The sequence below is a fragment of the Chiloscyllium punctatum genome, chromosome 35 (assembly GCF_047496795.1).
Source record: "Chiloscyllium punctatum isolate Juve2018m chromosome 35, sChiPun1.3, whole genome shotgun sequence".
Classification (NCBI taxonomy): Eukaryota; Metazoa; Chordata; class Chondrichthyes; order Orectolobiformes; family Hemiscylliidae; genus Chiloscyllium; species Chiloscyllium punctatum.
Window position 1 is genome coordinate 13,432,976 of NC_092773.1, and position 288,358 is coordinate 13,721,333.

At 44.2% G+C, this 288,358-nt stretch overlaps 1 protein-coding gene across 2 annotated transcripts; it reads left to right on the forward strand.

The window, feature by feature from the left end:
- Positions 1-7,266: 7,266 nt before the first annotated feature.
- LOC140459655 (leucine-rich repeat transmembrane neuronal protein 4-like) lies at positions 7,267-189,095 on the forward strand. 2 transcript variants are annotated; one of them, XM_072553991.1, is made up of 3 exons: positions 7,267-7,343; positions 8,071-9,599; positions 188,597-189,095. In XM_072553991.1, the coding sequence occupies exons 1-3, from the start codon at positions 7,340-7,342 to the stop codon at positions 188,819-188,821; spliced, it is 1,758 nt and encodes a 585-aa protein (XP_072410092.1). In that variant the 5' UTR covers positions 7,267-7,339; the 3' UTR covers positions 188,822-189,095. The 2 variants fall into 2 exon arrangements, with proteins under 2 accessions (XP_072410092.1, XP_072410093.1); XM_072553992.1 differs by lacking the exon at positions 188,597-189,095 and adding an exon at positions 17,714-19,879.
- The last annotated feature ends 99,263 nt before the right edge of the window (positions 189,096-288,358 follow it).

A 288,358-nucleotide genomic window follows, 5' to 3' on the forward strand; every position in this document is an offset into this window, starting at 1 on the left:
GCATTGGCCACTCCAGGTAAGAACTGCAGATTTCCTTTCTGACATACGCTGATGAATCAGATGGGATTTTTAATGAAAATTTGGTAGTTACATGATTTTCATGACTAACTCCAGTTTTCTTTTATATTCTAGATTTAGTCCAAGTTGAGATCCTCCTTAAAGCTGAAATTCTTTTGGTATTTCACACCTAGTTTTTTTTTTGCGGTGTAGCCTGAATGTTACAGCAGTAAAAAGCCTTCTGCAAATATAAATAGATTTCTAGTACACTGCAAACAAAGGAAAGGTTGTAGGAATAACCAAGGTCAGAATTCATGTCAAAGATATAATAGATGACACATTACCCTGTTATCAATGCAATGTTTTGGAAAATAAGAGCTCTGTGCTATTAGAAGGATCAAAGACTAATCTTCACAGGGGTTGGGCAAGAGGGATAATGGTCATCCGAGCATTATAAATAGCTGCGTGTGGCCACTGGTTGAGAGGGTTTAGACAACTAGCCTCCAACATCAGGTAAATCAAAAGCGACAGGTGGAATGAGAGCGAGAAAGAGAAAGAGGATTCCATGGAAACAAGCCACCACCTTCTTGGGAGAAGACCAGGAGTCCGCCAACATCAGTCCCGGGGAAACATAAAGTCTATTATCACCAAAGACTGCATGGTATCAGGGGCGTACTATGCACTACTCCAAAACCGTAGGGGTCCACTGCACCTGCTCCTTCATTCTACAGATCAGCTTCAGAATCACGAAAGTGTTTGCATCTGTCACTGATCATAGATTCTTTTTATTTGCCAAATAAACCAATGTATCACATCGGAACATATGTTTCTTTTTATATTTTCTAATCAAGTGATCAAAGGTGTTGGTGCACACCTCTAGAACAGATGGGACTTGAAGCCAGATCTCCTGGCCCAGAAGTGGGATCACTACTATTGCACAAGAGCTCCTAAACTGGTGCTTCTTAGCAAACTCAATAGAATCGTAGAGACATAGAGATATAAAGCATGGAAACAGAGCCTTCGGTCCAACTTTTCCATGCCAACCTCATATCCTATGTAAATCCCATCTCATTTTCCAGCATTTGGCCCATATCCTTCTACACCCTTCCTATTCATATACCTATCCGGATGCCTCTTAAGCGTTGCAATTGTTATGAGCCTCCACCACTTCCTCTGGCAGCTCATTCCACTCCCCCACCTCCACCGCCCCCCTCCTTCCCACCAACACACACCACCCTCTGCCTGACAAAGTTGCCCCTCAGGTCCCTTTCAAATCTTTCCCCTCTCACCTTAAATCTATGCCCTCTAATTTTGGTCTCCCACATCGTGGAAAAAAGATCTTGTCTATTCACCCTCATGATTTTAAAAATTTATGTGAAGTCACCCCTCAGCAAATTGTCACTTGCCTGTATTAGGTAACTGTGATCACGAACCACCACTTCTTGTCTCCACTACAACATCCAAAATTAAAATAAAGACAGTCACTGGGCATGAAACGTTAACTTCGCTTTCTTTCCACAGATGCTGCCAGACTTGCTGAGTTTCTCCAGCAAGTTCTGCTTTAAGGTTGATTTGAATAAACTTATATTCATTGGTCATCATCATGGGATTTGATTGTGTTTCTGAATGATCTGGAGAAAGTGAGGACTGCAGATGCTGGACACGAGAGTCGAAAAGTGTGGTGCTGGAAAAGCACAGCAGGGCAGGCAGCATCCGAAGAGCAGGAGTGTTGACGTTCCAGGCTTATGCCCAAAACATCTACTCTCTGAATAATCAGTCCAGTGCATGAAATTACTTGCAAAGTTCCATAGCCACAATGCTCTTAAACTTTATTAACATGGTGCTTAGAATGAGTTTCTAGGTTAGACCAATCTTCATAGATTTGTTTCTTTCCAGTCTCTCTCAAAAGAATAAATTCGACATTCTTTTCTGATACAGGATGATGACATTCAATTCCAAGAGGCTCCTAACGTTTGATACCTCCACTATTATCAGAGTGACAACTTTAAGAATCAGGGCTCAAAAAATTGAGGAATAGTGTTTCAATCAGTGGAAATTGCTTGTTTTAAGACATTTTCTATTCCAAATGGCACCCATTATGTTGTTTTCATCCACTCATGAGATGTGGACATTGCTGACCGGGTGAGCACTTATTGCCTCTCTACCAGTTGTCCTTGAGATGGTAGAGGAGAATATCCCTCTTGAACCGATGCAGTCCATTTGATGCAGAGAAGGATTTCTGGAATTTTAACCCAGCAATACTGAAGGAACAGTGATTTATTTCCAAGTCAGGATGATGAGTGCTTGAAGGGGGAACATGCTGATGTGGTATTTCCATGTACCTGCTGCCCTTTTCCTTCTAGATCGTGGAAGTCTGATGTTTGGAAAGTGCTGGGTAAGAATTACCACAGTGTATCTGTAAGCAACACACACTGCTGCTATTGAGCATCAGTACTCGAAGGTGTCCATGTGTCAGTGCAGTTTTATTTCCTTATATAACTCACAAATTAAAATATTCCCCCATTAAATGTATCCGTAACATTCATAATGTATGTTTCCACTTGCTTGTAAACCATGAATCTTCTTTCTGATCTCCAGCGACCAAGGACTGGAGGCAAGTGCAGTCCTGTGGAGGACATACTTTTCTCCCCGATATTTTCTGATTAGGGAGCTGGAGAACCCCTGCCAGGAAGAGATTCTCTGTCTCCTGAAAGTTTGCAGGACACAGAGAGCCTCTCCATTTGCCATTGTTATCACTGTGTCATGTCGATCCACCACTCCTCACCTTCTTTCGGCATTTCCAGCTAAAAAATGGGCAGCAAGTTGCTTCCCAGATGTGAAAAGGTGGAACCATATGTCCAATGTGTCCAGCTTGCTCCTTCTTTCTCGTTCCATTTGTGAATTGGATTTCTCAGACTATTGCCCGTAATTGCTGTTGTAATTGGTTTAGCTCAGCTGGCTGAACAATTCAGGGGATGCGCGCTGGACCGTCAATCTGGAGACCCAAGTAATGTTCTGGGGTCCCAGGTTCAAATCACGTGACGGCAGATGGTGGAATATGAATGCAATAAAAACCTGGAATTAAGAGTCTAATGATGGCCATGAATCCATGTTGATTGTCAGAAACACCCATCTGGTTCACTAATGTCCTTTAGGGAAGGAAACTGCCATCCTTACCTTGTCTGGCCTGCAGGTGACTGCAGACCCACAGCAATGCAGTTGACTCACCACTGCACTTAGGGATGGGCAATAAATGCTGGCTCAGCCAATCATGCCCATATCCATGAATTAATTTTAAAAAATTAGTTTGCAAGGCAGTGTGATCACGATAGCGTGGGTTCAATGGTTACCATGAATGACTGTCTTTCTTAACTTCTCCCCTCGCCTAAGGTATAGTGGCCCTCAGGTTAAATCACCATTAGTTATCTCTCTCTAATGAGACAGCAGTCCGATGGTCTGGTAAGACTATGGCAACAGAACAGTTGCTGTTACTGAGGAAAAGGGGCATTACTGTATATCCCCTTTTTTTCACAGGCCAACTGGAGAATTCATGTCCAGTGTGTTGAAAGCTTTGGGGGTATGAGGCTCTGGGTTGTTATATTCTTAAAAGCTTGCATCCAGTGACATTTTGTTTCTTTCTCCAAGAGCAGGTTGAATTTTAATAGAATCCTGATGGCCCCTCGATTCTATTCTGCCAAAAAATGCACTCCTACCTCCACTCATCCCACCTTCCAGCCTTGAATGTTATAACATTTCAAGTGCTCATCCAAGTACCTTTTAAAGGTTATGAGGTTACCCACCTCAAATACCATTCCAGCCACTGCATTCCAGATACCCACTACTCTTGGGGTGAAGACATTTTCACGTTGAAGCCTCCTGCCTTGCACTGCAGAAGTATGCCCTTGACCTCTTCCTTTTTGACCCTACAACTCAGGTGGAACAGCTGCTTTCTGTCCATTGTGTCCACGCCCCCAATAACCTTACACACCTCTATCTGTTCCTCCCCACCAGCCCTCTTTCCACCCTATGTTGCTCCAAAGAAAAAAAAGCAGATCTTATCCAGCCTCTGTTCACAGCTGAACTGCTCCATCCCAGAGAACAGGCTGATGAATTTCTTCTGCACCCCTTCAGGTGCAATCACATGGTTCCGACAGTGCAGTGATAAGAATTGTATGCAGTACTCCAACTGTGGCCTTACCAAAGTTCTGCACAGCTCCAACATGATCACCTTGCTCTTAGAATCTGTGCCCAGACTGATAAAGGCAATCCTTTATGTCTTAACTCCCCTATTAACCTGTCCTGCCACCTTCAGTGATCTCTGAATAAGAACCCCAAGATCCCTCCCTCTGTTCTTCTGAGCTTCTGTAGTGCACTTTCCATTCACTGAGTACTCCCTTGTTCTGTTCCTTTTTCCAAACTGCAACACCTCACACTTACCAGGATTAAATTACCATTGATTCGTTTCTTCATAATCTCCCTGACAACACCCCCACCAAAAAAAAACAGATGTCAACCAAATTGCTCCAGTCCTGTTCCCAACATTGCAGAATCCAACTGAGACTTTTTTTTATAAGAATATGAGACTTTTTTTTTACAAACTACATATCTTTTTTTTCTGCACGTTCCAAAACACTGAGCCTGTATCGATAAAGTGCTACTACTGTTCTAGGTGAGGGCAGAAAAGACAAGACAACCACTATAGATTATCTACCGGGCAATCTGTGACCTTTGATAAACGCTGAGGAAAATTCCAAATGCAATTCCGGAATAGAGGCATGGGGATCTGCTAAGGAACAGACCAGGGCTGATATTGTGGCACTGTTCTGGTGCCTTCCTGTTAACCATAATCCTGACCTTCCACTTGCCCCAACAATCATGGACCAGAACTCTCCTGCTCTCCACCGTCGTGATTCTCTCTCCGTCAAACTTGCCCACACCTTCAACAGAAGTGAACACTGGGTCTGAAGCCATACCGCCCGGACAGAAGCGCCGAACTGGCCAACCAATACATCACTCGGTGGGGGGCGGGGGGGAAACTGGTCAATTCTTTCAATATTGCCCATCCCGGAAACTCCTGAACTGCTCGATCATCGAGTAATGTACCCAGACCCAGAACCGAGAGGACTGGGTATAAGTGTGTGTTTGTGTGTTTGTGTGCGTGGGAACAGGAGGTTAATGTACCTTCAAGATCAATTGGCGATAAGGAGGGGGAGGGGGGGGGGGGGGGGGGGGGTTGGTTAAAAAATAATTAAAACCACTAAGTAATCATCCCTTTATGATTTTGCATTGAGGATCAATGAATGGATGGAAACAGGTTAAAACTCTCGAAGACACAACATACGAAAGTATAGGAAAGTCACAAGTGCACACATCATACATCGGCGTGCATACTGCGAAATGAATGAAGACAAGAGCTGAATTGAATGACAGAATGCTACAGTGAAAAAATGATTTATGTGGAATAATCCTCAAGGCAGGGATAAATCAAAGATTTTTTTTGTTTTGTTTTGTTTTTCAAAAAGTTTTAAGATCCGATGAGTGTCGGCGCTGGAAAGGAAGTGGGTTGAGTTGTTCTTTAAAATAAATGGGGTGAAGGCGGGACGGGACGGGGGTGGGGTGGTGGTATTTTATTTTGGTGAAGGCATACTGGGGGGATTTAGTTCACAGGGTACGCCTATCTAGAGCAATCGCCCCAGATCGTGTGGTATCCCCAGCCTAAGTCATCAGGGAAACTGGAACCGGCAAAATAAACATGATGTTTGGTCCTTTCTCTCTCTGTCGCCCTCCATGTCTCTCTCTGTCTTTCTGCTCTCTCTGTCTCACTTTCTGTCTTTTGCACACCTCGGCCTCCAGAAAACACCAGACCCGTCAGACACCAGACTTTTGTTCAGCGCCCGGTCACTTCCTCTGATTATCAACCTTCCCTTCCCTCCTCAGACCCGAGGCACAATCCCGACCCCCAACCCTCAAGCCCACCCCCCGAGTCTGTCTGGGTCCAAACTCCAGAGAACACCCTTTCAAACTCCCACCGCCCCCCCCCCCCCCCCCACCCACTCAGGACAACAACAAATAAAACGTGCCCCTCCCCTCCCGTCCCGAAATCAAAAAGGAGACCTTTCCCCCGCCACCCCCCTCCAATCTCAGCAGGAAACTGAATAAGCCGGGATGGCGGGGTGGGATGCATTTTCCCTTTCTTCCTGAAAATTAAACAAGAGAAAAACCCACAGCCTGGCATGCAGTAACGCAGCAAACACAGATAGTCCTTTGAAATGTGAGATATGACTCCGAGAACTGTCACTTTTCCTGACACGACCAACATCTTTCACCCCTCCCCACAACACACACGCACACAATCACCAGCACTGCTTCTTGTTCTTGTCTACAAAGTGCGCTGTTAAGACACACACATTTGGGGTGGTGCACAGATCACATTTCTGCCTGCGAAATCCGGAGAGAGAGACAGAGAGAGAGAGAGAGAGAGGGTGGAGGGGCTGGTGGATGGTGTCTCAGAACAGCGCGTCAGGACGGACTCCAGGAACACGTTGGCGCACTGTGTTTGGGAAGGGCTATTGGTTGGTGAGTGTGTGTGTGCGTGTGTGTATGTGTGTGTGTGTGTGTGTGTGTGAGAGAGAGAGTGTGTGTGTCTGCCTGCATGTGTGCGCGCCTGACTGCTGAAGTTACAAACTGCTGTGTCTGAGAGAGAGGACGGGGGTAGAGGGAGGGGAATTGGAAGCAGAAGACACGCACACACACAGACGGGGAGGGGAGGTTGTGGGTTGAGGTGGGGGGGGGTGGGGTTGGTGGGGGAGAGAGAAGGCGGAGGAGAGAAGGGGCTTGGGGGTGGTGGGGGGAGTGCGGTTGAACGTGAGGAGCTGTAATTTCACATGGACCCAGGAAGCAGCCCGGCTCAACCTACCCCGAGCCGGGAATGGGCGGCCGGCGGCTCCGGGCCAGGGCTTTGAAGGGAGAGGGAGCTCACTTCGCCTCGCCCCGCCTCGCCTCCGCTCTTCGGTCGGGCCATGGACTCACGTCTGCCCGGATTCCCCCTGGTGTGAGGCGGGCAGGAGGCTAAAATGCAGCGTACCGTCTGAGGAACCGCGTGTGTGTGTGTGTGTGTGTGTGTGTGTGTCTGGGTGGGTGGGTGGGGGGTTGGGGAGGGGGTGGGGGGGAGGGAGGGAGGGGAGGGGGGGGGGTGAAGAACCGGGTTTTAGTTTGAGTGGTTGGCTGGGTTGGGGGTGGGGGTGGGCGGGGGGGGGGGGGGGAGTGTGGGGGTAACATTTGAAAATCACCGGCGAGAGTCAAGCGGAAACGCAGAAGGAAGCAAAATAGGACCAGGAAAAGGATGGGTGAGTAAGCTAAGTTCATTTCACCCTCCCCACCACCCTCCCCAACACACTCTAAACCCCCCTACTTCACTCCCCCACCCTCCCACAGCCACCAGTGGCAGGATCTGAATGTCAGGTCTGAGCACTGATGAGCACTGACATCTGTCAGGCAATGTGTCAGGCGAACGTTCGGGAGACTACCTGAATGAAGCGCAAGACGTTTTCCGTTCTGCTGCTGGTGAATTTAGTGCACCGCAAAAGAGAGGGGCCGACTGCGGCGCACGGGGGGGGTTTTGTTTTGGGGGGGGGGGGGGTGGGGGGGTGAGCCGTGTCGGTGGGAGAGGGGGTGGAGGGTTAAATCGGGAGACTGGCACTGAACTGATTGTTGTTTTGTTTGGAAAAGGAGAAAGAGAGAGTGAGAGAGAGAGAACTGCGGGCGCCTGTAAATCAGAAACAAGAGAGCAGAGGAAGGGTCGCTCATTGCCCCCCCCCCCACACCACCCCCAACCCCCGTGGGCACTCTGCTTTTCCTCCACACAGGCTGCCAGACCTGCTGAGCTTCTCCAGCAATTTCTGCTGCTTGGTGCGCTGGTTAATTTCCCTCTCTAATCGCTGGCTTTTTTTTTTGCCTTTTTCCATTCCCCTTCTCCCCTCACCTCCCCCTCCTCTCCTCTCCCCACCTTCCCGCACCCCCCCCCTCTCTCCACACTTCCCCCCCCCCCACCCACACACACACACACACCCTCAGGTTTCCACCTGGAGAGACGCCAGAGAGCCACCTTGGTGTGTGTCGCCGCGATGTGGCTCGGAGCGCTGTCCAGTGCTGAACGCGTGTGCCCCCGGACGTGCAGGTGCGACGGCAAGATCGTGTACTGCGAGTCTCAGGCTCTGCAGCAGATCCCGCGGAACATCTCCGCCGGCTCCCTCGGCCTGTCCCTCCGCTACAACAGCGTCCGCTCGCTGCGCGCCCACCAATTCTCCGGCCTCAACCAGCTCACCTGGCTCTACCTGGACCACAACTACGTGCACAGCGTGGACGCGGACGCCTTCCGCGGGATCCGGCGCCTCAAGGAGCTAATCCTGAGCTCCAACAAGATCACCCGGCTGCCCAACGCCACCTTCCACCCGGTGCCCAACCTCCGCAACCTGGACCTGTCCTACAACAAGATGCACGCCCTGCAGCCCCCCCAGTTCAAGGGGCTCCGCAAGCTGCAGAGCCTCCACCTCAGGTCCAACTCACTCAAGGCCATCCCGGTCAGGGTCTTCCAGGACTGCCGCAACTTGGAGTTCCTGGACCTGGGCTACAACAGGCTGAGGAGCCTGGCACGCAATGTCTTTGCCGGCCTCATGAAGCTCACCGAGCTCCACCTGGAGCACAACCAATTCTCCAAGGTCAACCTGGCGCACTTCCCCCGTCTGGCCAGCCTGAGGACCCTCTACCTGCAGTGGAACCGGATCCGGGTTTTCAGCCAGGGCATCTCCTGGACGTGGAGCTCCTTGCAGAAGCTGGACCTGTCCGGCAACGAGATCCAGGCAGTGGCGCCAGGCGTCTTCCAGTGCGTGCCCAACCTGCACAGCCTGCACCTGGATTCCAACAAGCTGACCACCGTCAGCCAGGAGACCCTCAGCTCGTGGGCCTCACTCACCACCATCAGCCTCTCGTCCAACATCTGGGAGTGCAACAGGAACATCTGCCCGCTGGTCAACTGGCTCAAGGACTTCCAAGGCTACCGAGTGGACAGCGCCATGATCTGCGCGGGGCCCAAGCCGCTGCTGGGTGAGAATGTCATGGAGGCGGTCGACCGCCACTCCATCTGCTCCGGGGCCCCGCCTCCCGCCACCCGCAGTCCGTCCGGCGCCCGGACCACGCTCAAGACGGCAGCCCCGCCACCAACCAGCGCCGTCAGTGTACCGCCACCCACGGCCACCACCACTGGCCTCCCCACCAATGAATCACTCCCGGAATCAGAGCACGACCTGGAGCCCATCTCCCTGCACAAGATAATCGCGGGCAGCGTGGCCCTCTTCCTCTCGGTCACCATGATCCTGCTGGTCATCTACGTCTCCTGGAAGAGGTACCCGGACAGCATGAAACAACTGCAGCAGCGTTCGCTCATGAAGAGGCGTCGGAAGAAGAGGGAATGTGAGAGGCAGATTAACTCACCCCTTCAGGAGTATTACGTGGACTACAAGCCAACTAACTCAGAAACCGTGGACGTACTGGTGAATGGAACAGCAGCGTGCACATACAGCAGACCCGTCTCAAGGGAATGTGAGGTACGAAGTATTTGTGCTCCTTTTATCTCTGGGGGTGGGGAGAAGGCAATGTTGTTTCTCTATTTTGTACAGAGACTGTTCTTTTGTTGCCAACTTGTTGTTGTTGAAAGTACAATGGACCAGGTCGCCAGTCTGCATCAGGCCCTTTCAAATGTACGTAGCACATGGCAAGGTGCAAGTATCATCTGGATTCGGTTGGCAGTGTAGTGTCAGGGCAGGTAATTCAAGAAACAGTCGGCGCTTGTGGTTTTTCAAGAATAGTCTCAATAGAACTGCACTAACCATTTTCTGCAGGTGGGCAATTGAGCAGAAATGATGCATTAACCAATGAAAAGACTGTTTGGGATATTACTATAAATTCGTCTCAGCCATCTTCTCAAAAAGTGGCCACAGCTCTTTACATCCAACCTATAGGCCACTGCAACCATTCCTAATGAGGATATCACACCAACATGGAAAACTGAAATGGCCCAGGGTTAGTGTCTTTCCCAAGCCTTCCATTAAAAAGCTTCAGTTTTGACCGAGTTTGCACACAGGCAGAATCTGCACAGAATCCTACCACTCATTCCCTGCATGACTCCATCCCCTCTCCAATCAACCTACACTTGAGAATATGTTCATGGTTTTCTTCAGGCACATGTCCGTCAATTAGTAGCCTGCCTGCCTCATTAGTCACCTATTATATACTACAGCAGTGGGCCATTCCAATGGTATTTCCACAACAATTATCAAAAGGAAAGAGCCTTATCTTTTTCATGCAGATCATTTACTTGCCAATTCTGTATCAGAAGGATTTCATTTTAAAATAAGCCAGTAAGTTGAGCAAATGCATTTGTTCAGTTTCAGTGAGGTGAACTAAATTCACCAAGCCCGTCCTGTTGTTTTGTATGTTTCTTTTCTCATGACAACTAGATCAGTCTCCCACAGATGCAGTGCTCTGACAACTGCTCCAGGCTTGGCACTCAGGTAATTCACTGACAAGTTGCACCAATTTATGAGGGAAGTCATTGATTGGACATTGCATCTGCGTAGTTGTGTTGTTCCCTTATCAACTCATATATTAGGTGATGCATGGCAAAATGAGCAGAAAATGGCTGCCCCAGAGGCTTTGTTGTGTTACCCAGTTTTAAAATAGACCAACAGGGTCCTCAGTTTAAGTCCCTGATCGATGAGAGCATGGTTGAAACAACAGCTATAGTTAGTCTGCCTGAGCTAGGAAGGGGAAGAAGTCAGACAGTCATACAGCACAGAAACAGACCCTTTAGTTCAAGTGATCAACATTATCCCCACCAACCCCCTCCCCACACCCCCCCTCCCAGTTCTGATGACTGTCCAATGACCCTACACACAGAATCTCAGTTGTGAATGTTGAGTCCAGTGTAATCAAATAGTGTCCTCCATGGTTTAACAGCAATCAACTTGACTTGTGTTCAGCATTCTCCCAAAGGAAGGTTTTAAGTGATCAATTCACCTTTTGGTATTATCAGTGACCCGGCAGTAATGTAGCAACATCACGAGCACCAGGGCTGCAGCACCCCAGCAGCAGCTCCTTACAGTCACTCAACGGAAGCAAGACGTATGTCATTTACATCACAAATAAAAGGGGCTACAAATCATCAGTTGTGTCAGGAATATTGACCAACGCAACAGTCTCCTGATCCTCATACACTCAGTATCTTTTAAACATGTCTGAATAAACACACAAGACAAGGTCCGAATGAAGCATAAATGCCGACAGCGATTGGTTGAGCCATGTGGGTTGCTTCTGTGTTGCATAAAATGGGCTGAATATCCTCTTTTTGAACTGTAACACTTCTGCGATTCTCCCCACCCTTTTTGAAGGAAATCAGGGGTGGTCAACAAATGGTGGCCTTGCAGAAATCCCCACAGCTTCCACCCGTTGACTCCATCTACACTTCTCGCTGACTGAGAAAGGCAGCTAACATCGTCAAAGACTCCACAAACCCTGGTTATAAGCTCTTCCAACCTCTTCCGTCGGACAGAATTCACAAAGGTTTACCAATAGGTTCAAAAGTATTTTCTTCCCCGCTGTTATTCGACTTCTGAATGGACCCGTCAAATTTCAAACCTAATGTTGAACTTGCACCTTCTTTGCAGCTGTACCTTTGTATTCCTTGCCCTGTTGTAGCACCCAATGATCTATGTCATGATCTGCCTGGAACCTCACGCAAAACAAAACTTGTCACTGTACCAAGTCAAAACAGGTGCGTGGTGTTCCCGCACACCTGATGCCCTTGCGGTCCATCCAATTTCATTCTTTCTGTAAACACTTTGAAAGCAGGACCATACAGTGAGCGGCTGATGGTACCATTTCACAGGTCATAAAAACAACCAACAGCAATGTTGTGGTTCTGGAGACAGACATATGCCAGACTGAGTAAGTGTGGCAGATTTGCTTCCTTGAAGGACACAAGACTCTAGATCAAAAGAAATAGGAACAGGAGTGGGCTACCCAACCCCTCAAGCCTGCTCCAACATTTAATATGATTGTGGCTGATTTGACATTTTTCTCATCTACTTTACTGCCCTTTCTCTGTGACCCTTGATTCCCCGACTGATCAATAATCTATCTATTTTATTCAGCCTGAAATAAAATTTTCCTAAAATTTTTTGTTTCACATGTGGAGGCATTGCTAGCTCAGGCAGCACTCTATGTCCATCCCGAATTGACCTTGAGAAGGTCAGCTTGAATTGCCGCAGTCCATGTGGTTCAGTACACTCACTGTGCCGCTAGTGAGCTAGTTGCTGAATTTTGACCAAGTGACAGTGGAGGAACAGTGAGGTAGTTCTAAGTCAGGACGGTGCACAACTTGGAGGGGAATTTGCAGATGGTGGTGTTGCAATGGATCTGCTGCCCTTGTCCTTCAAGATGGTGGATGTCATGGGATTGAAAAGAGTCATCAAAAGGATGGAGATGAGTTGTTGCAGTGCACCTTTTAGATGCTATACATTGCTGCCACTGTGCATTGGAGGCAGAGGAAGTATATGTTCAAAGTGGTGGTTGGGTGCCAATCAAGCAGGCTGTTCTGTCAAGCTCTTTGAGTATCATTAGAGCTGCATTCACCCAAGAAAACACAGAGAGTATTACCATTGTTCTCCTTCCTTGTGCCTGGCAGATGTTTGGCAGGCTTTAGGGAGGCAGGAAATGTGTCACATACTGCATAATGATGAACCCCAGAACTTTCCTTGTAGCCACAGTATTGATGTGGGATGGTCTGCTTTAGCTTCTGGTCAACAGTAACCCCCAGGGACTCAGAAGTTTTTGAGTGAAGAGCAACTCAGTTATTAAGAGTAACTCCCTAACCCAGGAAAGCTGTCAAAGCAGGTGGAATCAGAGGGGTCAAAGGTAGACATCTTGCTCGAGTTGTGATTGCTTGCAGAGCATGAGTGGGTGGTTTGACCATTTCAGATGCCATGCAGTCAACAGATACAAATAAGTTGCCTATTAACCACATGCAGTCTATTCTCTGCTCAAAGGATATTTCCATGTATTTTATAAGGGATGGGATTGAGGGCTGAGGTAAGGAGGTAGTTTGAGTTGACCAATCATAAAATAATGGATTTGTGGATCTCATTTGCGGGTATTTGAGAGGTCTTCCTCAAGTTTGAGATAACCAATTACAATCTCAAATTTGTCCAGTCTTTTGGCTGGTAAATATTCTGTGCTTTGTGCTTATGACAGTGAATCAATTGGACAAATATTTATTCTGTTAATACATACATTCCTTCATAAAGAAAATGTGGTTAATCATTTGAACAATGCCTGGCTATTTTGGCTTCATCAGTCTGAGCTCAGTGAAAACCTTGAATTCAAGTACATTGAATATATTTATAGCTGAAAATGTGTGAATAACTTTACAGAAAGATGGTTATTTCCCACTCTCAACAGCAAGATGCCGATAATTTACAAGCATCTGTCAATCAACTATTATTCCCACTTTTGACTCTAAGTGTTGCAGGTTAATCACTTTCCCTCCTTTGTCAGCCCTGTGCAATGGTACCTGTATGCCTGTGTCTCAATGTTTTGGTCTGTGCATTCTTGCATACTGTGATCCGCCTGTACTGCTCGTAAACAAAGCTTTTCACTGTCTTCAGTGCACTTGATAATAAATAAATCAATCAGTCCTGAGTACCTAAGAAATAGCTTTAGAGCTATCACAATGTCATTGCTGTATCTCAAATTCACAACCATATACCAGCAAATCCCTCAGCAATGCCATAGGACAGCACACTGTTGACGAAAATTTACAGAGAACTTCTGACATTTGCCTTCAGGAAACTCAGTCAGCCCATCTTCCATTCAGCTGCCCAAAGCTTCCAGAAGGAGGCGCAATTTCAATCCAGTAATTCCATGGTAAGTCTAGTACAGGAAAATTGGGTTACTCTGCACAGGGCTCGGTGTACACAGCTACCACTCAGTATGCATGGTGTGGGAAATTCCCACAAACTAGCCCGAGTTACTTGCTATTTGCCAGAACAGGAATGCAGGCGTTAAAATTGGCCTTGCATTCGCCAGGGTCAAATGAGCCCAGGTGCAACGTTGTGTGGCTGCTGCCTTTTATTGAGAGGCTGATGACTCTGGATCCTGGCTGAAACTTAGACATAGCTACAACCCCTCCCATGGCAGAAGAACTGACCAACGCCACTTGTTTCAGCTCACTCATGAAGAATGAACACCTGGGCGAAATGGTCAGGAGCCAGTGATTGATATGTCAGCCAGACTCAAAAAGAATGGGCTGAGATAAGGAAAGGAAAGGCCAGAGATAATTCTGCCAAGAGAAAATCAAAGTTGAAATGTCAACAATGAGGCATTCCAACAAGTCATGTTTATTCAGTGCTTTGAATTATTCTGATTCTTGGTGATGCTTAACCCAATTGCAACTGCATCCCCTTTAATATGCAGTTTAAATATTGAACTCCTTGGTTAATTCATATTATTCCCTTGGTATATTATGCTGCATCATGATAAGCTGCACCAGAACCACCAAAGCTGGGAGTAATTTTACATTTTAAACCTTTATTTGTACATATTATTCCTTGTGTTTATACAAAAGGCTCTTGTGACTGAACACAGTCCATGCTCCCACATAAAATGGTCTTTAACAAGCGAGCTTTTTTTTCCCAAACTGAATATCTTTGCTGCTGCAAATGGGCTTTCTGTTGTTAGTATGCTGAGGTTCCTCTCCACTGAGCCGCGCACGAGATTGCTTCCTGGTTATTCAATCAGGAGAAAGCAACATGCAAATAGAAAGAAAAGCACCTTTGAAAAGGCGTACAGGGGGTCGGGGGTGTGGGTTTCACTATTGAGCAAAGCAGTACTTATGCAGGAGGTATAAATGAATTGTTCGGTGCTCAATTAGCTGAGGGATGGTGGGCCACACATCACAATTGTATTGTCACCTTCAGACAACTCAGCAAGGATTTCATGACAATGTGGTGAGAGATTTCCCTGCTGGTTTGAAGAGCACACAAATTTACCATGCTCCTGGGTCGTCTTGTGCTGGGTGCCGACAAACCAAGAAATGATGCTTTGATACATTCAACAAAACAATGCTAACACCAGATCCACCCCCCCCCCCCCTCCCACCCACCCCACCTGCTCCCACAAACCCACAGCATACTTCCAGCCCCAACCCCGTCAAAACCCGTGCCCTTTGCAGAATAACTCAATTCCTGTGTTGCAGAATGAGGTCCTTCAGCCCGTCACGACTGGTTGCCCAAATAAGCACTTTGACTCACTGCCAATATCATTACAGGTTTATCGAAGCATTTTAGGATGCAATTCCTAATTTGCAACTGATCAATTTTTTGCGGGAGGGGTTCTGCGGCTGGACATAACTTCAATGGAATCTCTCCAGAATGGAAAAAGGGAAGGCTGGAGGGAAATTTAACTTTGAAGATTCATCTGAGATTCCCTGAAATGAAGCAAGTATGAATGAAGACCACTCTGAAATTGATTGTGGCAAGTTTAAATATTAGGTTCCTCATGTTTCTTCCGCAGTGTCCCAGTTGCAAGTTTTTATGAATAGGTTTGAAAAAATTAATTGGCATTTTGGGATTTCATTGACAAGTTTCATTATTCTGCCGAAAGGTTTTATTTTTATTACAGACTGGGAAAAGCAGCAACAAAAGCAGAAATTGCTGAAAAATCTCAGCAGGTCTGGCAGCATCTCTGTTTCTTCCAGCAATTTTTAAGTTTGTTTCTGATTTCCAGAATCCGCGGTTCTTTTTTATTTTGGGAGGGGAGAAAGCACCATCTATTTCCCACTTTGTGGCTCAGAGTAAGGTGTTCACTTGTTTCAGATCAGGTGTGGACGTCAGATTTCTTGCCCTAAACTAGCACAGATGAGACCGAGTGACTGTCGATGGTAGTTTCATGGTCGCTATAAAATTTCATAGGATCCCTATAGTGTGTAAGCAGGCCATTCTGCCCATTGAGTCTACACCGACCCTCCAAAGGGCATCCCACGGAGAGCCACCACTCTACCTGCATTTCCCATGGCTCAGCCACCAAGCTTGCACATCCCTGGTCACTATGGGCAATTGGCCACGGTCAATTCACCGAACATCCAATTGTGGAATGAATCCAGAGCATCCAGATGAAACCCACACAGACACGGGGAGAATGCGCAAACTCCACACAGATCGTCGCCCAAGGTAGGAATCGAACCCCAGTCCTTGACAATGTGAGGCTGTAGTACTAACCAGTGAGCCGCCATGCCACCCAAATCTGAAACTAGCTTTTAATTTCAGGTTTTAAGAATTGAATAGGAAATTCCAAAAGCTTCCATGGTGAGATCTGAATGCAGACCCCCAAAGCATCAGCCTGGACAACTGCAGGGCTAGTCCAGTGACACAACCAAAACATCACTGAAATCAAAGTTGCCAAGACTGTAAAGATTGAGGAGCTCCAACCAATTTATATCACAGAGAAGTGACACCAAATCTGGATTTTGCAAGATTGTGGATTGAAGGAGGCAAGGATGAGATTAATTCTAGGTAGCTCTAGGGCGGCACGGTGGCTTTAGGGCGGCACGGTGGCTCAGTGGTTAGCACTGCTGCCTCACAGCACCAGAGACCCGGGTTCAATTCCCGTCTCAGGCGACTGAATGTGTGGAGTTTGCACGTTCTCCCCGTGTCTGCGTGGGTTTCCTCCGGGTGCTCTGGTTTCCTCCCACAGTCCAAGATGTGCAGGTCAGGTGAATTGGCCATGCGAAATTGCCCGTAGTGTGAGGTAAGGGGTAGATGTAGATGTAGGGGTATGGGTGGGTTACGCTTCGGCGGGGCGGTATGGACTTGTTGGGCTGAAGGGCCTGTTTCCACACTGTAAGTAATCTAATCTAATCTAATCTAATAATGGAGACTGGCACTGTTCTGAAACTGGGCTGAGCAAATTCGTCTCAGTGAGGGCTTTTTGCAGGGCTCACCTCTTAACTCGCCTCTGGATTTGATCGCCGAGCCCAGAGGTCAAAAGACAGGGCGATGCACAATCCATTTGCATAATTGCTTCAGAGGATGCTCTTGATAGATTGCACTGACAGAATTTCACTGGCCTCCGGGAAGTGGAGGCGGGCAGATTAAGTTTGTGAGGAGCCAGGATAGACTGGCTTCTTGACCGTTTCCTGCAGTTAGGGAATCTTGTTGGTTGGTGATAGCTCCACAGGAAGTAGGTCATTGTCACGGAAAAGGCAGCAATCTTGGCTTCCGGAAGCCAAATTGTTACGATTAGTGAAAGACTAAAAGAATCAAGAAGATTGCCAGGAAGAAAAACTTGGGTTTTTTTTGAGTTTGAATAACAGGAGACACAAAGACAAAGCTCTTTTGCGTGCACTCATCAGGACTGAATCACAAGAAAACCAACCAAGACAGGCAGCACGTTTTATTGCAAAGGAAACAAAAAATGCTAGAATTCAGAGCTGGAGAGAGAGCAAGCTCATGTTCTGATTACTCTTAATCAGATCTGGGAGTTATCTTGTGCTTCAATCTTGCTGAATACAAGAGGAAAGGCCACGCCGTCATGTCTGCTTTGAGCAATGTTTAAACTTTGTACTGTCACACAATGATTTATACTTGAAGATTAATGTGTGATGCAGGTGTTGGCAGGTGATGGGACTTGGACTACGAGCTTGAACCTGAGGACAACCACTACTGAAATGTGCCTTGAACAAGGTTGGAGATTGGAAGATCCTTCTCTTCTCCTCCCCACACACCTCAATGATGGTGCATTTATCCATTGAGGAAGACTGAACTGCTAATTTGGTGCCTCCGTGTTCACCTGTTACAGCCAGAGTCAAAACTAGGATTGGCGAAATCCTTGATTCCCGGAGGGGGTCAGCTTGGAGGTCAGGGGGCCACTGAATAATGAGGGGTGATGGTGTACACCTCCACTAGAATTATGTCCTGGGAGAGAAAGCTCAAGGTTAACCTCCCCCCTGTCAGCTGATGTTCAAATGGCCAATGAACGACCACCTCGGGGCCTGATCACAGTGCTACTGGCACTATCCCAGCTGTCACCAGTGTCTAGATGGGGTCAACCTGTATGGTCAGCTGGCCACCCTCAGGAGTGGGGTTTCCTCAATCAAAGTGCATCAGTCTGAGGATGTCTGTTGGGTGCCACCCCCAACCCCAGAAACCCCTGACCATGAATCAGTTTTCTCCACTAGTCCTGGGGGTCTTCTGGACACCTGATGTTCTGATGTTGCTCTTGAAGCAGCAGATAAGGACCCACTCAATGACATTATTGAGTGTAACAGCTCATGACCTCTACTGGGTTCGCAGTTCAAGCTGGGTAGGATATCCGCCTCCTCTGGTATTGGTTCCAGAGAAAGACCAATCAGTCATCTCACCAGTGCCTGACTGATGTAGAGTTCAGTGAGAGTTCTCTGGAAAATGTGAAGTAAAGGGTTAATTGTACCTTGCCTCTCAGATTACCTATTGGGTATGTACATCGGGGCTGTGTCAGAGCAAAGACATGGAATCTGTAGGATTCTATACAATGTCCTTTCTTAGTCTGCCTTGTATATAGATATGTTTGATAAACTTTTCTGAATGATTACTTTAACTTTACCTTACCTGAAGGACATGCAGGTGCAGATCTCTCACCTGATCTCCCGACAAGACCCCAGGTGCCTGAACAAGATTCCGCTCAGTGGTCTTCCTGATCACCTTGGAGAGATGCACTTCTTAAAAACTAGTGGAACTATCCCTGGGTATTCACCCAAATCAGGTGCTGCTGATGAGGGAAACAGCAGTGTAGTGGGAACATCACTAGACAAGTAAACCAAGGCTGGGTAAACATTTGGGGAGAAGGGGGTGGGAGAGATGGGGGTTGACATGTTACCAAATCAGACCATGGCAGATGGTGAAATCTCAGTTTTCATAAAGGAGTTTGATATAGTTCTTGGGGCCCAAGGGATCAAAGGGGTTGGGTTGAAAGTAGAAACAAAGGCACTGAGTTGGAAGATCAGCCATGATTATACTGAATGGCGGAGCAGGCTCAAACAGCCAAATTGCCTTTCACAGATCATATTTCCAACGTCTTTATGATCGGTTAGCCTCCTAACCCTCATGAGCTGAATCACTCAGTCCAGTTAAAGCGAGAGGTGTCCATGAAATTGGACTGCCGTCCTCAACTGGCGGTGATTGGGAAACCAAATGTAGCCTTGGATCGCAATAACTGTTCAACAAACACTGTGGTCGTGTGTGCATGTTGACACAGATAAAGGAATGCATGTATTGATACAAAGCAATTCACATTCTCAGGATGAACAAACAAAGCACTTTAGAAGTAATGAAACTAGTTTGAAGGGTAGCGATCAATCCGTTGAGACCCACACACGGTAAGATGAAGCACAAAATGCAACAGCTTTGTATCCGCAGTGAGCCAATCACTGCCTGACAAGAGGGAATAAAGGCAGAGAAAATCTGAGGTAGTTGAATAATGCACAAAGTAGAACTGAAATCAGAGCTTTGGCTCAGCAAATAATTTTCATCTGCAAAAGTAAATGATTGACCAGGCCTCATTTGGTATGCTTGTGAGATAGACTGTTTTCACTTCCCATTACTATTTCCCCATAAATGTAATCAACTAAATCTATTTTAGTCAGACAATCCATCTCCTCTCAGTTAATGGAAGCAAAGTGACATGGTACATTCAGAAGGGCCCATGGACAATCTTGTATAAATGTATTCTGACAAATAACTTAAATTTTTCATGTCACTTATCCAATGGGATTTTATTTCCATTTCTATATATTAAATGGGTGTTTAAACATATAGAGCTGATTGTTCAATGTCTTTACTCATTAACAACAGAGAATGCTCTTCTCATTTCTGATGCATAAATTCTGCTTCCCACTATCATATACCCAAGGACTGCTATTCTGCCCAATATACACAGGAGCTGTTATTCTTCACAATAGACACAAGGGCTCTGATTCTATACAATGTACACTAGGGCTGTTATTCTATATAATACACACAGGGGTTATTGTTCTTCATAGTATAGATAGAGACTTGTTCTTTATAGCATGCAAGGGGGCTGTTTTTATTTCTCGGATTTCAGGGACAGTTATTCCATTTAACATACAAAGTGGAATTATTCTCCCATATATACAGAGACTGCTGTTTGTTCATAATCTGCACAGGAACGTGTTGTGAAATGAAACTGTTTATCTCTGATACTGAATCATCCTGTGCAGCAGCTATTCTGTGTGATCAGATCAGGAGCTGGCCCTGTATTTCCCTCCGCAGTAAACACCGAGCACACTATCAACACAAAATGACAGAACGAGAGTAAAAAAACAAGCAGATTATGATCTCCTATCATTTTCGAGCTTCGGAATATCAGTCAGCAACCACTTTTGAAACAGGAAAGGAACTTGTTGTTGATGGCACTGACAACAGATCGACCAGCCCCGTGAGTCTTATTCACTCATGGCATGATGAACCAAATGCAGTTTCCTCACTCGGATTTTAAATCAGGGCAGCAGGTGCAAATTGAACTCTGCAGCAGTAGATATTTCCCATCCAGCCTGCCACTTCCACCTGGAGGGAGCAGGTTGGGCTGTCAAACAGCCAGGATACTGATGAAGGTGACAGTTCTGTGACTTGCCACATCTACTCTTTTTCCCCATTGCCATTGTGGATTAACGGCAATTTACCAATTAAGCCTGACTCTCAGGGTAATTTTCACACATGGCATCTACATATTCTTTTTTTTAAACATTCTTGCATGAGATGTGGGCATTGTTGGCTAATAATTTATTACCCATCTCTAGCTGTTGTATGACAGCATGGAAAGAGACCCTTCGGTCCAACCAGTCCATGCTGACTACAATCCCAAACTAAACTAGTCCCACCTGCCTGTGCTTGGCCCATACACCTCCAAACACTTCTTATTCATGTACTCATCCAAATGTCTTTTAAATGTTGTGACTGTCCCCACATCCACTACTTCCTCTGGCAGTTCATTCCACACACAAACCACTCTCTGTGAAAAAAACAATTACCCTTCATGTCTTTTTAAATCTTTCTCCTCTCACCTTAAAAGTATGCCCCCTCACCCAGCCTATCCAGCCTCTTCTCATAACTCAAACCCTCTATTCCCAGTAACATCCTGGCAAATTCTTTTTAAGACCATAAGACCATAAGACAGAGGAGTGGAAGTAAGGCCATTCTGCCCGTCGAGTCCACTCCACCATTCAATCATGGCTGATGGGCATTTCAACTCCACTTACCTGCATTCTCCCCGTAGCCCTTAATTCCTTGTGACATCAAGAACTTACCAATCTTTTTGAACTCTCTTCACTTGATAATTTGCTTCCTCTAACAGGATGACAAAAAAGTGGACATTGTAGTCCAGAAAAGGCCTCACCAAGGTCCAGTACAACCTCAACATAACATCCCAACTCATATATTCAATGGTGTGTGCAATGAAGGCAAACATGCTGAATGCCTTTTTTAACCACCTGTCTTTAGGCGATGCAAACATCAATGAACTGAAGAAGGTGGTGGCAAGTTGCTGATGTGTTGTCCTGTGACAGCATTTGGAGATTCAGCCTCTTGAACCTCTTTGATCCAATTCGATTTTGACTGATTTATACCTCAAGTGCAATCAATTGGTACATGAACTTATTCCGAAGAGTCATGTTGCACTCAACATGAGCACTGTTTCTTCCTGCACAGATGGTGCCAAACCTGTTGAGTTTCCCCAGCATGTATTTTTTTCTATCCCAGATTCTAAGGGTGGCAGAGAGCAAAATGAAATGTTTTGAGGTAAGAGGGCAAAGATTTAAAAGGGACCTGAGGGGCAACTTTTTCATGCAGGGGGTGTGCATGTATGGAATGAGCTACCAGAGAATGTGCTGGAGGTGGTACAACATTTAAAAGATATCTGGATGAGTTTGTGAACAGGAAGGGTTGAGAGGGGCATGGGCTAAATGCTGGCAAATGAGACTAGGTTAATTTAGGATATCTAGTCGGCCTGGACGAGTTGAACCGAAAGGTCTGTTTTCGTGCTGTCTAACTCTACGAGTCTTTGATCTCCAGCATACACAGTAATTTGCTTTTCATGAGCCAACCATGATTCTTTACATTGCACACTTCCCAGGGGTTCCTCCACTGTTGACATCCTCCCACAGCATTTCCTTGGACCAAGTGTTTCCTGAGTAATATCCCAAGTGACCTGAGCTCTAATTGTATATTTTCTGGGAAATAGCCTCCGCATTTAGCTTTCAAAAGCATCAAATATTATAAACGCCTTGATCAATCACCCCTCAATCATGTGTACTCAACATACATTATAACACTGCATAACTTTACCTCTGATGTGGAGGTGCCAGTGTTGGACTGGGGTGGACAAAGTTAAAAATCACACAACACCAAGTTACAGTCCAACAGGTTTATTTGGAAGTTCAAGCTTTTGCAGTGCTGCTCCTTCGTCAGGTAGCTAGTGGGGCAGGATCATAGGACACAGAATTTATAGCAAAAGATCAAAGTGTCAGACAACTGATGCGATGTGTTGAACAAACCTAGATTGCTGTTAAGTCTTTAATTACTTAGAATAGGTTGCAGGTTTCGATTCATTAATATCTAAGTCCCAGAACTTCTTTCAAGTCACGTTCCTGAAATAACTTAATGTTCCATTTTAAAAAAAGATGATATCTCAGCTCAGACAATGCACTAAAGGTGTGAGGTTAGAGTCTGTCTGTATTCCAACCTTGAGTCAGACCAGTTCTATTCCCAAAGTAGAAATTTATAAAATGTCACATGGACTGACTGCAAACAGATTGTGTGCTTTTCGAACAAAGTAGAATGTGTCTGCAAATGCAAATTCACCCTGTAGACTTACATGTGTGTGCATGCGTGTGGGGGAGAGAGTGTGTGTGTGTGTACGCAAGTGTGATGGAGTATATGCATGTGAGAGGGTGTGCACGTGATTGTGAGTGTGAGTGTGTGTGTGTCTGAGAGATTGTGCATATGACAGAGGGTCTGCGTGAGTGTGTGAGTGTGATCATGTGTAAGAGTGTGTGTGCATGTGTGTGTACAGTGTAGTGGGGTCACCTGTCGTGTGACACGAACCCAAGATCCCAGTTGAGGCCATCCTCATAGGTACTGAACTTGGCTTTCAGTCTCTGCTCGGTGACTCTGCATTGTTGCGTATCCTGAAGTCCACCTTGGAGGATGGTCAACTGAAGATCCGAGGCTGAAAGTCCTTGACCACTGAAGTGTTCTCCAACTGGGAGGGAACCTCCCTGCTTGGCAATTGTTGCGCAGTGTCCATTCATCTGTTGTTGTAGTGTCTGCTTGGTCTCACCCATGTACCGTGCCTCGGGGCATCCTTGCCAGCAGTGTATGGGATAGGCAACTTTGGCCGAGTTACAGGAATATCGGTCTGACTCAAGGTCGGAAAACAGGCAGACCCCCTCATACCTTTAATGCACTATCTGAGCTGAGATGACACTTCTTTTTATAAATCCTTAAGTTATCTTGGGAATGTGACTTGAAAGAGGTTCTGGGATTTACATATTAATGAATTGAAACCTGCAACCCATTCTAAGTGATTAAAGACTTAACAGCAATCTAGGTTTGTTCAATACATCGCATCAGTTTTCTGACACTTTGATCTTTTACCATTAACTCTGTGTCCAATGATCCTGTCCCACTAGCTACCTGACAAAGCTTTACTTCCATAAATTCCTATTGGACGATAACCTCATGTTGTGTGAATTTTAACTTTATCGTTACCTAAGTTGGGCTCTTAGTGGATCAACATAAAGAAGCCACTGAAGAGAAAATTAGGTAAACATATGATGTAGAGAGCACTTGTGGTGCAATGGTAGTGCCCCTACCACTGAGCCAGGAGGCCTGGGTTCAAGTCCCACATCCTCCAGAGGTGTGTATTAGCATCTCTGAACAGGTTGATTGGCAAGTGTAGCATTCCCATGTGATGGACAAAGGAATAGGGGTAAAGACTTAAACTGTTCAGCTTGTTTTTGAACGACACATTGTACACCTTTGGAAATTGATGAGCTTTGGGTTCAGAAAGGAACAGACTGACTGAACAGATTCGCCCTGGTGTCTGTCCACTGCCGGAGTCCGCAATAAACAGTGGCTGGGTCAACTTGTCACTGTCTTACAAGACGAGAGATGCTCTGTCATTGACCTGAGGGTTACCACACCTTAGGTGAGGAGAAAATGTTGAGAAGGAGAACCCTGCACTGTAACCGCAGCAGGTACAGGGATTGAACCCACGCTGTTGGCATCACTCTGCATTGCAAACCAGCCGTCTGCCTGACTGAGCGAAACTGACCCCCTCTGGACACTGACCGTCAGTCGCCCAGAATATCCTGCCTGACTCTCCTGGCTTGCTTCCTCACACCTGAAGGAGATGTGTGCGGGAGAAATAAAGGGAAACCACAAGAAAGGAACGTCAGGCTCATTCTGCCACTCGCATAAACCATCCACAAGCCCCGGGCAGCAGCATCTCCAAGAGAAAACAGGATGATACACCAGCCAAATCACACCAAAATAAAAACCCTGGGCCATGTTTCTCCAATTCCCTCGGGAAGTCAAGCAAGCTTTGGAGACTGTGGCTCCCCATGACTCAGCAAAATCTCAACTAAATAGAGAACCACTACCCACGCCCACCCCCCCCCCCCCCCTCTCATAAACACCCCCTCGACTACCCATCCACCTTAAAACTTCACTTCTAAAGACCACAGGAAAGCGATACTTATCTTGTCTTGGGAGAAATTCACTCCAGAGGCTGATGCATTTCTGAAAACAAATCATTGCTGACATTGAGTCAATTTGGGGTCAGAAGAATTGCTTTTCTTCTCAGATGAGAGGTCGTCTTATTTGCCCAGTCTGTTTTGGATGACACATCTCACAAAACCAAATCCATTTGGGAAACTCCAAACAAGCTCTCACCATGCCCAACTAATCAACCAGGATTCTAGCAGCCTTTCTTGGTGTTGAAGAGCTCAAAAATGTTCCATTATTCTGACTAAGTTCCCTTGCAAGTCTGTCAGGACCCTTGATACCTTTCCTGATGTCCAACATTGGACACACACCAGTGTCGCAAAAGCCCTGTGTCACTGAAGAATAGCTTCATAGAGTCATCGAGTCATAGAGCATAGAAACAGACCCTTCGTTCCAACCACTCCATGCTGACCATAATCCCAAAGTGAACTAGTCCCACCTGCCTACACTTGCCCGTATCCCTCCAAATCTTTCTTATTCATGGACCTATCCAAATGTCTTTTAAACATTGTAACTGTACCTGCATCCACCACTTCCTCTGGAATTTCATTCCATACATGAGCCACTTGTGTAAAACAAAATAACCCCTCAGATCTTTTTAAATATTTCCCCTCTCACATTAACAATATGCTCCATAATTTTGAAATCACACACTCCAGGGAAAAGACACCTGCCATTCACCTTACTTATGCCCCTCATGATTTTATAAACCTCCATAAGGTCACTCTTCAACCAAAAGGTTGCAAAAGGTCCCAGCACATCTAGCTTTTCCTTATAAATCAAACCCTCCATTCCCAGCAACATTCTGGTCAATATTTTGTGAACCTCTCCAGCTTAATAATTTCCTTCCTATAGCAGGTGACCAGCACTGCACACAGTACTCCAGAAGAGGCCTCACCAACAGTGTGTACAACCTCAACATAATTTCCCAACTCCTGTACCCAAAGGTCTGAGCAATGAAGACAAGCGTGCTAAACACTTTTTAAACCACCCAATCTACATGCGATGCAAACTTCAAAGAGTTATACACCTGAAGCCCTAGGTATCTCTGTTTAACAACACTCCCCAAGGCCCTTCTCTTAATTGTATAAAGCCTGCCCTTGTTTGTTTTACCAAACTACAATACCTTGCATTTATCCAAGTTAAACTCCACCTGCCACTCTTTAGCCCATTGACCCAATTAGAATCATCGAGTCACAGAGATGTATAGCACGGAAACAGACCCTTCAGTCCAACTCGTCCATGCTGACCAGATATCCCAACCGAATCTAGTCCCACCTGCCAGTAATTGGTTCATATCCCTCTAAACTCTTCGTATTCATGTACCCATCCAGATGCCTTTTAAATGTTGTAATTGTACCAGCCTCCACCACTTCCTCTGGCAGCTCATTCCATACATGCACCACCCTCTGTGTGAAAAAGTTGTACCTTAGGTCCCTTCTATATCTTGCCCCTCTCACCTTAAACCTATGCCCTCTAGTTCTGGTCTCCCTCATCCCAGGGAAAGGTCCTTGTCTGTTTACCCTGTCCATGCCCCTCATGATTTTATAAACCTCTATAAGGTCACCACTCAGCCTCTGATGCTCCAGGGAAAACAGTCGCGGTCTATTCAGCCTCTCCCTATATCTCAAACCCTTCAATGCTGGAAATATCCTTGTCAATCTTTTCTCAACCCTTTCAAGTTTCACAACATCCTTCCAATAGGAGGGAGATCAGAATTGCACACAACATTCCAAAAGTGTCCTAACCAATGTCCTGTACAGTTGCAACATGGCCTTCCAACTCTGACATTCAATGCTTGATTAAGATCTATTTGTAATCTTAAAAAACCTTCTTCATTGTCCACTATGTCACCAATTTTAGCATCATCCACAAACCTACTAACCATGCCTTCTATATTCTCATCTAAATCATTTATATAAATGACAAACAACAGTGGACCCAGCTCCGATCCCTGTGGAACACCACTGGTCACAGGCCTCCAGTTCAAAAGACAAGCTTCCACCATCACTCTGTCTCCTGCCATTAAGCCAATTTTGTATACAATTGACAAGCTCATCCTGAATCCCATGTGATCTAACGTTGCTAATAGTCTACCATGTGGACCTTGTCTAAGGCTTCACTAAAGTCCAAGTAAACAACATATGCTGCTCTGACCTCATCAAACCCCTTGGTTCCTTCCTCAAAAAAACTCAATCAAGCTTGTGAGACTCACTTTCCCTCTCACAAAACTGCTGACTGTCCTAATCAATTCTTGTCTCTCCAAATGCATATGAGGCTTGTCTTTCAGAATCACCTCCAACAAAGTACCCACCACCAAAGTTAGACTCACAGGTCTACAGTCCAGGCTTCGCCTTACATCTCCTCATAAACAAAGAAACAACATTTGCCCTCCTCTAGTCACCCAGCACCTCATCTGTGGTTATGGATGGCACAAATATGTCTGCAAAGGTTCCGCAATTTCCTCCATAACTTCCCACAAAGTCCTGGGATACACTAGATCAGGTACCGGAGATTATCCACCTTAATATTTTGGAAGACCTGTCGCACTTACTCTTCTGAACTGTTTCCTAAACATCAATATTACTTCCCTGAGTTCTCTAGCCTTTACTTCTTTCTCTGCAGTAAAATCTGATGTGAAATATTCATTGAACACCACTTTCATCTCCTGCAGTTCAACACAAAGATGGCTTCTTGATCTTTAAGACGTCCTACTCTCTAGATGCTCTCTTGCTGTTCGTGTACTTGTAAAATCTGTTTGGATTATCCTTAACCCTACTTGCCAAGGCTATCTCATATCCTCTCTTTGCCTTCCTGATCTCCCTCTTAAGAATTAGATTAGATTATTTACAGTGTGGAAACAGGCCCTTCGGCCCAACAAGTCCACACCGCCCCGCCGAAGCACAACCCACCCATACCCCTACATCTACCCATTACCTAACACTACGGGCAATTTAGCATGGCCAACTCACCTGACCTGCACATCTTTGGACTGTGGGAGGAAACCGGAGCACCCGGAGGAAACCCACGCAGACACGGGGAGAACGTGCAAACTCCTACATTTTTATACTCTTCAAGAGGTTCATTTAAACCCAGTTGTCCACATCTAATATATGATTCTTTTTTATTCTCAACTAGAACCTCAATATGTTTAATCATTAAAAGTCCTCTAAACCTACTGACTTTACGTTTCACTCTAATAGGAACATAACGAGTCTGAACTCATTATTACATGTCTGAAAGCTTCCCACCTATGACCATAAGACCATAAGAGATAGGAATGGAAGTAAGGCCATTCAGCCCATCGAGTGCACTCCGCCATTCAACCATGGCTGATGGGCATTTCAACTCCACTTACCCGCATTCTCCCCGTAGCCCTTAATTCCTTGTGACATCAAGAATTTATCAATCTCTGCCTTGAAGACATTTAGCATCCCGGCCTCCACTGCACTCTGCGGCAATGAATTCCACAGGCCCACCACTCTGTGGCTGAAGAAGTGTCTCCGCATTTCTGTTTTGAAATGACCCCCTCTAATTCTAAGGCTGTGTCCATGGGTCCTAGTCTCCTAACCTAACGGAAACAATTTCCTAGCATCCACCCTTTCCAAGCCATGTATTATCTTGCAAGTTTCTATTAGATCTCCCCTTAATCTTCTAAACTCCAATGAATACAATCCCTGGATCCGCAGCCGTTCGTCGTATGTTAGACCTACCATTCCAGGCATCATCCGTGTGAATCTCCACTGGACACGTTCCAGTGCCAGTATGTCCTTCCTGAGGTGTGGGGACCAAAACTGGACACAGTCCTCCAAATGGGGCCGAACTAGAGCTTTATAAAGTCTCAGTAGCACAATGTTGCTTTTATATTCCAACCCTCTTGAGATAAATGACAACATTGCATTCGCTTTCTTAATCATGGACTCAACCTGCGTGTTTATCTTTAGAGAATCCTCAACGAGCACTCCCAGATCTCTTTGTACTTTGGCTTTACGAATTTTCTCACTGTTTAGAAAGTAGTCCATGCTTGTATTCTTTTTTCCAAAGTGCAAGACCTCGCATTTGCTCACATTGAATTCCATCAGCCATTTCCTGGACCACTCTTCCAAACTGTCTAGATCCTTCTGCAGCCTCCCCACTTCCTCAGTACTACCTGCCTGTCCACCTAACTTCGTATCATCGGCCAACTTCACTAGAATGCCCCCAGTCCCTTCATCCAGATCGTTAATCTGTAACGTGAACAGCTGCGACCCCAAAACTGAACCCTGCGGGACACCACTTGTCACCGGCTGCCATTCCGAAAAATAACCTTTTATCCCAACTCTCTGCCTTCTGTCAGACAGCCAATCCTCAATCCATACCAGTAGCTCACCTCGAACACCATGGGCCCTCAACTTGCTCAGCATTTTGGAAGTCTAGATAGACCAGATCCACTGGGTTTCCCTGGTCTAACCTACTTGTCACCTCTTCAAAGAATTCCAACAGGTTTGTCAGGCACGACCTCCTCTTACTAAATCTACGTTGACTTGTTCTAATCCGACCCTGCTCTTCCAAGAATTTAGAAATGAGGCATCCCTTTACCTCTGAACAGTCGACTTCAATCAACTTTTGGAAGTTCTTGTCTCAGACCATGAAAAATTTGCTTTACTCTAATTAAAATATTCATTTTTTTTTGGAAGGCATATCCTTTTCCATAACTATTTTTATCACCAAATAGAATCATGATCACAAGACACAAGGTGCCCTCCTATCACTTAAGTCAAGTGCCCTGTGAGAAGGTAAGATTTTACTCTTTCTCCCATCGGAATATTTCCATATTGAAAAGAAAATTTTCTTGAACACGTTTAACAAACTTTTAAAAGTTAAATTTAACAATCTAACATTTGAATTGTCCCCAACGATGTTGGCATCACATGCTCCAAAAAAACACTAAATGCTTGTGTGTATTTAACAACTGAGCAACAGCTGTTCCCCAAAGCCTCCTTTTGTGCATAATACCTCTTTGTTTAAAACAGAAAATGTAACCTTGATGTACTATCAAGACTGTCAATATTGTGCGAAGCATTTAAAGGAATAATTTCAAACAGTAACAAGTGAAATGCACACCCAGTGTCTCGGGGTGAGTGTATCTTGTTGTACACCAACATGTAACCTCAGAAGGGAGCAAGTGAATCATCCGATGAGTCACAACAACACCCACCAGCACCCAATCTGCAATTCACATTATATCTTTTTTCTCAACGAAAAGAACATCTTAACCTTTACAGAGTTTAAAAGAAAACACAGAAAGGAACTCTGACATTCAATCCCAACAGAAACATTGAAGTGCAACACACGCACCAGTGCAGACAAAGCGTGATTCACCTGAGATTGAAGGCTGGTGTTATGTTGCAGATCTGCAATCAGTGATTGGTGGTTGACAAGTGGCTTTTTCGGGTGTTGCCCTTGTTCACTCTTTCTTTGGAGGCTCTGGACATTTCAGAAGATGATGGGTGACCTCTGTTTCAGGAAGGGCAGGGATCTCAGTGGTTTTCACTTTTAGGAGACCCCCAATTGCAGAAATCCACTAGCACCAATTCCTTTGTGAGGATGAACTCAGAAGCTCCACAATTCCTCACTGAGGACCCCTGTGTGGTATAGAGAGACAGTGAATTTTTCTATCCTAAATATCATCCACTGCATTTCCAATACATACATTTCTACACACATAATGCAACTAATTGATCTCAATCAGCCTGAAATCCACTAATTTGTTGTGGATGACAAACATTCAGAGATATTCTGACTGTACTACCTGAAATTTCAAAATGGAAAGACGAGAAGGAGCGGTTGGACAAACTTGGATCGTTTTTGTTAAAGCCTCAGAGACTGAGGGGCAATCTGATAGAAATATGTCAAGCTATGATAGGCATGGATAGGGTGGCTAGTTGGAGTCTCTTTCATAGGGTGGAAATGTCAAGTGCTAGAGGGCATAGGTTGAAGGTGAAAGGGGGAAAGTTTAAAGAAGATGTGCGAGGAAAGTGTTTTACACAAAGTGGCAGGTTTCTGGAAGGCACAGACAGAGGAGGTGGGAGAAGCAAATACAATAACAATTTTTGAGAGGCACTTAGACAGATACACGAACAGAGAGATGTGGACCATGTGGAGGCAGATGTGATCAGTGTAGAGTGGCACCATGGTCAGCACTAATCTGATAGGCTGAAAGGCCTGTTCCTGTGCTGCATTCCATTCTGATGGAGACTTTTCCAAGCTCATTGCTGTGAACACATAACAGCGACAGAGCCTGCATAAAACATTCAGCTGCAATCCCTATTCAAAGGAGTTGCAGAAATTCCTGTAGAAGAAATTACAAGAATTCCTATGGATCAGGAATGAGAGAATTCCATCATTTGCTAGTTTATTAATGGTGAACTGAGTGCATTTGGAAATGACAGCCAGAATACTTAGTGATGTTTTGCTGTGGAAGGCCATCCACTATCAACATTCAAAAATCTGTTTCTTCCTCTTTTTGTCACTTGGCTTCACATTCTCACCCCTTTCATATCTTTCTCACCGCGATACTTTGTGTGCATTCCATTGCCCCATATACTCAGCACAGCTAATATCTGTCTTTTTTTTTAAAGAAGATCGAGGTGATATGAACATCCATCATTTGTTCTCCCAGAGGCTAGCAAAAGCTGTAAGTGCTCAAGCTTCAAGCAAAGCAGAGAAAGTAGCCAATTATAGTTGTACCACAGACAAGTTGGTCTCCAGGCATGCATAAACTGTCTAAAACTTCAGAATTAAGCACAATCAATGTGCTGTTTAACCTCATGAGCAGGCTGTTGGTGATCTGTGTGAAAACTGCATCTTTGCAAGCTTTTAAGCTCAGGGCTAAATATGAAATGGATTCCTCACTTGCCCACAGTTTGCAAACACAGATGCTTTGTGGAACTCTGCTCCTAACCAGACTCCAATCATGTTCAATTCCATTAGTAACACTTCAGCTGGCTTGATTTTAATGTGTTCTCTCTCTAATCCAACTACGAAATCCCATCCAATATCATTTTTCTTAAGCTCCACCTCTGTGTTACTCAATCAATTTTTTTTTGGAAGTCAAAACATCAACAGGATTATCTTGATGATCTTTCTTAAGGAAGTGAAAACACTTCCTTAAAGAAGGTCATCAAGTTGAATTGACAGAATCAATGCTTCCAGAATTCAAGTGGGACGTCTCTGAAGGTATGCCCAAATTCTCATCACATTTGCAGCAGCTCTCTTCTTAACAGAATCATAAGCTCATAATATGAGTATTGTGGGCAGCACGGAGGCTCAGTGGTGAGCACAGCTGGCTCACAGCGGCAGGGACCAGGGATTGATCCAAACCTCAGGTGACTGTCTGGGTGGAGTTCGCACATTCTCCCCGCGTCTGCGTGGGTTTCCTCCGGGTGCTCCAGTTTCCTCCCACAAGCCAAAGTTTAGGTGGATTGGCCATGCTAAATTGCCCTGTGGTGCCCGGGGATGTGCAGGCTAGGTGGAGTCATCATGGGAAATGCAAGGTTAAAGGGATAGGCTCGGGGTGTGGGTCTGGTTGGGATGCTCTTCAGAGGAGAAAGTGAGGACTGCAGATGCTGGAGATCAGAGCTGAAAATGTGTTGCTGGAAAAGCGCAGCAGGTCAGGCAGCATCCAAGGAACAGGAGAATCGACGTTTCGGGCATCAGCCCTTCTGAAGAAGGGCTGATGCCCGAAACGTCGATTCTCCTGTTCCTTGGATGCTGCCTGACCTTCATGCTCTTCAGAGGGTCAGTGTGAACTTGATGGGCCAAATTGCATGCTTCCACACTGTAGGGATTCTATGATTTCCAGGACCTAAGTATTTACCTTCCTTAATTATAGGATCTTGCGAACCACATCTGATCTGTGGAGACAATCAAAGTGCTGAATGCCTGGTTTGATGGCTTAAGTCCAAGTTTCACTTCTCTATGAGGTGTCTGGCAATGGCATCAAATTCTGCAGCATAACCTATCTTCAATTCACCCGTGTTAGCTAAAATCCACTTGCACTTGCTTTCAGGAAGCAATTTTCGCAGACTTTAACATTGGATCCAAGACAATGTTGGCCAACGTGTATATGCCAAGATATTTCCATCATGGAAATACATATTACCACTGAAATCAGTCACTATCTCTGCATTGTCAGCGGGACTCAATTGCCCCATCAACTAAAATCGAATAAAACTATGAGGGTCTAACATGCACAAATTGGAACTGATGTGGAAATCAGATGTCAACTGTCACCTCACAAACCTTTCCCAGCGAGGACAGGAATACAAACACTCACAGTACTGATGAAGAACTGAACCTTGTGTCCTCCCTTGATACTTGGCTGACCGGACTGGAGCAATTTGAAGAAGGAGAGCTGGCATCCTAAGTGTCAATAATACTGTGCTGTTCTGTAGCTTTCCATGAATCTCAAGATTCTAGATCCCAACTGAAGTGGATCTTGGAACAAGGCTTAGAAAAATTCCATTCTCTGAGTGGATGTCTCAGCAACTTTTTGTGATCCAAAAACAATTCCTGTCATCACGATGTCATCTTTTATAAATTCAGTTGCACTCATTCCAGTGTGCTCCAATCTGCTTCAAACGAATACTACATTGACGCAATCAGTTCCAATCCACCTGCAATTATGCTGTGAGGTATGGTAATTACACTTCCTCTCAATTTCCCTTCCCCTAATTTTGCATGTGTAAAACTAGGGCAATGGGTTCCACCATTTTCCCATGGGATTCATCCACCCCATATCAGTATTTACATTCCAAGAAGAGAAATTCTGCCACTATCAAATTTATCCCCTGGTCCAATTCAAATGGGGATCTAGTTTCAGCAGGAACTGCCATTGCCTTGTCTGCACTATGAGAATTACATGCCAACGTCACTCTCTATATTCTGAAAATATGGAAGATATAGTTCAGAAAATATGGAAGACTTGCATTTATACAGCACGTTTCTTTAGCGCCAGGGATTCCAGTCAGTCTTTTACCACCCGCAAAGAGTTTTCACTGTTGTAGTTAGGAGATGTGGCAGCCAGTTTATGCACAGCAAGCTCTTGCAAATAGCAATTAAATAAAAACCGAAAGAACTGCGAATGCTGTAAGTGCTGACTGCTTGATATGTTTTCCAGTGGCATTGAATGAAGCTTAATTCCTGACCAGAACACCATGCAGGATCCTTTCCACTTTTGCTCAAAATATTGGCATCAAACTGTTTACGTGCCCCAGAGCAGGCAGGTCTTGAGTTTCATGTCTCATTCAAAGGTTGGCAACATTGACAGGACAGCAGCCACTCAGTACTGGCATCAAACGTTAGCAGAGGTTTCTGTGCTCTGGTCCCTGAGCCTGCAATCTTCTTCCCGACCTCTCCGCCCCCACCCCCTCTCCGGTCTATCACCCTCACCTTAACCTCCTTCCACCAATCGTATTCCCAGCGCCCCTCCCCCAAGTCCCTCCTCCCTACCTTTTATCTTAGCCTGCTTGGCACACCCTCCTCATTCCTGAAGAAGGGCTTATGCCCGAAACGTCGATTCTCCTGCTCCTTGGATGCTGCCTGACCTGCTGCGCTTTTCCAGCAACACATTTTTAAGCTCTGGTCCCTGGGCAACCTCCTCTTCACCAAAACCGTAGGTGGTACTTGAATGCATTAAGCCGGCCCTTCACAAAAAATTAATTTGCCCCAGAAAATTCTCTTCAATTATTTCCAACCCCAACACAATGAAAAGGTCAACAGCGATCCCCAAAGCTTCATGAACAGAGAGGCTCAGCTTTGCCATCTCTTTTCCAAATCTGCCCCAGATTGGTTTTTTTTTCTGCAAATACCCGCAAGGCCAGGTTGTGTCACAGCAGAGTTCTCTTCCAGATCTTTATCTGCAAATTGCTCCAGTAACATTATTGTTCCATTGCAGCTGATAGTATCTTAAGCTTCAACAACTTTCATCCAGAGCTTGATCTCAGCACTGACATTTTGTGACATCCGTCACTGTCTCTAAAAGTCCCAGAGATCCGACACCTTTTCCATCTTTTCCTCCTCATGTCTCTTTGTTCCATAGGCAAAAGTGAGGACTGCAGATGCTGGAAACCAGATTTTCGATCAGGGTGGGCTTCCTGTTATTGACATGGGCATGCAAAGCTGTTCTGCCTTATCCAACACCAGAAGACCAAAATAATTAGGAACAGGAGTAGACCGCTCGTCCCCTCTAGCCTTCTCCTCCATTTGGTAGGATCATGGCTGATCCAGCATTCCTCATGTCTATTTTCCTGCCCTTAGCCTGGAACCCTTGATTGCCCATCTGATCAATACCTTTCCTCATCATTGCTTCCACGGTGCAGTTCCACAGGTGTCACTTAGACATCCTCCTGAATGTCCACATTTCATCCATAAGCCAAAAACAGTGAGCATGAAAAGGTCAGTCAGCAAGTGGATTGGGTTTTCATCTGGGTTTTGCCTCCATTCGTATATTTTAGCTCTTGTGGTGATGCAGGTCAGGCAGCCTTCATCAGGAGGGCTTTTGCCCAAAACATCGATTTTCCTGCTCCTCTGATGCTGCCTGACCTGCTGTGCTTTTCCAGCACCACTCTCTTTGTTCCATGTCTATCTGCTGGTCAGTTTCCACACTGGAGACACAGGGGCATCAGTTGCCCCTGAAATCATATCCCTGTTTCAACCTGAGCTTGCAAATCAATCCCGTCCCTGGACTGCAAGTCAAGGTGAACTAAATGAGAGGCTGTCGCCATCACAGTAAGATGGTACTGCAGGCTGTACCTGGTTCGATGCATTGCTCCTTGCAGCGTAAAGCCATGTCTTCTGAAATTCCTTGTCCTATCCCTGCTCTGAACCTCACTCTGTCTCAGCATTCCTGAAATGAGGAATGAGATAGATATGCAGCCAGATTCCTGCTCCTTGTCATGAGGTGCTGATCACCGCACCCAACCTATCCTTTGTGGAAGAAACATGGCCTTGGATGTAATGTCTCAGTATCAATATATCTTAAATGCACATTCTTATGATAACATTGCTGTGTTACAGCATATTACTTGAAGATATAAAGGTCCCAGATACTGTCTTACCTGTAGCATCACAGAGTATAAGAAGCAAGCTCTTGTGCTGTTCACCAATCAGCCTAATACTAGTCCAGACACTGATGTGTCTCTAAATGTCATAATTGTAGAAGACAGCCAGCAGTGATACAAATGTGGTGGACCCTTCAATACCCCAACATTATCCACACTTTCTTACATTACAAGGGACAACTTAAGCATCGCCACAAGAGCTAAAATATACGAATGGAGGCAAAACCCAGATGAAAACCCAATCCACTTGCTGACTGACCTTTTCATGCTCACTGTTTTTAGCTTATGGATGTAATGTAGACATTCAGGAGGATGTCTAAGTGACACCTGTGGAACTGCACCGTGGAAGCAATGATGAGGAAAGGTATTGATCAGATGGGCAATCAAGGGTTCCAGGCTAAGGGCAGGAAAATAGACATGAGGAATGCTGGATCAGCCATGATCCTACCAAATGGAGGAGAAGGCTAGAAGGGACGAGCGGTCTACTCCTGTTCCTAATTATTTTGGTCTTCTGGTGTTGGATAAGGCAGAACAGCTTTGCATGCCCATGTCAATAAAAGGAAGCCAATTTGCGATGCAATTTAATTGGAAGTGGATGTTAACAGCGGTTTGCAGAATTCTTTAGCCAATGATTTCCTTGCTTGAAGCTCCTAGTCTACTGAGGCAAATCATTTTCTTTGACGAAAGGTTGAAAAATCAAGGACTGATGGTAGCAGTGAAAAAGTTAAAGTTGAAAAGAGGCTGAATCTTTTCACCTAAAGGTTGATCAAACAGAGAATTGAAGCAGTAAAGACAAAAAACAGGTTCATGAAACAAATGTGTACATTTCTGAAAAGTTAAAATAGGAATTTAACAACAAGTTTTAAAAATGGGACTTGGCTTTCAACTGGAGTTAAACTCGATTACTCTCATAGTCTTCGAATTTTGAACAATTCCTTTTTTATTAAGCAACAAGACTTGTGTGCGAGAGACCCGGAACATTCCTATCCACTAAAGAATTTGTGCATGTACCATTTTTTCAGAGAAATACTGCCTATGCCTGGCATTTCAGTCAAATCGCAGCACAGCAGTCACGACTGTGTAAATTTCTAAAGTGGACAAGGATGTGCACATGCAAAAAAAAAGTGGTTTTAATGCAAGATTCTTCATCTCCTCCAGGGTTCAATTAAAAGAAAGGCAACATTTACAAAGCCTGTACTGCTGTCTCCGAGAAACGTCCCCAAATGCTTTGCTAGGGATTGTTTTTGTCGTGCGTTGCTCATGTAACGGGCAGCTGTACAGCGCACAGTAAAACACAGTGTGAAGAATCACGAGCTGATGTGGATATTTTGGTGGGACACTGGTCATGGAGCCAAGACCCTGAGAACCCAACCTGCTTTCCTTCAAGTCCAAAAGCTTGGGACATTTACTGTCCCGTCAAAAATGTCGCAACAGGCAAGTACATAACCTTGGATATAAGTGCCACACTGAAAAAAACTGTACCTCCAACAAGGCAGAAGACTGACACTGCATGCTCAATTCAATTAATACGCTAATTCTACTCAGCGGGAATACTGACTGCATTCTGTACGCACAGGCAGGGAATAATTCTTCCCTTGGTTCTATTATTGTGTGTAAACCGAGGAGATCCAATTGAGTGAGAAAGCCCTAACATATTAAAAGGATGGCATGATGGGGACCTGGGCGAATGGAGAACTGATACGCTGCAGTTACATGTGGTAACTGTCAGCCCCTGACCACCCGACAAATTGCACTTTTCTGTCTTGTAGAACACATATGGTTGACATCCTGTGCTCCTCCACTATCGGGATGAGATAAGATTGTCCCCATTACTCTATAATGAGAACTGCAATTCCACAGAAGTAATTCTTTAAAAGCTTTCATCATACAGTCAGGCAAAAGGCATCAGTAACACAAAATAAGATGTGCTTTCCATTCTCCCTGCCTGTCTCATTTGGGACTCCAGCCAGTCTTTAAGTAATTGCAAAAAGAAAAGCGATTTTAATTAATTTGAATGCTCCATGTTTGGAGAACCAGCACAGACTTTCACGATTAAAACCTTACAGGAGATCGCTCACCTTGCAATGCTTCAAAAACAAGGAAAAGCAATTATTGTACTAAAAAGTAATTTGCTGAAGGTCATGCCACTATCTATAAAAGTAATCTGTTCAGTTGGTACATTGCTTTGTGAAACACCACTGGGATACCACCTTTCCTAATCGCCTGCAGAACGAAGGCACTGCCCAGGACAGCAGTGACTTAGATGGAGCATTCTGTTGACAGAAGCCTGTCAGCCGCTGAGTTTTTTTGGTTGGGGGAGAAATCGGAGGCTGGGCTGACAGTCTAACTGCTCAGCAAACAGGGTTTGTCTGTCCTAGCCAACTTCACCTCTCAGAACTCTAAAGCGACGGTTCCCCGATACAAACATGGTGATTTCTCCTGCAAAAATCCAGTGGATAATCAGCGTCAGAGAGCACTGTTGAGAGGCAATTCAGATCCTTGAGCCCATAACATGAGGGCTGATCAATTTCTGTACTCACCTGATGTGGGTTCATCCCCTTATTGCTGGCAAATTAACCTCACTTACACATGATTCACCCCAGTCCCCGATATCTGATTGACGGGGGAATGACACTCTGCAAATAATTTCGCCTGGAATTGTGATGTGACAATTCGTGGGTAAGTGCAAACCTGTGAGCCAGTGTTTGTATCTTCAAATTCATGCACAACAATGACACAAGTTTAGCAACGTTGTGCTGGGGAAGTGTCCCAGTAACAGTTCAATGCCCTCAGTAGACAGAGGAAAAAAAAACACAGGTCACCTTTTCTCATCATCGCTCTCACCAACCCACCATCTGAATAGATCCTCCACACAGCTCACCCTATTTGCATTGATGCTCCTACTGCAGTTGAACATGGGCTGAACATTATTTCCTCATTTCCATTTCATTATTATAGAATCCCTAAAGTGTGGAAACAGAATCGTCAGCCCAACAAGTCCACACCGAACCTCCAAAGAGTATAATTCACCCAGACCCATTCCCCCACCCTACATTTACCCCCGACCAATGCACCTGACCAACACATTCCTGAACACTATGGTCAATTTAGCATGGTCAATTCACCTAACCTGCACATCTTTGGACTGTGGGAGGGAAGCAGACCACCTGGAGGAAACCTACGCAGACACGGGGAGACTGTTCAAACTTCACATAGACAGTCATCCGAGGCTGGAATCGAATCCGGGTCCCTGGTGCTGTGAGGAAGGTGGGATGGCACAGTGGCTCAGTGGTTAGCACTGCTGCCTCACAGCGCCAGGGACCCAGGCTCGATTCCAGCCTTGAACGACTGTCTGTGTGGAGTTTGCACATTCTCCCTGCGGCTGAGTGGGTTTTCTGCGGGTGCTCTGGTTTCCTACCACAGCCGGAAGATGTGCAATCTCCGTGCTAAATTGACCCCGGTGTTCAGGGATGTGGAAATTTGGTGTATTAGATTAGATTACTTACAGTGTGGAAACAGGCCCTTCGGCCCAACAAGTCCACACCGACCCACCGAAGCGCAACCCACCCAGACCCATTCCCCTACATTTGACTCCTCACCTAACACTACGGGCAATTTAGCGTGGCCAATTCACCTCACCTGCACATTTTTGGACTGTGGGAGGAAACCCACACAGACACAGGGAGAATGTGCAAACTCCACACAGTCAGTCGCCTGAGGCGCGAATTGAACCCGGGTCTCTGGTGCTGTGAGGCAGCAGTGCGAACCACTGTGCCACCGTGCCGCCCACTTAGTAGGGGATAGTCAGGGATAAACATAGGTAAGGGAATGGGTTTAGGTGGGTTGCTCTTCGCAGGATCAGTGTGGACTTAGAATCACAGAGATGTACAGCCTGGAAACAGACCCTTCGGTCCAACCCGACCAGATATCCCAACTCAATCTAGTCCCACCTGTCAGCATCCGGCCCATATCCTCCAAACCCTTCCTATTCATATACACATCCAAATGTTGCAATCGTACCAGCCTCCACCACATCCTCTGGCAGCTCATTCCATACATGTACCAGCTACTGCGTGAAAAAGTCACCCCTTAGGTCTCTTTTATATCTTTCCCCTCTCAACCTAAACCTACGCCCTCTAGTTCTGGACTCCCACACCCCAGGGAAAAGACTTTGTCTATTTATCCTATCCATGCCCCTCATAATTTTGTAAACCTCTAGAAGATCATTCCTCAGCCTCTGACACTCCAAGGAAAACTGCCCCAGCCTGTTTAGCCTCTCCCTGTAGTTCAGATCCTCCAACCCTGGCAACATCCTTGTAAGACTTTGCTCAACCCTTTCAAGTTTCACAACATCTTTCCAATAGGAAGGAGACCAGAATTGCACGCAATATTCCAACAGTAGCCTAACCAATGTCCTGTACAGCTGCAACATGGCCTCCCAACTTCTGTACTCAATACTCTGACCAATAAAGGAAAGCATACCAAACGCCTTCTTCACTATCCGATCTACCTGCGACTCCACTTTCAAGGAGCTATGAACCTGCATTCCAAGGCCTCTTTGTTCAGCAACATTCCCTAGGACCTTACCATTAAGTGTATAAGTTCTGCTAAGATTTGCTTTCCCAAAATGCAACACCTCGCATTTATCTGAATTAAACTCCATCTGCCACTTCTCAGCCCATTGGCCCATCTGGTCCAGATCCTGTTGTAATCTGAGGTAACCCTCTTCGCTGTCCACTACACCTCCAATTTTGGTGTCATCTGCAAACTTACTAACTGTACCTCTTAAGCTCGCAAAATCATTTATGTAAATGACAAAAAGTAGAGGGCCCAGCACCAATCCTTGTGGCACTCTACTGGTCACAGGCCTCCAGTCTGAAAAACAACCCTCCACTACCACCCTCTGTCTTCTACCTTTGAGCCAGTTCTGTATCCAAATGGCAAGTTCTCCCTGTATTCCATAAGCTTGCATGGGGAACCTTGTCGAATGCCTTACTGAAGTCCATATGGATCACATCTACAGCTCTGCCCTCATCAATCTTCTTTGTTACTTCTTCAAAAAACTCAATCAAGATGGTGAGACATGGTTTCCCACGCACAAAGCCATGTTGACTATCCTGAATCAGACCTTGCCTTTCCAAATACATGTCCATCCTGTCCCTCAGGATTCCCTCCAACAACTTGCCCATCACTGAGGTCAGGCTCACCGGTCTATAGTTCCCTGGCTTGTCTTTACTGCCCTTCTTAAACAGTAGAACCACGTTTGCCAACCTCCAGTCTTCCGGCACGTCACCTGTGACTATCAATGATACAAATATCTCAGCAAGAGGCCCAGCAATCACTTCTCTAGCTTCCCACAGAGTTCTCAGGTACACCTGATCAGGTCCTGGGGATTTATCCACTTTTAATCATTTCAAGACATCCAGCACTTTCTCCTCTGTAATCTGGACATTTTGCAAGATGTCACCATCTATTTCCCTACATTCGATATCTTCCATATCCTTTTCCACAGTAAATACTGATGCAAAATATTCATTTAGTATCTCCCCCATTTTCTGTGGCTCCACACAAAGACCACCTTGCTGATCTTTGAGGGGCCCTATTCTCTCCCTAGTTACCCTTTTGTCCTTAATATATTTGTAAAAACCCTTTGGATTCTCCTTAATTCTATTTGCCAAAGCTATCTCATGTCCCCGTTTTGCCCTCCTGATTTTCCTCTTCAGTATACTCCTACTTTCTTTCCTCTTCTAAGGACTCACTCGATCCATCCTGTCTATACCTGACATATGCTTCCTTCTTTTTCTTAACTAAACTCTCAATTTCTTTAGTCATCCAGCATTCCCTATTCCAACCACCCTTCCCTTTCACCCTGACAGGAATATACTTTCTCTGGATTCTTGTTATCTAATTTCTGATGGCTTCCCATTTTCCATCCGTCCCTTTACCTGCGAACATTTGATTCCAATCAGCTTTTGAAAGTTCTTGCCTAATACCGTCAAAATTGGCTTTTCTCCAATTTAGAACTTCAAATTTTAGATCTGGTCTATCCTTTTCCATCACTATTTTAAAACGAATAGAATTATGATCGCTGGCCCCAAAGTGCTCCCCCACTGACTTCTCAGTCACCTGCCCTGCCTTATTTTCCAAGAGAGGTCTAGTTTTGCACCTTCTCTAGTAGGTACATCCACATACTGAATCAGAAAATTGTCTTGTACACACTTAAGAAATTCCTCTCCATCTAAACCTTTAACACTATGGCAGTCCCAGTCTATGTTTGTAAAGTTAATATCCCCTACCATAACTACCCTATTATTCTTACAGACAGCTGAGATCTCCTTGCAAGTTTGTTTCTCAGTTTCCCTCTGACTATTGGGAGGTCTATAATACAATCCCAATAAGGTGATCATCCCTTTCTTATTTCTCAGTTCCACCCAAATAATTTCCCTGGATGTATTTCCGGGAATATCTTCCCTCAGCATAGCTGTAATGCTATCCCTTATTAAAAATGCCACTCCCCCTCCTCTCTTGCCTCCCTTTCTATCCTTCCTGTCACATTTGTATCATAGAACATTAAGCTGCCAGTCCTGCCCATCCCTGAGCCGTGTTTCCATAATTGCTATGATATCCCAGTCCCATGTTCCCAACCATGCCCTGAGTTCATCTGCCTTCCCTGTTAAGCCCCTTGCATTGAAATAAACGCAGTTTAATTTATTAGTCCTACCTTGTCCCTGCCTGCCCTGACTGTTTGACTCACTTCTGTTCTCAGCTATACCCATCTCAGATCGATCTCTTTCCTCACTATCTCCCTGGGTCCCACCTCCCCCACCTTACGAGTTTAAATCCTTGTTGGGCTGAAGGGCCTGTTTCCGCACTGTAGGGATTCTAATTCATTATTAAGACTGTCATTTCAGTGGACAATGTCTGGTTAAACAGCGCAAATCATAAAAATGCTGGCACATTGGTCTGTGATGTTGACAGAACCCGAGCAGCGCTGGAAAAGCACAACAGGTCAGGCATATTCCGATGAGCAGAAAAATAAACGTTTCGGGCTAAAGCCCATCATCAGGAAGGGCTGGTGAAGAGCTTTCGCCCGAAACATCGATTTTCCTGCTCCTCGGATGCTGCCTGACCTGCTGTGCTTTTCCAGCACCACTCTAATCAAGACCCTGATCTCCAGCATTTGCAGTCCTCACTTTCGCCTGGAACTCATGCAGCGCACAGGGAGGATTTTATGATGCACCGAAGTCAAGTTACTTGAACAATGGAACTAAACACTCAACTGAAACAACTCACTCCAAAGTGCTTGGAGACAACCCTGCAATTCACCCAAGCACGCCTCACACCATAACCACAACAGTTTGAGAATGAGGCACAGGTCAATCTTTTAGGAGAAAGTGAGGACTGCAGATGCTGGAGATCTGAGCTGAAAATGTGTTGCTGGAAAAGCGCAGCAGGTCAGGCAGCATCCAAGGAGCAGGAGAATTGACATTTCGGGCATGAGCCCTTCTTCAGGATTCCTGAAGAAGGGCTCATGCCCGAAACATCGATTCTCCTGCTCCTTGGATGCTGCCTGACCTGCTGCACTTTTCCAGCAACACATTTTCAGCGCAGGTCAATCTTTTACAACTTAGACTAATCAAGCTTAGAGCTGGAGAGTGAAACCATGGTAGCTACATTTGTGTGGACAACACAAACACAGGGAAGCATCTGGTGAAGAAGACACAAGGAGCTTGCGGAATGACACAGATACCTTGCAAAAGTGGGCAGAAATTGGGCAGATGTGGGGTCATTAGAAGTTGCTAACAATGACAGAAAGAGTCAAACAGCAAAATATTATCTAAACAGAGACAGACTGCAGAAATGGCATGAGTTGAGGAATTTAGCTGTTATCGCGCACGAGTCCACAATAGGTGGGAATTCAAATGTGATCCTCTACGTAACCGATACATACACCACGTCATTACATCCAAGATAGATAACCCAAACAATGAAATCACTGATAGATAATCCACATAACTATATCACTGACCTTGACCTGCCCAACATTGGATGCGCATTGCAAACACCTGGAAATATGCATTTTTCATGTGTGACTGTTAGCTTGGCAAATCATTGATTCGGTCCCCTCTGAGATTCACAAGTCTTGCTGGGGGCAGAGGTGCTGGGGGACTGGATGGGGGAAATGCTGGAGGTAGGAACAAAAAGAGAAGCAAAATGACAGTTAAACGGTGGAGGTGACATTGGCCTTCCAGGGAAGATTAGGACGGGCAAATTGAAAACCGTTAAATCATGGGACTGAAGACAGCAAAGATTGTAATGAACTGAATCTGAGCCCATCACACTGACTCAAGATTATAGTTCAGTGATTTCATCCAACTTGTGTGAGGAGGAGGTGATAATGCAAAGAAAGAAATGTTGGTGCTCACTGTGAGAGAGTGAAGAGATCAGAAATTTGCAACGAGTTTTTATGTAGATTAGTCAATCATCTGGTTACATAAGGCTGCAGTGACTCATCCTGGGCTGCACTGCTGCAGTTCCAATGATTTAATTTTCAAGCTGACATTTTTTTTAAAAAAAAGGTCTCGTCAATTTCTCTCACCAAAGGCAGTACTTCAACTTTTGCTGGTGCGGTGCACACCACAGCAGGCCTCATCAAATCACCAAATCCCTAAAGTGTGGAAAGCAGCATTGACCCTCTGAAGAGTATCCAACCCAGACCCAGCACCACCCCCCCCCCCCCCCCCACATTTCACATGGCTAACCTACCAAGCCTGCACATCCCTGAACACTACGGGCAATTTAACATGGCCAATCAACCTAACCTGCACATGTTTAGACAGTGGGAGGAGATCCACGCAGACATGGGCAGAATGTGCAAACTCCACACAGACAGTCACCCAACGATAGAATCGAACTCGGGTCCCTGGCGCTGTGAGGCAGCAGTGCTAACCACTGAGCCACCGTGCCACCTGACCCATAATGTCTCCAAGCTCCCCCAGTGCTCACGTTCCTTTTTGAGTCATTTCTTGATGGGATGTGGGTGCCATTGCAAAGACCTGTTCCTGATGCCCATCGCAAGTTTCGTTTGAGATGGTGAGGGGGTGCTTAGAGTGCAGTGGTCATGCCTCTACCTCTAAGCCAGGAGGCACGGGTTCAAGTCCCACCTGCGACAGTGGTGTCTGATGCACCATCTTGTTTGGTAAATACTTCCCTTGAGTTGGTGAGGCATCCTCCTTGCACCTCTATAACCTTCTTGGGTGATGGGAGTGCTCCAAAAGGAGTGTTAGGCCACAGATTCCCACCCAGTGACAGTGAAAAGAAAGACAGCACTATTTCCAAGTCAGGATACTTTGGGACTCCATGTCATTAATCAGAAGGAGTGGTGTACCCTTTTAGGCTGCTGGTTTTTGGATGCTGCGGCTGGCATGAAGGGGGAAAATGTCATATCTCCTTCGTCTCCACCCCAGCTTCCGCCCACCACCTTCCCTCCCACCCTTCCAGGAATGGTGAACTTCAGTGATGAGGAGAGGCAGAAGAGGTTGGGACTATTCTCCCTGGAGAGAAGAAGGCGAAGAGGAAATTTGACTGGGACTTTCAAATTCCTGAGCGGGCTCGATAGACAGGGAAAAAGCTATTCCTGTTCATTGAAGAAAATAAAACAAGGCATAGATTTAAAGTGATGTACAAATGAAGCAAGGTTGATGCAAAAAAGGACCACAAGACATAGGAGCAGAACTCAGGCCATTCAGCCCATCAAGTCTGCTCCGCCATTCAATCATGGCTGACAAGTTTCTCAACCCCATTCTCCCACTTTTTCCCTGTAACCCTTGATCCCCCTTGTTACTCAAGAACCTATATATCCCAGTCTTAAATATACTCAATGGCCTTGGCCTCCATAGCCTTCTGTGGCAATGAATTCCATAGATTCACCACTCTCTGGCTGAAGAAGTTCCTCCTTATCTCCGTTCTAATAGGTCTTCCCTGCTTTTATATTCAAGTCCTCTCAAAATAAATGCCATCATTGTATTTGCCTTCCGAACTACTGACTCAACATACAAGTTTACCTTGAGGGAATCCTGTAATAATACTCCAAAGTCTCTTTGCACTTCAAACTTCTGAACTTTATCCCCATTCAGAAATAATCCATGCCTGTATTCTTCCTACCCAAGTGCATGACCTCACACTTTCCCACGCTGTACTCCATCTGCCACTTCTTTGCCCACTCTCCTAACCTGTCCAAGTCCTTCTGCAGCCTACCCGCCTCCTTAATGCTACCAGTCCCTCTACCTATCTTTGTATCATCTGCAAGCATAGCTAGAATGCCCCCACTTCCTTCATCTTGATAGTTAATGTATAACGTGAAAAGTTGGGGGTCCCAACACTGACCCTTGCAGAACACCACCTGTCACCAGCTGCTACGCTGAGAAAGACCCTTTTATCCCCACTGTCTGCTTTCTGCCAGACAGCCAGGCATCTATCCATGCCAGTACCTTGCTTCTAACACCATGGGCCCTTACCTTACTCAGTCGTCTCCTGTGTGGCACCTTGTCAAAGACGTTCTTGAAGTCTATTGGTTCTCCTTGGTCTAACCTGCTCATTATTTCCTTAAAGAATTCTAGTAGATTTGTCAGGCAGGACCTCCCCCTGATGAATGCATGCTGACTTTGCCCTATTTCACCATACACTTCCAAGTGTTCAAAAATCTTATCCTTCACAATGGATTCCAGGATCTTACCCACAACCGAGATTAGGCTAATTGGTCTGTAATTTTCCGTCTTCTGCCTTACTCCCTTTTTAAACATGGGTATCACATTGGTGATTTTCCAATCCTCTGGGACTGTCCCTGATTCTAGCGAATCCTGAAAGATTATCACTAACACATCCACTATTTATTCAGCTATCTACCCTTAGAAATCTGGGATGTAGTCCATCCGGTCCAGGTCAGTTATCCACCTTCAGGCCATTTAGTTTTTCTCGCACTTTCTCCCTGGTGATGGCCACCATACTCAGATCTGCCCCTCACTATCTTGAATTTTTGGGATGTTACTTGTGTCTCACACTATACTGACAAATTAATTACTCAATTCCTCAGCCATTTCCTTCCTTCTGACTACTATCTCTTCAGCATCATTTTCTAGCAGCCCCGCTAGTTTACCCTCATACTCAAACTTCTCCCTCCTTACTTCATTTTTGTTGCTATCTGTTGGTCTTTGTAAGCGTCCCAATCTTCTGGTGTCCCACTGTTCTTCATCAAATTATATGCTTTCTCTTTTGCTTTTGTGCTGTCCCTGACTTCCATGGTTTCCTGAGTCAGCCATGGTTGCCTCATCCTCCCTGTACCATGCTTCTTTCTCCGAGGGATGAATCTCTGCTGTGTCTCCTGAAATTCGGCCATTGCTGTTCCACTGTCTTTCCTGTGAGGCTCCTCTCCCAGTCAATCCTACCCAGCTCCTCCCTCATGCCTCTGTAATTGCCTTTATTCAGCTGTAGTACCATTACTTCTGGTTCTATCTTCTCCTCTCAAATTGCAGAGTAATTTCAAAGGCCTCCAAAGGATTCCTTCACCTTAAGCTCCCTTAGCAAGTCTGCCTCATTGCATAACATTAAATCTAGCATTGTCTGTTCCCTCGTGGGTGAAGCTGCTCCAAGAAAGCTATTCCGTAGACATTCCACAAATTCCTTTTCTTGCATCCACTATCAAACTGATTTTCCCAGTCCATCTGCATATTGTAATCCCCCATGATCACTGTAACTTTGCCTTTCCCACACATTTTTTCTATTTTCTGGTGTATCTTGCACCCCAGCTCCTGACTACTAGTTGGAGGCAAGTACAGAACTCCAACTATAGTTTTGTCACCTCTTGTGTTTCCTCAATTCTAGCCACACAGATTCAACACCATCTGACCCTACATCATTTCTTACTATCGATTTAATTTCATTCCTTACTAATAGGACAACCCCACCCCCCTCTGCCCACCGGCCTGCCTTTTTGATAGGATGTACATCCTTGAATATTCTGCTCCCAGTCCTGACCCCTTTGCAGCCACATCTCCGTGATGCCCATCATGTCATACCTGCCAATTTCAGTCTGCGGCACAAGCTCATTTACCTTATTCCTATACTGCATGCATTCAGATATAGCACCTTCTGTCCTATATTAACCATCCCCCTTCTCGCTGTCATCCAATTCTCAGTGTGCTTAGTTTGACTGCTGAACCCTCTCCATACTCGGTCCTATTTGTGTCTGTGCTAAAGATTTTAATAACCTCTCCTGAGTTCTGCACTCTTACTTCCTTTTTTAATTTGCTAATTTCCCCTTTAACTGAACCCCCATTTAGTTTGAAGCTGTCTACAGTCCTAGTTATGTTTTTCACTATGACTCTGGTCCCAGAAAGGTTCATGTGAAGACCCTCTCATCAGAACAAGTCCCTTCTTGCCCAGTGCTTGTGCCAATGTCCCATGAATTCAAATCCATTTCTCCCACACCAATCTTTGAGCCAGTGTTTACCTGTTTAATCTAATTGACCCTGTGCAAATTAGCTCAGGGTTTAGGTGGTAATCCAGAGATTATTACCTTTTTAGTTCTACTTTCTAATTTAGCTCCTAGTTGTTCATGCTCCCTTCGCAGATTCTCTGCCCTCATTTTATCTATATTGTTTGTACCTACATGGACCACGACCATTCGATATTTACTGTCCCACTCCACATTCCTCTGCAGCCTAGATGAGATATCCCAAATCTGAGCACCAGGCAGGCAATGCAACCTTCAGGACTCTTGATCCTGGTCACAGAGAACAGCGTCCATGCCTCTAACTACACTGTCCCCAATTACAACAATATTTCTCTTCTCTCCCTCCACTTGAATGGCTCCCTTCACCATGGTGCTGCGGTCAGTTAGCTCATCCTCCCTGCAGTCCCTGTTCGCGTCCACACAGGGAACAAAGCTCTTGAACCTGTTGGGTAAAGACAGGAGCTGAGGCTGCTGCAACTCCAGCTCCTGGATCCCTCTGTCTGCCTCACCCACAGCCACACCCTGCTGTTCCTGACCAATGGCCGAATTTGTGTTAGTCAATCTAACAAATTGACTTGAATGTACTGTCACGTACACCGAGGCACAGTGAAAAGCTTTGTCTTGTGAGCAAACAGGCAGATCACATCGCTAAATAGCGTAGATAAAGAAATAATAGGCAAACAGTGGCATAAAACAACACATAGGTACAGGTGAATGCTAAGATTTTATGAGTCCATTCAGTATTCTAACAACAGTTGGGTTGAACTGTTTTGAAACTGGCTGATGCGTGTGTTCAGGCTTCTGTCCCTTATCCCCGATGGTAGAGGTTGTAGAAAAACATTACCAGGGTGGGATGGATCTTTGAGAATGCTGGCAGCCTTTCCTTGACAGCGGGCCTGGTAGATGGATCCTATAGATGGGAGGTTGGCCTTTATGATCGTCTCCGATCTTGAATGGTACCAGGGAACTCTCCCCTTCTCTGATGTGTCGCAATGTTTGAAGCTCAGACTCCAGCACATCGAATCTGAGTTGGAATTTTCCCAGCAACCAACATTCATGACAGACATGGTCACTGGGAACCACAATGGTTTTCACACAGCGAGTAGTTAGGGTATGAAAAGCATACCTGGAAATGGGGTGGCGGCATTTAAGACAGCACGAGATGGTCATTTGGACAGGAGAAAGGGAGGAGATTGGCTCGAGGCAGTAGAACTGCTGCTAGGATCGATGGGCTGAAGGGCCAAATTCTGGGAACATCGATTCAATTCCATCCTGGGGCGACTGTCTGTGTGGAATCTCCCTGTGTCTGCGTGGGTTTCCTTGGATTCCTCCCAAAGGTGTGCAGTTCAGGTGGGTTGGCCCTGGGAAATGCAGGGAGAGAGTGTGGGGGACGGGGACGGCGGGGTGGGGGGGGGGGGGGGGGGTGGGAAGGTGGGTCTGCTTTGGATGCTGTTTGGATAGTCAGTGTGGACAAGATGGGCTGAATGGCCTGCTTCCACACTGTAGGGATTCCATAAATGCTGTGAGCCTGAGCATGAGCATACATTAACCCAAAACGTGACCGCTCACCAATTACAGACTCTCTCTGTCTGCCCAGAAAAGCCTTGTGTAATGCCATGCACAGAATCCCTGGCAACAGATTCATCTGCACAGCCAAAGGCAGCACTGACCTTTGGGGTGAGATGAGTGATCGCATTTCTCGCATTTGACGGCTGACTCATCTGGTTCTGAACTGTGGTCTCTCAAAAAGTCACAAAGATCCATTTGTAACATCAGAAGGAGAGAGAGAATAAAATCCTGTGACTTGAAACGTTGCAAGGATTCAGCAAATTAACCAAACATTTATCAAAGCGACTTGAGATGGCCTTCACAAATAAGTGACTCTTCCCTTCCCTGTAAATCAGGCAGCAAAACTGACATACTTCACAGGGGCTGGACAAGGATCTTCAGTCCCAATAGAAGCCTTGCCTGAGGTATAAAGAATGAGAGAATAAAACATGGAACGTTACTTTCAAGGTGTCCATCGGCTGGAGATCAGGACAGGGCTGATCAGCAGGGCTGGGTATGGGGAAGATGGGGAGGGATAGGTTCAAACCAGCGAAAGATGGACTACAATGTGGGGAAGGAAGTGAATGGTTATGGTTGAAGAATAGAGGTGTATATGACTTTCTAAACGGGGAAAGGCATCAAAAGAGTTAAGGATAAAGGGATTTGGAAGTCCTAGTTCAGACTGACATGAAGGTTCAGTTCGGAAGGTAAACGTTCGCATTCACTTCAAGAGGCTGTGTAAGGCTCTGGTCAGTCCACATCTGGCACATTGTGAGCAGTTTTGGGTCACATCCAGTTTCTACTGATAGTCCCAGTGTTTTTCTCAGTCTCAGTCTCAGTTGTTACTCTCATGCAGCTCCTGACCAACTCATCCCTTTCTCTCTGATTCCTGGTCTTCAGCGTGACTCTCTTCCAGACACTCTCGACCCCCATGTCCCAGATGATCTCTGACCACCATCTTTTCAGACACTCCCTGACCCCCATCTCCCACACTGTCTCTGACCCCATCTCTCAGAGACACTCCCTGACCCCCATCTCCCAGACACTCCCTGACCCCCATCACCCAAACACTGTCTGATTCTGCTCTGAATTCAGATTTCTGCTTTGTGTCAATTCTGATTCATGCTCCTGTAACATTCAAACACATTGATTAGAAGAAGACATCAGCCATTTTACTCCTGGACACTCCCTCTGTCATTTAATAATCATGTCTCAGCTGTTTGCTATTTTCAAATCCCACATTTTCATCTTCCTCTCATCTCCTCCCATTTTCTTGGAGACCAGAATTGCACGCAATATTCCAAAAGTGGCCGAACCAATGTCCTGTACAGCTGTAACATGACCTTCCAACTCCGATACTCAATGCGTTGACCAATAAAGGCAAGCACACCAAATGCTTTCTTCACTATCCTAAACACCTGTGAATCCACTTTCAAGGAAGTATGAATCCGCACTCCAAGGTCTCTTTGTTCAGCGATACTCCCCAGAAGCATACCATTAAGCGAATAAGTCCTGCCCTGATTTGCCTTTCCAAAATGCAGCACCTCACATTTATCTAGATTAAACTCCATCTGCCACTCCTCGCACCATTGGTCCATTTGCTCAAGATACCATTATAATTTGAGGTAACCTCCTTCACTGACCACTACACCTCCAATTTTGGTGTCATCTGCAAACTTACTAACATCTGAATCATTGATATAAATGATGAAAAGCAGTGTACCCAGCACCAATCCTTGTGGCATACCACTGATCACAGGCCTCCAGTCTGAAAAGCAACCCTCCACTACCACCCTCTATCTTCCACCTTTGAGCCAGTTTTGTATCCACATGGCTTGTTCTCTGTGTATTCCATGTGATCTAACCTTGTCTACCACGAGGAACCTTGTCGAATTCCTGACTGAAATCCATTTAGATTACGTACATCTCTCTGCCTCCATCAACACCCTTTGTTACTTCTTCAAAAAACTGAATCAAGTTAGTGAGACATGATTTCCTATGCACAAAGTCATGCTAACTATCCCAAACTGGTCCTTGCCTCTCCAAATACATGTAAATGTTATCCCTCAGTATACCCTCCAACAACTTGCCCACCATCAATGTCAGGCTCACTGGCCTATAGTTCCCTGGCTTCTCCTTACCATCTTACTTAAATAGTGGCACCACGTTAACCAAGTTCCAGACTTCTGGCACCTCACGTATGACTATCAATGGCACTAATATCTCAGCAAGGGACCCAGCAATCACTTCCCTAGCTTCTCAGAGAGTTCTAGGGTACACCTGATCAGGTCCTGGGGATTTATCCACCTTTATGTGTTTTAAGTCTTCTGGCATCTTGTCCCCTGTAATATGGACATTTTCAAGATGTCACATTTTTTTCTTCAAGTTCTCCAGCTTCCCTGTGCTTCTCAACTAATGCAAATATTAAATTTGTATCTACCCATCTCTGCTATTCCATACATTGGCAGCCTTGCTGGTCTTTAAGGGGCCCTATTCTCTCCATAGTTACTCTTTTGCAATTAATGTATTTATAGAATCCCTTTGGATTTTCCTTAACCCTATTTGCCAAAGCTATCTCATATCCTCTTTTTCCCTCTTAAGTATACTCCTACTGCCTTTATACTCATCGAGGGATTCACTCGATACCTGCTGTCTATGCCTGACAAATGCTCCCTTCTATCTCTTGACCAACACCTCAATTTCTCTTGTCATCCAGCATTCTCTCTGCCTACCAGCCTTGCCTTTCACCCTAACAGGAACATACTGTCTCTGGACCCTCATTATCTCATTTTTGAACACTTTCCCACTTTCTCGCTGTCCACAATCAGCTTTTGAAAGTTCTTGTCTATTACTGTCAAAATTGGCCTTCTTCCAATTCAGAACTTCAACTTTTAGATCTAGTCTATCCATTTCCATCACTATTTTAAAACTAATCGAATTATGGTCGCTGGCCCCAAAATACTCTCCCACTGACACCTCAGTCACTTGCTCTGCCTTATTTCCCAAGAGTAGGTCAAGTTTTGCACCTTCTCTTGTAGGTATATCCATACACTGACTCAGTAGTATTTGGCTTTTGCTTTTAAACTGAAGCCAGTGATTCCCTGAACATGGGGGTCACCTTGAAATACAGTTGACCACAGAGATCTCCATGCCGTTTACATTTGTTTCCTACCATGGGCCTGAAAAAGAGATTCCTTTGGATAGATAATCCAGGAGTTTACAGCCCATGCTGCATTTTGACACTTAAATTGAATGCAACTTAGTTAATGAGCTGAGTTTCACTCCCAAACGTGAACCACCTCCATCTCTGCTCCAAGTTCAACTCATCTATTGTTGAAACCCTCAGCCAAGACTTTGTCACCTCCTTGCTTGGCAATTCCAATGCTCAGGGAGAAAGTGAGGAATGCAGATGCTGGAGATCAGAGTTGAGAGCGTCAGGCAGCATCCGAGGAGCAGGACATCCCCAGCCAATGCTTTGCTGAACATCTCCAACCCAGCCAAACATCGCCACAAATCTGATCTATGGCGGCTCCACCCTCTACCAAGGTTAAAATTCCTGTCCTCAAGTTAAGTTCCTTTGTTGTCAAATGTCTCCAACTCCTCCTCCAGTTGCAGCAATCCTGAGATGAAACCATAGGACACAGAGGCAGGCCAGTCAGCCCATCGAGGTGGAAGTGGGTACTGCAGATGCTGGAGAATAGAGTCAAGATTAGAGTGGTGCTTGAAAAGCACAGCAGGTCGGGCAGCATCCGAGGAGCAGGAAAATCAACGTTTCAGGCAAAAGCCCTTAACGTCTATTTTCCTGCTTCTCGGATGCTGCCTGACCTGCTGTGCTTTTCCAGCACAACTCTAATCCATTCAGCCCATTGAGTTTGTTCTGCCATTCAATGAGATCATGCCTGATCTGATAATCCAGAACTCCACTTTCCTGCCGTTTCCCCATCAGCCGTGATTGCCTTACTGATTAAAAAGCTCTTCACCCACGCCAACCTCTTTCCAGCACATTTTTCTAACTTTGGCCCCTCCCTCACCTCAACCGCACCAGACAACGTGCAGTCAAGGCTTCAACCACTTGGATGGCAACGCCCCCCCTCAAGCCCCTCCACTTTTCTTTCCAAGTTTTGACGCCCTTTTTGACAAATTGCCAATCCCTTGTCACAAGTGTGCCTGAGGCATGGCCCCAGCAGAGACTCTCCGTTAATGTATGATTTCCCTCCTCCACCATCTCAAACTCATGCTTCTGTTTAACGATGTCCCATGTTTGTGAGGCAGGCTGGGAGTGGAAGGTCTGAGGATTACTGAATTTTGGGCTTGTCCGCACATAAGTGATTGCACTCATCTTGATAAACATAAGAGTGCATTTGTAAATATTCATCAAATTCCATCATTTTCCTTCAGAGCACTTCAGGCAGGGAGTGGGTGGATGCATTCAAGAGAGCTCTCTGTTCTACTCTCGAGGTGATTATCGTTGGCCTTTTGCAGCCTTTATACGAATAACCTAATAATTAGCTCAGTGTTGAGGAGGTAGGACCAAGCAAAGATGGAGAAAAATGAAACACTTGCATTTATACTTTGCGTTATTATCCTGTCCATCAGAAATGTCTTAAAAGCACTTTGCTTTCAATGAACTGCGTTGATAAGCAATTACGCGCGTTTATGCAAGCAATGCATGACTGCCTGGTGATGCACAGCAAGATCCCATGAACTGCCAAGCGATGAGTGGCCACTTGGTGTATTTTTCAGGGTGCTGTAGTTTGAGGGTGAAATGCAGAGCAGGACACCAGCAGAATCCCCTGCTCTTTGTCGGATGCTCCCTTGGGAACGTCCATGTCAAAAGGTAGGGGAGTGGGGTTCAACGTTTTATCAAAATCTTGAAAAGTGCAGCACTCCCTTCGCAAAGTTCTCCTCCTCAATAAAAACCCAACTCTCTTACCCCACTTTATGTGTCTCAGTGACAGACTTTCACAGCTACTGCGCCTTTGTTATGTTTCTGATGTAATACAACAATTACTTGCTTTTGCTAACAGAGCCAATTAAAAGTTTTGAAAATTGAGACTGCACATCTTTAGTGAGGAACAAATGCAAATATTTGCAACGAAGACATATATAGTGATTGCAACAAGCTCAGCCAGCCAGTCTTCAAAGAGTATGAGTTCCCTGATTGGGGCTGTGAATCTGGTCCTATCAGAGAGCCCTGGCTGACATTAAAGGATAAACGTTATGGATTTTGGGCCCCTGAAGATCTGATTAAGTTGTAGGCCGCACTGCAGTCAACGACTGTATAAGACCATAAGACTATGAGACATAGGAGCAGAAATCAGGCCATTCAATCCATCAAGTCTGCTCCGCCATTCAATCATGGCAGATTAGTTTCTCAGTCCCATTTTCCCACTTTGACCCCGTAACCCTCGATCCCCTTGATACTCAAGAACCTATCTATCTTAGTCTTAAGTATACTCAATGACCTGGCCTCCACAGCTTTCTGTGGCAATGAATTCCATAGATTCATCACTCCCTGGCTGAAGAAATATCTCCTTATCTCCGTTCTAAAAGGTCTTCCCTTCACTCTAAGGCTGTGCCCTCAGGTCCTAGTCTCTCCTACCAATGGAAACAGCTTCCCAACATCTACTCTGTCCAGGCTATTCAGTATTCTGTATGTTTCAATCAGATCCCCTTTCATCCTTTTAAACTCCATTGAGTGTAGACCCAGCGTCCTCAAAAGTTCCTCATATGCTAAGGTTTTCTTTCTTGGGACAATTCTCATGAATGTCCTCTGAACACACTCCAGGGCCAGTATATCCTTCCTGAAATATGGGGCCCAAAACTGTGCACAATACTCCACATGTGGTCCAACCAGAGCCTTATAGAGCCTCAGAAGTACATTCCTGCTTTTATATTCAACTCCTCTCAAAATAAATGCTGCCCTTGCATTTGCCTTCCGAACTGCTGACTGTAAGTTTACCTTGAGGGTGACTTAGTGATGGGATACAGACTTAGTGCTGCAGAGTTATTTCAGCACAGTTCAGTCGGGTTGCAATGGAATGGCAGAACTATCCAATGGGATGAATTGTGTTCCTGCATCCCAACCTCAGTTTTAGCTTCCTGTTAACTTGTGGAGTGGGGCTTGAACTCAAAATAGCAGCAAACGTACAGTAGCTATGAAGAGACCTTCGTCCCCTCTGCATGTGCCTTTCGAATCTACGTGAACAAGTCAGGAGGGATGGTGGCTAAAGATAGAGAGCTCAAGATACAGTGATTGCTTATTTTTCATTATTGCCGGTTTTTCATTCATTTCATCATCATAATTGCGCATTTAAGTTTGAACTGATCCCTTTTACTTCCTGACAAAAAAGGTCACAGGAAAATATCTGAATGTCAGGGATATTGGGCACCTGAATCCTGATTCAGTGAGAGGCAGTATGATAGTCAAAGGCTGTTCATTTGTAAATAAAGAATGACTTGGTGGCAGGATACCTTGTGGAATTTGTTTTTCAAGTTGCAAGAATGAGTGCACTCAATTATTGTTAACTTCACAAATTGAAGCAGAAATTGTATTCTGAAAACTCATTGAAAATCTGATCATCTACCTTTTAACAGAGCACGTCATGATTTGGCAAATGTATAGTTAAGACAAATGAGCTTGAAGTAGATTGCTTGTCTTGTAACTGAGAGATGTCTGCTTGAAAATTACTTCTATCTCGATAACCTTAGAAACTCTGAGTCAAAGCTAGGAATCTGCATCAGGCCTGTCTGATACAACAGTGATTCTCTCCATCATCATTTGGCAAGTGCAAAATCCGATATTGCCCTGTTCAGCAACAGATAAACCGCGCTCAGCTGCAACAAGAGTGGAAACATTCAGTTTGTTTTGGCTCCCATCATCGTTTACAAGGCTATAATGGCTTCCCAGAGAGCACACACAATTCAGTTTCCATGCAGGATATGAAAAAGGCAGTAAAAGACGAAAGAAACAAAGGGACAAGAGAGACAGAGAAGGAAATGAAAGCATGATGGGGGACAGACTGAGGAGCGAGAGAGACAAGGGGTACAAAGAGGCAAGGAAACACGGTGAGTAATGCAAAGGAGTGAGAGAAAGAAAATTGAGAGACAAATGCCAGAGTCAGAGAGAAAGAGGGGGAAGGGAATGCTGAAGGATGGCAAGGGAGCAAGACAGAGGACACGCAAGAACTTCAACACTGAAACTAAAATATCATTGATGCTAGAAATCTGAAATGAAGACACACATTGGATCAGTGGATTGTGCTGCTGCCTCACAGCACCAGATTTGATTCCAGCTTCATCTGGGTGGAATTTACATTTTCTCCCCTTGTCTGCGTGGGTTTCCTCCAGGTGCTCCGGTTTCCTCCGGCAGTTCAAGGATGTGCAGGTTTGGTGAATTAACCATGATAAATTACCCACAGTGTTCAGGGATGTGTAGGTTAGGTGCATGGCAAACATAGAGTTGCAGAGTCTGGGTGGGATGCTCTTCCAAGGATTGGTGTGGACTTGTTGGAATGAATGGCCTGCTTTGGGAATCCAAAACAAAACGTTGCTGGAGAAACTCAGCAGGTCTGGCTGCATCTGTGGAGAGAGAACTACAGGCAACATTGAAGAACATCAAAACTGGTAGCAAATGTCGGCAATTCAGTCTCTGGAGCCTACTCTGTCATTTAAAATTATCATGGCTGATTTCCTTTTGGCCTCAAATCCATTTTAATACTCATTCCCAAAACACCTTAACCCATCACTAATTAAAAACCAATCTGCACCTTAAGTGTATTGAGTGTCCCACATTTTGGGGTCTTGGATTCCATGGACTCACAATGCTTTGGGAAGACTAATTCCTGCCTTGGAGAAAGTGAGGACCACAGATGCTGGAGATCAGAGTAGAAAGTGTGGTGCTGGAAATGCGCAGCCAGTCGGGCAGAATCCAGGGAGCAGGAGAGTCAACGTTTCAAGCATAAGCTCTTCATCAGCTCTTCATTGGGCTTATGCCTGAAACATCAACTCTCCTGCTCCTCAGATGCTGCCTGACTGGCTGTGCTTTTCCAGCACCACACCCCTTTGTCTTGCAGAGCCCTGCATGACTCTTCCATGTGAAGATATTCCTGCACGGATTCTGGACCACATTCAGACCATCACAATTTGGACCTGAACAGGACAACTTCTACCTACAGCAAATCCAAAGCTTCCAGAAATGGTTCTCCCTCTGCTCCACACTCACAGCCATGCGCTGCCACCTACTGTCCCTGCAGTCAACCCTGCATCAGCTCAGGGCCACACTTTGCCAGACTGGATCAATGTGAATTTCACCAGTTTCCCCATTTCCCCTCCCACCAGCTTATCCCAGTCCCAACCTCCCAACTTGACACCACCTTCTTGAACGGTCTGACCTGTCCATCTTCCCTCCCATAAATCCACTCCACCCTCCTCTCTGACTTATCACTTTTACCCCCACCTTCATCTACCTATCACTTTCCCAGCTACCTTACCCCCCATGCCCACCCCCTCCCATTTATCTCTCATCTCCCCAGGCCCACAAGACTCATTCCTGATGAGGGGCTTAGGCCAGAAACGTCAATTCTCCTGCTCCTCGGATGCTGCCTGACTAGCTGTGCTTTTCCAGCACCACACTCTCAACTTGTGCACTGGTGTCAGTCTAACCTTATGCTGAGATCATGGTTTGAGGTGGACCTTCTGACTTAGAGGAAACTCCCAATAATACCTTCACTTATCTCCCACTCAGTCTTTGTGACTCTGAGCTATTCATTCTTTTGTTTCCTGTCCGGCCTTTCTCATACTGTTCACGAAAACTGGATTGTGCACGCTCTCTCGAAAGCTAGTTCAGTCTTGTCAAAGGTTACTGGAGCTGAAGCAAACTAAATATTTAAATCTTCATTGCACCTTTTGTTCTTCCCCGCTGTGTGTGGTGTAATCATTGCTCAACAGGACAATAGTGATTTGTGCGCTTTTCAAATGGGGATTGGAGGGGATCGCTGTTGAACATATTGTGTCATGTTCAGTAAAACTGATTGAAGAAAGTTTTAAAGAAGGAACAAAGAATACAGAAGTGGTTTGAAGGGAGAAGACACAGGCTGGTGGTGGAGGGTTGCCTTCCAGACTGGACACCTGTGACCACTGGTGCGCCACAAGGATCAGTGTTGGGTCCACTACTTTTCATCATGTATATAAATGATTTGGATGTGAACAAAGGAGATATAATTAGTAAATTTGCAAATGACACCAAAATTGGATGTGCAATGGACAACTCAGGTTCCCTCAGATTACAATGGGATCTTGATCAGATGGGCCAATGGGCTGAGGAGTGGCAGATGAAGTTTCATTGAGAAAAGCAAAATCAGGGCAGGACTTATACACTTAATGATAAGGTCTTTGGGCATTTGCTGAACAAGAGACCTTGGAGTGCAGGTTCATAGCTCCTTGAAAGTGGAGTCTCAGATAGATAGGATAGTGAAGATGATGTTTGGTATGCTTTCTTTTATTGGACAGAGTATTGAAAATAGGAGTTGGGGGGTAATGTTGCAGCTGTAAGGACATTGGTTAGGCCACTTTTGGAATATTGCTTGCATGCCGTTCTGGTCTCCTTCCGATAAGAAGGATGTTGTGAAACTTGTCAGTGTTCAGAAAGGATTTACAAGAATGTTGCCAGGGTTGGAGGATTTGGGCTACAGGCAGAGGCTGAATAGGCTGGGGCTGTTTTTCCTGAAGCATTGGAGGCTGAGGGGTGACCTTACAGAAGTTTATAAAATTATGAGAGCCATGGATAGGATATATAGACACTGCCTTTTTCCTAAGATGGGGGAGTCCAGAACTCCAGGGCATAGGTTTAGGGTGAGAGGGGAGAAATTTGAAAGGGAGCTAAGGGGCAACTTTTTCATGCAGAAGATGATACACGTATGGAATGAGCCGTCAGAGGAAGTGGTGGAGGTTGGTACAATTGCAACATTTAAAAGGCACTTGGATGGTATATGAATAGGAAGAGTTGAGAGGTATATGGGCCAAGTGCTGGCAAATGGGACTAGATTAAGTGAGGATATCTGGTCAGCATGGACAAGTTGGATCGAAGGGTCTGTTTCCCTACTGTACATCTCTGTGACTCAGGAATTCTATGAGTAAAGGGGAAAACAAAACAAAGCAAGACAGGTTAGTGGACAAGAAGAGCAGAGGAACTCAAAGGGAGGAATCTCAAATAGGAAGGGAAAAGGGGATGATTTAAGAGAATGAAACAAGAAAACTGAGGTAAGGGGAAAAACAAGGCTTGAGTAACTGAGAGAAAGGAGAAATAAAATTAGGTAGGACTCAATCGCATGCAGACAGTGAGAGATTGAAAAACAGACTGGAGAAACAGTGACAAATAACAACAGACAGATAGAGAAGTAAACTAAAAGCAGAGAAAGACTGAGGGAGAGGGGGACAGACAGACCCAGACAGGGTGAAGAACAGACAAAAGATAAACAGGAAGAGAGAGGGAAGGAGATAGATGAGAGAAACCTACTAAAAGACTGTGGTGGAGAGGGGAAGACTGCAGAGAAACATAATGTCAAAAGATGAAAATCAGGCGAAAATTCAGAGCGAGGATTTTAGATGTCCAAGGTACTATGTGTAAAGTCTCTAAGGCAAGGTGACATCTTCTCATCAGGAATCAATCTGACTCCAACTTAATTGGACCTTACATCAGTCACTAAGATACTGTTACATTCATTGAAGGGAATCAACAAGGCAAGCTGACAGTTCCATTGAATGACGTGTTTTGATATGAATTGCGTCAGTGTTATGTCATTTATGCCAGTTCTCAACAATAGGACATCTCTGTCACGACCAAAAAAAAGACTTCATTCTTTCAACAAGAAAGCTAAATAGCTCCACTCCTGTCAGTCTGATGCCAAATGAACAGGAGGAATTAAAAAGTTTCATCCTTTCAAAAAAAAAATCATCTCCAAGGCAAGAGGCCCTGCATTATTAAGTTGCAAACTGTGAATGATAGTTTATGAATATCTTCATGTCGCTCCTTGAACAGTAATTGAAAGATTTTTCATTAAAATTATTCTAATCCTTTTTAAGATAATGACATAGTTACAACAGTGGGTGGGAAATGGAGTTTCAGTCAGAACCATACAGTGTTTGGATGCTGATATCACTGTTACATAATTCTACCAATGTTGATAGGCATACGTCTACAAATTTTCAGACAGTAATTTCACAAACTTCCAGCTGCTTAATTATGTTAATACTTGGACAATGCATTAGTGCTCATATCCACACTGTTTCATGCACACTTGAACTGCACCATCCATTTCCTCTCTGTCATCCAGCCTCAAATTGGCCTCTTTCACTCTAACCTCAGCACATCCGATGCCAAGAGCATCACTGACTCTCCCAATTCCCTTTTTGTGTCTCACCCACCACAAACTTCAGCTTCTTGAAATCTCTGGCATTTGTGTGCCAATCAAGCACCAATTTCTATGTCTTGAGTCTCTTGACTTCTGTGTTCAGACTCAAATGGGCCTCAAACCCAAACCTTCCAGTCCAGAGGAGGGGCACTACCGCTGTTCACCCTCCTCCTTACCACACCTGTCCAACGTGATGAAGGCAAGTCTTTCTTAAATTCTGCCCTTTCCTTACCTCCTTATTGACTTAAAATTACCCCAAGCCCTTATTCTTCTCTCCTAATATCTCTTGTCTTGTCTCCACGTTGATTTGTATTTGATGGGTGTGAAACTTCAGGTTGCTTTTTTTTTCTCGATTAAGGTGCTAAATAAATGCAGGTCACTGTTGTAGCATAAATACACTTACACACAGCTGGGCTTGTATGTTGGAGTCTGTCATTTCAAGGGCAAAATGCTTTCTGCTTTTTAAATGACAAGTAGTTACGGTCACTTGTGATTTGTTTGAAGCGAGGCCTCTCTTCAATTACCGACAGAGGAAGCTCCTAATTTCTTCTTCATTGAAGTTAGACACAACAAAACTAACAGAACACTCAAGCCATCTGGCAAAATATAAATCATGCCAGCTTTTATAGTCTCCCTTGCAGAAAGCTAATTGATATTCTAAAATGCACGGGTATATACAAACATGAAACTCAGAAACCCACCGAGCAGGAAGGTCAATGCCAAAGTCACGGTTTCTGCACTGACTCAGGATGAAGGGAAGCATTTTTTTCTCCTCAGCAATGATGACACTTGCAATACTGATTTATGAAGCTGAAACTACCAGTCTGTAACAGTGCTGCGGTATTGCCTTCTGTCCATTATGCACTTGCTCTCTGCCCCTGGTGGCCTTGTAATGTTTTTAGATGCTTCAGCGTCCATCGATATCAAATTTATGAAGAGTAATTTAATTGTGTTATTGATGTGCGGGTTTAAACATTTCTTTAATTCTGATTTATAATCATTGCTTTACGCATATCAATCACAATCCTCATGGATTCAGGGAATCATCTTTTCTGCGCAGTATGCACAATGGACAGGAATTATTTCAAATGTTTTGCTCTGCATGTTTCATCTTTGATCACCTCCGTATAACTGGTGCATTTTTCCATCAATCACCAAGCCACTACATTCTCACTCTGTCGCAAACCCTTTGTACTCTTGTACAGTACCTGATTGTCCCTGGGGCCCACTTGGACTTCAGTTGACCTTGGCAACTTATCAACTTGACCTCACTTCGTCCAAACTTCACGTCTTCAGAATCAGACAGAGAGACGGAAGGACAGCCACTCCTGGCTAGATTTGAAATCAGGTTCCAGAGCTTAGAAGGGAATATATCAACTTCATCCACAGTTTTGCATACACTTCCAATTTAATTTTCCAGCAACATGGGTGAAAATGACAAGAGCCGTGGAAAAAAAACATCAATTTATTTTAGTCCTCCCGAGAGTATAAAATTGCCCAGACAATGAAACATACAGATTGTCCTGCTTAATTATAGCACACACCATCTTGTCAATAACATGAGGACTCAAGGACATCTTCAGAGCTCACTTTTGCATATCAGTCAACTCTCCAATCGTGTCTTTTAGGTTATGGAGGATTTTGTATGTGAGTTGTTTCAAACCTGCCACATGAGTATAAAGTAATCCCAGATCAGGTGTGGCAAATGTGGAAATAATGATCAGAGCTCTTTCTGATACGCATGCTGTTATGTCTTGAGGTTGATATTTTGGACTGTAAGAAATACAGTCTTTAAGAAGTCAGATTATGACAACACCATGATGGCATTGTTTTGGACATAAACAGCTCGGTAAAACCTTGCTGCCCTGTAGAGTGAACACCTCATATGCTAAAGCCTCTTGCTGTTGTTGTACCCTTCAGCCTCCAAACCTGCTGAAAATGTAACGGATGTGCAGGCAAACATGACCAGGTCAGGTAACTGTGGAGGTTCGGCATGAAGCAAAGTTCCATCTTACAAGTCCCATTGGACACACAAAAATAACTCTATGCTGACACTCGGCTGAAGAACTGGGGGAGTGCCATACTCCCAAAGAGGGTGCAGTCTTGCAGATGAGGCACAAAGTCAGGGACATGTCCACCTCAGGAAAAATAGACAAAGTCAACAGCTCTGGCAACACCCACGGAGTCCAGCGACTCTTCATCAGAGCCTGTGTACAGGCTCAGATTGATGTGAAAGGTCCCAACTACACTATTTCAAAGAATAGCTGCTATCACCAGGTTTCCTGGCCAATGTCTACTCTTCCCCAGTCAACACCACAATCAAAGGGGTGGCACAGTGCTAAGCACTGCTGCCTCACAATGCCAGGCACCTGGGTTCGATTCCACCTTTGGGTGACTGTCTGTGTGGAGCTTGCACCTCCTCCCTCTGCCTGTGTGGGTCTCCTCCCGCAGTCCTAAGATACCCAGGTTAAGGGGAGACTGGCCACGGGAAATGCAGGGTTATGTGTGTCTGCTCTTCGGAGGGTCGGCATGGAATCGATGGGCTCAAGACCCTCGGGATTGTATTTTGATTACCTGGTTACGATGCGGTCACAGTGCTGTATTTGGGAGCTTGGTGCCTACAAATTGGCTGCAGCATTTGCAACAGTGACAGCACTCCAAAGGGAGTTCATTGGCTGTAAAACTCTTTGAGATATGCAGTGGCAGTGAAAAATGTTACATAGCTGCAGGCTTTTTGCTTACCACCTGTTCTGCTTCAGAGTTAGCCAACATCACTGCAGTCTGGTCCATAAACATCTTTTTACTCGTGGCACTGGACCAAGTCTGATGACAAAAGGAAACACTGGACCTACATATTTTTTTCTTAATATTCTTTGAGATAATAGCTCATTAACTTGTTTGAGGAGTGTCTGAGGAGCACTGGCACAGGCTGGTTTGGAGCGCTTGTGGCTAAAAGATCCTGGTAATGAGGTGACATCCTCAGCAAGGGTTCAAAGGCTTTGATGGAGGCCGTCTGTGAGCTCCTTCAATTGGGGCAAAATACTGCAGATGCTGGAAATCTCAAAAAAACAAACAGAATTCTGGAGAAACTCACAGGGTCTGGCGGCATCATTGGACAGAGAAACTGAGTTCATAATTCGAGTATGGGATGACCTCTTCCTATTACTCTCTACCAGTCTTCATCTATCCCGACCTCACCAGTCCGCCCCTTTCCACACCCAAAACCCTCCCCCACACCCATTGTCTGCAGCTCTTTTTACACCCACCGCTAGCCCTGAAGAAGGGTTACACCAGAATCGTTGACTTCTTCACTTCCTGATGCTGCCTGGCTTGCTGTGTTCTTCCAGCCTCCTGCTCACCTCACTCGGATTCCAGCATCTGCAGTTTTTTTGCCCATCGAGTCTGTACCGACCCTCTGAGGAGCATCCCACCCAGAGGCAACCCTATTCATGTAACCCTGCATTTCCACTAGCTAACCCACCCAGCCTGCACATCCCTGAACACTATGGGCAATTTCTCATGGCCATTACACCTATCCTGCACATCTTTGGACTCTGGGAGGAAACTGGAGCACCCGGAGGAAACCCATGCAGACACGGGGACAATGTGCAAACTCCATGCAGACAATCACTGAGGGTAGAATCGAACCCAGGTCCCTGGTGCTGCGAGGCAAACGAGCTGCTCCTGCAGAAGAGGAATCAAACTAAACATAAAATGTTCACTCTGTCTTTCTCTCCTGGTCCTTTGACTCAAGGAGTTTGGTAATTTTTTTGGAGAACCTTCCATGATCTTTTTGTTGTATGAGGAGGCATAAATACAACCCATTGTACCTGAGCCCCAGTTTGAGATCTCTGTCCTCAACGCTGAACTTTATTCCTCTTGTCATACTGCCTCCAGCTGGGTTTAAGTGCCAAGTTCATACGGAGCTGTAGGAAATATTCTGCTTTTGATTCCTTCCCAGTAGCAGCTGGAGAGGGACTGCTGATTACTCTTTGGATTTTAACAGCTGGTATACAAAATCCTAGATATACCTCCTAACATCAACCCATCTGTTGCTATCCCCATCTCGAACAGGTACTCCGTTTTGGGACACTGTAGCAGAATAGTCTCTCAGGAGAGTGACAGCCAGGTTTCTGGTACTGCGACTGGATCCGCTCTAGTGAGGGCTAAGTCAGGTTCCAAGTGATCGATTGTAATCGGGAACACTCTAGCCTGGGGCACAGACAAACCTTTCTGCGCTGTCAGCAAGATACCATGATGGTGCGTTGCCTCCATGGAGAGGATGTCTCGGAGAGAGTGCAGAGTATTTTCTAAGGAGTGAATGACCAGCACAAGGTCACTGTGCATGCTGGTACCAACGAAATAGGGAGGGAAAGGGACAAGATTCTGCAGAGAACATATTGGATGCTAGGCAGGAGGTTAAAACGTAGGTCCTGGAGGGTAGTAATGTCTGGACTACTCCCAGCATTATGTGCTCGTGGGTGTACAAATAGGAGGAAAGAGTAGATGAATGTGTGGATGGGGGGGAAGGATTCACACCCTTGGACCATTGGGATCATTTCAGGGGTGGATGTGACCTGCGTAAGAGGGACAGGTTGCACGTGAATTGCAAGGGGACCAATATCCCTGCTAGGAGATTTATTAGTGCTACTCCGTAGATTTTAAACTGGTAAGTGGGGGAGGTGGGAACCAAAGCGATAGTGAGAAAAGAGAAAAGGTCAAGGCTGGTACAGTAGATAAGAGGAGCAAGTCAAACAGTTAAGGCAGACAAGAGCTTGGCAGAGAACGAGATAAGACTGATAAATTAAACTGCGTTTACTTCATTGCAAAAGGCCTGACAGCTCAGGCAGATGAATTCAGGGGATGGTTAGAAACATGGGACTGGGATATCATAGCTATTACAGAAACATGGCTCAGGGTGGACAGGACTGGCAGCTTACTGTTCCAGGGTATAGATGCTATAGGAAGGATGGTCAGGGAGGCAAGAGAGGAGGGGGAGTGACGTTTTTGATAAGGGATAACATTAAGGCTGTACTTAGGGAGGATATTCCTGGGAGATCACCCAGTGAAGTTTAATGGGTAGAACTGAGAAATACGAAAGGAATGATCAGCTTGTTGGGAGTGTATTAGCGCCCCACCCCACCCCCCAATAGTCAGCAGGAAATTAAGAAGGAAATATATAAAGTGATCTTAGATATCTGTATGAATAATAGGGTTGTAATGGTCGGGGATTTTAACTTTCCAAACGTAGACTGGGACTCTCATAGTGTTAAGGGCTTGGATGGAGAGAAATTTGTTGAGTGAGTACAAGAAAACATTCTTATTCAATATGTGGATGTACCTACTAGAGAAGAAGTAATATTTGACCTTCTGCTGGGAAATGGGTCAGGGAAAGTTACTGAGGTGTCTGTGGGGCAGCACCTTGGGGCCAATCATCAGAAGACATTTAGTTTTATAAAGTAGTTCAGGAAAAAGATGAAACTGATCAAAAGGTTGAAGTTCTAAATGGGAGGAGGAAAATTATGATGGTACGAGACAGGAACTTTCAAAAGTTGATTGGGGGAGTCTATTCACAGGTCATAGAGTCATGGAGATGTACAGCATGGAAACAGACCCTTCAGTCCAACCCGTCCATGCTGACCAGATATCCCAACCCAATCTAGTCCCACCTGCCAGCACCCAGCCCATATCCCTCCAAACCCTTCCTATTCATATACCCATCCAAATGCCTCTTAAAATGTTGCAATTGTACCAGCCTCCACCACATCCTCTGGCAGCTCATTCCATGCACGTAGCACCCTCTGTGTGAAAAAGTTATAGATGTCGTCTGCATTGGATTCCACAAAGTGTTCGACAACATTCTGCCTGGTAGACTGATTAGTCAAGTTAGATCCTATGGAATACAGAGAAAACGAGCCAACGGGATACAAAATTGGCTTGAAGGTTGGAGAGAGAGGGTGGTGATAGAGACGTGTTTTTTTCAGATTAGAGACTTACGACCAGTGGTGTGATGTTTTTCATTATTTACATAAATGGGTTGGATGTGAATACAGGAGCTATGGTAAATAAGTTTGCAGACGACACCAAATAGGTGGTGTAGTGGACAGTGAAGAAGATTATTTCAGAGTACAACGGGGCCTTGATCTGATGGCCTGACTGGTTGAGGAGTGGCAGGTGGAGTTTAATTTAAATAAATGTGAGGTGCTGCATTTTGGAAAGGCAAATCAGGGCTGGACTTATACACTTAATGGTCAGGTCCTGGGAAGTGTTGCCGAACAAACAGACCTGTACAGTTCCTTGAAAGTGGAATGGCAGGTAGAGAGGGTGGTGAAGAAGGCTTTTGGCATGCTTGCCTTTATTTGTCAGTGCGTTGAGTATAGGAATTGGGACATCATGTTGCGGCGATACAGGACATTGGTGAGGCCACAATTGAAGTCCAAGCAGGGAGAGGTCCATCAAGGTTCAATATCAATGTAATGCAGGTTGCTGGTGGGGTCCTGCCAATCCCATCAAAGTGCCAACATGCACACTTGTGTGAACACAATGTGAAGTTGCTCGCATTGAAAAGCCACTGGGAAGTTGCGGAGGCTGCTGAAACTGAATGCAGGCAAGACTTACATTGAACAGAACGATCCTAGATTGTGTAGAGCTCAGAGATGATGACGACACCCCACATCCGTGAATTTTAAACCAGCACTGCACAGTTGCAACAGTTGTACACATGTACGACCCAATCCTGAGGATGAAGGACTTGTTATATGAGGAGCAGTTGAGGAGTCTGGGTGTGAAATTGATGGATTTTTGAAGGATGAGGGAGGGATCTAACTGAAACGTACAGAATATTGAGAGGCCTGGATGGAGTGGGCATGAATAAGATATTTCCACTCGTAGGAGAGACTAGGACCAGAGGGCACAGCCTCAGAGTGAGGGGATGACCCTTTAGAACTGAGATGAGGAGGAACTCCTTCAGCCAGAGGGTGATGATTCTGTGGAGGCCATGTCATTGAGTATATTTAGGACAGAGATAGGCAGGTTCTTGATTAGAAAGAGGGGGTGTCAAAGGTTTCAGGGAGAAGGCACAAGAATGGGGTTGAGAAACCTAACAGCCATGAACGAATGACAGAGCAGATTCAATGTGCCAAATGGCCATATTCTGCTTCTACATCTTAGGGTTTTATGGGCAGCGACCTGCCAACACTCTTCGACAGCATGTTACACACCTCTATGAAATGCAGGGACAGGGGCAGCTGGTGCTTGGGAACGGCAACCACCTGCAAGCCACACACATAGAACATAGAACAATACAGCGCAGAACAGGCCCTTCAGCCCTCGATGTTGCGCCGACCTGTGAACTAATCTAAGCCCATCCCCCTTCACTATCCCACCATCATCCGTGTGCTTATTCAAGGATTGTTTAAATCTCCCTAATGTGGCTGAGTTGACTACATCGGCAGGTAGGGCATTCCATGCCCTTACCACTCTCTGAGTAAAGAACCTGCCTCTGACATCTGTCTTAAACCTACCATCCCTCAATTTGCAGCTATGTCCCCTCGTACAAGCTGACGCCATCATCCTAGACTTTCAATGTCTACCCTATCTAATCCTCTGATCATCTTGTATGTCTCTATCAAATCTTCCCTTAGCCTTCTTCTCTCCAATGAGAACAGACCCAATTCTCTCAGCCTTTCCTCATAAGACCTTCCCTCCAGACCAGGCAATATCCTGGTAAATATCCTCTGCATCTTCTTCAATGCTTCCACACTTCTTGACTTGGAAATATATAATTGTTCCTTCACTGTTGAGAGGCTAAAGTCCTGGAAATCCCTCACCTACTGCCTTGTGTCTCTCCCCACACCAGGGTAACCACAGTGATACAAGGAAACAGCTCGCCATCACCTTCTCAAGGGAAACTTGAGTTGGGATAAATGCTGGCTGAGCCAACACCACATACACAAAGGAAGAAGAAAGGTGATTGGATTGGAATACACAATTCTTCAAAGCCTTGTGAAGTTGGATGCGGAGACGCTGTATCTCCTGAAATGGGGAGTCGAGAACCAAGGGTTGTGGTCTGAGGTTAGGGAATTAGATATATAGAGCTGAGATGAAGCCAAATGTTTCGACTCAAAGGCTTGTGAAGCTCCGTAACCTTCTAGGACACAGAACTTCAGTGATGGACAGTACTCAGGATAGACACCATGAGATTCTCAGTCAAGTGTGTGGTGCTGGAAAAGCACAGCAGGCCAGGCAGCATCCAAGGAGCAGGAAAATTGATGTTTCGGGCAAAAGCCCTTCATCAGGAATGAGGCTGGGAGCCTCGGGAGTGGAGAAATAAATGGGAGGGGGGTGGGGCTGGGGAGGGGGGGAGGTAGCTGACAGCGCAAGATGGAGATGGGGGTAAAGGTGATAGTTGGGGGGGGGTGGGGTGGACCAGATAGGTGGGAAGGAAGATGGACAGATGGGAAGGGTCATGAAGATGGTGCTGAGCTGGAAGGTTGGAACTGGGGTAAGGTGGGGGGAGGGGAAATGAGGAAACTGGGGTTGGAAGGTCCTGAGGCAGAAGATGAGGCATTCTTCCTCCAGGCGTCGGGCGGTTAGGGAATGGCAATGGAGGAGGTCCAGGATCTGCATGTCCATGGCAGAGTGGGAGGGGGAGTTAAAGTGTTCGACCACGGGCAGTGGGGTTGATTGGTGCGGGTGTCCCGGAGATGTTCTCTGAAGCACCCTCTGAGGAGGCATCCTGTCTCCCCAATGTAGAGGAGGCCGCATCGGGAGCAACAGATACAGTTCTCCTCCTTTCTTATTAAAGTCAAAGATCAGTTCTCTAGTTTTGCCGAAATTGAGAGAGAATGGTTTGGGCCAAAGGGCCTCTTCTTTGGTGTATGACTCTATGGGATCAGGGATCAGGACAGCGATGTGAATTTGAGAATGAAGATCAACCATGATCTTCTTAAATGGAAGCCAGTTGAGACTCAATGGGATGACATTCTCTCCACTTTATGCCCTTCTGCTGGTGGTAGTGATAACAGGGGTGTGGGTGCTTTTTAGAAATTGGCCTCACGTGGAAACACATGGACGCAAGGGTGTTCATCATCACATCCTGTTTCCGTCACACTCTTCACCCACTCCTCCCTTGGATTGTAATACTTCATTTATCAATTTAAACTGCGCACAGGACAGAACAGCAGCTGTCTAACCTCTCTCCACTCTCAGGACACCCATTCACCACAGGACAGAAAGACAAATATTCAGACTACCACAAGTCAAAGTGACGAGCAGTCTGTGCAGAGTTCAGGTAATACAGAGTTTGACCGAGTCTGGGTGGCGGACATGGTTTAAAAGAAGTTCCTTGGGCAGCAAAGGGAGAGCAAGGCTGCTGGCTGCTTGTGTTGAGATAATTAAGAATTCAACAGTTTTGTTTTTCTAAAATTAGATCTGCCTTCGTGAAGAGCCCACAAAAGCTTCCAGGCAATCGTGCCTCAAATTCCCAACTGTGGCTCACACATAATCCACACTATTGTTCAAGTTCTTGCTCAACAAGCTGCTGATAATCCTCCCATTATTGAACTCTGGAAGGGCACATATCAAATCTTCAGCCTTGTAAAACAGGATGTACATAAAACTGTGCATCAATTACTGAATGACTCATTTTCCTATACACAGACATAAAAACAGAGTTTCCTAATTCCCTACAGCTCTTGGTTACTGTCGGCAGTGTGGTCCTTGCTTGCTTGACCACAGAGATCTGAGTGGTCTCTTTCTGAGCCATAATCTTTCTCTGGTTCTGTAACAGCAGTCCCTTTCATTTCACTTTACAATGGGGTAATAAGCACGTTTACTTTCATGTTTTATTGAGTCAGACAACAGCTATTCGCTGTTCAGGTGAAGATGAGGGAGGCAGCAGACTCAGAATCAGAAGAAACTTGCTGACCACAGTATTCTTAAGAGTGCAGGTGCAGATACCCAACACCATCAGTCAGCTAACAGCAGTGCAGGCTGAGATTCAGGAAGGCAGCACAATCCTTGCTGTTAGCAGCACCAGCACAAACCATTCAGTGCTTAAACCAGCAAGAACATGGGGGCATTTATAAGTTCAGCCCCACACTCAGTAAGATATTCGACAGGTGAGGTGTCAGAGGGTGGTGCGTGCATGGAAACATCTGCCAGAGGAAGTGGCGGAGGCTGGTACAATTAGAACATTTAGAAGACACCTATATGGGTGCATGAATAGGAAAGGTTCAGAGGGATATGGACTAAGTGCTGGCAAATGGGACTTGATTAGTTTTGGATGTTTGGTTGGCATGGACGAGTTGTTCCGAAGGGAGTGTTTCTGTGCTGTACAGGTCTATGTACGTTCTTCCAAAATACTTTCTGTTTTAATGTGACAACACTACTCTCCCTGGAACAAGGCCGAAGTGAATCAGGTCAGGGCAATGGTACAGGGAGAAAAGAAAATTTTACGTTAATGTTTCAGGTCAAAGACGTTGCATCAAAACCAGTCTGTGTAAGAAGTCTACGACTTTAACATCAGACCGTTTGGTTATTGCAGACAATGCTGAATTTACAATTTTAATTCCACGTTTGTCAGCCTCTGCAGTATTTCACTTGCTGATTTCCCCAAACGTTGCAAGTCAGATTCTATGATAAGCATCCCCTAGACTCAACAAGATGAAGTTCAATTCCTTGACAACACATTTTTGCGAAAATTCAGGCAGTGTCCGCTGTCTTGCTGCTCAGTCAGAAAGCAGTGGGTGGGTTCCAAATCTCACTTCAAAGACTTGAGCTGACAATTTCCATGCAGCACCGAGAGTATGCCACACTGACAGAGGTGCTGTGTTTCTGGTGAAATGTTGACCCCCCCCAGCTGCACATGGTACCTCGTTGCAAGGTGTGGAGTTGTCGTCAGTTCCCCCAGCTGTTACTTATCCGTCAACCTGGTGCTGGGTGGGTGCCAAGTGACTTTGATCACAGTAGTAGACTCGTCAACTTTAAGGGCATTTAAATGGTCATTGGATAAACATACGGATTAAAATGGAATAGTGTAGGTGAGATGGGCTTCAGATTGGTTTCACAGGTCGGCGTAACATCAAGGGCCAAAGGGCCTGTACTGTGCTGTAATGTTCTATGTTCCATATACCCTGTGTCTCAGACAATATGTGTTGCTATGCCCTCTCAAAACTGGCTTTTGTGCACGTGTCCTGAAGATGCCAGACAAAGTGGTTCAGCGTCAAGGATCTTTTTACAGCTTCCAGCTTATGCATGCATTTATTTCAGTGCTGTTTGTGGGAGTGGCTGGATGTTTGCCAATACGTACCCTCCACTACAACAGTGACTACCTTTTGAGAAGAGCTTAATTGGCTGTAAAGTGCTTTGGGTTATCCTGAGGCCATGAAAGAAGCCGTATAAATGCAAGGTTTTTGCTTCTTTTTATCTCTTTTAAGACAACTGAGAGACAACGGCGCGTAATAGTGCTCTTGGGCCTGCTAATAAATGCTCAGGCTGAATCAATACAACTTTAAATTCTGCTGTAGTGGTCCTGTCTGTATTTTATTCTGCTGTAACTGAAACATATGGGCTATGATTAGCAATATAAACAAGTGTACATCCAAACCCAAATCAAAAGCAGGGGAAGTTCAGGTCCAAATCATAGGGAGTGGGTCATGTGCCAGGTTGGTTTAGAGGAGGGTTGAGAATCATTGAAACCCTACAGTGTGGAAACAAGCCATTAGGCCCAACAAGTCCACACTAACCCTCCAAACAGTATCCCACCCAGACCCATTCCCCTACCCTATTACTCTACATTTACCCCTGACCTATACATCCCTGAACACCATGGCATGGCCAATCCACCCAACCTGCAAATTTTTGGATTGTGGGAGGAAACCAGAGCATCCAGAGGAATCCCACACAGATGTGGGGGGAACGTGCAAACTCCACAGAGACAGTCACTCAAGGCTGGAATTGAACCTGGGTCCTTGGCACTGTGAGGCAGCTGTGCTAACCACTGAGCCACCAGTGTAACGTTGGATGGGAGACCCCCAGAGAAGCAACTCTGCAGCTACCACCTTTGTAGGGGGAGGGGTGCAGGGACAATATACAGCAGCAGGAGTGCTTTCTGCCAAATTCCTGGGCCACACAGGAGACTGGACTTGCGCAGAAAGTATGGGGAAAATCAACCGAAGTATCTGAAGTAATAAGTGTTTTGCAAACTAGAAAGGTGCAGACATTCATTGTGTATGCTCTCGTAGTTGGTGCAGCACTGTGTAAAGAGTGAGTCGTTTCCTCCCACTCCCCCCACCAACGTGATTTGGTTCTCCGAGCGCCTTGCCACCACCCAACTCATGCATGGTCAGTAACACTTCCCCACAACCCTTTTCTTCAACCCCCCCCCCCCCCCACCCCCCACCCCCCAACTCCCACCTCTTCTCCCACCCCATCTGCCTCTGCACGCCACCTGACCACCACTTGCTCTCCCCGATGGTCGCTTTCACCCTCACCAACCCATCTCCAGTGCCTACCCACTCAACCTAGTCCAAAAGTGTCCCTTGTTTTATTTGCTAAGAGCTGGTCGCTAGAAGAGGAACTCAAAGGCGGCACGGTGGCTTAGCAGTTAGCACTGCTGTCTCTTGGACCAGGGACCTGGGTTCAATTCCAACCTCGAGTGCCTGTCTGTGTGGAGTTTGCACATTCTCCCTGTGTCTGTGCAGGTTTCTTCCGGGTGCTCTGGTTTCCTCCCACACAATCCAAAGATGTGCAAGTCAGGCGAATTGGCCATGCTGTATTGCCCACAGTGTTAGGTGCATCAGTCAGGGGTAAATATGGGTCTGGGTGGGTTACTCTTCGTAGGGTTGGTGTGGACTTGTTGGGCCGAAGGGCCTGTTTCCACACGGTAGGGAATCTAATCAAGGCGATGCGTGGGAGATAGTCAGGCTGAAGAAGTCAATTCCAGAGCTTGGGAAAGTGTTGGCAACTTAGACCTGGCATTAGATCAGAAGGTAAATGGAAAGAGAGAGAGATACTCAGTCACAGGATCTGGGCTTGCTGGCTAAACCAACATTTATTGCCCATCCCTAATGAGAGGGAACCACATTGCTGGAGTTGCATGTAGTCCAGACTAGGTTAGGATGGCAGTTTCCTTCCCTGTAAGGCATCAGGGAACCAGATAGGCTCTTCCTGACCACCGGCAACAGATTCATCATCGTCATTAGACTCTTAATTTCAGATCTTGATTGATTTCAACGTCTGCAGTGATAGGATTCAACCCTGAGTCTCCGGAACATTACTGCGGTCTCCAGCTGAATAATCTCATGATAATACCTCGGAAGCCATCAAAGTCAAAGAGCAAGGTGAAGAAGTTGAAAGTTCCGATGAGGTAAAGTGAGACTCAGTAGGATGAAAAGAGCAAAGAAAGAGGTTTGGAATGTGAAAGAGTCAAAAATAAAAATTGAGAGACACCAGAGTGAGTATGACTATTACTCCAGGGAGCAGTACAAGTCCAATCCCTTTGATTGCCAAAATAGGTTCTGACCAACATTTTTGATAGAGGCAGAGGAGGCGCAAGAGGGTAGATGGTGTACAGGCATGGTGCAAAAGACATTTGTTCCAACACTGTACTGTTCTGAGGAGGAGTCAAATAGGATCTTTCCTCTTTCCACAGATATTGCCAGACCTGCTGAGTTTCTCCAGCATTCTCTGTGTCCCCCATGTCGACAAGTGATTTGAGACAACTAGGTAAAGCACCTTTTGAAAGGCAACAGCAGACACACGGTGAACAGTCCGCACTCAACAAACAGTAATGTGATGACCAGACAATTGGTTTTTGTCACGTTATCTGAGCCAGGGCGCCGGGGATAACTCGACTTTGAAGTAGTGAATAAATTAAATCATAATTCTTAGGCTGTAACCTCTGAAAGGGAACAAGTGAGAGAAACAGAAAGAGATTTGGGACAATGTTGGTCAAAGCATTACAAAACCACAAAGGAGAGCTGATTTTCCATGAAGTTGTTTTTTTTGTTGACTTGTGTGACATGGGCGTCACTGGCTGGCCAGCATTCATTGAACTGTGAACTGAATGGCTTGCTAGATCATTTCAAGATGGCAGTTAAGAGTCAACTGCATTACTGTGGGTCTAGAGTCACACGTAGGCCCGACAAGGTGAGGCCGGCAGATTTCCTTCCCTTGAAGGACATGAGTGAACCAGATGGGATTTTCCGACAATGGTTTCATGATCATCAATAGACTCTCAATTCCAGATTGTTACTGAACCTGGGTCTCCAAGAGCATGAGCTGAGTTTCTGGATTAATAGTCGAGCGATAATACCACTGGGCCATTGCCTCGCCATATTTGCAAGGGAACATAAATTTAAGGTGAAGTGTGGAAGGTATAGGGGAGATGTCAGGGGTGGGTTCTTTACCCAGAGAGTGGTGGGGGCAAGGAATGCGTTGCCCGTGGGAGTGGTAGAGTCAGAATCATTGGCGACCTTTAAGTGGCATTTGGATGGGTACATGGATGGGTGCTTAATCTAGGTTAGAAGTTCGGCACAACGTCGTGGGCCGAAGGGCCTGTTCTGTGCTGTATTGTTCTATGTTCTATGTTCTATGTTCTATTTCCATCATTTGTTATGAAAGGTGTCTGTGGATTCCTTTCAGAAATTGTTCATTTAATCCATTACTGCAGGGGTAGGCCAATCAGCCCATCAAGTCTATTCCGCCATTCAGTGAGATCATGACACACCTGTACTCCAGATTCCTGCCTTTTCTTCATGACCCTTGATTCCCTCAATGACTAAAAATCTGTCTATCTCATCCTTTAATACCAAGACTCGACAGCTCTCTAGGAGGAAAGAATTCCACAAATTCACTAACCTCCGTGAGAGAAATACCTCTTTCTGTTTTACATGTGCGACCCCTTATTCTGAGATTATGATCTCCAATCTAAACTCTCTCAACTAGGGAAACAATTTCCACCCTGTTAAATCTCCAAACAATCTTGTATCTTTCAATAAGGTCACCTCTGATTCTTCTAAACTCCAATGGGTACAGGCCCAGTGCACTCAAACTTTGGTCCCCATACCTTGGACCAGCTGAGTGAATCTTCCCAGTCCTGCTTCCAATGCCAACACATTTTTCCTTGGATAAGGAGACCAAAACTGTTTGCTGTCCCCTTAAAGCCAAATGGAATGCAACCAAAGCAGTTTTCCATGTGTGGATCATGTCAACAATTCGTTAAACTGCAAGTTTGGACTGAATGTGTGGCAACACATATTGAGATGGTCAATCATTTAACCTTGCAAACCATGGTGGGGGTTAAATTCTGGTCCCCACATTATAGCCACCATTGTAGAGGTCTTCTGGTGCAGTGACCTCTAAACCAGCTAAGCCCAGGTTCAAGTCCCACCTGTCTCAGAGGAGTGTCTTAACATCTCTGAACAGGCTGATGATAAAATAATCTCGCTCCCATGGCGCACCCAATCCTCTCCACGACGCTGTTGGTCCTTTTGCGACCTTGCAGATTCCTGTCTAAAAATAGATCACAGTCTGAATATTTTAAATAAAAATCACTGGGCCATTTGTGCCTTATTTGCCAGTCGCAGATGGTTTGTTGAAACATCGCAATTATTTTAAAAACCTTCCTGTTGGCATCTCACTAAACGTCAAATTTTGGGAAATTAAAGTCATGTGCATCGGAACTTTGCGATTGCTTGAACCTTCGTCAGCACTTAGATTCCAGGAGCTCATTTCAGGCACCCAATTTGTCTACTTCTCCTCCAAGACATCTCCATCCATTGTGACAATAGCAGGAATCCAAACCATTTGAATACGTTTTCGAACAGATTATGTTAAACGCTCAGACAGCAGTGTGACTGATACCAGCCATGGTCTCCACAGCAGTTGTTGTGCCTAAAATGCAGCGCTGTTCCCTTCCTAAGGTAACTGAGACCTGCACTCAAATCCACTGCCTTGGTGTGAACAGCTCCAATTGACAAGGTACCCCATTTCTCAGACAGTCACCCTCAACCAACGGTATTTTCCTAAGCAGTTAGAGTGAGGAATCTGGATTTTCAGAGCTCCCCAATAATTGTGCTTGTGTCAGCTGTTCATCCAGCATTTGGCAATGGCGGTGGAGAGTTACATCAAAGTTTAAGCAATGTCACAGCGATGGTAAACACTACTGGGGGTTTTCAGAAGCCACACAACACCAGGCTTGTGAAATCCTGCACTGGTCAGAAAAAAGAGCTCCATTCCTCCCCCTTCCCCATCAACCCTAAACCCAACCCTTCACCCCATCGCTCCCTGGGAAAAATACTACCTGAACTCAACACCTTGTGAAATCTTCTTGTGCACACACAATTCCCCATGCACTCAACCATCCACCCACCCAGCTGCAGTGGCTGCGCTATTTAAATTCAAGTCTTTTTTGTCATGCCACTCTCAGTATCATGACGGTTATATTTCTCTGGCGCCTTTTGTCCCGGTCCCAAAGTGTGCCACAGAGGAGGGTTGCCGAGCAATGTTGCACACCAAAACCACATGGGGAGAGATCAGGACGGCGTTGACCAAAAGTTCAATTGAAGCGAGAGGTTTTTGGGAGCTGAGTTGCCCCTTGAGAATGTGGTGGTGAGTTGTCTGCTTGAACTGCTGCAGTCCACTTGCTGTGGGTTAATCCACAATGTAACTGCGGAAGGAATTCCAGGATTTTTGTTGCAGGTGACAGTGAAGGAACACTGACCTATTTCCAAGACAGGAAGGTGAATAGTTTGGAGGGGACTTGCGGGTGGTGGTGTCCCCATGTATCTGTGGCCTTGCCTTTCTAGGGGGAAGTAGCAATGGGTTGGAAGTTGCTGAGGATCTTTGGTGAATTTCCACAGTGTATCTTGTAGATAGTACACGCTGCTGCTACTGACCATCGGTGGTGCAGGGAGTGGATGTTTGTGGATGATAGGTTTCCTTCCCCAAAGGATGCGAGTGAACCATTTGGGATTTTATGACAATTGGCAGCAATTACATAGCTGCCTTTTCTTATTCCACACTTTTTGAGTTAACTCAAATTTCACCACTTGCCACTGTGGGACAAGAACCCATGTATCTCAGAGTATTAGACTAAGGTTCTGGATGACCAGTCCAGTGACCTGACCACGACACCACCACCTCCCCCAAAATAGCAGCCATTCAGCAAGATCCAAAACCTGGAAATTTAGCATCTGTCACATACAACTTTGAAGGAAAGAATATTCAAGCTTGGGGAGAGTTTCACTGCAAATAGTATGCGTGTGTGGTGTGTTTGTACATGTGTTATCTATGAGTTGAGGGATACAGAATGGAGATTGACCCGAAAAACTGGGATTGTTACCAGAGCTTCAAAAAACATCGAGAACTTTGACAGAGTTAATAAGGAGACACAATTTCCGATGACAGAGGGTCAGTAAGCAAAGGACACAGACTCAAGACAAGTGACAATGAAAGAAAGCAGAGTTAAGGGCAGGAAGAACATGTCTTTCTTTGCAGCTATAAGTCCAAATCTAGAATACAACACCTCTAAGGTGTGATGATACCATATTTTTGAGCGGTTATTTCATCCTTTAGTTTTTAAAGAAAGGTTTTAAAACAAAGGTAATGAGATGTCTACTGAAAACTCATTAAGCAAATAGCTTGTGTTTTTTGTAAAACTTGGAACAATAGAAGCAGCCTGAATGGGTGTGGTCAAGCTCCCAGAAAACCAGAATTTCTAGTTTCTTAATTTTCAGTGGCAATTGTTGCTGTGGTCTTAAAGAATTTGAAGCTATTTTTTCATTCTCTCGATTACAGTTAAAAGCTGAGAATTCCCTTCCTGCTGCTGGAGTTGCACGTGAGACAATCTGTCTTCTGAATTTGCCTTTGCCAAGAGTGTGATTATAGGATGTTATTATATTGGAACAGTTAATTAGTCGTCATTATCAAAGGTATTATTCTGTTAGATTTTCTAATCGAGTTGGATATAGGCCAATTCTTATCTTTATTCTTTCTTTAGTTGCATTTTAAGTAGAGTGTATGGATAAAGTGTGTTTTGCTTGAAATCTGGGAGCTGACCAATCAAAGTGCACGTAACACTCTGGAAAGCAGCACGTAACACTCACTTTTACATTAAGAAAAAGTTAGGGGCTAAACTATCTTCTTGATATTTTGAGGGGATTTGCTCTAGTCCACAACAAAGGACACAAGAAGCATGTTCAGATGTACATCTCAAAAGGAAACTGGATAAATAGTGACAGATAAGAATTTGTCAGACAATGGGGGAAAAAGCAAGGCATGTGCGTGAAACAATGAGCCCCGGACCTTTGACCCAATGGCATTCATCTGTGGTTTGTCTTCCAATGATTCTCAGACCCACCACTCACTGTTGGCACCCAGCAGTGACCCCCAGCTGATTGACAAACAGTACCCCCCCTTGACAGACCAGGGACATCCTTATCCAGTAGATTCAGGACCCGGTGAGAGGAAGCACAAGGCCAGCAGACGCTGAGTCCTGCGGAGACAGCAGATTTTCACTCTGGCTGACAAATCCTCCCACACAATGACGTCCAAATTAGAGACTACCTCCAAACCTTGTTGATTTCTGTGCATGTGCAGCCTTTCAAAGGTTTCTTGCTGCGGGGCGTTTCGCCACCTGGGGTGAGTGGTTCGGCTGATTAAGCTTGGTTGAGGAGCTGGAAAACAAATTCGAGCGTTACCTTGGCAACGTGTTTGCACAAGTATCTTCTGCGTGAAGTTTAATACGGCTAATAAAACAAAACAAAAGTGCAAAGGAAAGAACCTAATCTGGGAGAGGATTAGGGCTGTTGATGTATGGGCAGGAACTGTTTATCAAGCAGACTTCAAGATATATCCCTGTGCTTTCTATATCCCTCATGCTAATCAGAAAGGAAGGCAAAACGGAAATGAACTCAATCTAACTATGTTCTGACTACTCAAAAAAAAAGTGTTGATGCATTGTGGGGGACAAAGCAGACTTTCATTTTCAGAGCACCTTAATATATCTTTCAGAATGTATCAAAGCCTGCACTGATAACTCCACATGGGCTGGTATCCTGTCACCAAGTCACTCTTTATTTACATGTGCACAGCACATGGACTCTGAACAGCTCAATCAGAGCCAGTACCAAGTATGAAGAGAATCCCTGATGCTCCTGTTTCTATCCGTCAGCCAGGGCTCCCTGATTGGAACAGGTCAACAGCTCCAGTCAGGGAACTCATGTTCTATGAGATCCACCTGGCCAACCTCATTCCAATCACTACATCCACCAAAAAATAATTTACATTCACACAAATCTTGAGTGCAATGAAACATCCCAGGATGTGTCGAATGAGCTTTTCAAAACCAAGTGTAGGACTGAGCCACAGAACAAAATAGGTGAACAGCAACTTGATGGACCAAAGGGGCTCGTCTGAGCTCCAGGACTATGTGATCTGAAAGCTTTTGATAAGTGTGCTGAAGGAGGAAAGCAAGATAGAAAGGGGGAGAAAAGGAATGACAGAGCTTTGGGTCCCATGCAACTGATGCATGGCCACCAGTGGTGGATCCATTATGACTGGGAGAACACAAGAAGCCAAAGTTAGAGAAGGACAAGATTGCAGAGAAGGGTGGGGGGGGGGGGGGGGGGGCAAGGCCATGGGGCAATTCATTAAAGGAGGATGAGAATTTTAACATTTGGATAGTTCCTGACCAAGAGCCAATGTTGGCCAGCGAGCACAGGGGTGAACAACATTTCAGTTAAGACATGGGGTTTGAGTTTTGGATGACCTCAAGTTTATGGAAGGTGCAATGTATGCATTGGTCATGTGCATAGGCAACCATGACACAAGTGAGTGCTTCAACAGTGCATGAGCTGAGCCAGAGTAAGGGACATTGCCATGGAGTGCTGGTTTTATTCTGCCTGTCTTTCTCTCTTCTATCAGACTTTGCAATCACTTAACAAACACTTGCACATCCATGAAAATAATAAATTGTTAAACATCCTTCACATCTGGTTGGTGGAAGCAAGATGAAGGCTTTCAGCTGCATCTCAGGAGCTGTGCTGATGCTAGCAAAACCTCTGGAGCCTGTTCTGAGGTTAATAAATTCCCAGGATGCAGCTGTGCAACTCAGTTGCTGTTATCACCCTTCTCCTGAAGGTGCTGTACATTGATAACCAGGACCGATCTGGTGTTGTGCTGTGTGAGTGCAGCATTGCCGAGGACCATACCTCAGATGAGACATGGGACAAAAACATCTGGTGATTCAGACCAGAAACAAGACTAACAGGTGTTATGGGGAATGCCCTCTGTGGCTCGAACAAGACAGATCCCTCAAATAGAGTCATAGAGTCATACAGCACAGAAACAGACCCTTCAGTCCAACTCATTCATGCCGGCCAGATATCCAAAATTAATCCAGTGCCATTTGCCAGTACTTGGCCCATATACCTCTAAACCATTCCCATTCATATACCCATTCTGATGCCTTTTAAATGTTGTAAGTGTACCAGCCTCCACACTTCCTCCGGCAGCTGTTTCCATGCACGCACCATCCTCTGTATGAAAAAATTGCCCCTTCGGTCCCTTTTAAATCTTTCCCTTCTTGCCTTAAACCTTTGCCCTCTAGTTTTGGACTTCCCTATCCTGGGGAAAAGACCTTAGCTATTCACCCTATCCATGCCCCTCATGATTTTATAAACCTCTGTAAAGTCACCCCTCAGCGTCTGATGGTCCAGGGAAAATAACACCAGTAGAAGCAGAATAACAGCTGATTCTTAACACAGCTACTGTGCACGGAGTTGTGTGCACGACTGCTGCTCTGCAATTTTCCAAATACAATTCCTGAACTTCAAGCTGACTGATAGTACTTCAGGGCTTTTGAGTTGTTTCTCAATGATTCACAAAGGTGCAACAGAAATACCATTCTTACCTTCTTTTCTAACACGAGGCGCTGTACACAAATCATACCTTAGCAAATAGGCCTTTCTGGCAAACAGCCAAATTGTAAGTGCAAACGTCTCAGCTGGTTCACAAAACCACACAATTTTTGTGTGAAGTTTTTTGCTTTGTTGGTCAGAGCTGCCCGTGTCAGTCACAGGGTGCATCAGAGGTAGGACAAAACTTCTTCTGCACAGTACACCAATCAAGCACTTAACACATGCATGAAGAGCTCTTGAAATAAAAAATATTCAATTTTCCAGCACTAGTACACCTGAACTTAATGAGCATAAACTTGAGCAAAAATTAGTCACTGATTAATTTCGTAACACTGAAGCTGAAACATGTATTTCACCAGCCCAGTGTGTAGTGAGCAAGAAATCTTCCCATGTGCTGTATCCTGCCCGAATGACCACAGGATAACAGATATGTCAACCATACTTAATCAAACATTAACTAGAATCCTGCAGTAACTTGCCCAGATATCCTGTGCTCCACTTGGATGCACTTTATTCCAGTGAAGACGATACCCAAAGATATTGGGTGTCCACCACATTGACGCACAAATTCAAGCCATGATTTACCAGAGCTGAGGGCATCAAAATGTAATAGATGGTAATGTAATTGGATTCAACCAGTATGGGAAAATAAGACATGGGTACAACCACTGTAAAGTACATGTGCACATGTTAGCTGGGGGTCATGTTCCACACAGTTCAGTAGAGTGGTGACATTGGCACATGAAGAATGAAACTGTGGTCAAGGAACTCAGCACCAATTGAATTATACCTGGATGTGAATTAAGTGCTCTGGGAGAAGCAGCAAAGAGAGAAAACACAACTTGAAAGATGAATGATAGGTTTAGATAAGGGACAAAATTGGTCTTAACTGTCATTGATAAATTCAATGAGAAAGTGGCAATAGCAGTTGTCATATCTGATCCTCTGGTTTAATTCTGATGTGACTCAAACTCAAGACCACACGGAATTTGAGGGCAAGGATTTTTGGGTGTAATGAAGAGACATCTTTTCACTGAGAAGCCTGTGGGTGCTCAGTTGTTGACCACATTCAAGTCTGCCATCAGTAAAGTGATTGGACAGAAAGGGCATCAAGTCGGACATGGGAGGTCAGGTTAAATTTGAGGTAGCATATTCCATCTGGCCTCCCTGAATGGGAGGGCAAGTTCGATGGACTAAATGGCCTATTCCTGCTCCTATTTCTTCTGCTGTTATTGTTAGCTCCACAATAGAATGAAAGGGGATGGGAAGGTTCTTAATCCTTGTTCTTGGATTCCAGCCATTCTGTACACAAACTATATGAACCTCTCTGCTCACTTCCAGCTCGCAGCTCACTCCTGGGCATCCATTATGCTGGAAACAAACAATCTAAATCCCTTAATTAGACTGCCATCTGCAACTCACTCCTGGTGCCAGTTATTCCATAAAGCAAACATCCAAACTTTTCAATTAGATTCCACCTCACAAGACAGTCTCAGGTAGCTGCCACCGTTGGATATAAACTGCATGAACTCCTCGATTAAATTATAGCTCTGAACCTCTCGAGCACAGAACACTATTGATCTGATCAGCACATTTCCACCAAAAAGTAACGAGCACCTCCAGAATGCTTTGAAGCGAGCCAATTACTTTTGTCACTGCTGAGAGGTAGGAAATGCGGCAGCCAATTTGTGCACAGCGAGATCCCAATGGCATCAAAGTGATGGATGTTGTCTGGATCATGTGTTTTAATGGTTGATGCTTAAGCAGCAAACTGGCAAAAATGCTGCTCCTCCTCCTCTTGCAATAATGCTGTTGGAATTTTTTTCATTAATCTGAGAGGGCACACAGGACATCAACATGACATCATTCGGAAGACACTGTCATCATCAGTGCGACAATCCTGTTGTTACCAACACTAAAAGATCAGCCAAGTCTTTGTGCTCAAGTCTCTTGGATGCAACCAACTGAGACACAGCTGACATGGTTGATATTGCCAGATAGAGTCATAGAGCATGGAAACAGACCCTCCGGTCCAACTAGTCTGTGCTGACTAGATATCCTAAATTAATCTAGTCCCATTATCCAGCACTTGGCCAAATCCCTCAAAACCCTCACTATTCATGTACCCATCCAGATGACTTAAATGTTGTAATTGTACCAGCTTCCGCCACTTCCACCAACAGCTCATTCCATACACGCACCCACCCCGGGGAAAAGACCTCGTCTATTTACTCTATCTATGCCCCTCATGATGTTATAAACATTTACAAGGTCGCCCCTGAGCCTACGATGGTCCAGGGTTACTGGCTCCAGTCTGTTCAGCCCCTCCCTATGGCTCAAACCCTCCAAACCCAGCAACATCCTTGTAAACCTTTTCTGCACCTCGCAAGTTTAACAATATGTTTCCTATAGCAGGGAAGCCAGAAGTGAATGCAATACTCCAAAAGTGGCTGAACCAATGTCCTATACAGCTGCAACATGACAACTTCTACACTCAATTCCCTGCCCAATAAAGATGTTCAAAAGAAAATTTAATTGGACATTGTTGCATCTTTATTTGTGGCAAACGATGATGCACTCCGATTCAAGTTTTGGTTTTGACGAAATTAGCACTGCCTCTGAATCTACTTTAGAGATTCTAAGAACCATTTTATAAAAGCACTATTCATTTTCCACAGTTCAATCCCCAACAAACAACTGTCCAGCAAAGTCTTCATGTGTCAAGTGGCTTGTCCAGGTCAGTGGCTATTTCTACAAGTCCTGCGTTTAACATTTGGATAATTTCATTTGAAACAGAAAACAGGGTCACATTTCTAACCTGCTTTCTCACTGCTGGCCACCAGCATTATAAGGTTTCAAGACCCAGAGTTCTGGGTGGACTGAACACTCCATTCAGTCTGAAGAGAAAATGCTGGAAAACCTCAGCTGACCCTTTGTCAAAGCTTTGTCAGTTTGACTTGAAACGTCAGCTCTTTTCTCTCCTTACAGATGCTGCCAGACCTGCTGAGATTTTCCAGCATTTTCTCTTTTGGTTTCAGATTCCAGCATCTGCAGTAATTTACTTTTACTCCATTCAGTCTATTGTCAGGAATGTTGCTCTGAATATTTACAGGAGTGGGGGGGGGGGTGAATTTTCAGAACACCTCAACTCAGAAATCAGTCTTTAGCCTTCCCCAGGCACTGTTGCTGTGCTGTTTTCATACAAAGGTTTCCACGCAGCAGTTTAAGGAATCACTTGCAGAATCAATTCTACACCCATGAATTGTGTCCAACATTGACTGTACCATCTGCTCGTCAAAGGATTAAGAACCAGTGGGGACAGACTGATTTGCAAAAGGTGCAAATATGATGAGGGTTGGGGAGAAATGTGGCGAGTAATTCAGGTACGGGAAGCACTGCCTGAAAGTGTGGTGAAGGCAGGTTCAGTTGAGGGTAGTGGATGATTATCTGCAAAAATGTGCAGGAGTATGGGCAAGAAGCAGGAGATGGGCTGAAGTTAATGATTCTCACATGAAGAGCTGATACAGGAGTGATGGGCTGAATGGTCTCATTCTGGCCCCACTACACCTCCGTGATTCCACTGAGAAAGGAGAATAAAGGTTTGCAAGACAGATTCTAAAGCCAATAAATCCCATCAAAAGGTTGACGTGTACCAGACTGGAAAGGGTTGCAGAAGCAGCCAAGACATTCCCAAATGTCTGCTGCATGGAATTTCCTATCAGCGTATATTCGTGATCTATTCTTCCCAGAGTAATGGTGCAGTGAGTAGAACAAAGTTGGCCAGGTGGACCTGATTGACTATGGGATCCCCGATTGGAACCGTAAATCTAGTCCAATCTGGGAGCCCTGACTGACAGCCAGAAACAAGAGTGTCAGGATTTCTGCTCACTCTCAGAGCTGGTTCTGTGCCATCTGGGTCAGTGTCATGTACAATGCATATGAAACAAAGGGTGACTTGGTGATGGGATACTGACCTCTGTGGCATTATTTAAAATTGTGTGCTTTCTGGCATCTCCTGTTTCTTGTCCCCATCACTGGAGCAGGTTTTGAGGCTAGTTTTCAATCTTGATTTGACACAAGATATCACTCATTGAGTCATTTTGGACTCTGAAACACTCACAGCACTCTGGGTGCTCCCACCATTGGTGATAATCCCTATGGTTACATCCGGGTGATTTCAAGTTGAATTTAATCATGACACTTGCCATCATGGTTTTTCCGTGGGTCATCTTTGTTCCTTCAGCAGTGTCTGCCTTGCACGAAGTTTTAGAAAAATTCAGGCTTGTGAAAGCTTGAAAACAGTTAGGAAAAGAACTGACAAGAACCAAATTGTGGGAGTTTTGTTTTACATGGTGGTTTGTTTTGTGATCTGGAGCACGTGGTCTGAAAGGAATTTCAACAGCAGCTTCCGAAAGGACATAATAGAAATACGAAGGAGGGGAGGGAATACTGCAGGGGAGTGGGAGTAAGCGGGCTGCTCTTTCTAAGAATTCACGCCGACACAATGGCTGGAGTCACTGGCTTTCTCTCGATTTCATTTTTTTTCCAGTACTAAAAATACTCAACCTCTGCTGTTGCTTGTCATTTGCAAGAGTAGTGCTTCAAAAAACAAGATGGGATAAGAATGATCCCAGCTAATGGTCAAAGCTTTCAAATCAGACCTGAGAGAGAAACCCGGCTAACTCAGTCGCAAGTTTCAGTTTTGCAGTTTGTTTACCATGGTGCTGTCAGCGAACAGATTCACATGAGGCTGCCAGTGTTCTTTCAACAAAAGAAAGCAAGTTTGTCACACACATAAAACAAAGTACATGCAGGAGGCAGTTTAGAAAACGTAAGCAGCAAAACTGATTTTTAAAATATCGGTCCTTTTTTTCCCCTCAGTGACGCACTTAAATAAAACAAACAAGTGCGGATGCTGAAGATCTGAAACAAAACAGAAACTATTGGAGAAACTTAGCAGGTCTGGCAGCACCTACAGACAGAAAGCAATGTGAACAAGTCAAGTCCGGTGACCTTCTTCAGAAGAGTTTCTCCAGCAATTTTAGTTTTTGCTTTAATAGCACTTCACTGGCTGGAAAGATTTTTGCGACATCCTGTTTTCATGAAAACTACTGTCAAATGCAAGTCTTTCATCAAATCACAGTTTCAATCTTATAAAAGGCATAATTTTTAACCTGGAGTTCAGTCTTCCCCACTCCATAACCTGACTCACTAATGCCATTTCAAAACATGTGTGAATCAAATGCTAGAACGTAAATTTGTTTTGAGATGTTGATTCGATTCATGTCCAATGTTGTTCATGTTGTATCATGGAAATGAATACAGCCACAGACACAAATATAAACAAAGAGGCCACTGGAACTCTCAAGAGTCAGACAGTCATCACTCCTTTAAGAGCTGGAGACAGAGATGCAGCAGTCTCAAAGCAGGGACATGGTAACTGAGCAGTGTAGCCTCGAGTGTGCTGTACAGACATCAGTGTCCAGGTGATATCCAGCTCTGATGAGGAGTCATCTAGACTCAAAATGTTAGCTTGCTTACTCTCTATGGATGCTGCCTGACCTGCTGTGATCTTCAGCACTTTTTGTTTCCAGTTTAGATTCAAGCATCTGCAGTAATTTCGTTCTCCAATATCCGTGTGTCATGGTAGGCAGAATCCATGAAGACAGAATAACACTCAGTTAAATCTATGGAAGCAGTGCAAACCACTTCATGTCTGGTCAGTCATGTTGCTCAGGTAAAGAGAAATAGGTGGAGGGCATTCATTGACTTGTTGGCATATAAACAGGGAACAGCTAGGACACTTGCTCTTGTACAGGATCTGGAAGACTGAGGAAGTCGGTAAACTCTCCCTATGAAGAAAAGCCACACGCCTTGGTTTCTACCCAACCAACTGGCTTGCAACATTGCCATTCATTCAATGACTGGTATGGCACAAGGAAACTGCAAGGGTTTCACGATGGACGTCTGATCATGGACCTTTCGCGCCCTTATTTCCAATATGACATGCTGAGATTGTCAAAATAATGGAGAAAGACTGTTTGCTAACGCATAAAAAAAAACACAGTTTACAATGAATTCCATCAGAACCTGTAACAAGTTGGAAGCAAATATAAAAGTTTTTCCAGAATGCATAAACTGGAATTCTGCGTTTCAAAACAATACAAGTACCTATTAAATTCATAGCTGGGGAGAAAGGCTGTATCATTATGCAGTCAATGGGTTGACACCTTTTTATGTGCATGACAGTTGTAGGATGTTACATGTACCTTCTTGTCATATGATGGGAACAATTGAATGCACAGCTTTGCAAGATACATTGTTTTATGTAAAACAGACACAAATTATGAGGATGTACAATGTATTGCCATCTCTCTTTTGGTGGAAAGAAAGGGCAATTACCTTGAACTCCAGTTAAAAAAAATATATTTACATTTCCTGTCAACATCTGCACAAAGAGTGGAAATTGAACAAATTAATTCAATTGGAATGAGGTGCCTGTGGCAAGATGATTACTGTGTCAACAGACGGATGTTTGATGGATTACTGACTCCAAAAGCCTGTTCAAGATGCAGCTCCAAGCTCAGTGACTGACTACCCCAATGCAAAGAGCTGAAATTTCTCCCAGCTCAATGTTGGAGAAATGAAGGTCATTTTCTTGACCTCTTACCACTGTTTTCAAACCTCCGGCCGGTGTCATGATGCTGTCACTTTAAGAAGTTATTTTGTCCTGGTTTTTGTTTTTGAAGGGAGGTTATAAGGTAGAGGCGCCAACTCGTCTACCAGAACCACGAGAGAAAGCGGTTTGGGAGGCCTTGGTTTTTTTTTCAAAACAGCCTTAGTGGGTGTGGACAAGCAGAAGGCTGGGAGAACACAGCAAGCCAGGCAGCATCAGGAGGTGGTGAAGTCAACATTTCAGGTGTAACCCTTCTTCAGGACTCGGGGTGGGTTTAAGGTGAGCTGCAGATAAAGGGGGTGGGGGAGGAGAGACAGGGAATTGAGGTAGGGATAGGTGAACTCAGGCAGAGCATAACCTGGATGTGGCACAGATCAGGATTTCTGAGTTTTTAGGTTGAGCTCTCAGTAGAAGCCTTTGGGGTCTCAACAGAGTTGGAAGCTTCAGTGAATGTCTCCTAGCTGCCACTCTCTCTGAATTTTCTCTTGATATTTTTTGTCTCCTGGATTGGAGAACTGCATGCGCGAATCTTAATTTTCTTTTTTGCCAAGGGGTGTTTTTATGAGATGTTACGATATTGGAATAGCTAATTGGTTACTATATCTATTATTCTGTCAGGTTTTCCAGTTGACTTCAGTTATTCCAAATGTATCTTTCTTTGGTTGTATTTTAACTATAGTGTTTAAATAAATTGTGCTTTACTTCACATTGAGTAGTCTGACCAGTTCTATTGCATCTGGAACATGGACTTCACATTTGTCTCAAAAGAGTTAGGCTCTAGGCTATCTTCTTAAAATATTTTGAGGGAGTCTGGTCTGATCCATAACACGAGGCCTCAATCAACCACCACACCTGCAACCACACTGAATCTTCTCTGAACCCTAAGACCTTCACAATGTCTTCTCAATCAGTAAAGTTGTTTTCCTTCACTTCTGAAGGTTCTCATAATTCAATCCCCCACTGCTGCCAAAAAGCTAATCGATGTGTTTTCACCACTTCAGGGCTTGACTTCTTGAGATGGTCCTTTTTCTCTGCATCCGACAATCCTGTCCCCAATGGACGCAGCACCTTCAGAACATCTAAGCCCCACATTCAAATCTCTCTGCTTGCTCACTGGTCACTGGACAGCAACAAACTGATGAGCGCCACCTTTTCCTTCTCTCTCTCTGGAGTCCTCCACCCAAGCTCTTCTGAGAAACTCTGCTCCCCCAGGGTGTGGTGGAGGTGTCATCACCGAATATTTTTAAGGCGAGCTGTGAACAGATTCTTCACGAACAAGGTTTTCCAGGGGGATTGGGGGAATGTGGGGTTGAAGCCACATTCTTATTGAATGGGGGAGCAGGCACGAGGGGCAGAATGGCCTACTCCTGCTCCTAATGTGCGTGCTTGCACAATGTTGCCTCAACTTTGTGTCCAGAGATGTATGCAGTCCAGACACAAACCAGTAATACTGCCCAAAAGAGAAAAACTCACATTTATGTTGTGCCTCTCCAACCTCAACATATTCTAGACTACTTTAAGAATCCAACACAATGCACTGGAAGTCCAATCACCATTTATTTTGAATATAATACCCCCAGATTTAGCCGATGTTTTACATCACTCAAATCATTTGTCAAATGAGCCTCCACCCACACCCCCATCCCCACCCACCCCCCAACACCCCCATATGCCTTATGCCAATCATTGCCAGCTGTTTGGTGTTGAGTGAAAGGGGTTTGATGTTGTTTCCTCACACGACAGCCCAACCTTTTTTTTAGAATATACAAAGACCTTTGCCCAGCGCTTGTACCTGGAACTCTGCTGGCTTACTCAGATGCCCTTTTTCGACTTCATCTGCTCAGAAAACCAGTGGAAGTGGGAGTGCCTGGTGTATCTCGAGTCTCCACAATCTTTTGAGCTAGCTTTGGAAACACAGGATCTGCCCGTGACTCCACAACAAATCCTTTACCATGTCTGAACATACAGGGAAAGAAGAGATTTTCTCACACAACAACAAAATAACCCAGAGCAGGAGTATGCAAATTCAGCCATTTGGAAAATTTCTCCCATTGTTCCCCATTTGCATCTCTTAGAGGAGATTATGGAGCTCATACTTTTTGAATTCAGTGACGTTGCTGACACGTTTTGGAAATCTTTTTGGACATGACAATTTCTCCTAGAATTTATGGAGGAACTCAATACTGTGTCCCATTCTAATTTGAAAACTGCATTGCGTTTTGCAAAAAAGAAGGCATTTATCATCATTCCAATTTGTCTACTGACAGGTGTGTTATGGACCAGACCAGATCCCTCATAGTATATGATGCACATGGCCTTGACCCTAACTATCATACTTGCTTTTAAAAGGCAAGCATAAGATGCAGATGTGAGCCAATTGGTCCAGCAGGAAACGTTAATCAAAACATGCTTCATTCCTACAAGACACTTAAAATACAACAATAAGAAGACGTTGCATACCTTTACTCGACTGAAACACTTAACAAGATAATGTGTTATCAACTGTTCCAATATAGGCAGCATCACATATACATACCCTTGACAAAGGCAATTCAGCAACAGAGTTATTAGTCTCATGTGCTGTCTCTCTCCGGACCAGAAAACTGAAAGGAACTATCTGCCCCTTTGATTTTTAAGAGGAAGCCTCTCTGTCTAAGACTTCACTCTAGCAGCAGAGAACTCAAGCTTTCAATTCCGACAGCAAGCAAAAATTACCAACTAACCGAAAAGCAAAACTAAAGTCCTTTTGGGTCTGTGTGAGCCTGACCCCATCCACTCATGGTTCTTCCCAGGGAGCACTCAAATCTGTGTGACGGAGTAATTTTGGCACCACTGTGTCAACACCCCTCTGCAAGAGAAACAAGACAGGACTGCATCATCTTAAAGGCACTGCATCATCACAGGTGGCAGATGGACACTCATTTTCAAAGTTTACGTTCTTTTTTCTGATGAACCCACTTTCAACTGTTGCAATCAAAATGCAAGGAATATATTTTCAGGCAATTTTTCAAAAACGTAACATTTCAACATGCTGGCCAATCACAGCAGGTTTTAAGGCAGATTTCATGTTCAACAAATTGCAACATGTTTCCTTGAACCCAAAACATGTGGAGTGCATTAACTGAGGGTGGCACAGTGACTCTATCATTAGCACTGCTGCCTCACCAGAGACCCTGGTTCGATTCCAGCCTCGGGTGATTGTCTGTGTGGAGTCTGCACATTCTCTCTGTGTCTGCGTGTGTTTCCTCCAAGTGCTCCGCTTTCCCCCCAGACATCCAAAGAGGTACAGGTTAGTTGGACTGGCCATACTAAATTTCCCACGTGGATTAGCTACGTGAAATGCAGAGTTACAGAGATGGAGTGGGTCTGCGTGGGAGGCTCTTCAGAGGATCAGCTGGGCTGAATGGCCTGTTTCTACAGTCGAGGGATATGATGATTTCCAAGGTTCCCGGAATATGGAAGGTTAAATTGTGAGGGAGGGGGTTTGGATTTTGAAAGCAGTTGAATAAGCAGGGGGACAAAAATATTTCGATCCTATGGGAGTAATGTCTGCCAAGCAGAGGTAAGCATAAAATTAGAGTTTGGACATACAGGGACAGAAGAGATTTCTTCACACAACAACAAAATAACTCAGAGCAATACGCAAATTCAGCCTCTTACGTCTGCTCTGTCATTCAATATGACCAAGGCCGACCTCATCTGAGCCTCAATTTTCACTTTCCCTCCCATTCTCCATAACCCCTCAAACCATTACTGATTAAAAATCTACCTTTTCCTTAAATTTACTCAGCATCCCGCCAAGAATTCCACGGATGCACGATCCTTTGAGAAAATTCTGTATTTTAAAATAGTGGAATGAGATTCACATGGATCTTGCAGCTGCTTCTGAGATTCAGGCTTATTTCTAGATTTAAGTTGAGATTTTTTGAAATTTTAGTTAAGTACATGAATAAGAAATGTTTGTGGGTGGGTGGGGGGGGGGGGTGGATATGGGCCAAGTGCAGGCAGGTGGGACAAGTTTAGTTTGGGATTATGGATGGCATGGATTGGTTGGACCGAAGGGTCTGATTCCATGTTGTATGACTCGGTGACTCTTTGAATTAAATTCTCCTCACCTCACTTTTAAATCTGCCACCCCTTATGCTCTCAAAATCCGGATGAAAGATTGGAGCTGTGTCAAACTCTGGCACAAAACGCCAGCCTACTCGAGAATCTTAAATCATAGAGCAAAAGATATCTGAGAGTTTCGTGCATAGAAGGGAGAGTAGGCAAGGCAGATGGATGGAATTGAGAGACAGCTCAGCCAACCTGCCAGTGAATGACGGAACAAGCTTAAATGTCTTCCGTTCTGACGCACATTCACTGAGGAATACTGTCCAATTTGAGCGCAGTTTGCCTCACCATTATTTCCACAACAAAGTCTGGCCACGTATCAACACAGGAACTCGAGTTTTGAGAAAATAAAGATGCGATTTATGATTCGCAGAGAGCTGAATTTATGAAATTATGATATCTGAAGTGTGTCAGAACTTCAAGGAGCCCTCTGAGCATTCAAGAAAGAAGACAGGGGTTATTAAAATATTATGAATGCAGAGAATCAACACAGTATGTGACAATAAAACTGAAGTGTTCTCATGCTATTTTCTAAAATATTTATTCTTCCCAATTTTATTAAAAACACTGGACAGCAATGCTACTAAGCTGCAAACTTTAATTAAGAAACTTGTTGACTAAAAACAGATTGTTTTCATGAGATGGTTCTTCGGACTAAAAATATAAAGCTGAATCTCAAGCAATAGAGTGAAGCATGTGTTGATAATAATTTGAATTAAGTTGGTGACTTTCTGCTGAAACACACATGAGAAGGTCCAGGGCTGAATATCTCACCTGAAGTGTTGAGTTCTCCACGATATATGTCAGTGTACGTCTTTGGTACATGACACACTCTGAAGCAGCAGCCGCATAATTTGAGAACTTGAGGGCCTGGGTGAATGAAGATAAACATAGCAAGCAAAAATAAATAGCATTGAGAGCTGCTATTTATTGGAAAAATGTTCTGGGGGCCCGGGCTTGAATCCTGCCATGGTAGATGGTGGAATTTGAATTCAGTAAACAAAGCTGGAATTAAGAGTCCATTGATAACCACGAATCCATTGCTGTTGTTGAGAAAAACCCATCTGGTTCATTCATGTCTTTTCGGGATAGAAATTGCTATCCTTACCTGATCTGGCCTCCATGTGACTGCAGATGCACAGCGATGTGGTTGACTCTTAACTGCTGTCTGAGCAGTTAGGGATGGACAATAAATGCTGGCCTTGCCCAAGATGCTTACATCCCTTGAATGAACAGAAGGCGCAGTGGGGAGACAGGATAGGTGTACAAGGATAGGAATGTACCAGAAGTGGCAGAGGCAGGATGGACCAAATTGTCAAGATTGGGTCAGACGAACCACCGAGGTAATCCACAATGTAACTGTGTGCTCAGTCATCCTGTGCTAAGACTGTGCCAGGAGTTTGGAACCTCAACAGCTCAGAGCATGCTGCCGTGGAGCTTGACACCCTTTAATACGTATGGTCTCAGGAGTCCAAACTAAGCTTACATGAAATTCCAAAGGACCAGGTGAGAACACAAACCACCTCCTACTGCGCGTTGCTCTGCTGTGATTCTGTGAGCTTCAAAATCTGCTTCAGCAGCAAAAGAAAAACAGCTGCTGGAGAATGCAAGACAAAATAAATTTCAAAAGACTGTGTAGAAACTGACATAAAAAGGCCAATTGCACCTTCCAACAATCAGCTAAACTCAAGTGAGTGAACGTTTGAGACATGTCAATAAAACAACACCACCAAACCCCCCCCCACCACCATGTCTGGCAGGTACTGTCTTATTTGTGCACTTCCAGATTTCTTTTCGTTACTTTCAGCTATTTAATACTTCACCTAGTTTCCTTCCTCACTTCATAAACACAATCACGATGCATTGTACAATATTAAAACCAGTTCTCCAAGCAAAATATGAAACAGGAAGGAATCACATTCCATTTGCACCCTATTGAGCCTCAGAAACAACTCATAATGCATCCTTTGTGAATTATTTTTGTAGAAAAGTGATTATTTTTTGTTACAGCAATTAGATTTTTCACAAAGCACGAACTTCAATAAAGAGCAAGTGGATCATTGATGGGTTAATTTACTTGGGTGACATTGGTGGTTGAGGAAACAATCTGGAAAGACCATCCAAAGGGCTCTTTGTTTCTTTCAAATCTCACTTCAGGAACTTGCTTGCTAAACTGAACCATTGAAGCTGCTTTCTGTCATCCAAATTCTAGCCTGATTAAAAGGAAACACATTGGAGCTCAAGTCTTAATTTGCATCATCGAGTGAGGCTTGAAACCACAGTTCTCTGACACAATGGTGAGAAAACTCAGTTTCTCTGTCTCAGTATGAAGGTGGGACAGTCACAAGTCAATCCAACATGAAAGCTTCTTCACCCAGAGAGGGGTAAGAATGTGAACTGACTACCCACTGGAGTGTTTGAGGTGAGCAGTATTGATACATGTAGAGAAGTTGGATAGGCATACAAGAGAGGAAGGAACAGAGGGTTATGCTGATGGTCATCTGAGGAAGAACTTGATGAGGGTTTGGGTGGGACATCAGCACACATGGACTGAGTGCTCCAAAAGGCCTGATTCTTTCTTGCACACTCCACAGCCAAAGTAACCTCACTCCAAGTTGTGGATCATGATTTGGAGATGCCAGTGTTGGACTGGGGTGTATAAAGTTAAAAATCACGCAACACCAGGTTATAGTCCAACAGGTTTAATTGGAAACACAAGCTTTCGGAGCACCGTTCCTTCATCAGGTGGTTTTCAACCGAAAGCTAGTGCTTCCAATTAAACCTGTTGGACTGTAACCTGGTGTTGTGTGATTTTTAACCAAGTTGTGGATCCTTTACCATTGTCTCCAATTTGGAACCGTGGCAATTTGTCTCAACTGTAGAGGCTTTTTCTTTCACTGCCCACTCCTAGCATCATTACATGCAAGACTCTGGGTGAATAATAGTCCCATTACTGAAAGTAATTTGTCATAACAGCATTTTAGAGCTCAGTATTCTGCATAATGTGTCCCACCTGGAATTTTTTTTTGTTTAAACAATTGCTTTATATTTTTCCCCATTTTGCAGATCACAGAAGCGTTTTATATTCATTAGGCAGTAAACATTAAGAATTGGAATTTTAAAAAAAGCTACAAGCACAGAGAAATTCCCTGCTGAGTTCCAGCTGCATGTTGGCAATAATTATGAATCTTGAGAGACTCTAAGGATAAGACAGTGCAAATTGCATCATCCTGTGGGTAAAGTCACATCATGCTGCCTTTGCGGACCATACAGAGGGACTCTGTTCCATCCCTTACCTGTATTTAATTTGTTGACTCCTAACCTGACTGGCAGGAGGGAGATATATCACACTCCCTGAACTCACGAGTCAAAATAGTCAGGGTTCATTATGATTGTCCAACGATGGCCATGCGAAAATTGGATTAAGCTTGTCAATGAGTGAAAAGAATGAGAAGCAGGTGAAGGTCATTGGGTCCTCTGAACTTTTCTTGTCATTCAGCACAACATCAGTTCCACCTTTCTGCCTGACCCCAATATCACTTTACTGCTCTGAGGAAGGCTCACTCAACCTGAAATGTTAACTCTGATTTCTCTCCACTGGTGCTGTCAGATCTGCTGAGCTTTTTCAGCCATTTCCACTTTTATCACTTCACTTGTTTTTGCTCAACTTCTTTACTCCTGGATGAAAGATGTTCATCTGGATAAGGTTCTTGGGAGAAGGAGCTTCCCCTCCACCCCCACCCACCCTCTTCCCCTCATTTGGCCTGTACTCTTGCAAAGACCCTCAAAACAGAAAGGGAAATGTATGGAAAAAGATAACAATATTTATGAAAAATCAAATGGCTCATATCCATCCATCGGTCGTTTGACATTCAATTGGTCAGGCGTAAGAAACAGATGCTTAAACACACATATCAATAGGATTAAGAGCAGCTTCTTTCCCGCTGTTATTCGACTTCTGAATGGACCTCTCAAGTTGCAAAGTTAACATTGATCTTGCTCTTTGTGCACCTTCTCTGCAGCCTTAACATTGTATTCCTTGCTCTGTTCTATTGCACCTGTGTGATATGATTTGCCTGTACTGCACGCAAAAAAAAAACTTTTCATTCTACCTTGGTACATGTGACAATAATAAATCAAATCAATCCTATCCTTCAGGAGTCAATACTGTGATGAAATCTCCAAGAATACTTTAACCCCAGCTGGCAACACCCATGAGTTACACAGGATCCTATGATAATATTTAGAACAAAATCAGAAGAGTCATCCCTCGTTTCTTGGCCAACATTTATCCTGCAACATAAAACAGTCCATCCAATATTTGCACCCTCTTCGCAGAGTGTGGGAGCTTCATGTGTGTAAATTGGCCAAGTGTCTTTCCTACATTACAGTGGAAGAGCCCAGCATAGAATAGTTCAAATCCTTGTGGGATTGCGAGGCCAGCACTGTTAAGCACTAAAGAAGGATTGCAATGCACAACCTGTAACTTTATTTCTTTCTTTCTCAACTTTGTACCCAAGATTTTGTACTTAGGTACCCTTGTGCCTAAGATGGTACCAGGAATGGTGTTTTTGTACACTTTTCTCTGTACTCCCGTATCACTCTACTTGAGTTCACATCACTATAATTTTAAAGTGACAAAGTACTTGGTTGGTTGAGGTTGTGAAAGATGCAATTTAAGTGAATGTCTTTGTTTTATAAACAGATGAGAGCACATGACAGACAAATGCATGACTCATGAAATGGGATCTTCGCCTATTTAGACAAAACCTACTCCCAATTTACAGGATTACAATGTAGTGGATTTGAGCAGAGTTTGTGGAATTAGCACAGTTCTTTGAAGAGAGAGGGGGAGGGATGTCAGAATTAACAAATAAGTGAGCCATGAAAATGTTACAACACATGCAATGAAAGATTCAGGAACAATGTCATCGAGTCCCTCTGAACAGGCCTAATCTCCTCATACTGTGACTTTTATCTGCTTCCATCACAAAAGCATTGGATTCCCACTGCATTGTGATTCCTGATGAGCTATCCAGTCACTTTGACGAATAAAGTTCAGCGTGGATTTAGAAGTCATTGCCTGTGACACTAATATTCAGTCATTACCCTGCTGTTTGAGATTGGATTCAGTGGTTTAACAAGACAAAATAGTCTTCTTTCCCTCCATTATCCCCTGCAGTGATAAATAAAACTTCTGTCGTTTTTTGCACCAAGAATAACACATTCAGCTCATCAGTGCGGTGATACCTTGTATTGCTGTTAGAGGTGAAAGCTAGAGGCTATTTGGTTTGCACTTAGCTTTGAGGTGACATGCATTTTTACAGGATTGTCTTCCCAGTGACAATAGAAAGAAGGTAGATTTTGTACTAATACCTTAAGCAATTAAGTTTTAAAATTTTGAGTGCTATACCTGCCTGTGCTGGAAAAGTTAAACTTGGAGCCCTCATGGTTGGACAGGGTTCTCATGTGTGTTCTTTCTGTCATCTCATTAGTTCAGACCAAGTTAAGTTCCAGGTTTACTTTAAAACGACGCCTCACTTTGTAAGACTGCAGAGCAACAAACTTTGAGCTTTCCAGGGCCCAACTTTTTTTCAAAACAAATGCTAACGTGAGACTACTGAGGTCATGGGGGACATCACTGATGTCACAGATTACCTCAGAGGTTCAGCGACGTAGTTATTAAACCTGACCCTGACGTTTCCTTCAGTGGACGAACCCTTGTCGATGCACACCTTCTCTTCCAAATGTTGTTCCCAAGTCAGATTCTTGACACATCAGTTACTCTGTGTCAATCTATTCATGGAATGTGGGTGTCACTGGCTTGGCCAGGATCTGTTGATCATCCTTGATTACCCTAGACATGGCGGTGGTGAACTGGCTTCTTGAAACACTGAAGTTCTATGTGCGCAAGGACATCCTTGCTGTTTGGAAGGCAGTTCAGTGCTGCTAAAGTTTTGTTCTCACGCCGATCTTCATCATTCACTCCACACTTGTTCTTCATTTTCTCTTGGTTTCCTCGTGCTCTTTCTTGGAAGGCTTTGTTCATGAACCGATTATTTCCATCTTTGGGAGTGGCAAATGATATGAACCTATAAGCCCCCACAGCACAGTAGACATGAGTAGAGTACTGAAACATTAGCAGCGTGTGTCATGATAATGCTCCAGAATGACTTTAACGTCTGACGTGACAACGATGCCGCTGTCACCTCGTCATGTTGAAAGATCTGGGAGGAGACAGAAGGATCTACCAGAGTCTAAGAGAATGTATGTGCTTACTCTGATATCAATGAAGAGATTAAAGGAATGCTTCTTAGATTGTAGTACTTTGGGAGACTAAACTCAGTTGGACACCCCACTCGGCAAAATAAAACAACAACCTGTGATGAAACACAAAGCAGAGGAAACTTTAAGTCAGTCACAGAGAGGTGATCATAATGTATTCAGTCTCAAGATGTGGGTATCGCTGGCAGAATGTCCTGTTCATTCACAATTGCCATTCCGAAAATGAGAAGTACGAGCTGTTAAATTTCTCTTCTCCTTCCTTCTCTGCCCCAATTTGTCAACACCAGAGGTTTAAATTTTCACATTTTCATTCAAATCCATAAGACCTACAAGCAAACATTAGGCCATTCGGCCCATTGAGTCTGCTCCGCCATTCAATCACGGCTGATACATTTCTCAACCCCATTTTCCCGCTTTTCCCCTGTAACCTTTGATCCCTTTGGCAATCAAGAGCCTATCTATCTCAGTTTTAAATACACTCAATGACCTGGTCTCCACAGCCTTCTGTGGCAATGAATTCCACAGATTCACCACTCTCTGGCTAAAGACATTTCTCCTTACCTCCATTCAAAAAGGTCTTCCCTTTACTCTAAGACTGTGTCTTCCATGATTATCACCAGACCTCCGTGCACCAGTGTCACTCCCACTTGCCAAATTTCCATTAGAAATGGGAGCAGGAGTCAGTCAGATAGCCCCTGGGGCCTGGTCTGCCATTATGGTTAGGGGTGGCATGGTTAGCACTGCTGCCTCACAGTGCCAGGGACCCAGGTCTGATTCCTGCCTTAGGCGACTGTCTATGTGGAGTTTGCACATTCACCCCTTTTCTGGGTGGGTTTCCTCCCACAATCCCAAAATGTGCAGGTTTGGTGAATTGGCCATGCTAAAATTGCCCACAGTAGAGGTTATTAGTTAGGGGTAAATATAGGGCAGGGGAACAGGTCTGGGTGGGTTACTCTTTGGAGGGTCGTGTGCACTTGTTGGGCCGAAGGGTCTGTTTCCACACTGTAGGGATTCTAATTCTAAAAGACAAACGGGATCTGGGGCAGAGGCACAGAATCTGAAAGGAGCGAAGTTATGCTGAATGTTGAGAAATACTGAGTCCAATTTTGTTTGGTCGTTGCATTTGAGGAAGAATTTTAAGGTTTTTGAGATTGACCAATATCATTCTGGGGTTGGAGGGTGACAAGAACTTTAGTCAAGTCCTTGGAGAAGTTGGACAGATTTGATACAAGTTCTGTTTTCACTTTCTGTGACTGTCAGCTGGTTGTGTCCAGGAATGGAGTTGTCACAACGTGGAAGAGGTCAGACTTACAGTAAACATTACCCTTTATCTGATGTGGTCTGCCGGCTAGGCTTAGGGTAAGCTATTAGGCGAGGTTTCTTGTTTGGGTTATCATGTGACCTAACAAGACCAGTGATACAGACCATCTTATTTGTAAATTGACATTAACCCTTCACACTGCAGAGGTGTTCAAAACCATGAGGAATGCAGACAGACTTCACGGAGAAATGTTCCCATTGGCAGAAGGGTTGGAGAACCAGAAAGAGATAGGGAAAAGAACCAACTTTTCGCTCAGATTTTTCTTTGTCATGGAACAGAGTGTCAGAGAGTCAGTCATACATCATGGAAACAGACGCTTCAGCCCAACCAGTCCATGCCATCCCTAATTCCAAATTAAACCAGTCCAACCTGCCTGACCTTGAGTCGCCATCCCTCCAAACCTTCCTTATTCGTGTGCGTATCGAAACATCTTTTAAGCTTGTAATTATTTCCGAATCCAAAACTTCCTCTGGAAATTCATTCTAAACACGAACCACTCTCTGTGTAAAAAAATCCACCCTCCCGTCTTATTTAAGTATTTGTCCTCTCACCTTAAAAAATATGCCCTCTGGTCCTGAAATCCCCTGTCTGCCATGCACCTTATCTATACTCCTCATGATTTTATAAACCTCTGTGAGCTCAGCTCTCAACTTCTTACACTCAAGTGAAAAAAATTCAAGAATTTCCAGCCTCCCCTTGTAACTCAAATCCTCCATTCCAGGCAACATCCGGGTAAATCTTTTCTGAATCTTCTAAAGCTTACTCGTTTCTTTCCTGTAACAGGGTGACCAGAACTGGACACTGTACTCCAGAAGAGGTCTCACCAAAGTCCTGTACAAGCTCAACATGATATCCCAATTTGTATACTCAAAGTAATGAAGGCACGCATGTGAAATGCCTTTTTAACCACCCTGTCTATGTGTGATGCAAACTTCAAAGATTGTGTACCTGAACCCCAAGGTCTTTCTGTTCTACCGCACTACCAGTGATACAGACCATCTTATTTGCAAATTGACATTAACCCTTCACACTGCAGAGGTGTTCAAAACCATGAGGAATGCAGACAGACTTCACGGAGAAACGGTTCACACAGGCAGAAGGGTTGGAGAACCGGAGGACAGTGATGGAAAGAGATATGGAAAAGAACCAACTTTGCACTCGGGAAATTTCTTTTATTGTCAGAGACCAAGTGATGACACAGACTCAATCGCAGCTTTCAAACGGGAATTGGGTAAGCACCCAAAGAGAAAATAAATTACTAGGCAACAGGGAGTAGGCAAGAGAGCAGGATGACCTCAGAATGGATTTTACAGAGAGCTGAAACAGACATAACAAGATGAAATGCCTTCGACTGCGCAGTTTGATTCTATGCTTGCACAAGTTCTTGGTGGCATTATAATAAAGGCAGCAGCTATCATCAAATTTCTGATCGGCACGTAAATGCTTCTGTGTAGAAAGCTCATTCAAGAAATGTATTCATCTGAAGTATTCAAGCATATAATATTTAGCAATCTGGCTGACAGTGTTTCGTTCCTAAAATTATGAATCAATGCGGACCATGAGATAACAGCAGTTATAGCTGCAGTAATCCTGTCTGTACAGACAGACATCATTCTTTGCAAATCATTGGATGCACTCTTAATTGTTTGTCCACAATCAAGTGCATTGAGGTAGAAAATATTTGTTTTCCCATAAAAGTCCAGTTGATGCTTGAAGTGATTACTGGTCGTACTCTCATTATGGGTGAAAACTCCAGATGACAGGCAAGCACAAAATCTCAGTCCATGTTCCAGTGGCAGTGGACTGAGGGAGGCTGGGCTGGCCAAGGGCTATTCTGCTCAGATGAGACATTAAACCAAGGCGCCATCTGCTCTTGGAGGTGGGAAGTAAGTGGAGTCAATGGCCCAGTGTTATTATTGCCAGACTAGTGGAGTGTTAGAGGCTGAGGGGTGACTGTATAGATGTTTATAAAATCACGAGGGGCACGGATAGGGTGAATAGCCAAGGCCTTTCTCCGTCGAGGAGTCCAAAACTAGAGGGCATCAGTTTCGGGTGAGAGGGAAAAGGTTTAACAGGGACATAAGGCGCAACGTTTTCAGGCAGAGAGTAGTGCGTGTATGGAACAAGCCGCCAGAGTTGGTGGTGGAGGCTGGTACAATTTCAACATTGAAAAGCCATCTGGACGGGTACATGAACAGAAAAGGTTCAGAAATCTGAAACTGAGTCTGATGATGAGCAGGAAACCCATTGTTGACTGTTTGGAAAAATGTCCCATTTGGTTCACTGACATCCTTCCGGAAGCAAAACAGCCATCCTCCTCGGTCTGGCCGACATGTGACTCCAGGCCCACACCAATATGGTTTACTCTTAACTGCCCTCCAATTACAGTTGGACAATAAATGGTGGTCTTGCCAGCAATGCCACCACCCTGTAAATTCAGAACTTTAAAAAAATATGGTCTGCAATGCTTTTGAAATAGAAACAGTGCAGGTTTCCCCAGTGCCCTGGTCTTGAGTTAATCCTGAACCCAACTTGATTGCTGAGTAGGGCCTGCTCATTATGACAATGCTGCTTTGCAGGAGTGTGTAGTGTGCTGATTGGCTGCTGCAGTTAACCTCAAGAAAGCACCTCATTCAGTGTAAAACATTTCAGGATGTCCAGTGGTTGTGTGAGGCACTATAGCTCACATAAACCTTTTTTTGAAAGAAAGAAAATTCCTTTGCAATTTCCTTTTCATACAAAACAGTTGCACAATCCAGCTAGTGGTCATGTCAAACCCCGCAATGTTCCACCTTTCCTGAATTGTGTGCTCCTGTTGCTAAATCACCTCAAGTCCCACTCACACATCAATTCTGTGCTCGCTAATCTGCACTGATTCCTGGTCTGGCAATACCTCGAGTTTAAACTTCCTTGCTTTGAAATTGTTTCACCATTACCTGTCTTTGTAAACTCCTTAAGCTGTTTAAGGCTCCTCAACTCATCCAGTTCCAGTTGGGCATCTCAACGTTAGCCGCTCAACGCTGGGTGGACAATATTGTGTGCTTTGGAGTTCTTCCACAAAGCAAGATATAGACCTCACTCAGTTCCTGCCTCCACTGACGTTAGGTCTAGGCCAGAAAGGATTATAGGGTGGCCATCTCATACCCACCCATTCCTCCATCCCCCAGACACCCAATGAGGCCCTCCAGTGAGTGAAGGATGCGTGCTTAAGAACCCTCGTTTCCCCTCTTCCATCTAAGGCTTGTCATCAACCAGTGAGCGTGGTCAGTAGGGACTGTGAAAACAGGGCTGAATCATAGGTTATTGAAAGTTGCAGATGCATTTGTGTTTGCACAAGACCGGACAACATAGAGGTAGGCCATTCAGCCCACTGCTCTCCATTCAATGAGATTGTGGCTGATTTGATAATCCTCAACTCTATGTTCCCACTTTTTCCCCATAAAACCCAATTGTGTAATTGATTGAAAGTCTGTTGGTCTCAGCCTTCATTGTACTGAACTAAGCACCCTCAACAAGTAATTCCACAGATTCGCAACCCTCTGACAGAAGAAATTTCTATTAATCTCTGTCTTTAGCGTGCAAGAAATTATGCCCTCTGGTCCCAGACTCTCCCACAAGGGTAACTAAGCTTTCCTCATTTACTTTGTCAAGTCCTCTAAACATCTTATATGTTTACATTGTATGGTTGATTACCAGTATCCATGAAATATGCAATATGAACTGAGTGGATAGCATTGTGCTGGGGGACTGGGGAGATGTTGGGGAGGTGAGCGGGGGAAGAGGGAAGACAGCTGAATTGAGGAATAATCTCACTTCAGCATGAATATTGCAACGAGGGCACATAAAAATAGCCCTACTTCAGACTTCACCAGGGGAAACTAAACACCGGGTCACCACACCTCAAAAAGCAGCAAGAGGTTTTCTCATTTGTTTTCTTACCTTCTTTGCAATGCAAAGCATTATCATTTACCCTGGTAGGCTGACTATATTATCAAGCATCAAGATAACTTCTGCGGAACACAGCATTTCAGATAGTTAGACGGGAAAGATTAATGGAGTAGGCTTTTCAATAACTCTGTGTCGCACGGAAGGAGAATCGTTTAGCAAGGGTGCCCATTCCCACAACTAAAAACAGACAGAACGTTCACAACACAGAAACCAATTATGATTCACAAATATGCAGGTTATACTCTGCCAACATAATACAAAAATGGTTATCCCCTCTGACTGTTCCAGTTTCCTTCAAGTTCCCACTTCTCCACATTAGCTCCACATTATCTTCCAGAATTAAGTTGCATATTTTCTCATTGGGAACAACTAAGGCTATAAAATGGCACCACACAAATACCAATGTTACACGCGCAATAATGTTGTTTTGTCATTTTAATGTAACATAAATTAGGTTTGTGGATTTAAGATTTCTAGTGGCTTTACTTATAACTTATCTCAAACACACAGCAGAGTAATCTCCAGTCACAGCCTGTGCCTTGAGGGTTACACTGCAGGGAACCTGTGGCCAATGGTCATGTGATAATATGTGGAGAACTGACTCATTTGCATTTTGATCTCTCAAAGGAACATCAGTCCAAAAGTGATGATATAAAAAGTTGCAATTTATGAGATTCTACAGATGTTGTTTCAACTACGTGGCATCACTGAGCTGCAAACAGATCTGATAATGTATTTTGATCCCTGATATTCACACAATGTAAAACAAGGGCTTAAATGTTAAATACAACATCTTGCGTCCAAGTAACAATTCTAGTCAGCATGTTCATAAACATGACATTTACATTTTACTTGTGCAGTGCTCAAACATCAGAGAAATGATACATGTATGTTATAACCATAAGAGCACTTGCACAAAAAAAGCAGCCCATGTACTTGCTTCTCTAAGAGGTGCATTTAACAGCAGAGAGAACTTTATAGTGATCAGGGACTTGAAGGCTAATCAACCTTGATCCTTGTTATTCTTTCAGTAATCTTTGCTGACAGGTGCATTGCAACCCAAGACCCACCATGACCCAGTTGATGGTGCATTTTTCTTGCTACTGGAAAGGAAATAGGAAATTTCAAATTGGAAACTGGTTGCTTTTGGCACCCCTCTTTGCTTCCCAATTCTGCAAAGATGTTGACGTTTGCTGGGATTCAGTTCTGTGAGTGTTGCTCAACCAGCAAAAGATCACACATGTGCCCACTCTTCGTGCACGAATTTCAACAATAATTCCAAGCATTTTGTCAGTCAGTGTCACAGGCTGTTGTTAACTTCAGTCATAGCTTCATTGACAGATGGTGCGTGCACACCCACACGAAGAGGCTGGGACACCAGGCCCCATTATCCATTGGTGAATCAAGGTAAGAAAATCAACTGCTTACCTTCGATTCAACTGCGAATTCGGAAATCGGAAATGAAAGCTCTACAGGTCAGGTAGTGTCTGTGGAGAGACAGGGATGGAGTTAACCTTTCAGACAGCACATCAGAACCTGCAAAGTGAGCAGTGATGGGGTTTTGCAACAGACTTTCACTTTGGTTCTCTCCCACACACTACACCCCCAACCCGCTACCTCTTCCCCCTACCCCTGCAGTAGCTTAAAACCTGTAGTATCTCCAGATTTTTCAATTTTGAAAGGATTGTCACTGCCCTGAGAGGCTAACTCAGCTTTTCTCTTTGCAGTTATTTTTGATCAGCAGAGTGTTTCCCATTCTTCCAGGTTTCAGGCCACACCACTCTCACAGAGCAGATCTGAGACTGGCAAACCTCGTACCACAGTCTTGTGGATCAACTCTAGAATTTCCTGCTGTTAATGGATGAGTTACATGTAGGACAGATTTATGTCGGCCAGTATGAAATCTGCTCAGGATATTCCACCCCCAGCAGACAAAGCCAACATGTTGCTTGCCCATCCTAGATACCCTACAATGCGGAAGCTGGCCTTTGAACCCAGCAAGTCCACACCAACCCTCCAAAGAGCATCCTACCCAGTCCATACCCCCTCCCCTACCCACATTTCCCATGGCTAACTCACCTAACCTGCACATCTTCAGACTGTGGGAGGAAACCAAAACACCTGAAGGAAACCCACGCAGACACAGGGAGCACGTGCAAACTCCACACAGTCGCCCAAGGGGGAATCGAACCAGGGTCCCTGCAGCTGTGAGGCAGCAGTGCTGACCACTGAGCTACCCCGTGATCAAACTCCATGGCTACAACCCAAAGTTGCTCTATCCTTGGGGATACTGTGGCCCTAGTATTGGGATTTGGTCCTGCCCATAGAGATCTATTCTTTCAGCCAAGAATGAGATGACTCTGAGTCTGCTGCATTTCTGTCTCTGCCTTATCAAAACGGATCTGTTGTCTGATTCTCTGGTGTTCCAACAATCTCGTCTATTTTAATGCTCAAAAGCGGAATGCAGATTCTAGTTCCCTCACAATGTAATGCACTTCTCAGTGCATCAACAGCACGTGACTGCAGATGTCACATCTCCATCTTTGCACACGTTCTCACATCATTTCACAGACGGATTTCCGTTGTACGACAATTTGTATTGATCTTTTGATCAGCAAGCGAATTCAAACAGTGGAAATGTTAATCCTGCTACAACCCTTAAACAGCAAGCTTTAAATCCACTGAGACATTTGACAAGAGATCAATGTTCAACAACTTCACTTTCTGGTTCATGTTCTGCAGCTGCAGGACCAATATACATTGCTTTGAAGGACTGAGACGAAGAAAGCTCTTTGATTAGGAGCAGATCAGTAAGCACTGCCTTTCCCTTTCTCATGGCTCTTTCCACACCCCCAAAAACAATCAACTGTTCAAAACGATCTTTTGGCACCCACTTATTTTGATCCTTGATATTCAAAGAAGTGGATTCTGAGAGGTATGCTCCATCTTTTGCTGATGAATTGCTGACAAAACAATAATTCCAACGTGCTCAAAGCAAGGTATCATTAATCAGATTTGGACATGTCCCAGTAAACTGCGTCTCTCTTGGAAAAAAATGCATTTGCACTCAGAAGGCCCAGCTTCATGGAAGGAGTGTTGTTATTTGCACTGTTATTTTGTATTTGAGAATCTGTATGTGTTGTATTTGGTAGTGGAACCATTATCAAGGAATCACAGAAAATAGAAGGCTCATCAGGCTGGAGTTACCTCTTGCAGACAGCAACCCAATTTGCCCAGAACCCCTGGCCTGATCCCAGTGACCCGCAATTCGTCACGATATGGGTATTGCTCGAATTCAGTTTCGTAGATTGCTGTCGAAACAGAGTCACCCACCTACAAATGACAACCACACGCAGAGAAGTAGGAAGTATCAAGCACGTGGAAACAGCCACCTCACACCATCCTGACTTGGAAAGATACAAACGTTGCTTCACGTGTGGTGGACAGTACAGAAGCCTGAATTACCTGATGGTGAGGGAGCACCTTAAGCAGGAAGAGGGAGGGGACAGCCACACTCCTTCTGAACTCACGCAGGTGTATTAGGCAGTGCTCACACAAAGAATGACTCCTCTGAAAGACCCCCACACTCACACACTGCTGTGCAGTGATTACCAAAGAACCATCAGCCAATGGAAATTAAAGGGTGTAATGACACAAGAGAGAACAGAACAGAACAGAAGGTTCCGCTGATTGGATGAGATGAAGAGGTGTGTCAGGGTTCTTGCATATGAATCCAGCATAAACCAACACTGACTAGTAGGGCTGAATGCTCTGTTTCTGCTCTTCTGGTTAATTCGTTCATCCTGCAATCTATGGGTACTTAAGAGCACAAGAGTCAAGAGTCATAGAGATGTACAGCACGGAAATAGACCCTTCGTTCCCAACTCGTCCATGCTGATCAGATATCCCAACTTAATCTACTCCCACTTGTCAGCCCATATCCCTCCAAACCCTTCCTATTTATATAACCATCCACATACCTTTTAAATGCTGTAATTGTACCAGCCTCCAGCACTTCCTAAATTTGGTTTCATTTCATCACAGCTCCCTGCTTCAGTTCAGTCCCAGCACCAGTTCAACCCTGGATGAGTCTGTAAAGGTTGATCCTTCCTGCACTCCTCAATAGAAACTAAGTGGCCAAAAATCATGATGTTGCTGGAGGGGACCGAATAGACCACTGAAGAGGAATAGTAAGCTCAAGGGTCATACCACTTGGCATCAGGATTTATATCTTCAAACACTTCTGTTTGAAAATCAACAGATTTTGGGGGATGTATTCTCATGAGAAGAAGAACAGTTGAGAAGATAAGTTTGTGCGTTTGGTATATGTCAAGATTGAACTCAGAATGTGCATTTGGGAAAGACCTAATGTAGCAATGTTGAATACAGTAAGTGCCCCCAAATTCTTGTCACGCTAGTAATTAAATCATAGTTACATCTCATGAGCAGTGACTTTCATTGCAAGCATGATTTTCTTCAACCAGAACTACCCTCTGTCTAGTGCTGTTTAAACTTACGGCCACATAAAACAAGGCAGCTTTGGACCTGGGAAACCGATGCATGAGAAAGAGGCCAAAATTAGCCTGTGGAGATCAGAGTCATTTTCCGTGGTAGGTAAGGTCTTCTACATCCAGATACATGGGATTTTAAAGAGATATGCCCATTTGAGTGCCAGCTCCTGCATGCAGGAGAAAATATTTGAAAGGTTCAGAATTTAGGGAATGAGGTAGTAAGAGGGCAGGAGGAGGCTTGTGCAGAACATCAATACCAGCATGGACCACTTGAACCAAATAGTATTTTACTGCCCTGTATATTATTGCCTTCATTCTTCCATTGGACCTTGGAATTTCTGGCTGGGCCCAACATTTATTGCCCATCCCTCGTTGCCCTTGGGAAGGTGGTGATGAGCTCTCCTCTTGAACCAATGCAGTCCCGTGTGCTGGGGTAGACCCACAATGCTGTCGGGGTTGGGCAGGGATGGTAGGGGGAGGGGGGTGGGGGTGGGTGGTGGTGGTTCTGCATTTAAATGACCTTGGCAAAACCTGAGAGATGCAAGGAAAACTCTCAAGTGTGTTAACCTTGATCTCTTTTTCTGTGGTTGTAACACTCTGCACAGATCATTCTGCTGTAACATGACAATTGCGTTCCTCTGCAACATCATGCTACAGAAAATCTTGCTATGGAAAAACACTATAAAAAATCACGCTGTAGAAGACTGTTAATACAATGTCAGTATACCCACTCAGCAGAAAGTTCGTGTTAACCAAACAGCATCTGCAATTTGTCAATTGTGTTATAGCCAATTTGCATTCATGAAACATGTGTTGTACCAGAATAACTTATAATTCTGCACACACCGTTCTGCTGTCCTGGTGCACTGTGTGTGCAGCGATCTGCCTGTATAGCACGCAAAATAACACTTTTCGCTGTATCTCAGTACACGTTACAACAATAAGTCAAACTCAAATTCAAGTGCCAGGCAGGAATAAAACATACAGAAGGCAATTGAAGGCTATGTGGAAACACAAAACAGATGACAAGATGGCAGATACTAGTCCCAGGTCCAATGACAAACAGAAGTAGATATGCAGATGTGCAGAAGGTTGACACATTTGGCCCACTGGGGTCATCTCATCAGCAGCAGCAGAGCAACCTGCTGGACAGAATCTAACACCCAGGTTCAACTGACCATCGAGTAAACGTTTGGCTTCTCGAGTGCCTGCTGTCACCCAGGACAAGTCATTTGCCCAAGTAAGAAAATGGGTCCTTCGCTTGATGAAAGTACCCAAAATTTTGTATGCTATTGAGGAAGAGGAATTCATGGCACCTCCTCATGGCCCCCCCAAATTGCTTCCCAGCTGGCAATCTATTTTTGTAAGTGTCCTCACTTCTGATGTATTGGAAAGGTGTCAGACAATGTGCACACAGCAAGCTCCCACTAACAACCATGTGCCAATGACCACCTTGTCTGACTGAGGCGTAGTCAAGAGAGTCAATTATTGTACTGGATTTTGGGTAGTCTGTCGATTCATTTTCTTTGCTTCACATGCTAAACGCAGACTTTGTGCATCATTACACACAGAGACAAAACATCACGTGCTTTTGTATCCCATCCAGCCTCTCAGAAGATTTAACCCGAGTGAAATAACGGCACAGAGGATGGTACCCGTCATCAAGTCACCCTTTGTTTATATGTGCACGGTACATCGGCTCTGACTAGCTTGCTTAGAGCCAGTCCCAAGAGTGAGTAGACTCTCTGAGACTCCTGTTTCTATGTGTCAACCAGGGCTCCTGAATTGGATCAGGTTAACAACCCCAATCAAGGAATTCAGTGCCCATGAGATCCATCTTGCCCTTGCTCCAATCTCTAAGGCAAGTAAGATGTGTTCCAGTAATGCTCCTGTTCTACATCCATCTGCAGCCTGCTTCAACATTTTCTAAGAGTCTAACAACACCAGGAATATTGTAGACAGAGAAACCTATCTAGTTCTCTATATATAGACGAAACACTGCAAATATTACATTTGCAAAGTCGGGGTCAAAATCAGAGTTGCCATACCCTTAATAAGTGGCAGAGGAGAGTTGAAGAGCTGAAGGACATACTCTTGCTCCGAATTCACCAGGGGAAGGAGCAGCGCTCCGAAAGCTGGTGATTTCAAATAAACCTACTGGACTATAACCTGGTGTTGTGTGACTTCTGACTTTGTCCATCTCAGTCCAATGCTGGCAGCTCCACATCATCGAATTCAGTCGACGTTCCATTACTAACCATCAGGAGCAGCAGTTAACATTTTCACGCACTCACTCAAAACGCGAATGCCTCAAGTGTGTGATTGGACAGCTGACCTTGGGGGGGGGTCTTGTACCAAGCGAGGCGGGGGCTTCCTTCACTTCCTCAGCCTGCATCTTCAACCAGGCTGCGTGGGACCCCCGTGATCATTTTCCACCTCTGATACACTGATGCAACGTTATTGCAGGCAGTGCCTCATTGGAATAGAGCATAACGACTTGACAAGCTCCTGCACATCAAGAGTTGATGCCTCTGAAGGGAAGCCAAGGGATCAAAAAGTAATGCAAAGATGGACAAAGTAAACCTGGTGCACCGGGATATCAGGACCATAGGTCATTTGTGGATTAAGAGAGGTGCTGGAGTAGGTTGCGAGTGGGGCCAGATGACTGTGACACAATTAAATGTAAAGAAGTACAGATTGGCATTCTGAAAGCACCATGTCAAATCTGAACCAACCTTGGAATAAATTCGATTTGTTTTATGCACAGAGCACTGTGTCAATAATTGTTTTGCATGCTAATCAACAAAGGTAATTGTTATAATTCTTTTCTCAACCAAAAACACTGTGAGCACCATAAATTTGTGGATGAGCACCACACTTTTTACATAAGCAACACATTTATACGCATAATTTGTTAATTATTGCACAAAACCGCACCACAAAGAATTACCATTTAAATTGCACTGAGGATCGAGTGCTAGACAGAATTGAGAATTAAAATTATTCTAAATGCTGAGTTAATATATTCAAGAAAACTTCAATGCTTTCTGACAAAGCCTGATCGATGTTTATTGCCTCGATTGGAAACATGCTCTTTTCAACAAAAGCAAGCACCAGTTTACACTCAACAATTATCATTTTGATCCCTGAGTGTTGCTGACCTCAAGAGTGCTGTCTCTTTCAATGTACCTTGTGTTGGCACTTGAACGTGATTGAAACCCTTGGCTTTAGGGTCAGATGAGTTCTAATCCAGACCAGAAATTTGAGCTCAGGATTAACATTGACTGTCAAGTGTGTGATGTATTGTTGACGGTGCAATCCTGAGTACAAGGCTCTTTTGGGTGTTTCAGATGGCTGCTGATTCCATGGAACACCTTTGTCACCTCAGAAGATTAGCACCCAAAAAATTGGTTTAATCGTCTTGTTGCTTGCGGGTTTTTGCTGAGCATGTTTTCGGAAAGGACAGCAGAGATTACAGTCCATAATGTAATGGAGGGGCTTGGTGAGGTTCCAAAGACACTTGGCAAATTGGCAATAGGTGCGAGTCGTTCTTGGGGATTTATTTTATTTATATTACAGAACTTGAATAAGTGCCTCATGAACCCCTCTACCCTCTGATTTTGTGTACATTTTATGTGGGCCTTTAAGATTTGGTTCCTGCTCATCACATCCCTTGGCGCTCTCTTGTTTTAACAAAGCTGAATCTTAGAATCATAGAATTCCTACAGTGCGGAACCAGGCCATTCGGCTCATCAAATCCACACCAACCTCCCCATATAGCCCTGCCCTATCCCTGTAACCCTCCACTCCCCCTGGCTAATCTGTCTGTCCTGCACATCCCTGGACACAATGGACAATTGAGCATCCCTGGACACTATGGGCAATTCAGCATGGCCAATCCATCCAACCTGTACATCTTTGGACTGAGAGATTAGGGTATAAGCTCCAACAGTTGTACCAGCAGTTGAGATCAAAAGAGAAACTAACAATCACTCCTTGACGTTCAATGGTTTTACCTTCACTAAACCCTTCTGGGGATTAGCCTTGACCAGAATACTGGGACTGGAGGGACTGAATTGTAAGGATAGGCTGGGGCTTTGTTCCTTGGGGTGTCGCAGGTTGAGGTGTGACCTTATCGGGGTTGATAAAATCACGAGGAGCAGAGATAAGTTGAAAAGCCAAGGTATTTTCCCGAGGGTAGGGGAGTTCAAACCAGAGGGCATATTTTTAAGTTGAGACGAGAAAGATTTAAAAGGAACCTGAAGGACAACTTTTTCACACAGAGGGTGTTTCGTATGTGGAATCAAGGAAATTTGGAAGCAGTAGATGCAGGTACAGTTACAACACTAAAAAGGCAAATGGGCCAAGCACAGGCAAAAAGAAACTAACTTAGATTGGGAAACCTGGTTGGCATGGATGAGTTGGACCGAAGGTCTGTTTCTGTGCTGTATGGCTTTGAGAGAAACTGGCCAGCAACTTAAAAACTGGCAACAAGAGCACAAGAAAGGCTAGGAGTCCTGCACCAAATAACTTACCACCTGACTTCCCAAAGCCTCTCCACCATCTACAAGGCACAAGTCAGGAATGTGAGGGGATACTTCCCACTTACCCTTGGATAAATACTGCTCCAACAAGACTTACAAAGTCATCCTTCTTGACTGGCACTTCATCCACCGCATTCAACCCTTGCTCCCTCCATCACCGATGTGCAGGGGAAGCGGTCTGCACTATCTACAAGATTCACTGAAGCAATTCAACAAGACTCCCTCACCAACACTTATACGTGCAACCATCAACCATCTACATGACAAGGGCACGAGAATACCACTGCCTGCAAGTTCCCTTCCAAGCTCATAGCATGCTGACTTGTTCGACCAGTCCTTCATTGGGGAGTGATGCTGGAATTCTCTTCCATGCCAGCATTTTGGTCTCACACAGAATAACTACAACAGTTCAAGAAGACAGCTCACTACCACCTTCTCCAGTGCAATTAGGAATGGAGAACAAATGCTGGCCCCGTCAGTGATGCCCACAACCTGAGGATTTTTTTAAAAAGCCGTGACCATGCTTTCACTTCCCTGAAAAATATTTTTTCCACAATATACATAATTAGAGCAAATGAACTGCAAATTCAATAACGTGTATATTGAATGTAATCCCATTAATTAGACAAGCACACTATGTTTTCTGCACAGATTAGGTTTAAATTGTTGATATTAATAGAAAGTAACCTGGAACAGGAGAAAGAATGTTTCAGCTGTTCCAATTAAGGGAACGCAACAGGTTGAATTGAACATTAGTTGATGTTTCAGCGTGTCCTGTCTTGATTGCCTGACTAACAATGAGGGGATCTTGGCAGGTACACTGGACAATTTACTTGTTTCATGGGATAAAATAGCCAAGGTTCACTGTACACCTGTAAGTGGTGCAGAACAGACAGAGGCCTTCATTGTTCAGACCTCCGAATATAGGAATTGGGACATTTGTGAAGTTGTACAGGATGTTGGTGAGGCCACTTCTGGAGTACTGTGTCGAGTTCAAATCACCCTTTAATAGGAAAGATATTATTCAGCTGGAGAGGTTCAGAAGAGATTTACCATGATGTTGCCGGGAATGAAGAGATTGAGCTCTAATGTGAGGTTGGATAGGCTGCGACTTTTTTTTCACTGGAGCTTAGAGGTTGAGAGATGACCTCAGAGAAGTTTATAAAATAATCGGGTATATAGATAAAGTGAACGGCAGGTGCATTTTCCCTCGGGTGGGAGATTTCAAGACGAGGGGCATATTTTTAAGGTGAGAGGAGAAAGACACGAGGGGCAAATTTTCGACAGCGAGTGATTCACGTGTGAAATGAACTTCCAGAGGAAGTGGTAGACGCAAGTACAGTTACAATGTTTAAAAGACATTTGGATAAGTACATGAGGGACATGGGCCAAGCACTGGTAGGTGGGACAAGTTCATACTGGGATTATGGTTGGCGTGGATCGGTTGGACCAAAGGGTCTGTTTCCAAGCTGTATAACTTCATTATTCTCAGTCTGTGCAGGGGATCTCAAAGGACCAAGAAATACACTTTCTTTTAAAATCGCATTTCTGTCACACCTCCCACAGCCTCAGAATATCCCTGAGTGTTTTGAAGACAATTAAGTACATCCGAGATGTAGCTACTATGGCAATCAAGGAAATTTGGCAGTCTATGTGTGCACAGCTATGTCCCACAGCAGCAACATAAGTACCTCTGAGCTAATGTTTTTTGGGAACGCTGTTTGGTTGACAAATATTATCCACATCATCATAAAAATCCACCACCTCCGCTATGAAACATTACAAGGAGGGACATCTACATCAATGTGTGAAGCCAGAGACCGATTCTAGTTTAATGTCTCATCCAGAAACACTCAAGGACCAATCACTGCTCGTGTTGACTCAGTGTCCTTACCCTATATTCATGTGCATATCTTATGTTTCTCAAAATATTCATCTTGGAGCGGCATGATGGCACAGTGGTTAGCACTGCTGCCGCACAGCGCCAGGGTCCCAGGAACGATTCCAGCCTCGGGACACTGTCTGTGTGGAGTTTGTACATTTTCCTTGTGTCTGTGTCAGTTTCCTCCCACAGTCCAAAGATGTGTGCAGGTCAGGTAAATTGGCCATGTTAAATTGCCCGTAGAGTTCGGTACATTAGGCAGAGGGAAATGGGTCTGGGTGGGTTACTCTTCGGAGGGTTGATGTGGACTGATTGGGCCAAAGGGCCTGTTTCCACACTGTAAGGAATCTAATCTTATGCCTGCAAATGTCGAAAAGATCTTTTGCATGCAAGCTTCACGTAAGGGAAGGTCAGAATCTCGGTTCTTTCTGCATTCCCTTTGGCAAAAGGCATTCAAAACTCAGAACCTGCATTATCTTGCTGTTCCGTCCAAACTGTTCCATCTTTCTGCCCAGCATGCCCTAGGATGAGAGTTGTGCTCATGTCCAGTCAATCACATTGTTAATGTCTGTTCCAATAGTTGTTTCGGTTAAGACAACCAGCTGCTGGGTTCTGATGAGCCTTTTGCCCGTACAAGTACAAAGTGAGAGGCTCTTGTGGCACATTGGTAGTGTTATAACATCCCTCAACAGTTTGATTTGAAAATAATGGCATTTGGGCAGCTGGGTCTCTAAGGTTAGGATAAGACCTGTGAGACTTACCTGTGGAAAGATGTTCTGGCTGTGGAGGGAGTGCGACAAAGGTTTACCATATTGATTCCTGGAATAGCAAGACTGACATCTGAAAAGAGACTGGATCTCCGAGGACTATATTCATTGGAGTTCAGAAGAATGAGGAGGGATCTCATTAAAATCTATAAAATTCTAATCGGTTTAAACAGGGTAAACACAGGAAGGATGTTGCCAAAGGCTGGGGAGTCCAGAACAAGGGGTCTCAAAGATACAAGGTAGGCCATTTATGACTGACATGAAGGGAAATGTCTTCAGTCAAACAGTGATGAGCCTGTGGAATTCTCTGCAACTGAAAGCGCTTGAGTACAATGCACAGAACATTTTCAAGAATGAGTCAAATACACATATAGAGTCACAGAGACATAGAGCTGTACAGCGTGAACACAGATCCTTGGGTCCAACTCGTCTATTCTGACCAGATATCCTAAATTAATCTAGTCCCAGTTTCCAGCATTTGGGCCATACCCCTCTCACCCATTCCTATCCGTATAATCATCCAGATGCCTTTTAAATGTTATAATTGTACCAGCCTCCACCACTTCCTCTGGTAGCTCGTTTTTGAGGGCTAAAGGGATCAGACAGTATGGGGACAAAGCAGGAACAGGAGACAGACAGTTGGATGATCAGCAGTTCAGGCAGCATCCAAGTAGCTTCGAAATTGACGTTTCGGGCAAAAGCCCTTCATCAGGATTTTTATTCCTGATGAAGGGCTTTTGCCCGAAACGTCGATTTCGAAGCTACTTATATGCTGCCTGAACTGCTGTGCTCTTCCAGCACCACTAATCCAGATTCTGGTTTCCAGCATCTGCAGTCATTGTTTTTTACCTAGTTGGATGATCAGCCATGATCATTCTTTTGGTGGAGCAGGCTTGAGGGGCCGAATGGCCTATTCCTGTTCCTAGTTTCTGCATTTCTAAATTTTGTCCGTGAGGTTGAGGAATTCAAGCTTGGTTTCAATCTCACTTGTCGCTGATTCATTGCTTGAACCTTTATCCAGGCACGTTCACTGGAAAAAAGTTCTCAATAACACATTTACCCAAAGAATAAACGCACTGGCATAAAGTGAGATAAAGAAAATAATCAGAAAGTAAAGTTTGAGATTTGCATCTACATTACACCCGAGCACCTGGAAACATTGCAAAAGCGATGTTCATAATGTTTCAGTTTGAAGAATATTAACTGCCATGTTGAGAAATGCATTCACATTGCAGTCATCCACCACACCGCAATACTTTCAAAGTTACGTTCTTTTCTTATCATCTTCATCTAGAGAAGATTGGGACTGAAAAGAGGAGAACAACTCTTTGGTCATCTTCAAATAGGCTCCATCAGATTGAAACATCATCCAAGTCAATGACACAGAGAGACAAGAACCTTGGTTTCATGTGTCTCAAAACCAGGACCACTGATAATGTCATATCACTTCAGCGGCACACTGAAGCATCGGCCTAAGTAATATCATCAGCACCCCAGTGTGATGGGTTTCTTTCACAACCTTCAATGAGGATAATAACACCAGCTGGGCCAAGCTGACCTTAACAATAATTTCGGCTATAAAATCTAAGCACTCCTGTCAATTGCTATTATTTGCAACAAACATTCACATTCCAGATTAAATTGATGCTGAGCAATGTGCGCGTTTAATTCAATTTTGGGATCCAGTTAATGAATATAAAACATTAACAGCTCAGTTGGTTCCTATTTATTGAGGCTTTATGAATCCCTCAATCGAATTAATGTTCTTCAACCCCTTGGTAGACATTGAGGCCCCCACTAAGCTGAAACACATCTACCACTTAAATGAAGCTCATGTTAAAAATTAAACAGAGCTACATCAAGAACAATAGCTCAAAGATAACAAGGAATATTTCCATCACTTAATATGGATTTCAAAAGCTTCACATGTGGTGTAGACAGGTAACAAGTTGTGTCGCTGTAATGAGGCCTTCCTGATTCGTTCAGAATGAAGTATTTCTGAAACTCCATGTCGCATGGATAAATGCAGGAACCACTTCAAATGCAAGCATCCCACACTGACTTGCCAGTTAATTTGGTTTTGATCATTATTTCTGTGGGAGAATGTCTAATACAGGGAGAACTCTTAGATCTTCCACAATCGACAACTTAGGTAAGTTGGTACCAATGGCATAGGAGTCCTGAAGGCTGAATTTGGGGAGTTTGGAGCCAGATTGAAAACCAGGATCTCAAAAGGTATTTAGGCTATTTAGGCTAGGAACTGGCAGACTAGGCAGTTTGATACGTGGCTGGGGAGGGAGGGCTTTAGATTTCTGAATAACATGGACCATTTCTGAGCAAGGTAGGACCTTTTCAGGATGGACAGTCTTTACCCAAACAGCGATGGCACCAATATTCTTGCGGGTGATTTTGCTAGCTTTGTTGGGTGGTCTTTAAACTAGTTTGGCAATGGGGTGGGAACTGATGTGGAGAATCTGAGTTAGCTATAATTGGTGAGGGCTTAAGGGAAAAGAGAATCAAGATAGTAAGTAAAAAGCAAGAAGCAGCTGAACAGTGCAGCACTGAGATTAGTGCAAACCACATAGTCACAGAAAATAGCGAGAATGCTTGAAAACAAAGGTTCTTCTGGTGGAGGTGTTACAATTCAAGAAGAAGGCGTTAAAAACTAGCATGAGGGCACTTTACCTGGTAAATTAGTTGACATCACAAATCATCATGAATGAGTATGAATTCACGCACATTACAGAGACATAGCTGCAGGGTGGTCACGACTGGGAGTTAGATATCCAGGGGCATCAGACTATTTGGAAGGCCAGATAGAAAGGAAAGGGAGGTGGTGTAGCTCTGATAATTTAAGGACAACATCGGGGCGTCAGTGAGAAATGACATCAGTTCGATGGAGAAAAAGGTTGAATCAATTTGGGTGGAAATTAGAAATAGTAAGGGAAAAAAAACACTGATAGACGTAGTCTGCAGGCCACCAAATAATAACATCATGGTGGGGCAGTCAATAAACAAAGAAATAACTGATGCATGTCGAAATGGTACTGCAATTGTCATGGGGGGTTTTAGTCTACATATTGATTGGTCCAACCAAGTCAGTTAAGGTAGTCTTGAGGATGGGTTCAGAGAATGGATCCCCAGTAGTTTCCTCAAACAGCATGTAATGGAACCCATGAGGGCGGAAGCTGTCCTCAATATGGTCCTGTGTAATAAGTTAGAAATAATTGATCATCTCATAGCTGGGGATCCCATCAGAAGGAGCAATGACAGTATGGTTGTGTTATCTGGCAGGATACATCTCGGAAATGACTGCCAGACAACTCAGACCCCTTTGCATCATGGTAGCCCACAAACCTACCAACAAACTATAACAGCAGCTAATGAACTTGAAAGACCCTATACAGATAACAAGCAATACTAATGTCATTTACAAAGTACCTTGCAAGAACTGTAACAAACACTACATTGGACAAACAGGCAGAAAACTAGCCACCAGCATACATGAACATCAACTCGTCATAAAAAGACTTGACCTCCTCTCACTAGTATCCTTTCATACGGATGAGGAAGAACACCACCTCGACTGGGACAACACATCTATCCTTGGACAAGCCAAACAGCGACATACACAAGAATTCCTAGAAGCATGGCATTCCAACCGGAACTCTATCAACAAACACATTGACTTGGACCCCATTTACCACCCCCTGAGAAAAAGAACTGGAAATGACGTCACCATAGGCAATTGCATCATCACAGGAAATGACATCGCCAACCCAAGGAAACTGAAAGACGTAAATAGAAAGTGGGCTACACCACCAATGCTTCATCTGAGGCTCACTGAAGATGTTACCTAGTATGATGATGAAACGTTTGAAAGCGAACCTTCCAACTCAGCGAGCAAACCTACATCCAGAACCTCAACCTGAGCTACAAATATTCTCAAAAACTCACTAATCTGCAGAGGGAAGTAGATAGGTTAAGTGAGTAGGCAAGGATCAGAAAGTGTGGCGCTGGAAAAGCACTGCAATTCAGGCAGCATCTGAGGAGCAGGAGAGCATAAGCTCTTCAAGGGAGGGCAAGGGTCTGGCAAATGGTGTACAATGTTGGGAAATATGAGGTCATCCATTTTGGTAGGAATAACAATAATATGGACTATTATTTAAATGGTGAAAAATTGCAACATACTGCTGTGCAGAGGGACATGGGTGTCCTAGTGCATGAATCACAAAACACTGGTTTATAGATGCAGCGGTTTATTAAGGCGGCAAATGGAATACTGTCCTTTCTTGCTAGAGGGATGGAGTTTAAATACAGTGAGGTTATGCTAAGAAGAGCTTATGCCCGAAATGTCGATTCTCCTACTCCTTGGATGCTGCCTGACCTGCTGCGCTTTTCCAGCAACACATTTTTCTACCATGTGATAAAGACTTGCAATGTTAACAGTATGTGATTGCTCATGAGTACAGTTGATGACAACTGATAGCCGAATGGTTATGTTTGAGCAGAAATGATGATCCTAAAAGGTTTTCTACGGGTCCAGGTGTTTGAAGCAAATGATGTCAAATGCTGATGGGGGTAAGATCCAAAGAATGCTCATGAGAACGTAAGAACATAAGAGGCAAGTTTTTCCATACAAAGGGAGGTGAGTTCCTGTAACGGGCTGCAAGAGGAGGTGGTGGAAGCAGACACAATAGTGGCATTCAAGAAGCACTCGAATGTGTACATGAATAGGAAGGGAATAGAGGGATATGGATCCTGGAAGTGAAGGCAGTTTTAGTATGGAAGGGCAAAATGTGTCAGCGCAGGATTGAAGGACTGAAGAGTCTGTTCCTTTGCTGCACTATTCTTTGTTCTATAAGAAATCAGAGCCGGAGTAGGGCATCTGGCCCATTGAGCCTGCTCTGCCACTCAACAAGATCATGACTGATCTTTTCATGGATTCGGCAGCACTTACCCGCCCACTCCCTGTAATCCTTAATTCCTTTACTGTTCAAATATTTATCTATCTTTGCCTTAAAAATATTCAATGAGGTAGCCTCAACTGCCTCACTGGACAGGGAATTCCACAGATTCACAACCTTTTAGATAAAGAAGTTCCTCCTCACCTCAGTCCTAAATCTGCTCCACCTTATTTTGAGGGCATAAGCCCGAAACGTCGATTCTCCTGCTCCTTTGATGCTGCCTGACCTGCTGCGCTTTTCCAGCAACACATTTTTCAGCTCTGATCTCCAGCATCTGCAGTCCTCACTTTCTCCTAATTTATCACATGGCAGCACTGTTACCAACTCAGAAGATGTGGAATCTCACAGCACTCAAATAGTTATGGCTTGCATCACTTAATTCCCTTCAGCAAAGAGAAGCCAACCAAAAACAATCATGCGAAAAACTCAACAATCACAAGGACTAAATTTGACTACATTCCACCAGATAACATCAACAATCTCGCACCATGCACTGTTCTTTGTCCCAACAAACATGCCACCGTCAAAGCAGACTGTTTAATGGACACTACACTGACCATGTAGTACAGATGCAAACATACATGTGCACACTGCTGTTTTTCCAATCCAGTTCTGTGGGTAGCCATTATGAAACAGCATTCTACTATCTTTATTCCGGTCAAACTTCTTGTTAGTCTCATCCTTAATGCATGGAGATGAAATCATAACAGGAATTTACAGGAATTATAGAAATAGGAACTATAAGTTGACAGCAACATTACCAACTACAGACTAGGTGCTAAAGTGAAATGCCCCCCACCTTGACTGAGTTGCCTGAATCCCCTTCACCAAGTGTTCGTACCTGATTGAGGTCTCCTGGATCTGTCAACCCACTCTTTCACCTCCCACAACACCCAGAATCCATTCATGTCTTCCCTCTCCACATTGCCACCTACATTTTTCTCTCTCCTCCCCACACAACCATATTTCTATCTATCTCCCACAATCTCTTTCCGTCAGACTCCCATCGCTCTTTTTCTTGGATTCTCTGTTGAGTTTTCTCCCCCTGAGTGACCCTGGTTTCACTTCCCAATTTTTCCTGATGCCTACCCCTGTCCCGGGTCTCTCCCCACCCCAACAACCTCACGTTTCCCTCGTCTCTTTCCCAAGTCTTCATGGTTTCGCCTCCCAAATCTCCCTGGTTCTTCGACACACCTGCCATACACTGTCCCGATCTCCTACTCCAAATGCCAACACAGCTGTGGCCAAGCTTTCTGAGACCATGCTCAGAACAGGAAGTAGTGTCAAAGGGGTGTTAGGTTTAAACCTAAGAGAAAATCTGGTTTTGATGCTGGGAGCTGCAGACCGAGAAGATCAAGTTGGTGGAAGAGCAGGAGGGAGGCTGAAGTACTGAACTGATCACAAATGTTATCTTTGGATAGTTCATGAGGCAACAGCACAACAAAAGTTGGAGTGCCTGGAAAATGAGAGTCAGAGCTCAATTACTCCATCATGAGGAGCTACACAAATTCATGAGTGTTGCCAGGCATCCAGCACAACTGGGGTCACTTAATGAGAGGCGTTCGGCCAATTAGGAATTGATGGGGATCTGGCTTTGCAATTTTTCATGGTTATCGTCATTTTTACGGTTACCACTGCTTTTCTGATTATCATCCATTTTATAGTTATCTGAGTTTTTATAGTTCTCATAGTTTTTTTATGGCTGTCATCATTTTTATTGTTTATTGTTTTTACAATTTCTTATGATTTTATTGGCTTTATGATGAGTAGAAAGTTTTTTTTGCACAAAACCAAAATTAATGAATTCAAATCCTACTTCCCATTAATTTCCTACTGCATTTTGTCAGTGCATAAATTGCAGATTGCATTTGTTGTCAATTTCATGCCTATGGGAGCTCCCTTTTGATGCCCTGGAGAGCTTTCAGTTGATGCCGATGTGAGAGTGTTGATGTCAACTGGAGAACTTCATTTTGATGATTTAACATCGCACCCAGCGCTTTAACATCTCGTGGCATTTCATTTGCTCCAAACAGTAACATTTGATGCCAAATGACAGTCACGTTATCTTTCAAATTGTTGTAACCACAAACAATTTCAACATATTTTTGGTAGGGTCATCTCAGGGTTTGCTGTTTTTTTGGAGGCAACACTTCAACAGAAAACACCAAGATCCAAAATAAAGCTGAAGACATCAGGGGCATAGATCCGATGAATAGATTAGATCTTTTTTCCAGGGTAGGGGAGTCCAAAACTGGAAGGTATAGGTTTAAGGTGAGAGGGGAAAGATTTAAAAGGGAACTGAGGGTCAACTCTTTCATGCAGAAGGTGGTGTGTGTCGGGAATGAGTTACCAGAGGAAGTGGTGGAGTTTGGTACATTAACAACGTTTAAAAGGCTTCTAGATGGCTACATGAATAACAAGGGTTTAGAGGGTTATGGGCCTAGTGCTGACAACTGGGACTAGATTGATTTAGGATATCTGATCAGCTTGGATGAGTTGGACTGAAGGGTCTGTTTCCATGCTGTTCATCTCAATGACTCTATGTTTTGGACATGCTGGTTGAATTTACTTTTCACTCCAGAAAGTAATTGCAAATTCTAACCGTGTGACCAGTCACCTGGTAATGGATAAAACATAAAGATTGATTTTGAATTCACACTAACACTGTTGAATTTCACCTTTGGGAATCCAAGCCACACAAAACCCATGTTTACACTGCAAACTGTGACCCACAGTTCAGCTCTGGGAACCAAATGTGCTCTGGTTTGACAGCTGAATCTGGGCAATGCTGTGATTCTATGTGTGTATTATCTTCAGTGTTAGTGCTCTGTAAGTCATACAGCCAACACAGATGCAATGACGGGCCATTGATGGCCCTCCTTGACAATCCATCCTGTCCCACACCTGACTGCCACACCTTGTGTGTCACAATACATAATCTCACCATCTCACCCAAAACCACATGATTAAAAAACCATCCAAATTGGGGAAGCATTCCTGTCCAAAACAAGTGAAAACCCCCCAACATCCCCTACCAAACATACTCTGGTTTTGGCAATGGGAATTAATCCAGGAGATCACTCTGATTCTGACCATTTGCTCTCTATCATCTCAGCCAGGTTAACCCATGGTTAAACTGCTCGAGTGGGAGTTGGTTAGCTCATTTGCCTGGATGGCTGGTTTACGAAGCAGAATGATGCCTCCAATCTGGGTTCCCACACCAGCTGTGGTCCCCATGAAGATCTCACCTTCTCAAAATTCACCCCTCACCTGAGGCATGGTGACATTCAAAGTTGAACATATCACAAGTAGTCTGCCTCTCATAAAAAAAGCAATCCTATGGTCCTCTTGGACAATGGCAATGTTACATTTACACCAGGAGGGCGGAGGATTGATCAGAAAGTAAAGGATGGAGATTCTTCTCCCTACAGCCCCCCAAATCATCAACTCAGGTCTGTTGAGAAAGACCTACATACGAGATAGGAAACTGGGCGACGTTGCCGATGTGATGGGTTGGACGAGATAGTGATGGAAACAGCAACCAGATATGGCATGGATTTGTGCCTGTCATCCAAATCTCGCCTTTTTGTGTTTGCAATGGTAGTATCCCTACCGCTGGAGCAGAAGCAAAAACAGAAGTTGCTGGAAAAGCTCAGCAATAGACCAGCAGGAGGCTGGAAGAACACAGCAAGACAGGCAGCATCAGGAGGTGAAAAAGTCAACGTTTCAGGTATAATCCTTCTTCAGGAATGGATGTGGGGGGAGGGAGAGCTGCAGATAAAGAGAGGGGGAAGGTTGTGGGTGGGGAGACAGCGAGTGTTGACAGGTCAACACAGGAAGTGGATATGACCTGACTCTGCTGTTTCCTTCCAGCCTCCAGCTCGTCTACTTTGTATTCCAGCATCTGCAGTTTTTTTTTTGACTCTGCTGCTCAGCAGGTCTGGCAGCACTTGGGAAGAGAAATCAAAGTTAACATTTCAGGTCCCGTGACGTTCTGAGGAATTTCTCTTCACAGGTGCTGCCAGACCTGCTGAGCTTTTCCAGCATCTTCTGTTTTGGTGTATGATTTGCAGCATCCACAGTTCTTTCAGTTTTCTCCGGACCAGAAATCCTAACTGCTCTCGAGATGCTTTTTTTGCTCATTCACATGATGTTGGGATGTCACTGGCTGGGCTAGCATTTAATGTACATTCCTGATTGTCCAGTCAAGAGTCAACCATATTGTTCTGGGTCTGGGGTCAAATGTACGCCAGGCCAAGGAAGGATGACAATTTCCTATCCTGGAGGGAACCAAATGGGTTTTTAACTGACAATTGACAATAGTCCCATGGTCATCATTAGACTTTTAATGCTGTAAGTTTTAAAATTGAACTCAAATTTAGATTTGAACCTGAGTCCCCACAATATATCCTGAGTCTCTGGATTAATCACCTCGCGATAACACCACTACGCCATTGTCTCCCCATGTGTCATAACGCGACCAAGCAGGTTGGTCATAATCACCTGAAGTTCACCTTACCCAACACAATGACCCACAGCAACAATACGTGAGGCAAGGAGCTTTGCAACCAGGAGGGATTCTGCAGTTAAAGGCGTTGGTGTTGGTGGTGCGGACATCAATTCACCAGTTGAGGGTTTGGAGGCAATGGTTTTTAGATTAGATTCCCTACCGTATGGCAACAAGCCATTTGGCCCAACAGGTCTACACTGACCCTCCGAAGAGTAACCCACCCAGACCCATTCCCTTACCCTATATTTACCCCCGACTAATGCACCGAACACTATGGGCAATTCAGCATGGCCAGTTCACCGAACCTGCACATCTTTGCATTGGGGGACAAAACCAGAGTACCTGGAGGAAACCCACACAGACACGGAGAGAATGTGCAAACGCCACACAGGGGCGGGAATTAAATCCAGATCCCTGGCGCTGTGCCAGCCATAAAAGCTTTAGTAAGACATCCTTTGTCAGCTGGTGTCTCTCTAACCTTCCCCCTCTTTTGAGGAGTCCTGTCTGGAAGACGAACCACCACACTCTCCAACACAGACAAGGCTCCTCCACCTCGCTCTACCCTATCAACCTCCCTCATTCCCCCCACTACCCTACCTCACTCCCCACTGCCTACACTAGCCCTCCTTAAATCAAACCCCGTGACTACTCCCCGCTAACCCTCTCTCCCTCTCATCACCCTCTATCCGCCCACTGGCTCTGTCTAATCTTGAACTTGTCACTGACTCGGGGTAAATCGCAGGTTACACCACCTTACCCCAGTTCCAACCATACAGCTCAGCACCATCCCCATGACCTGTCCCACCTGTCAATTTTCCTTCCCACCTATCCATTGCACCCTCCTCTCTGACCTATCACCTTCACCCCACTCCCATCCACCCACTGCACTCTCAGCTACCTTCTCCCCAGCCCCATTCCCCTTTCTATTTATCTGTCCACCCCCGAGGTTCCCAGCCTCATTCCTGATGAAGGGCTCCTGCCTGAAATGTCGATTCTCCTGGTCCTCGGATGCTGCATGACCTGCTGTGCTTTTCCAGCACCAAACATTCATGACTCTGACCTCCAGCATCTGCAGGCCTCACTTTCTCCGAGTAGATCGCAGGTAGGTAAGTGTGCATCATTTCAGCCAGTCAGCCTCCCACGGTGTGTGGCATCAGCACAGAACAAAGTCAGGCAGAGAAGGGACTGCTGCTGTCAAAAATGGACCTCAAGTGCAGTAAACCAGGGAGTGGCACTTCATCAATGACACCACTGTTTGGGACAGAGCATTAAGCTATGGCTGCAATTTCCACATTCAGCGTGGAAGGTGCAGCAAAACCAAAGCAGCAGAGAGGTCTGCCGGTATTCTGGCCAACATTCGTCCCGCAAGCAACACTGTCCGCACATGCCTGGCCAGTCATCTCCCTGCTATTATGAGCTGGTTTTCTGGTAAGTGGTTGGCGTCAGCAAGAGAACTGCTTTTTTTTTTGAGAAACTGTGCCAAGTCTTGACACAGACGTCGTAGGCAGTAAATCAGTTTGTTTCCCCATTAGATGTTGCCCAATGCCATTCGAAAATAAATTGAAGTTTCTAAGACTTACTGAAGGACATCTCTCGAAGAAAATGTTTTTCCTTGTGCTGTGGGCTGCTGGCACACATCTTGATTTTTATGGTCCAATTTGGCATGCATTTCAGGATCATATCTGATTTTGTTAGAAGTTAATGTTTCATCGCGGTTTGAAATCTCTGTGGTTCAGTGAATAATGGTGTTCAGGAAGTGCTTTCTCGAGGGAATGAGTCTTTGTGTCAACTGTGGATGTTGTCTAGGTTGGACAAGAAAAAATAGTGTTATCACGACAGGTACTATGTGCACGTCAGTACTTCAGCATTTTTTTTTGTGGTAGAGGGGAATGAGGGCTCCAAGTACATTTAGCTCTGTCAAAGAATCAGCACAGATATCATGGCTGATTGGACTCCTTCCATGCTGTCAAGATTAGAGTGCTACTGGAAAAGCACAGCAGGTCAGGCAGCATCCGAGGAGCAGGAAAATCGACGTTTTGGGCAAAAGCCCTTCATCAGAAATGTCGGATGCTGCCTGACCTGCTGTGCTTTTCCAGCACGACTCTAATCTTTACTCTAATCTCCAGCATCTGAAGTGTCCACATCCTTCCATGCTGTGTCATTTACTCACGATTTGGAGATGCCGGTGTTGGACTGGGGTGTGCAAAGTTAAAAATCACGCAACACCAGGTTATAATCCAACAGGTGTAATTGGAAGCACTAGCTTTCAGAGTTCTGCTCCTTCGTCAGGTGATTATGGACAACCATCTGATGAAGGAGCAGCGCTCCGAAAGCTAGTGCTTCCAATTAAACCTGTTGGACTACAACCTGGTGTTGTGTGATTTTTAACTGTGTCATTTACTGGTTGCAGAACTGCAACATGGCTTAGCAATGCTCCTAACCTTGCTAGTTCCCATGGGAAATAAGGCAAAAATTTCCTCAAATACCCACCTTTGAGCCACTAATCCTATTTTCTTGCTTCTTCCACGAGTCAGTACTTCCAGCAATTGAAGAAGCATGCTCTTAAGTTGTGAACTAATCGCTTAAATTAGCCCAGACTCCAATGTCCTGAGAACATCACGTTTGTATGTGTGATATTACAAACAACCCATTTCTCTGGTCTGCATCCTTCCATGCTGTGTCATTTACTCATGATTTGGAGATGCCGGTGTTGGACTGGGGTGTACAAAGTTAAAAATCACACAACACCAGGTGAGCGCAGATGCAGGTTGAACTTGCCCTACCAAAGTGATCATTGATTACATTACTTTTTAAATCAATCTTTCAAACTAAGAACAATACAGCACAGGAACATACCCCTTTGGCCCTCCAAGCCTGCGCCGACACATTTTGCCCTTCCACACTAAAACTGCCTTCACTTACAGGATGCAAATCCCTCTATTCCCGTCCTTTTATATACTCGTCCAGGTGCTTCTTGAATGCTGCTCATGCTTTCTGAAATAATTCCCCAGAGGTTGGTATCCCGTCACCCTTTATTTGCACGTGCACAGTACACTGCACTGACCCTGCTAGCTCAGGGCCAGCTCTGAGAGTGAGCAGAAATCCTGACACTCCTGTTTCTATCCATCAGCCAGGGATCCTGGATTGGACCACATTCATGGCCCCAGTTGGGGATCTCATAGTCATTTGGATCCACCTGGCCAACCTCGTTGCAATCACGACACTTTCAGGTGTGTTATGACACACCTGTAGAGCAAGTGGGACTTGAACCTGGGCCCTTCTGGCTCAGAGCTAGGGGCACTACACTGTGTTCCCAAAGCCCATCATTGGCAATATTATGTTAATTAGATTAGGGAAGATGAGATTAGATTTGATTAACCCAAGGGAAAGTTTATACAATTCCTAACACAAAACGCTGAGTTTACAAGGATTTTTGGTGAACACAAGTGGAACACAGTATACAGTTTTGGGTGTCCTGCCTTGAAACAACATAAGTTTATACTCATATGGTGCCTTTGACCATAAGCATCCCAAGGGTGCTTCCCAGGGACAGTGCAGAACAAAATCTGATGCCAAGTCACACAAGGAGACTTTCAGTCACATTGGAGAAAGAGAGGTCTGCAGATGCTGGAGATCAGAGTTGAGAGTGTGGCACTGGAAAAGCACAGCCAGTCAGGCAGCATCCAAGGAGCAGGAGAATTCATGTTTCAGGCAAAAGCCTGTCAGACTGGTCCAAGGAGTAGATTTTTAGCAGTGCGCTGAAGGAGGAAAGAGAGACAGAGAAGCACTCTGGGGGTTTTCATGAGCTTGGAATTGAGGCAATGGAAGGCACTGAAAGGAACAATTATAACTGGGCTGCTCAAGGGGCTTGAGTTCAAAAACAGCAGGTGGAAAAGGTTTCTCGAGACTACGATAGGTCGTTTTTGGATTTGGGTTTCCAAACAATATACATTTTCCTCAAGTGATCCATGTGAGTTAGAAATATCAATGTGGCAAATACCTCTTCAGTGACATAAACGAAATAGGCACAGAGGTTGCACAGAAAGACTTGGAAAGTTGAACTTTGCTCCATTAGTGAGAAGAAAATTAAAGTGAGGGAGGATGTCCTCCTTGTCATCAATGCTGATAGCACAGATGCAAGAAGGACAATTAAAACATTGGGTGGAGAGAAATCAGATGTGTGTTAAGCTGAACACAGGTCAAGGGATATAAAAAATGTTGCGCTATGTCTCATGGTGTGATGATATGTGCCTTTAAGAAGGATTTGTCTGTCCCACTTCTCTTGAACATGGGTGGTTGTTACCCTGGTGTTAATGTGCCTGTCAATAGATTTGGGGATTTCAAAAATCAGACAAAAGAAGCCAAATGAGTTAGGCTCACACAGACGCAGGGTACTAGTTTTGCTTTCATTTGCTGAAGTTGGAGTTTTGAAGTTGAAGCTGATAGATATAGTTCTCTCTCTGCTGCAGCAAAACTTTTCAGCTCTCTCTCTGCTGCTGGATTCATTCTGTCAGTGTTCCTTCTCCTAGCCTGGAGGAGATCACCAGTGACAGAAATCCATTTTGCTGAATTTGCCTTTGCCAAAGGTGTCTTTATGGGATGCTGCTACATTAGAATAGTTGATCAGTACTCGTTAAATAATACATTATTTTATTAAATCTTGTAACAGAGTTAATGTTATGCCAATTCTTTTTTATTGATTATTTTAGTTGTGGTGTAAGAATGAAGTGCGCTTTGGTGGTGAAAGCCAAGTAGTTTAACCAGTCAAGTCACATCTGGAACACAGCGCCTGAAACTTGCCTCTAAATAAGATAGAAGTTAGAGTCCAGGCTATCTCCTTGATATGTTTTGAGGGGGTTTGATCTGGTCCATAACAACAGTGTGCCAGTATACCTTGCAGAAACATGCTTACATCCACATCATATCATGTCACCGAAGGACATAAAGATATCATCCTATGTTTTCCCCCAGGGTCACTTGAAACATGACACTCTACTGAAAGCATTCTCCTCTGTTGTAAACTCAGAGCATAAATTAGCTCAGACACTCACACCCTCTGATTGTCATGTTTGTACATAATTTGAAGTTTCAGTCAACCTCTGTTGGCTTCTTCAACACTTCGACATTCTCACCTAGATTCTACATAGGACAATGGAATCATGTCCACATCATGCAGCCACCCTGCAGGAAGCAAAGCCCACATCAAACATATAAGGTGACCATGGAGTAAAGTCACCATCATCCCGGGGGATTGTGTGGCTGCCGTAGGACTGGTAGTGGTTTAACCTAAGGGTCACTGTGCATTCTAAGCCCACCTTCAGCACCTGGTCCATATCTTTGCAAGTCTCAGAAATTCAGGAGCAGATCCAGGTTCCACCTCAATCATCAAAGTGGGCAGCAAACTCAAGACAAACTACCAACTGGGTGAAATGGTTTTTTCTCCTCTTCATACTCCCTTCCACCAGTCACCATAAATTTGTGTCCCCCGAGTAACTGACCTCTCTGCATGGGAAACAGGTATTCGTTGTCCACCCTATCCAAACCCCTCAGTATTTTGAACACCACAAGTAAGTCATCTCTCCCAGCCTCCTCTGCTCTTGGCACACATTACTTATTAACGCCTATGAACTGGCTGGTCATTTCTTTCTCCCTGCTCTAAACAACTTGACTCTTCTGATAGATGGCTTCAGCCACTTGGCACGTGTTGTGAATCTAGGCTTGCATTTCTGACCACTTAACCGGTTGTAATAAATGATCATCCACCTCTTTCCTTTAATTAATCTGACTTCCAGTTACTGCTGTCTCACACACAAAGGCAACTGAGAATGTTCACTCGAAGAAATTGTTTAATGATTCTGCCAGGGGAAAATACATCAAAGCTAATGATTTAACAGGAGTTTCCTGCTAATTTACAGCAAAGCCCTGACCTTTCCGTGTTCAACACATGTGGTCACATGCATATACATTTGCTTCTCACAGATTAACATACAGGGTTAATGCAGAAGGGCAATTTTAAGCAACAAAATGGGATGACTTGTTTGGCAGCATGTTTAGGAGGAACAGCTAAGTTCAGGCCGACGCAGGCACACAGAAGGTAAGGGCAGAAGGTGGCCATTTGGCCCTTCAAGCCTACCCTGCCACTTGACACAAAAGGTAGACAAGAGGTGAAAAGGGATTGACAAAGTAGATGCAGGGTGGATGCTTCCCTAACAATGGGAGGTCACAGATTTGGGCTCAGGGGTGGCAGGTGTGAAATACAGATGAACTCAGAACCCTGAAGAAGACTCGCTGGACTCAAAACGTTCACTGTTGCCTTTCTTTCCGTAGACACTTCCAGACCTGCTGAGTTTCACCAGCAATTCCTCTTGCTGTTTGTTTCAGATTTACAGCACCTGCAACTCCTGGTTTCTTTATATCAGAGATGAGGAAGAATTATTTGCCTCAGAGGGAAATTCCCTGCACCAGCCCGCAGGTGGACTCCAGGCCACTGAGTGAATTTAAGGGGATGGAGAGGGTTTGAGTCAGGAATGGGTTGAAGGGTTATGGGGAGCAGGCAGTAGAGTGGAGTTAATGCTGAAATAAGGGTCACAGTTTTATCGAATGGCAGCGCGGGCTCAAGGGCTGAATTGCCAACTCCGGCTCCTCCAACCCATACCTTGCCTATTCCCATTTTCTCCCAAAATTCATTGATCCCTTCAGCCTTCAGAACATTTTCCAACTCCTTCTTGGAAACATGCTTCGGGGCTTGACCACTTTCTGTGGCAGAGAATTCCACAGGTTCACCGCTCTCTGGTAAGGAAGTTTCTCCTCACGTCAGTCCCGAACGACCTACCCCACGATAGGGACTCCCCGTTCATTAAGAACATCCTTCCAGTGTTGACCCTGTCTGGTCCTGTTGGAATTTTGTAGGTTTCTCTTTCATTTCCCAAAGTTCCTTTCAATTCCCAAAGTTCTTCACCATTGCTTTTATTGTGACAAATGAGCTGAGGAAGATTGATGTTATTTTCATTCTTTCAGGAGTACTGGGCTCTGCTAGGCAAGGCTAGGCAAATTTTCCTTGAACTGAGTGGATCCAATGGGCATTCCCCTTAACAGTTTCAAATCAACCAAATGACTTTGGGACTGGAGTCACATGTCAGCCAAACTCAGTAGGAATGGTCAACTTCCTTCTCCTCAAGGGCATGGGTGAATGAGATGGATTGTTCCAACATTGGAAATAGTTTCGCCATCATACTACCTTCATGTTCCAGATTTTGGAGCTGAATTGATATTCCACCCTCAGCTTCTCTGGTGGGATTTGAACCCATGTAGGAAAAAGTGAGGACTGCAGATGTTGGAGTATCAGAGTCAAAAAGTGCAGCACTGGAAAAGCACAGCAGGTCTGGCAGCATCCGAGGAGCAGGAGAGTTGACTTTTCAGCCATAAGCCGGTCATCAGGGATGCGGGAAGGGCTAATGCCTGAAACATCTACTCTCCTGCTCCTCGGACGCTGCCTGACCTGCTGTGCTTTTCCAATGCCACACTTTTTCACTTTGAACCCATATACTCAATCTGCGCACCTGGAATCCAGTAACATGTCCATTAATGACACTACCTCATCTCATGACTTCCATTATCTCAGGACTCCCTTATTCTTGCGTGGTGTGACGGCCACAATGTCAGAAGGTGAACGAGTAGATCACGATTGCTGTTTCTCTATGTTCCTCAGCAGGGCTTCACCAGTTAGGAAGTGGGACTGGGTACACTGGCTGAATGTTCTTTCTTCTGGCTTCAAGAATCCTGGAGGTCAGGACTGGCACCAAGAGCTCAGCATACACATTTAAAGTGAATCCATGACCACCTTCATTTTAAACAGCTCAACAACTGAGCAACAATCTGCAAAATCTGAAAACAGAGCCTCATCAAGAGGCATTAGGACAAAAGCTTGCTCAAGGCAGTAGGTTTTGAGGAATGCCTTAATGGTGGAGAGAGATGGAGAGAGAGAGAGAGAGAGGAAAAGTTTTGGGAGAAGAATCTGGCGATTTGGGATATGGGGACATGTAAAATCGGGCATTGTTCGTCACAGACCAACCTCGGTCAACAAACACAGGGGTTGCAGGCTTTGGTGTTCATAAGGACTGGGTGAGAGTGTTCCAAGATCTTAATTTTATGGAGGGAAGCTGGCCAGGTATGCATTTGAGAGGCATAAACCAGGTCAGTCATTGGACAAGTTTCAGATGTTATCAATTAAGAGTAAAATTATGCAATCAGGTATCCTATAGCACAGGGCTCATATTCCGGCCTCTCTGCGAGACAAGTCTGGATTCTAGTCCCACACATCCTGGACTGGGTAAAACATTTCTGAACCAGTTCATGAAACTAATTCATCCAGGGAGAAGTCTGACATTGTGCCAGTCATAAGATACTGTTCCAGCTCCCTTTGCGCTTAATCCCCTTGATCGGTTGTCATTTGGACTTTCACCCGAGGTCCATTTTTCAGAAAAAATAGTCATCTCTCACTACTCTCAGAAACCATTGCTTCTAGTTTCTTGATGGGGTGGGAGGGAAACTGAACATGTTTAATCATTCCAGAAAAGAAAAGCTTAAGAAACAGCAAGAAGAATGAGAAGCGGGTGACGGAGTTCAAAGACTTTTATCAGACAAGGTTTGTTGGCTGACAAATTGCCTTCATTTCAGCAGGGAGCATGGATATGGAGCACATAATTTTGATGAATGGGATTCAAACAGCAAGAAATACAGGAGCAACAGAGCATCATAACCAAACAATTGCAATGATCTGCAAGGTTTTTTTTTGCAATGATTCCAACAGCATACACACTGAACAGGCTAAAGCCAGCTTTTGCATTTGGCCGTCCCAGCTGAAAACAGTTGATTATTTTTCCAGTTTAGGGGAGTCCATCTTTTCCCCCTCAAAGCATATCACACGAGGAGGGACACACAGAATGGTCAATCCATTCAACCGTTTCTAAATGGATGATGAAATCACGGAAGGTTTCTTGACCAAGAGTAAATGCAAAATAAACCAAAGCATGGTCAATGCAAGGGTTAATTTAGGAGTCATAGAGCTGCACAGTAGAGAGATCAACCCTGCAACCCAACTCGTCCATACCAATCAGATATCCTAAATTAATCTAGTCCCATTTGACAACATTTGGCCCATATCCCTCTCAACCCTTCCTATTCATATATCCATCATGATGCCTTTTACACACTGTAGTTGTACTAGCCTCCACCACTTCCTCTGGCAACTCATTCCATACACCCTCTGTGTGAAGACGTTGCCCCTCAGTTTCCTTTCCCTCTCACCATGCCCTCTCGTTTTGTACTCTCTGACCCTGGGAAAAGACGTTTGGCTATTCACCCTATCCATTCCCCGCATGATTTTATGAACATCTCCCAGATCACCCCCTCAGCCTCCAACGCTCCAGGGAAAATATCGCCAGCCTATTCAGTCTCTCCCAACAGCTCAAACCCTCCAGCCCTGGCAACATCTTTGTAAATCTTTCCTGAACCCTTTTGAGTTTCACACTGCACGGTGCTAATGCTGTATTGGAGTGTGCACCGCCTCCAGTGGTTTTGTGAGGTTGGACAGAATTTTCTCCGCGTGCCCATTGACAGAATGGAGTCTACATCAACAGTGTCTGAGGTCAAAGATCAGGCTGGTCTTGACTGAGTCCATTTGACCCTCCACTTTAAATGCAATGCCAATGAACACTAGACCGCACCAGAAATTCACAAAATCATTCACTTCATCCCCACACCACCTCTGATACAATGGTATCAGAATTTCTTTAGCAATTGAGTTGTTATTGTCATGTGCAACCCACGTGAGATTGCTACAACCAAAAGAATGATTAAGTGCTCTGGAGAACTGCACTTCAACTCTTGAAATCCAGCTGCTGGGATGAAAGGCTCCTTTCCTTTTTGAGGGTAAGGCTCCCATGAAGAGCTGAGCCCAGTCAGCGTGAACAAAGTTGCCAGTGGGCACAGCTATAAAGCACTAAGTTGGCAGAAAATCGGGTCGATTAGTGCAGTAAATCAGGTTGTTTTCAGAGCACCAGGCACAACATCCGAGCTGATTCAAGGAGCTATTTGCTTCACTTAATTGTGCTGCAGCTGAATGGAAATTATGCCATTTGCATCCTCAAAGAAAATGGATATGTAATAATAACAAGGTGTGTGCTTTCAATTCACACAATCCCGAGTCTATTCAGACTGTAGCAGAGCACTGTGAATTGTGATGGCTGTCATACTGGAAATGTGTCCTGTTACATCTGATAATGACCTCTACAATATCTATCTTTTTGAGGCATCGATACCTCTAGCCTTTCGACATAACTGTTGTAAACCTAGGCCGAGACACTCAGAAGCTGTTACTGTTTCTCTGCCTTGGGGGGAGAGGAACGCAAAACCACATCCAGGAAACGCACATACAGGATGTAAAAACAGTCCATGTGTCAAGACAGAATAGTTGGAGTGTTTAAGTCAAAGTCCATGTCACAAAGAACTAAGCTTGGTGGATGGTCTAACAAATGGCAGCCCACCTGGGTGAGAGAAATAATAAATATTGATCACTGCGCTATCAACTACCTGCTGTCATGTTGTAGCTGACAAGACATTATCTATAATGGCCATTCCAACAGTGGTGCAAGATTTGTTCCTGCTGTGAATGAAAGGCAGGATAATTGAAGCAGAAAACCCGACTTTATGCCTGTGAACTCAATTCTGATTGACAGTTTTGATTAATTGCGAAGGAACCTTTTTCTTTAAACCTACTTCCTGTCCTCACCTCAATCAAAGGCAGAGAGAATAAGATAAAACTAGGATTATTGCACACGCTCCTTCATTCCTCTTAATCTAATACTTCATGGGCTTGAAGCAAACTCAATGCTGAGTGGATTGACTTTGCCAAACAAAAAACCTTTCTTTTATGGATAAAGATTACTGATACTTCATTGTGCTGTGACCAAGGTATTGTGAGTGAACTTGACTGTAATCGAGATAAGTTTTAGCTTTTAGTTCTGTATTGCATTGCATCCCAGGCTCACATCGATTTTAATTGAAGAAATCAACTGATCCATCTTTTTAAAATGGGTTTGCAATGCACTCTACTCATGATCAATTGTTTATTGATAGCCCTCCTTTTGAACACTGGGTGCAATGCAATTTATTTTCATTGTTCCCATCCCATGAACAATGGGCATTCATCTGGTGTTGAGGGGAAGCATCTTTGCATGTGGTGAGTTTCAAACATTGTGCTTGCTACCTCAGGAGTTGGTTGAGATGAATAGCACAGACAGGTTTGAGGGGAAGCTGGATAAATGCACAAGGGGGAAGGAAGTCCTGATGGGATTAGATGAGTAACATTTGAAGGACACTCACCTCAGGTGCAATGCCAGTGTCAGTATGTTGTCCCACCAGTTGCATCTCTGCTGTGTGATATTAAGTAGATCAGCATGTTTTGGGGGGGGGGAAGTTTGTTTCACTGCCTAGACTAGAATGCACTTGCTATCTTTAATTGCGAAGAGCTCAGTTAAAAATTAGCCATGATATAATGGATCTGGAATCACCTGTCGTCCCGATCAAGTAAGGACAGCAGATTTCCTTTCCAAAGGGATGCGAGTGGACTTGATGAAGACTTTAGAATAGTAGTGATAGTTTCATGGTCACTTTGGAGAAGAAGAGCTTTCAACCCCAGCAGCTGCTGTGATGGAATTTGAACTCATGTCTCAATTGCATGCTGCTTTATGGGGGAAGTGATGGCCCAGTGGTATTATCACTAGGCTATTGATGCAGGGACAGAGCTCATGTTCTGGAGATCTGGGTTTGAACCCCGTTGCAGCAGATTGTAGAATTTAAATTCAATGGAAAAAGAATTAAGAGACTAATCATGACTATGAATCCATTGTAAATTGTTGGAAAAATCCATCTGGTTCACTGAAGTCCTTCAGAGAAGGAAACTGCCATCTTTACTAGATCTAGCTTACAGACCCACAGTAATGTGGTTGACTCTTAAATAGCCCTGTGGGCAATAAATGCTGGCCTGGCCAGAAATGCCTTCACCCTGCAAATGATTTTTAAAGAAGTACTTGCTCCAGTCTCTGGACTGCACGTCCAGTGACACTGCTATTATGCCACCCTCCCCCAAGACACCCAGCGTCATTTCTTTTCCTATGTTAGTGGCAGTAAGATAAAAGTGCATCCAGTGATGAGCTTCTTCTGGTTCTTAATTGTTCATAAAATTCATCTTAAATATATGCTTATCATCTATGAGTTGTTTTCTATCAGATGGAGAAATAAAGATTTGCATTTATAGTATGTTTTTCACAACCACCATATGCCTCAAAGTAGGAAAGCCAAGAAATACTAATAAATTTGCTGTTGTAAACTAGGGAATACAGCAGGCAAATTGTGCTCCCAAAATGTGATGTTCATTGTTATCTTCCCAGCAGACAGCAATCCCGACCAAGTCAGATCTGAGAGAGAAACCTGACTTGATTGACCATGTTTTATTTCTTCTGTTCACCATGAAGGTCAGTCACATTCACAAGATGGTGCCAATATACGTTTCACAAAAGAACACAAAGGTTTTCACACGCAAAAGGGAATAAAAAACAGTAATTATATTTGGTCTACATTTGAAACTGTCTTCATACAAATCGTGTTTCAACGCTTCCACCCCCAACAACAACCTCACAGATACTCAAGCCCTCGTGAAGGGACATGTCATCTCCACTTTAAAGTTGCTTGTTTTGCAGGCATTGATGCAAGTGGTGTTTGAAGCTCCCTTCTTCCTGACTTCTAAGAATTTTAGAGCAAACATGTGGATTTTCCATGAATTCAGCTTCCAGCAGTTTTTGATCAATCTTGTCACAAGAGAAGCACTTCAACCGTCAGTGTCTCATATCCACAGGCACAGATCCATGAGCCTTTTGGAGGTTGTTCCCTGAAATGTTCCCCCAGATTGATTGCTTTGGAGACCCTGCCTAATTGAACCTGCACACTTAGTGTGAATTTCTGACGGCTCTGTCTTTAGCAAGTTTTGAGAAGATTTGTAGCTCAGGTTGAGGTTCTGGATGTAGGTTGGCTTGCTGAGCTGGAAGGTCCCATTTTCAGACATTCCATAACCATACAAGGTAACATCTTCAGTGAGCCTCTGAATGAAGCACTGGCGATGTGGCCCACTTTCTATTTATATGTTTGAGTTTTCCTGGGCTGGGTCATTTTGTGGCTAGTTGATGTTCATGCATCCTGGTGGCGAGTTTTTTTGCTTGTTTGTCCAATGCAGTACTTGTTACAGTTCTGTCTTTCTACAAATTCCAGGAAATTGGGAAGAGAACACCAAATTAGACCAAAGGAAAATGTAGAAAGAGATGCTGCAGTTTTAAATCGTGTTACCAAAGCTCATTTTATGCAGTATTTATGCTGTTTCCTTGTTCAAACAGTGGAAGAGGATTGGCTGCACCCATGAATAGATGTGTGTTCAGGATAGCTTTGCTCAAAGACAGCCTATTGTTGTTTTTGTTCAATAGGACCACACATACAGTTGAGAAGTTGTCAGCATCAAAGAAACTCTCCAATTCCTGAAAGACTGATGTCCTGTACATAGTGCTGCTTTCTGACTGAGATGTTGTGTGCCTGCTAATGGACATTTAAAACACTCCACATTAATATTTAGAAGAGCAGAACTTAACTTGTCATTATCCTGTCGCTGTGTGTGTTGGAGCTGCCTATGTGCAAATTGGTGTGTTTCCCACTTTGCGATGTACACTGGGATATTCCAGGGAAGGTACTGTATATTTTGGATAAAAATGGAAAATAGTAACAGGAGACAGCCGATCAGCCCTGCTCCACCATTCAATAATCAGAATCCCTACAATGTAGAAACAGGCCCTCGGCCCAACAAGTCCACACTGACCCTCCGAAGAGTATCTCATCCAGACACACTACCCTACATTTCCCCTGGCTAATGCGCCCAACCTACACACCCCTGAACTCTATGGGCAATTTACCTCAGCCAATTCGCCTAACCTGCACATCTTTGGACTGCAGGAGGAAACTCAGACAAACATGGGGAGAATGTCAGACTCCACACAGACATCACCTGAGGCTGGAATCAAACCCAGGTCCCTATCGCTGTGAGGCAGCAGGGCTAACCACTGAGACACCGTGCCACCCACAATGACTAATCATGGTTATGGTTGATCATCTCATTCAATACTTTGTTCCTGCTTTGTTGTCGCATAGCTTTTTACCTCACTTCTTGATTATTTGCAACCTTCTTTTCGTTCAGCTTTGAGACCAAGGCTCATGGTGGCGCATGTTGAAAAGTGAAGAGGAAAGTTTCAATAAAGTTGATAAAAGGGACTTCTGCTGACCAGTGCATTTCCAAAATGACAACGATCATGGTATCCAAACAAAGAGTGTGCGTTGAGTTTAAGATGCCACTGATATAGATTTATATACTATCATGTCTGATTACTCTTCCTTTCAACTACTCTGCCCCAGATAGTGAAACTCCTCAACTCTCTCGGCGATCCTCATTAGCTCCTGTGCATTGGCAGACAAACAGAAAAATATTCAACAAGCTGGGAAAAGCAAAACAGAATTGATCCTCATCCAGTGTGTTAATGTGTCATTTTAGAGTACAACATTAATATGAGCAGTTTTAACATCCCAGCTGTTGGATTTGTATTTATTAACAGCAATTAAGAAAATAACATGCTCACAAATAATCATAAAATGTTAAATTTGCTCACTCATCTCCTATATTTTCTCAATTGCGAGGGAATGATTCCTAGGTCTGTGCCAATCTCAGCCACTGCCACTGATCAGATTGGTAAATAAAAAATAGAAAGTTCAGCCGATGTTGTCACTCCAGATCACTCCCAGCGACCCATTCAGGGGAAAAGCAGACAAAAGTTTCATATCTCCTTTTGTTGAGCAGCTGGTCCACCACTCATTGTCTGGACTTAAGCATGAGAAAGGATCATCAAGTTTTCGAAACTGCAGGTGACTGATGGCCTTGACCTGCAAAGGGCACAAAAGAAAAGTCATAGGCAGATGGTCGAGATCTTAAATTGAAGCAGAAGATGCTGGAGAGGTGGGTAGTCTACAAATTTGTCAGCTCCCGTGGAGAGAGAAGCAAAGTGAACATTGCAGTTCAGTGACCTTCCATCAGTCACCCATCTGACTGATTAACTCGATTTCACACACTACCACCACAGCTGGTCTGTACAGGGCTTCAAGCATTTTGTGTTTTATCTTTCACTGAAGGGAGAGAGAAGGGGGAAGATGAGCTGGCTGGTTGTTTGAAAATATCGACTGTCTTGGGCTTGGGGATGTTAACCTGGTCTTTGTGTCACGGCAAAGCCAAGAGTGACTATCTTCTGAGAACCATTCACCAAGTAAAATGGCAGGGCTGCTGGAAGACAGGCAAGTCAACATACTTTTGGCAATACAACATAACAGCAGGTTAGATAGAAATGGTGTGCAGGGATATGGGGAAGAGGCAGGAGGTTGTCACTGGGGGGTAGAACCATTGTAGGTAAAGGGGCCAAATGGCCTCCTTCAGTTCTGTAATGATTTGTGAACAGAGTACTGGGTTCAGGCACATGTGTTGGAGATAACAGCAGCTGTGGCGCAGTCCTCAATGTCTCTTTAATCGAATCAAAACTAGATTTGTGCAACATTTTGCTTTGTTGAACTGTTCTTTGCATGCATTCCCAATATGCACTTGACTGGACCACATAAAGTGAGCTGAAGAGGAATTGTGGGAATTTAAGGGAGGGATGGAAGAGCATGATCAAAGACAAGGGGATATTGAGTGAATGGGAAGCATCATGGCAATGGAACATCCAGGTGGCTAAGGAATCTAAAACAGGTACTGTAAGAATGAAGAGCTTGTGATCATCGAAAGAGATTTGAATATTTTTCCTCCTCAGTGATGATTTTGGATGTTCCTTATATTGCGTTATAATCGATAAGGTGGTGGGTCTAATTTCACACAGGTAAAATTAGATTTTCTGACAATCAGGGTGCATTCCTGTGGATCAGTTCTGCTTTAGTTGTGTTGAACTATACCAATGCCATCATCTACCAACATTTTGATGGGTAGTGCTCATAAACCAGGTGTGATCTCTTGAGATGGTCACCCTGATAATGAAAAGTTTGAAGAGGAAATAATCTGAAGATGCACCTTGAAGATTCCCAGTGAAAGCATTATGGGTATTCCCTTTGTTACTTGACCTGTTGTGGGATTGTCCATGGGATGTCGGATTGTTGATTCACCATCTCATAAACCAATGATCTTTGTCACTGTCTCATGTTTTGACATTGTCAGAGTTCATCAGGTACTATTTCTTCAAGTGCCCACAACCCATTCAAAATCTAAGAACATGCTCAGTCTTTTTCTCTCAGTCTCCTTTTGTTGTCCTAACTCCCACTCAGAATTCAGAAACATGATACTTGTGTGTCACCTGTACTGAGCCATGCAATATATTTTTGGATTGTTTCAATAGTTAAATGCTTTGCCCAATACGGTATTGAGCCTTTCAAAACAAAGTGCTCTTGTTTCGGCCTTCATCTGTAGTTTGTCTTAGTCCAGTCATGACTGGGTCACAATAATAGTCAGGAGAAAGACTGGTACAAATGGATTGACAGTCAAAGGGGAGTGTCTGTTGTCCTTGTGAAACTACAAGACAGCAAAGCTTTTATCTCAAAAGAGGAGAGCAAGAAATTGGAAATGGAATAAAATAGTATCACATGCACACACTCTCACTCTTAGATACACACTCTCACAGACACATAAACTCTCACTCTCTCAAGTGCGAACACACCTGTCTCTTGATGTCAAACATTTCTCCCTCACACACACACACACAAACAAAATCTCCCTCTCACATAGATTCATACTCTCACATTTGCACACACATCTCTCCCCCTCTTTCACACACACCCTATGTCTTTCTCTCATACACACATCTCTCTCTCTCTGACACACTCTTACACCCATCCAGATGCCTTTTAAATGCTGTAATTGTACCAGCTTCCACCACTTCCCCTGGCAGCTCATTCCACACACACACCACCTTCGGTGTGAAAACATTGCCCCGAAGGTCCCTTGTCAGTCTTTCCCCCTTCACCTTAAACCTATGCCCTCTAGTTTTGGACTGCCCCACCCTAGGAAAAAAGACCTTGGCTATTCACCCTATCCATCATCCCCCATGATTTTATAAGCTCTCACACGGTACATTTATACACAGAGAGCTGTTCTGCCTGCAGCCCCAGGTCAAATGTCAGATGCTGCAGTTGAGTTGGAAAGTACAGCGCCCCAGGTGATGTTAAGTTACAGAATTTAGCTCAGAGTCCACCAGACATCTGTGATGTTTGCACTCTCAACGACAGAACCAAATGCCACTGGGAGGATGGAGTTTTGAATCTCCTGCAGGAACATCTCCACAGGCCTCTCTGCCTCCACACAGAATGCCCAGTCATTTACAGCTGAAAACAAGTATCTCCCTGACCCTGCTTGACGACAGCAGTAGCGATCCAGCTTATTTATCATCTCCCAGCACATAATAATTGTTTTCATTTAAAGAAACAACTGCCACCAGGGATAAAGCATTTGTCACACAGGGAGCTTGCAAACACACTTGCTTTTTTTTGCTGAGAATAGAACAGCGAACGCTCAAAACAAGCAGATTACAAAAGGTGGCAAGAAAAAAGAAATAGCGTCACATTACACCTGGAGACATTTCGTCAAAACCTGAGTCCTCCACAAAGCATGAATGAGTGAGCAATGATTCCAATTGCCTGCATTTTCTGATATTATTCATAGAGTTAGCCTTGCGATGGGATAAAGCTCCCAATTCTGAACGGACTACCTGCAAAGGTCCATTGCATACTGAGGGATACATTTGACCTTTTAGCACGGCAAGTGCAGTACCGTGTACTCCCCGAATCAATCCTGAGAACCAGAGTGTGGAGATCTATGAGCCCAACTCTCAGCATTTTCTGACCATGAAATTTTTGAATTCACCAGGGAAGTTTCAGAGCACCACTTCAGAACGAATTTCACAACAGTGTAATCTCACTTAAATCTTTGATTGTTTTTCATCATGGCCTGGTCGCTTGCATTCCTGCCTGAGTCATTCGGTTGACTTTTCTGTTGTCAAAGGCAGTTCATACCTGTAAGGTCTAGGTGGCCTTAAGAGATACATTTGGCCCATCAGGACATATGATTTAGGACTCATTCATTTTGCAGAGTAATGGATGCAAATTAGCAGTTTGCTTATGCAAGTGGGTATAGACCATTTTGTGACATTCCATGGTCCTGCAATGCAAATATCGTTCTTTTTCCAATAACATTTGCAAAATAGGCAGCAGTGACCACTGCACTGTAAACTTATGAAAATATAACATCTTACAATAGAAATGACCATCTAACCAAGACCGCTTAGTCCTTCAGTGTGCCTGGGCCGCACATCAACTTGTCCCCGGTTTGCTGATTCGCCCAGACAAGAGCTACCCAAAATCAAGTTTGCACTGGGCTTGAAAGTTTTCCATTTCTTGCTGTTATCTGTCAGGTGGCACTTGCTGGAGAGAGTGAGGACAGAGGAATAGCTGATTTAGGAGTCATTCAATGGCAAAGAGGGAATTCAATCCACATAATTGTGAGGTGGTTCACTTAGACAGGACACACAAGGCAAGAGAATACATGGTGAACAGAGGGTCCCTGGGAACCACTGAGGATCAGAGGGACCCTTGGTGTGCATGTCCACTGACACCCAAAGGTAATGGGACATGTTTATGAAGTGATTAAAAAGGCATCTGGGATACTTGTGTTCATGAGGAGACACAGAGAGTTTTAAAGCAGGGAGGTTATTTTGGAAATCTATAAGCATTGGTTAGGCCACAGCAAGAAAATTGTGTGCATTCTGGAATCTGTGTCACTGGAGGGGTGTGACTGCACTGGAGAGTGTGCAGAGGAGATTTTCCAGAATGTTGCCTGAGCTGGGGAGGTTCAGTTACAAAGAGAGATTGGACAGAACAAAGTTGTTTTCCTCAGTGGAGAGGAGATTGAGAGGGTACACAATTGAGGTGAATAAAATTGAGGGGCACAGAGTTAACAGGTAGAAACTTCTTCTCTGATGGAGGGATCAATGCACAGGGAAGCAGACATTGAAGGTGAGGTGGCAGAAGGTTTAAAGTAGATGTTAGGAATTATTTTTCACCCAGGGAATGGTGGGCACTGCCAGTAAAGGTCGTGAAGGCAGAAACCTTCAAAACATCGATGAACTATTCTAAAGTATTTTCAAGGCAGATGATGCTGTGGACCATGTGCTGGAAACTGGGATTAGAATACTTGGGTGGCTGTTTTTGACTGGAGTAGACTCTATGGACTGAAGGAGTTTTGTCTGTGCTGAAGATCTTTATCACTTGAGACCTACATGGTCAAGAAACATAGCAATCCAGTTGGAACAAAGATGGACAGTGACCAAATGCAAGCTTTTTCTAAAACTGTGACAGCTGTATGACGAGAGAAATGTTGCTCATATGCACTGGTCTTCAGCAAATTCACCTCAAATCAATGTCATCTGAGCTAAAATCATGCAATTTACATCCCATTTGCTGACATTGGCCAAAGCACAAAGTCCACTCCAACATTTAATAACACAGGAGATGGGCATTCAGCTCATACGGCCTGTCAGCTCTGTAGAACAATTCAGAAGTCACGCACTCCAAGAGCAGACCCAAAAGTAGATTAACTGGTCACTTGCTTCACTGCTATTTGTGAGATCTTGCTGTGCACTCAACAGGTGCTGCAACTGTCCACAGGCATAAGCTCTCGCATCCTGAACCCTTTTAACCTTGCCCACTTCAATAAAATCAGCATACTGTTCTGACTCAAATTGCAGCACACAGTATCTCATGACAATTCAACAAACTGTGTCGATGTACTTTCTCAACTGGGGACATGCTGAGTTTTTAAATCATCAATCCAAGATTGCTCAGCCAATCTTTGTGTATTGTTCCACATGGATGTCTGCACTCATGACATTACAACACAGGTTGAATATCCAAGATGAGAAGCACTGGAATGGTTCAGGCGGGAAGCATGTCTAATTAACTGGCCGCATGGTTACGCTGTCCGAGTGGACTGGGTTTGAGTGGAATGGCCAGACAAATTCCAAGGCTGCAATAGTTGGACAGAGGCTGTGATTTCCATGGTGAGGAACTCATCCCCTCCAAAGCCTGTCCACCATCTGCAAAGGCACAAGTCAGGAGTGTGATAGGATACTCTCCAATGGGTGCAGCTTGACAAGGCTGATATGTGGAACAAGGCTGATGCCACCCATCCACGACCTCCACCATTTGCTCCTTCTGCCCAGTGACAGAAACATGTACAATTAGCACATGCTGTTCAGCAACTCCCAATGCTCCTTTAGCAGAACACACAACCTATGCTTTGCTCTCTCTGATGTCCCAAAGAAATGTGGGTGGAATCCTTGGAACTTGCAGAAAGATCTCAAGTTTCACAGATACATACGTTCTCCCAGCTGATTAAGACCTTTTGTTCTGTTCTAGCTCTGTCTATTTAATCATTTGACCCTGAGACCATCAGTACACACTTTGCTAATGCTGATCCCATCAATAGACACCTCCACCATCTTGTAGGACAAGGCCAGCAGATGCCTGGGCATACTACTAGGCCACATGCAGTACTGACTCAATAGGAAATCACGGTTCCTTCACTTTTGCTGGATCAAACTCCTTCCTTCCCTCCCAGAGAGCACTTTTACCACAGCATCAAGGTGTCAACTCACCACTATCTTCTCCAAGACAATTAGACTCGGGATAATGAACGCTGGCCTAGCCAGCAATACCCACAGCATCGAATCGTAGAGTTTCTACAGTGTGGAAAATGGACCTTCAGCCCATTGCGTCCATGGTGGTCATCAAGCTGCTTTTCCATCCTATTCACATTTCACAGCGCCTCCTACAGATGATATTTTATTTTAAAAGTCCAGTCACTCATTGAGCAAGATGGTGAGGTCAAACAGATAACTTCAGGCAGAGCTGCTGACTTCCAACTGCTGATAAACAGACTTTAGTAATGGTCTTCCAAGGAACTGGGAAGACCTGTAGTTTTATGCCTTGACCTTCGATCCCTTTCAGCTTGGCTTGAGTCTGGTGCAACAGTTGGAACGATAAACATTGGCCAGAATGTTAGAGAAGAAGAAACGGGAATCAGTCATCTGTTCCTTGTGGCTGATCCACCATCCCGTCAGATCAAGGCTGATCTCACGAGGAATCTTAACTTTGTTTTCCTGCTTGCCACCAGCCTCCTCCACCAATGCCCCCTACATCTGCCCTCCCCCACAGCCCCCACCCCCGGCCTCTGCTGCCTACCTCGAACTTTTGACTTCACCGTGAGTAAAATGACTGCACAATTCAACCTTGAATTGCATTACTCAACAATCTAGCATCCACTTCTCTCTGTGATACTCTGTGGAAACACATCCAATTCTTGTGACCCTGTCAAAGTTGCCACGCAGCTGTCATCATAGAGTTTTATTCATTCTTCTATGCAACTTGAGCACAGTTGGTACATGTTGCTACTAGACTGTGCCCTGGTCTTCCTGGGAACAAATACGTGAGCACAGGTGGCTGGATGCTGGTTTGTAATGCCAACAAATGTGGGTTCAGTTCCCCTACTGGCTCACGTCACTGTGAAGTCCCTACTTCTCATGCTTAACCTCAATAAGTGTGCTGGCGAGTAAGTCACTGCTGCCTGGGGTAGTAAGGTGGCTCAGTGGTTAGTACTGCTGCCTCACAGCCCAAGAGACCCGGGTTCAATTCCCGTGTCGGGCGACTGTCTATGTGGAGTTTGCACGTTCTCCCCCTATCTGTGTGGGTTTCCCCCCACAATCCAAAGATGTGCGGATCAGGTGCATTAGCCATGCTAAATTGCCCATAGTGTTAGGTGCATTAGTCAGGGGTAAATGTAGGAGAATGGGTCTGGGTGGGTTACTCTTTGGAGAGTCGGTGTGGACTTGTTGGGCTGAAGGGCCTGCTTCCATAGTGTAGGGAATCTAATCCAATTAACTCACCACCAGTTATCCCTCTCTGATCAGAGAGTAGCGAACGGAGCTACAGCAACATAAATTTTCAAGTAAATGATTTTCTTTTGAAATTTCACACTTGGGCTACAGCAGTGAAATTTCCATCAGTGACGACGTGTCACAATTTCAACATTGTCAGCAAGAGAATGAAGAGTGAGATGAGGAGAAACTTCTTGATTCAGAGTTGTTAGGGTTTGGAATGCTCTGCCTGGCATAGTGATGGACTTGGAGTCCAGAGGAGGTTTCAAAAGAGAGCTGCATAAATATTTGAAAGCGATGAAGTGAGATGATGGCAGAGATAGGACTGGAAAATGGGGCGAGCTGGGTAGCTCTTTTGGGAGCTGGTACTGTTCTTAAAATTCAACGATTCCAATAGGCTGTTAAGAAAATCCAGTCGGAACTGAGTAAAAATTAATGATCTTCTGAGAGAGGAAATTCCTTCTCAACTCCAATACCCATTCTCTTTAATTTCTGCTCCCTCGTTCTACATTCTCCCATCAGGGAAAATGTCCTCAATCCAATCAAGCCACTACAGAATCCCGGAGGTTTCTGAAGGAACTCTGACAGTCAGGAAAAGGCCTTTGCAACAAATTGACAGATCAGAGCAATGCTAATGTTTCAGGGGAGCCATGAAAACGGCTTGACACAGGCAACTGAACCATCGCTTCAGGTGTGTGGGTCCGATGTGGGTTATGTGTCACGTGATTAAGCTGCAGTGCCTCGGGGAATTGCGCCGTGCACCTGTGTTGGTGAAGCCAGGGGAGGTCCTGATGTCAGTTCTGACGAGTGGAGTCCACATTCCATCTTGAGACATGCGGAAGGAAATGCTGCAGAACACACTGGACAAACCCGCTCCTCCACCACCCCAGCGCCCAAACTCAGTAGGTGTCATCAAACAGGCTGAAAGGTCAACCAACACTGAGCCAAGTTGGCAGAGATTTTCATTTGGAACAGTGGCTCAAACAAATGCATTTTCTGTTCAGACATTGAGAAATGCTCATTCATTGCGCCATCCTTCCTTAAATTTTAAAACTCATCATCCCACACATAAAGGTCTCGGAACTCTCTACTTCAAGATCCAAATGCGTGAAGGCTGCAACTGTCAGCCCAAGTGCTTAATTACAATAATGTATTTTGAAATGCACTGTAAGGTCTGGTTTGAAATCTACTTTAGCTAAATTATATGTCATGGCTCTGCAGACTGATGACAACACCCAACATTTTAGAAATTGCTTTAGAGCTGCAATCATCAGACCCGACAACTTTCATTGCATTGACAGAGAAGCTGTAAAGATAGGGTGGATAATGCATAGTTATTGAACATGAAAGGGTTTGGGGACTGGCTGAGGCTCTTTTCCAGGGGTTAAGCAGACGGCTGATGATAGCTGACAGGCAGGAGGAATATTGCCACTGAAGGAACTGCTATCAAAGATGGAGCACATAGAATTGAAACTATGCTCGTGTTGGAAGTGCAAAAGGAATTTTATTCATTCAGGGAATGTAGGGGTTGTTGGCCAGGCCAGCATGTGCTGCCTATCTCGAAGTGCCCTTGATAAGGTGCTGGTCAGCTGCCTTTTTGAACCACTGCTGCTCATTTAGTGTACGTAGACGTACAATGTCCTGAGAGAGGGATTTCCAGGATTTGGACCCAGCCACCTTGAAGGAACAAGTGATATCTTTTCAAGTCAGGATAGTGAGCGGCTTACAGGGAAACTTGCTGGTGCTAGTGATTCCATGTTTCTGTTGCCCTTGTTCTTCTGGATGGAAGTGATAGTGGGTTTGGAAGGTGCTGCCAAGTGAGCCTTGGTGAATACCTGCAGTACAATTTGGAGAGGGTGAATAGTGCTGCTGCTGAGCTGCAATGGTGGAGGTAATGAAAGTTTGTGGATGTGGCACCAATTAAGCATGCTGCTTTTTCCTGGATGGTGTTAGACTTCTTGAGTGCTATTGGAGCTGCACTCATCCAGGCAACATTCCATCACCCTCCTCATTGTGGACAGTAGGTAGTGGACAGTCACGAGTCAAGATGTGTGTTACCTCGATAGTGCTCACTTCTGATGTGGTCTTGTCACCACACAAATTTACAGAACCGTTCAGTTCAATCTCTGGTTAATTGTAACCTCCATGATACTGACTGTCAATTCTTCAACTATGGTAAATCCAATAAAATAGGATTCTGTCTTGCTGGAGATTTCCTCTGCCCAGTACTTGTGTGACACAGAGATGACTGAGCTCAGGTGAGGCTTCAGATGGACTAGCAAGTGAAGGTCAGGAACTGACTGTTGATTTCTCCATGACACAGGCAGATTGCAAAGCTTCAGCGGGTTAGAGGTTGATTGCAAGTGAGAACATGTACTGTGTATGAAATACATCTCAGCAACATCAATGGGGTCAAGAGAAACGGCTGGCGATTCAGAAAGAAGCATCTATGAACAGCTCATCCCTTAAGATGGGATGGGTTTGCTGATGTTAATGTATTAATATTTTAAAATAAGTAATTTTCAATATAGACTTTTAGAAGATATTATGGACCAGACCAGACCAGACCAGACCCCCTCAAAATATTCAAACTAAGGTAGCTGAGACCCTAACTTTTTCTTAGTTTCAAGACAGATGTGAAGTTCCCAGTGCAAAGTCACTGCTTAAACAACTAAACATGAAGCAAAATACAATTTGTTTAAACACTGTAGTTAAAACACAAACAAAGGAAAAGGAATTTAGAACAACATATCTTTATTGGAAATTTAAAAGAATAATAGGTATAGTAACTATTATTAATTAACTGTTCCAATATAGTAACAACCCATACAGACACACCCCTTAGAGAAAAGAAAGGAAAATTCAGACACAGATTCTCACATGCAGTTCTCCAATCCAGGAGGGAAAAAGAAATCGAGAAAATTCAAAGAGAGTAGCAACCAGGAGACATTCACTGAAGCTTCTAACTCTGTTACTGCTGCTCAGAAACCCTGATCTGCTGGCCACACTCATTCAGGTTATATTAAAATAATCCCAGGCCTCCCAGGCTGTTTACTCAAGTGGTTTTCAGCAGACAGCTCTGAACTTCTGCCTTACAACCTCTCCTCAAAGAAAAGAACAAAATAACCTTTTAAAGTGACATCATCATCACAGAAAAAAGTGACAAAGCTGAATAAAACAAGGTTCAAGTCATCAAGCTTGGAAGCCTGCAATCAAACCTTCCATCACCAAAGGTTACTTGGTCCATGAGTTGACATTAGTAACTTCACTCCCATTAGCAACTGCAACAATAAACAAAGTTACAACATTCTTTTTGCCCCTCACAAGGCCACAGCGAGAAATCTTTCTTTTTGCAAAACAAAAATACAAGCACAGTGCAACCCTGTGGTTTTGGAACAATGCAAGAACTTGTCAAATTTAATCAAGACAAAATAGAAGGCAGACCAGGACAAACAGTGGGAGTCACCCTGAAGGGAATAATGAAATTGTTCCTGTTGTTGCAAAAAGCATTTGCTAATTCCAGACTCCACGACAGTGACAGCCATTGTGAGGAGGGTTGTTAAAGGATGAACCTCTGTTTGCCAAATTCAGCAGTGGTTCTGGAAGGATTCATGTTTGGATTGCAGTCTATTCACTGATTTTCTCCTTGAAGTGGTTTTTAACAACCTAAGTGAAGCTGTCCTGGGTGATGAGTGGAATGGAATGTTGGCTTTTATCACTATGGGAATAGAATATACAGGTAAGAAAGTATTGCTGCAACAAAAGAAGGTATTAGTGAGACCGCACCTGGAGTACTGTGCACAATCTTGGTTCCCTTATTTGAGGAAAGATGTAGTGGCATCGGAGGCAGTTGAGACGAGGTTCACTCAATTGATTCCAGAGATGAGGGGTTTGTCGTATGAGGAGAGATTGAACAGTTTAGACCTCTCCTCTCTGGAATTTCAAAGAATGAGGGGAGATCAAGCTGAAGCATTCAATATGATAAAAGTTGCTGCAAAAAGCAGACGTGGAGCAGATGCCTCCTCTTGTGAAGCATTTTAGGACGAGAGGTCATAGTCTTAGGATAAGGGTTACAAGTTTAAAAGGTTACAAGAGTTGGGGAGAAACAAATTTGCCCAGAGGGTTGTGAATCTGTGGAATTTGCTACCCCAGAGTGCGGTAGATGCTGGGACAGTGAGGAAATTTAAGGAGGAGTTAGATAGATTTATAATTGGGAACGGGTTGAAGGGATATGGAGAGATGGCAGGAAAATGGGAGGGAGGAGCATATCAGCCATGTTTGAGTGGAGGAACTCAATGGGCTGAATGGCCTAATTCTGCTCCGATATCTTATTAACTTATTTATATGGCTCCAGTTTCAGCTGAGATGCATCTTCTTGTCGGTCATGGAAATGGCTGTCATATTTGCTAATGCTGCTCCCATTTGCTGTGTGATCTTCTGCCCAACACTGAATGGTTGAGGAGAAGGCAAGCTCAAGAATTGCCTTTTGGCTTGGGCTCCTTTATAGCATTGTTTATTCTTTGTCTTCAGACTAAACATTGCAACACCTCTGGCATTCATAAACATACCAGGCTCTATTTTTAATGTGACATTCTCAGAAAATAGTTCATGAACTCCACCATCCATTGCTTACTGATCTACTCCACACGGGTCTCTGAGCAGCTATCTAACAACCACCCGGACTAGATCTCAGGCTTCTGCCAGGACATCCATATGTTGTTCTCTCCTTTTCTAAACTCCACCAATTCTGCACTACTTTTGCCGAGTTCAGAACAGCTCTGTGACATCATCACACTTTTGCTCCAGGGTCCCAAGGCCCTTTTACAACAAGTTCCTGTTCAGGTCTGATGGGAGGTGAATGTGATCCAGTGCCAAACTCTAAGTCTCAGTGTCTCTGGTGTAACTCAATGGTGTTGGTCCAGAAGGTAGCTGCTCTTATAGGTACAACTGTCCCTGGAGATTCATCCAAACTATTTGTGACATCTTCAGCAAAGTGAAGAGACATAAAATAATGCGTATTTGTAAATGACAGTACATGATATAAGAGTTGGATTTACCAGAAGAGCAAAATTAGGCCATTCGGTCCATCAGGTTTGTTCCACTATTCAATCATGGCTGAAATGTTTCTCAATCCCATTCTCCTGAGTTCTCCTTGTAACCCATGATCCCCTTACTATTAAAAACCTATCAGTCTTGGTCTTAAATACACTCAATAACTTGATCCACACAGCCCTCTGTGTCAATGAGTTCCACAGATTAACCATCCTCTGGCTGAAGAAATTCTATCTCATTTCACTTCTAAATGATCGTCCCTTCACTCTGAGGCTGTTCCCTTGTGTATGAGTCTATCCTACTAGTAGAAACATCTTCTCCACATCCACTTTCTCCAAGCCTCTTTAAGATACAATGAAATCCCCCCAATCCTTCTGAACTCAGCGAATACAGACCCAGAATCCTCAAGAGCACCTCATATGACAAGCCCTTTACATGGTTTACCACCTGAAACTTTTTTGGTTTTGTTCACTGGTCAGTATGTTCACGGCTGATCTTTCACCTCAGCACCACATTCCTGTGGTATCCCCACATTCTTCGATTTTGTTCCCGTCCAAAAATTTTCAATTACAATTGAACTCTGAATGCCAGACCAACCACAGTCGTTTGCGGTCGAGAATCCTAAAGATTCACAACCCTTCAACATACCATAAAAGCATAAGAACATAAGAAACAGGAGCAGGAGTAGGCCATCTGGCCCATCGATCCTGGTCCGCCATTCAATAAGATCATCGCTGATCTTTTCATGGACTCAGCTCCACTTACCCACCCGCTCACCATAACCCTTAATTCCTTTGCTGTTCAAAAATCCACATATCTTTGCCTTAAAAACGTTCAATGAGGTAGCCTCAACTGCTTCAATGGGCAGGGATTGACAACCCTTTAGATGAAGAATTTCCTCCTTAACTCACTCTTAAATCTGCGCCCTCTTATTTTGAAGCTATGCCCCCCAGTTCTAATTTCATCTGCCAGTGAAAACAACCCTTCTGCTTCTATCTCATCGATTCCCTTTGTCAATTTATGTGTTTCTGCAGGATCCCCCTCATTCTTCTCAATCCATTCTCTAAATCTCTTCTCAACCTGAAGACATTACTTCTCACCTCAATTCCAAATGAATCGCACAAAGCCACTCAAGAGCATTGTGCCTCTAACAACTCATTGAGAGAGCTTTCCAATTCATTTGATTCCCATGCCCTTCACTTATTTGTCCGCACATGTTTTCTTTACAAAGAACTGTGCAACTTCTTTCTCAAAGGCACCACTGTATATTCCAGACCATTACAACTCAGAGCGCAAAACAATTTCTTGTCATTTTCTTCATGGCTTTTCTGCCAATTATCTTATATCTTTATCATCCAGTTACTGAGCCTCCTGTCACTGGGAACATTTTCTCCCAATCTATCCCATACATAGACATGAGGGTTAGTTAATTGAATGAGTCGATTAGACATGGTCAATAACTCTTGTGGCATTGTTTATGGGTTTTATCTAGTCACGAGTGTGGCTGTGGCATTCAGTAAATAACCTGACCTGTTTGTATCTTTCAGGTCACTGCCCTGAATCACTCAATCCCGTAAATTGCAGAGTAAAGTTATGCCAATGTTAACAACTTGGCAATTTTCAGTTCCAAATCCAAAACTGGCTTCCTCATTCAAACAAAATCACAAAAGTGTTTTGGAACGGGCATCAGAGCATGATACGGCACGGCAAGAGTCCACACAAAACAGCTTGGCTTGTGGTGTCATCCAATTCCACCTGCTGTGTTCCCTCAACCCCAGTAATTTGTATATTCTGGCTCAGCTCAGAATGAATTGTGTGGTCTGAACCACGACCGGGTTTCCACTGTGTCTGTTTCTGCAAGCAGTATCACAGTGGAGGTGTAGATGAGGCTGAGCATGAAGGAAGTACTGGAGGGAAGTGAGTGTTGGAGAGTTCATTTTCTTGTTTTGCGAGGGGTGGGGGCATGTTTTAAAGAAGAAAGCTGACAGGGCTGGGTGTCTGAATACGGACATAGGTCATTTGGGCTTGTCATGGTGGAGCAGCTGAATGGAATGGAGCTTTGGATTTAATGCAGAAATATGATCTTTGATGGCACGGTGGCTCAGTGGTTAGCACAGCTGCCTCACAGCACCAGGGACCTGGGTTCGATTCCAACCTCGGGTGGCTGTCTGCCTCCGTGGAGTTTGTACATTTTCCCTGGGCTTCCTCTGGGTGTTCTGGTTTCCTCCCACAGTCCAAAGACGTGCAGGTTAGGTGGATTGGCCATGGGAAATTGCCTCGTGGTGTCCAGGAATCTGCAGGCTCGGTTGGTTAGCTACAGTAAATGTGGGGTTACACTGATCGGGTAGGGGACTGGGTCTAAATGGGATGTTCTTTGGAGGTTTGGTGTCAACCAGATGTGCAGGCTCGGTGGATTAGCCATAGTATACTCAGAGTTCGCTGCTCGTTGGATGCTGCCTGAACTGCTGTGCTCTTCCAGCACCACTAATCCAGTATGCAGAGTTATGGGGACAGGGCGGGTGTGGGTGGGACGCTGTTTGGCAGGTCAGTGCAGACTCGACGAGCCAAATGGCCTCTATCTGTATGATTGGGGTTCTAAATGTGAATCCCAGGGAGATTCTCCATATCAATGCAGAATTGTGGAGGAATCTTATGAAGGAAAGAAAGAAAGGAGTTTGAAGACAGGCTGGTGTGGCCTGGTGAGTCAGTGCATCCAGTGAGGAACAAGAATGACAAATGATTTGAGTCGTCATGTTTTATTCTCTGATACCCGCACCTGCAGGCAGACAAGCATTCACTTGACACAACTTGGAGGTGTATCACAGCACTAAATCTTAATAAAGATGTCACAGGTTATTCTAATGTCTTGTCAGTACAGTCCAAGATTATCAGTTGTGATATGACTTCGTGCACAGTTTTGTTTTCAGCGCAGCCTGTGGCAATAGACTTACAAACTTTATCATCTCCATGCAACCCTTTTGCCGACAGAATTATCACAGCTGCGTAGCATGCTCTGTACAGCTTATCAAAACGGGAAAGAGTTAAAAATGAGGACGGTAACCGTAGACCCAAGCCAGTCACACCACACACGCGAAACCACAATACTTTCACGGTTAACCTTTTTGTACCGATGGAGATAGGAGTGTGTTGAAAGGGCATTACAATCAGTGACAAGACCTGAATGGCATTATCCTGCATGATTTAAACAGTTGGCTTCAGTTTGTTTCATACATAGTCAATTTTAGCTTAAAAGCAATCTTCCCTCAATCATTGCCACTTGCCTCTGAGCACGTCAGTAAAATTATGGGTGTGCAATTGCAAAGTGGGTTTGTGTTTGGAGGCTGCGGCAAAAACAAGTTGAGGATTGCAGCAATTTTATTTCCTTCCCCAACTCTGCTGGTGTGTTTTAATACCTCTGCATGCAATTCCCTGGTTGATTGATTGAGCACAAGGGTGCTTCCTGATTTCTGGCAACTCTTCTCTTCTGATTCACATGGCTGACCAGCCATCAAAATGACCAGGTCACATTCATCCACTCTTCGCACCTTGCCAGGTGGAAACTGAGACACAGAGATACACAGCACGAAAACAAACCCTTCAGCCCAACTCGTCCATACCAACCAGATACCTTAAATTAATCTAGTCCCATTTGCCAGCATTTGACCCATAACCACTCTAAACCCTTCCTGTTCATACACCCATCCAGATGCCTTTTAAACGTTGCAATTGTACCAGCCTCCACCCACTTCCTCTGGCAGCTCAATCCATACACACACCACCCTCTGGGGAAAAAGTTGCTCCTTTTAGGTCCCACTTATGTCTTTCCCCTCCCACCTGAAACTGATGCTCTCTTGTTTTGGGCTCCCCTACTCTGGGAAAAAGACCTTGGCTATTCACCATATGCCTACCCCTCATGATTTTGTAAACCTCCACAAGGTCATCCATCATTCTCCAACGCTGCAGGGAGCCCAGAACTAGACAGCATAGGTTTAAAATGAGAGGGGAAAGATATAAAAGATACCTAAGGGGCATCTTTTTCACGCAGAGGATGGTGCATGTGTGGAATGAGCTGCCAGAGGTATTGTTGGAGATGAGTACAATTGCAACATTTAAAAGGCATCTGGATGGGTATATGAATAGGAAGGGTTTGGAGGGATATGAGCCATGTGCTGGCAAGTGGGACAAGATTGGGTTGGGGTATCTAGTCTGCATGTATAAGTTGGATGGAAGGGTCTGTTTCCATTCTGTACATCTCTTTGACTCTCTCCTCTATGTCAACAGCCCCAGACTATTCAGTCTCTCCTTGTAGCTCAAACCCTTCACTACTGATGACATTTCAAGGACAAAGCTGCCTGCAAAGCACTTTAGGAAATCATGAAAGGCCCATTAGAAATGCAAGGCCTATCTTTCACCCTCCTCACCAACTACTGTGAGATTGTGGAAGAGATTCCTTCCCTAGTTTCTATTGTGTTAACTGAGTGCGACTAGGGGGACAATTGGTTGTTCTGAGATGCAAAAGGAGCTTAGGATAAGTTTGAGGTTGGGGGCGAGGGAGCAGGGAGAGAGTGCTGGAAGTTGGGTCAGGGGATGGTCAGTGCTCTGCTAATTGTCAAAGTTAAGTGGTTTATTTTCTCTAACCTTGTCTAACATTGGCTATGTAACATGCTCTATACATATACAACATGAGGATTTGGTTTCATACCAAAACTCTGGTCTTTTTGCTCTCTTGGCTTGTGGGTTTGTTGCTCAGCTAGAAATAATGAACAGTTTGATGCTTTATAGTTTTTGCTCTCAGCTTATAATTGAGTGGACTACACTGCTCCATGTCTTTAGAGATGCAAGACTGATGACTGGTGTGTATTTCCTTGTCACAATGTGAAACTGGAGTGTCACATCAGATGTGAGATAAGGAGATGGGACAATGGACTTTGTGACATGCTTAATGATAAACAGTCTAATCATCTGTAGTAATGATACCTCAGTGAAGGGTACATCCCCAGATGAAGAAGTATTGTATCCCTTTGGCTCTGCACACTGACTGCTGGGAGCTGGTGTGAGAAACTTGCACTGAACTCACAAAATGCTTCAACCCAAAGATGAGCGTCAGATTCCGTTGTTCTAACACCCATCTGCACCTTTTATTTTGTTTGAAAGTGAAATCATGGGGTCTCCTCTTCTTCATCAAAAGTAAATTTTATAGAGGGTCACTGGACCCGAAACATTAAACTCTGCCTTGCTTTCTCTCCACAGATGCTGCCAGACCTGCTGAGTTTCTCAGTCAATATCTGTTTTTGTTTCAGATTTCCAGCATCTGCAGTTCTTGGTTTTATTCAAGTTTTGTTGCTTGGTGTTATTTCATAACAGATCCCCTAAAAGCCTGGAAAATTCCCATTCACCTTCTCCCAGGCACATTTGTTATGACGCCTGTTGCTGGCATCAATCCATCCACAAGAAATAGGGGACAATTGATGGAGGTTATACTTTCCTCCTCCACTGCTGCTTGTGAGAGGCGAGTGCTGAACGTGAATCTTCTGCCTGATATTGTGTGCTCTTGCTTAGGGGGTCAGTACCTGGAGCCAGGCTTGTTGCAATCTACACAGTCTGCGCAGTTAAAACCAGATCATTCGTCACAATCTACTCCCTATCGATGCTTGCCCTCCATTCCAGCCATCTCTCAAGCCCTCCTCATTTCACTTCTGGTCATAAACCTACACTCCCTTCTCCCCCATGTACTGATCCAGCCCTGCCTGAATCGTAGCAGTGTTAATTCAATCCGATTGTTTCCAGAGGTTCCACGTTCTCACCACCAGATATCTGTATAAAGAAACTGCTCCTGCCTTCCTGATTTTGTGGCGGCTAATTTAGATGAACAGACTCTAGTTTTGATCTTTTCCATAAATGGAGACATTGTGTTTTTCTCTCTCTCTCTCTCTACTTTATCTAGTTCTTTCATCACTTGAATAGGCATCAATAATTCAGGAACAGGAAGCAGACAAGTGGAACCCCAGGTTAACATTCTGAAGACACGGTCTTGAATCTTACCTTGGCAGATGGTCAAATGTGAATTGAATTAAAATCTGGCGTAATGGCAGCCGGTGGCACATCAGCTAGAGCAGTTCTGGATGGCATTTTCTTTCTGTACAGGACATCAGTGAACGAAATGGGACTCTCCAACAATCTGCAATGGATTCAAGGTCATGATTAGACTCTTAGTTCCAGAGAATTCAACTTGCACCATCTGCCATGATGGGATTTTAACCCAGGGTCCGGAGCAATACACAGGTCCCTGGATTAGTAGTCCACCAATAACACCATGAGGTCAACGCCTTCCCTTAGATTGTTGTAAAAACCCATCCAATGCACTAAAGTCCTTCAGGACAGGAAATCTACCGTCCTTGCTTGGTCCGGTCGACTTGTGACTCCAGACCCACAGCTGCGTGGTTAATTCTTATCCATTCTCTGGGGCAATGAATGCTGGGTCAAACCGTGAAAGATAAACCTGATGGACTTCTCTTCCCAATGTAAAGAGACCCAGTTTGCTTTCCTGTACAGGATTATCTGGAGTCTGAACAGAAACCATTGAAGCATACAGTCATTTGTTGTATGAAACTGAGGAACAGGTCAATATTCATTGGGACATTGCCAGAACTATGGTACAAGTTTCTCCCCCTCAGACTTTCAGCACTCCTTGATATCTCCTGTTTCTCTCCACTCTTCATCATTCCACTGTTTCACATTGAGGGGAATTGACAATGGGCGGGAAGGGAAAGAGGTCAGTTCACATCGCTGGAAATCTGTGGGTCAGTATGAGTTTCTTGGTGAGCTGCACCCTCAGTGCTGCTAAGTGCAAGGAGTGTGTGGGGAATTGAAATAAAGGTTTATCATTACAAAAATAAATCCTTTGTTCCTTTCTCCGCCCATGTAATTGCAGGCCAAGGAGCAGGAAGCATAGCAGAAACTAGGCATCATCAAGCGTGCAATTTCAGTTCTGCTGGCTTCTCTGTCTGTGAACTTGGCAGCTGTGCTTTCCACTGCACAAGGTTTCTTAGGCATAATACCTCTGCCTCGCAATAGCAACCTGCAATCGATCACTCACAATGAGAGAGTTCGGCTTTGACCCACTTATCCAGGCTTCTTACAAATTGGATGTAGAAACATTCCATATTCCCTGTGCATCAGCCCTGATAGAAAATGCAGATACTCTCCCCTGACTCAGCTAGCTTTGTGTACACATGCACAAAAATGGACTATTATGTACATAGTATGGAAAATGCAGTAGTCGTGGCTCAGATTGGTACAAGTCAGTGATCCATGCACAGAGTGAATAATGTGCAGCAGAAAGGAAATGGTCCGGGTCAGAACAAAGTGGTGTGATTTCATAATGATAATATTTGACGCGTAAATGCAGCAGCAGTTGCACCTTATGCTAACAGTCAGGGTGCATAGAGGGGTACAATGCAGTTATATATTTGTAGCTGAGTTCAAAGAACACAATAGAATGGAAGGCATGCACAGTGACTGAAAACCAGGCTGTCCAAAAACAGGAGCTGTCAAAATGCAGGGACTTGTTCCAAATTGCCATGAATCAGTGTCAGAGATGGATATCCTTTGGGGTTACCATGAAAGTCCAATACAGTAGTTGGGTGTCAGCTAAGATCTTGGGGTCAAAGTGCCTTGTGTGGTAAATGAACCCACAATATAATGGCTTCAGAGAGATCTACAGCTGCATTTGATGTAGATCTGTTCAACTGATGAACGTAATTTTTGGTGTGTGAATGGATTAATGTGAGTATGTAAATAAAATTATGCACCTCATTATCATGCAGTGATGTAGGATCATGTGAATAGTTGAGAACGATTCTATCAGAGTTGATTTGCACATAGGTTATGCATTCCACATTTCAACAAAAAGGTCACGTTTAATCCCAATTTGGGTGCAGGCGTTGGACCGGGGTGTACAAAGTTAAAAAATCACACAACACTAGGGTATTGTCCAGCAGGTTTATTTGGAAGCACTAGCTTTTGGAGTGCCTCTCCTTCATCAGGTGATTCTGAAGTATAAAATCGTAAGACACAGAATTTATAGCAAAAGTTTACAGTGTGATGCAACTAAAATTACACACTGCTAAAGACCTGGATTGTTTGCGAAGTCTCTCATCTTTTCGAATGACTATGTCTGGTTTCAGTTCTTTCATATGTAAATTCCAGAACTTTTTTTAAAAGTTACATTCGCAAGTGAACTTTAACAATAGGTTAAAGTTCACTTAAAAAGTATCTTTTAAAAAAAGCTTTGCAATTTAAATATGAAAGAACTGAAACCAACATAATGTACCAAACAATCTCGGTCTTTTTCAATATAGAATTTCAGTTGTATCACATTGTAGATGTTTGCAGTGGTTAGCACTGCTGCCTCACAGCGCCAGAGACCCGGGTTCAATTCCCGCCTCAGGCGACTGACTGTGTGGAGTTTGCACATTCTCCCCGTGTCTGCGTGGGTTTCCTCCGGGTGCTCCGGTTTCCTCCCACACTCCAAAGATGTGCAGGTCAGGTGAATTGGCCATGCTAAATTGCCCGTAGTATTAGGTAAGGGGTAGATGTAGGGGTATGGGTGGGTTGCGCTTCGGCGGGGCGGTGTGGACTTGTTGGGCCGAAGGGCCTGTTTCCACACTGTAAGTAATCTAATCTAAACTAATCTAAATTCTGGTCTTATTATCTTATAGTTCACAACCACCTGATGAAGAAACAGCGCTCCTAAAGCTTGTGCTTCCAAATAAACCTGTTGGACTATAAACTGGTGTTGTGCGATTTTTAACGTTATATTTGATCCCATATCCTACAATATTGGCCCACATCTCTCACCAACCCAATAATACTTTCTCTCAATCTCTGCCCTCAGATTTCTACGAACTCAGCCGCAGACATTCTTGGTTTTAGCTTGGACACAAGTAATCAACTGTGGGTGGTTGTTGCATTGTATTTATTCTTATAATCTATCAGCAGAGCCTTGAATACAGGTCTTTTGATCAATTATTCAAGTACAGGGAACATATTTGAGGGCTAATCCAAATAACTTTGAGGAACACAGGAAAAGGCGGGATCTTGATCAAAGGTTGCTCTCATTATCCAAATTCCAACCTTACTTCATTAAAAAAAGGAAACAATATCTATTCGAGGTCATAGGCTTATACCATCATTGTGTTTTCTGTCACCCAGTCAGGAGACAATTAATCTTATCATAGATGTTCTTGCTGCTTTGTCATTTCCCCTGTCAGTGCCTGGCACCTCCTGTCCGTCAAACTCTCTGCAAGATCTGTCAAGAGCATTTTGATCGCGCTAACCATCGTTGATAGATTCCTGCTGGCACCATCCTCTTGGAATCATAGGGTTCAGCTCATACAAGGTTCTTTAATTGAAGCCTGCTCTTCATGTTTTCCCCATTTAACCCTTAGCCTAAATCACTCTGATTGTTAATGTCGGCGTACCAGTGGTGACAATAAGTCAAGAAAATCCAATGAAAAGGAGATGCCACAGTTGCAAATAAAATTATTTCATTTTCAAGTTCACTGGGGTACCAGGTTGTGGCAAATTTTTAGTGCGTCGGGGACAGATGGAATCATCTGAAGAAATGGAAGTAAAGTAGGGCTCAAACTTTCTTTCAAATTAAGTGGAACAGGTTGATTTCTGCAATGAAGCAGTTATGTTGCAGGGCAGGTTTGAGCAAGATGCCCATTGGAGTTTTTGAATGTGAGGGATTGACTCATCCAAACCAAATGGGGTTGACAGGTTAGATACTGAAAGGAAGTTTCCTGTCTGGGGAAATTTGGATCAGGTGAGCCACAGTTTCAGGACAAGGGGTCTCCCATTTAAGAGGGAGATGCGGATAAATTTCTTCCGCGGACAATGAATCGTTTGAATTCTTAAGCCTGGATAGCAGAGGAAGCCGGGTTGCTGAATACAGAGATGTTTGTATTCAGATTTTGAATCTACAAGGGTAAGGATTGATACAGAAGTGGAGTTATCATCACAATCGGGTCAGCTGTGATCTTAACAAATGGTGATGCAGGCCAAGGGCTTGAATGACCAATTCTTGTTGTTACTGCTTGCAGTGTCGAGAGTGTGGTACGAGAAAAGCACCTTCATTAGGAACAGCTTATGCGCGATGGGTCGATTCTCCTGCTCCTCGGATGTTGCCTGACCTGCTGTGCTTTTCCAAAACCACACTCTCGATTCTGATCTCCAGCATCTGCAGTCCTCACTTTCTCCTCTTATTGCTTGCAGTTGTGGTACTCAGTCCCAGGTTCCAAACCCAACCATAATGTTCCAACTCCTTCCCTGATCTCACTTGATTAGCTTTGTTTAAAATTCAGTCTGCTATTTTGATGTGTTCTCTGGGCTTGTCAATCATTTTAACTGTCACAACATGAACGCTGAGTCTGGGCTCTTCTTGAAACCATGATTGACAAAGCAACAAAATGTTATTGCAAATCTATCACAGATATTGCTGTTGCCTAGACTCAGGCTGGTTGAGTTTTCCCTTGGATTATCCAAGTGTAACAACAGATGTTCAAGATGGAGCTGATAGGTTTATTGAAGAAAAGCAACAGATGTGATGTAGCATTGACATCACCACCGCAATCTCTAGAACTGGTCATCCTTGTCTGATTGGAGATACATGCGATATCCCAACAACTTGTGAGGCACCTAACCACATTACTTTTGGGACAAGTTGACTGACGCTGGTCTAACATGGACCTGTTATCACACTGGGTGTGGCTTTTCATTGCGGGGACACAGCAGCAGTTACAGAGAAGTCTTCAACACACAAAACCCCCCGAGAAAGCACCATTAAGTGCATCTCAAACCAGATTCGAAAGGAGATGTTTAACTTGTCTACTTGGATTTCACAAAAGCCTGTGATAATGTTCCACGTGGTAGAATCTTGATCAATTGGGTCTATGAGCTGAGGAGTGTTAGATAGATAAATGTGAGGTATCACAGTTTCAGAAAACAAACAATGACAGGACTGTACAGTTAATGGTCAGGCCCTGAGTAGTGAAGGAGAACAAAGGGACCTTGGGGTCCAGCACATCATTCTTTGAAATTTGTGTTATAAGGAGACAGGGTGGTGAAGAAACTGTTGAGCACACGTGCTTTCATTGATCAGATCTTTGAGTTGGGATGTCATGTTGGGTTTGGTCAGACCTCTTCTGGAGGCTTGTGTGTGATAAGATTAGAGTTAAGGTTAGGGTTAGGTTCGGGTTAAGGTTAATGTTAGGGAGCCCTGTTATAGGAAAGATATTATTAAACTGAAAAGATTTGCCAAGATGTTGTCGGGAATGGAGGGACTGAGTTCTAAGAATAGGCTGGCTTAGCTGAGACATTCTTAATTGGAGCATAGGAGGCTGAGGGGTGACCTCACAGATGTTTATTAAATAATGAGGAGCATTGATCAGGTGTAGAGCAAAGGGCTTTTCCCGAAGGTGAAAAAGTTCAAGATGAGAGGCCATATTTTTAAGGTGAGAGGAGAAGATTTAAGACAGATGTGAAAGGCAATTTTGTTTTTAAAAAAAGACAGTCAGTTTTGTGTGGAATGAATTGCCAGAGAAAGTGGTGGATGCAGGTAGAGTTTAAATGTTTAAAAGGCATTTGGATAAGTCGATCAATAGGAAAGGTTTGCAGGGATATGGTTCAAATGCAGACAGATTTGACCAGTTTAGTTTGGGAACGTGGCCGGCATGGACTGGTTGAACCAAAAGGGTTTGTTTCCATGCTGCATGATCCTATGAGAAAATTACTTGAAAATAAAATGAATATCTGTTAAAACAATCAAAAGATTTGCCAGGTTGAAGTGGCGTAAATCCTTCCACTTGTGGAAGTGACCCTAACCAGGGTGCTAATAGACGAGGTGATCTCTCAAACACACGAGGATTCTTTTTGGAGTAGGAGAATCTGATAGGGTGGCGTGAAGAGGAGGAGGAGAGGAGCTACCAATGGGGATATATTGCCTGTTCCCATGCTGCAGACCGACTGTACATAGCACATCACAAAACCTGCCTGATGAATGAGAAAAAGAGGCTAAGGTAAAAATGCAGACTGCCTCAGTATGTCCCCCAAAGTGTGACGCTGCAAGGACAGCAGCCAATGTCAGGGAGCGTAACAAGTAAAATAAAAACTTTTAACCAAAGGACCCTCTGTCCAAGGCAAAACAAATTTTGCCAATCTGTATTCAGCTCCTCATTCAATGCCAACAGAGAATAAATTGGTCGTGTCACCTGTGTCATTCTCCAGCAATAAAAATACTTTCACCTTGGGAAGAAAGAAACTTCACAAAAACAACCCTTTTCAATATCAGAACGGAGAGCTGTCTAGTCGCAACTGAAGTAGTTTCACAAAATCTTTCAAAATTTGGCTCGACCTATCAACACCATGCCAAAGCGCATCCTCTCCGGAAACAAGTAATTCAAAATGATTTATATGTTTTATCCACAGCTGCAGTGATACCAAAACAAATGGAGCATTTCAAATTTTACCTTGTTTGCAACACTTCTGACAGAAATCAGATTGAGACAACACAAGAGATCTGTGAACACTTCTTCCCTCTTGCATTAATCCCCTCAAGAAAGCATTTCAAATTGAAACATTTCTGCGTGAATAACAACCTGAAACCAAATTTACAAATTGAAAATAAAACTGCTGAGCCTCACAGGGCCGGTGCCTCTGGCTCTAAGACTGGATAGACTTGGTCAGTGAGTTTCTAGAGTGTTGGAGGCTGGGGGAGGGGGGGGGGGGGGGGGGAGGGGGGGGGTGGGGGTGACCTTATAGAGATTTGTAAAATCATGAGGGACGTGGATAGGGTAAATAGACAAGGTCTTTTCCCTGGGGTGGGGGAGTGTAGAGCTAGAGGGAATAGTTTTAAGGTGACAGGGGCAAGATTTAAAAAGGACCTAAGGATCTAATTTTTTCACCAGAGGGTGGTGTGTGTGTGGAACGGGCTGCCAGAGGGGGAAGTGATGGACGTTGGTCCAATTACAACATTTGAAAGACATCTGGATGGGTACATGAATAGGAAGAGTTTTAGAGGACATGGGTCAATTGCTGGCAAATGGAACTAGATTAGGTTAGGATATCCGGTCGGCATGCATGAGTTGGACGGAGGGTTCTGTTTTCATGCTGTACATCTCCACAACTCTACGTTCACTTCCATGTTCCGTTTGTGTTGGAATTGGGGTGGGTTTCGCTCGGTTGGCTGGACAGCCCTTTTGCGATCCATGGTGACGGCAACAGCATGTGAAGGACTCTCCTTCTCAACCTCTTCCCCTCCCTGAGACGTGGTGACCCTCAGGTTCAACAACCACCAACTGTCTCTCCCTCTCTGTCTCTTAGGGTGGCATGGTGGCTCAGGGGTTAGTACTACTGCCTTACTGCACCAAGGACCCGGGTTCAATTCCCGCTTCGGGTGACTGTCTGAGTGGAGTTTGTATATTCTCCCTGTGTCTGTGTGGGTTTCCTTCCACATTCCAAAAGATGTGCAGGTCAGGTGAATTGGTCATGCTAAATTGCCCATGGTGTTAGGTGCAGTAGGGAAATGGGTCTGGGTGGGTTATTCTTCAGAGGGTCAGTGTGGACTTGTTGGGCCGAAGTGCCTGTTTCCACACTGTAGGGAATCGAATCTAATCCCTCTAATGAGACAGCAGTCTTGTGGTGGAGTCAGACACAGTGATTTTGGATTAGAGTAATCCCGCCCGGATGGTTTCCAATCTCACCATAAACTCTTGTGGACGCAGATAAAACAGTAAAGGAGGCTTCCAGAATGTCCGAAAAACAGCAGGGCAGACTAATGAACAAAAAAATGAAGAATTTTCTGACCTCTGCGAAAGATTTGCCAATCAGCCTCATTATCACTATTTGCCACAATAAACCAAAGCAGTACACAAACAAAATCATAGCTGACATAAAAGGTCAGGGAACAATATCTCCTCGATTATATTAATTAATGCAGGGTCAAAAGTGTTGCGCCTTTCTGCCAGGGAACTTGATAGGAATGCGTATTCAATATTTACAAGAGCAAGGCATTTAGCGCACCATTTATCTTTGTCGGGGACCGTGCATTTTGGAGAAGCTACTGCCCTATTCCTTCAAAAGGCCAATGAAGTAAATGGAAGACAGAATGCAGGCAGACCACAGTGCAGCTGGATTCACTGCAAATTAACCTGCACTGTTTTCATGGATGATCAGGATGGGGGAGGAAGCACAATAAAACACAAATTGGCTGATGAGCAACTCAACATTAACAGCACCAGTACGTTAGTCGCCTTGGAAACGAGCCACTGTTACATAGACTCAATCAAAATAATTCAGTCAGTGGGTGTACAAATGAATGCAAAGTGTAACCTTTGAAACTTGTAAGTGCAGTGCCCAGCAACTGAAATGTTATCTCCACTTCCTATTAGCATGAGTTATTCTCTGTTCTTTTTAGGGAGCCTCCCAACAATTGCAGAACTTAACAGGATGGGATTCTTCATTCTAACGTTATCCTGATAGCTGCTGATGGTTCAGATCCTCAGGGACATCCAAACTCACTCTGCAAGTGTTCCTGCATCACAAGAGCTGACAGGTGTTGACAGGATCAGGAAATCTGGACTGAGAGGGTTAGGCAAGGAAGATTTGCATGTACATGGCACCTTGCATGAGCTTAGAGACAGTTCCCCTTCCTTTTGAAATGTAGTCTCTCTTGCAGCGTCACAAACACTTTTCATATCATGCTCCCACAAACAACAATGTGGTGATGAAAATAATCACATCCAGTGATTCTTTTTCTTGTTTTTATTCATGGTATGTGAGCATTGCTGGCTGGAGGAAATCACCAGAAAAGGATGGAGAGTTACACTGATAGATTCAGGTGAGCATATTGGGAGGACACTTGACTGCAGTACTGAAATAACTGCACAGAGGTCAGTCTCCCATCACCGAGTCCCCCTTTATTTACTTGTGCACAGTACACTGGCTGTAGACAGCCAGCTCAGAGTCACTGCTCTCAACTGAGGAGATTCTAAATCCCCTGGTTATATATATTTTCTTCACAGAGTCAGTGCCCTAAACTGAGGAGACTCTAAATCTCCTGGTTATATATTCTTTTACTTTACCCCCATACTACCGATTTACTGCGATAGTGCTTATATTTTCCTTAGCACCCATGTTGTGTGTGTGCAGGTGTGAGACGCAGTGAAAGACACAAAGTGCACGAATCTTTATTCAGTTTCCACCACCAGGAAGAAAGGAAACACCCAAGTGGCCATTGACAAGCAGTGCCCTTTACATCAAAGGGCAATGGTGTGTGATCAAACAGTGAAGGGGAGGTCAGGGATTAAATCAAAACAGAGTTGGAGGGGGAAATAATGCATTCCACTCCCTGCGGTGCTCACCTCTCCCTGAACAGCTCAAATAGTGGAGGAGATCAGGTGCATCTTGGTGGACACCACGTGCTCCCTCTCCAGGGACACCCTGGCTCGAACGTAATCCCGTAGTTATATTGTTCGGCCAGGGCTTCCGAAGTGACCCAGGTTAACAACAACCCCAATCAAGAACCTTGTAATCAAACAGCTCCACCCAATACCAACCGCTACAGTATAAATGGATTGGTCGGGCCAAATGGCCTGATTCTATGACATGTGTTCTGAAGGAGGGTCACTCAACTCGAAACGTTAACCCTAATTTCTCACAACAGACACTGCCAAACCTGCTGATCTTTTCCAGCAATTTCTATTCTTGTTGCCTCTGCTACATGAGCTGTGTGCATCTCTGTCGCAAATATTCCCGTGCCATGACATAGATACTGTTGATCAACCTATTTCCATGCGTTGTGACCCACCGCTGGAGCAGGTGGGACTTGTATCCGGGGACTTCTAACCAAGAGGCAGGGACAATGCCACTGCACCGCAGTGACACCTACAACCTATTATGTGGAGCAACAGACTTGGGCAATTCTGCATCTGAAAACATGAACCATTTTCTTGAGGGGAAGTGCAACTCTCTTCACTGGATTGCCATCGTCTGGCCCCCTCACATTTCACTTTTCAAGATAAAAGCAATTTCATTCATTGTTACATTACTGTTACCAGCATTTGAGGGAAGGCAGTCATTTAACCAAGCGATATTTCCCCAGCGTCCAACAGCATTTTTTTCTCCTGACAGACATTTCTTTTTTTTGTGATGTTTAAGTACTTAACATGCAAGCAACAATCAGGTCAGTGTGTTCATGTTGTGTCCTAAAGTCAATTACTTGCCTGGTTTGAAGAACACATTTTATGTCAGGAGAGATTTCACGGTTGATGCTTTTTCTGAGTCTCTGTTTTTCTTAACATTATTCTATCCATGCACTGCAATTCCATTTTGTGGTGGAGCAGCTTGAGCTCCCAAAAATATCATAGATCAATCAGTGCCGCTAGATCTGTGTAGCTTAGCTGCTTGTGTTTGACGTGGAAGGTTATTAATGGGTATTTAACCATTCTAGTCAGAAGCAGGTCCCAGTGGAGATAAAAGTTAATAGATAAGTTGAATTAATTCAGATATTCATATGCCTGAATTATTGTCATTCAAGAACGCAGGAGAAACAGTCATGTCTTCAGGTCAAATCACCTCAGAAGTTGGAGATGATGGCGGAAGATGAAGAAGTAAATTGTTTAAAATCAAATTTAGATTCCGCCAAATATCCAAAAGAGCTGGAATATCCAAGTAAGGTGCTCCCTAAATAATATAAATCTACAAGTGATATGAGGAAGAAATAACGTACTTGCATTTATACAGCACCTCAAGGACCCGCCTCAGCACTTTGCTTAGGAGAATGCACAGGCTAAAAGTCCAAAGATGTGCAAGTTCGGTGGATATACCACGCTAAATTGCCCATTGTATCCAGGGATGTGCAGGCTAGGTGGATTAGACATGGGAAATGAAGGGTTATAAGGATAGAGTCGGGTGTGGGTCTGGGTGGAATGCTCTTCAGAGAGTCAGTGTGGACTTGATGGGCCGAATGTTTCCACACTGTAGGGATTCTATGATTCGATGAATGTAGATCATGCCCTAATATAGAGGGGGATGCAGCATAAAGGATGAATCAATGAACATCGAGGGAGATGTAGTGTAAAGGGTAAATGTTAAATAAGTAAATTGACAGTCTGCACCATCAGTGATGTAAGATCACATGACTGAGTTCATGTGATGGTTGAACGTGCAAAGCCTCATCCTGCATAAAGTTGCAAGCCAATGTTTCAGTAAAGACAAGGTTCACTAACAACTGATTCACCCAGAGAGTCTTGTATCGATCCTATGTAAGTGCACAACCTCAACTAAGACCCACAATGACGACAACATGAAGTATTTGTGAAATGTAGTCATTGTTGGAAATAGAATAGCCAACTGACACACAACAAGTTTCCACAACCAGCAACACAAAAACGACCAGGTAATCTGTTCCTCTGGAGTGTCACATATACTCCTGCACTCAAATTCTTGGAGTGGGACTTGAGCCCTTCTGATCAAGAGGGGGAGAGTGTCTATCCACTGAGTCTTTGAGTACAAGAAAGGAAAGCCCCTGAAGGTGGATACTTTTAGAGGTGAAGGCCACATGTGGTGACTCTATTCCAGTAATTAACCCAAGTAATCCCAATAGACAAGCCCAAACACCAGGTTGCAGAGTCTGTTCACCATTGAGGGCGTCTTGTGTGAACACACAATCCTTTCTGCCTCCAACATGCCTCTGAGCTTTCTGGCTCGCATTACAGGAGAGTTAAGAAGAATATGAACCTGAGGCATTTCAGCAGCTGTGGCCAGACACTGCAGAGTGACGTGCAAGTCAGTAAATAGCCCATCTACTGCCTCATGTGAGATCTTCCAAGTCATTTCAGAGGATCCCAAGATGCTGAGAACCATCAGGGGCCAACAATATAGATGTTGTGGCTCTTTTACACTGTCATCAAAAGTCTGGTCAGCACCCCCCCACACACACTCACTCTCACTGCACCCACAACTATGCAACCACAAATCATTTGTAAAAAGCATGTGGATGTCACACATTGTGATTAGTCCCCACTCTCATTCAGAGGTAACATCCTACAGTGTTGATAATAGTTCAGGCTATTCAAAATTCAGGTTCACAGAGGCTGCAAGGTTGCCATTAAATTACATATTATATTTGACGTTGTCTTCCAGTCATTTGTCAAGGGGATGTACAGCAGACATAGATAGATTGCAGATTTGGGCTGAGAAATAGTAGACAGAGTTTAATCTGGACAAATGCGAGGTGACACATTTTGAAAAATCAAATTCAGGTGCGAATTATACAACAAATTGCATAGCCCTTAACAGCATTGAAATACAGAGGGATCAGGGTATACAGGTCTACAGGTCCCTGAGAGTGGAAACACAGGTGGATAAGGTAGTCAAGAAGGCATACTGCTGTATGCTGTACGTTCATCTTCATTGGCTGGGACGTGGAATGGAAAAGTTGGCAAGTTATGTTACTTCTGTATGAAACTTCAGTTTTGCCACATTTGGAATATTGCTGGCAGTTCTGGTCACCACGCTATCAGAAGGAGGTGGATACTTTGAGAGGGCACAGAGAAGATTTACCAGGATGTTGACTTGTCTGAAGGGTTTCAGTTATGAGGAAAAGTTGGATGGACTCGGATTGTTTTCACTGGAAAGAGGTGTGACCTGGCAGAGGTCTACAAAATTGTGAAAGGCATGAATAGGAAGGATAGTCAGAGTCTTTTTTTTCCTCCCTGTGGAATGGCCAACAGAAGAGGACACAGTATCAAGGTGAGAGGGGGAACACTTACAGGAGAAGTGCAGGAACAAGTTTTCACACAGCGGGTGGCAGGCATAAAAAGTACTGCCAGTGGAGGTGGTAGAAGCAGGCACATCAGCAACATTTAAGGTATTTTTTAATAGACACATGAATGGTAGGCAAACAGATGGATAGAAACCGTGCATGAGCAATAAGTAGCAATAAATAAGGACTAAGAAACCGTGCATGAGCAATAAGTAACTGGTCTAAATACGGACTAGGATCAGTGTAGGTGTAATGTGCCAAACAGACTGTTCCCATGCTCTATTGAAATGAATTGAATTTGTTCTAACTCCAGCACCGAGCCCACAAAGCACAAGTTAGCACCTTTGGCTCCCTGACCGCTGTTTAGTTTTACATCGCCTGCGCTGTTTTCACTGAAGTTGAGCAAAACAGATCAATGGGGCTAAGGCAGAATCGAAGATGTCTGGCAGAGATTGGGTGATGGAACAACAATTTCCACTCAGCTCTTCTCCTTTAATGTGTGAAGCAAAACACCCTGAAGCACTTCACTGAGATTTAAAAGTCAGGGGGAAAAAAAAATCAGAGAATCAAAAGAAAAAGCATAAAAGGAGACAAAAGTCAGTGATAGCCCTGAAAACCCTGGGATAAATTCAGAGCCCAACAGAGGACAAAAAAAGTAACAAAGACAAAGAAAGTAAACTGAGAGGGAAACCAGAAAGGAATATAAAAACTAACAATCAGAGCTTCTTCCGCTGTATAAAAAGAAAGAGAGAGATCAAAGTGGGGAGAAGCCCCTTGCAGATGAATCTGGAGAGACCGATTTGGGGAATAAGGAACTAACAGAAGGATTAAAGAGATATTTCACATCAGTCTTTTTGTTAGAAAATACTTCAAACATCCCACTAATGTGAAAGAATACAGGGAGGATTTAAGTACCATTACAATCACGAGACATGTAGTAATGGACAAACTAATGGAACTGATGGAAGATAAATCTCTTGGCCGTGAAGGCTTGCATCCGAAAAGAGATGGCTACAGACATCGTTGATGCATTGTTTGTCATTTTCCAAATAGTCCTTGAACTCTGGATTGGAAAGCTGTAAAAGTGACATTCTGACTCAAAAAGGGAGGGAGTAAAACTTGGGGTAACTATTGGCTGATTAGCCTAAAGTCTATTGTTGGAAAAGTACTGGAGTCAATTTTGATCGAGGTAATAGTAGAACACATGGAAAATCATAATTGAAACAAGCAGACACAGCATGTTTTCATGAAAGGGAAGGAGTGTCTGACTGATTTGTTAGTTTTTCAAGGAAGTCTTAACTGGAATGAACAGAAGTGAACCAGAGGAAGGGTAACTCTTAGCTCTGATTTCTCTCCACAGGTGCTGCCAGACCTGCTGAGCTTTTCCAGCAATTTCAGTTTTTAAACCAATAGAAGTGTGGCATTGGGACTTCTAAAGGTTAAGTCATAAGATAAGAGTCCGTAGTCTTCAAGGTAACGTATTGGCATGGATAGAGAATTGGCTCATGGGCAGGATACAGCGTGTGGGGATAAGGGATACTTTTTCAGGTTGGCAACCTGTGACCAAAGGAAATCCACAGGAATCTGTGCCTGGGACCACAACAGTTTACAATGTTTACTCATGACCTAGCAGAAATAAGTGAATGTATTGCAGCCAAATTTGCAAAAATAGATGGAAAGACAGGTTGTGAAAGAGATACTAACAACTTAAAAGTGAGCTATAGGTTAAGTGGACAAAAGGTTGGCAAATGGAGTATAATATGAAGAGAAAACAAAACTATCTAACTGGAGAAAAGTGCAGAAAGCTACAAAACAAAGGGACTTGGGGCCTACAAAACACAGAAAGCTAGTGCACAGATACAGCAGGTAATCAGAAAGGTTAATGGAATACTGAGCCTGAATTCAAGGGGTTTGGAGTTTAAAGGTCGGAAAGTCTGAGTGCAACTGTACAAAGATCCTTAGACAGCACCTTCTAAACCCACGACCACTTGAACCTCAAAGGACAAGGGCATCAGATACATTGGAACACAACCCCCTGCAAATTCTCATTCAATCCACTCACCATCCCGGTTTGGAAATATATTACCGGTCATTCACTGTTGCTGGATCAAAATCCTGGAATTCCCTCCCTCAGCACATTCTGCATCTATCTACAGCACATGGACTGCAGTGTTTCAATAAGGGAGCTCACCACCCCCCCCCTCCCCCCCCCCCACCCACCCCGCCACCCCCACCTTCTTACAGGCCAACTAGAGACAGGCAATAAATGCTGGCCCAGCTGGTGTCACCCAAGTCCCATGAATGAAAGAAAGGGGCTTGACAGGGTAAATGCGGAGAGAATGTTTCTCTTGGGAGAGTCAAGGATCAGAGGGTATAGTCTCAGAATAAAGGGGAGCCAATGTAAAATTGAAATGAGAAGGAATTTCATCTCTCAGAAGTTTGAGAGTCTTTGGAACTCCTTACCAGAGAGCTATGGGGGCAGAGTCCTTGTATATGTTTAGGGCTGAGATAGATTCTTTAACAGTCAGGGAATCATGGGTAGACATGAGGAGTGTCAGATCAGCCATGACGCTCTTGAATGGAGGTGCAGACTTAAAGGGCTGAATGGCCTTTTCCTGATCCTCTGTGTTGTGATCTTATGGTCTGAGAATGGAGAATGTGGCGAGATGATGTGAACCAAGGCATGGTCAAAGAAATGGGAGGATGTTGAGGAGAATTTCAGAACAAAATCATTTGAAAAAGGTCACTTACAAGAGTCCAGGTGATTGCAAGCACTGTTATCAATGATGGACCAACAGGATTAGGGAAGTGCCAAAGAGAATAGGGAAGCCCAAAAAAGAGAGAGGTGAATGCATAGAGTTCTTTTGTGTTTAGAAACTGTGGTTGAATTTAATCTGATCCAGTGTTACTCATGCAAGGATAAAGTTTCCAACTGCTTTTGACAACAGCTCTCAAAACTTTGCTTGCTCAGAGTGGCCAAGGAACTATCTCAGCTTCACAAGAAGGATAAGAATCCAGACCAGTTTAAGATGAGGGATGATGGACATTGGAGGAGAAAGTGAGGACTGCAGATGCCGGAGATCAGAGCTGAAAAATATGTTGCTGGAAAAGCGCAGCAGGAATCCTGAAGAAGGGCTTATGCCCGAAACATTGATTCTCCTGCTCCCTGGATGCTGCCTGACCTGCTGCGCTTTTCCAGCAACACATTTTCAGCTCAGGATGATGGACATTGCCAATTTTTACAGACCTGAGTCCTCAGGGCATTGGAGCATTTCAATAATTATCGAGGATTAATACATTGCTTTTAGACAGATATTTGTGTTTATCTGGTTTATCTTCGCTGCTTTATTGCAGTTTCTTTCTTGGCCAATGATGAGATCTTAGTTGTCTGCTCATCTTCTGAGGTATATTTCAGTTTCCAAATATTTCACCCTTTTGTCCAAACAACAACGTTCATTTAAATAGCGTCACTCACACAATGAAACATCCCCTTGCCCTTCACATCCTTGGCAGGACCAATATCAAGCAAAGTCTGAGACTGAGCCTCAGAAGGAAATTCCCAAGCAGATGACCGAAAGCATGGTCAAAGAGAGAGAGTTTTAAGAGCACCCGAAATGGCGTGAGAGAGAGGGATAGTGAGATAGAGAGTTTTGGGGAGGGAACTTAAAAGCTGAGAAATTTTCCACTGCCTCTCAAAGGAGGGTTCAGATCTTGGCTCAGAGTAGGCAAGTGTCTCCAGCTTGCAACATGGACCTCTCTCACCTTGACAGTAAGGATGGCAGACATGGCTTCAAGAGGCCAGAATTACAGTTGTCAGAGATTTAGTAGGGTCATGGACCGAGAGGGTGTTACAGGGATAAGGGTATGGGCATGTTAAAAATCAAGGATCCAAGTTGGAGAGTGGAGACTTAACCAGAAGTCTATGTCAGCCAGGGAGTTTTGGGGTAATGGGTAAATAGGACTTGGTATGAGTGAGGACACAGGCACCAGAATACTGAACGACATCAGGTTTACAGCAAGTGGAAAGTCAGTGGGTGACCAGAAGCATGAGGTGGACGTTGAGCAGAAATTGGCCAATATCATCTCTCTAGATCACATACAACACTGCGTTAGAGGGAGCATCCAACCGCTGTCCCCATTAACATCGAAAGCAAAACACTGGATGTATTACAAGAACAGCTCAGGCGTGGAGTTGGAGGAGACCGTGAGGCTTTGTAAAATTAGTGCTGTTTGTAACATCAGTTCTTCTGATTTCCAATGACCGCCTAAGTTCATTTCCATTTTTATTAAATTGGATTCTGGGATATTTCTGCTGGTACTCAAGCGACAGAATCCCACAACATTGTCTATATTCATTGAAAACTATAAATCAATGGACTGACCCAATCTGGGGACAAAGTCCTGTCTCGAGATAAAGAAGGGCACATGGTAGAGATCATAAATCCGTGCCCCAACAGCTTTGCAAATGGAAATAGAAATTGCTGGAGAAACTCAGCAGGTCTGGCAGCATCTGTGGAGAGAGAAACCCAAATCAATATTTCCGATCCAGCAGCCAGTGTTTATGAAGCATTAAACTTGGGCATTTCTGAACAGTACCTTGAAACTGTGAACAACGTTTTAGTTGCTAACAACAAGAAAAAAAATCTTGGTGATAATTAGAGCATTCAAAATTTAACCTATTTGTTTATATTTGGAAAAGTAGTACAAATTAAGAAGAAAAAAAATGTGGTGCCATTTTGACTCCCATGTTTCTCCAAATAGTATTTGTAATCAGAAAGTTTACAAACTATCAGCATGAAAACCCACATAATTAGCCAATAATATTCATATGATATGATAACTATCAACATGGGGCAGGCGATTTCTGAAGAACTCTCCATCGACTGCAAGGCTAGCCTTTCCCTGAGGCCTAATACACTTTACCTCGTGTGAAAAATAAAATTCACATCGTTGTCCGCATCAACTCAGACACACCAATGTGTTAAAAGTCATGAATTTTGTCCAAGTCATATTTTTTGATGTCTGCCCTTGGGTTCAAGTCATTTTCAGGAGTGAGCGATAACTGCTAAAAGCTGAAGAAATATGTCCCAGCAGTGAATAACATAATCAGAATTCGGAAAATAGCAATGACAGCCCCAGTTTGAAAAGAACAAGGTCGAGCCCAGATTCTCCAAAGAAGGTGAGGCAACACAATTAAAAGGCATTGGAACCTTATTTTCAAGGCATTCAAATCCTCTGGGGGAAGGTGGGGGGAGCCCAATTCCAGCCTGAACAAATTAAAACCATTCTTACGTTTCAAATTCTCAGTGTCAGCATGTCAGGAGTGTTGCAAATCCCTTGTCCATGAGAATGTACAAATTCTGAGCAGCAGTCGGATGTTCAGCCCCTCAAATATGCTCTGCCTTTGATAAGTTCATGCCTGATTTAATTGCAGCTTCAACTCCCACTCTCCTGTCTATCCTATTCCCCTGAACCCTTTGATTCCCCTGTCAATCTCAATCAAACTCAGACTTAAATGTATTCAGCAGCCCAGCCTCTGCTGCTCTTTGAGCAAGTGTTCGACAGACCAAGGGCCCTCTAAGAGGAAAACAAAAAGAGACCTCCACATCTCCAGCCTAAGTGGGACACCCTTATTTTTGAACTGAGTCCTCTTGTTCGAATCTCTCTTAAGGAGGAAACACCATCTTAGCATCCATGCCCCTCAACTGTCCTCAGGATCTTCAATGTTTCAACATGATCACCTCTCAGTTGTTGTAAACAAGCCTAGCCTGACTCATCTCTCCTCCCAGATCACTTGCCCATTCCCGGTGTCAGAGTTGAAAAGTGTGGCACTGGAAACGGACAGCAGGTCAGGCAACCTCCAAGGAGCAGCAGAGTCCACGTTTCAGGCATAACACCCTGATTTCCTGATGAAGGGCTTATGTACACAACGTCAACTCTCCTGCGCCTCTGATACTGCCTAACTCGTTGTGCTTTTCCAGCACACAACACTTTTCGACTTTGACACTTCAGCATCTGCAGTCCTCACTTTCTCCATTCCAGGTGTCAATCCAGTTAACCTCCTCTGAATCACCTCCAACATATTTACGTTTCTTCACTCGATAAGGAGATCAAAACTGTTCATTAGAAACATAGAAACTAAGGGCAACTAAGTAATGAACAGTGGAGCAGGCTCAGAGGGACAAATGCATTTGTCCCTCTGAGCCTGCTCCACTGTTCATTACGATCTTGGTCAATTACCCTACGCAATACCCTAGTCACACTTTCATTCCATAACCTTTGATTCCTTTAGTCATGGGAACTACATCCACATCCTGCTGGAACTCCATCAATATTTTGGCCTCAAATGCTTTCTGTGGCAGAGAATTCCACAGGCTCACCAGTCCCTGGATGAAGAGATTTCTCCTCATCTCTATCCTTAAAGGCCTAGCCTTTACCGCGAGACTGTCCTGGATTCCCGGTCATTGAAACATTGCACTAAATGAGTGCAAGATGAGAAAATGACGCAGAGCCTTGGCAAACATGTCTTTCTTCAGCTATACTTAAGTTCTGTGTGGCCAAACCACTGATAATATTTTGAATCAAAGTCCATTTGGACAATAGCATGGGAACTGTCTGAGGGAGGAGTGCATCTTCTCCTCTCTGAGACGGCACATCTGGGAATGCCTGAGACAGCACTGAGCTTTTTCCAACAAAACTTATCACAGCTGTAATGGTACTGCGTCTTTAACAGAGATTTGTTCTGTGCTGTATCTCTTAGAGAGAGGTTTTCCATTGTGGTACCAGAACATCTGCTTCAGAAGCAGTCAGTAACTTTGAGATCCCTGATGTTTGGCGTGGAGTGCAGTCAGGCTCACACAGAGCCAGGGTATTAGTTATGCTTTCAGTTGTGATTTGGACTTGGCTGTTGAAGCTGATGGATACAGCTCTCTCTTTACTGCAGTAAAGAAGCTCTCTGCTGCTGGATTGTTTGTTACGGTGTTCCTTTCTTCTGGTCTGGAGCAGAGATAGCATGTGAGAAAGCTCTGTTTTGCTGAATTTGCCTTTACCAAGGGTGCGTCCAGTGGAATGTTGCTCTCATGGGGAACAGTCGATGAGTAGTAGTTAACTTAAGTTATTAATTATTTCAATAGAGTTTAAGTTATGCTATTTCTTCTTTCTTCGTTTGTATTACTACTGTGTTCTAAGGGTAAAGTACGCTTTGCTTAAAGTGGACCAATCAAATCACAAACAGAACACAGCACCTTACATTTGACTTTAAGCTGAATTAAAAGTGGCTGGGTTATCTCCTTGATTTATTTTGAGGAGTGTTGGTTTGGTCCATAACACTGCAGTGACTTGCTGTCATAGTCTAACACTGAAGCTTTGTACAGCAAATTCACCTGGAATTGTGCTTGATTTGTAGGTTGGAATTCATCTTTACAGGAATATTTTAAACTGTTAGAGAGACCTTACTTAATTGAATTATTTCAGCATTCATTTCCATTCCCGAGTGAGCATTTCTTATACTCTTAAACCAATTATTAAAATACACTTGTGAAGAACATAACCAATTTTAGAGTGCTGTCATATTCAGCTTAACGTGCTGACTCGTAGCTAATTGAAATTGAGCATCTTCACAATATTTCACATCCACATGTCCCTGAGGAACATAGTTTGATTTATGATATTTTTTGAAATGGTAACCAAGGAGTCCCACGGAGCACACTGTAAATCCTGCAGCAATGCTGAATGGATCAAAACAGGATTTACTTTAAAATAAGAGCTGTTTCTGCTTCTGTAACCTTTTCAGTCTTGTCGTGCAATGTATTTCGGATGTTGCAGACTCAGGAAGTGAAGGTGACTTATCGCCACTTGCCTACCAGTGCTTCTCCAGTTTACACACTGCAGCCGAAGAGAGAAACTCAGCCACTGCAGAAAGACTCAAGCGCCTCGATGCAACATAATGTAACATCAGAGACAATGAGCAGCTTAATGTTTCTCCTGGTTGGAGTCGTCTTGGCTTGAACAGAGGACATGGCAGGGAAATTGTACAGACTGACTTCCAATAAAGTAGGACCTGCAACACCTTTGATGAGTAACCAAGTGTCGCAGACTTGCTTGACTTCAGGCAAAGAACCTTGAAATTGTTGTCACTGTCATTACATTCACGTGGAGCTTTTGCAAACAACCAGGCTTCTCAAAAGTGCAGTGGCACCGATTTGTTATGGACTAGGCCAAACCACTCAAAACATTCTTAAGCAGGCAGCCCAGGCTGTAACTTTGCAATTTGTTTCGGTCAGTGTACAGTGAAAGTTACCCGGAGTAAGTTAGTGAGGTTGACCACCAGGTTTTAAAACAGACAAAAATTTGTTCACAAAATTCACTGAATGAAACACAAAGAGCAGAATACAGAATACCCACAGAACTCAGTCTATCCAAACTAGACTTATCGTGCTGTTCTGAAAATACACATCAGTGCCAATAAACAAACCCCTTAAACACAGTAAAAATTAAACAAAGGCTTACAGGTTGAAGTTAGAAGGGCAGAAGGAGAGAGAGTTCAGCAGCCTGTTTCAAACACAACTCCTGCTGCACTGGCTGACTAGCAAGACTTCAATTTTTAAGACTGACCACTCCCCTTTCATTATACAGGTCACTCCTAAAACATAAAAGCTTTGGCCGAAAGTCTCATTTGTTTACATATAAACAAAAAGGCCTCCTAATACCCTTCCATCCCTGTACCAAACCAGTTGATTCAGAGCCTGACTGGTTCGCGTCCCCTCTGAAAAAAAACCAAGGACACAGTATCCTTGAGAAAAGGATCAGCTTTTAGAAAAAAGGGACCAGCTTTGTGACAAATCAACCCACTTGAGCAGTGTTGGAATGTGGGGAAATTGTGTGCACAGCAATCTCCCACAAACAACTTTGACCTGCATGACAGGACTGTTTGTGTTTCCTTGGTTGGGAGGTGACCTAACACACGGCATCAGGACAAGCACCTTGTTTCTCATTGGCTGAGAACGCAGTCCACATCTCGGCGAAGCATCATATCCAAAATACAGCTCTGCCTCAGCACCACTATGCTATCACGCGAGGGGAGGTAATGGCTTGGTGGGAATGTCATGGGTTAATCATCAACAACCCTGAGTTCACATCCTGGAGACTGGGTCAGAATCCCACTGTGGTAGGTGGGGAAATTTGAATTCTGTAAAAATCTGGAGTGAAAGCAAATCTAATGTTAATCATGTAACCAGTGTTAATTGTTGTAAAAACCTAACTAGGTCATTAGTTTAGGGGAAGGAAATCCTTGATCATTACCTGGTTTGGACTACATAGAACTCCAGACCCACAGCAATGTGGCTGACTCTTAATAATTAGGCATGAGCAAGAAATGCTTGCTTAGCAACCCAGATCCTGCAAGATCCAATTTGCAGCACAATCCATTGTCATGGCCATTAATCCTTCACAGCTCCTATCTTAGAACATGGATCATACAACATAGAACTATATAACACAGGAATGGGTCCTTTGGTCCACAATGTTATGCATAACATGATACCACATTAAACTAATCCCTTCTGCCTGCCCTTAGTCCATATCCTTCCATTCCATATATATTCATGTGTTTACCGAAAAGTGTCTTGAACATCCTCTCATATCTGCCTCTTCCACCACCCCTGCAGTGCGTTCCACACTCAGTGTTAAAAAGCCTACACCTCACATCTCTTTTGAACTTTATTGAGCTTCCACTTAACTTCTTGTGACAGAGTTTGTGGTAAGGACAAACAAAATTAGTGTTTGGCTACCTCTTTTTCAAGATGTTAGCAAATCTCAACTTTTGTTAACTCGTGCAAATATTGTTCTGGTGCAGTTTGAAGCATCGATACCTGTTCAAGTACATAATGAAAACGTTATTCCACAGCCCACAAGATCAGTGAAAAAACTGTGCGCAGTTTGGTGGGGTGGGGGTGTGTGAAGCTTATCGTCAGAGGAGATATCCGAACTGCGGCTGTGGATTCACTGGGGTGAAATGAAAGATTGGAAAGTGTCACCATAATTAGATTTTAACAAACATCTGAGGCAGGGAAAGCTAAGGAGAGGATTGAAAATGTTGAAAAGGTTGAGAGAATAAAGAGCAAAATGTTTGTTATCACTGTTTTAGGAACAGAAGCTGTTTGTGGGACTGAACAGCATCTGTGGGGCTACGATTAGATTAGATTCCCTACAGTGTGAAAACAGGCCCTTCGGCCCAACAAGTCCACACCGACCCTCCGAAGAGTAACCCACCCAGACCCATTCCCCTACACCTAACACTATGGACAATTTAGCATGGCCAATTCAACTGACCTGCACAATCTTTGGACTGTGGGAGGAAACCGGAGCACTCGGAGGAAATCCACGCAGACACGGGGAGAATGTGCAAACTCCACACGGGGAGTTGCCCGAGGTGGGAATTGAACCCGGGTCCCTGGCACTGTGAGACAGCAGTGCTAACCACTGTGGAGAATGATATTTTTGGAGGTGCACACAACTTCTGCACAGTTGATGGACTGACACTGATCAGTTCATTGTTCCTGAAGGGTCATTGTTGAGAGCCTTACAGAGGCTCGATGTAAAGCAATATTGGAGGGAGAGGAGAAGACATAAAGGGTCATTAGAACAGTGATGATACGACCACGAGCAGTGATTGAAGTTGAATCAATTGCACCATTTCCAAGGGAGCTGTATAAATGCTGACAACCTGGGAAATACAAGTGGGAGCACATGATGCAGCCATTCCAACCTGCTCTGCCAATCAATACGACAATGACTGATCTTTTATCTCAACTCCACTTGTCCACCCAATCCTGATTCCTTGATTTCTTTGGTGCGCAAAAATCCATTAATCTCCGTCTGGAATGTAATCAATGGTTGGGCATCCACTGCTGTCAGGGATAGAGAATTCCTTAGATTCATAACCCTCTGAGTGAAAAAGATTCTTTTCACCTCAATCGGGAATGGATGAGCCCTTATTCTGAGATGAGGACCCTTGTTTTGGGACTCCCAAGCCGAGGTAAACACCCCGTCGGAGGGCTTGACATGACCAATACGAAGAGATTTTTGCTCGAATAAGATCACTTGTAACTTCTTAAAAATACTGACTTCTGAATGGACCACTCAAATTTCAAATCTAATGCTGATCTTGCTTTTTGTGCACCTTCTCTACAGCTGTACCTTGGTATTCCTCACTCTGTTCTGTCACTTTTTTTTCTGTCATCTTTTCATGTGATGATCTGCTTACACTGCACAGCAAAACAAAACTTTTCACCGTGCCAAGGTACAGGTGACAACAATACATCAACTCAAATCAAATTTGGTCTATCTCCATCACTCCAACCCAGGTGTGGTCTTATCAAATCCCTATTCAGTGTCAGCACAACTCCCTCAAGCCTCGACTCTAACACATTGTAATAGTTGCAAATGTGCCATCTGCCTTCCTAATTGCCTGGTCTGCCTCCAACAATATAGAGAAGTGTTCAGCAAACGTCATTCTAATCAAGTGCAATGAGCTCAGACAGACACACTCAAGAAGGAGATGTTCTTTGAAAATTTTTTTAACAAAATCCATCTTTTTCCAGGCTTTAAGGTTACAACGATGGGGTAAGGGGAAGAGGAATAAGGAGAGTCTTCTGGGGAGAAGGAAACTTCCTGCTATCCAATCTGCCTGATATTTGATTCCCCTTATGAGTGAAGCGATGGCTCAGTGGTTAGCACTGCTGCCTCACAGCGTCAGAGACCTGGGTTCAATCCCCGCCTTGGGCCACTGTCTGTGTGGAGTTTGCACATTCTCCGCGTGTCTGTGTGGGTTTCCTCCGGGTGCTCCGATTTCCTCCCACAGTCCAAAAATGTGCAGTTTAGGTGAATTGGCCATGCTAAATTGCCCTTAGTGTGAGGTGAAGGGGTAAAAGTAGGAGAATGGATCTGGGTGGGTTGCTCTTCGGAGGGTCGGTGTGGACCTGTTGGGCCGAAGTGCCTGTTTCCACACTAAGTAATCTAACTACTGGAATGCATCTGAAGTCTGGACAGGGAAACAGAACGACTGTGAGATTAAATTCAGTTCTGAGGAAGGGTCACTGGACCCGAAACTTTAACTCTGATCTCTCTCCACAAATGGTTTCACACTCGCTGAGCTTTTCCGTTGATTTCTGCTTTTGTTTCTCATTTCCAGCATCCGTAGTTTGTATTTTGTTGTGTTAGATTAAGTCCGCCTGCTTTTAGTACTATCCAAGACAGAGTGCACCTACCACAATAAATTGCATTTATGTGGAACCAACAATGCAGGGAAACATCCCAAGGTGCTTTGCGGGCACATTGTCAAACAGAATTTGACGTCAAACCACATAAGGAGGTGTCAGTGCTTGCTGGGAGAGTTAGCTTTCAAGGCGCATCTTCAAGGAGGAGGGTGTGAGGTCAATAGTCAGAGAGCGTTAAGGAGAACATTGCAAAGTTTGTGATGTTGGCAACTCAAGGCAGAACAAAACAAAACTGGAGTTGTAACTAAAATTGCAGAGGGTGGTCCGAAAAAGCAGAATTAGAGCACGTCATCAGAGTGAAGGGATGGAGTAGGTTTTACAGATAGGGATGGGTGAGACCACAGAAATACTTGGCTCCTTTTTTCTCAACAGAGTTAAATAAGACTTTTAAGCTATTCATATCATGCGTACTACCTCTTTGAATACAACAAGGTCTGATTCTTTTATCTCCTGTTACGCTTAAATTGATAAACAAAGTAAAAATGCAATTAAAACTCAAACGTCAATTATATTTTAATTGAAAAATCAGTTGGCATGTCTAATTAAAGATGACAGACACTAGATGATAAGCATGAATGCTTAGATTAGCAATAAAAGATTAATAGCTCATAAAACATCATTAATTGCCAGATTACGCTGAAGGAGTATATTGTTATTGAAGTGTAATTCAGTGATTCCGAGAGAGATACTTAGAAGTTTAATTTTTTTTAAATCAAAACCCAAAGCACTTTGCAGTGAAGGATGCTGGGTATATAAAAGGCACCATTTGGGTACGTCTTGACCTGACTCGCCAGTTGACAAGTCATAGCAGACCTGAAATGTTAACTCTGTACTTTGTTTCACAGACCTGCTGAGTCTCTCCACTGACCCATGCCTTGTTGGTCTTGTCATCCATCCTGTCATAACCTCCCATGGAAATCTTCTTCTGTCTTTGCCGTCACCTCTTGTCAAGGACCACAATAAAAATCCGCATGTCCCCCCTCCCCTCCACCCACTGACTCCCCAACCCATCAACGCCCCCACCCCACCCCGACATGAGATAAAATTCTCGTGGCTCCCTGTCCTGTCTGGAATGTGTTGTGCAATTGCAGCCTCTGAAGCCTTTTTTCAGCACAGTAGGATGCCAGACCTCTCCCTCTGACCCAGTTATCACATTCACACCCAGAAATAAAGGGTGAGATGGGTGAGTGGGGTGGGTGGGAAGGCAATATGGAGGTATAATGGGAACATCACTGGGCTCGCACACCGGCAGCTCAGGAACGCATTGAAATCCCACCATGGCAGCTGGTAGAGATCACAAACACTTGCTTTTTGTTTCACACAACACCAGGTTATAGTCCAACAGGGAGTCGAACACCAGCACCTCCACATCTTGGTTTTTTTTTTCGACAGATTTAAGCAGGGCTTTAAAGCAATTAACATCATCTCCTGTTATGGTTAAATTGATAAAATGGCAGCTGGTAGAACTTGTGTTCAATCAATAACTAATAATTATAAATTATCAATGATTCTGGAATATGAAGCTCGATTCAGGAATGGTGACTGTTGTTTGTAATACACAAGAACATAAGAACTGAGAGCAGGTGTCAGCCATCTGGCCCCTCAAGCCTGCTCCACCATTCAATAAGACCATGGCTGATCTTCTGACAGACTTAGCTCCAGTCATGCCCTTCAGGGAAGGAAATCTGCTACCTTGATCCGGTCTAGCCTACACGTGACTCCAGAACCACAGCAATGTTAATGACATATCAATCCCTCTGAAACAAGTCTCTCAGTTCACGGTGGAAATTACAGACAGGCAGCTAATGATGGCTTTGCCCCTGCTCGTAAATTCCATGACAGAACTAAGAAAGTGAAAATCAAAAGGTGAACTGTTTTGAAATATTGTCACGGGTTTGCTTATAAAATGACATCAATAGCCCCTTCGCCTCAGTGTGTGCCCCGGACCAGACAGAGAGGGAGACAGAGAGAAAGTAAGTTATGGGCCGTTCTTATGTTTCCTGGCCCCTTTCCAGTCCACTGCTACCCTGTCAAACACGCTCCCTGTCAACACTCACCTCACCACCTCAACCCTCCCCCCAACAATCAGGCCTGTTATTTTCTGCCCCCTTTCTGGATTCACCAAACAGCATAAAAAGATTCTGGGTGAATAGAAAACACCAAGGTGCTTGGAGATAGGGTTGGGGGGGGGAGAAGGTGTGATGATACTATGGCTTAAAGGGGCTATTTTTTCCAGTATCTTTTCAGATAAACATTGAAGCAGAGGTGCAGAGCAATTTGTGTGAAAGTAAACAGTTTGTGAGTTCTTGGATTTCTTTGAAGTTGGAACAATAGAGGCAGCCTGAATGGGTGTGGTCAAATCTCAAAGAACAAGGATTTTTAGTTTTTTTTAGTTTTCAGTAGAAGTTCTTGCTGGATCTGTTGTTGCAATGCATCTCTACCTGCTACACTCTCTCCCAGAGTTTTCTCTTGATGTATTTTCCCTCCTAAGTTGTTGGAGTTACATTCGAGACAATTTGTTTTTTGAAATTTGCCTTTTGCCAAGGGTGTATTTATGGGATGTTATTTTGGAACAGTTACTGTTTAGTGGATAACTCATCTATTATTGTGTTAAGTTTTCCAATCGAGTTACAGCTAAACAAAATTTTTTTTTGTCGTATTTTGTTGTATAAATTGTGTTTGGTTTAACATTGTGTAGTTTGACCAATCAAATTGCATCTGGAACACAACACCTTACATTTACCTTCAAATGAAGAAAAGTTAGGATCTAGGCTACCTCCTTAATACATTTTGAGGGGATTTGGTCTGGTCCATAACAAAGAGGAGAGTGGAGGAAATGGTTAGAGAAAGGGAGTGGATGGGCAGGAAGGGGGAGATAGATGTGGGCGATGTGGAGCCATTAGTCATGGGAGACCATTGAGGGGGAGACTGAGAGGAGGTCAGTTTGGAATGAGCTGGCCAACAGCACACACCCTTGAGGGAGGATTTTGTGAAAGGAGAGGTAAGACCTGAGGAGGTACTCAAGGTTTAATCATTTCATTCTACCAGTCAACACACAAGGCGAGTAATAAAGTTGGGACAAAGGAATTTGACATGAGACATCTGTCCAATTAGAGCCATTTCACATCCTCCTTGGACAATGACCTGTTGCCCCTAGCAATGAGCACTATGAGCATACTCCCTCCCTCTCCATGGCCCTGACCTGCCTTCAATTTACTGTTGACCCAAGTGTTCTAAAGGTTCTGAGTGAAACCTCTCCAATACTGAAGAAAACAATTTAATAACAATTTCCAATGATGCACCTTATAGAGGTTTATAAAATCATGGGGGATATGGATAAGGTGAATGGTAGCTGCCTGTTCCCTAGCGTGGGGGATATCAAGATGAGGGGATATATCTTAAGGTGAAAGGAGAAAGATTTTAAAAAGACATGAGGGGCAATTTTCTTTTTCCAGAGAGTGGTTCCACGTGTGGAATGAACTTCCAGAGGAAGTAGTGCATGCGGATACAGTTACAACGTTGAAAAGTCATGGAGATAAGTACATCAATAAGAAAGGTTTGGAGCGCAGGCAGATGGAACTAGTTTAGTTTGGGATTATGTTCAGCATGGACTGATTGGCCAGAAGAGTCTGTGTCTGTGCTGTCTGACTCTAACATCACAGCCTCAGGACAATCTGAAGAAGTTTAGTGACAATGAAATGTTTTTGAAGTGAAATTCACTGTTGTGATGTGCACAGCAAGCCCAAAAAAAGCCATGAGGTCAGGGTTAGACCACATAATCTGATCCATTGATGTTTTCTGGCAGCACAACATTGGCTGTTGCTGGGTAAAATTCACTGTGGGTGCAAATTGGCTGCCACATCCCCGATTTTAGAACAGTGACCAGGCTTCAGACATACTTCAACTGGACATCCTGAGGTCATGAAAGGTGTGACATAAATGCAAGCCTTTTCTTGTAGCTCACTGCTCATTTATAAATCCCATTTCTGAGCACTATCAGTCTCCCTGGGCAGGTACATTCACAAGCTATCTGCGTGAACTCATTCATTCAAAACAACCTGTCCACTCTCCTGAACTAAAATTTGTGTTCACTGGGTACAGAAATTTTCATAATACTAAACACTTGAAGGTTAGCATGTCTCCTTTCTTCAAAAGTTTGGAACTAGCAGTGATCAGAGAGTTAAAAAATATGGGATTGTCACCCCATGGATATTGTTGGTCTTGAATTATCAGAAGAATGATATTAACTGGGTCATCCTATCGGAGGACTGACACAACTGTGATGGGCCAAATGGCCTCCTTCTCTTCTGTATCATTCTCCTTCCCCGGTTACAGATACAGAAATAATCTGAAGCATGAAACAACATCTCACCTCTGTGCCTAAGATGGAATGTGATGAAACTAACATGCTCTTGTGTTCTCTTCCCTAACAGACTGCACTGCCCATGAACATCACAGCCTTTTACAACTACGATCAGCCACTGGTTGGGTACTGCAAAGCACATCAGACTCTCCATATACACAAGCGGTACGAGACCCCTCGACAGGAGGAACCGGAGTCCAGCAACTTGGAACCAGCTATGAGTCGGAACGTCATTAGCACAGTGGCTCGCTCGGCTATACCGAACATACATCTTGAACCACCTCACTCACCATAGAAAGAGACCTCGTTGGTTGATTGACTCTTGGGGGTGAAATGCTCCAGTCTGGAAGAACAAAAAGACAAAAGGAGGTTTAAGACAAATGGTCCTCGCTGAGTTTTAACTAAAAACATACAACTCTGAACTATCTGTGGCCATTAAAATAAATCACAACTGCTAAACTTCAGAGATTTGACATCCTCCTGATTTTCTGTGCTTTGGTATTTGATGATGTAAATATAAGACTCTGCTCATGATGTTCTTAAGAAAATAAACTAAAAACTGTAAAGGATGGGTCAACTATTTTCGTTGTCATGCTTTCCCCAACAAGGGGACTTGAGTTGGAAAACCAGAGGTCTAATTTTCAAGATTTGAGTTGGGCTGTATTTCACCAAAGCAATAATGGTGAGGGTTGCTTGGAATATCATTGATTTTAGCCCAAACAAAAGCTGAAGTGCTGTCGGTCGGGTTGGAGATCATACAAGGTGTCATCTGTCTGTGACACACATATGTCTAGTGAATGACCTAGTGGCCAACTTCAAAATAAAGATGACCAAGGGGGGTGTGGAGGTGTGGGAGTCAGATTGTCTCAGATTCTCGTGTATTGCGTCAAGTTAGATGAGGCCGAATATGGTGTGTGGCTTGTTACATGTGAAAGAACGTGAAATGCATTTCAACTGGAAAAATTTACAACTTTTTTTGCACGTGGGCACAGTTACAACATTTAGAAGACACTTTGATAAGTAGGTGAACTGGAAAGGTTTGGAGGGATGTGGGCCAGGTGCAGGCAGGTGGGACTAGTTGAGTTTGGGATTCTGTCCAGCATGGACTGGTTGGACCGATGGGTCTGTTTCCATGCTGTAGAACTCTTTGGCCAACCCGGCAAGGTTCAGCAATAAACCATGCCATCCAGTGAGGAAGGTGATTCCTTCCCCCTCATGGTCAGTTCAAACACCTGCGAGGTACATCGGATGTTCATTTCAAAGGAGGTGGTTTTAATGGATTGGCTGTCTCATGGGAGGGTGGTCACTTGACCCATATTTTGCGCATTAATTACTGACTGAATCAGACAAGTGCTTTATTTTTGACTGTGAGGAAAAGTTTCAGACTTGTAATTTTTCTTTTGGCTGACTTTTCAAAGCAACAACAAGGTCAAGATATCTTGTGCTAATTTTTTTGGTTCCTGATGAAGGGCTTATGCCTGAAACATCGATTCTCCTGCTCCTCAGATGCTGCCTGACCTGCTGTGCTTTTCGAGCACCGCAGTCTTTGACTCTGATCTCCAGCATCTGCAGTCCTCACTTTCTCTTAATTTAATCCCCCCAGATTGATTTCTAAATTGCTATTTTGGATTGTGGGGAGGGAGCAAATGGGTGATGTGCCTGAGTCACTTGTGTGCGTTGAATCACAAATTGCTTTACACCCAATTACCATTTGGAGAATACCTAACAAAAAACACTCTATCGAGCAGGTAAGATCATCATTCACCCCAAGGACTACTGGGCTATGCCCTCATTGGAAAGAGATGAGAGGCGGTGCACTTCACCTGAGGGTCACCACCCATCACGCAAGGGGCAACAATGGGAAGGTGCAACTTCGTGTTGACCTTGGTCAGGACAGGCTTTGAACCCATGCTGTTGGTATCACAAAATAGTCAGCCAGCCAACTGAGCTAATCAGACCCCCAATCCCTGATATGTACCAAGCAGATAAACCAAAGATGTCCCGAGTACCCAGCAGATCTGGCAGTGACTTATCATCAAAAAAGTTAGACCTGTTTTGAGAAAGAACGGAAACGGGGGAAAGGGGAAGAATGGACCCCAGCAAAGTTTTGTCCTTAGGCTGGAAGGCAGGTGGGATTAAATGATGGAAAGGCTGATGACTGTTACACCGTCCAATGATAATGGACTGATCGACAATTTGGAGAAATCAATAACCAACCACCTGGCTGTCGCAGACCCAGAAGTGAAAATAGAAAACCTGCATTGGTGGAGAGCTTTTGCCATCAATGTTAGGTTTTCCTCCCAGACAATGCCAGATACACTCCAATGTTACCTCAAACTGCTTATTTAACATTGTGGAATGAAGCAATTAAATTTTCATTTGCATGAAACAATCCAACTACTTTCACTTTCCCTCAAAGGATCCTACTCCACCTGGTAAAAACTTGAAGGAAATTTAATTTCAGCTGACCAATTTTATGCAAGTTCCCCTACAAGCGAAGCCCAAATTCTGGAGATGGTCCAACATGCTGACATTCACAAGTCCCCTTGGAATTTTAGAATGTGCAATTGTATCCCTTTCTTACTCCCAGTGAGAATCTGACCAATTTAAAACAATGATCAGAATCCAATCACTCCATCTAACCTGGCTAATCTGGTGGAAAAGCACCCTGTCTACACTTGACAGCTACTGCAATGGGGAACAGTTAGTGAAGGTGATTAGGATGGTGTTGGTGAAAACAGTGCTGTTAATTACAGTGGTTTCAATTCGGCCTGTTCTGCTATATCAAAGCTCTCCAGCTGAGGTTTTCAGGAACCCAACTTTTTTCACAACGTGGCTTTGGCTGATCCACCCAGGAATCCACATCACCAACTTGAGGTTCACCTGATTTGTCACAGTGCCTCTATCTAACATAATGAGGTTTGAAATCACTGCTTACACCATTCAACACGGGACAAATCAGAAACCCAATTGGGTCCAATCCCACTTCCTTTCCTCTTCCTCCATCATGGGTTGATGGGTGGAAAACATCTTTGCTACCTGCTCAAAGGGACAATTGGGAAAGGCAGATGGATTTGGGGTTTAGCAAGTCACACAGCCTAAAATTGCAAGCAAGTGCAAAACTGGCCCCATTGTTGAGCACCGAATTCAGGTCAACATATGCAACCCATCCCAATCAAAGATAGCAGCCTGGGTATAGCTCCTCCCCTTTACTCAAAATTTCAATCTACAGGTTGCTCGAGTTTGTATTTAGCTGCCTTCATGAACTCCACGTCTGGGATATTTGGTTGCAAACTGTAGCACCCATTGCATTCTGGGCATTTCTCTTTTGTCAACCTTACAGCACTGTGGGAAAAATCTATGGCAAATGAAGACATCACCAAAGTCATTGCCACCGAACGTAATGCTCCCCAACTGGATCAGGGCAGGACAAGATGCCCAGAATAATTGCACCATGCTAACAGGGACAAAAATCTGGAAATTTGGGGGGGTTAGGGTTCTCCACTCAGAATTCATCTGACAAACACCAGAAACATAAATGGCTGAGGGCTCTTCCAAAAGCCAATGCTGTCAAAATGGATTGGACAGTTTCCTCCTGCACTTGCAGAACCTCGTCCATACCATACAGGAGGTGAGAAAACTCCCACCTGAAGCAGCAAATGCACTCTCCCCAATCCCACCTGCTGTACTACAATCACCTTTGCAATCATCTCACAACTGACCACTTGCGCTTAATTCGTTCATGAAACGTGGGCAGTGCTGGCCAGGTCAGTTTTGATTGCACCGCCGACACTCCCCAGAATCATCCTTGAGATGGTGGTCGTGAGCTGCCTTCCTGAACTGCAGTTTTGGGACACCCACAGTCCTCTTCAGAAGGGGGTTTGTCGATTCTGGCCTAGCGACAGTAAAAGAATGGTGCTGTTACCCAGCTGTGGTCTCAGCAAGCACCCACCACCCCCTCCCCCCCAAACAATTGCAATGGACGTTCCTCAATCTTATCCCACAGTCCCTTCATTATGAAAGCTCACACGCCAATTGCTTTTCTGGTTGCTCGGCCAGCCCAAGATACGAGGGTTATAATGGAAGAAAAGCCACTGCTTAAAAATAAATGGAAGAATTGCATTCAAATAGTGTTTTCATCACCTCAGGCTGCCTTCACAGCCAACAAAGTGCTTTTGAAGTGGAGATGCTGATTATTATTTAATTTGACCACTGCTGTTGGAGATCACAGTTTTGATTCCATGTTTTGTTGCCAAGTACGATACTGTTAAACCAAAGAAAATGAATAGATTTGAAACTGTTCCATAATTATAATAAGTCATAAATAAAGTCATGGTTTACATGTGTCTGCAATAAATAGGTTATGAATAGGAACACGAGGTTTGAAACATCTCGTATTTGAGAATTTTATTTGCTCTGGGACTGTTCATCAACCTGCCACATCCAAGAAAACAATTTCGATTCACAGCATTCAGGAAGGTGCAGAACACCTTTCATAACAGGCCATCCAGACCAACCTGAGGTCTCAAGTGGCACAATGCAATAACTTATATGAACAGACACGTGACAGGGACAAGACAGGGTCATTTGGTCACTCATCCTGTTCTGCCACTCGCTGCAGTCCAAATCAACAAAATACTGTCAAGTGTTTGGCTCTTTCTGCATTTGCTCTCCACCACAGCCTTCCAAATCCCAACCTCAGTGATGCATTGTGAATTATCAACACCTCTTCCATGACGGAGAAATGTGCACAGGAGGCAGCTGTTCAGCCCATTCTGCCTTGTGCTAGCCCTTGGGACACAGCAACCCAACAGACAGCGTTGCCTGCTCCTTCCTGGGAGTCTTCAATTTTCATTTTCGAGTCCATGTCCAATCATCTGCTTGCAAATCCTTTCACAGGATGTGGGCAATGATTTCTGGGCTAACAATTATTGTCCATCCCTCATTGTCCTTGTCAAGGTGGTGATGAGCCACCTGCAAGAGCTATTACAATTCATGTTGTGTCAGCTTAGCACACAGTGCTAAGAGCTGCAGCAATTTCACCTGGTGACAGTGAAGGAACAGTGATTAAGTTCTACTTTGAAACAATCCATGCCTTGGAGGGAGACTCTGAAGGAATAGGAAAGGGCTGTCAAAAAAAAATCATATTGACATTGGGGTGAGATTGAAGAAACGGAACAGGTTTCTGAATATGAACACCAAGTTGTGTGCAGTTGGTTGACATCCTTACATGCCAGCTGTAACATAGTGAAACCTGAGATTCTGATAAGATTTATTAAGAGATGCATGGAGTACAAAAGCAAAGATGATGATTTGTTCGAACTAGCTGAAGCGATTTGACTGCACGATGACCCTTGTTTTATATTTTGAAAACTAGAAGGCTTTGCAAAGAGTGCAGGCATTCATTGGAACAGCTCCAGGGATGAGAGACTACAGGGAAGCTAAAGCAGAATCTCCAACAGCTAAGGCAGCTGAGCATCTTTGAGCAATATGTATAAAATTATGGATGGTTTATGAAGAATGAATAAAAATTAAGGACCTTTGATCAGACAGCACCAACTTAACCTGATTTAAGTTGAATGGAAAATGAACCAGAGATGATTCAAGGAAAAACTGGTCAATAAGCAAATAGAATTTGAGATGCACTTCCTCCCTAACAAGAAATTGGATAAATTGGGTGGGAGGGCAGTGGTAGGACTGAACTGGATTTTCCTTGGAAAGAAATACTGCAAATGATGGGCTGAATGGCTTCCTTTTGGGATGCTTTATTATGTTTCATTGGACCTATAGCCATATCACAATCGCTTCAGAGTCAGATGATGATGTTAGGGGGAGGAGGAGGTGGTTAGCAGGGCAAGGGACTTGGGTATAGAAGAATTGTAAAGATCAATGATTTCTCTCCCCCATAAAAGCCACCCAAATAGATGGGTGAGGGGTTTGGCTTAAATTTCATTTGATTGAAGACACCCTTATCAATGTAACACTCTCTCAAATATTTAGCGGAGACACTAGGCTCGTGGTATTATCGCACAATTATTATTCCAGGGACCCAGGTAATGTTCTGGGGACTTGGGGTTGAATCCTACAATGGCATTAAGAGTTTAATGATGATCATGAATCCACTGATGATTGTTTGAAACAAATCTGGTTTACTAATGCCCTTCAGGGAAGGAAACTGCCGTCCTTACATGGTCTGGCAAGAAGTGGCTCCAGACTTACAATGTGGTTGACTGTTGTCTCCTCTTGGTAATTAGGGATGTGTAATAAATGCTGGCTTAGCCAGCGACACCCTGATCACATGGACCAATAAAAAAACACTCTCAGCATTAGTCCAAGTGCTGGAGGTCTGAACCCACAATCAATTAATTAAGGGCTTTGAACACTATTGTACACCAAATTGGAACTTCTGAAAGATGATAAAACAGGACTTTTTTTCTCCTTATTGTAACTTAAATTAGAGCACGGGACATCATAAATGTGAAAACCAAAGGACGTGTTCTACTTTGTTTCCCCAATACTTCCAGTTTTAATGCCCTGGGATTATGGAGTCTCTCTCTCTAGTCTTAAAACTCACAGAGCCCAGTCACATTATCTTGATGGTCAATGGCTCCAGGAAGGAAATGACACAACTCATTGATCACTGCACTGGATCATTCTCATCATTTAATTACTCAGCCTCTGTCACTAAAGGTGTGATTGATCGAGTGCATCATCGATTCATCCATTTTTACTACCTTCCCTTTTGCTAAACTACTTGCAGCTTCACACAGCTTTGCTCTCCGCATTTTTCTGAGGCTCCGATGCATTCACAGTTACTGCACTCAGAAATAAACCTTCAATAATGGTCCTGCATCACCCATTAAATACTTGTAAGGGTCAAATGACGACCGTAAATAGTGTGGCTCCAGAATCGGAACCATTGACAGGAGATTGGCACATTGGAAAGCCTGCTTGAGTGACGGTGAAGGGCATCAGGAAATGGAACAATGCAGAGAGAAGCATTAATTTTTCCAATGCTTTCAAAACTTTGCACAGAACCATGTACGCAATTAAAAAGCAAGTGTCAGGATAAGCAATGAGGATCACTGTCAATTGGTTTCATGTTACCATAAATATTTTGACTGTTAATAACTTAAATGTTGGTGTGCACAGTGACTGTACACACACATCTATCAAATATATCCACACAGATGCTTGTCTCAGAAAAGGTACATTCCTCAATGAGCCATCACTAAAACTGATTATTTGGTCACCTGTCTGTGAAAGCTTCCTGTGAACAGTTTAACAAGACGTATTTCCTCCATTACTATCATATCCACACCACAAATGGCAACAGCTCCGGAGCTCTTTGGAACTGCCCAAAAGGCATGAAAGGTTCTATTTTTGAAAAAACACAGATTATTTTTGATGAGGTAAAGTCATCATAGGGCTGCGCTCTCATCAGAGAGAGAGAGACTGCTGGTGGTGAGTTTAACCTGAGGACCATCTGACCTCAGACAATCGGTGAAGTCAAGAAAGTGGGATCTTCATGGTGACCTCAGCCAGTGATGTTACTCTTCATCACAAATGCTTTTGACTAAAGGAGAGTCAAAAGGAAGGAAGGAGAGAACATCCCTGACTTACAATCAGCAGATTTGCTTCCTAGAAACTGAAAAGGATTGTCACGGACTCTGTGTTCCTGATCTATGGATTGCTTTTGCAATTTCAGACTCCAAGAGCTGTATCTTTCTTGCAGTAGTGTCACACGGAAGTGCAACGTAGACTGTGATGCAGAAGACGTCAGTCAATGTTGGCAGACTAGGGGAGCAGGGCCTGCACTATCATGGATGCCACATTGCACACACGATGCTGGTTCAGTTCAAGGAGGTGGTATAGATTGCATTGCACACCAAGCTGTTCTCCTGCTGGCCTGAGCAGCATTCCTCGCTCCATCCACATTTATTAATTCATTTGGCAAAACTGGGATCTTGCTGTGTCCAAATCATCTGTGAAATGTGTCTACATTACAACTTTGCTTTTTTTTTAAAGTCTTCCCTTCTTTCTTCAACAGAGTGGCTGTGGTGATGAGGTACACAATCCTTTAAACGACAGAATCAAGCCACTGCAGATGCTACAGTTTCAGAGGTCGTAAAGTTTCAGGGCAATGATCTAGAACTACAATGGTACTACTTTACTGAAGAGAACAGAAAGCCCAGATGGATAATGGCCACACAGCAGCTCCATTACACTTCCATCAACAACACTGAGGCTGATGGCTTGTTCAGTCGTAATTAAAATGCCAGTTGGAGTGGGGCCATAATGAATAGGAGCCTTATTTGTTGTAAGCATGTCAAGCCAACTGTGCATGCTACCTCATGTGCACAGCAACAGTCTCTGAAGATACGTGTCTGACAAGCTGGTGAAATCCAGAAGCTAGATCCTGGGAGCTTCCCACCGATTCACGGTAGCCGAACTCAGAGTGCCTGTGCAGTTGGTGAGGTCGATCCTCACAGAACAGTAATTATCAACCTCTTCATCAGCCTCCGACCACATTCCTAGTCACGTTTCTGCATGCACACTGCCTCTTGCAATCATCAGGAAAATTGAGAGTTTGCTCAGTGTGAGGAGGGGTGGTGGTGGGGAGAGTTGAGAAACTGAGTTAAACACACCATTTTTCTACATTACCTGAACTGACCTGTTCAAGCTATTCACTGGCTTTCTGGGACAGTTCAACTTAATGGATTATAAATTGCTTGTAGGCGTTCAGTTTTATAGATTGAAGGGAGTTATTCAGAATCACTTTGCTTTTATCAGTAGCTGGAAACAGCAATTTGACACCTTAATGGACGTCTTTGCTTACAATTTCCCCACAGGCTGATTGAAGAGTTTTCATAGTGAGATATTCTTTGCAGCATTTTTCATAGACCATGCATCACAGCCAAAAAGAAAACAATACGTCGAAGTTCTGCCACACTGACAAATTATATAAACAGTGTTAACCCCTAAATACACACAAAACCTGATGAAGGGCTTTTGCCCGAAACGTCGATTTGACTGCTCCTCGGATGCTGCCTGAACTGCTGTGCTCTTCCAGCACCACTAATCCAGAATCTGGTTTCCAGCGTCTGCAGTCATTGTTTTTACCTACACACAAAACCAGCTTGTTCCCACTGGTCTCCAGAACAGAGACATGCTCTTTGATTCCCTGCCATATACACTAGGCTGCAGTGTTCACAGGAGGGAAGCAGGGTGGTATTGGGCACAGCTTGCAGTCAGATGGACTGAGGGTTACAGAGGGAGTCGCCAATGGAGGGGAGAGAGAGCACCTTGAGATGGGATGGAGAAAAGAAAGATCACAAAGGTGGCGGGAGGAGGTCAGAGATTGAGGAGCACTTCAGACTGCAATGCAGTGAGAGATGAGGAACATGCCTCATCTCAGCTTTGGGAATCAAGAGGCACATTAGTTTGGGATGGGTTGGGTGGGTGGAGAAATGAGGATGTTGGGGGGTGTTGGGACACAGTGTGGAGAATGAGGAGAGCACTCCTGCTGCGCTTGATTCACTCGCAATGCTGGAACAAAATAGCACGAATCTCCTCTGTACACTCCCCTCCCCTCCCCCACCTTTTAGCTGACAGAATTCTCCAGATTGGCCAGCCATCAACCAAATCTGAGGCACACACTCCCCGAAAATATTTAAATGGCGAATTGCTTCCTGGGGTGGAGTAGTTTATCCAGTGCCACTGCCTGAACCCATTTTTAAAGTGGGAGTAGAGGATGTTTCCTTCTGTGAGAGAATCTTGAATGAGGGGTTGCTATTTAAACATTAAGGGCCACTCATTCAAGAGAGAGACAGAGAGAGAGAGAGAGAAAGACAAAGACAGAGGGACAATATTTTTTCTGACTAAGAGTCCTGAGTCTTTGGAATTCTCTTCCCCAAAGGGCAGTGAAAGCAGAGTCCCTTTTAGGATGGAGGTTGATACGTACTTGACAAATGATGGGGACTTGGGGAAGTTGAGAAATGTACTTCCAAGAGCAGACAGTAATGTGGCATAATCATGCTCTCTGTGATGCATCCCTTCACAGTGCCAACAGATTGTGTTGTTCCTGCCTGAACAGCCCATGTATAAAACTTGCAATGTGTATCACACTGTGAATTCTGTGGTGATAGAAGTAACGGGGCGGGTGTGGGGGGGGACAGCAGATGAGTGTCATCATCCAAAATTAGTTGGCAACGTTTGCCCAATAAAGCAACACTCTGCACATCATGTTTTCAGAATGAGATGGCAATTTATCTCTTGCCTTCAAACACTCTTGAGTAACCCTAGGGAGAATGGTTTACGACGCTCATAGTTAACTGAGTTCCTGAAACTAAGCTCAGCTGGGCCAATGTCATTTGACGTCATAGCCTCAGTGACAATCCAAGAACTTTAATTTTTAGCTCAAAAAAACAGGAAACATTTCAGCATGCATGACTATCATTCTGCTTCCCCAGATAAATGTATAAGGAATACAGAATTTATCGGCATGCCCCTGGAGATCCCCACGTCTGATCGATAACACCAACAGATTGGATACCTTGACCTAGAAATCTATCAGCCATGTATGCGTGCACTGGTGACAGTGAGGTGACATGAGTGATTAACAAATCTGGCATTAAAAAAAAACTTCATGGGCAGCAGCTCTTCCAGGTTTTTGAATTATGTACCGCAATGGAACTTGAAAAATCAATGTGCGTAAATTTGGGCCCCACAGGAAAAATAAAGAAACAAGGGACAGCAGAAAACTGCACAACATTATTGACCATCTGCATCAATCCACAAAAAATCTCATCACCTAAGAAAGAAACACTAAGAGCAAGAGGGGTAAGAAATGAGGGGCAAAAAGGTCACATGCTCAACCAGGGGATATTGCGGGTGCCCTGGGGGCTGCAGTCGAATAAGAAGTATACCACAATCAATTTCAGGGTGTGAGGGGCCAAGAAAGACGTTTGGAGGTTTCTCAATACACCTCATGGACAACGAAACGAAATCTGGAAGGTCCCCATTTTCCAGAACAAATCACTTCCTCATTCATTCACAGTGGTGGTGGTGCAAAGGACAGCATGGTGCCTCAGTGATTAACACAGTGCCAGGGACCCAGGTTCAATTCCAGCTGCAGGCAATTGTGTGTGTACAGTTTGCACATTCTCTCCGCGTCTCCGCGTGTCTCCTCCGGGTGCTCCGGTTTCCTACCACAGTCCAAAGATGTGCAGGTTAGATAGATTGGACATAGGGAAATGCATTGTTACAGGGACGGGGTAGGTCTGGGTGGGGTGCTCTTCGGAGGATCGGTGTACACGCGATGGGCCGAATGGCCTGCTTCCACATTGTGGAGATTGCTCTGTGAAATTACTCGTGAGTCATGGACTTGCGAAACCTACTCTTCAAATCACTGTCACCCAATCCAAATTAACCACCATTACCAATTTGCAGAATTGTGATAGCACACAGTACGAGGCCATTCATTTCAATGTGTCTGTGCAAGCTCTCTGAAGGAACAAGCAATGGCGTTTCCATGGCCTTATCCACATCGCTCATCCTTTTCAGATGATAATCCAATTGTCTCTCAATTGAACTTGCTTCCACCACACTCAGAAACAATTAAATCCAGATTGCAAAAGAAATTCTCTCTATGTCTCCATTGCTTCTGTCACCAATTGCATTAAATCTGTGTTCTATTGTTCCCAACCTTCCGTAAATGGGAACAATTTTTCTCACATCAACTGTGCCCAATTCCCTCATGGTTTAACTTCCATCCAAAGCCCTGTCAACCTTCTCTTCAACAATCCCAATTTCTCCAATGGTGAGTAGGCAATAAGGCCACAGCAAAAACAAAAATCAAGACTAAAACAGTTTTATTGACTTTTTTCTGAACGTATCCTCCCAAAATGATGAGGCCACACCTGAACTGTTGTGTGCAGTTGCGGTCACCACCGAACAGGAAAGGCAGAACTGCTCTGGACAAAGTGCAGACAGAGTTAATGAGAATGTTGCTGGGGCTGGAGAATTGTAGCCATGGGGATTTATTGATGGGGGGGGGGGGGCGGGTGGTGGTTGGGGCTGTTTTTCTTTTAACAGCAAAGGCTGACAGGTGACAGGATTGAGGTCTACAAAATTGTGAGGGTGACAGATGAAGTCGACAGGAGGGACCTGTTTCCCTTGGCAGAGGTCACAGATTCAAGCTAAGTGGCAGAAAGGTTAGAGATGTGAGGAAAAACGTTTACACTGCAGGGGGTGGTGGAGGCAGAGATCGAAAACTCTTCTCAAAAGTACCTGGATCTGAACCTGAAGTGCTGTAAGCTGCAGGGGTATGGGCCGTGTGCAGGAAGCTGGGATCAGAAAAGACATTGGGGTGTCGCCTTCTGGGCTGTATGATTTCCATGTTGCAATGGTTCATTCCCCAACCTCTCCTCCTTTCTTCTGGAATTTTTCAATTTGGGAGTTTTTCTAACAAACAGGCTTGAGTTATCAGGAGCACTTCTTGCACTGAAGCGTAGCAGGTTGTGGGGTGACCTGACAAATCCCAACTTCCCCCCTCATCACATGCTCAGTTGAGCCAGTGCATGCCACATGTACCAGTGGTCTGTTCAGCAAATGGTGTGACTGTTGAGATCATTTCCACGATCAGGAGTGGTAGTCCACAGCCTCATAAAGACAATCTGGGCCCTTGATTTAATGACCACATCAGGAACCAAGTCAATGAAGCCTGAGTTTTTCATTATTTCATGAGACACCACTCAGATCCGCAGGGTTCTATGGCTAAGTGAATTGTCGACCTGTACCTCGCATCCTGTCCAGATGGGAGAATATATGAACACCCTCAAATGAGAGACATTTATTCCTGGAGGAATCTAGATGTTCCAGAGCATGAGTCACAAGACGTGAAAATGCAGGTGCAGCAGGTGATTAAGAATTGAGATGCGATCCTATACAATGAAAGGAACTGAGCATAAAAGTAAGGAACAATGTTTCCAGTCCAGTGACTCAGTTGTGATGAACAGTCACCAGATTCAAAACGTTAACTGTTTTCTCTCCCCAGATGTTGCCAGACCTGCTGAGTTTCACCAGCAGTTTCTGTTCTTGTTTCAGATCTCCCCAACATCCACAGTTCGTTCTTTGATAAAAGCAACAATGTGATGCTTCAGTTATGCTGTGCATTGGTGTTATAAAATCATAGAGATGTAGAGCACAGAAACAGACTCTTCTCTCCAACTCATCCATGCCGACTAGACATCCAAAATTAACCTACTCCCATTTGGCCCATATCCCTCTAAAGTCTTCCTATTCATGAACCCATCCAGATGCCATTTAAATGCTATAGTTGTACCAGCCTCCACTACTTCCTCTGGCAGCTCATTCCATACACACACACACTCTGTGAAAAAGCTGCCCCTTAGGTCCCTTTTAATTCTTTCCCCTCTCACCCGAAACCGATGCCCCCCCAGTTTTCAATTCTCCTACCCTGGGAAATAGATCTTGTCTATTTATCCGATCCATGATTTTATAAACCACTATAAGGTCACCCTCAGCCTCTGACGCTGCAGGGAAAATAGTCCCAGCCTATTCAGTCTCTGCGTAAAGCTCAGACCATCCAACCTTGGCAATTTCCTTGCAAATCGTTTTCGCACTCTTTCAAGTTTTACAACATCTTTTCACATCAGCATGGGTTTCTGCTAGGTGCGCCAGTTTCCTGTCACAATCCAAAAATGTGCAACTGAGGTGGATTGGCCATGCTAAATTACCCATAGTTTTAAAGGATGTTTAGGTGAGGTACATTATCCACGGGAAATGCAAGGTTATGGGGATAGGGGAGGGGATGCGTCTGGGTATAATGCTCTTCGAAGGGTCAGTGTGGACGCGTTGGGCTGAATGACTTGTTTCCATATGGAAATTCTATGATTCTCTGATTTTATAACAGTGAGACCTGAACTGAACGTAATCTTTTAAAAGTGGCCTAACCACTGTTCTGTCCAGCCGCAACATGACATCCCAATTCCTTTACTCAATAACATCTCGCATGCTGGGTACTGTTTTAATCTCCTCACTAAATGAAGGATTTGAATATATTGGAATTGGGATGGAGACAGCTTAAGCAGCACGGTAGCTCAGTGGTTAGCACTGCTACCTCACAACACCAGGGACCTGGGTTCAATTCCCAACTCAGGTGGCGGTCTACGTGGAGTTTGCACATTCTCCCTGTGTCTGTGTGGGTTTCCTCCCACACTCCAAAGATGTGCAGGCCAGGTGAATTGGCCATGCTAAATTGCCCATAGTCAGGTGTATAAACAGGTTTGGGGAATGGGTCTGTTTGGGTTACTCTTCAGAGGGTCATTGTGGACTCATTGGGCTGAATGGCCTGTGTCCACACTGTAGGGAATCTAATCGAATTGAATGATACCTAACGTGAGCAAATTGCCTTCTGAGAAATGATTGGGCAGTCCAGGTTTGGCTTCACTGGTGTTGAGAGATGAATAACTTGACTGGAGGAAGAATACCTCGTCTCCCACCTTGGGACCTTTCAACCACATGGCATCAATGTCGACTTCACCAGTTTCCTTATCTCACCTCGTGCCAGATCCAAACTGGCACTGCTCCCATGACTTGTCCATCTTCCTTCCACCCTCCTCACAAATCTATCACTGTTCCTCCCCACGTGCATACACCTATCACCTTCCCAACTCCCTTAATTATCTCTCATCCCCCTTACACTAACCCCCCTCCCCACGCCCCCACACACACATTCCTGATGAAGGGCTTATGTCCAAAACGTCAACTCTCCTGCCCCTCGGATGCTGCCTGACCTGCTGTGCTTTTCCAGCACCACACTCTCGACTCTGAAGTTCTTAAGAGCCTGAATGGTGGAGACAAGGTGGAAAGAATGTTTCCTTTAGTGAGTGAGTCCCGATGGACTTTTAAAATTCAGAGTCACCCATTCAGGACAAATGAGGACATGAGTTTTTGGAGATCTCTGCATCAGACAGAGGAGGGGATGTCAATGAGTACATTTGAGGTAAAGGTAGAGAGATTCTTGTCACCAAAGGAAATAAAAGGTTCCCAGGGAGAGGTATGATTGTGGAATTCGGAACATAAACAGATCAGCCATGATGTTACTCCTCATTCATATGTACAACAAAATTTCATAGCAATCCCTGCAGTGTGGAAGCAGGCCAATCAGCCCATCAAGTCCACACCAATGTTCCAAAGAGTATCTTACCCATACCCACCTTTCCCCTGCTTACTCTATCTCTGATACCCTGTATTTACTACATCCAGCCAGCCTACACACTCTGGGCAATTTCGAATGGCCAACCCACCTAACCTGCACAGCTTTGGACTTTGGGAGGAAACTGGAGCATCCAGAGGAACACCACACAGACTCAGGGAGAATGTGCAAACTCCACACAGACGGTTGGCCGAGGCTGGAATCAAACTCAGGCCCCTGATGCGATGAGGCAGCAGTGCTAACCACTGTGCTGCCCAGCATGGGAGCTAGAATCTCAAGTGTAGAAACCTGCTCAGACACTCCCAGTGCTGCACCACTCTTTCACATGAGACACAAGGACCATAACTTTTCACACATCCACCTAATTTCAAGACCAACACAGAGGTCCTAGCCCATTGGTATCACAGCCAAATGTCTCTCAACTAACTTTACTGAAACAGAGCTGGTCAGAGCTCAGTTGGCTGGACTGTTGGTTTGCAAAGTAGTGTGATGCCAATACTGGCTAACGTTACCTTGAAACACTTTCCTTCTTAAAGTATCCCCTCACCTAACAGATGGGGGCCTCAGGTTAATTCACCACCAGTTGTCTGTCTCTAATGAAAGAGTAGCCCTCTAGTCTGGAAGGATGATGGTGACTTGCTGTTTGTGAGTTCTTACTGTGCACAGGTTGGCTGCCTTGTTTCTGAAATTATATGGCAAAAGTGAGGACTGCAGATTCTGTAAATCAGAGTCTAGATTAGAGTGGTGCTGGAAAAGCACAGCAGGTCATGCAGCATCCGAGGAGCAGGAAAATCGATGTTCCGGGCAAAAGCCCTTCATCAGGAATCTTCCTGCTCCTCGGATGCTGCCTGACCTGCTGTGCTTTTCCAGCACCACTCTAATCTAGCCTCTGAAATGACATGGATAATGAAGTGGTTCAGAATGTTATGGCATCCTGAAACACACTGCAAATCCAAGCAATTGTTTCTTAAAGTAGAGAGTTTATTGCATTTTTTGTACAAATCCATACAAACCGACCCCTTATAAAGTGCACTACTTTTACTGATCAAGTCAAACCCAGGCTTCAGTTCTGAGTTCAAGCAGTTCTGAGGAAGGGTCACCGGATTTGAAACGGTAACAGACCTGCTGAGTTTTTCGGGCAACTTCTGTTTTTGATCCAGGCTTCAGTTGACCTGGAGAACACAAAAGAAGCCTTGCAAAATTCACATTTCCAGTTATTGCATCAAATGATAACATCAAAAGGTTTGGAATGTGGAATATGGTATCATTCACCTGGGTACATCAATATCAGAAGTTTGCTGGTCATAAGGCTCATCTGAAAGAAATTATCACTGGACTTCTCAGTTTCTGGTTCAAATTCATCCAGTCCTATTTTTAATTGCTTGTAGGTTCAAATGCAACATTTGTTGGCCCAATATTCCAGACTCACAATTTTGAAAGCTTCCAAGTGTGACGTGACACACCAAGAACAACACATAAAAGCATGTGAGATACAGGAAGAAACTGACAGATAAGTCGACAAACAGGCATACAAACATGGATGCACAGATTGGTATAAAGCTGGATGGTCAGACTGACATGGATAGACAGTTGGATAGACTCACATGGACAGACAGATGGACGGTCAGGAACACTCACAAAATTACCATCGTTGAACGTATAACAGTTGGACAGACAGACAGAATGACATACAGAGCACATGAAAATGTTGAACACCAACAATGCAGCTTCCTGACCACAAGCCTCTATCCCAAGTCCACACACTGATCCTCTAGAAACGATATCTATTTGTCCCTTGAGCCCACTTAGACTCTATGTTGACAACTTAGTTATTCTCATTGCACTCCTAAGTGTTACATTAGCATTGCAAATCAGCAACTGCTTCGATTAGCTCTTGAGTGCATGTGAAAGAGAGAATCTGTAAATTAACAAGATCCGGTGCTAAGGAAGCATGTTCCTCTGGAAGCCTGATTATTTTTCCACAGTCATTCGGATGTGGGTTATAAAGGACAAAAAGCACAGTGACAAAACTACAGCTGAACTCTTACACTCTCCTTCTGCAGCTGGGCATGTTTGAATCACTTGACCCTTTTTGCAGAACCTCCTCACCCAACAGCCTCCACATACCACCCTTCCTGCCCAAAACTCCAGAAAACTGCTTCTCTAAGCTCCAATCATGTGGAAGATCCTCGGAATTTCTCTGCTGTTGCTGGTGAAAGTAGAACGAGTCCTGAGAAGCACAAACGGTCTCTGCCTCTACTGCCAATACTTCACCACCTTGTGACCGTTATGTTGCTTGGCTCGTTTACCATTGTGAACGATGTGGCAACATTTACCTCAGCAATACCTTGCGTCAGCTTTGAAAATTTCAATTCTATCCTCCATAGTAACTGGTGGGGATGAACTTCTTCACCCAGGGGGCAGTGAATCTTTGAAATTCTCAGCGCTGTGGCATTTCATTCACATTAAGTATTTCTTCAGGACAGGGATCAAGAGATTTCCAGATACTAGATGATGAGGTGCTGAGGTGGAAGAACAAGCACAGGGCATGGTGGCTCAGTGGTTAGCACTGCTGCCTCACAGTGCCAGGGATGCTGGTTCGGTTCCAGCCTCAGGTATCCATCTGGGTGCAGCTTGCACATTCACCGTCATGTCTGCGTGGACTTCCTCCTTGTGTTCAGGTTTCTTCCCACAGTCCAAAGCTGAGAAGATTAGGTGGACCAGCCACACGAAATTGCCCTGTAATGCGTGGGGGTGAGCCAAAGTTTTAAAAAGGCAACCCATACAGGGGTGGGTCTGTGAGGGATGCTCTTCGGGAGGTCAGTGCAGACTCAATGGGCCGAATGGCCTCTGTCTGCACTTTAGGGATTCTATAAAATGTGCAACACTTATGATGGGCTGAATGGCCAATCGCATTTCTTACTTCCTGTTCTTCATCTGCACAAGTGGACGCAGTCTAAAATTAGCGGGTTAAAATCCTGGCATGCTCCTCAAAACTGTAATTCCTGATACCTAAATAATTGGTTAACCCTCTCCACTCTCAGGGGTCCTGAAACTCTACTTATTTGCCATTTTGCACTTGTTGCTTGGTTCCTGAAATCCAGTAATCTGAAGAACAGTTCCCACACACAGGGGAGGCGCCCTGCTGACGGAAGAGTAACATGTCACATTCCGATGCTTCAGTCATGTTTCTAATAGCACTAACAGCATTAAGATATATCATCAACACAGCCCCAGTGTGCTCAACACACCCGTGCTGAGCAATGTGACCTGGGCTGTCAATGACTCCAGCAGTTTCCAACAAGGCTGCTCAAGTACCAATTCCAATCCTGAAGGAAGGTTGGTCATTCCCCCCTCCAGCGTGCTGAGATTCATCCGGCCGCGCACAACAACAAACATGAGTTGATACCTCGAAAATTGTGAGTGGTGAAACGACGCGCCAAGGCATTCCTGTGCTGAGACAGAAGTAGATAAATGAAAGGTGGCAGTAGCATCATGGTATTGTCACTGGACTAATAATGCAGATGCCCAGGTGAATGACTTGGAGATGCCAGTGTTGGACCGGGGTGTACAAAGTTAAAAAAAATCAAACAACACCAGATTAGAATCCAACAGGTTTATTTGGAAGCACTCGCTTTCGAAGCACTGCTCCTTCATCAGGTGAGCAGCGGGACAAGTAGTCTACATCTGCTCCCATTCTGCATGCTTGCATTGTCAGCCATTCCAAGATAATGTATTTCAAAACATTTGAGGCTCATGTGCAAGTCCAAGACTATTTTCAACAGCTCGTTTTTACTTGTGACGGAGAGACTATCTTTGAGATAATAGAAACAGACAAACAGATGGGAGTAATTCAATAACATGCCTTTTCCATTCATTCTGATAAGTCAAGAACAATGATTTATTCAGGTATATGTGATATCCGTTTATTTATCTATTTATCCAGTCACAGTGGAGAATATTTAGCCGGTGTTTAACTGGCAAATACTTTGGCTCACTTCAGACTGAAAGGCCAAAGTAAATGCCAGACGGCACTGAGACAGTGCAGGAGTTACAAAATGCTGCACAGTGATAGACATGTTGCACAAAAGGAGAAATTGCTGGAAAAGCTCATCAGGTGTGGTAGCAGCTGTGGAGAGAAATCAGAGTTAACGGTTCAGATCTGGTGACCCTTCCTCAGAACTGATAGAAAGGATGTAGGTGGGAGATGACCCCGCGTGTGTAAGGGAAAGGAGGTGTGCCCATGGAGATGAGTGCTGATGGTCCAACAAGTGTGGGGAGGCATTGACGGATGATAGTACTCTTGACCAGATTAGAGAGAAGAGATCTTCGGGCCTTGTTGAACAACCAACCATTTGAAGCGTAGCTTGAAAAGAAAGCAAAAAACATCAATGGTTTATTTAACTGCAGTGACAACAGGTTTTTGACAGCTGAGCTCAGTCTCAGTCCTAATTAGGCATTTTACAGTCAGAATCACAGGATCATCATCAGCATCCTTGCTGATTATTTCCCCTCCTTTGTTCCAAAGTAACAACATTAAACGTTATTCAAGCTGCAACATTCTAATTTGCTGATTCAGCTGCTGACTGTTGCAAGTTGGTGAGTATAGGATCGGAATCGTTGCTATGTCCAAACGCCAACTGATTTATAATTTACTAATGAACAATGCACCTGTGTCTAAGACTTTAAATGCCACAACCACCATCAATCTCCCACTTAATATCTTCTCTGCATGTTCTCTTTAACAGTCATTAGAGATACTACTTGCATAGTCCCAACATGAACCGTCTCAAACCCAGATACCACACTGACTGCAAAGAGCTCAATAGCTCCACTGCTGTCTCCTTTTCTGCACTGCTGATATGATGTTCAGTATTTTATGACATTGAATTTCTTTCCAGTGTATAGGTGTATTTGCCATGCCATGTGCATGCTCTGCCTCCTCTATTTCAAATTCTGTATCTACCTTACCAGCAAATATTTCTTACTTCCCACTTTCTGTATTTATCTGAACCACTGCCCACATTCCCACCAGGAGATTGGAGATCACCGACCTGGCTGGGAGCAGCAAGGGAACCTGGTCTTTTCAAGTTTCTATGTCCAGCACATACTCAACGGACCAAGTGTTCATCTGCAGTATTCACTTCCGAGTCAACTTCCTACCTCAGGGAAATCCCACATACAGACATTGTCAGTCACCCCTTTAAAACATAGTGGAGGTGAAATTTTCTCTCCCCAAGGGCCATGAGTCTCTGAACCATTCTTCCCGAAAAATAGTGAATGCATAATCTTTGAATAGTACTAAGGGAGAGTGGACATATTGTTAATAGAAGAGGGGGGTGACAGGTTATCAGGGATAGCTGAGAATGTGGATTTGGGCTTCAAATCACATTAACCATGATCTTGTTAAATGGCAGAACAGACATGAGGGGCTGAATAGCCTCCTCCAGCTCCCTTTTTTAAAATATTCAGATCTTCTTATGTTGCCAATTCTGTCAAGTTAACCTTGATTTTTTTTTCCTTTGACACCAAGAAGCATTCAACAGACCCAAAGCCAAGTGAAGTGGAACAGAGTTTTAATAAATAATTTTTAAGTTTGGATGTTGAAAGCTGGAATATTCTGAATTGATCACACTCGTATTGTCTTCAAGATTTTCCTGTTGAGGAAGATTCTTTCCATTCCAATCCAATTGCACTGTTTTTCCCCTCACCCCCTCTCTGTTGCTCTCTGTTCTGCTCTCTTGTGTCTTTCTAGCTCTCACTCTTTGTTCCTCTTCATCTGTCTCTGTCTTTCCTTCTCCTGATCTTTGTCTGTCAGCTCCTTTCTCTGGCCTCCTCTCACTTCTTCATTCTCTCCCTCTCCCTTTTCCTCTCTCTCTCTCTCTCTCTCTCTCTGTATCTGGACATTTAAAGCAGTTTTCAAACTATATTGGTATTCTTAACGTGATTGCAGATGCTAATATTTGAGTATTATACATGATTAATTTTTAAGTGGAGAAACAGATCATCATTTTCATGCTGTTTTTATTTAGCTATATCACAATGCAGTAAATTGGATAAAATCTGAGATACCAGACCAAATTCAGCTAAAATTCTCTATTAATGCCCTGCCCTATTATTCCTGTCAGATAACATCATTGCTGACATCAGCAGTGCATCTCTGGACCTGTGTGTCCCTCCTCTTAAACCTTTCATAACAAAACTACATTTGAAGCAAGCTGGGTTTTTAATAAACTCGTGCCTGTTGATTGACTCTATGGCTGGTAAACACATACCCTCCCATCACTCAAACTTCAGACCAACAAAATGGGTTTCATTTCACTGGTTGTTGTTCTATTCAATCTGCAACCTTACCCTCACTGACCCAGACTGGCTCCTGGTCAATCAAACCTCAAATTTAAAATTCTTATTCTTGAGTTCAAATTCCTGCAAGAGCCTTGCCCCCCCCTTCCTTTTTGTATGGTGCTGGAAAAGCACAGCCAGTCAGGTAACATCCGAGGAGCGGGAGAATCGACGTTTCGGGCATAAACCCTTCATCAGGAATTTTCACCATCTGCAGTCCTCACTTTCCCCTTCCTTTATGTCCATCATCCCTTCCCTCCCAGCAACCTATGGAAATATCTGTGCTCAGGATCCTTTAAGCCCAAGGTCATCAAAAGTGAATTGGATGAGGATAGCCACCTTTCTGGTCTAACGAGAAGAACCTCCTGGAATAAGCAACAGGACGACTGTTTCATCATTATTTCCAGCAGTTGTTCCCAACCTTTTCAGTGACACAGCACACCTCAATGAGCCAGACAACTCCATGCCATGATTACGTTTCTTGGCTGTCTTGCTCGCTCAGAAACATCACGTACACGGATGATGACGGTCTGACCAGAGAGGTTTGCAACCACAGGGCATACAGAATAAAAAGGCCGACATCTTGCTTTCAATTGGATGATGAACTTTCACGAGTTTCATGAGTTATGCTATTGTTTGGGTAGAATTTTGTTTTTGATGAATGTCTGCTGAAGGTGGATGTTCATTCCTTTGTGCAAAATTTCACGGTGAACTTGGACATTTCTGATGGCACACTGGTTGAAAACCATTGATTTGCAGGTGAATATGACCTGTATATTATGACAGAGACTGTTTGGAGCATTCTAGATTCAGCTGAACCTCCCACCAGGTCCTTCTTTACTCCCAACAAGCCTCACAAACATTATTTTCATGATGGTGGGCACTGAACTCAATCGAGTAACACCTGCTCAGTCTAATATTCAACTGGGATCCTTCCATTCCTCCAATGTGGTCTCTTGTGTATACCTTTATTTGAATTGACACCCACTCTCAGGCCTGCCTTGAAGAAGTTTTCCTCCTCTCTCAACAATAATCTCAGGGAGCCCCTCTCCCACTGCAACTCCCAGGTCATTTCCTCTGCTCTGAAGCTCTTCAACCATGTCGTGAAACAAACTCGCTACCACAGCCACATTTGCTTCCACAGTGCATGCCTCTGTAACCAACTCATCCCACACGGACTCCGGACCACTTTTAAACCAGCAGAGTTCGGACACGTACAGGATAAACAGTACAGACTACAGATTCAAAAACACCAGCGACGGTTCTCCTTCAAGATCCTCCGCTCCACGCTTGCAGCAATGCGCCGGCACCTAACCTCTCTACAGTCAGCCCTGTCTCAGCTGAGGGCCACACTCTCTCAGAATTGAAAAGGACCCACTCTGTACTACATCCTCAGGAGAATTCATACTCTCAACAAACAGTATTTCAATTCCATCTCAAACATCAAAAACTGTAAGTACAACAAACTTTTATCCACCCACCTCCATAACCAACGCTCCTCAAACATTCCAGAAGATTCCCCTGGCCTCGGAAACGCCATTAGCCATGCGGCTGACGCAGCTACCACCCCCATGCTGAGTGATGATGTCACTTCCGCCCCCATCATGGCCACGCCCACAGCCACTTCCAACCCTCACATCATCACTGATGCCACACGCTCAGTGACTTCCGCCACCCCTACTGCCATGATCACCACCACTTCCACCCCCACCAGCGCCACTCACCTGCATTCTGCTGACATGCCCCCCACAGACCCCACTGTCACTATCCCCACCCTCCCAGAACCCCAAGGGGAACATTACCCCTGCTCATGCCTCCACCCCCATTCCCCCCACCATCACACCCACTCCAGGTACTGGCTCCGACCCCACTCCCAGCTCCACACCCGCACTAGATCCCAGCTCCCGGCCCTGCCGAGTTTTCACCATCTCTCCAGACCTCCCCCTTACTGAGGACGAACGATCAGTCCTCAGCAAAGGACTCACCTTCATCCCACTCCGTCCACGCATCAATGAATTAAATACACGCCATGACATCGAACACTTCTTCCGTCGCCACCGCCTCCGAGCTTACTTTCACAATCAGGACTCCCGCCCACCTTCCGAGGACCCCTTCGCCCACCTCCAACACACTGCATCCACCTGGACACCCCGCGCTGGCCTATTACCTGCCCTCGACCTCTTCATTTCCAACTGCCGCCGGGACATTAACCGCCTCAACCTGTCGACCCCCCTCCCCCACTCCAACCTCTCACCCTCACAATGTGCAGCCCTCCAATCCCTCTGTTCTAATCCCAACCTCACCATTAAGCCAGCAGATAAAGGGGGCACAGTGGTAGTCTGGCGCACTGACCTCTACACCGCTGAAGCCAAACCGCCAACTCGAGGACACCTTTTCCTACTGCCCCCTCGACCATGACCCCACCCCCCATCACCAAACCATCATCTCCCAGACCATACAGAACCTCATCACCTCAGGAGATCTCCCACCCACAGCTTCCAACCTCAGAGTCCGGGAACCCCGCACTGCCCGGTTCTACCTCCTTCCCAAGATCCACAAGCCTGACCACCCTGGCTGACCCATTGTCTCAGCATGCTCCGGCCCCACTGAACTCATCTCTACCTACCTCGACACTGTCCTATCCCCCAGTCCAGGAACTCCCCACATACATTCGAGACACCACCCACGCCCTCCACCTCCTCCAAGACATCCGTTTCCCCGGCCCCCAACGCCTCATCTTCACCATGGATATCCAATCCCTCTACACGTCCATCTGCCATGACCAGGGCCTCCAAGCCCTCCATTTTTTCCTCTCCAGACATCCCCAACAGTACCCTTCCACTGACACGCTCATTCGTTTGGCCGAACTGGTCCTCACCCGTAACAATTTCTCCTTTGAATCCTCCCACTTCCTCCAGACCAAAGGCGTAGCCATGGGCACACATATGGGCTCCAGCTATGCCTGTCTCTTTGTTGGCTATGTTGAACAGTTGATCTTCTGTAATTACACCGGCACCACTCCCCACCTCTCCCTCCGCTACATTGATGACTGCATTGGCGCCACCTCGTGCTCCCGTGAGGAGGTTGAGCAATTCATCAACTTCACCAACATATTGCACCCTGACCTTAAATTTACCTGGACTATCTCTGACACCTCGCTCCCCTTCCTGGACCTCTCCATCTCCATTAGTGATGACCGACTTGACACTGACATTTTTTACAAACCCGCCGACTCCCACAGCTACCTGGATTACACCTCTTCCCACCCTATCTCTTGCAAAAATGCCATCCCGTATTCCCAATTCCTCCACCTCCACCGTATCTGCTCCCAGGAGGACCAGTTCCACCATAGAACACACCAGATGGCCTCCTTCTTTAGAGACCGCAATTTCCCTTCCCACGTGGTTAAAGATGCCCTCCAACTCATCTCGTCCACGTCCCGCACCTCCGCCCTCAGACCCCACCCCTCCAACCGTAACAAGGACAGGACGCCCCTGGTGCTCACCTTCCACCCTACCAACCTTTGCATAAAGCAAATCATCCACCGACATTTCCGCCACCTCCAAAAAGACCCCACCACCATTGATATATTTCTCTCCCCACCCCTTTCCACCTTCCGCAAAGACCGTTCCCTCCGTGACTACCTGGTCAGGTCCACACTCCCCTACTACCCACCCTCCCATTCTGGCACTTTCCCCTGCCACTGCAGGAACTGTAAAACCTGTGCCCACACCTCCTCCCTCACCTCTATCCAAGGCCCTAAAGGAGCCTTCCACATCCATCAAAGTTTTACCTGCACATCCACTAATATCATTTATTGTAGCCATTGCTCCCAATGTGGTCTCCTCTACATTGGGGAGACTGGGCACCTCCTAGCAGAGCGCTTTAGGGAACATCTCCGAGACACCCGCACCAATCAACCAAACCGCCCCGTGGCCTAACATTTCAACTCCCCCTCCCACTCTGCCGAGGACATGGAGGTCCTGGGCCTCCTTCACCGCCGCTCCCTCACCACCAGATGCCTGGAGGAAGAACGCCTCATCTTCCACCTCGGAACACTTCAAACCCAGGGCATCAATGTGGACTTCAACAGCTTCCTCATTTCCCCTTCCCCCACCTCATCCTAGTTTCAAACTTCCAGCTCAGCACTGTCTCCTTGACTTGTCCGGAGTTGTCCGACCTGCCGAGCTCCTTTTCCACCGATCCACTCCACCCTCCCTCCCTGACCTATCACCTTCATCTCCTCCCCCACTCACCCATTGTACTCTACGCTACTCTCTCCCCACCCCCACCCTCCTCTAGCTTATCTCTCCATGCTTCAGGCTCACTGCCTTTATTCCTGATGAAGGGCTTTTGCCCGAAACGTCGATTTCGCTGCTCGTTGGATGCTGCCTGAACTGCTGTGCTCTTCCAGCACCACTAATCCAGTACCCACTCCCATCACCAACCCTCCTGCTGCCTCAGCCCTGAACTCTCCAGTTAAACGTCTCTGTCCCTGCCCTCCCCTGACTCTAAAGTACCCTTTAAAAACTCTGGCCAAGCTTAAGGCCATCTGCTTTGTTGTGTCTTTCTCAGGCTCAGTTCTTGTCAGGTAATACTCCCGTGTAGTGACCTGGATGTTTTTGCTTCATGACAAGTATGGCCCTTGTGTAAGTGTATGCAGATCTATGTTGCATGTTTTTTTTAAATTCTTTTAGCAGGGTGAGAGCATCACTGGCTAGGCCAGCATTTATTGCCCATGCCTAATTGCCCAGAGGGCAGTTGAGAGTCAACCCCATTGTTGTAGGTCTGGGATCGCATGGAGGTCAGACCAGGTAAGGATGGCTGTTTTCTTCCCTAAAGGACATTAGTGAACCAGATTGTTTTTTCTGACAATTGGCAATGGATTTATAGTAGTCACTAGATCCTTATCCAGATATTTATTGAATTCAAAGTCCCAGGTGCCCAGGACATTGCCTGGGCTTCTGGATTAACAGTCTAGTGATAATACCACTTGGCCAACGAATCCCCTTTGTATGAGTCATCGCTGAGGGAGAGAAGGAATTCAATAGCGATGCAGACTGCTGTTGACTTGCTCCACGAGATCAAATCCTAATTGTGGCAGGGAATTTCAAGGCTTGCACTCACCCCACATGAGCCTCACAGCAATATAGAGGAATATCAATTGTACTGCAGTAACCTCGAGAGTCTTGTTTGGCTGATGGACTGTTGTGCCATCGTACCTTCTCAGTTGGCATGCAATGCACGCACCTGATCTGAATAAACAAATGTATGAAGTGCAGCAAATGCAACAGGTGGCTATGTCCAATCAGTCTAGCCAAAGCTAGGGCCAGTGCGAGTAGAAGTAAATCTTAGCAGGACCAATACACTTAATGGTAAGGTCCTCGGGAGTGTTGCTGAACAAAGAGACCTTGGAGTGCAGGTTCATCGTTCCTTGAAAGTAGAGTCACAGGTAGATAGCAACAGTGAAGAAGGTGCTTGGTATGCTTTCCCTAATTAGTCAGTGCAATGAGTATAGGAGTTGGGAGGTCATGTTGTTGTTGTTGTACAGAGCATTGGTAAGGCTACTTTTAGAATATTGTGTACAATTCTGGTCCCTTTCTTATCGGAAGGATGTTGTGAAACCTGAAAATGTTCAGAAAAGATTTACAAGGATGTTACCAGGGTTGGAGGATTTGAGTTACAGGGAGAGGCTGAATAGGGTGGGGCTGTTTTCGCTGGAGTGTCAGAGGCTAAGGGGTGACCCTATTGAGGTTTATAAAAATCATGAGGGGCATGGATAGGGTAAATATACAAAGCCTTTTCCCTGGATTGGGGGGAGTCCAAAGCTAGAGGGCATAGGTTTAGGGTGAGAGGGGAAATATATAAAAGGGACCAACTTCTTCACACAGTGGGTGCTGCGACTATGGAATGAGCTGTCATAGGAAGTCAAAGAGGCTGGTACAATTACAGCATTTAAAAGGCAGTTGGATTGATAAATGAATAGGAAGGGTTGAGAGTAATATTGGCCAAGCATTGACAAATGGGACTACATTAGGTTAGGATATCTGGTCAGCATGGACGAGTTCGACCGAAGGGTCTGTTTATCTGCTGCACAGCTCTATGACTCTATGAATGTGACATCATTGTGGCACATGGTTCATCAGTCCTTGGGTAATGCTTGGGAAAACTGATAGTCTAGTCATCCTTGAATCAAAGTCTAAATAAATGCTACACACAGAACTCTCTGGACCTGTTACTAGGTTTTTCACATACCAGCCCTTTGCTCCTGAAAGTGTTGAACCATTTGAAGGCATATGTCATCAGCCAATGTCTTACACAACGAGTATTATTCAAGTTTCAAAGAGAGAATGTCAGATGTCATCAGACGTTCTTTTGTCCTGCTGAATCCTGGAGCATGCTGATTAATTCCAGCCTGGCTTAACAATAGCATTATCTGGCCTCATCCTCAATCCATCAGGAGCTACACTGAAGCTGTTTGTGGGGTTTGATGGTTGCCTCAGCTCATACGAGTGAGTACAGCACAGAGCAAGAATATAATATCAAACTTGCCCTATTTCTGCAGCTGAACAGCTCCAACCAAAGTAGGTTAAGCTCACGTATCTAGGTAGGCACTTCAGCGCAGGACTGAAGGAGTGCCACACCGCCGGGGTGGTGCTGACAAGCGCCAAATAGCACCTCATGCTTCCATCTATTTCTAAGAAGAAAAGGAGGACTCTCCCCACTGTCTTGGCTAAGCATCCCTTCAAACAAAGACTGGGTGCCTGGAACAAAGACTGGGTCGCTGTCACAGTGCTGCCTGTGAGACCTTGCTGTGTGCAAACTGGTTGCCTTAGACTGACAGGGGGCTCTGTCCCAAAATTAAGTGGGCCCAGCTTGCCAAGTTCCTGCTGCGATGGGACTGCATTCTGTTCAACCTGGAGTTTTCATTCATGCATGAAAGGTTCAACGGTTCAAATACTTTTGCAGCCTGAATTGAGCACATGTCGGTAGCATCACAGTCAAACGCATGGAGAAGTTCAACAGCTTCTCAGGACAACAACACTTTGAGTTTTCCTTGAGGTGACAGATTCCACCTTTAATATTCCAGCACATTTGATCAACAAACCCATTGATCCGTTGCTTGGAGCAAGAGATTAAAGCTTCCCGTGAATTGAAAGCGTAGTCATCAGTGCAGGGATCAGACTCTGGGACATTTATTTGTTCATCTCAGCTCCAACCCTACATTTTAACCTTTAAAGGAAAAATAACATCCAGTTCTCTGTCAGAAGTTAACCGATTAACCAAGTGAAGATTTTTCTTCACACTTTTTGTTGGTCCAAATTCTGTTCTGATTAAAAAGGCACAACTGCTCATCGAAGCAGAAAATTCTCGGAAGCTCGTACGAATTAACTGGGTTGCACCGTCCCTGATAAAAGATTCATCAGATCCAGAGTCAAATGTGATTAAGGTCTTGAGCACGAGACATGGGTTCAAATGGACAGACAGTTGAAACTTGGGCAATTGGAATAAAAAATAAAGTTCAAGCCAACGTGACAGTTCACCTTCCAACCAGAGACCAAACAAGCCAAACAGATTCCGGGAGCTGGTAGTTACTTCTTCAGATCCCGCTGAAGAGGATAAGATGCACAGAAACATTAATGGACTAAATGACCATTGTTTCAGGGAGGGGTAGGATGACAAATTTAATGTTCATTCATCTGGGTGTTCAGATAGGCACCGCAATGAAGAGAGGATAAGATCTCTGTCCAGGATTAACTGGCCAGTGACCCTTTTCTCATTCCATACCACGAATGTTAAAAAGAAACACAGATCTGATTCATTCACATCCCTGGAAAACCCACCTCCACCTCTGGGACCTCAGTTAAAACTCCTGATACATGTGGAGAGACAAACAATGGTTCACATTGCTGAGGGGATGTCCCCTCTGTGGACGGACAGTTGGATGAACCACCACAAACTGAGGACGTGAGAAGGGTCTCACAGTTTTCGTGCTTACGCTGGCTCTTGAGCATGGAGGGGAATAATTAGCCAGGGGTCATGCAAATTTTCCCACTCTTGTCGGACAGTTGGAGGGCATTTGAGATGGATAGAATTGGGCTCAAGACTGGTGCAAATCTGACAAAGTCAGAGTTCAAAACCATAAAGCAGAGGAGGCTCACTGATACAACAAAGTGCTGCCAACATCCGAAGAACAATAACCCAGCAAAGTCAACAGCCAAAGGGGCGAGGAAATCCAAGTGTTCGTGCTGAAGCTTCTGTTGGCTATTTCACTGTAAAATACATGTCCTCCAAGTTTGCAGGAAACTTACTTGATAATTTTACAGCAAAGCCTCTTCTCTCAGTGTGGCCTCCTGGTCTTTTGAAGCAACACCGGAGAACATTCAGAAACAGTCAGGAACCTGCTGCTTGCTCTCAGGTGAAGAATTGACAACTCAGAGGTGGCACCTAAACTCAGAGCTCAAATCTTCCCACTGCAGACTGACATGCGCACTGAACCTTTGGATAATATTTCTTGGCGTCACCTATTGAAGTTGCAAACGAGAGCTCTTAAGTTTCAACAAGGTGACAAAACAGATGGTGAAATTCATTAGGGGATCAACATAAAGGGAGCATCATTGCCTATCAAACACATGCTGTGTATAAAGGGACAATGGAAGGATAGATTGGCTCTGTATTGAGACCAGCACAAACGTGACCAGAATGACAGACAATGCAAAAGGCCTGTTCTCCACTTGCAGTAACTTTCATCTTAATGATTCCAAATGTTACCCGAAATGCACTTTAGATGAAAAATTGGTGCAGTCCATTATAAAGATTAATGATTTGCAAATTTAAGATAATAGTTTAAGTAATTCTCCTCGTATTTAAAAGCCATTCAAGTTCATTTAGCCTTCAGAATCTTTCAGTGATTAGTAACTTGAAACTGGCCCCCAGCTAACAGCTACCTTTATGAAGTCTAGTCTTGAACGGTAATCTATAACCATGCTGATGACCTCACCACTTCAAGTCACAAACTATTAACTAAATCAAAGATTCAAAGATGGTAAGAATCACAGAAATGTTACACACAAAGGGAGAATACTCTCTGGTTTCAACGCGACAGCTGAATTAAGAAAAACCTGAAGCTGAATATTCCATATCTCCTGCAGAACTTGCTGCTCAGATGCTAGATTAGATAGCACAGGAAAAATGGGTGTGGAAAACATGATGAAAGACGAATACTTGGTTGTAATATAGTTGGTCCACAAACTTTATTCTGCTGCTCATTTCAGACATCACAATGTCTGACAGCCAGAGCTAATTGGCCGGACAAATCAGCTGACACATCACAGAATTGTTAAAAAGTCAGATCAGGCCATTCAGCCCATCATACTTGCGCCAGCTTTCTGAATGAACAGTATCCTTCACCCAAATGCTGCAGAAACTCAGCAGGTTTGGTGGCAGCTGTAGGGAGAGAAACAGAGCTGATGTTTTGAGTCCAGGAGGACTTCTTCTGAACAACCTTTCTTAGAATTGGTGCCAATGGATCTGTCACCCCTGCAAAAACCTCAGTTTTACCTGAAGGACAGTACTCAATGCAAAACCTTATCCCTTCAGAACTGCACTGGGTGGCAGCCTTGGCTTTTGTGTTCAAGCCTGCTGTTGGATTTGAACCCAGCAGCTTGTGACTCAGAGGTAGGAGTGCTTCCCACTGAGCCCTGGCTGACACTTTCGCTGGCAAGCATTTTTTAGTATTTTCTTGAGGAACAGATGCCGAACCTCAATGAGACCATCTCCTGCTCTCTTATTTTTACAAGTTAGGACATCAGGAAGCATTCTTCTGAGTTTTGTATGAAGCTTTTATAGATGCACCAGATAAAGCATTCAGAGGCATCACAGCTTGGTACGGGAACTACTCTGCCCAGGATTATAACAAGTTACAGAGAGTTGTGAATGCAGCCCAGTCCATCACACAAGCCAACCTTCAATCCAATGACTCCATCTGCATTTCTCACAGCCTCAGAAAGGCACCAACAGCAAAGACGCCTCCCAGCCCGGTTTTAATCTCTTCCAACCTCTTCTATTAGGCAGAAGATACAAAAGCTGAAACACGTGCACGACCAGGTTCAAGAACAGCTCCTTCCCCGTTGTTATTAGACTGATGGAGGAACTAGATTAGAGTGGTGCTGGAAAAGTACAGCAGGTCAGTCTGCATCCGAGGAGCAGGAAATTCGACGTTTCGGGCAAAAGACCTTCATCAGGAATCATTCCTGATGAAGGGTTTTTGCCGAAATGTCAATTTTCCTGATCCTTGGTTGCAGACTGACCTGCTGTGCTTTTCCAGCACCACTCTAATCTAGACTCTGATCTCCAGCATCTGCAGTCCTCACTTTTGCCCTGATGGATGGACCTCTCAAGTTTCAAATCTTATGTTGATCTTGCTTTTTGCACACCTTCTTTGCAGTTGGAATTTCGTATTCCTCACTCTGTTCAATCACTCTATGATCTTTGTATATTATGATCTCCTTGTACTGCTGGCAAAACAAACCTTTTCACTGTACCTAGATACATGTGACAATCATAAATCACTTCAAAAACCAAGAAACACACAGTGCACGTGAATATTTCTCTGATGAACCATCTGTGATGTTTACCAAAATCTTCAAGGCTTATAACAAGATAGACTATCAATTGTACCTCAAGCACTTAAAAGTCAAGGTTACAAAACTTTGTAGGAAATGGTTAACAGCTGTCCATTATATTGTTGAACCCTGCAGTAGCTTGGAGATTAATGCCAGCCATATTTTAACGAGGCTACATCTAGTAGTCACAACCTTAATTGAGAGGAGATTGATGAGGAAATGTCGAGACTGGGTTTGCTGCGACATTAAAATGACGTCAGAATCAGAGACCAGACCAAAAGGTTGGAACCAGAGTTCCTCAGGCCAAAGATGGGCTGATGTGAACAATGGAGAAAGGGCAGGAGAGATAGAGGGAGAGAAGGGGGTGAGAAGGGAAAGAGTGGAAGAGTCTCCCAGTCTTTGCGTCCACCCCATAGCTTCCTCACTCCCTCACTACCCTTTCATTCCTCCTCCCTGTGCCCTCATATCCTTACTGTGTCCTTACACAGACATAATGCCCTCAGTGCCCCACTCCCAACTTGTTCAAACTTTTTCAACATTGTGTTTCCTTGCTGCGCCTGTGCATTTCCTGCTTAGCACGATGTTTGCAGAGTTCCATAGGATGACGTAGTGGCTCAGGGACTGAGGGCTTGCGTTTTCCAACTGCCACTCATGCACAGTCACAACTGTCAGCAAGCACTGGCTGAAGGTGTCCCAAGAGGTTCATGTGAAGTGCCTATACATCAAGTGCAGTTCAACATGAATAAATAAACACAACACTTCTGGTGTTCTTTCAAGGAACCTGGATGTATCTGGCTGGACCAGCAACTGTTGCCCAGCCCCAAGTGTTCCTGAATGGAATGGTGTCTTAGGGCCCTCTGAGAGGACTGAGTGGGTCAGTCCCCCGGCTGTGGATACATTGTCATGTGGTGGCCAGACCAGGAAAGGACAGCAGATCTCCTTCCTGGAAGGTCAGCCATGAACCCAGATGGATTTTTCAGAACAATCTTTGAGTCTTCATGTGGTCACCATGATTAGACTAGCTTTAATCGCCTCCACCCCAATAAGTCGCTTACACCTTAATCAATCCAACAAGTTGCATTTTAATTCCATCAGCTGTTGTCGGTGAATTTGTGAAGCCACCTCTGCAAATTGGATTCTATGTCAGGTGGCATTGTAACTGTGCCACCATCTCAACCAACTGAACAACTGCTGGTGCCGTCACTATTTGTCTTGGAAAACAAAAACTGAGCACTGCACAACTCTTTGCCCAAATGTCACACAAGCAGTAAATGCATTTGCATTTGGTCTTGTTGCTGAACCTCTCCAAAGCAGCTTTGTTTGCAACTTATTCAGCGGAATCGCAGTCTATCAATCTCCTGCCTCAAATTAATTCAGCCAAAATCAGCTGGTTCATTGTGTGAAGAAACTGAAATTCCCCACGTCTAAGTAAATCACCTGCACCTCAATCAATCCACTAAGCCATGAAAATTGGAAAACAAATTCACCGAGACTTTATGAATAAACAGCTTTCAGACTTGTTGTTGAATTCCCGAGCACCAGCACTTGTCATTACTTTACTTGCCAGGTAAAAACAAAAGTCTCATTTTTAGTTTGGGGTTTTTCTGCATCAGAAAGATGTCAAGATAAAGAAATGCCGCAGTTACGCTTCACACATGCCGAAAGGTGGCTCACATGAATTGCCCTTCCAATTGCATGACCTCGATTTTGTGTGGAGATTTAACAGGAAGTGGGTGCAAGCAGCAACAAGGTGAATGGAACAATGGTACCCGTCCCAATCATGTAACAAAGCATGACCCTGCCCCATCCCTCATCCCACAACCTGCTCACCACCTATTCCATTATTGTGTCAAGGGCTCAATGTCAGAGGCTTCGGCTTGGATAGATATTTCATCATCAATCTCCTCAGAGATGTTGTGACAACTCTGGACCAGGTGGAACTTAAACCTGGACTTCCTGGTTCAGAGGAGTGGGCGCTACCATCACCCACTTGCATGGTAAATACAAATCTCCATCATTGCTATGTGTGCCAGAAAGTGCTCACATGCCGGGTAGTGTCAAATGCTATTCCAGTTACTGAGGTACAAACTTGGTCTTGGCTGGGGTTTACCTGGAGGGAGGGAGGGAGGGGCGGATGGGACTCAGAGGTAAAGGATATTGAAGCAAGGCAGTTTGCAAGGGTTTAGGCCATGCTAACCTCACTGGGTGAGGTGTTTAATTTGGATTGTGCCCATGAAGAGTGGTAAGCTGGCTAGGGCAAGAGTAAACTTACACAATTCTGTTCAGACTGTGCCAGTAAATCTTTCACTCCACTGTACTAGGATGGTGTGACTTTGTTTTAATCAGAAAGATGGCAGTCCTCACTGACGTACTGCACTGAAATGTCACCCTAGACTTACGTTCGAAGCCCCAAAGTTTCAGACTTCAAGGAAACCAAAACAACTGAGGCAAACCAACCATCCTCAAGACAAAAATAGAAATTGCTGGAAAATGTCAGCAGGTCTGACAGCATCTGTGAAGAGGAATCAGAATTAACTTTTCAGATCAAGTGACTCTTCCTATGAGCTCGACCAGAAATGATGACTGATTTCTCTCCACAGATGTTGCCAGACCTGGAGCTTTTCCAGCAATTTTTTTTTGTCCCTGACTTACAGTATCCACAGTTCTTTCAGTTTTCATTTCACAACCAATCCAGAGCTTGAATACAAATCAAGGTTCCCACAGACATTAAACTCAAGAGCATGTAGAAAGCACAGCCTACCTGAAATATTAATTAATGGAGAGATTTTGGATTTAAGTAAGGCCTGATTAAACTTTCCTTGAGAAGTATCCTTAGATTACCTACCCAGCAAGTGTGATGAAAGCTTGCAATATCTTACTATTTGGAAACTTGGCTTCTAAATTAAAGGCAAATGGCTTTTTGTTCTGTGAAGGCAATTTCTCTTCAAGGGTCAGAAACTCCTTTTATGGCATCTGGCTCAGGTAACTCAGAGACATGTGACTTGAACTAAATGAATAGGTAAGGTATCCGGTGAGGTAACTGCTGAAGCGTTTAGGAAGTTGAGCTTGTGTGGTTCATGAAAAGAAAGGTCAGAGGTCAGAAGCAGATTCGGTCTGGGAGAAAAATATCCATCTCAACAGATGTGCTGTTGAGCAGCCCGAATGTCATCAAAGCAGCTGGGAAAAGTTTTGGGTTTTTTCCGTTAGTGATCAGTGAGAAAAGTTAGCTCGTGCCTTTATGGATCAGGAACAAACAGAATCCTATTTAGATATAGCTCTTAGGACTAAAAGGATCAAAGAGTACGGTGGAGAAAGCCAGAAATGGATACTGAGTGAGATGATAAATCCATGATCAAACTGAAGAACAGAACAGGCCCTAAGGGCTGAATGGCCTGTTCCTAATTTCGATGTCTCTATTTCTCAATGGGGTTTGGAATCTATTCACAGATGATGTGGGATTTGGTAATTGAGAGAGGTGCTCTGATGTTTATTTGCTGCTGAAAAAAATCTTTGAAAAAATGAGCAACATTTTTTTCACACATGAAGAGCAGGATTGCATGACCTGACAGAAATGCTCAGTCAATCAATGAACATGAATGGAATTTGTTTATAGATGTTGAGGAAGTGGTACTGTTCAGGGGAAATGTGGACATGACATGATTTAACACACAAATCCACATGAAGCTCAAGCTGGGATTAGAATGAGGTAAACAGTTTGAGTTAACTTCATGAGCAATAATCATATGAATCATTTAAGATTCATTCTAATTTATTCTTATTCAAGAGTATTGCAAAAATACACTCGGATGGTGAGCAGCAGACAGAATTTCTGTGAAAATGCAAGGTGCCTGAATCATTGTTAACCCTGAGAACTTATGTTTAAATGTAATGTGAAGATGATTCCATACCACATCAAAAAAGGCAAAGGCAATGGGGTTTGGTCAAGGATGGGAATGCCATACAGGTTTCAGAGAGAAGGTAGAATGGCATCTGGGGGAAATAGAGAGTGGTGAGACCAGGGTTAACAGGCACCTTGCGGAATATGTGAAAAACAAGGTGTTTGTCTGAAACAAGGTAAAAACAATGACTGCAGATGCTGGAAAGCAAATACTGGATTAGTGGTGCTGGAAGAGCACAGCAGTTCAGGCAGCATCCAATGAGCAGCAAAATCGATGTTTCGGGCAAAAGCCCTTCATCAGGAAATTGCCCAAAACATCAATTTCGCTGCTCGTTGGATGCTGCCTGAACTGCTGTGCTCTTCCAGCACCACTAATCCAGTTTGTCTGAAACAGACCATTCCAGAGTCCGAGAAATATATCGTCTACCTGACTTACAATACATCAATATCAGATGAATACTTGTTGAGTTAGAGTGCTACCTTGGAATCTCTTCTGGGGCAGACTCTCCCAATGTTGGTTCAAGAAATGATCATTGACCTATACCTCGAGGTCCCTGAGAGATTATTTTGGAAAATAATCCACCACAACACTGGTTTGTAGGATTAACGTGGGCAGCTCTTTCAGAAAGCCAGGACAGCAACAATGTGTTGTAAGACTCTGAGATTCTATGACTGATGCCTGGAGAAGGGAGTGGAGAAAGACTCTCAATAACCAATTAGTTACCACGGTGGGAAAGGAAGGTGCATTGTCGCTTATTCCCAGTGAATTTGCTGACATTATCTAAATACTCATCTTTGCTTCTGGCGTTGTACTTCTTGAAGGCGGCAAGGCCATCGTAAAGTCAACAGAAGGTGATTAACGTTGCACTTTGTTGGAGAAACCCCAACCCTGAAATTGATACATCAGTCGCGTGTCATCAGAACTGTTCAGAAAGGGGATTGCCCAAATTCATGAACCCAATGTTTCTTTCACAGCTGTGAACTCAGTCGTTTTACATTTCCAGCAGTTCTGTGCTTTTATTTTCAGACGACCTAAGGATTTGTTCCAACTCCTTCCCCTCAGGTATCGTGTTGGGATCACCCCTTTCTGGTCAGTGTTTTCGTGGCCCATTGACATTCAGCCTTTAATCCCTCTTGCAAGGCTTAAGTACTCCCTTGAGTTTCTAGCTTGGAGGTGGATGTACGGCAGGGGAACAGATCAAGGTGCATTTCAGACAGTGAAGCATTCTGGGTGACATTGTGAGCAGATGTTAATCTCATTGCCTTGCACAATTTCCTGAAAGGGCCTTTCCGCCACTTCGCCCGTGAGATCCATCAGCATTCACTGCTCAAGCAGCAACTTTCTGAAAAGAATCCTCAGCAAGGGGGAAAAAAATTACAGCAACGCAATAAATCATCACTGTTTTGCAGGTACTTGATCTTGTCTCTGCACATTTTGTGTTTGTGTTGAAGCATGTTAGTGCCCAGAAATAGAATGCTTCAAATCTCAAGCCTTGAGTATCAGCACTCTCAGACTAGCTGTATCACAGTTAAATGTAGAATGATCATCCCTCCAGACTATCCTTACTGCAAAATCAGACACTAAGCCATGCTCCCTCTTGACCACCCATCAAGCAATGCCAGACTGAAAAGTAATGTCAGCATCGTCCCAGATGGCTGTCTCTCATCAGAGAAAGACAACTCGTCATGTGTTTAACCTGAGGGATACCATGCCCTCACACAAGGGACAAATTTGAGAAGGTGGGATCTTCATGGTGACTTCAGTTGGTGCAGCAAATGAACCCACACTGTTGGGATCACTATGCATCTCGAACCAGCCGTTCAGCTGATTGAGCTAACCATGGATCAACAGACCCTGCACTGTCCCATCAAGCACATCCAAGCATCAGGTGAGGTGCAGACTCAAGGTTGCTCTACATTGTTCGAAAATTCTTGCCTCAGAAGATGATGCCCAATCTGCAACAAATGTACTTGTCCATACAATCTGTTTCATATGGACACCCTCTGCCTCACATAAGTCCATTTGAGAGTTCAGGAGATGGATGTGGCCTTTCAAGGGAAGGATATTTAAACTTCAGTTTGTGTTCACGCAAATCAAAGAGCAAATAAAATATTGTGCAAGCCACCTCAGGACAGACAATCGCCAGGGTTGAGTCTTTAAATAGAGGTGCTGAGCGAGAGTGTCTAATTCTGGGGGAGTGGAGCCGAGGAATGTTCTGAACCTTGTTCTTTTCAAATTGATCAGCAGTGGAATATCAGTGTGACACACCTTGCCAAGACCCACCTGTCTGCTGCCACACACAGCAAGTGAAAAGTCCACTGGGCACAACACAACAATCAGGGGATGTTGGTCCACAACAGACAATTAGTTCTCCTCTGGCAAGAATTGAACACAAACGAGGAATGCTAGCACTGAAAAATAAATTAAGTTAAACTCCAAGTTACAAAGCAAGCAAATTCCTGATCAAAAACTGAAAATGCTGCAGGAAAAGCAGGTCTGACAGCATCTGAGTTCTGAATGCGGGTCACTGGACTCCAAACGTTAACTCTGCTTTCTCTCCACAGATGGTGCCAGACCTGCTGAGTTTCTCCAGCAATTTCTGCTTTTGTTTCAGACTTCCTGCATCCACAGTTCTTTGCTTTAAAATCCTGATCAATGCATATGATATTGCACATTACCTGCTTTTCGCTTGTCTGGTCTTCATTCATCAGAAAGTTCCCACTCAATCATTCAAATGGCCATTCTTGTGAATTACGTATAATGACAAGCGTCGGTGTGCATTATTTCAGGCAAATGGAGCTGGAAAAGAAATAAGAGCAGGAACCAATTAACCCCGCCCTTACCCAGGGGATACTGAGGCCAATTGTGGTGCCTTACAGACACATAGCAAAGAATTCAACACCAGCAGGGAAATTAAGCTGTATACTTCTATTCTGAAGGTTTAATGCGATAGTGGGCATCTTATTCACAGAGCTGTCAAGAAACCAGCATTTATATTAAAAGAATGAATTACCTGAATCGCATCTAAATTCATATTTGCCAGAATATATCTTATCTCAGCGATATGAATTCTAAGTGTACATAACTCTCATCTGTACAAGTCATGAATCAGTTGTCAGGGCTGTTCGAATCACTGTCTGACCTGAGCTGACACGAGGAAAACTCACAATCCTCATTCTTGTTTCTTCACCGAAAACAAAGCCAATCTCGACTCCTAGCAGAACAATCCTGGTGCCTTAAATTATAATCATTGTCACCCACACTAGCTCACAGCAAAGCTTATTTCAGGTTCAACTCAAACGTTGACTTCAGATTATTGGAGATTTCCACACATCCTCCACAAGAACTCTGCCATGTGCTCTGAATGAAGATTCAGTTTCCTCCACAACACAATGGTCCAAATAAAACAGTGGCACGCATGAACGTAACCAGGGACTGACATACTTGTTTTGGATCAGTTTCTGCTGCTGAAGACTGCACCCCAGGCACAGACCCCACACACATTCATCGATCAGAATGTGAAAGCACATTCTCGACAAAGATGAGAATAATGATTCAGGCTTCTCTCAATTTCAGCAATGACACAATGTTTAAGGAATTGCTACCTCTCCAAAAAGACAAATTAACAGTGACCTAATTAAATGTTTCATAAATAAGCAATGAAATCTCAGCAAAGGTATTCAGAGACAGTTCTTGCTAAAAGATTTAAATACCTTGTAAGAGACCCAATCCTTTTCCCTGTTTTCCTATAGGTCTCACATCTCAGTTCAAGTATCAGTCTTGTGAATCTCCGTTTCTGCACCCTCACCAGTACCTCAATATCTTTTTCCACAATACAGAGAACATAAATGCACACAATAGGCAGAAGAGTTGCATGGCTGGGCAGACAGATAGAGTGACAAAAGTGAATCGAGTAAATTGACAAAGTGACCAGGGACATGGATTGGGAAGTTGGGTAGATGGATCGAGTGACCAAGTTAATCAATTGAGTAATCAGTTAGATGGATTAAGTGACCAGGTTGATGTGCTGAACAACTGAATACATGGACAGAGTGACTGGGTTGTGTGGCAGAGTAGAGCACTCTGTTAAGTGGTTTATTCTTCTGAAATATGTATTTCCCATGTTCTCCCCAATGGTTGCCTCATAATGTCAGACTGTGCCTGCAGACAGAAAAAAAGCAGCAAGTGGAAAAATAGCTTTCATTGCTTGCATTGCATTTCACAAAAAAACTTCACTCAATATTCTCCCTGAGGTACCAAGTAACTTGAAATTGGACGTTATTCAACTTCCGCACATGCTGAGCAAAGAGAAACCTGCAGTGCTACAAAGATCCAACTGAAACTTGCTCCAAAGACAGGAAAGAGCCAAACTTACTTCCATATAAAGGCATCATCACTCCCCACAGAAAGTCTCACAACACATTCACCTGCAATTATCTATGAACGCAGGGACCTGTTCTTGAGGGAAGCACCACAGCCAATTTAATTTGCAGATGCTTATGACAAAATGCAAAGTAAATGGTCATGCAATCTTGTTGTTGATGCTGATGGAGAGAGAACTGTTGCCCTGGACACAGAGACAATTGTCTTCTGTGCACCATCAGTGCACTGGAAGGACCTTGCAAATGAATGAAAGAGCCTTTTTGGGTACAATCAAGTTCAGCACAAGTTCACAATTTTGATCAGATGTGCAAAGGTCTGGGAGACTGAAATGTGACAATAATGCCTCAAAACCATTTCCTGAAACACAGATAATAAACATTGTGAATGATGATCAAACAGAGATACACCCTGTCAAGAGTGGGAGTAGTGCGTGCAAACAATAGATGCCAAGCAAAGTAGAAATTCAAGTTTCATGACATTCAGATTAAATGTGATTCGTGAGAACACTGAAATATTTCTTTCTGGGGCTTTGTTTCAAACTCCAATAAATTCTACATTCAAATTGGGTGCAAGGGTCAAGGGATTGACAGAGCCAAAGTGACATTGAAAATACCAGCATTTCTGACGACCAAAAGCACTAACATCATGATGATAGTTTTCTACTCTTGCTGTGTGCCATATTGTGAGACACGTTGCTGTATCAGTAACATATTACACTGAAACTTATTTTACCATTATCTTGATATTAAGAGGATAGTAACATCTCATGATTGTTTTGAGGGAACAGCAGGAAACGAATGGTATGACCAAAACTCCTCTTTCAACGGGCAGCATTAAAGGCAAGTTGTTTGACCAAATTTAAAGCAAATTGTTTGACTGGATTTCCTCCAGGTGCTCCAGTTTCCTACCACAGTCCAAAGATGTGTGAGTCAGTGGCTTGGCCATGCTAAACTGCCCGTAGCATCCAGGGATGTGTAGGTTAGATGGATTAGCTACGGGAATAAGCTTGCAGGAAATGCAAGGTTACAGGGACAAGGGAGAAGATGGGTCTACGTGGGATGCTTTTTGGAAATTCAATGTGGACTCGATGGGCTGAATGGCCTGCTTTCACACTGTAGGGATTCGATGATTATTTCTGGATCTCACACATGCACTCAAGAATTGCCAACATTAACAAGAGTCGCTGGGTGGCACAACAAAATGCTGCATAACAGCACATTCACCTTCTGCAAATTGTGCAAACAACAAACGGCAGAGAAACTTCAGCATCCAAATGCAAAAAAATTCAGATTTGTCAAAACCACTCCTGGCACATTGGGCTTTCTTATCATAACTCAGCTCAGCCAGCACATTTGAAGAGCCTGCCATCAAAAAAAAAACAAGCTGGTGTTTTGTAGATGGGATGGAACACAATCAAAAAAGAGGTGGAGAAAGGTGAAAGAACCTTAGAACAGAATCTGTGCAACAGTAGGTCACACAGACTCTCCAGATGTACAGCCCATTGCATGAAATCATAGCTGGTCGTGGACCTAAGCTGCACTTTCTGGCTTCCACATAACTTGATGCTCTCCGAGTCCAAAAGTCTAAAATTGGCAGTCTTTGAATATACTCAACAATAGAATTCCAGAAATTCACTATACTTTGAGTGAAGGACTTTCACCATGTTTCAGACCAGAGATTGAGTGTCTGGGTCCCACCCTGACAAACTCAGCTGCCCTTCTGCCTCTAATCCACAGCCCTTGCAAATCCTTCGACATTTCAATGTGGTGACTTACCGACTCCTCAAAAGAAACAAGAAACAGAAAAGAAAAGAGAATGTGGAGGGAAAGAAAGAAATACATCAATGATAGTATTCTCTACACAGATGAAAAGCTAGAAATAAAAAGGTGCAAGTTAATGAGTAGAGTTAAAAGCTTGGGTGTAAAGCAGTATGAAGATTTCACAAGACTTCGCAAATAGAGTGGTCTATGTCATCATTGGGCCATGCTTTCAGGTGGCATGACACCCCAAGATAGGGATTTCTTGTGCCAACCTGTGACACAGGTGAAATCTTGACCTGCATGTGGTTAGCATGTTTAATAGAAGTTAGGATGTACCAACACCAAAGAGTTCTACAGTCTTTTCAACCCTTTATTCCAGACCAAACCCAAGGTAGCATTAGCAATCATCACAACTTAAAGGACATCCTAAAGCACTTGACAGTTACTGAAGTGCTTTTGAATGATAGTCATTGCTGTAATGTAGAAATCAAGGCAGTCCAATTTACTGAAAGGTTCCACAAACAGCAATGTAATAACAACGAGAGAATATGTTTCTGTCACCAGCAAATTTGAAATTTGAAATTTGAAAAAGTAGGAAGCTCTGCAAAGCTCAATGAGACACTAATTTCATCCAGAATTCTGACCGTCTATTATGATTTATGTTTTCCACGTGCCATTTTTAATCTTGGTTTTCATGTTTTAGTGCTTCTCAAGCTGCTCTTCCCACTCACTCTTCACAAATGCTTTGTTCCTTTACAACAACCATTGCTGCTCCCTTTGCCTCTGCTTCCTTGTATCTTTTCCACCTTCTCTCTTTTCTCAAAACATCATTTATGTTCATTCTCCCATGTGACTCCTTCCCCACTTCAGTGTCACAAAGCCCATCACATTTCTCAGTTCACTTCTGAACAAAGTCGTATTCAATTCAAAAGGGTGGAAATGTTTCTCCCCACAGAGGCTATCAGACCTGCAGAGTGCAGCCAATCTGTTCTATCGTTGCGTCTGTTCCTGTTAACTGATGCCACTTGATGTAAAAATACTGAACAAGACTCCAGGCATGGTGAAGTTCCCTGCTCCTCTTCACAAAGGCAGCATTAGGATCTTTAGCATCTGCCATCGAAGGCACTCTGGCTTAATGTCTCAGCTGAAAGACAGTGTGTCTGACAATGCAGCACTCACCCACTGCTGTGTTTGGATGGCAACTTTGATTTGGTGCACAACTCTTTGGAGAGATAATCTACCACCTTCTGGCCAGAGGCTGGAGTGTAAGTCACTGAACAAAATCTGACGATGGGAAAGCACGAATACCCCAGTCAGATGGAGCGATATTAAAAGGTCAATTTCTTGTTCGAAAGAAAGTTATACTCCTTAGTTTACAATCCGTTTGAGGTGCAACACCACTTGAACAGAATCTGTTGGTCCAACCTTGGTGAAAACTGTGGCGCAGCAGTTATAACTTGCTTCTAAGACATTTACATATGACTCTGCATGACCTTTACAAGTTTCACCTCACATTTAACATAGTTTTCAAAATGTCACTAGAGATTCACTGTTCCTGAGGAAAGCCAAGACACAACCTTTAACTAAAGTTTTCCCATTTGTTTCATTCTGGTCACGGGTTTGATTCTGTTGCAATCAATTCTCCTGTCACACGAAACTCAGCCACGCAGAGAATATGGCCCTTTCAAATGCCCAACATGCACTCTGTCTGAGCTCCAATTCTTTGCATTCCTGAACTACGCAGTGTTCTTCAGATCGCGTCAATTGTTTGACATTAACTCTGAGACTGCTGTTGCCAATCTGAACTGGACCTTAAAGTCCCGTGGACCTCACAGTTAGTTCCGTGATGCTTCAACTGGAACTCTGCCAGGTGCATAAGCATTTTACCTGAACGGATTGACCTTCCATGAGGAATGATGAAAGACCACTGACCTGAAATGTTAACTCTGTTTGTCTGCCTCCACTGCCAGCCTTGCTGAGAACTTACAGCCTTTTCTAGATTTTCTTTTAATTGTTTGTTCAAGACATCCATTCGGACTGGGATGAAGCTGTAACTGGTTTGCAACACCCTCTGCAGATGTGAGGGCAGCGTTGAACCTCAGGGCCAAGAAGAATGCAAGATAAAAATACTTAAATCTTGCTGCAAGTATCCAAAGGTACACCCACATCTTGAGTACTGTGTACAGTTTTAGTCTCCTAACGTCAGTCGGGATTGTTACAGATCAGACGAAACCCCACCAAAAATATATGAAGAAGATAGTCTCGACCCTAGCATTTTCTTATTTTAAAGGAAAGTGTAAGGTATTCCAGTTCAGATGCAATTTGATTGGTCAAATTATTCAAATTTAAGCACATCACACTTTATTTTCACACTACAGGTAAAAATAGAAAAGAAAAGAATTGGCTTAACTGTAATGATTGAAATGCTTAACAAAGTAATATATTAACTACCACTAATTAACTGTTTCAATACAGTGATATCCCATAAACACATCCTTGGCAAAGGCAAATTCAGCAAAATAGATTGTTTCACATGCAATTCTAGCAGCAGGAAGAGAACCCCAGCTTTTAGCTGGAACAGAGAGAGGAATGAGAGCTTCCACAACCAGCTTCAAGACCCCAGCAACTGCAGAAAGCAAAAAACTAAAAACCTGATTCTGTGGAAGCTTGATCCCAACCTTTCAGGCTGCTTGTACCTTTCCAACTTTTAAAAAAAAACCCAGGCCCCACAAGATGTTTACTTCATTGGCTTTGCAGCAGAACACTCAGCACCTCAGTTTCAAACCCAGGTCAAAATATACCTCTTAGAGCCATAGTATGGTCACAGCTTAGGCAAACTGAACATCAGAGATAATCACATTCAGGTTTCCCATTATCCATTAGGAACCAATGCAGTGCTAACCACTAAGCCAGTGTGCTGTCCATTTGGATGGGGCCACAGTCAATTTGAGACCAAACACTTCTTGCCGTGCTGTGCATTTGATCAACTTCTGAACAGTTGTCCACTGTAGATATTTTCTAATCAACTGGCTTAGAGAAAGTACTACATGCCTTGGAGCAGGCAGAACCTAAACCCAAGACTCCTGCCTCAGTGGTAATACAACATTTCCCACTGTAAGCCCCCTCTGTGCTGTGCAGATAATTCTTTTCATCAACCTATTCAGAGAAGCAATTACACACCTCTTAAATAGGTGGGACTTGAATCTGGGTCAAGAGCGTTGTGCTGGAAAAGCACAGCAGGTCAGGCAGCATCTGAGGAGCAGGAGAATTGATGTTTCGGGCAAAAGTTCTTCAGAATTTGGGTCTACTAGCCCATACACAGGGACTCTACCACATCAATGTGAAATGGACTCATTTCAGATTAATTTGAGGATGTGATTTATGACATGTTGGAGATCAGAAATGATATCTGACATTACAACACTGCGTTAAACAGTGTCACTGACTGGTCTCAGATATTTCCTAATCAGCCAGTTCAGTATGGTTATGGCACACCTCTGGACCAGGTGAGACTTGAAACCAACTCTTCTAGGCACTGCCGCTGCTCTACCCTCTGTGCTGTGCGTCGCATGCAATTCAAACTGAAATCACGTGAGAAAATCTTAACCAGGACTTGGAGAAGTTTGTACTAATTATAGCGACAGCATTAATTCACAAAATGTCCACTGTGTTTAACTACGTATCTTTTTGTGATCGAGTGACGGAGAAGATTGATGAAAAGAGAGTGTAATGGAAATTGTCCATGTGGATCTTAAGAAAGTATTCAACAACATCATGTTGAAAGTACTGCAGAGCAAGCGTCACTGTCACCTTGGATCAAAAGAAAACATAGGTTGAGTCACAGCAAATAGTGAGGCATTTCAATTTTTTTTTCTCTTTAGACTGGACAATGGGATGTACCTGCATTCCCCAAGGACCACAAATTATAGCTGCAAATACAAAATGCAGGTATGTGATCTGGATATCAGAATACAAACTTAATTTTAGAATGAGCAGATAATGTAGCTAAGGCGAACAATGACAATGATCACAGTTGACAGCTACAAGACAGACAGGTCAAAACATTAGAATTAGCTTTATTATCACACATCCTCACATGAATACTGTGAAAAGTTTACAAGTCTCCACTTATGGCGCCATACATTGGCTCAGTGGTTAACACTCTGCCTCACAGCGCCAGGGACTCGAGTTAGAATTTGGAGTGGAGTTTGCACAAAATGTGTCTGCGAGGGTTTCCTCCAGGTGCTCTGGTTTCCACCCACAATCTAAAGATTTGCAGGCTAGGTGAAATGGCCAAGCTAAATTGCACTATTGTGTTCAGGGTTGTGCAGGTTAGGTGCATTAGTCAGGGGTAAATGAGGAGTAATAGGGTAGGGGAATGGGTCTGGGTGAGTTACTCTTCGAAAGGTTGGTGTGGACTTGTTGGGTCAAATGGCTTGTTTCCAAACTTTAGAGATTCCATGATTAAGTGCAAAGGTACCTGGGTACATATTCTTAAGTACAAATTCATAAGGGGAAATAGTAAGAAAGAAAATGCTCAGCAATGAATTAGACAAACATAGAATTAAGAATTGAGAATAATAGTCCTTCTAACTCAGACAGCACCAGGTTTTACCTCGAAGTTGGAAATCCAATTCAAATCTGAAGCCAGGGGCTCCAGTCACTGCTGAGGCCAGGAGTCTGAATCCACACTGAGGCCAGGCATCTGAGGCCAGGAGTCTGAGTCCACACCGAGGCCGGGAGTCTGAGCCCACGGCGAGGCCGGGAGTCTGAGTCCATACCGAGGCCGGGATCTGAGTCCACGCCGAAGCCGGGAGTCTGAGTCCATACCGAGGCTGGGAGTCCAAGTCCACACGGAGACTGGGAGTCTGAGTCCACACCAAGGTCGGGAGTCTGAGCACTCACTGAGGCCGGGAGTCAGAATCCACACCTAGGCCGGAAATCTGAGCCCACACCGAGGCCGGGAATCTGAGTACACGCTGAGGCCAGGAGTCTCAGTCCACAATGAGGCCAGGAGTCTGAGTCCACACTGAGGCCGGGGGTCTGAGTCCACGCTGAGGCCGGGAATCAGACCCCGCGCTGAGGCCAGGAGTTGGAGTCCACATGGAGACCGGGAGTCTCAGACCCTGCTGTGGCCGGGTGTTTGAGTCCACACCGAGGCCGGGAATCTGAGTACACGCTGAGGCCAGGAGTCTCAGTCCACAATGAGGCCAGGAGTCTGAGTCCACACTGAGGCCGGGAATCTGAGTCCACGCTGAGGCCGGGAGTCTGTGTCCACACTGAGGCCGGGAATCTGAATCCACACTGAGGCTGGGAGTCTGAATCCACGCTGAGGCTGGGAGTCGGACCCCACGCTGAGGCCGGGAGACTGAGTCCACACTGAGGTCAGGAGTCGGAGTCCACACCAAGGCCAGGAGTCTCAGACTCTGCTGTGGCCGGGAGTCTGAGTCCATGCTTAGGCCGGGAATCTGAGTCCACACAGAGGCCGAGAGTCTGAGTCCACGCTGAGGACGGGAGTCTGAGTCCACGCTGAGGACGGGAGTCTGAGTTCACACCGAGGCCGGGAATCTGAATCCACGCTGAGGCCGGGAGTCTCAGTCCACGCTGAGGCCAGGAGTCTGAGTCCACACTGAGGCTGGGAATCTGAGTCCATGCCGAGGCCGGAAATCGTGAGTCCACGCTGACGCCATGAGTCGGACCCCCACGCTGAGGCCGGGAGTCGGACCCCACGCTGAGGCCGGGAGTCAGACCCCACGCTGAGGCCGGGAGTCTGAGCCGACACCGAGGCCGGGAGTCTGAGTCCACACTGAAGCCGGGAGTCTGAGTATACGCTGAGGCCGGAGGCCGAGTGCACGCTGAGGCCGGGAGTGTGAGTTTGTGCTGGCTTTCACCCTGGTCATCATCAATGCTGCCTAAGGACAGGAGGTAAAATGAAAAAACGCAAACAGAGAGAAGAAAAGAGACAGACGGAGTGGCCAAGCTCCAACTCTCAGAATCCTACTCCGCAGCCATCTTGGAATGATACAGAAAGGAATCAGCATCTCAGTGAGATCTGATGCATTTTGATAGAGGCGATGGTAAGTGAGGTCAGAAATGCTGAATGTCACAAGATCCAAGAGTGCGGAAGGACAAGGGGACTAGGGATTCTTTTGCATCAATCTTTGAAGGCAGAAGGATGCATGAGAAGACAGTGGTTGAAGCCTAAGGGACAATGGGCTTTATATATAGAGGCACGAAGCACAAAAGGTGGTTTGAACAAAGCTCTGCTCGGTCTACAACCAATTCTCATCACCAAACAAGGATGCGTGGTACCTTGACAGTTTGGAGAGAACATTTAGCAGAATGGCTCCAGGATGAGGGATTTTGGCTACAAAATTAGGCTGGAGAATCCCGGGCGGTGTTCCTTGGAACACGGGAGACTGAGGAGAAATTTACAGGAAGGGTCTGATAGATTACTTACAGTGTGGAAACAGGCCCTTCGGCCCAACAAGTCCACACCGACCCGCCGAAGCGTAACCCACCCATTCCCGTACATTTACCCCTTTACCTAACACTACAGGCAATTTAGTATGGCCAATTGACCTGACGCGCACATCTTTGGACTGTGGGAGGAAACCGGAGCACCCGGAGGAAACCCACGCAGACACGGGGAGAATGTGCAAACTCCACACAGTCAGTCGTCTGAGTCGGAAATTGAACCCGGGTCTCTGGCGCTGTGAGGCAGCAGTGCTAACGACTGTGCCACCGTGCCACCCACAAAATTAGTGACAGCAGACAGAGAACAATTGCTCCAGTTCATTTATAACACAGGAATGAAGGGACATGGATTGAGAGGTCTGAGTGAGGGATACACGAGGAGAATGTGAGGAAGAGCTTTTGTTTTACCCAGTAAGTAGCAAACTGGAATGCAGTGCTTTTGAGGGTGGTGGAAACTGACATAATGAATGATTCCAAAGGAAAACTGATGGGGACTTGAGGGGAATAAATTTGCCACAGCAATGGGAGCCCGCAATGACTGCAGAGAGGGATTATGATGATCTGAATAGTCTGTTCCTGTGACATACTGACTCCATAGCCTGATGTAGGTCAACAGATCATAAAACCATCAGATTTTATGCTTGAGAGATTTGTTCTCCCTTCTCAATCATGTGGCAAATTGGATACTTGACGTTAAAAATAAAATTGGAGATAAAATTTATGCAGTTGTTGGAGTTGATTAAGGGGAAAGAGCAAGAAAGTGCTTTCTGTATTTCATGAAGAAAGCATATGTTCACAGAACACAGCAGTGTTTCACATTAAAATGTTCAATATGTGATGCTTCAAAATGAGTCTGTACTTCATACCTAAAAATCAGGATTGTTGCACACTTTAACCTTTACAAGTTAATTACTAAAACCTCAATTACAGAAGGGCTGTTTCTTCCAGAGAAATGATAACTGCAATGTCATGGCCTTTTCTTCTGTTCCCATCTGGGTAATGTTCTGTCCATTAATGGAGAGCAAGATCCTTTCAGAATAATTTATCATATCATAATGTGCCTCGCTGACACTAAAATATACGGGTGACTGAACAGTGATAAAAAACATGGATTAACCTCCTTTGAGCTTCGTAAATATTTCCACCTCTCAGGGACCTGTGTTTGGTCAGAAGTCGTGGGAGCAATATCTGTTACAGTGACAGGGGATCAACTTTGCGTCTTACTGAGAGGTTAGACATGGTAGCCATCATTTTTAAATTTACTAACAGACAGAATTAGAAAGAGGAGTCATCGGTCCCTCATTTCTGTGCTGGATTTTTGAAAGAGCCGTAGGTTATGCTCACTTCCCCCTCTGTGTGGTCCCAATTATCCAGCAATTCTTCCCCTTCTAGTTATTAGTCAATTCCCTTTTGCAAGTCAACATCAAACCGAAGACAACGAACCTTTCATCGTTTAAGTATTTCTCTTCAACTTCCCTCTGTCTCTCTGCCTGTTTCATATCTTCTGGAAGCATCAGTTTATTGCATTGCTGAGATGTCCAAACTATTTCCTCATTGTAGAGAGATGCCACCAGTTCGAAATCTACAAATGATTAATTTAGAGTACTTAAAAATATTTCAAAGCTGACATGATTTTCTAAACCACACAGGCAAGTTATTTAAGCTCTGATCCTTTCAGAACTATCTGTGTGCTGTCTGTTCCTTGAGTCCCAGCCTGAACAACATAGTCTGGTGAAGGTCGATCAGAGAGACAACAGATTTAATCAAACACAGATCAATTAAATCACCGAACACTGCAAACTGAAGTCTGCTACCATCTGGTGACCAACATCCTTGCAGTTGAGAAAGAGGGTTGGCTGATACTGGAATGCACTGACAGGCTTACGAAAGAAGCTTAATAACACTGACATAAAATTCTGAAACTCCTCAACAAATCAGGCAGCAGCTGTGGAAGTAAAACAGAGCTGACCTTTTGATAGCTAAGAAAGTTAAATACAAAGTTAAGATCATCAGCAGAGTCGAAGAGTGTGGTGCTGGAAAAGCACAGCCAGTCAGGGAGCATCTGAGGAGCACCACACTCTTCAACTCTGATCTCCAGCATCTGCAGTCCTCACTTTCCCAAGATCATTAACAGCACTTGTGATCAGATAAAACAGAAACAATGAGTCTGGCACGAAATTGTTGAACTGTTTGTTGAGTCCAGAAGGCTACAGTACATTAAGTTAAGATAGGAAGCTGTCCCTGGAACTTACATTCTTACAGGTTAGGACTCTCTGAGGACAGACAGCTGGATTGGAAAACAAAATTAAAATGACAGGCAACTGGAAGTTCAAAATTATCACTGTGGACTGAATCGAAGTGTTCAACACAGCAATTCCTCTTTATAAAGTTTCCTGCCCCAGTGTTCATATGCCTTATTTCTGCTCCTCAGGATGCTGTATCTTTGATGATGAGCCCTGCATAGATGCACAGCCCACAGTATCAGAGGGTTTGGAGATCCATGACGTGTAACGATAAGAGGGTAGCCCAGAGTTAACAAGGAGAAATTACATAACAGGTCCTCATGAAGCGCATTGGAACCAGGGGTTATGAGAAAAGGTCAGGTACACAAGACTTATATGGTGATCTTTGAGGACGAAGTTTTTGTTCACTGGGGCAAAACCTCGTATATGTTTTTGTTCTTTGCAGAATGAGCATCTGCGACTGAATCAAAATGTGCCTGTACCAGAATCAGCTGCACAAAGGAGTCTTCGATGTTTCATCAACAAGCAGACTCAAGACTAACCAAAGAAATACATCAGAGTAGGGCCAGCATGGAATCAAGGGGCAGAATGGTCTGCTTCTGTGTCACAATGATTGTCTAGCTCTATCCCTATTCTTGCCTGTCTGTTTGTCATAGTCTGAACTCAGTGTTGACTCACACTAACCTGAGCATTACCATACAAGTGCAGGGTATGGTACTGCACTTTCCCAAGTGCAGTCTCTGTCTCTCCATATCTGAACGCAGCACAATAACAGGAGATTAAGTCATTCGATTCCTCCTCGAGCCTGCTCTACCAATCATGGATGATCTGTGTGTCTTTCGAATTTTACATTCCCATTTGCCCCTGCAGCCCCCCCGACATCATTGATGCCTTTGCCCAACAAGAATCTATCTGCCTGTGCTTTAAGAACATTCAGACCTAACCCAATGCTATAAAAATGATAGAAAGGCAGGGGGGTGGCAAGCGAGGAGGAGAGTGGCATTTTTGATAAGGGATAACATCACAGCTGTACTTAGGGAGCATATTGCTGGGAATACGTCCAGGGAAGTTACTTGGGTGGAACTGAGAAATAAGAAAGGGATGATCACCTTATTAGGATTGCACTTCAGACCCCACGATATCAGCAGGAAATTGAGAAGTAAATTTGTAAGGAGATTTCCATTACCTGTAAGAACAATAGGGTGGATTTTGACTTTCCAAACAGAGACTAGGACTGCCATACTGATAAGGGTTTAGATGGAGAGGGATTTGTCAAATGCATACAAGAAATTTTTCTGATTCAGTATGTGGATATACCTAATGGAGAAAGTGCAAAACTTCACCTCCTCTTGGGAAATAAGGCAGGGCAGGTGGCTGAGGTGTCAGTGGGGGAGCACTTTGGGGCCAGCGACTATAATTCTATTAGTTTTAAAATAGTGGTGGATAGATAGGATCTAATAGTTAGAGTTCTAGATTGGAGGAAGGCCAATTTTGATGGTATTAGGCGAGAACTTTAAAATGTTGATTGGGGTGGATGTTCGCAGGTAAAGGGAAGGCTAGAAAATGGAAGCCTTCCAAAATGAGATAATGAGAGTCCACAAATATGTATTCCTGTTAGGGTGAAAGGCAAGGCTGATAGGTGTAGGGGATGCTGGATGACAAGAGAAATTGATGTTTTGGTTAAGAAAAAGAAGGAAGCAGATGTCAGGTATTGACAGCAGAGATCGAGTGAATCCTCAAAAAAGTATAAAGGCAGTAGAAGTATACTTAAGAGAGAAATCTGGAGGGCAAAAAGGGGACATGAGATAGCTTTGGCAAATAGGGTTAAGGAGAATCGAAAGAGATTTTATAAATACATTAAGGACAAAAAGGTAACGAAGGGAAGAATAGGGCCCCTCAAAGATCAGCAAGGCAGCCTATTTGTGGAACCGCAGGAGATGGGGGAGGTAGTAAATGAATATTTTGCATCAGTGTTTACTGTAGAGAAGGACATGGAAGATACAGAATGTAAGAAATAGATGGTGACATCTTGAAAAATGTCCATAATACAGAGGAGGAGATGCTGGATGTCTTAAAATGTATAAAGTGGATAAATCCCCAGGACCGAGGAGAAAGTGAGGACTGCAGATGCTGGAGATGAGAGTCGAGAGTGTGTTGCTGGGAAAGCACAGGAGGTCAGGTAGCATCTGAGGAGCAGGAGAATTGACATTTTGGGCATAAGCCCCTCATCAGGGATCCCCAGGACCTGATGACATGTACCCTAGAACTCTGAGGGATGCTATGGAAGTGATTGCTGGACTCCTTGCTGAGATATATGGTTCAAACATAGCCACAAGTGACGTGCCAGGAGACTGGAGGTTGGCTAACATGGGTCCCACTATTTAAGAAAGGTAGTAAGGAAAATTCAGGGAACTTTAAACCAGTGAGCCTGACGTCGGTGGTCGGCACGTTGTTGGAGGGAATCCTGAGGGACAGGATTTACATGTGTTTGGATAGGCAAGGACTGATTAGGGATAGTCAACATGGCTTTGTGCATGGGAAACCATGTCTCACGAACTTGATTGAGTTTTTGAAGAAGTAACAAAGAGGATTGATGAGAGCAGAGCAGTGGACGTGATTTATGTGGACTTCAATAAGGCGTTCAACAGGTTCCTCATGGTAGACTGGTTAGCAAGATTAGATCACATGGAATACAGGGAGAACTAGCCATTTTGAGACAGAACTGGCTCAAAGGTAAAAGACAGAGGGTTGTGGTGGAGCATTGCTTTTCAGACTGGAGGTCTGTGACCGGCAGTGTGCCAAGGATCAGTGCTGGGTCCACTGCTTTTTGTCATTTATATCAATGATTTGGATTTGAACATAGGAGGCAAAGTTAGTAAGTTTGCAGATGACACCAAAATTGGAGGTGTAGAGAACAGCAAAGAAGGGTGCCTCGGAGTACAACAGAATCTTGATCAGATGAGCCAATGGGCTAAGGATGAGTTTAATTTAGATATATGTGAGGTGCTGTATTTTGAAAAGGCAAATCAGGGCAGGACTTATGCACTTCATTGTACGATCCTGGGGCATGTTGATGAACAAAGACACCGTTGAGTGCAGGGTCATAGCTCCTTGAAAGTGGAGCCACAGGTAGATGGATAGTGAAGAAGGTGTTTGGTATGCTTTCCTTTATTGGTCTGAGCAGTGAGTATATGAGTTGGGATGTCATGTTGCAGCTGTACAGGACATTGGTTAGGCCACTTTTGGAATATTATGTGCAGTTCTAGTCTCCTTCCTATCGGAAAGATGGAGCAAAACTTGAAAGGGTTCAGAAAAGATTCATAAGGATGTTGCCAAGGTTGGAGGATTTGAGCTACAGGAAGAGGCTGAATAGGCTGGGACTGTTTTCCGGGTACCGTCGAAAGCTAAGGGGCGACCTTATAGAGGTTTATAAAATCATGAGGGGCATGGATAGGATAAATAGACAAGGTATTTTCCCTGGGGTCGGGGAATCCAGAACTGGAGGGCATAGGTTTCAGGTGAGAGGGGAAAGATATAAAAGGGACCTAAGGGGCAACTTTTTCATGCAGATGGTGATGTGTGTATGGAATGAGCTGTCTGAGGAAGTGGTGGACATTGGAGCAATTACAACATTTAAAAGGAAGGGTTTAGAGGGAAAATGGCCAAGTGCTGACAAATGAGACCACATTAGTTTCGGATATTTGGCAGACATGGCCATGTTGGACTGAAGGATTCGCTTCTGTGCTGTACATCTCTCTGACTCCAAAAGCTCAGCCAACTTCTGAGGCAAAGAATTCCCAGGTTGCACAACTTGCTCAGAGAAATGCCATCGCCACAATTCTGTTCTCAAAGGACAATGGCAAATTATCAGTTTTGTTTGATTCTAGTCTGGCCCACAGACAAAACAGCTTCCCCACATCCATTTTGTCAAGACTGTTCAGGATCTTACAAATTTCAAAGAAGTCACCCCCTCTTTGAAACTCGACTGGAAATAATAGCCTATCTATCCTATCTTCACGAGACAACAGATCCATCCCAAGTATTAATCTCATATCCCTCCTCCAAACCACCTCTGACACTCTGACCTCCTTCCTGCAAGAAGGAGACGAAGACTGCGCAAAGCTTTTCTGTCTCCCATCTACCTGTATTTTGTGCTGTTTAAAAACTCCCTCTTCCACCAATCTTTAAAGCAACATCAACATTTCATTGTTTTCCTGGCCCCTTTCTCAGAACTCTATTTCTCCTGCAAAGGGTGACAAGTCAAGCTTTATATGACCAAACAACATTTATGCCTCAGTTTCCCTCATCCCAATCTGGATGAGATCCGAGAGAGCCAAAAGTGTTCACCTCGACTTCCATAAGAAAGACAACAAGCATTAGTCTTAGTAATCACAGCATTGCAATGCTCAGAGGTGAGTGACATTCTACCTTCAAAAGGCCAGATTATGGTCATCTCCAATTCGAGAGAGAGAGAGAGAGAGAGAGAGAGAGAGAGAGAGCAACTAACTCCCCATGACATTTAACATCATAACCTTCGCCAAGCAACACACCGTCAACATCCTGGGAATAACCGTGGATTATGAATCCAACTTTACAAGCCACAGACGTGTGTAGCATTTAGAGTTAGTCAGGAGATACCAAGCAGCTACTCCCTTATTTCCCAAAACAAAAACAAAACAGAAATCTGTAAATCTGATCATACTGTCCGCACATGCCTGGATGAAGGCATCTCCACACCCCAGTCCTGAAGCTCAACACCATCCAGGACAAGAAAGCCTCACCCTCCCGACCACCATTTGATCAACACCTCATGAATCATCTCAGACATCCAGCCACTCCGCTACTAATGTCCTGAGCTTCTGTTGCAAGCCACCATGGTTTATTCAGCAGCTTTCTTTTCACCGTGGTTTATTTGCCTCCTCAAACGTCAAAAGGGAGCTTGCAAATAGCACCACGAAATGCCACGTCCAGGTCACAGCAATGAGATAAATGTCACCATTCCTTCATCTTCACATGGTTCAACTCCAACCACCAATATGGGAGCACGTGGACTGAAGCTGTTCAAGAAAAAAGTCTACCACCACCTTTTCGCAGGCAACTCGAGTTGGGAAACAGACGTTCACCTTGTTAGCTTGCCATTATCCTGAGAATTTATTTTAAAAAGATAAAATGCATAGTTCTCGTGGCCATACAGCTTTGAAATTAGAAGACTGAATGTGGAACAGGATGTCCATGAAAGTGCTGCTGCCTCAAGCTAATTGATCTTCTTAAATACAGGACTTCCATCTTTCTTAAACTGATAATCAAGCACACAATCTGATGGAGGGATATTCTGCCAAAATATTCCTCTTTAAAAAGATGACAAGATAACTACATAGTACGAGATGAGCTGAACATTTTGGAGGGATGTTTCTCAACGTTTTTGGCTTTATCCTCAAACCTGTGCAGTTGCATAAAGCAGTTCATCAGGCAAGATTTTGTGGGCCAGGGCAAATGGGGATGGAGGAAATTAGCCTAGAAATAAAATGCTCTCGTCACCCTGCCCGTCAAAGCATTTTGAAGAGCTAATTTGGCTTCAGAATTTGCAGATCAACAAGGCAGGCAGTTGTAGCATCAAACTCCCATGCTGCCCATTTCTGAGCTTCACCTACAGCCAGCAGTCAAGTCCCAAACTGAAGAATGTCGTCATTCAATTACAACTAATGAGTCAGTCTTCCCAACTCTAGCATAAGCCGCTTGATTTATATCCATGTAAAGGTCACTTATTTTAGGGTTTTGGATTTTGAACTAGTGGCATGTGAGTTCATGTCTCTGTGTATGAGAGGGTTTAATAATTAATTTAGTTGCCTTTCTAGAACTATGATTTTAAACCAGCGCATGTCAGAAAGCAGCTGAAGGCCCACCTGGAGTGACAATGTGACTTTGTTTGTATTGTGAGAATTTTAGTTTAGAGACAGTAAACATTAAAAGGCATTTGTTTGTTCTTAGTGATTGTGTGGCACTAAATAGGATTTAATTTTACCAAGTCTTGCTCACCCTTCAACTTGTGTTATCTGTAAAGTGTTTGGTTTGATTGATTTTATCTTCATTCCTTTTATTTAACAAATTTCAAGTTTATTGTTAAAACCAAACATGCAGTTTTGTGTGCTGAAATCTTAAATTAGGAACAAAATACAAAGCATCATCGATCACTCTTTAAGAATAGACAATAGACAATAGACAATAGATGCAGGAGTAGGCCATTCTGCCCTTCGAGCCTGCACCGCCATTCAATATGATCATGGCTGATCATTCCTAATTAGTATCCTGTTCCAGCCTTATCTCCATACCCCTTGACTCCACTATCTTTAAGAGCTCTATCCAATTCTTTCTTAAAAGAATCCAGAGACTGGGCCTCCACTGCCCTCTGGGGCAGAGCATTCCACACAGCCACCACTCTCTGGGTGAAGTAGTTTCTCCTCATCTCTGTCCTAAATGGTCTACCCCGTATTTTTAAGTTGTGTCCTCTGGTTCGGCACTCCCCCATCAACGGAAATATGTTCCCTCCTGCCAGAGTGTCCAGTCCTTTCATAAGCCTATACGTTTCAATCAGATCCCCTCTCAGTCTTCTAAACTCAAGGGTATACAAGCCCAGTCGCTTCAGTCTTTCCGTGTAAGGCAATCCTGCCATTCCAGGAATTGACCTCGTGAACCTACGCTGCACTCCCTCAATAGCCAGAATGTCTTTCCTCAAATTTGGAGACCAGAACTGTACACAGTACTCCAGGTGTGGTCTCACCAGGGCCCTGTACAGCTGCAGAAGCACCTCTTTGCTTCTATACTCAATCCCTCTTGTTATGAAGGCCAGCATGCTATTAGCCTTCTTCACGACCTGCTGTACCTGCATGCTTGCCTTCATTGACTGGTGGACAAGAACACCCAGATCTCTCTGAACAGCCCCTTTACCTAATTTGATACCATTGAGGTAGTAATCTGCCTTCCTGTTCTTGCCACCAAAGTGGATAACCAGACATTTATCCACATTAAACTGCATCTGCCATGCATCTGCCCACTCACCTAACTTGTCCAGGTCACCCTGTAATCCCCTAAGGGTAGTAAGGACAAGCCAGGGAACTATAGACCAGTGAGCCTGACCTCGGTGGTAGGCAAGTTGTTGGAGGGAATCCTGAGGGACAGGATGTACACGTATTTGGAAAGGCAAGGACTGATTAGGTATAATCAACATGGCTTTGTGCATGGGAAATCATGTCTCACAAACTTGATTGAGTTTTTTGAAGAAGTAACAAAGAAGATTGATGAGGGCAGAGTAGTAGATGTGATCTATATGGACTTCAGTAAGGCATTGGGAGACTGGTTAGCAAGGTTAGATCTCACGGAATAAAGGGAGAACTAGCCATTTGGATACAGTACGAGCTCAAAGGTAGAAGACAGAGGGTGGTGGTGGAGGGTTGTTTTTCAGACTGGAGGCCTGTGACTAGTGGAGTGCCACAAGGATCAGTGGTGGGTCCTCTACCTTTTGTCATTTTCATAAATGATTTGGATGTGAGCATAAGAGGTACAGTTAGTAAGTTTGCAGATGACACTAAAATTGGAGTTGTATTGGACAGCGAAGAGGGTTACCTCAACTTACAACAGGATCTTGGGCGGCATGGTGGCACAGTGGTTAGCACTGCTGCCTCACAGCACCAGAGACCTGGGTTCAATTCCCACCTCAGGCGACTGACTGTGTGGAGTTTGCACATTCTCCCCGTGTGTGCGTGGGTTTCCTCCGGGTGCTCCGGTTTCCTCCCACAGTCCAAAAATGTGCAGTTAGGTGAATTGGCCATGCTAAATTGCCCGTAGTGTTAGGTGCAGGGTATATGTAGGGGAATGGGTGTGGGTGGGTGCGCTTCGGCGGGTCGGTGTGGACTTGTTGGGCCGAAGGGCCTGTTTCCACGCTGTAAGTAATCTAATCTAATCTAATCTAGAAAGGTCAGAGGAGCGAGGAGTGGCAGATGGAGTTTAATTCAGGTAAATGAGAGGTGCTGTATTTTGGGAAAGCAAATCTTAGCAGGACTTATACACTTAATGGTAAGGTCCTAGAGAATGTTGCTGAACAAAGAGACCTTGGAGTGCAAGTTCATAGCTCCTTGAAAGTGGAGTCACAGGTAGATAGGATAGTGAAGAAGGAGTTTGGTATGCTTTCTTTGATTGGTCAGAGTATTGAGTATAGGAGTTGGGAGGTTATGTTGCGGCTGTACAGGACATTGGTTAGGCCACTGTTAGAATATTGCATGCAATTCTGGTCTCCTTCCTATCAGAAAGATGTTGTGAAATCTGAAAGGGTTCAGAAAAGATTTACAAGGATGTTGCCAGGGTTGGAGGATTTCAGCGATGGGGAGAGGCTGAACAGGCTGGGGCTGTTTTCCCTGGAACGTTGGAGGCTGAAGGGTGACCTTACAGAGGTTGACAAAATTATGAGGGGCATGGATAGGATAAATAGACAAAGTCTTTTCCCTGGGGTCGGGGAGTCCAGAACTAGAGGGCATAGGTTTAGGGTGATAGCGGAAAGATATAAAAGGGACCGAAGGGGCAACGTTTTCACGCAGAGGGTGCTACGTGTATGGAATGAGCTGCCAGGGGAAGTGGTGGAGGCTGGTACAATTGCAACATTTAAGAAGCATTTGGATGGGTATATGAATAGGAAGGGTTTGGAGGGATATGGGCTGGGTGCTGGCAGGTGGGAAGAGATTGGGTTGGGATATCTGGTCGGCATGGATGGGTTGGACCGAAGGGTCTGTTTCCGTGCTGTACATCTCTATGACTCTAAGATTTTATTCTTGGGTCTGATTTGTCTTGTCGCAATACTAGCTGAGATCATAAAGCGGTCTGGTAACACAAGGTAGCAAGTTTCATCTATAATCAGTAGATGATGTTTTAATTGCTTGAGATGAATTGTTCTGCTTTGAAAACTAAAGCCATAAGATTAGACAAGGTACCAGGGGTGTCCAAAGTCCCTGAAGCTCTGCCTCATCAAGTGTCAAAGCCCTAAAGGAAAGTGGAGAGGAAAATTGATTGGAACAAGAAACAGCCTCACACATGACAGGAGAAAATTAATCTTCAAGAACCCAGGAGACATTTACAGGAAACAAAAGAAATGCAAAACAAATGGGAGACGTTATAAACTCAAACACATTGCAACTGACAAGTTCTGCAAACAAAGATTTGGTTGCAATCATTAAAATTCTCAGCTTGCAGACAACACCACACTTGGGGAAGAATGTACTGCTCAACAACAGCAGAGGAAATACAGTGACTTCAGCTGGTGCAGAAATAGCTAATTTAACGATATTCTGCTGAACTGACAAAAATAAACAAGTACAATTCCCAGTGATGTCACAACAGTCACACTAAATGCACACAGCACAAAGGAGCAGGAACATCAGCCGATTAACTTATGTGAGATTTACGCCTGCTCAAATCAGCATTACCTCCTGGATATTTTCAAACAAAGGCAATGCGTTGTGCATATCACAAAAAAAGTGTTCTATCATTTTTAGAAATGAAACAACTCTTGCCAACAGGATGCTCTTTCTTAAGGTGACCAATCACCTATCATCATACCTGTTCTGGTCCATTCTGCACCACTGTGATCAGCCTTTCTCTCATCTTCATCCCTCCATCACCAACTTTTAATTATTTAACTCGGCCTGTCCACCACACACGGTTCCTCATTTACGTCACAACATTTTACCAACTCCAGACCTCTCGGAAAATTATCACCTCACTCAGCCTCCCACTTACCTTAAAATCTTTACATCATATTTATGGCACAGAAACATGCCAATATTTGACAGCGTCTTCTGGCCTATTTCACATAACTCCAACAAAGTGTTCTTTCCCATGACCGTCAACATAGAAAATGCCAAATGGAAATTCACCTCAGGTACTTTGCACATTCATGAAAAGCTACAAGTTATTAAACAATAACAGAGAAACTGTTACTGTGTCACAGAAATTTAACCTTAATTAAATTATGTATGAAGACTATTCCTTTGCATTATCATTAGTCACTGAGTGCATTTCTTTGTTCATTCATCAGCTCCTGTTAAAAGTTCTGATGGATAAGAGCAGAAATTAAGCCAGGAGCCAAACTGTCCTGCATCTGAGGGATTGAAGCCTTTTCTGTGAACACACTCAACATCAATATTGAAACAGCTATGACCCTTATCGTTCCCAAAACTCTTTGCCTTTACGAAAATTCTTCAACAGCAGATTTAATCAAGAAAGAGTAACCCATCAAATCCGCTCTGTTTGCTTCAGAGTTGAGTCCCACATTGGACCCATTCACTTAGCACAGGCATTTTCCAACTTCCCTGTTGGATATTTTTTATTCATTTGTGGGATGTGGGAAGGGTTGAGTGGACAAGCATTCACTGCCCATTCCCAGTTGAAGGTCAATCACATTGTAGTGGATCTGGAGCCGCACGGGTTAGACCATGTGAGAATAGCAGCTTTCCTTCTCTAGTGAACCACATGGGTTTATGCAACAATCAACAGTGGTCACATTAGCTCACTATTTGGCCAGATCTGTTTTGGTGAAGCTAAATTTTAACCATCTCCTTCTGAGGATTTTAAACCATGTCTTTAGAGCATTAACCTGATGTTCTAGATGACTGTTCCAGTGACATTACCATGACACCACCACCTCCTGGATTCTGACATAGAAACACTGACTACATTTCAGAAACACTCATTGAGTGTTAAGTTCTTTGAGATGCTGATGGTCGGGCAAAGTGTGCTTGAAATGCAAGTCTTCCTTATTTCCTTTTATTTATTAATATTACACTTATTTACATTACAGCACCCATTTCAGCTTCTACTGCAAAAAAATGATAAAGATCTTTTCCATATCTACCTTGTTCATCACCTCCAAGTCCGTTACCAGATCTAACATTATCCTGATATTTTCTACAGAAATGCCAGTTTCATCTTAACCATTCACAATAATTGCCAATCAGGAACTTCGTTGTAAAGAAAGAAAATCACTCACACTTATCAACACAGGTCCTGATGACTTCGTCTTCCAGTCAAACCCAAAGCATTTACTGCACACAGTGAAATGGAGCTGCTATATGACACCCCTGGGAGGGATATCACCAAACTCATCACACACTGATGCAGGAGGAAAACACCCACAACAGGGAATTGATTTATGAGATGGATGACCAACAAAGTACTGAAAGACTAACATGGGTTCTAAAGAGGTATTAAAAAGGCAAAAATGACAGAGCGAATAATGACATTTCCACGATCTTGCAGGTACTGTCTTCAAAAGTAACCAAATCCATGACACTACAAGAAAAGGATGGGGCGGTCACTCATCACATACAAATTTTTGCAAACTTTCAAATTCTGGTTTGACAAATAAAACTGGACATTATATTCTGCCTGTTTCCTCCTTCCAAGAGAAAGGACTTTCTGACGAGATTATCCACTCATTGCTTTTCCTTGGAAAATTTCAGCAAAGCTCAACATTGTCTCTGCTGTGCCCACATTACTTGAGAGGCACAGTTGGACACATCTCTGAGACCAAGGATTATTTAGTTGGAGTTGCCAAGCCCATGTACATTTTGACTTTGTGTCAAAGAACTCTTCATTTCAGCAACGTGAGGAAGAAAAGTTTGAAATTCAGACTCCGACTGTCCAAGAATGATACATTCAGGACCAACACTTCAGTCAGTCAGTTACACCGTGTAGCAAGCTGGGATTGTCCATGTGTGACACATGTGTGATTCAAATGTTTCTTGTCACTTAGCAGCCCAAACCTGGATATTGTCCAGGTCTTGTCACATTGGATACTGACTGATGCAGTATTTGAGGAATTGTGAATGGGACTGTACATTTCAATTAGAAGCAAACATCCCCACTTCTGACATTATAATGAAGATTATTGATGAAGTAGCTGATGTTGGTTGGTCCGAGGACACCACTTTCATGAATCCCTGCAGTAATGTCCTGGAGCTGAGATGACTAACCTCCAATAACCAAAAGCATCTTCTGACATGTCAGATAATTCCAACCAGCAGAAAGTTTTATCACACTGACTTCAGTTTGTCAAGAGCTCCTTGATGCCACATTCATTCGAATGTGACCCTGACATCAAGGGCTGTCACTCTCACCTCACCTCTGGAATTCAGCTCTTTTGTCAATGCTTGAACCAAGGCCTCTCAAATAATGAGGTCAGGAGCTAAGGGACATTGGCAGGACCCAAGGGTAAGGGAAGGGAGGTGTGTAGGAGGTGGGTGTGTGCAGGATGGGGGTTGGAGGTGAGTGTGCTTGGCAGACTGTGGGATCCAGTCGACAGAGAGATGTTGGAGGGTGGAGATTGTTCCTGTCTGTGGTCAACAAGCATCAACCAAATGTCTTGTAGCCTTGTTGCTGAAGCAAATAATGTAAAAGACCTGGGATATAAAATGTGTTCACTAAAGAGGCAGTCTCCTTGTAGCTGTTGTCAGCAGGTAGCCCTAGGTTCCGTAAAGTTAGGAAGTGGTACAATGGGCATGTTATGGTAATTACGTTAATTACAATGATGCATTTTATGTCAATACTCCACCTACGTTACACTGAGGATTAGGAGGTGGAAACAAAGTTTAAATTGAAAATTGCACACTCTGCTCGTAACATCCCAACTGTGATGCCTATTTCTAAGTACAAAAATTCTTGCGATTTAAATATCACTCCCAGAAGAAAAATAATTACTTTTAGAACTGGATTTTCAATGAAAACAAATCATAAGGACAAAATGAAACTTCACATTGCTTTCTGTCTGCATCCCACCTGTACCAAGTGCAGGCAACGCTCATTTTAAACAATTTCCCCTCGATGTAAAAGCATTCAGTCTTTCATTTGCACCTTTGACCAAGAAATATACCACATGAGCCAATCTCCATGAGCAGCGCACTGCTCACCAGTAGCCTGCAGCACAACTTGTGACGTTGTGTCACCAAAGTGCATTCAACATGATCTCTCTCTTAAAGGCATGCTTTTCAACTACTTCCACTGGAGAAAATATTAAACACATTGCCCAGTCATTAAAGTTGTTGAGCACCATCATACTGTTCCAGAGTTTGAAAAAAATACACAATGCTCCCCTTAGTTGAAAGGTCAGTGACGAGGGAGAGTATTTTCAATGGGAAGGGAGAGAGGTTCAGAGGAGAGGTTTAGAAAAACTTGTTCACCAAGAGTGAATGGATTCAAGAACAGCCTCTTCCCCTTAGTTATCAGACATTGGAACAGACCTCGCAAATATTCAAGTCTACCCGAGAAAGCATTCAGTCCTTCATTTGCACCTTTGACCAAGAAATATACCACATGAGCCAATCTCCATGAGCAGCGCACTGCTCTCCAGTAGCCTGCAGCACAACTTGTGATGTTGTGTCACCAAAGTGCATTGAAAACACGATCTCTCTCTTAAACAGGTCTCGTTTCAAGGTGGTCATCTGAGGCCACTGTCTCAGACAATGCAGGTCTGTCCCAGTGTTAGTCTGTGTTCTGTGCTCAAGACTTCAACACAGGACTTGAACCTGTGACTCTGTGACACAGAGACGAGTTAACTTCACATGGAGTCACGGTCGATGTTCAAGATCATGTTGATGAAGCAGAGTCACATTTGTGCACCTGGTGCTGATTTGGTGGTGCACATGCCTCTCCATGAATATTATTCCATGGAATAATAATTCCTACTGTGAAGGGTTTGATCTGTTCAGAAAGACAACAATTAGCTCAATCAACAACTTGACTCAAATGAAGAGAGGTCCCACCTCATTTTTCCAAATTAGTGACCATCACAGACATATTAAAACCCAGGTCACAGGGCATGGGGTCACTAATATGAAACAATGAGAAATGAATTTCAAAGGGATCTTTCAGAATGAACTCCTTCACGCTAAAGTAAATGAACAAGCGACCAGTTGGGGACATGTCAGGAGCATTCAAAATTGGAAAATGCGAACTGACTGAGATAATCTTGATTCATTGCTTAGCTCTTTGTAACTTCTAATAATCAGTTTTCAGGTATTAAGCCCAGTCATGTCCTCATCACAGCGATTCATACACCTGTACTTTGTTTCATCTATTGGTCTTCCTTCTTCTAATCACCAATCAACACTGCATTAAACTTTTTTCCACACAGCCAATTGCATCGTGGTCAAATATAACCCTACTGTACTTGCTGTAGTTCCAAGTGAAAGGATTTGCCCTTAGGCTACATGCCTGGTGTGGAAGGCATTCTGAAAATATTAAGCCATGCAAATGTACGGAAGGACCTAAGAATGGAGCATTCTGCATTCTGAGAATTTGAATTTTATTGTCCATTCTGTATCTTCAAGTCAAAATATTCAGTAATGAATTTTTACAAATCCTAGGAAAAAAATTTTCTTTGGGAAAAAATGTCTTCCTGAATCAACAACTGTATATGTCCTTCAAGGAAGCACAATCGCCCAATGGTGCTTCACGATGAGATACCAACCAAAGGGGGATATTTGAAAGGGCGACTGTGATGTGGTTGAAGATGTGACTTTCCAAGAGGTTCCAAAAAAAAGGAGAAGGAAATTAAGAGCTGAGGACTTGGGGGAGGGGATCGTCAAGCCTGGGTGGTTATTGATAGAGATGTAAAGAATAAGACAAGGGAATGAGATGTGCAACAAACCGAAGCAAAAAAGCCGAGGAAGAACAAACTAAATCCAGGAGTAAAACAATATGAAGAAGATTGAGAACCTTATAGAGATTTGTAAATCCATTAGGGGTATAGATAAGGTGAATGCAGGTGTCTTTTCCCCAGGGTGGGGGATTTCAAGACTAGGAGGCGTATTTTTAAGGTGAGAAGAGAAAGATTTAACAAAATCATGAGGGGCAAAGGTTTTTCTACATGGAGTGGTTGTTGTGTGGAATGAGTTTCCAGAGGAAGTGGTGGATGCATGTACAGTTGCAATGTTTAAAAGACATCTGGACAAGTATGAATTGGAAACGTTTGGAGGGATATGGGCCAAACGCAGGCAGGTGAGGCTAGCTTAGTTTGGGATTATGGTCAGCATGGATTGATTGGACTGAATGGTTCATTTCTGTGCTGTATGGCTACAGCTTTATAGGATGAAAGATTACAGAATAGAGGTATGCAAAATTTTTTTTTTAATATTTGAAGGTACATAAGGTAAGATGATAAGTCTACTTGTTGGGAAGTCTAAGACTCATGTCCATAGAAATAAGATTGTCATTTCACACATGAACCACTCTCTATAGAAAAAACATTGCCCTTCATGACTTTGTTAAAGCTTTCTCCTCTCACGTTTCAAATCTGCCTCCTGGTCTTGAAATCTCCCACTCGAAGGAAATGATACCTGCCATTCACTTTATCCATACTCCTAATGGTTTTATATACCTCTATTAGGTTCTCAACCTTCTTCACATTGTCTTACTTCCAACAAAGAACTGAACAGACTCTTCTTCACCCAAATATTGAACAGAATGTAAAATCTGCTACCAAGTTGCAAGTTCAAGTGACTGACAGCAATGTATTTAACTAGATGCTAGCTCAGTAATTGATGGAGAAAGGAAAAAGGCATGTTTAGGGGGTAAAGCGAAGTAGGTTGGAGAAGGCTGAAATGGGGCAAATGTGAGCACAGATCGGCCTGATTCAATGTCGTAAATTCTGTGTGATCGCATACAACAGAGGATTCCCTGTTAACATATCATACCAAACTGAAAAAAATCATTTCTCAGTTCTGTTCTGACCGATACTGCACCAATTGCTTTAACTTCCTAGGTTATTGGTGTGGAATTACAATCAAGCATGCTGCATACAGCACAACATAATAGAAAGTAAAATTTCTAGATAATTTGCCTGGGATGCAGATTGAACCGTTGGGAATGTAAAATCAATTTATTCAGTGCTAAGTGTGCCTTTAGAATAAAGAGTAAACAATCAGAAGGTGAACATGGGTTTGTATTACTCCATAAACATGAAAGGGTGGCATTTTTGGTTTCATCTCAATTGCAGGCAATTTGACCATCGGATTGCTGTTTGAAACCCAAGAAATATCACGTTTAAATTTTACCACTGCTTATTTACCCAACTTGATAGACTCCACCCTGTGTTTTAGACTCTGATGAGACAGGACATTTTTATTCAATTTCAATCTTGCCTTCACCATTTTCTGAAAGCACTGACTGACATTCAATGATGTCAGATGCCCACCTGTTAACTCACCCAACTGTACATGGTGGTGTGCAATGAGCAAGATAGTGCCTGGAAGCTTGACATCTAACTGGTGGGATCAAGGCAAACCCTGCCCTGCCCCACTCCCATTCTCAGCAAAGTTGTGACCACCTGCAGACTTCCTAGTAATGTTGCTGTCTGATGGGCACAAATGACAATGCCATCCCAAACTCTGAGGCAGCAAATCCGACTCCAAATCCCAAAGGCTGACTGGCGACAAGGCACTGACTGACCACCACTGCTGACCTGGCTGAGGTCACAGAATGACTTGTACTGGACAACCACATTACAGACAAAGGTTACTGTCTGATCCCAATCAATGATTACTCTTGGATGGCCCTGATTACTGGCCAGATTGAAATCACTGCATAATTGCGAATGGACTGGTCCTGTGACTGACAACAGATGGACATTTTCGAATCGACCCATTCACACCTGTTAGCACACACCTCTGGAGCAAGTGAGGCTTGAATCTAGGCCTCCTGATCCAGACATAGGGACATTACCAGTGCATCAACAGAAATCTCTGACAAGACGGATATCACTGGATTGCTAATGGTTGGTTGATGTTGTTAAAGATACAGAGAAGGTGGGCATTGTTTGATTAAAGAATCAGAGTAACCTCAGGAGGTCTTGTGGTGCACTTGTCATGTCCCTCTGTCTGGACCAGGAGTCGCAGGTTCAAGTTCCGCCTGCTCCAGACTGAACAGACTGATTAGAAAATATCTCAGAGACACCTCAAGTCCCAGTTTCAAGTCCCACTATAGCAAATAATGATGTGGCATGACACATTTGAACAGGTCAACTGAAATTTATGAAGAAACTCAGAACAGGCCCAGGCAATGGGCCATGGTTTAGACTTTAACCTGACTGCCGACCCGTCTTCTGTGATTATGTCCACATGCAAGTGGCCCTGGAGAGGGACTCTGCTCAAAATCACATCTCAACTTGAATTGCTTATTTGGTTTTCAATGTAATCCGTTTAGGTCCATTGTTTTCATTGGTTCAACTAAGCAGTAGAATGATGATCAGCCTGCCCCAAGGTGTCTATTAACAGGTCAAGCAGCATGTCACAGAGAAGATATTTCCACATGACTTTTTTTCAGAATTCCTACAATATGGAAACAGGCCCTTTGGCCTCACAAGTCCACACCGATCCTCCGAAGAGTAACACACACAGACCCATTCTCCTACGTTTACCCCAGACTAATGCACCCACCCTACACATCCCTGACCACTGTGGGACAATTTAACATGGCCAACCCACCTGATCTGCACATCTTTGAATTGTGGGAGGAAACCAGAGCACCCAGAAGAAACCCATGCAGACACGGGGATAATGTGCAAACTCCACGCAGGTAGGCACCCAAGGCTGAGAATCAAACCTGGGTCCCTGGCACTATGAGGCAGCAGTGCTAACCACTGAGCCACTGTGCTGCCTCTTTTTCCACTGTTTCATCTTGTAGAGGGAACACCCAGAGTCCACTGGCATGGTTGAGGTGATCAGGAGCTGGAGCCCATCACTAGTCCAAGAACTGACAGTGTAATTTAAATTACTGAATTTAATTCAAAGCTGCATAGTGCCTCAGTGTTAGCACTGCTGCCTCACAGCACCAGGGACCCAGGTTCGATTCCACCTTCAGGCGACTATCTGTGTGGAGTTTGTACATTCTCCCCGTGTCTGCATGGGTTTCCTCCCACAGTCCAAATATGTGCAGGTTAGGTGAATTGGCCATACTAAATTGCCTATAATGCACAGGGATATGCAAGCTAGGTGGGTGAGACATGAGAAGTGCAGGGTTATAGGGGTTGGTCTGGGTTGGATGCTTTTTGAAAGGTCAGTAGGGGCAAATGACCTGCTTCCACACAGTAGCAATTCGATTTTTGAGCATTGTTACTGTGCTCTGTTACCGAGTGCTTTAATTTGATTTCATCAATATACAGAAGACAGCCAGTTATGACAGTGTGTTGGTCACGTAACAGCTGACATGGAAAATGCTGCATCCAATGAACAAGCAGAAAACTTTGTGATTCATTCTTTTCTTCACTGTCTGGCTTGGATCTATTCATCATGGATGACCCATCCTGACTGTCAATGTTGATGACCCATAGTTGATGACCCCATTACTGACCATGATTGAACATACAACTGATGATCCCTATCAAATCTACCAAAGGTAATCATCTCAACCACTCTCTCCACAAACACACTATAATAATGTACCACTGCAGTTGACTTGAGGAGCAGAAAGGAAAAAGTGCCATTGAACAACATAAGCATCTCTGAGTGGTAAAATACTTCAGCAAGTGTTTCCATTTCTCTTCTGTTCCTCCAAGGTGTCAGAACCTAACCTAGGAATCACAAATAGCTGAGAATCTATAGATCACATCCTTGGTGACACCCTCAGATGACTGGAATAAAGTTTGACAGTCAGAAAACACCAGGAACGAAGAATCTGGCTGAACAACATTTCAGCTGGCTAAAATTTGTACACTGCAGAGCATTATAATTGCCAAAATACAGACCCCATTGACCTGTGAAATTGTGCTCCTTGTTCAAATCAGTGCATGATGAAGATTTGCCTCTGGACCTGCAGGACTGCTGACTTCTAACTCCTCTGTCACAAAACCCACACTTCCATGGCTCTTGAATTAATTTTACGTGCACAGGTTGAGAAATGGTAAATAAATTCTCAACAATTCTTTGAGTCACACTCTCTTGAGGCAGCATAAAAGATTCATGCACAGGACATAATCAAACACGCAAACTGACCTGCACTGATCTTGCATGCACATGTCAACATCAGTAATGGGGACTGAACACACGTTTGCTATTTGCATGGAACCGTCTCAGGTCAGTTGAGATAAAAGTGCATGTTCATACTGGGCTCAGTTGAGTAAACTGGGACTGTACTCATTGGAATTTAGAACACTGAGGAAGGATTTTGTAAAAACATATAAAATTATGAAGGATATAGCTAAGGTAGAAGCAGGGATGTGGGGGGAGGGTTGTTTCCACTGGCAGGAGACACTAGAGTTCAGGGGGCATAGCCTCAAAATAAGGGGAGGCAGACTGAGGATTGAGGTGAGAAGGAACTTCTTCACCCAAAGGGTTGTGAATCATTGGATTTCCCTGTCCAGTCAAGTCGCTGAGGCAACCTCGTTGAGTGTTTTTAAGGCAAAATAAATTGTTCAGTCTTGGAGTCATAGAGTCACAGAGATGTACAGCATGGAAACAGACCCTTCGGTCCAACTCATCCATGCCGACCAGATATCCCAACCCAATCTCGTCCCGTTTGCCAGCATATCCCTCTAAACGCTTCCTATTCATATACCCATCCAGATGCCTTTTAAATGCTGTAATTGTACCAGCTTCCACCACTTCCTCTGGTAGCTCATTCCATACACGTACTCCCCTCTGTGTGAAAAAATAGCTCCTTAAGTCCCTTGCAAATATTTCACCTCTCACCCTAAACCTATGCCCTCGAGTTCTGGACTCCCCCACCTCAGGGAAAAGACTTTATCCTATCGATGTCCCCCATGATTATATAAACCTCTGTAAGGTCACCCCTCAGCCTCTGACGCTCCAGGGAAAACAGTCCCAGCTTGTTCAGCCTCTCCTGAAAGTTCAAACCCTCCAACACTGGCAACATCCTTGCAAATCTTTTCTGAACCCTTTCAAGTTTCACAACATCCTTCCAATAGGAAGGAGACCAGAATTGTACACAATATTCCAAAATGGCTGAACTAGTGTCCTGTACAGCCGCAACATAATCTTCCAACTCCCATAGTCAATGCTCTGATCATAACAAACGCCGTCCTCACTATCCTATCTAACTGTGACTCTACTTTCAAGAAACAATGAACCTGCACTCCAAGGTCTCATTGTTTAGCAACACTCCAAAGGACCTTACCATTAAATGTATCAGTCTTACTCTGATTTGCTTTTCCAAAATGCAGCACCTTACATTTATTTAAATTAAACTCCATCTGCCACTCCTCAGCCCATTGAGCCATCTGATCAAGGTCCTGTTGTAATCGGAAGTAATCTTCTTCGCTGTCCACTACACCTCGAATTTGGGTGTCTTCTGCAAACTTACTAACTGTACCTCCTAAGCTCACAACCAAATGATTTCTATAAATGACATAAAGCAGTGCACCCAGCACTGATCCTTGTGGTACACCACTGGTCACAGGGCTTCCAAGGATTTCTGAACTGTCCAAATTCATATACACCTCCCACACACTCTTTGCCTTCATTTCTTCCTGGAACTTCAACACAATTAAAAGCCAAGGATGAGACCCATTGATTTACTTCACTTTTCCTCTCATTATCTTACACCACAATAGGACTTTACCCCTCTCAACTCAATAAAACAGCAGTAATGAGCTTCAATGTCTGTGTGAACTGACATCAATAGCCAAGCTCACAAATCATCCTCACCAAATTAGGTCAAGGCACCTTCACCTGATTAGCACACAGTACGACAGCTTTTCTCAATGACTCAGTGAGTCAAGCAAGCATTGTTACCATTCCAGTTCATATTTTATCACACAAGTAGGATCCCAAACTGAAGTGTGGTTTGATAGGTCGTGTTCTGTTTTGTTTTTTTTTTCATTTTAATGAGACAGTCTTTTATTGAACACAAAACATTCAATGTGCCAGATTTACTTCTAACAAGAAACCAGAAGTATTTTATGCAAAAAGGATAAAATAGAACGAACAAAACACCAAAATTGGAAGAGTAGTGGACAGCGAAGAGGGTTACCTCAGATTACAACAGGATCTGGACCAGATGGGCCAATGGGCTGAGAAGTGGCAGATGGAGTTTAATTCAGATAAATGCGAGGTGCTGCATTTTGGGAAAGCAAATCTTAGCAGGACTTATACACTTAATGGTAAGGTCCTAGAGAGTGTTGCTGAACAAAGAGACCTTGGAGTGCAGGTTCATAGCTCCTTGAAAGTGGAGTAGCAGGGAGCTAGGATAGTAAAGAAGGCATTTGGTATGCTTTCTTTGAATGATCAGAGTATTGAGTACAGGAGTTGGGAGGTCATGTTGCGGCTGTACAGGACATTGGTTAGGCCACTGTTGGAATATTGTGTGAAATTCTGGTTTCCTTCCTATCGGAAGGATGTTGTGAAACTTGAAAGGGTTCAGCAAAGTTTTACAAGGATGTTGCCAGGGTTGGAGGATCTGAGCTACAGGGAGAGGCTGAACAGGCTGGGGCTGTTTTCCCTGGAGCATCGGAGGCTGAAGGGTGACCTTATCGAGGTTTACAAAATTATGAGGGGGCATGGATAGGGTAAATAGGCGAAGTCTTTTCCCTGGGGTGGGGGAGTCCAGAACTAGAGGGCATAGGTTTAGGGTGAGAGGGGAAAGATATAAAAGGGACCTAAGGGGCAATGCTTTCACGCAGAGGGTGGTGCGTGTATGGAATGAGCTGCCAGAGGATGTGGTGGAGGCTGGTACAAGTGCAACATTTAAGAGGCATTTGGATGGGGATATGAATAGGAAGGGTTTGGAGGGATATGGGCCGGGTGCTGGCAGGTGGGACTAGATTGGGTTGGGAAATCTGGTCGGCATGGACGGGTTGGACCGAAGGGTCTGTTTCCATGCTGTACATCTCTATGACTCTATGACTCCATTTAATCTGAGGTAATCTGAGGTAACCCTCTTCGCTGTCCACTACACTTCCAATTTTGGTATTTACAGATAACTTTTTAAAATTTCTTATCTCCTATTTCTTACATTCTAATAACACCCATTTAACAATTTTGCAATACATGGCAACAATATTAATCCTATTAATCACGACAGGATTTCAATGCACTCCTCAAACAGCACACAGAATTCCCTTCTGGATACCATTTAAGCTTTGACTTAGGTGTGACGTCCATTTTTTTCTCATTCATTCATGGGACATGGTCATTGCTGGCTGGGCCAGCATTTATCGACTGTCCTGAGTCACCCTTGAGAAGGTGGTGGCGAACTGCCTTCTCGAATTGCTGCAGTTCACATGCTGTAGGTTAACCCACAATGCCCTTACAGAGGGAATTCCAGAATTTTGACCCAGTGACAGTGAAGAAATGGCAATGTATTTCCAAGTCAGGATGGTGACAGGGGCTTGCAAGCACAGGTGCTCCCATACATCGGCTGACCCTGTCCTTTTAGATGGAGGTTGCCATGGGTTTGGAAGGTGCTGCCTGAGGATCATTGACAAATTTCCACAGTGCATGTGGCAGATAATGCACACTGCTGCTGACAGGTTTCAGTGGTAGAGAATAGTATCAAGCTTTCTGATGTTGAGCTGCACCTATACCCAGGCAAGTGGGAAATATTCCATCACACTCATGGCTCATGCTTTGTTGATAGTGGACAGATGTTGGGGAGTCAGGAGATTCACTGCAATATTCCGAGCATCTGACCTGCGTTGTCAACACTGTATTTATGTGGCGAGTCCAGGTGAGCTTCTGGTCAATGGAGTCCCCCCCCCCCCCCCAAGATGTTCATAGTACAGAATTCAGTGATGGTAACATCACTGAATGACAAGGGGCAGTGATTAGATTGTCTCTTCTTGGATATGGTCATTGCCTGACATAATATTAATTATCACTTGTTATCCCAAGCCTGGATATTGTCCAGATCTTGTTGTATTTGAACATGGACTGCTTCGGGAGCTGAGAAATCACAAATGGTGCTGAACATTGTTCATTGATGATTGCACATCCTCATTTTTGACCTTGTGATGGAGGAAAGGTCATTGATGAAACAACTGAAGATGGTTGGGTTTTGGACACTACCCTGAGGAATTCCTGCAGAGATGTCCTGGAGCTGAGATGACTGATCTCTAACAATCATAATCACCTTCCTATGTTCCAACCAGTTGAGACTTTTCCCCTGACACCCAGTCATTCCAGGTAAAAACAATGACTGCAGATGCTGAAAATCAAATACTGGATTAGTGGTGCTGGAAGAGCACAGCAGTTCAGGCAGCATCCAACGAGCAGCGAAATCAACGTTTCGGGCAAAAGCGGGCTTTTGCCCGAAACGTTGATTTCGCTGCTCGTTGGATGCTGCCTGAACTGCTGTGCTCTTCCAGCACCACTAATCCAGTACCCAGTCATTCCAGTCTTGCTAGGGCTCCTCGAAGCCACATGGTTGAAAGTGGCCTTGATATCAAAAGTTGTCACTCTCACCTTGCCTCTGGAATTAAGCTCTTTTGTTCATGTTTGAATAAAGGCTGTGATTTGTTCAGGAGCTGAGTGATCCTGGTGGAACCCAAACTGGGCATCACTGAGCAGGTTGTTGTTAAGCAGATACTGCTTGATAGCACTATAGATATCATCTTCCATGAGTTTATTGATGATTGAGAGGAGACTGATGAGGCAGTAATTTTATTCCCAGCTGTGATTATCTGAGCCAAGATATTTTCAGCTTTACACAAAAACCCCTCTGGGGTTTACAAAAAATATTTCTGGTCTGAAACATTTAAGCAAACACCAAGGTTTATCTTTCTGAATGATATCCCTTTTTCAGGATGAATTACTCACACACTCAGCTTCAGCCATTCAATCATGACCTTGTAAAGCTATTCAACTGAAACACAAACACTTCTTTGTTTCAAGCTGTAAGTATTATCCCTCATTAATATTTTTTAAAAAGTCAATCACAGGCCTTCTAACCTGATGCCTCAAGCAGAACTACTTCCTTTGTTTGTTGGTTAAATTCTCCAAACGGAAACAAAAATAAAAATTACTCTCCAGGAAGTCTTGTTTTTTGAAAGAAATCATTGTTCATGCATAAACACTTCCCAGTTATTAATGAAATCCTTTCAAACGCACAGTAACGCATATGCCACTAGTTCAAAATTCAAATATTTAAAATCAGAAGCAAAGGATATTGAGATATATATATGTGCATGTGTGTGATATTTCACATCACAAACCAGAGACCAAGCCTAACCCTTATTGATCATACAATCCTCAGAGAATCCCTATAGTGTGAAAAGCAGGCAATTTGACCCATCGAGTCCACACCGCCCCTCTGAAGAGCATCCCACCCTGACCCAACCCTACTCTATCCTATCCCTGTAAGCCTGCATTCCACATGGCTAATCCACCTAGCCTGCACAGCCCTGGACACTATGGCCAATTTAGTATGGCCAGTCTGCCTAACCTGCACATCATTGGACTGCAGGAGTTAACCAGGGCACCCAGAGGAAACGCATTCAGACACAGTGAAAATGTACAAACTCCACACAAACTGATGCTCCAGAGTAGAATCGAACCCGGGTCCCTGGTGCTGTGAGGTGGCAGTGCTCACCACTGAGCCGCTGTGCTGCCCTTGAGTGGGAAATAAATGTTGCAGCTCCATTTGCTTCAATATTATCATTAAAGGGATAGTTTCTTTTGCTGAACACTTTTGCAACTGCAAGCATTTGTTTTTGATATTTTTTATAATGCTGATCCCCACAGGTTCAGGTGGGTATATCAGTGAATGCTAAGGTTAATCTGTACCTTTAACATTCTGTTCCAAATAGGACAGGATGCTTTCGACAATTAATAGGATTCTGGATGACCTCCTGGCCTCAGAATGTCCCTCTATGCTTCTTCTCTCAGTCTCTGACATGGGCTTGCTTTTGAAGAAGGTCATGTTGGCCTTCTTGTTTGTCTCATCCGTCCTTTTGCGCTAGCTCCTTTTATCTCTCAAACTGCCAATATTTCCAAACTTAGAATATAGAATAGTGCGGCAGAGGAATAGACGCATCGGTTCACGATGTTCTGCCGAAGATGAGGCCAAATTAAACTGATCCCTTCGACCTGCCCTTAGTCCACATCTTCCCATTCCTTTCATTTTCAACTTGATCAATACTTTCAGTGATCTCACCTCCACAACTCTCTGGGGTCAAGGATTAACGGCATTCACTATTCTTTGGGAGAAGAAATTTTTTTGCATCTCAGTTTGAATTGAGTTTCTCCTTATTCTGTTACTATGCCCCCAAGTTAGACATCTCCTCACTACTAGAGACATCTCACTGGCTAAGACAGCATATATTGTCCATCCCTAAGTGCCCAGAGGGCAGTTAAGAGTCAACCACATTGCTGTGGGTCTGGAGTCACATGTAGTCCAGACCAGGTAAGGATAACAGATTTCCTTCCCGAAAGGACATTGGTGAACCAGATGAGTTTTCTGTCAATCGACAATGGTTTCATGGTCACAGCTAGACCATTAATTCCAGATTCTTTGTTGAATTCAAACTCCAAAATGTACCATGGTAAGTTCCCAGAACATTAGCTGAATTTCTGGATTAATTGACAATACCAGCAGACCACTGCCTCCCCCTTTTAGCAAGATCACCTCTCAATCTTTTAAACTCTCATGAATAAAGGTCAAAGTCTTTAATTTAGAATGATTTAAGCCTTCACAAAGCCTGGAGATCAAGGAGGATGAAGAGAAGATTTGATGCAAGTGGTCAAAACTCTGAAATGCTTCAATGAAATCAATATTAGATTAGATTAGATTACTTACAGTGTGGAAACAGGCCCTTCGGCCCAACAAGTCCACACCGCCCCGCCGAAGCGTAACCCACCCATACCCCTACATCTACATCTACATCTACATCTAGATCTACCCCTTACCTAACACTATGGGCAATTTAGAATGGCCAATTCACCTGGCCTGCACATCTTTGGATTGTGGGAGGAAACCGGAGCACCCGGAGGAAACCCACGCAGACACGGGGAGAACGTGCAAACTCCACACAGTCAGTCACCTGAGGCGGGAATTGAACCCGGGTCTCAGGCGCTGTGAGGCAGCAGTGCTAACCACTGTGCCACCGTGCCGCCCTTTTTATTTTTTATTTTTTATTCAATGAAAAGTCAGAACCAAAAGGCACAGGCTCATAGTAATTGATCTTAACCAGTAATTCCAGGAATAAAAATGTACACAACAGTTGGTTTGACTGACAATGTCCACCTGCTTGTAAAAGCACATTGAACAGCAGAGTTCAACAGGGAATCAGTTATACGCCTGAAAGGGAAAACTTACATGGTGGTGGGCAAACAGCAAGGGTACAGGATTAATTAGATCCCTCTACTAGAAAGCTGGTTCACAAACAATGGATCGAATGATTCTCTGCACTTTGTCATCCTGAGGTACATGAGATTGCAGCACCTGACCCTTCCCTGCTCCAACCTCACAAATGCACTGATCAAACACTCAGAGTCTGACAGGCTGCACGGTAGGACTGGAAATAAGCTAAGGTTTGTTATTTTCTTCTACATATGATTATATAGGAAGGTACTACTTGCAATAGCAGATCAGTATTTCTGTAAACCTTCAATATTCACAGTCATTACAGGGTTTTCTATATTGCAACAGATGCCAGCCAATGGTTGAATAAGCTCTTTGCATTTATTGCCTGATATTCCTTCTTTCAAAAATTGTTTCCCTGTTAAATTAGAGTGTTGAAATAAGCATCTGATAACAGGCAAATCCAATTATTTTCAGGAGATGGTGCATGTAACAGATATATATTGGATCATTCCAACTAAGAAAACACTGCAATTGGAATTTTTAAAATGTTTTTCATCTTTAATTGTAATTAAATACTGATCGGGGAAATTGCTGCAATCGAATAGAGACTTGATATTAAACTCAGAGCATTTATAGTCAGCTTTAATTGCGTTTAACTCTATCATGGGTGAAATAGTTAAGCTTCATGCAAGCACAGTGTGGTGTGAAGCAATTTGCATCACCATCAGAGCTCTGTGCAAACATTCTATTTATCTATTTCTTCATGCCTTCTACTGTATATTGGTGTTTCACAATTTTGAGGAAGGGTCAATCAACCAGAAACGTTAACTCTGATTTCTCTCCGCAGATGCTGCTGGACCTGCTGCAATTTCTGTTTTTGTTGTTGATATTTGACAGATTTGGCGGAGTGTCAATGTTTGTGTAGATAGTAGTAAAGTGGTGATTTTAAGCCCAGGATTCAGAGAGATAAAAAGAAAAGGAGAATAGTTTTAACTTCCTATTTTGAAAATACTATCCAACAACTGCAACCTGAAGGAATGCACCTCCACACTTGTAAAAATAAATTTTCAACGCCAGGGAATTTGCTTAAGCTAATTAAGAAGAGACCATGTGAAGATCTAAGACCTTTCAAGAGGGGCCTCTTGGTTCAAGCTCAGTCAAAAGAATCGACAAAGGCAGTCTATTCAAAAAGCAAGAATCATTAGTTTATTGAATTAGGTACCTTGACGCAATTCTATCCAGCAACACAAAGATTGAAACTTCTGTGTTCCGTGGTGAAGTTGCGCAATTACATTTGAAAATTACACATTATTTATATGTTTTTTAAGAAATAGTACAGCCTCAATTACAAGAAAGACCAATCACATATAATAAGTTGACATGATTTTCAGCAAGCTGAAAATGTGTTGCTGGAAAAGCACAGCAGGTCAGGCAGCATCCAAGGAACAGGAGAATCAACGTTTTGGCATGAGCCCTTCTTCAGGAATGAGGAAAGTGTGTCCAGCAGGCTAAGATAAAAGGTAGGGAGGAGGGACTTGGGGGAGGGGCATTGGAAATGCAATAGGTGGAAGGAGGTTAAGGTGAGGATGATAAGCCGGAGTGGGGTGGGGGCAGAGAGGTCAGGAAGAAGATTGCAGGTTAGGAAGGCGGTGCTGAGTTCGAGGGTTGGGATTGAGACAAGGTGGGGGGGAGGGGAAATGAGGAAACTGGAGAAATCTGAGTTCATCCCTTGTGGTTGGAGGGTTCCTAGGCGGAAGATGAGGTGCTCTTCCTCCAACCGTCGTGTTGCTATGGTCTGGCGATGGAGGAGTCCAAGGACCTGCATGTCCTTGGTGGAGTGGGAGGGGGAGTTGAAGTGTTGAGCCACGGGATGGTTGGGTTGGTTGGTCCGGCTGTCCCAGAGGTATTCTCTGAAACGTTCTGCAAGTAGGCGGCCTGTCTCCCCAATATAGAGGAGGCTACAGCAGGTGCAGTGGTTGCAGTAAATGATGTGTGTGGAGGTGCAGGTGAACTTGTGGTGGATATGAAAGGATCCCTTAGGGCCTTGGAGGGAAGTAAGGGGGGAGGTATGGGCGCAAGTTTTGTATTTCTTGCGGTTGCAGGGGAAGGTGCCAGGAATGAAGGTTAGGGTTGGTGGGGGGTGTGGACCTGACGAGGGAGTCACGGAGGGAGTGGTCTTTTCAGAACACTGATAGGGGAGGGGAGGGAAATATACCCCTGTTGGTGGGGTCCGTTTGGAGGTGGCGGAAATGACAACGGATGATACGGTGTACATGGAGGTTGGTGAGGTGGTAGGTGAGGACCAGTGGAGTTCTGTCCTGGTGGTGATTGGAGGGCCGGGGCTCAAGGACGTAGGAACAGGAAGTGGAGGAGATGTGGTGGAAAGCATCGTCGATCACGTCTGGGGGGAAAATTGCGGTCTTTGAAGAAGGAGGCCGTCTGGGTTGTACGGTATTGGAACTGGTCCTCCTGGGATCAGATGTGGCGGATACAAAGGAATTGGGAATGTGGGATGGCGTTTTTACAGGGGGCAGGGTGGGAGGAGGTGTAGTCTAGGGAGCTGGGGGAGTTGGTCGGTTTATAATAAATGTCCATGTTGATTCGATCACCCGAGATAGAAATGGAGAGGTCTAGGAAGGGGAGGGAGGAGTCTGAGACGGTCCAGGTGAATTTGAGGTTGGGGTGGAAGGTGTTAGTAAAGTGGATGAACTGTTCAACCTCCTCGTGGGAGCATGAGGTAGCGCCGATACAGTCATCGATGTAGCGGAGGAAAAGGTGGGGGGTGGTGCCAGTGTAGCTGCGGAAGATGGACTGTTCCACAAATCCGACGAAGAGGCAGGCATAGCTGGGGCCCATGCGGGTGCCCATGGCTACTCCTTTGGTTTGGAGGAAGTGGGAGGATTGGAAAGAGAAGTTGTTCAGGGTGAGGACCAGTTCAGTCAGTCGAAGGAGGGTGTCAGTGGAAGGGTACTGGTTGGTACGGCGGGAAAGGAAGAAGCGGAGGGCTTTGAGTCCTTCATGATGCAGCATCTACAGTCCCCACTTTCACATTTTCAGCTCTGATCTCCAGCATCTGCAGCCCTCACTTTCCGTCTCAGAATCCTCCCTCCCCTTCCTAGACCTCTCCATTTCTATCTCGGGCGATCGAATCAACATGGACATTTACTATAAACCAACCAACTCCCCCAGCTACCTAGACTACACCTCCTCCCACCCTGCTCCCTGTAAAAACGCCATCTCATATTCCCAATTCCTTCGTCTCCACCGCATCTGCTCCCAGGAGGACCAGTTCCAATACCGAACAACCCAGATGGCCTCCTTCTTCAAAGACCGCAACTTCCCCCCAGACGTGATCGACGATGCTCTCCACTGCATCTCCTCCACTTCCCGCTCCTCCGCCCTTGAACCCCGCCCCTCCAATCGCCACCAGGATAGAACCCCACTGGTCCTCACCTACCACCCCACCAACCTCCATGTACAGCGTATCATCCGTCGTCATTTCTGCCACCTCCAAACGGACCCCATCACCAGGGATATATTTCGCTCCCCTCCCCTATCAGCATTCCGAAAAGACCACTCCCTCTGTGACTCCCTCGTCAGGTCCACACCCCCCACCAACCCAACCTCCACTCCCGGCACCTTCCCCTGCAACCGTAAGAAATGCAAAACTTGCGCCCATACCTCCCTCCTTACTTCCCTTCAAAGCCCCAAGGGATTCTTCCATATCTGCCACAAATTCACCTGCACCTCCACACACATCATTTACTGCATCCACTGCAACCGATGTGGCCTCCTCAATATTGGGGAGACAGGCCACCTACTTGTGGAATGTTTCAAAGAACACGTCTGGGACACCCGGACCAACCAACCCAACCACCCCGTGGCTCAACATTTCAGCTCCACCTCCCACTCCACCAAGGACATGCAGGTCCTTGGACTCCTCCATCGCCAGACCATAGCAACACGATGGCAAGAGGAAGAGCGCCTCATCTTCCGCCTAGGAACCCTCCAACCACAAGGGATGAACTCAGATCTCTCCAGTTTCCTCATTTCCCCTCCCCCTACCTTGTCTCAGTCCCAATCCTCGAACTCAGCACCACCTTCCTAACCTGCAATCTTCTTCCTGATCTCTCCGCCCCCACCCCCATTTCGGCCTATCACCCTCACCTTCACCTCCTTCCACCTATCGCATTTCCAACGCCCCTCCCACAAGTCCCTCCTCCCTACCTTTTATCTTAGCCTGCTGGACACACTTTCCTCATTCCTGAAGAAGGGCTCATGTCCGAAATGTCGATTCTCCTGCTCCTTGGATGCTGCCTGACCTGCTGCGCTTTTCCAGCAACACATTTCAGCTCTGATCTCCAGCATTTGCAGTCTTCACTTTCTCCTCGATGAGTTACAGGAAGTCAATCCAATGATATTTCCTGGGAAAGGGTTCTTAATTACAGGAAAGGTCCACTCAATTATAATAAGGTGACATGATTGAAGACAGACTAATCCAACGGTATTCTATGCTAAAAGATATCTTATTTACGTAAATTGTCATGCCATGTACTGGTTCCAGGTTAGTTCAAATGTGTCAGTATTCAGCTTTTGAAAACTCTATTGTCCACTTACCTCTGAATTTCAGCTTAGTTCTGCAAATCAGCAGTACAGGTTCACAGCCCATTTCATAGTATTCTTTTAAATTGAGAAACCATTTTGAGTAAATAAAAATCTCCATATAATTGTTGCCTAAATTCAAATTTTAGATCCTCACATGCTGATGAAAATTCTTGATGAAAACAGAGGAGCTCAATCCTTTCCAGTGTATTGTCCGTCAGGATTTCAATTAGCTCAGGCCTTCCTGCCCCATAAGTAATGAAGGTGAACCAAGAAGGTGGCTCATTTTATGGGTAATTCACATGTCCCATCCCGTACAGAATCCAGAGAGGGGGCATTAAATTGTGCTTAAAGCCATCAAACTCATGATGCTTCACTTCAACCCTTTTTCTTGGCAAGTTTTGAAGGGTCAGAGTGAAATTCCAAGGGCTGCAGAGTGGGGAACACCCAAGGACAGAAGATGGGCTGGATCACCATGTAGCAGCAATCAATTAACACCAAATCTGGGGTTCTGAAAGCTAGGTGCCTGTACTGAGGGGAGAGGACCAAGTGGGGGCGATGAGCCCCACATTTCTCAGGTGAAAGATGGGTTTGAGAAGGGGCCATCACTTTTTAAGCATATACGGAGAAGAGCAAATTATACACAGTAGCTGAAGGTGATGGGCCAATGATACTTTCCCTCGTCTGTTAATGCAGAGACCCAAGTTATAACCTGAGGACCTGGGTTTGAATACACCAAGGCAGATGATGGAATTTGAGTTCAATCAAAATCTGGAATTAAGTGTCTCACGATGACCATGTCAAACCATGGTCAATTGTGGTGAAAAACCCATTTCATTCACCAATATACTTCAGGGGAGGAAACTGCCATTCTTATCTGTTCTGGTCTATGTTTGAACCCAGAACCACACTCTTATCTGCCCTCTGGGTAATTAGAGATTGGCAATAAATGCTGAGAAGAACTTTAAGAGCAATTGGAAGCTTTGGAAATCTGAGATAAATACTGGAAATAACCAGCACTGATTCAGAGAAATGATAATTTCCACATAGTTTGTAGGCACTGGATCAGACGCATTCCTCTTTTACAATTTCATCCCATTTAATTCCAGTGCCCATCCACGCCCACCTCAAAAAATTTGAAAAACAATTTATTTTTCACATTGACATTTTGAATGGGCCTTGAAGGCATCCAATTTTATTAACAGAGTCACCATTTCCATCATGATCTGTTACAATTACTGCCCACTAGTCATTCAGATGCTTTGAAAGCTGTGCCTGACTCATCAATGCTAAATGAATGCAAAAATGCACTCTGCACTAAAGTGCACTTAAGGATTTTATAAATTAGAGCACTGATGTACAAGACTAAAAACTTTCAATTGGATGGAAGGGAGCCAACTAGGATAAAAACATTTCATTAGAAAAAGATCATAAAATACCCATCAAACAAGGCAATGAATGTGGTACGGAAAACTTTTTAACGAACAACCAGAGCAGAAAATCTTTCCAAGTTGCTGTGCCTTCTGGAACAGCATCTGGGGTTGATCTACTTCTGGGTTATCTGGACATTGCCCTTCCTACCTTGGAAGTATAACGCTGAGCATTTAATTCCCATTCCAAATCCCACATCACTTACAGTAACATGCAGCGTTACACCACACATTGCATCTGAAAGGCTGAGAGCATTTTGGAAGACCACACAAACCCCTCACTCAAACTCTTCTCCCTCCTGCCATCTGGCAGAAGATACCAGAGCATTCGGTCTCTCAGGGGCAGACTGTGCAATAGTTTCTTCTCCCAAGCCATCAGGCTCCTTAACACTGTTTGATCAGACTCTTTCCCATCTGAAATTCTTTGCACAACTTTGAATTGCTGCTTGAAAAAGGTCTACTGTTTATCAATCTTCCATACACTGTAACTTGCATGTTTTGCACTTCTTATGCACTTTATGCCATTTATGATTGTATAGTTTGTGCTGTCCATGTAGCACCCTTGGTCCTGGAGGAACACTGTCTTACTTTTACTGTATCAGTTGTATATGGTAGAAATGACAAATAAAAGCTATTCTGCTCTACTCTAAGGGAGTTCGACCATGTCTGAGGTACCATCTTTCTGGTGAGATATTAAATCAAGCTCTTCTGATGGTCATAAAACATGACCCTCTTCAAAAATCATCAGAATAATTTTCTCCCAATGTCCAGGCAAATAGGTGTGCCCTTCACCAGATGTCACTGAAACAGATCGATTGGTCCATTGTCGCATTATTGTTTCGAAGAGGTTTGTTCTGGTCCCAGCTGCTTTTGTTTCTGAAACAGATCCCAAAATGAAATATAGCTTTGACAGGTCATGCTTTGTTTTGTTTTTATGTAACAAAGTGACATTCCAACAAAACAGAAGTGTACAGTGCTGCAGATTCGGTTGTAATAATAAAGTAGAGATTTATAACACAAAATAAATAAAAACAATATAGACTAAACAAAGTTATTTTAATGCAATTCAATTTGAAAGAAAATTGAATCACATAGAAAAAAATTTAACCCACCGATCCCAATAGCACGTAACAGCACTCAGACACAAAAGAGAGCTCATTTCTCTATCACACTTGTACACTTGATTTAAATGTTTCTTTCAATTCTCAGCCTTGAGAGATTGGTAGCCTCTTCATGAATTAGTCATACAACTGAGCTCAGAACTTCTCAACCTCAAATAATATGTTCCAGCTTCTTTGTAAACACTTCAGGTCTGGAACTTCCATGCAATTACAACTCTTACAATGACGTAACCAAATTCATAATGGTTCGAAAGTGCCTGATTGCTTCATAAGAAATGTATTCATATGTTAGACTTTAGCCAAGGACTGTACAAACTAAATACAGAAACTTTCCAAGCTGTGTGTTTTTCTCCCGAGCAAAAAAAACCCTGTTCCTTCAAAACTGCAAGCAAGCTAATGCTCCCCAACATTGAGTTAAGGATCTAAAATTGGAATTTAGGCAACAAAATATGTAGATTTTTATTTCAACAAAATGGTTCCTCGATATTAAAAGAATATTACAAAATGGCCTGTGAACTGTACTGCTGAACATACTGCTGGCTTGCAGAATTAACTTGCAGTTCAAAGATAAGAGGACAATACAGTTTTCATAAGATGAATACTGACACATTAATTGACCATTTGAACTAACCTTGAACTAATACATGGAATGACAATTTATGTAAATTAGGTATCCTTCTTAAAGAAAATACCATTGGATTAGCCTGTCTTCAATCATATCACCATATTACAGTTGATTGGATTTTTCTTTGTAATTAAGAATCCTTTTCCAGGAAATATCACTGGAATAACTTGCTGCAAATCATGTCAACTTATTACATGTGATTGGTCTTTCTTGTAATTAAGGCTGTACTATTTCTTAAAAAACACATAAATAATGTGTAATTCTCAAATGTAATTGAGCAACTTCACCCTGGAACACTGAAGCTTCAATATTTGTGTTGCTGGATAGAATTGCGTCAAGGCACCTTAATTCAATAAACTAATGAACCTTGCTTTTTGAAGAGACCGCATTTGTCGATTCCTTTGACCGATCTCAAACCAAGAGACCCCTCTTAAGGGGACGCAGATCATCATTTGGTGCCGTGACATGTTTCAGCTCGGACAAATCATGAACAGCGGTGTAAGAGTTAAATGTCCTTCACTATTGTGTGTTGAGGAATTCGGCCAGCCAGATGTGAGTATTTTAAGAACGTTTGGTTTTCCTCTCATTCAGGTGGTGTCTGACATGACCCCTCGCTGTTTATTTTCCAGTCCAGCCAGAAAGGATTGGTCTTTGCAAGGGTTGAGTCTGGGGGGACTTGTTAAATGTTTAAAAAGGGGGGAAAGATTCATTAAAGTTGAGGGTGCTTTGGTACTTACGGACAGTGCTGTTCGAAAATTGCTGAACTCTGAGGGGACGGTTGAATTTTTAATTCTCATGCCTATCACCTTGTAACACTCCAATCATGGCTGTTCCAAAACCTGGAAAAGCAAATTAATACAGAATGGTGCAAGATTTAAGAGCTGTCAATGCCATTGTTCAACTACTTCATGCCTTAGTTCCAAAGCTCATGTTTTATCAAACTTTCCTGCAGATACTAAATATTTTGCTGTTGATGATTTTCAACATGCATTTTCCTCACTCATGAGAACAGCCAGTATTTATTTGCCTTCACCTTTAACAGACAGCAGTTAACTTGGACTCGACTTCCTCAGGGCTTCGTTCATTCTCCAACATTTTTTTCTCATATCTTAGAGAAACAATTGAAATGTCTAACCTTAACGAGTGGATCTACGTTAGTTCAATATGAGGATGACCTCCTTGTAGCCAGCATTGATGAAGAATCAAATAGATCTGATGTTGTCCTTCTTCTGAATTACGTGAGTCACTTGGGTTATGTGGTCTCCTCACAAAAACTCTCCATCGCCCTACGCCAAGTCAAGTTTTTGGGTTTTATTGTATCAGCTGATTCACGTTCCCTGGAACAGAGCCGCATAACTCCTACTGTCCACTTCCCAGCCCCAACTACTGTGAGGCAAATGCGCCAATGGCGGGGCATGGTCAACTTTTGAAGACAATGGATTCCCAACGCAGCTCTCCTTACTAAGAAGTTAACCCCATACATTTCCAATGAGGGTACATTTACCCTTTCCTCAGAAGCAATGCAAGGCTTTAATGAACCAAACTTTGTCACAAGCTCCAGCTCTTGGTAGACCTCTTTATGATAGACCTTTTCAATTATATTGTACCACTTTAGATGACTGCGCTTCTTCAGTGCTTACTCAACAACATGGAGACAAACATCGCCCAGTTGCTTATTTCTTTCCTAAACTTAACCCTGTTGCTTTCGGGCATCCCCATTGTACTCAGATTTTGACTGCCATTTACCCCATTTAAAATTGTGGGCGGCACGGTGGCACAGTGGTTAGCACTGCTGCCTCACAGCGCCAGAGTGAGGTTCAATTCCCGCCTCAGGCGACTGACTGTGTGGAGTTTGCACGTTCTCCCCGTGTCTGCGTGGGTTTCCTCCGGGTGCTCCGGTTTCCTCCCACACTCCAAAGATGTGCAGGTCAGGTGAATTGGCCATGCTAAATTGCCCGTAGTGTTAGGTAAGGGGTAGATGTAGGGGTATGGGTGGGTTACGCTTCGGCGGGGCGGTGTGGACTTGTTGGGCCGAAGGGCCTGTTTCCACACTATAAGTAATCTAATCTAATCTAAAATCGGCAGAGAATTTCACACTGCAACAAGACATCGTCATTTACAGTACGCATTCAGTCATCGGCCTTTTGGGGAATTTCCAAACTCAGCATTTGACAGCAGCTCGACAAAATCGTTACAAGGTTTATCTTTTAAATAACCCTCGATTGACTTTTAAGAATTACACTACCATCAATCCAGCTAATTTTCTAGCTCATCCTCCTTCAGCATCGTTAACTCCAGAACATGATTGTTTTCTCCTCGTTAATGAGGATGTCCAAGTTCGGCCGGATCTTTCTAATATGCTGTCTGCTCATAGAACTGCCCCCAATGCAAACAAATTCTCATCATCACCACAGAGACTCCCTCTCTCACGCTGGTTTTTAAATAACTCACAGCTCCAGAAATGCTGTGAAGTTAATCACTGAACCCCCTCATGCACACAGACCAAAATCTACATGCCACTATTTCAAAATCCATCTCCAAGTCATTTTTGTGACTATAAAAAAAGCCACACACCTTGCATCACAGCTTCCTGCTTGTCACATTGTCACATATCCTGCCTTAAAACAGTTGATATCATGCAAGAATGCTTCCTTTGGTCCAAAATATTTTGGGATGTTCTGAGCTCATGAAAGGCTCTGTATTAATCCATGTTTCCTTTTGAACATTTTAATCCTTTCCCACTATCGCATTTTGAGAGGCAGTTGATGTGTCACTGTCCATTCAGCAAGCACAAGAATGTCTAATGTCACAAAGCTAGTCGCTTTTTTTCCTAAAAGCTGTTCCTTGGCTCAAGGATACTTTGCCCTTGATTTTTTTTCAGACGGGTAAATGCAGGGGAATGGGTCTGGGTGGGTTGCTCTTCGGAGGGTTGATGTGGACTTGTTGGGTCGGAGGGCCTGTTTCCACACTGCAAGTAATCTAATCTCATCTGAACCAGGCCAGGCTCCGATCAGACTGGTTTGGTCCAGAGATTAAAAGGATTTTGAGAGGCCTTTTGTTTATATGCAAACAAATGAGGCCTTCAAGCCAAAGTGGTCATGTTTTAGAAGTGACCTGCATAATGAAAGGGGAGTGGTCAGCTCTCTCGCTGAGCAGTTGAACTGGTGAGGGGTTCAACAGTGAGCTGTGGAGAAACTCTCTCTCTCTCTCTCTCTCTCTCTCTCTCTCTCTCTTTGCCCTTCAACTTCAATTTGTAAGCATGTGTTCCATTTATACTGGTTTTTGAAAGGAGTTTGCTTATTGGGACTGCTGTGTATATTTGGAACAGCATACTTAAATCTAGTTTGGATAGACTGAGTTCTGTAGGGGCTCTTTATTCTGTTCTTTGTGTTTCATTATATAATTTTGTGAATACATTTTTGACTTTTAAAATCTATTAGTCCACCTGGAGAACTTACTCCAGGTAATTTTCACTGTACACTTACCGAAACAAATTGCAAAGGTATGGTCTGGGCTGCCTGCTCAAGAATGTTTTGAGTGGTCTGACCTAGTCCATAACTGTCCTCATCACTACCACCTCCCTAATCGTCCTCCCGACCTCACACTTAGCCACAAGTAACTCTAGCTGGTGTCTGCAAACAAAGTACCAGACACAATGCCAGAAGCTCATCTTCCCTAAAGTGACACACAGATCCATGACGCAGAATGTGCCTCAACATTGGCACAAATCTCGTCCTTAGACCTGGCAACAGAGAGTCGTAGAGTCATACAGCATAGAAACTGACTCTTCAGTCTGAACAGTCTATGCTGAATATATTTTCGTGTATCTTGAAGATGCGGCTAACAAGTGGAAATTTTCAAATTGGAAAGAAGTCAATCAGAATTTCACAACCAATATTGGCTTACTCTTTGGATCAATCACTAGGGAAGTACTCCAAAGCAGATGAGAATGCACTGTTATGAAGTGACTATTCATTTGGCCCCATTATAAAATCCTTTGAAAACAAGTTATGGACTCATTCACCTCCTTGAAATAAAAGCATCTGAGGAAGAATTGGGAATGTTTTTCTTTCTTGGATTATGTAAGACAAAATCATGGAAACTGTCGCCAAGATCAGAGATTAGGTGTGACACTGAACTGCCCTTGATGTGGAGGAATCAAATTTGTTTTAACTTTGCCCTTTTTAAAGAATTCATCTCTGGGGCACGGGCGGCGCTGGCTGGCCAGTATTGATTGCCCTTGAGAACGTGGTGGAGACCTTCCTTCTTGAAGCATTGTACTTTCTTGCTGTGGGTTGACACGTAATGCCATGAGGAGGGTGATTCCAGGATGCTGGCCCAGCGACTGTGAAGGAACGGTGATGTATTTCCAAGTTGGGATGGCGAGTGGCTTGGAGGGGAGCATGAAAATGGTGGTGCTCCCGTGCATCTGCTGTCCTTGTCCTTCTCGATGGAAGTCGTCATGGGTTTCAAAGGTGCTGGCTGAGGATATTTGGCGATCTCTTAAAAAACATATTAACACCAGCAAACAGCAAGATCAGTCCTTGTCATTCACCATGCATTCTTCCAATGGCAAGTGAAAATTAGCTTCCTGTCACTTTAGCACAAGAATTTGTAAATAAATATTGCACATTATGCAGATTAAAAAAGTATTAAATGCTCCCTTAATTGCAAAAGGCCTCCAAATCTGAAGACTGAACATCAAGCACAAAGAAGATTCAAAAGGACTGTAGTTGTATGTTTTGAAATAACGGATCAGCATTAAACTTAATGTAACACCTAGCAAAGTGTTTCTGAAAAGTACGTCTCTGTTCCGATTCCTTTATGCTCCTGGAGATTTACTGTAATTGCCTCAGACAGACAAGTTCTCTGCACAAAATTAGCATCACTGTTTCAGTTAATTATGCTTTTCTCCTCATGGATTTACAATGGAACTCTGTCAGCTCGCTTTCAGACAACCAAGGGATTGTTTACTCCTGGGCGTCAGTTCTTCCAAAGTCACCACTGATTTGCAATCTACAAAATTCAGTTCCAAATGCTGTTTGGGAAAAGTGTCACCTGATGCCACTCTCTGTGAAAACTGAATACATTGTAAGTGTGAACTCATTTGATTCTGGGCTCTCCTTACCAGTCTCTGAAGGGAGGATGCTCCCTGCAGTCAAGTTTCCAGTGTTTTGGAAGATTGCCAACTACTCATCCAAAAGACCAACATTCTATTTTTTTTTATTCATTCAGGAATTGCGGAGCCTTACTACCTGGGTCAGCATTTAATACCCATCTCTAGCTTCTTAGAACAAGTTATTTTGGAAAATATCTAAGAGGCTATTCCACTCTGTGTGTGAGAGAGAGAGAGAGAGAGACATCATAGTGAGCGGTCTCCATGTCCTTGTCTGGCATCTGTATTTGCTGGTGTTGAATTGTCATGACAAATGAAAAACCAAAATCCCTACTCCAGCTGCACAGTATCTCGCCATCAACTAGCTTAATCCAGTTGTGGCGAAGTCCCAACACTCAAGGCTCCAAGCCTAAAACATCGCCTCATAAACTGAAAAAGAGATGAGGAGAAACCTCTTCAACCAGAGCGTGGGTGAAAAAAAGGTGTCAAAGAGTGTTCAAGGTAGATCACACCTGCGTCTTGAAGGAGAAAACAGATGAACACATGTGAGTGAGACAGAGAGAAAGAGAGAGAGAGAGAGAGAGAGACAAAGAATAGGAAGAAATGGAGTTGGATGAAAATCGATGGATGGACGATCATGCAGAGCAGTAAGACCGATTGGGCAGAATGGCTTGTTGCTGTGTGCGTGCAATTACAGCGTCCTATGTACTAATTTGCAACATCACTTCAATACTTTGGATGCAAAGCAGAAAGGTGTTCTGCTTTGGGTGTATCTTTTATGTATGTAAGTAGGCATTGCAAGACATTACTCACGGATCTGGGACAGAGTTTTGACACGTTGTTAAGATGACGCAGCTGGAACTAACCTTGCCTGTGGCCATGCAGCCTGTACTCAGCTGATTCCTGTGTGAAAACAGTCTGAACAGAAACTTTGTCTGAATAATTGGAAGATAATCACTGAAAGAAGCTGCTGAAGGTCATGCCTTGCCTTTGAGGAAGTCACATTGCCAATGTGAGAAAGAAACAGCAGAAAATGAGTGAGCTTTTTGCTTTGCTAAAAAAAACATGCATTTTATGGATGATGAAGGTGCACCAAACAATTTTATTTTACAAACACTTGGCTTCTGTGGCACCGACAATATGTGACACTGTCACATTCAGACTATTGTGCCATTAATGTGCAACATTATAATTATGTGTTTAAGAATCATGGTAGTAATAGGTATCATATAAGACAGCCCATCCTCCATCATATCATTGTTAGCACTCTGTGAAATCTCTCGAAAACTAATATGCTTCCACCAATGTTTCCCTGCTTTTATTTTCCCCAAAAAGATGAGATATGCTGAACCTCAGCTATCTCTCAGATTTCTCTCAATATCTCTTCTCGTTCCCAATGATTATGGACTGATCATCTCCAAGCATTGTGTTTACTGTCCATAGGAAACAATCTTTCGCTATTTGGCCTGTTGTAAAACAAGGCGCTGAATTTTTTTTGTTTCAGTCCGAGTTGTGTTGAGTTGGATGGAGAGTCATTGACGGAGCAGGAGAATCGACGTTTCAGGCATAAGCCCTTCTTCAGAATTTCAATAAGCCAAATTCTCTTTTGATTGTTGCAAACAAAAGACGCGATCAGTGTTGGTAACACATCTTTGATGTAATGCTTCTTGCGGGACCTCGAGACCTTCTTCAGATATTCAGATAGTCGAGGTTCCTCTGTATCATGCTTTATCAGAACCAACTGTGGTTGAAGAGGAAGATGTAAATTGTGCAGCAGTTAAAATCTGGGAAGCCTAAATTGGAGGAGCAGAGAGATTTTCGAAGGTTCTCAAGCTGGAGGATGTGGAAAAGAAGGGGAGAGGCTAGGCTGAGAAGGAAATTAAAGTGATGAATTAGACTTTCACAACTGAGGAGTTCTTACAGGTGATTTCATGTGGGTCAGCGAGCGTTGAGTGAATGGAACACAATTCAAGGTATGGTCAGCAGAGTTGTGAATGAAATCATGTTGATGGAAAGATGGGCAGCTGGCAGAACTGATACACTTCCATCAGTTCATGCTTTCGGGAGAGAAAAGGGGTGAAAAATTGCTCAAACTCCAACTTGAAAGTAAAATAGTTGGCGAGTTTCTCCCTCAGAACAAACAATCAGATGGCAAACGTGGGTCAGATCTGTCTTTCCATGAATCTTAGCGTGTACAGCATGCATGAAACCGTGAGGATAGAGTGCTCCACAAGGTCAAGTGGAAATAACGTTTGTCACCAATGAAATGTTTCACCCATAATCAGCTCTCCAACTTAATTATAGGAGATTTACTGTCATTATCTTTTTAATCCTCATAATTAATAGCTAGATTAAAACAATAACCAGGGTGAATGAATCTCCAGTGACTGCCTGCCACATATCCAAGCTCAGTCAATTCAGTTATCACAAAGAGCTGCGACTGCAGCCCACTCAAAACACAAGCGCTGGCCTCCTGAAAAATCACAGCCCGGCACAGAAAAACAAACCAAAGAAGCATTTGTCAAAGTCCTCGAATCGCATCCTTAACTAATGCAAAAATAAATCAACAATAAATGATTTTCCAGAATGTCATAAAAAATCGAGCGTGATTTCTGTCTCCTCAGCAAGTCGCTGTGAAAATAAAGCAGCCAAGTGAAGCTGCTCAGGAAAATCAGAACAACCACTATCGAATTTCCCCCAACATCCATCAACTCAGGCCATTCGTGCTTGGCAGATTCCATAGGGTCCTGCTAATTTATTTTAAATGCCAGCTGTTCCCTCTGTCACACTGTGCTCTGCGGTACATGTCACGTTACACTCTAACCCTGCTCTCCATTTGAGAGCAAGTCAATGCGGCCTGATTAACAGCAACAATTTTGCAAAACTTTGGTCTTTGTGAGAAAATGCCCATTGCCATTTTCACTTCTCGAGGAGGGCTGGCAATACACCATTGCCGCGTGACAGAAATGAACATAATGACTGGATGAGGCAAACACTGAAGTGATTCCCTCAGACACCTCCCCTAAGTGAGAACCTAAATCTTGTCGAAGGCAATTCACTCCACTGTGAAACATTCAATTGCAAACACAAGAGGCTGGACATTTTCAGGGACGGTGGGTCAGTGGTTAGCACTGCTGCCTCACAGCGCCAGCCCTGTGTGGACTGCCTGTGTGGAGTTTGCACATTGTCCCGATGTCTGTATGGGTTTCCTCTGGGTACTCCGGTTTCTTCCCACAGTCCAAAGATGTGCAGCTTAGGTGGATTGGCCATGCTAGGTTGCACATAGTGCCCAGGGATGTTCAGTCTAGGTGGATTAGCCATTGGAAATGCAGGGCTATAGCGATATTGTAGGGGCTGTGGTGGGATGTTCTTCAGAGGCTTTGTATGGACTCGACAGCGATTCTGTGTTTCTCTGTCGCTCAAGTGACATCCCTGTCCGGATTTTGAGTCCATCGAATCCTACAGTGTGGCAACAAGCCATTCGGCCCAACAAGTCCACACCAACCCTCTGAAGAGCACCACACCCAGACTCACCCCTGTACCTTATCCCTGCAACCTTGCGTTTCCCATGGCTAATCCACCTAATCTGCACATCTTTGGACTGTGGGACGAAACCAGAGCACGTGGAGGAAATCCACGCAGACACAGGGAGAATGTGCAAATTCCACAGAAACAGTTATCCAAGGCTGGAATCGAACCCGGATCGCTGGTGCCTCAGTCAGGGGAGAAAAATCAAAAGGCTGTGGGCTGAAAGTTGAGAAAAGACAATCTTCGCTCAGGACAACATTGAATAATTGCAAAATTATTGGTGATAACGACCACTGGAGAGGCATTCAATGGTCAGCTGCTTTGGTTTACAAGGTATAACCAAAAATCTGCAGGGCAATATTTTGAGAACAGCAGGGAAATTTGTGCAGGGTCCTGGTCAATGTCCCTCTGTCAGTTCCTCCCGTTCCTGTTCCTGGGAGCTTGTTATCAGGTGTTTTTTTCAGTCTGCACAAAAAATTTGAAATGGAATGCACTTTCTGCAGCTTTTAACTAAGTACCAAGAAACCCAAACAAGATACCAAAAATCACAGCACCCGGTGACACTGCAGGGTAAACAAATTTCTGTGACAGACAACGGGACAAGTTTAACCACCAGAATTCATGCAAGAAATAGTACAAGTGATACCACCTGTTTGCTGACCATTTAATGTGTCATGGAAGGGTGTGTTCTGAAGTGGGGTGGCCAGGGGGTTGGGGGGGGGGGGATGGGGGGGCAGGTGTCCACTGCACCTGAAACATTAACTCTGCTTTCTCTCCACAGATGCTGTCAGACCTGCTGAGTTTCTCCAGCAATTTCTGTTTTTGTTTCAGGTTTTCAGCATCCTCAGTTCTTTATTTCTCCTTTGGGTATGGAAGCTTGTTTTAGCAGGCCCACAAGCAAACTGTAAGTTTTACACGGTACACAACGGGCACATAAACGAGAGGGCAATCGGCCATCTGAGGATACACTATAGAGTTGAGCGTTCTTCAAAGAGAAATCCTTTCAGATTGAGACAAAGATATTCTGAAGAAATGAAATGAGATTGTGAGGACCGTTTCCTGAGTTACCTTTGAGGCAACATTCAATTGCTTTAGAAGGTGATTTGCATATGAATTTGAAGGAGAAAAATCACATTGGAACTTCCTTTGATATTTTACGATACAGTATTCACAATTCTCATGTCATTTAAACTTGACTTTTTCAGCAAATCCTCATCAACGATTCTGAAATGGCTGCATTTTCATATTCATATCCTCCACAAAACCACACCTGGATCACAGTTACAATTGTTAAGTTAGGAATCAAGGTGCTGAGGTAAGTAAACTTAAAACAAAGTTGATTCAGCTGTCACATTCCTTGAGATTTATTTGACCGATTGATAATTGTTCTGGTTTGAAAATTCCTGGAGGGAATGACATTTAATTACAGGGCCAAATGTATAGCTGATAAAGCTGACTAAGTTCTTTTCAAGATTAGAAATTGGTCTTCATTCACGTTTTAGATTAGATTACTTACAGTGTGGAAACAGGCCCTTCGGCCCAACAAGTCCACACCGACCCGCCGAAGCGTAACCCACCCAGACCCATTCCCCTACATTTATCCATGACGAATGCACCCAACCTTCACATCCCTGAACACCTAACCTGCACATCTTTGAACTGTGGGAGGAAACCAGAGCACCTGGAGGAAACCCACGCAGACACGGAGAGTATGTGCAAACTCCACACAGAGAGTCACCTGAGGCGGGAATTGAACCCGGGTCTCTGGCGCTGTGAGGCAGCAGTGCTAAATTGACACTTAAGTTCAATAGGGCATGCATATTTGGTCGGCGGAGCTGGTTCAGTATAGAAGAAGCTTTAACAGCTACCTGTATTTTGACAGTGACAACAGAATTCATGACCCACTGATCATGTCATTGTATTTGTGAAATGCAAGTCTTCCTTTATCTTAGTGCAATTTAATACATCATTTTCGGCTCCACGTGGATTCCCATTAACACAAAGGAGGGCAATTTTAAACCCAGTCAAAACCTGAGTTAAAATCAGGTCCAAGACCAGTCTCAGAGACTCAACAGGTCAAGAGGTGCATCATTAGTCCAGGCTGGGTTTTTCATCAGGAGCAGAACTTGGGAAATCTAACCAGAAACAAACTACACTGTTCTTGTCAGTGACCCCTCAACTCACCGATCGTACATGGAAACAGTAATGTGAAGCTTGATGTGGAAGTGTACAAAAGGCAGTTTACATTGTCAGTGGGCTGCAGTGATCCAACAGCTGACGAGTGAATTCCAGTCCACAATGAAAAGCATAAACAATCCAGAGGACCAGACACTTGTCAAACTGTGCTTGTGCCCTCACCCCTGGTAGCCAATGTTGAGACCACATCAGAAAACACTATTACCAAATGTCCAGTCATCTTAACGTTTTGTTTGATTCATTTGCTAGAGAAACTAATGACTGAAAATATAGTGCAAATCCCAAGGCTGTAAATCACCACACTGCACCATGCAGGACATGAGCAACAAAACCTCAAATTTATACAGTGCCTCTCACAACCTCAGGACTCCCCAAAGTGTCTTACAACCAATTAAATAGCTGTTGAAGTCTCAGTCACTGGCGCACTGTCAGTGACAATCAATAGGAGCACAGAATGATCCCATGTTCAGCACTGTGATGTGGATCAAGGGATACTTTTGCCACTGGGGAGAACACTGCTGCTCTTTAATGTAATGCCTCGCTATCTTTTGTGTTTACCTGATGGAGCAGTGGGTATATGGGTGTGTGAATTGTGATGGACCAGACTGAACCCTGGCAAAATATATTCAGAAGGTTGCCTAGTCGTAACTTCTAATTTTAAAGGCAAGTCTCAGGATGCAATTCCCGATGCAATTCGATTGGCTTCCAGATGTGAGGCAATATACACTTCATTCACACGCTATCATCAAAATACAATAAAAGAAAGATAAAATTGGTCATAACAGAATATAAAGAGAGACAGAGACAGAGAGAGAGTGAGAGAAAGACAGAGAGAGGGAGAGAGACAGAGTGAGAGATAGAGATAGAGAGAGAGAGAGACAGAAACAGATAGAAACAGAGACAGACAGAGAGATGTACTGCACCTGCCACTCAGCACCACAACCCGAGCCAGAACTGCTACTGAAAACGAAAACAAAAAATCTTGGCTCTGGGGGAGCTGAACCCCACCCATTCAGGCTGCTTCTCCTGTTCCAACTTGGAAAAAAAACCTAAGACTTATTGGATCCAAATAGATAGCTTGTCAGCTCTATCTCAAAACTTCTTTTCAAATACAACCAGGATAGAATATACCTCACAAAGCCTTTAGAGTGTGTGTGTTCTGTGTGTGCGTGCATGTGGGTGGTGTGTGTGTGGTGTGTGTGCGCGTGGTATGTGTGTGTGTGTGTGTGTGTGGGGGGTGTGTGTGTGCGTGTGTTGCTGTTTGATATTTACAAGCCTCAGGTTTGAACCTGTGACTCAGGTTGAACAGTGGGTTACAGTGAGACTGTGAAAACCAGGTAAACATTCAGAAAGTTGGAATATTTCAACAGAGAAGACCAAGGTCTACCCATGTCACCTTCTACCATCGCAGTAATCTCACAGTACAATAGCATTATGACACGGGGTAAACAATCCTGCTTAATTTAAAAGAAAAGATTTATCTCATGCAGGAATCTGCGAAAATTCAAGAGGCAAAGACTATTGAAAGCAAAATTTAACAACTTTGTTTCTTAAAGTATAACAAAGAATAATTAATAACAACTAATTACAATTCCTTCCTCTAACCTATCTTTTACCTTCCCTTCTATAATATGAGTCCGATAAAACTCCCGATTAAGACTTACAAAACTTCTTTACTCTGAACCAGACAGCTTTTAGTTTTCTCTGTATTCCTGTCTTTTTTCTACTTCTTGGGGATTCTGCTTCACTGGTTACTGAACGATAGAGGTACCTTTAAGAGAGCTATTCTCTGGGCAGCTTGCAAATGGTATTGGCGTGGCAGTTCTCCTCCTAACTGTTCAATTTTCCCTGGTCTTATACCCCTAAAGCATCGGATTGTGTCATTGGCTTTTAAGATTGTCAATATACTAAATTCAAACTGAATTAGAGTTTGGTATTTTTGGGGGTATAATTTAAACTGATTGTCCTAATTCGAACTTGTTTTGTTATTTCCAGGCAACCAGCTATCCGAGCTACCTCAGTAGCTGGAGCACATGTTACATTGTATCTTATTGAGAACACTTGGCGCTGTCACTGCTAGCTTTTACTCTCTTAAAGGTACAGTACACCCACATCTTCATAATTTTGGTAATAGTAATAATGATAGTTGATTCACCATAATATCTGATCTCACTAAATTATTTCAGAACAGATGCTGGCAGGAGACAAGGAAACCTCCACGGAGTCACCGAGTCTCTAGGAATGATCAATCCAAATTTCCAAGCTTGTAATTTGTATCCAGACATATGTTCTGAGTGAATTATAATAGCAATGTCTCACACCATCTTGCTATCAAGAATCAGGTCCAGCATTCGCAAAAAGGGTTCCCTACCCATCCTCAGCATCGTCTCGCAACACCCTCAAGGCGTCTGCAGTTTTCATTTGGCTCACCCTTGTATTCCAACCACCAAAGAATGGTTGTAAATCCTGGGCTCTTTCAGTCCGACTGGTACAGGATGAGATTGTCTTGATCCCTCCGCACACATCCCACAATCAGGAGCCTTGACCACAGTGACCCAGCTTGATACAAACACAGCTGCTGTTGGTGCAAACTTATTGCCCAAACAAACTGATCAAACTCACATCAATTCTGGGCCTATTTGATGGGCTTTGTCATGACGTTTTTTTCATTTTAGTTTGGTCAAATCTCATCAGAGATCCAGGTTTTGCCAGACGGGATAGTTCCCAGTCGTTGGAGTTAAACATGCATCCTGCTGGAGTGCAAAAAGCGCCCATAATTAATTGAACTGCATTGAATTAGTTTCATTGTCAGGTATACTCAATTGAGTACAGTGAAGAGTTTGTAAGTTGCCACTTACAGCGCTACCATAGGTACAAAAAGACCAAGCTGAAATCCTTAGTTACAAAACAGAGAAATGAAGAAAAAATGTTACATTACAGCTATACATGGTATAACCATAGGTCAGAAAAAAACAAGAAGCAAGTTAAAAAGACAAGCTTCACAGTCTCTCTCTCTCTCTCTCTTTCTCCAAAGACTCTCTGCAGCATACCAATACAGGGGGCTGACACCACACTCTGCACTGAGCCGCAACGCTCCCGCACTTGGCCAATACCCCGCCCCGGAATGCTGCCGTCACACTCCGGACTGGGCCGCTGGTCTCTGGCAACCCCGCTCTGGCCGCTGGCATTCCCGCTGACCTCCAACCCCATTCCAAGGCCAAGAGATGGGAGGAGAGAGAGGGAGAAAGAAAACAAAGAGAAAGAACAGGTGGAGTGTTGTACTCCACCGCCATGTCAGTCAACTCCAGCTGCACGTGCTGCAGTGAGACAAACTGGGAGGATTTACTGCTTGCTTTTGTTGCAGTCAATTGTGTCCAGTTTGTCCATTATAAATCTATTTCTCATAAGGAACTATTTTTGTAGATTACAGAACATGCCTGTGCTGAGGAAAGCATCGACATGGATTTTGAAAAGCTTTTAATCATTCGTGAGATTTGGTGTCACCGGCAACACATCCACTCATTGCCCAGGGAAAATTTACCTTGACACAGTCATAAAGGGTCACCTTCCTAAATACAACTGAGTGGCTTTCTGAGGTCATTTCTTTCAGCATTTGAGAGTCAGCCATTTGGCCATGGATCTGCTCTATTAGACAGATCTAACCATGAAGGACAGAAGATCAACAACACTTTTGTCTTTGTCACATTCTAGTAACTTCATGGTCACCATCACGAATACTAACTTATTCTGTCCCAAAGTTTATTCAACCGAATATAAGTTTCCCAGTTTTGATTGAAAGAAATGAAGCTACTATGTTGGACTACTCATCCAGTAACACAACCACTACACCACTATGTCCATTTTCGAAGAGGTTGGAAAGATGAGAGTCTCAGTATGCGAGCCGCTTTGTCATCCCATTCGGACGTGAACCCTATCTGAGACACTGTATTGC

What these genes read in the sequence shown, in the direction of transcription:
- LOC140459655 (XM_072553991.1), top strand. An exon ending in CCGTCTCAAGGGAATGTGAG is followed by an intron (nt 9,600 to 188,596) that starts GTACGAAGTATT and finishes CTTCCCTAACAG; the next exon opens with ACTGCACTGCCCATGAACAT.